This window comes from Antechinus flavipes, chromosome 5 (genome assembly GCF_016432865.1).
Source record: "Antechinus flavipes isolate AdamAnt ecotype Samford, QLD, Australia chromosome 5, AdamAnt_v2, whole genome shotgun sequence".
Lineage (NCBI taxonomy): Eukaryota > Metazoa > Chordata > Mammalia > Dasyuromorphia > Dasyuridae > Antechinus > Antechinus flavipes.
In genome coordinates, this window is record NC_067402.1 from 289,270,108 (window position 1) to 289,520,107 (window position 250,000).

General features: G+C 52.1%; 10 protein-coding genes and 1 long non-coding RNA gene across 13 annotated transcripts in view; 7 read left to right on the top strand and 4 right to left on the bottom strand.

Annotated features, from left to right (window-relative positions):
- Positions 1-13,806, top strand: part of CSDC2 (cold shock domain containing C2) — a 20,880-nt gene extending 7,074 nt beyond the window's left edge. The window contains exons 2-4 of the mRNA XM_051962204.1: positions 8,991-9,281; positions 11,223-11,345; positions 11,604-13,806. Coding sequence (XP_051818164.1) covers positions 9,103-9,281; positions 11,223-11,345; positions 11,604-11,766 — 465 coding nt within the window. The 5' untranslated portion in view covers positions 8,991-9,102 and the 3' untranslated portion in view covers positions 11,767-13,806. The remainder of the gene's footprint in view (positions 1-8,990; positions 9,282-11,222; positions 11,346-11,603) is intronic.
- A 510-nt stretch (positions 13,807-14,316) lies between these two features.
- Positions 14,317-28,645, bottom strand: PMM1 (phosphomannomutase 1). The gene is made up of 8 exons (XM_051962202.1): positions 28,399-28,645; positions 21,060-21,177; positions 20,179-20,255; positions 19,684-19,775; positions 18,920-19,019; positions 17,208-17,283; positions 16,725-16,840; positions 14,317-15,589 (listed from the first exon to the last, which is right to left on the bottom strand). The coding sequence occupies exons 1-8, from the start codon at positions 28,480-28,482 to the stop codon at positions 15,467-15,469; spliced, it is 786 nt and encodes a 261-aa protein (XP_051818162.1). The 5' UTR covers positions 28,483-28,645; the 3' UTR covers positions 14,317-15,466.
- A 21,711-nt stretch (positions 28,646-50,356) lies between these two features.
- On the bottom strand, positions 50,357-67,705 carry DESI1 (desumoylating isopeptidase 1). The gene is made up of 6 exons (XM_051962206.1): positions 67,406-67,705; positions 58,630-58,651; positions 57,522-57,591; positions 55,071-55,180; positions 54,252-54,374; positions 50,357-52,569 (listed from the first exon to the last, which is right to left on the bottom strand). Exons 1-6 carry the CDS (start codon positions 67,491-67,493, stop codon positions 52,476-52,478), a joined length of 507 nt encoding a protein of 168 aa, XP_051818166.1. The 5' UTR covers positions 67,494-67,705; the 3' UTR covers positions 50,357-52,475.
- A 104-nt stretch (positions 67,706-67,809) lies between these two features.
- On the top strand, positions 67,810-85,793 carry XRCC6 (X-ray repair cross complementing 6). Its single transcript, XM_051962205.1, has 13 exons — positions 67,810-69,435; positions 69,991-70,082; positions 71,782-71,894; positions 74,194-74,332; positions 74,828-75,082; positions 75,429-75,612; positions 77,025-77,211; positions 78,585-78,753; positions 80,139-80,300; positions 80,458-80,587; positions 81,424-81,524; positions 82,850-82,963; positions 85,233-85,793. The coding sequence occupies exons 2-13, from the start codon at positions 70,004-70,006 to the stop codon at positions 85,415-85,417; spliced, it is 1,818 nt and encodes a 605-aa protein (XP_051818165.1). The 5' UTR covers positions 67,810-69,435; positions 69,991-70,003; the 3' UTR covers positions 85,418-85,793.
- A 658-nt stretch (positions 85,794-86,451) lies between these two features.
- Positions 86,452-90,601, bottom strand: SNU13 (small nuclear ribonucleoprotein 13). Its single transcript, XM_051962207.1, has 3 exons — positions 90,449-90,601; positions 87,823-87,943; positions 86,452-86,871 (listed from the first exon to the last, which is right to left on the bottom strand). The coding sequence occupies exons 1-3, from the start codon at positions 90,449-90,451 to the stop codon at positions 86,609-86,611; spliced, it is 387 nt and encodes a 128-aa protein (XP_051818167.1). The 5' UTR covers positions 90,452-90,601; the 3' UTR covers positions 86,452-86,608.
- Positions 90,602-90,688: 87 nt separating this feature from the next.
- LOC127538433 (uncharacterized) lies at positions 90,689-92,949 on the top strand. The gene is made up of 2 exons (XR_007947733.1): positions 90,689-91,337; positions 92,609-92,949. It is a non-coding gene; the product is annotated as an uncharacterized LOC127538433 (long non-coding RNA).
- A 2,478-nt stretch (positions 92,950-95,427) lies between these two features.
- On the top strand, positions 95,428-106,019 carry LOC127538434 (uncharacterized). Its single transcript, XM_051962208.1, has 2 exons — positions 95,428-95,722; positions 103,328-106,019. The coding sequence occupies exons 1-2, from the start codon at positions 95,510-95,512 to the stop codon at positions 105,932-105,934; spliced, it is 2,820 nt and encodes a 939-aa protein (XP_051818168.1). The 5' UTR covers positions 95,428-95,509; the 3' UTR covers positions 105,935-106,019.
- A 7,114-nt stretch (positions 106,020-113,133) lies between these two features.
- On the top strand, positions 113,134-177,511 carry MEI1 (meiotic double-stranded break formation protein 1). The gene is made up of 31 exons (XM_051962209.1): positions 113,134-113,301; positions 115,907-116,030; positions 118,593-118,643; positions 119,947-120,020; positions 124,550-124,655; positions 125,428-125,631; positions 126,407-126,537; positions 130,198-130,312; positions 130,877-130,993; positions 131,546-131,645; positions 131,740-131,874; positions 132,530-132,668; positions 133,456-133,547; positions 133,903-134,044; positions 135,635-135,746; positions 136,388-136,448; positions 137,363-137,457; positions 143,962-144,121; positions 144,589-144,736; positions 146,626-146,910; positions 151,599-151,764; positions 153,853-153,957; positions 154,685-154,795; positions 155,940-156,127; positions 157,268-157,349; positions 157,493-157,668; positions 174,008-174,089; positions 174,851-174,957; positions 176,053-176,178; positions 176,832-176,941; positions 177,355-177,511. Exons 1-31 carry the CDS (start codon positions 113,134-113,136, stop codon positions 177,398-177,400), a joined length of 3,858 nt encoding a protein of 1,285 aa, XP_051818169.1. The 3' UTR covers positions 177,401-177,511.
- A 4,309-nt stretch (positions 177,512-181,820) lies between these two features.
- Positions 181,821-195,377, top strand: CCDC134 (coiled-coil domain containing 134). 3 transcript variants are annotated; one of them, XM_051962212.1, is made up of 7 exons: positions 181,821-182,552; positions 186,924-187,036; positions 188,372-188,493; positions 190,885-190,969; positions 193,265-193,446; positions 194,293-194,364; positions 194,803-195,377. In XM_051962212.1, the coding sequence occupies exons 2-7, from the start codon at positions 186,934-186,936 to the stop codon at positions 194,926-194,928; spliced, it is 690 nt and encodes a 229-aa protein (XP_051818172.1). In that variant the 5' UTR covers positions 181,821-182,552; positions 186,924-186,933; the 3' UTR covers positions 194,929-195,377. The 3 variants fall into 3 exon arrangements, with proteins under 3 accessions (XP_051818172.1, XP_051818171.1, XP_051818170.1); XM_051962211.1 differs by lacking the exon at positions 181,821-182,552 and adding an exon at positions 185,204-185,407; XM_051962210.1 differs by lacking the exon at positions 181,821-182,552 and adding an exon at positions 185,205-185,411.
- Positions 195,378-202,561: 7,184 nt separating this feature from the next.
- SREBF2 (sterol regulatory element binding transcription factor 2) lies at positions 202,562-238,929 on the top strand. Its single transcript, XM_051962213.1, has 19 exons — positions 202,562-202,828; positions 217,806-218,270; positions 220,937-221,118; positions 221,602-221,748; positions 222,029-222,253; positions 222,764-222,878; positions 223,712-223,893; positions 226,444-226,630; positions 227,217-227,398; positions 229,678-229,954; positions 230,775-230,944; positions 232,220-232,388; positions 233,410-233,527; positions 234,155-234,264; positions 234,976-235,108; positions 235,367-235,535; positions 236,717-236,902; positions 237,054-237,165; positions 237,262-238,929. Exons 1-19 carry the CDS (start codon positions 202,738-202,740, stop codon positions 237,480-237,482), a joined length of 3,441 nt encoding a protein of 1,146 aa, XP_051818173.1. The 5' UTR covers positions 202,562-202,737; the 3' UTR covers positions 237,483-238,929.
- A 7,977-nt stretch (positions 238,930-246,906) lies between these two features.
- Positions 246,907-250,000, bottom strand: part of SHISA8 (shisa family member 8) — a 31,377-nt gene continuing 28,283 nt past the window's right edge. The window contains exons 2-4 of the mRNA XM_051962219.1: positions 249,849-249,976; positions 248,221-248,367; positions 246,907-247,799 (exon numbers count right to left, since the gene is read on the bottom strand). Coding sequence (XP_051818179.1) covers positions 247,396-247,799; positions 248,221-248,367; positions 249,849-249,976 — 679 coding nt within the window. The 3' untranslated portion in view covers positions 246,907-247,395. The remainder of the gene's footprint in view (positions 247,800-248,220; positions 248,368-249,848; positions 249,977-250,000) is intronic.

Here is a 250,000-nt window from a genome sequence, read left to right on the forward strand (position 1 = left end):
ACACACACACACACACACACACATTTATGTGTCACATACATATATTTTTCTCTCTTTTCTTTCTCTATATCTTCTGTCTCTGTCTCTTTTCTTCTCTCTCATATATATATATATATATATATATATGCTTTTATCTCTTTTCTTTCTGCCTTGTCTCTGTTTCTATCTCTCTTTTCTTCTTTCTCTTTCTCCATATATATATTCACAAACATATTTATGTGTGTGTCATATATATATACACACTTTTCTCTCTCTTTTCTTTCTCTATATCTTCTATCTCTGTCTATCTCTTTTCTTCTCTCTCTCTCGCTCTATATATATATATTTTTTTTCTCTTTTCTTTCTCTGTCTTGTCTCTGTCTCTATCTCTCTTTTCTTTCTCTCTTTCTCCATATATATGTATATACACATATATACACACACAAACATACATATTTATGTATTCTATCTAGTTGGATACAATTCAACAACTATATATATGTGTGTATACATACACACACATGTACATATACATACATACATAGAAGTGTCTGTTTATATTTCTCTCTCTAGACTCACACACACACATTTTGTTGTTGAGTTATTCAATCATATCTGACTCTTTGTGATCCCCTAGACCACAGCACAGCAGCCCTTCTCTCTTCCACTATCTCTTGAAGTCTCTCCAAGCTCATATTCATTGCTCCCATGACACCATCTCTTCGTCTCATTCTCTGACATCCCCCTCTCCTTTTGCCTTTAATCTTCCCAACATCAGAGTCTTTTCTAATGAGTTCTGACTTCTCATTTTATGGCCAAAGAATTTAAGCTTCAGTTTCAGGATTTATCTATATACATACATATATACATATACATATATACATACACGTACATATACATATACATATATAATATACATACATATAACTCCCTATGATTCTGTTACATAGTGCCCTTTGGAAAGGGCCCAGAAAGCCTGGCTCAGGATTCTGGTTCTATCCCTTACCAACTCTGTGACTTTGGGCTTTGCTTTCCTGGCCCTCAGTTTCCTCATCTAAGATGAAGGCGCTGGGTGAGCTCTTTTGTCTGATGCTAGGATCCTGTCATCTCTGTGCTTCTCCGGGGCTAGAGAAGGACCATGGAGGAACCTCGCATTTCCTAGGAAAATCCACTTACGACACCTGGCATTTCTGAGCATGGTTTTTCGGCTCAGCCAAAAATAGGCTGAAGTCACCTAGTGAGATCCCTGATGCACACCTGCTCTCAGGCCCTCTGGGAAAAATGATTTTTTTCCATCTTTTTCCATCCTTGGAGGGTCCCGTGACAATTAATCAGAGACTAAGCCTAATCAAGCCCACACAAGGAGGGGTGGGGATGATATTGCCTCCTCTGATCAGCCCCCGGGGAACCAGCACAGTGACTGGCCAAGGAATCCAGGATGGAGAGTAGACCTTTAGCTCCTAGCTCTGTCCTTATCACACAATAATAAGCACTCCAGTTTCTGCTCTGCTTCACAGCTTGCAAAACCTGTCCCACAAAAATCCAATGAAATATCTGGACTCGGTAACATCATCTGTATTTTAAAGCTCATGGAACTTAGTCTCCGGGAGGTCACATGAGTCAGCCCATAGCCACCCAGCCAGGATCATGAGTTACAGGGACGGAAGGAACCTCAGAGGTTATTTATGAGATGACTTTTGCCATTTTATAAGATGAGGAAAGGTGACTGGCCAAGGTCACTTGGGTGGTAATTTACAGAGATGGACTTCTAACTCCCAATTCAATTCTCTTTTGTCTGTGATCCCCCAGCAGAATGGAGTCTGTGGAGTGGAGGTGGCTCCTGTGCTTTCCTGGGGCTCATTCTCAGGGACATCAAGCTCAGTACTCAAACAGCCCATCCATGTCTGGCTTCCCCTCCTTGCTAACCACATCTTTTTTTATTATCATTATAGTTTTTTATTGACAAAACCTATGCATGGGTAATTTTTCAGCATTGACCCTGGCACAACCTTCTGTTCCAAATTTTCCCCTCCTTCCCCACCCCCTCCCCTAGATGGCAGGAGTCCAATACATGTTCAAATATATGTTGCTAACCGCATCTTGCTAAATAGAGCACATCCTCTCCAGCCCCTCAGGCAGCATTAGTACCCTGGCCTTTTCTGCAATGAGACTTGGGAAGAGGCAGGGCAGTTCTGTCTTCTTCCCTTCTCCATCAGTCCCTCCGTCGATCAGAAGTTTGTTGAACATGTCTTTGCTCTGTATCTGGCACTGCAAATGAATGTGGATATAAGACAAGATCCTGAGCTAGAAACGGCCACATAAAACATCATGTCTTGATTTTTACAGAGAAAGAAACTGAGACTTAGGCGGGGTAGATCTTGAACCTGAGGCGCTCTTTTCTGATGTTCTCTCTTACGTTCTCACCCCCTAACCCCAGGCCACTTTCATGTACTAAAATCCTAATTTATACCTTTCACAAGTAGGACGGGCACTGAAAAGGTGACCCAATAGCAGTGAGAAAAGCTGGGTAAAGCACTGTCTTTGGAATCAGAGGACCTCGGTGCAAATTCTTAATAGCCATGTGATCTAGGGCTTGATCCTTCTGGACCTTAAGTTTCCTATCTGTAAAATGGGGGTAGGAATATATATACTACTTACTGCACAGAAAGATTGTTAATAATGCACCTCGTAAACCAGGAAATGCTATAGAAATGGGAGCATATTATGATAAGCTATAATTATTTCTTTTTTTTCCAGCTTGGGGAAACTCCAGTCATCTGTTGTTCTGCTTACCCAAGGGATAGGTGCAAACCTCTTATGACAGGTTCTTTCCTGGAGGGGAGAAAATGGGGTCCAAGGACTGAAGCCCAGTGGGTTTTTATTTTCATAGGTGTTCCCTAAGTGAGGAGGAGGGAAGAGCATTGAGTTGCCATCTGTCCTCTGCAATCTTGATATTTTTTATGTCCTGTGTGATTCTTTTGTTTCTTAGGAGAATTGTCTTTGTTGCTTGTTAAGTAGGATAAGGCACTTCTTTACTTATTGGTTTGACTTGATTTCCCCAAACTACAGAGGTGGGGTGGTCCTGGTTGAGGGCCAAAAGTGATAGGAACAGAGACTGAGCCAATTCCATATGTAGGGGAGAATCTGTCTAAGACAGATAAGTGAGCACTCGGGAGGGAGAGGGGGCAGGGCTAAAACAGCTTTAGCTACTAGCATTCCTTCCTTTGTGGACAATGCTGATCAAAGCAGGGGTCCTTAACTTGGGCTCTGTGAACTTACATACACACACAAATAAAGTGTGTGTGTGTGTGTGTGTGTGTGTGTGTGTGTGTGTGTGTGTGTGGAGAGAAACAGAGACAGAGAAAGAGAGACAGAGAGACAGAGAGAGAGAGAGACAGAAAGAGAGAAAGAGACAGAAAGAGAGAGAGAAACAGAGAGATAGAGAAAGAGACAGATACAGAGAGAGACAGAAAGCGAGAAAGAGACAGAGAGAGAGAAACAGAGACAGAAAGAGAGAGACAGAGAGAGAAAGAGAGAAAGAGACAGATAGAGAGAGAGACAGAAAGCAAGAAAGAGACAGAAAGAGAGAGAGAAACAGAGACAGAGAGAGAAAGAGAGAGAGATAGTTCTCCACACACAGAGAGAGAACTATATTTCAATACAATTTATTTGTAATCTATATTTTATTTTGCGGATTTCAAAAAACATGATTTGGAGCATCACTGATCTGTAGATTTCCTCAGCTTTCCAAAGGAATCTATAATACACAAAAAGAACTGTTTGGTACAGAATGCCCCCTTTGTCCAAATCTCAGCTCAATCCCCAAAGTCCTAGTCCTAGCTACTGTTTGCCCCTCAGTTATTTCTGGGCCAAGCCCTTCTGCCTCCTTCCTGCCTTGTCCTAGAGTCTCATGATCTGAGTTGAAGGGGACCTGAGAGGTGCTCCGGGTCAGCTCCTGAGTCCTGTTCACCTCCTCCTCTTCCTGTCTTGCATCGTCATGGCTTCTATGTGCTTTATAAAGCACTTTCCTCTCCCTAATGCTGTGAGGTCGTTGCTGCAAAGAGTATTATTGCTCCCCAACCAGTTCTACAGAGGATAGAATCAACACACTTTACCAAAATTAAAAAATCTAGACACACTTAGAGTCACACAACTAGATCTTTTGGCTCCAGATCCAGAGCTTTCTAAGAAAACAGCTGCCTTTGCAGGGTAGCTCCCTGCTTCACTCCACCCCGGTCTCATCCTTGGCCACAGTTTCCTGTGGGGCAAGAGGAGAGTCTTGATAAGTGTGGTTTTTGTTCACAGGGACAGTGGCCTCTGATCTGGCCATTTAATGGCAGCCATGGCATGAGGACAGCAGAGGAACCTGGAGGTTTCAGGTGACCCGAGTTAGAATACGGCCCTTTTCCTCTTTCTCTCGCACCTTCCGTGATCTGTTGGATCTCAAAGCACTTTTCAAAGCTGCTTCCCACTCCAGCCCTCCTCCAGCCTCACCTGCTGAGCTGTGCGGTGCTGCATTGCAGGGGAAGAGGTGGAGTGAGGAGAAAGGCAAATCCGTGGGGGAGAGCCTTGGGGGAACACGGGAAGGGGAGATTGCGTGGGAGCTGTCCCTGGTTCTGGTCTGGCCCCGTCTGAAGCAGTCGTCTTTATAGTCCCTGAGACTCAGGTCAGCGCCACAGCTTCCAGAGCCCTCCAGTCTGTCACCTCTCTCTGAGACTGCGTCCTGAAGGCCCCCGCAGAGGGCAGAGGAAGCTGGGGGGAGGGAGAGGAGAGGGGAGCTGACGGACATGGAAGGATGTGTTTGTGTGAGCCTCAGGTCCGGCTCCCTGTGCCCTTAGCTACCTGGCAGCAAGGGGATCCATGGGAGGGAGGGAGATGGCCGAGCAAGGTCCTCGCCTCTATGCAGAGCAATGAGGAGATCACTGGTGGTCCTTTGGGCCCTTTGGTGGCTGCTTCGTCGCCTCCCTGGGGAAAATATAGCAAACCAACCGTAACTCACCCTCCACACATCCACCACCCCCCCTGCCCCCGGCTCTTTCAGCCCTCCCAACTCCAGGAGATGAGACTCTTCTCCCCAGCGGGTCTTATTATTTTCTGCTCTAGCCCTCCCCGACTTTCTTGGAGGAACATAATCAGGGAATGGAGTTGAGAAGTTGGAGAAAAACTGAGTGATGAGGTGGTTGTTTGGGGATTCCACCCCCCCCCCCAGGAAGGAGACAAGGGTTAGACAAGGGGAAAGTGGGAATGAGTGTTTCTGTGTAGTCTTTGCTTATGTTCCCCGCCCACCCCAGACAGAGAGAGGGAAATGAGGACTGGGAAGATCCCAGTGTCCTATCCCTCCCTCATGGGGAGAGGGTTCCTATGGGGAAGTGGGGGGAGGCTGCTCTCACCATCCTAGCCTTCGTGACGTTCTTTCTTTCTTTCTCTCTTCCTGTTTCTTTCTTTCCTTCCTTTCTTTTTCTCTTTTTTTTCTTTCCTTTTTTCTTTCTCTCTTCCTCTTTCTTTCCTTCCTTCTTTCTTTTTTCTTTCCTTCTTTCTTTTTTCTTTCCTTCTTTCTTTCTTTCTCTTTCTTTTTTCTTTCTTTCCTTCTTTCTTTCTTTTTTCTTCCTTCCTTCCTTCCTTCCTTCTTCCTTCTTTCCTTCCTTCCTTCCTTCCTTCCTTCCTTCCTTCCTTCCTTCCTCTCTCCCTCCTTCTCTCTCTCTCTCTTCTCTCTCTCTCTCTCTCTCTCTCTCTCTCCCCCTCTCTCTTTCTTGCTTTCTTTGTTTTTTTTTTTCCCCTGAGGCAGTTGGAGTTAAGTGATTTGCCCAGGGTCACACAGTTGGACACACAACTAGGAAGTGTTAAGTGAGACCAAATTTGAACTCAGGTCCTCCTGACTTCAGGACTGGTGGTTCATCCACTTCAGGCCTTTGTGATTTCAATCAGGAGCAAATGGAAGAAATATGGAGAAGGGAGGAAACTCTAAGCCAAAAGCTTTTCAGGTAAAAGAGAAAGAAAGGTATTCAGGACAGAGCAGGAGGCACTACCTGTTGGGAAAGCAAGGATCCCCATTCTAAAAACCTCTAGTACCCCCATTTACTTTGTCAGTAGCCAAGGCAGAGGGATAGGAAACCAAGGCATAAGTAGGGCAACTGATTTGCCTGAGAGCATGGAACTAGGCTTCTGACATGGGTTCTCTTATTCCAAAGCCAGGATTCTTTTATCCTCTAGCTCTCAGCCTTGAACAGAATTGATTCCCCCTGCCCCTGTCTTGGTCTCTTCTGGTTTACAGGTTCTGCTAAGGAGGAAAATGAGAGGAGAAGGGAAGAGAGAGAGGAGAGAGAAGAACAAGGGAGGGAGAAAGAAAGGGAGAGAGAGACTGGGGAGAAACAAAGGGGGAGAGAGAGAGAGAGAGAGAGAAGGAGAGAGAGAGGGAGAGGGGGAGGTGGAGGAAGAAGAGGGTAAGAAGGGGAGAAGAGAAAAAAAGACAAAAAGAGATGAGAAGGTGAGGAGAGGAAGAAAATAAAGCTCAAAAGAGGAGGTGTAGGGAGGGTGAGAACAGGGGAAGGGAAAAAAGAAGAAAGAAGAAGGGAGGAGAGAAGGGAAAGAGAGAAGAAGAAGGAGGGGCAGGAGAGAAGGACATTGAAGGAGGGGAGGGGAAGAAAAGGGAAAGGAGGAGGAGAGAGGCAAGGCAGCTGCCGGCTGCTTCTCCCTGGAGCGTCTGTCACATCTTTCACCACTGACAGCCACTGTGGGGTTCCCAGCGAGGGCAGAAAGCTGGCAGCAGAAATAGCAGCTTCTCTCTCCTGGTGGCAAGGGGTGGGAGGGCTGAGGGCTGAGCTGGAAAACATCTGAGATGCTCTGGCCCTGCCGCGCTCACTGTTTCCCCTCCCTCCCCCTTGGGGAGAGGGCTGCCTCCCGGCACTGTCTGTCACTGCCTGGCACACGGCTGGTGCCCGGGAATAACAGCGGTGGGGGCTGGCAAGGTGGGGTCAGAGAGGGCAGGGGGACGGGGGACAAGGCGGGGGGGGGGGAAGAAGAGCATCTCCCAGAACAGAGAGTGGCTTAGGGCTGCAGCCAAGAATCTGCCCCATTTTAGTCCCCGCCTCCAAAACCTTTGATTTAGTGTTGTGAAGGAGAAAGGTTCAGGCCAGGAGGAAAAAATGACTGTTATCGGCAGCGATGAGACAAAGCTGGAACCAAGCCCGAGCTCAGCAGACCTCCAGGCTTTGGGGGTGGGAGGCTGAGGGCAGCTCAGCCCCTGTGCTCCCTGAACCTTTTATGGAGGCAACGGTGGGAACCCGACCTCTCATCTTCTGGGCCTTCTCCCATCATATCTGTGTTTCTCAAGTATCCTGCACACAGTAGGCCCTTTAAAATGTTTTCTGAAGGACCAGACTCTTTAATTCTCCTCCTGCCTCTCCCTGGGGGTCAGGAGTCAGGGCTGCCCTCCTCTCTTTCTTCCAAAACTCAGCCTGGGAATCACCTTCCCACCAAGATCTCTCCCTCTTCCAGTGTCTCTGAGCATCTTCCTGCGTCGTCCATCTCCTTTACAAATAAACCAGTTACCAAGTTGTCTTAGATTATAGGGGGCCCATACAATGGGCCCAAGGCTTGCAGGCAACAGTTACTTCATTGGTACTTGGTTTGATCCATGGGAAAACAGGGCCTTGATTTGGAATCAATATGCAGGGGATGGGCTTGGTCCGGATCCTAGCTCTGCCCTCACCAGAGTGATCTTAACTTTTTCTTCATCGATGGCTCCCTATTGTGAATAGCATTAACATTTCCTATAAATAATTGTGGACATCTCACTGTATAGTGCTCCAAGATTTTATTTTATATTTATTTTTTATGATATTATATTATATTATATTCATTATGAGCTTTTTATTTACAAAACATTTGCCAGGGTAATATTTTTCAGCATTGACTCTTGCAAAACCTTCTGTTCCAACTTTTCCCCTCCTTCCTCCCACCCCTCCCCTAGATGGCAGGCAGTCTCATATATGTTAAAGTATATGTTAAATCCAATATATGGATGCATATTTATACAGTTCTCTTGCTGCATAAGAAAGATTTAGAAAGAAGGTAAAAAAAACCTGAGAAGGAAAACAGAAATGCAAGTGGGCAATAACAGAAGGAGTGGAAATGCTCTGTTGTGGTCCACACTCATTTCCCATAGTCCTCTCTCTGGTTAGCTGGTTTTCTTCATCACCGAACAATTGGAACTGATTTGGATCCTCTCCTTGTTGGAGAGGGCCAATAGCGCTCCAAGATGTTTAAGCACTTCACAGACATGATCTTACTCAAGCTCCCCAGCCACCCATAGGGAGGTAGGTTCTGTGGATGTCATCCTCCCCATTACAGAGGATAACTAAGACCTGGGCTCAGTGACTTGCCCAATGTCACACAGAAGTTAACGGCCGAGCTCCTTGCTGGCTCCTGTGCCCTTGAGGAGGATGGAATCAGCTAGCTGCCAGATGGAGTCCCCGAGATGTACCTGCCACCTTGTCCTGAAGCTGGCATCTTTGGGCACTGCCTGGGGATGTCTGGAGCTGAGGGGCAGGAGAACTGCTGATTCTCTCCACGTCCGCCCAGGGGGATTGCTGGGCTCCTCCCCAGGGAGCACCTCCACGGCTGGGGCAGTTCCCGGCTTTGGTGGCCATCCATTGCCACCTTGTGGCCGGTTGGCAGCAGTGCCCACCTTGTGCCCACTGCCGGTGGGTGGTGTCCTGCTTCTCCCCAACATCCCTGGGAGGTGGCTAGCCGGCTGACTGGCAGGGGTATTCATGTAAGGGGCTGGCCAAGATCGTGGCTGATGGGCCGCCTTCCTCCCGAATCAAGAACAGATTGGCTCCTTCAGCTTCTCCCGGGCTTGGTGCTCACTCAGGAGACTTGTCACCTCCTGCGTCGCCCCGTCCCCCAGAAGCCCGGAGGAAGGACTCCGTCAGCCCAGTCCTCCCCTTCTGGCTCAGCAGGGTCCAATTGTTTGAGATCGTTCCTCTGACTCCGTGTCTCTTCCCTTCTAGGCACAGACATCTATCTCCAGGAAAATCTGGGGGGTCCATCCATAGTCTGCACAGCTCTGTTTAATCAAATTTCAGCTGTTTGAAGATACACCTGCCATTGGGCTTCTCCACCATGTCTTCTGAGCCCACCTCGCCCCCAGTAGTGCCTCCTCTGCACTCCCCGAAGTCTCCCGTCTGGCCTACCTTCCCCTTCCACCGCGAGGGGAGCCGGATCTGGGATCGGGGCAGCAACCTCCTGCTCAGAGACCTGCCCAGCCCCCTCCCCACCAAGAGAACCAGGACCTATTCTGCGTGAGTAGCCACACTAGCCAAGCCTGGGGAGGGAGGGAAAAGCCCTGGGCTCTGCTGGAGGAGCCGTGGCCCATCCTTCCAATCTGGGGGATTTCTTGGGAACTGGGCAAACTCCAGCTGAGCCCATTTCTGGGGCTCTGGGGCCGGGCCGGGGGGAGGGAGGGGCTGGAGTGCAGGAGAGGGACTGAGGAGCAGGTGAGAGAAGGAGCCATCTCCGAGACCACTAGCCCTCTCTTGATAGAAGAGAAAGCTGAGAATGGAGGGGACTTCGATGGTTTTCCTAGTCACAGGTCATTTGGTGATTTTTTCAGTGACCTCTCTTCCATCCCATAAACGATCTGAAGGCCACGGGTGACCTCCTATCATTCCATAGTCTCTGAATAAAATCAGTGACCATTTTTAAGCACCTTCTGTGTTCCATGTACTGGACATATCAGGACAAACAAAAAAGTTTCTGTCCTCATGGATTTAATCCTGTGGGATACAAAAGTAAAAGTTGCCTCACTTGGTGCATCTCCCTGCCCCAGACTCGGGGTTCAAGGCCCATCTCTGGCAAAGGGGTCCATAGAAAATGAGGGGAGTGACGGCCCCGTGGGTCCCTCTGGACTTTACTTCCATATCTCAATGAATAAACAAGCACTTAATGATTTTATATTTGATATACAAAGTAATTGAAAGTAACTGGAAACAATCCTGCCCCCAAGAAGCTTCTGCTTTAAGGGAGGGGTCTAACCTAGATGAAAGAAAGCGTACAGGGAGGGGAGGGAACCTCAGAGGGGACAGCATGGCAGCTGGGGATTCTGGGAAAGGCTGGGGGGGCACTTGAAGGAAGCTAGGGATTCTTGGGAGGGAGAGCCCTCCAAGCATGAAAGACTGACCACCAGTAGAAACACCGAGAAGGAACATGGGGTTCAAAGGATCAGAAGGAAGCTGTGGAAAAGTGGGAAGAGACATTCTAACGAACTTTAAATGCCAAACAAAGGACTTGATATTTATATTTATTTGACTTTATAGATAAGAGTAACTGCTGAGGTTTATTGAGGGGGGGACAGGGGGAATAACATGGCCAGACCCAGATATGAAATCATTTTGGCAAGTGAATGGAGGATGGGCTGGAGACGGGGAAGCCGATTGGAAGTCCATTCCAATAGAAGGGGCCAGAGAGCAGAGAAGTTATAGGGAGGAAATTATGGGATTTGGCAGTTATTAAATACATGGGCTGGGCAAGATTCAGGAGGTGAGGATGATGGGAAGATGGGCAACCTGGAGGACTAGGGGAGGAGGAGGATGATCCCCTGGTTGGTAACAGAAAAACTGGGAAGCTGGAAGATTTAGGGGGAGGGATGATCCGTTTCAACCGTCTCTGAAATACTGGCCATGTAGGGTTGTCTAGGGCTCAAGCCTCCACTGCATCCTGGGCCATCTCTACATTAGGCCCCCGGACCCATGGTTTGGAAGGAAAAGTGAGGCTGGTGGCTTTGCGCATCCTCCCTCCCTTAAATCCTCTCACTTGCATTAGCTCCCTAACGTCATGGTCCTCCCAAGGACACAATAACAGAGAGAGGTCAGGGCTGGATAAATGGAGCAGGGGACCATCATCTTCAGAGGGATGAGAACTGACTCCACGGGGCTTTGGGAGCTCAGCGAGTCTTAGCCTCCAGAGGCTTCAGCACTCCCGGCCGGGCTCACCCAAGCCAGGTTCTGTGGGCGTCACGTCCCACCTGCTTCTCCCCTGGCTCCCCTGAGCTTGGCTCAGCCCCTCCCCTCCAGGCTTCATAACTGGGACCCTTTCCCTGATAGCTCCTCCATCGGGACAGCTCTTCAGGCAGCTCCCAGAAGCCCCCGGTGCCGTCTGCTTTCTCTGCTTTGGCTCTGGAGGTCCCTTCCGGGCTTCCCTGCCACCTTTTTCCCGGTCTCCCCTTCTTCTCTCCTTCCTTCTAGCACCGCTCGAGCCTCGGCTGGGCCTGTATTCAAGGGCGTCTGCAAGCAGTTTTCACGTTCCCAGGGCCATGGCTTCATCACCCCAGAGAATGGCACAGAAGATATATTTGTCCACGTGTCTGAGTAAGTCCTGGGTGGGGGTGTTGGGGGGGGACGGACTCACCCCTTACCAGTGGGCCCAGCCCCTTAGCTGTAGTTTCCTAATCCTGGGGGCTTCCCACTGGGCCTCGATGGCAGTTCTGGCCACTGGTTTGGGGGGTGGGCGGAAAGCTGCCCCAAGGTGGCCCCGGAAGCTCAGTCTCGCAGAGCCGGGGTGAGCAGGGCTGGGGGCTCCGAGCGGCCGCCTTTGGGTCTCACTGGTCTCTCCCGTTTGAACCACAGCATCGAGGGGGAATATGTGCCCGTGGAGGGAGACGAGGTGACCTACAAGATGTGCCCCATCCCGCCGAAAAACCAGAAGTTCCAGGCCGTGGAGGTGGTGCTGACCCACCTGGCCCCCCACACTAAGCACGAGACGTGGTCCGGCCAGATCATCGGCTCCTAGGCCGTAGCGCCGGGGCAGGGAGGGGCAGGAAGGGGACCCTCTCTGTTCGAGCCCACCTGCCCCAAGTAGGGGGAGGCGGGGCGAGTGAGGGGGAGCCCGCCTGGGGTTGGGAAGGACTCGGAGGGAAGGGAGAAAGCAGGAGGCGAGCACAGGGGCAGCCCATGCCGGCCTGGCACTTTTCTGCAAGCGCGGCTCCCTCCCAGTCCTGTAGAACTTTTCATGTATGTGTGTACGTGGTGTTATTTTCCCCGTTTGTACCGTTGTCCAAGCTCTGGGGAGATCCAGACTGAGCCGACAGACTTGAAAAGAGCTTCCCTCTTCTCCCCAGCTCCAGCTTCCTCTCGTCCCCGGATCCCCCGGGGGTCTCCTCTTCCTGGGACCAGGGGAAGGTGTTAGCCAGAAGACAGCCTGGTCTTCCCTGCTCTCTCCCTCCCCCTCTGCTTCTCCCACAACTTCATTGTGAGTCCTTCGGGTGGAGAATCACAAATGGAGTCTCAGCTTCCCTTTGTACCCTTCCCCTCCTCCATTCCCCTTTATTCCTAGGAGAAGCAGTCCCTGGAGAATGGCAGGACCTGAGCCCCTGCCGCCTGCACAGCTCTCTCTCATCTCCCCAACCCCCTGCCTGGGGGGCTAAAGGACCTCAGTTGTTTTTGTGAACACCCCCCTCCCCACTAGCACGGAGGAAGGGGGGAGACAGAAAGCATGAACTGTATCTACACCCCACCTCCCACTGTCTGGGGGCAGGAGGAGGGGCTGCCTCTGCTCTCCTTGTTACCGATCTGGGACTCCATCGCGAGTGTGTCACCCTCGGGGGAGAGCCCCGCTCAGCACTGTGCCATTCCACCTCCGCACGGGTCCCCCCTGGATCAGTGGCTCCCATAGCGTCCCCCAACCAGTGGCTCCCGTGGCCCCCCGGACTAGTGGCTCCCGTGGCCCCCCCCGGACCAGTGGCTCCCATGGCCCCCCCAACCAGTGGCTCCCGTGGCCCCCCAATCAGTGGCTCCCGTGGCCCCCAGACTGTCTCTGTAGCGCTAACACCGGCGGCCTCGCTTCCCTGTGTCCCCTGCGTTTCCCGACTCCCCTTCCCCTCAGTTGCCACACTGATGTAATGCTCTGTAGATTCTGGTCAGACTTAGTGAGCCCAGGAGGCTTAGCTAGGGTTGGGGGGGATGTTTGTGGTTAGTGTCAGGTACAACTCTCATGCCAGGAGCTGGAACGGGTCCCCCCCTGCCCAGGACGCAAGCTCCCCTTGGGTCCGCCAGATAAGGGAGGGGAGGGCAACAGCTGAGTCTAGACCAGGAGCCCACTGCTCTGAGAGAAGGGCAAAGCCGCCTTCCCGGCCCTTGAGACGGTGACGCAGGGTAACTTTTATTTGGGTGGGAGAAGGGCTCCTGAAAGCAGGGCACCGACAGAGAAAGGGATGGCACCTCATTTGGATCCTCCTGGAAAATAGGCAAGGTGGAATCGTTCCCATTGGACGAGGGAAATGACTTGCCAGGATCTTGCAGCTCTTAAATAGGCCAGGTCTCTGACCTGCTCCGGCACCCGCTTACTGAGCTGAGTCATCTTCCTTGGGGGACTGCTGCCCCTTTCCCATCAGGGCAGCCGCGGGCTGCCCCCTCCTTGTCTGGGAATCCTCCCTCTGGCCCCAGCCCCAGTTGAAAGGATCCCAGAAATTCCCATCGAGTCCGATGGATGGAGACGTAGGTTAGCCACCCCTTCCCGTGAGTTCTCGAGGTCACTCACAGGGTTAGACTGTAGCAAGCCTCTTTCTCGCCCTCCCCTCTGGGCCCATGGGGGCTCCTCCCTGCCTAGCTTGATCCAGCAGGAAAGAGGGGGTGGCTCCCACCCTTTGGAGGCCCTCCTTGCCTAGCCTCTGCTCCCCTCGGGTGTAGGGAGGACAGCACCTCCCTTCTCTCTACTGCCCCTTCTCTTATCCCCCTAGAAACCATGGTGTGTCTTTGAAACTTCCGTGTGGTTCCCACCCAGAGGACCTGGCGTCCATCTTTGTAACACTGGCAATAAACCATTAGGAGTGGCCTTTTGTCTGCTGGCTTCTTCAAGCTGTTGGAAGACAGGAGGGGGGAGAAATTCGGGGAGGGGGGGAGTACTTAGGAAGAAGAGAACCGCCTCCAGCGCGCATCTGTCTTCATCCATCCCAGGAGAAGGCAAACTCCCACCGACCCAGGAGCTATCTGCCTTCTCCCTACATGCCCTGCTCAGGGCAGAGACCATCCCGCTCTAATCCCAGGGTGCTCCGAGGACTTTTTCTGCACTTAGGAGAGATCCTGGAGCCTCTCCCCTTTGGCGCCCCATGGTCTTCCCCAAGCCTGGCAACAGTTTCTGGGGGAGAGGTCCTCATTCTGCTCCCCTAATAGTTGTTACTGACCATCTCCCTTCACTTTGGTTGCACCCTTGGACCTCTCTGACCCTCAGATTTTGTTTTTTCATCTATAAAAAGAGGGAGTCGGACTGGATGAAGAAGGTTTCTAGGGTTCCTTTGAACTTTGGGTTCCATCTAGTGGAAAGGAAACAAGGTTCAGGGAGAGCTGGATTTCTGTCATTTAGTAGAATTTGTGCCATAATAAAACTCTCTGTTGTCTACAGATTTTCCCTCACATATAAACATCACACTTCAACTTAAAAATCTTTTTTTTTTCTGCACAGAAAAACATTCTAGGTAATTCTAGGCGATGTTGGACAGCTCATTTTAGCACAGAAGTCAGAGGTCAGAACCCCCAGCCAGAGTAAGACCCCGAGGAAACAGATCATGTGTGTGGGGAGGGGATGGGGGAGGGCTAAATCGGGCCTAGGATGGTTCTGGATCTCTCCTCTCACCTTCTGGTTGGGGATGTGGAGGGAGGAGGCAACCAAGCTACCCACCGGTCCACAGCTGTGTCTCAACTGAGATGTGTTCGTTGAATGGCATGCCAGGGTGCTGGTACTGACTTTGGGGGTTGGAAGAGGGATCAGAGTGACCAGAACATCAGATCTCTCTTCTAGGGTTTGCCTCCTGGGGGAGGTGGGATTTAAACTCTTGGGCATGCAAGGATGAGGTTAGCCCCAACTTTGTGGGTAACCCATGGGGTGCAGTTGGGAGGATTTCATCTTGTCCCTAATCCAAGGTGGAACAAAAGGAGGGAGGGACCTGATCCATAGCCGACATTTCCTAAATGCTTACTGATATACTCCCCCCCCCCAACTCTGCCCCTCCCCAACATGCTCTCCAGGTCCCAAAAGAAACCTGAGAGGGGAAAAAAAGGGTGAGAGAAACCCGCCCTTTATTGGATGCCTATTGTCCCACCCACTCTGGCGACCTGTGACTATAGGGGGCGAGTGAATAGAAACTTGGGTAACCTAGACTACAGATACCCTGAGGGACGACTTGGGCCATCACTCATATTCTCTGTCTGTCTGTCCAGTCATCCATCCGTCCATCCGTCCATCACTCCTACCCTGATAAAGCTTAGCTGGGCCCCTTCCAACCCAAGGCCTTCAATCTGAGTCCTTTCCAGCAGGCAGGCAAGGGATGCTCTTCCTCTAGGGGGAAAGGGGAAAAGATGGGGAGCAGGGAGCAGGGGAAAGGCTCCCTCCCCACCCCTACAGCCAGCGGGGGCTCTTTCTTCACATGTCTTGGCGGCATTTCAACAGTCCCCAGGTGAAGACTCCTTGGTCCCTGAGCCCTCAGGGGACATCAGCCTCATGCTTCGTGCGCACTCTCAGGAAAAAAGAGCTCCCGGCATCTCTGTACTGTGTCCTGGGGGGAGACCACGCTGTGCCCCACCGTGCGGGGGTCATCATAGATCTCGTAGTCATTTCCCCCCTGTGGAAGAGAGAAGACAAAAGAAGGGACTTTCACCCTCGAGGTTCAGGCCTCCTCATCCCTCAAATCACCTTGTATTTATCTATTTATTTACTTGATGTATCCCCCCCCTCCTCAGCAGATGTAAGATCTTTGAGGGAAAGACCAATTTGTTTTTTCATTTTTGTGACCCCAAGTACCCAGTGATGGGACCAGGCATACAGAAGGTAGTTAATGTTTGCTAAAATGAATGAGCATCCCCACAGTGCGGCCGGACAGCCATTTTGGGACACTGAGGTGAAGGAGCATTCTAAGTGGGGCATAAGTGAGAAGCACAAAACAGCAGGGGCCCATTGGAAGAAAGGGGGGTGCTGAGAAGAGGAGGCTCAGGGCAGGGGGGCAGGGAGAGAGGGAGGACCTGAGTCCGTTCCTGAGCACTGTCCTCCTGCTGAAGGGCTCTTAGGGAGGAGGAATCAGCTTCATCCCGCTGGTCCCAGAGGGCACAACGAGGCAGAGTGATGATGCTTGGTTTCATTGGCAAAATGGGGAGTCTGGACAAGGACCCTCCCTCTGGCTCCAAGTCTCACAGAAGCAGATTTTGGCTCAAGATAAATGAAACTTCCTCTGTGAGCTGTCCAATGGCGGACAAGCTGGCCTTTGACAGAGACATCTGGCCCCTAACTCTTTGAGCTGTCCAATGGTAGAGGAGAAGGCTGTCGCCAGAGACGTCCGGCCCCTAACTCTGTGAGCTGTCCGAAAGCGGACAAGCTGGCCAATGGTGGACGAGCCGGCCGTCACTAGAGACGTCCAGGCAGGGTGACCGCTTGTGGGGGGATGTCCCACTCAGATCCTAGGCTTAAATCTCAGCCCCGCTGTTACAGCATCTGTGTGACTTTGGATGAGTCACTGTCCTAGGCTTCTGTTTCCTCACCTCTTCACTGAAGACTATAGAAGGGAGCCCCTCTAACAGCTCCCCCCATCACCTGACCAGGACTGAGCCCACAAGAGAAGCTCCAGACCAATTATATCTTCACCCACAGCACTGGGGGCTCCCCCAGGATACTGACCTACTTCTCCCCCCACAGCAGTCACCCCAGGAGCCTCTACCCCCTTTCCCAAAATAACCGAGAGGGGAAAGCGCATGCCCTGGACTCACGGGGCTAGTCTCGTTCCCAAAGAAGTGGATGGTGTCGAAACTCTCTTGGTCCAGGCGATCCAGGCAGTAGCGCTTGTCCCATCCCTCAGGGAAGACATCAAAGCTGATCATGCCCCCTGGGGGTCAGAGGAGAAAGGAGATGGGAGGGCCTGAGGGGCTGGGGCTGGGCAGCTCCCAGAGGGCAGCGGGGCTCCCTAACTCACTTCTCTTGGTCCAGGGCACAGCTTCGGGCACGCAGCACACTTAATTAAGAAATGCTAGCTGACTGAGATAGGCAGCTGTGTGACCTCGAGGAGGAGCTTACACTCTCTGAGCCTGTTTCCCCAGCATTAAATCAAGGGTTTAGGGACCAGCTGATCTCTAAAGCTCCTCTTAGTTCTGAGAGTGAATGCACTCCAGGTGAGAGTGATGGCGCCCTGAATGGAAATGGTCTTGGAAGGGGAAGTGGGAGAGACAAATCCGTCCAGTTTCCATCCCACACACCTCGGGAGAACCTCAGCCCTTTGCCAGCAAACTCTGCCTTCAAGGCCTCCACGAATTTCTCCCGGATCTTTTCTTTCTGTTAGAGAGGAACAAACAGGGAAAAGAATCATTATAACAGACATTTCTAGGGAGCATGAGAGTGTGTAGGGTTTACTCATGTTTACTCATCTTATCATACTGTGCCAAGAACCTTATGACGTGAATGAGGCTATTATTATCACACCCATTTTCAGAGGGTCATGTTTTAGAGCTGGAAGGGGCCTTAAAGTCAGAGTCCAATTCCCTGATTTTTCCAGAGGAGGAAACTGAGGCACAGAGGGATTAAACGAACTGACCAGGGTCACTCCAGGCTCTCTGGCCTCTACAAGGGACTTATCTGGATTGAGTCTGAGAGGGAGAAACTTGGCTTTGACCTGGGTCAAGGAAAGACAGGAAAGAGGGAGAGAGGGCCTCAAAAATCCCACTAGTTCCCAAATCCTTATATAAGTCCCTGGGCACATTTTTCATTAGGCAAATGCCACCCCTTTTGATCTGTGTCACAGAAGCCCATCCCTTTCTGCCTGGAAGTCTTTGCTTCCTTAACTGTTCCTAGGTGTTGTAGTGGTTAGAGCACCAGATTGGTCAAATTTAGTCTCATTAGCTGTGTGACCCTGGACGAGTCACTTAGCCGTGATTGGGGGGAAAAAAACCCAAATATCCCAATTTGGGTCTGACTTTTCCCACTAGAGTTCCTTCAGGACAAGGGGAGAGCCTCCTGTTTGTGCTCCTACAACATTAGTCATTATATATAATAATGTAATTATTATACAAACTAGTGTTTATTAACTCAGCACTACAAAGGCGGTGCTGAGTTAATAAACACTAGTTTATATAATAATTATATTATATTATTATATATAAATATATAATAAATAAATTATAAAATAAACACTCCAGAAGGCTGAGAGCCTGTCTTGGATACCAAGAATAATAGAAGAAAGAGGGAAGGCTTTGGTCTTCTCCGAGCCTTTGTTTTCTCCTCTGCAAAATGGGGGTCACAAAAAGCCTCTACCCCAGAGTTGTGTCAGAATAAAATGAAATATGTAAAACTTTGTAGAAATGCTGGCTGTTATAATAATACAGTATACAATATATTATTGTATAATAGATCATAAATTATATAGGATATATTATGTAACATAGTATTTTATTGTTTTATATATATAAATTTTGTGATTTTTATTATTTTTATTACCATAACCACTCAGATTGAAAACACTTCTGCTTGAAAGAACCTCCCATTCCTGTGTGCTGTTTATGAGGAAAGTGCTTCATAAATCCTAAAAATACATTGGAAATGTAACTCCTTGGGGTGCATTAGAAAGAGTCCTTTGGATCCCAAGGATCAGGAGCCAAATCCTGATGGCTTTCTTTAAGATCCTTTGGGATCTAGAACAAGTCACCTCCCCCTACTCCCCACCCCCACCCCACCCCCCACCAGCCAAGACTTGACTTAACTGGGCTTAACTGTGGCCTAAGACCCAATAATATAGAAAGTTGGAACAGCCAAAAGAATGCTGGGAAAAACATTGACATTGGGGAAGGTGATTGACTTCTTCCTGTAAAATGAGGAGGCTAGACTGGGACCTTAAGGTCCCCTGAGCTTACAGTCACTCTCTGGAGCCTCAACTTCCCCTCTTCCGCCTCCCCAGCCTGGGGTCCCCCACCATTACCTTGTCCAGCTCTGAGAATTCAATCCTCTCCTCCAGGGTGCAGCTCCGGCCGATGGGGGAGACGTTCAGCATCCCGTTGCGGAATTCGATGAAGGTCCCACTGTGGACGGAGGACAGAAAGAAGAGTTTCGAGCTGGGGGTGGGGAGAGAGCCCAGAAGAAGCTCAGAAACAGGGTCTCCCCTCATGTGGCCGGCCCGGCAACTCGCCCCGCTGGGTGTAGTGAGGGACCCAGAACCAGGAAGACCTAGTTCAAATCCTGCTTCAGGCACTTGCAAGCTGTATAACCTTGGCCTGTTTGCCTCCTCTCTAAAATGGGAATAAGAATAGCACTTCCCCCAGCAAGGATTAGCTAACTGTAAGTCAACTGTCTTGTATAGCTTAATAGTTATTAATATTCTTAGTTCTAAACCCACTTCCCACTCCCAGCCTGGACCTTCCACATTCTAAACTCCCTCCTAGCCCTGATATTTCATGTTCTAAGCTCTCCCAAGTCCTTTCATTCCAGATTCTATGTATCCTCTCAGCTCTGATTTTTTCCTTTCTAAGCTCCCTCCCAGCTCTGACATCCCCTGTTCTAAGCTCCCTCCCAGCCCTGATATCCTGGGTTCTAAGCTCCCTCCCAGCCCTGACTTTCCCTGTTCTCAGCCCCCCCCCAATTCCAAGGTCCCCTGTCCCAAGTTCCCTCCTGGGGGGTTTCCCTCAGACCCTGTCTCGGATCTTCCCTCAGGACAATGGGGTGGGGGTAGCGGCCCCCTAGTCTCACCGCTTCTTGGGTAGCTTCAACAAGGCCATGTAGTTGAGACAGAAATTGATGAGGTCCTGCAGAAGCTCCTCTCCCAGGTGGTTCTGGATGGTCTGAGACCAGAACAGAAAGGGAAAGGGGGAGGGTGAATGAATGCAGCAGAGGGGACTGTCCCTCTTCTCTCAGGGAAAGGGGGCAGGTCTTAAAGGGCAGTTGGCTTTAGCTCCACCTCCCCCCTTCCCCAGATTCTAGCCCCTCACCCAGCTGGCAGCAGACCCTCTGGAGAGAAGCCCACTGGGACCTCAGTTGACTTATCTGTAGCATGGGGTCATCTCTGCCTCAGGCTACACTGAATTGGGGAAACATCAGGGACCCTCTCCCCCCATCTCAGAGAGGGACAGATTTTGAGAGAGAAAACCAGGGCTGGGGCTCAACAGGAAGTAGCTTGGGAACCAGTGGAATACAAGGAAGTGAGGAGAGATGTAGGGGTGAGAAATGAGTGAGGGGGAGAACAACCTGCTTGGAGAGCAGCCGGCCATTTTTGTATTGCACCGTCCCATTCTCCGCAAAGACGTAGTCAAACTTTTCTATGACTTGGGGTGAGGAATCAGGTGGAGCAGGAAGCAAGGTCCAAGGCAGATGGAGACCAACAAGGCAGGAGACATGGCGGAAGTGACTTCGTGTGCCCCCTCCCATCCTGCTCCAGCACCCTCCAGCCCAGGGGTCCTCAAACTACTGCCCGCGGGCCAGATGCAGCAGCTGAGGATGTTTATTCCCACCCAGGGCTATGAAGTTTCTTTATTTAAAGGCCCACAAAACAAAGTTTTTGTTTTTACTATAGTCTGGCCCTCCAATAGTCTGAGGGATAGTGAAGGGACCCCCTATTTAAAAAGTTTGAGGACCCCTGCTCCAGCCAATTTAACCAGAATTTCAGAGCCTGTTCCCTCCTTTTATAAGAAGGGAACCCGTCCTCCCCCAAAGCGAGCCTCACTTGATAATCTGTGCAGAGCTGGGATCCGTTGTGCACGTGAACCCCTCATATCCTTCCCCACCACCCCCATGAGTCGATTCTCTCTAGTTTAAACACCCCCGCTTCCTTCTCTGACTCAAATGTATTTTGTTTAGCCCAGAAAAGCAGATGTTGATTTGGGAGGCTTGGGTACCTCCCTGCCTCCCCACTCTATTCCCACCTTTCCCATACTGTTTTATGAAAAGAAGCAGTTTGGAGGTGTTCCCATGATCCCCTCTCCCCTTCTTCTACCCCCACATGCATGACCTCAACTCCGGCATCCTCGTGGTCTGGGAGCATAAACCAAGGAGGATCAGAGTGAAGGAAAGAGAGGAGAAAATGTCCCATATCCACCCCCTCCTCAGGCCTGGGAAGTGAAAATTCTCACCTTCATCCCCCTCGCCCAGCTGTTCTGCAATCTTGGAGTAGTCTGAGCCTCCCACGACTCCTATCTTCACCCTTCCTCGAAGCTCCTGAAGGAAGGCCGCCACTTCGGGGTCAATTTTCTAGGGGAGGAGGAGAGATGCCCCAGTCAACAGACCGTCCCCTATCCCTCTTTCACAAATGTTCTCCTGGGACCCCTCTGGCCAGACTGAGGGTTCTCAAAGCCCATGAAAACTTTTTCTTTCTTCCTTCCTCTCTCCCTCCCTCCCTCCCTCCCTTCCTTCCTTTCTTCCTTTCTTCCTTCCTTCCTTCCTTCCTTCCTTCCTTCCTTCCTTCCTTCCTTCCTTCCTTCCTTCCTTCCTTTCTTGTTTCCTTCCTTCTTTCCTTCACTGGATGCAGAGACACAAGCCTTGAATTCAAATCCCGTCTCTCACACTAATACCTATATGGCACTATTGGGCAAAACACTTCCCCATTTTTTGAGACTCAATTTTCCCCTCTGTAAAATGGCTCATAGTGCGATAGGACCCTTGTTGTGTATATGCAAATAAGCCTAAGAGGAGATAGGAGATGATGGGACCAAAGTAAGATATGATACAGGACCCTAAGAATTTAAGGAAAAGGTCACTTCCAGGTAGGATTCCCTGAGGAGATGGCAGGTGCTGAGCCTCAAAAGCAGAGAAAGATGCTAAGAGGGAGAGAGAAGGATGAAGTTCATTCCAGATGGAAAGTCTTGTTCAGCCATCTTGAAGTATAACAGAGAACAGGGGAGGTGGCCAACGAATGGGGGACAGGGAATATCCTTGACTTCAAAAAATGAAAACAGATGGCTCTATAAACTATAGGCCTGTGAACTTGACTTGATTTCCTGGAAAGACTGAGATGACACCAAAGGCAAGAATAAGTGAGAATGGAACATGTCGGAAGGGTTCTGGCAAGCTAGGCAACCTGGGAAGTAGAAAAGATGCAATATCCTTCCTTTTTTAAGTGGATTGCCAGACTGATAGATGAGGGGTACACTAGAAATAGGTTTTTTTTTTTCCTTAGAAAAGTATCTCATGATATTCTTGAGGAAGGAGGAGGCGAGAAGGTGGAGAGGTGAGATTATACTATGGAAGTGATTAGGGTCAGGGTCCACCCAATGAAGTTCCTCCATCCTCTAAAGGTATTGAGGTATATATGGAATAGAGGGGGAAAGTCTCTATGGTTACTTCCCAACACTGTTTACAAACAAGACATAAAATGGACAAATTAGAAATAACATCATAGGATCAATCCTGATGGAAGTGGCTCTCTTCGGCAATGAGAGGAGCCAATTCAGTACCAATGGTTCAGTGATGAACAGAACCAGCTACACCCAGAGAAAGAACACTGGGAAATGAGTGTGGACCACAACATAGCATGGGCACTCTTTCTGTTGTTGTTCTCTTGCGTTTTTGTTTTTCTTCCCAAGTTATTTTTACCTTTCTAAATCCGATTTTTCTTGTGCAACAAGAGAGCTGTATAAATATATATACATAACTTGTATTTAACATATAGTTTAACGTGTTTAACATGTATGAGACTGCCTGCCATCTAGGGGAGGGGGTGGAGGGAGGGAGGGGAAAAGTTGGAACAGAAGGTTTTGCAAGGGTCAGTGTTGAAAAATTACCCATGCATATGTTCTGTCAATAAAAAACTATAATAATTAAAAATATATATATCATAGCTGTGTGACCCTAGGCAAGTCACTTAATTGCAATTGCCTCAGGGAAAAAATTAACACCAAACAAACAACAACAAAAATAGCATCAAGAGAGAAGGCGCTAAGAACCACGGGAGCTGAATTTAAACTTCTTGCAGAAGGTGAAATTTTAGCTGAGATTTGAAGGTAAGTTAGGAAACAGAAATAAGGCAAACAGGAATCAGGGGTTCTTAATCTGAGATTCACCAAATATCAGAGATCTTATCAACTAAAATGGGAGGGAAATGACATTTATTTTCATTAACCTCTGATGCAAATTTGCTAGCAATTCTTTCGATTGTGATTTTTAGAAAATGATTCTGTAGAAAATGATTTCAGTTAGAGTGTGCACTGCTTAGATAGAGCACTGGCTCTAGAATCAGGAGGGCCTGAATTCAAATTCAAAAAACTCTTACTAGCTGTGTGATCCTGAACAAGTCACTTAATCCCTACCGCCTTGAACTAAAAAAAAAATTTTTAAGAAGAGTTCATACTTACATGAACTGATGCTAAGTGAAATGAGCAGAACCAGGAGATCATTATATACCTCAACAACGATACTGTTTGAGGATGTATTCTGATGGAAGTGGATCTCTTCGATAAAGAGAGCTAATTCAGTTTCAATTGATCAAGGATGGACAGAAACAGCTACACCCAAAGAAAGAACACTGGGGAATGAATATAAACTGCTTGCATCTTTGTTTTTCTTCCCGGGTTATTTCTACCTTCTGAATCCAAGTCTCCCTGTGCAACAAGAGAACTGTTCGGTTCTGCACACATATATTGTATCTAGGGTATACTGTAACCTATTTAACATGTAAAGGACTGCTTGCCATCTGGGGGAGGGGGTGGAGGGAGGGAGGGGAAAAATCGGAACAGAAGTGAGTGCAAGGGATCATGCTGTAAAAAATTACCCTGGCATGGGTTCTGTCAATAAAAAGTTATTTAATAAATTAAAAAAAGAAGAAGAAGAGTTCATAACAAAAAAGTTTATAAACACCTGTATTAAGCAGAGTGGAGAATGCTGACACCAAACTGCCATCTGGTAAAATTTCCCTTGTTTTAATTTCCCAGAAATGTCACTTCCAAAATGTCCTGAATTCTTAAACAAATCATTAGAATTTAAAGAAAAGCATAATTTGTGGATTTCAACATGCTCCTTCTCTGCAGGGACATTATCAACAATTGCTCTCTAGGGAGTGACTCATTTCTCTTTCCCTGTTTTCCAGTTTTTTCCCACTCTGTGTATAAATGTGAATATGAACATATGTGCCCCCCCCAAAGTGCACAAAAGTATACCTGAGGACATGAGGGGGCTCTGCTTTTCCTATTAAACAGATAATGATTACTTAATGATAAATTAATAAAAATTATTTGTCAGACTTGTGCCTAAAGAGCGGTTTTAATAGTTTTCTTTGATGTATAAGATGAGGATAATAACTATTTGACCTCCCTCAGCCCCTTCGCAGCATCACTATGAAGCTCGAAGGAGAGGCTGAACACTAGCTCAGCCTCCAGCTGAGAGGGAGGAAGGGAGACTCCCAGGAGGTTGGAGTGTTGAGTGAATGGACTCCAGCAAAAATACCATGTCCCCAGCAGCAACTGAGTGGGCCCCAGTGAGGAACAAGTTGACCCTGTAGAATTATCTTGCACTGACAGAATTATCATGCACAGACAGGCTTTCTTGCACTGACGCCCATTGTTACCTTATACAATCTAGAGGTTAAGTTATAGAGATCAGCTCCAGGAGTTATCTTGTGCAAACAACCATGATCACCAGTTGATTTGCTATCTATACAATTAGCATATCTTGCTCTGCATCCTTTCCCATTTTGCCATCTTGCTTGTTAATTTTAAATCCATTAGGAACTTTACCTTTTTGTGATGTTATAATAAAGTTTTGTCCCTTGACCTGGAAATGGTCTAAGTCTGTGAATTCACTCCCCACCTTCATTACTTGTATTTTTGTGATTTATTGGACTTCATTATGGGGGCAATTCCATCCATATCTTAAAGGAAGTCTTGGAATGTCAACTGTGGATGGAGGAAGTGGAGAGATCTTTTATGTGCAGGAATCAGATGAAAAAGATTCACAGGTGAGGAAAGACAGGATTAGTTTGAGGACTGTTTGATGAGTGGGGTGAGAATAGGGAAGAAAATTAATACAGGATCAAGTTAGAAAGCCACATTGTAATCAGACTAGAGAAGGATTTGAACATCAGAAGACAAAATTACATTGTAACCAGACTGGAAATAAGAAGAAATTACATTGTAACTAGACTGGAGAGGGCCTTGAATGTCAGAAGAAGAAATTACATTGTAACCAGACTGGAAATGAGAAGAAATTACATTGTAACTAGACTGCAGAGGGCCTTGAATGTCAGAAGAAGAAATTACATTGTAACCAGACTGGAGAGAGCCTTGAATATCAGAAGACAAAATTACATTGTAACCAGACTAGAAATGAGAAATTGCATTGTAACCAGACTGGAGAGGGCCTTGAATATCAGAAGACAAAATTACATTGTAACCAGACTGGACATGAGAAGAAATTACATTGTAACCAGACTGGAGAGGGCCTTGAATGTCAGAAGAAGAAATTACATTGTAACCAGACTGGAGATGAGAAGAAATTACATTGTAATTAGACTGAAGAGGATCTTAAATGCCAGAATAAGAAATTACATTATAACCAGACTAAAAAGGATCCTGAATTTCAGAATAAGACATACGGCCTATACTCAATGGTCAATGGGGAGCCATAGAAGAGTCTGTTTCCCAACTGCACTTTCACAAACATTATCTGTTTGTCAGGTAAGTGGAGTAAAGTTTATCATTATTAATCTATATGTTAGAGAAAAAGACTTTGAAGTCTGGGGAGATTAAATATTTCTTTGCCCTAGCCTGAGGTAGCTCCAGCTTCCTCCTAGCTGCCTCCAGCCAGTTGGCTTTCCACCTACATATTCGCCTAATAGTGATCTGAATGTGAGCAGGGGGAAGGAAAAACCAGGATAAGAATGGCCATTCTTAGGAGAAAAAATGGAACAAAAGGTTTTACAATTGTCAGTGCTGAAAAATTACCCATGCATATGTCTTGTAAATAAAAAGCTATTAAAAAAGAAAAGAAAAAATGGCCATACTGGCCCAGTTGGAAGAGCAGAATCTCTCTGGGGGGATGGGCTTGTCTCCATGGAACATGTTTGCCCACATCCTGGAACTTCAGGGCAAGACCATCTGTTCTGTGGCTTGGGGACCCTTTCCCCTGTCCCTCTGGGTCAGGGTCTGAATCATCAGCTGGCCTAACATGAGAAGTAAGCAAAAATGATGACAATAATAACAGCCACAATAATAACTAAAGTGCTTTAAGATTTGTAAAACATGTGCTAAATATTATCTTATTTGATCCTCACAATAACCCTATGAAGTGCTATTATTAACCTTTTTTATCTATATAGCTAAGGAGAATGAGAGACTTGTCCAGGATTCCTTCACTAGTCAGGTTCTGAGGCTGTACTTCCTTATTCCAGCTCCCATTTGATCCTCACCACGACCCATCTGGGAAAATCATGCTATTGTCTCCATTTTACCAAAAAAAAAAAAATCCATTTTACAAATTAAAGAAACTGAGACACAGGGAATTTAAACGACTTACTTGTTCCATGTAAACATCCCTGTCGTTTCTAAATCTATAAGCTAAAAAATATCCGAATTTCTTGCAGGCAGTTCCTTTCCCCACCACTCCCTACGCCCCCATTTCTGGAATGGGACCTTCCAGTTCTTAAATCTGTCATTTTGAAATATGTTTAGAAGAATTGCACATATTTAATCTATACTGGATTGCTTGCTGTCTATGAGAGGGGATGGGAGAAGGGGGGAGAAAAAGTTAGCACACAAGATTTGCAAAGTTGGATGTTGAGAACAATCTTTGCATGTATTTGGTGAAATAAAAAGCTATTAAAATGGGAAAAATCCATCATATCCATAACTCTTTCCCCCTCTGGTTCTTAGGATTCTCAACAAAGCACAGACCACATGCTTCTTCCAAGATCTAGCTCTAGATCCATCCCCTAATTCCAGCACTCCACCCCCATTCCATTAATAGCACACATCAAATTTCCCAATCCTGGAGGAGGGTTTCCATCATTTCTGGCTTTTGGTGGTTTGTGGGCCAGCAACGAGCATTTATTAAATGCCTACTATGTGGCAGACCTGGGGATATGAAGACAGAAGTGAGAGAGTGCCCGGATGAACAGGGTTTATACATTATTCAAGGAATCAACAAGTACCTAGATTGGTATACACTAAAGCGGCCACTAAATCAATCAGTGTTCTCTTAGCCTGGCACCTCTCTGCCCTGTCTAGCCTTTGAGAGATGTCAGGGAAGGGAAGGGAAGCCAGACTGTCAGAGAGGAGAGTTAAGTCTTCTATCCTGTGAGTTCAGGTGTCCATGCTTGGCCAAGCCAAGGAAAAAAAGAGTCAATTATTCAAAGTAAATAGGATTTGGAAAGGTGGGGGAGGGAGCAGGAACTCCCTCCAGCTCCGACATCCCCCTTCCAAGCTCCCTCCGGCTTGAGGAGAGACAGATAAAATAATGTCAACAAAAAGCTGGCTCTAGAAACGGAGGGATGTTCATCCCAGGGCTGAGAATTAAGACAGATGTCCAGGGTAGGGAGGTGGGCCACAGAAAGGGAATCGTGATGGGTGCAGGAGCTAGATGAGGAGGCCTATTGGGAAGACTAGAAAGTAGAAGGGGTGGAGATGGGGCTGCTGGTGAGGATTAGGGGACTCAGAAGGGATTAGAAGGGGATTCGGGCCTACTCTAGTCTCTGAACTTGCTTGGTTTTTTAATATTTTGATGATTTTTTAGGGAATTAGTTTTTTCTGCATTTAAAAACACGATGATAATTTAGAAATGAAAATGGAATACTGGTTTGGGGAAAAGATACAAAGATTGGGTTTGCTACATGGTCAGAGTGGTCCAGACAGAAACAGTGGTCTCGGGGAAGCACTCGGGTTATTAGGTGGGGATGGTGGGGGGCGGAGAAGCATAGGGAGGGGAGTCACATGGGAGGCGGGGAAGTTTAGGATGGAGGGAGATACCAGCAGAGAATCAGCAAAGGACTGGGGTAGCCAGGATGGGGTGGGGGCGGGGAGGAGAGCATGGGGTGAGGGACGCCTGGGTCCGGAGTGAAAGCCAAGATGGGGGAGCGTCTCCAGGAGGTGATGGGAGCTGTCGTTTGAGGAAGGCTTGGGTGGGCGGAATAGCCAACGTGAGGAAACGGGAGAGTGGGAGGGAGTGCGCTAGGCTGATCAGGGGAGTCAGGCAGATTTGGGGTGCAGGCAGGGAGAGGTGTCCACTCTCACCTCGTTTCCCTGGCATCAGGCTTGTAAGCCAAGTTCTCCCCACCTCCCCGGCCCAGACGCGCGCGCGCAAACACACACACCCTCCTCCACCCTCCCCAGCCTCCGGGCCCAGCCCCTCAATCTTCGCCGGAGACCCTCCCTGCGCTGACCCTGCGTCTGCCGTCCACCCTGGCGTCCATCCATTCATTCCCCAAGTTCAAGGGCGACAGGCAGAGGCCGTGGACAGGGGGCCCGGGCGTCTGCGGGGCTGCCGTACCTGGCGGGCCGGGGTGAGAGTCCCGTCCACATCGAACAGGCAGAGGACGCGCTCCTTCCGCCGGGACGCCTCCCCGTTGGCCATGGCCTGGGCCCGGGCGAGTGGCGGAGGCTGCGGGGTTGGCGGGAGCTTAGCCTGAGCTAGAAGAGGAAGGAGAGAGGAAAGAGGGAGGGAGAGACAGAGGGAGGAGGTGGAGCCCAGCCCTGGCCCTCCGCCGCTCACGGGGCTGGGAACACGTTCCCTTTCCCCGCCCATAGTGACAGCCGTGAGGGGAGGAACCGGGGAGGGACCTGGCGGGGCACTGTCAAATCTGGCCCCGCCCCACCCCGCCCCGCCGAAGGCTCCTCGCCTGTGATTGATGTCAGCCCCCGGGAACCCACCTCTTCCGCGCCGAAATGTCAGAGCTGGGAGCGAGCTTAGAAGGGGAGATGTCGGAGCCTGAAGGAGCTTGGAAGGGGGATGTCAAGGCCGGAGGGAGCTTGGAAGGGGGATGTCAAGGCCGGAGGGAGCTTGGAAGGGGGATGTCAGGCCTGGAGGGAGCTTGGAAGGGAGATTTCAGGGCTGGAGGGAGCTTGGAAGGGGGATGTCAGGCCTGGAGGGAGCTTGGAAGGGGGATTTCAGGGCTGGAGGGAGCTTGGAAGGGGGATGTCAGATTCGGAGGGAGATTGGAAGGGGGATGTCAGTGTTGAAAGTTGTTGATGTTAACACCATTTCATTTAACAACGGAGAAACTGAAAGTATGAATGAAAAAGCACTTGTTAAGTTCTTTCCTGCTGCCAAGCACTGGGCTAAATACTGGAGACAGAAACACCGGGTAGTTAGCTGACCCCTGTCCCTAAGAAGCTTCCTCTTAGAGTGTGACACACTTACAGGGGGAGTGATGTGCAGGGAGATCCGAACCCAGAAATCAGAAGCAATGATGATTGTAGGTTTTTTTTTTTTTAAATCAAAGCTTTTTATTCCCAAAACATATGCAAGGATACTTTTTCACCATTGACCCTTGCAAAACCTTGTGTTCCAAATTCCCCCCTTCCCCTCCCCTAGATGGCAGGTAGTCCCACACATGTTAAACATGTGCAATTCTTCCAATATGTATGTCATGCTGCACAAGAAAAATCAGATCAAAAAAGGGGGGAAATGAGAAAGAAAACAATAAAAAAAGATGAAAACGCCATGTTGTGATCCACACTCAGTTCCCAGAGTCCTCTCTCTGGTGCAGATGGCTCTCTCCATCACAAGTGCATTGGAACTGGCCTGAATCACTTCACTGTTGAAATGAATCTAGATGATTGTAGTTTTTAGGCAAATGATTGGCAAGGTCTTTCCTGGTATTGTAAAGTGTATCTGATGATGCTGACTTAGCAGCAGCAGCAGCATTAAGTAGTATTAGTAATAAGGGCAGCAGCAGCAGCAGCAGCAGCAGCAATAACAATAGTAATAGCAGCAGCAGCAATAACAATAGTAATAGCAGCAGCAGCAACAGCAACAGCAGCAGCCTCAGCGCTTGCCCCATGGCCCGGCACAGAGCTGGCCTGGTGGGCCTGAACCCAAGCAGGAGCAGGTAAGTGCTTGGGATCGGGTCAAGCTGGAGGCTGGAGAGAGGCAATATGACCATGAAGATGGGCAGGACTTGTTTATGAAGATCCTCCAGCCAGTAAAAGAAGTGTTTTAGGAAGAGCAATCTGGGGGTCTGGAAGTTTGGAGACCAGGGGTAGGATGGATTGAAGCAGACCTCGATCCTGACATGGTGAGGGCATCTTGGTCCCCTTTAATTAAGAAGGACAACAACCAATCATCACTTCCCAATAATGCATTTCATGCTTTTACAGGGCTCTGCCCTTATAAAGGCAACTAGATTGTGAAGTAGAGAGGGCTTGGAGTCAGCAAGATCTGAACTGAAATCTCGTCTCAGACACTTATTAACTCATTTAATCTGTCTGCCTTAGTTTCCAAATCTGTAAAATGGGGATATTAATAGCACCTACCCTAGCAGAGTTGTGAGGATCTAATGAGATAATATTTGTAAAGTGCTTAGCATAGTATCTAGCACGTTGTAAGTGCATAATAAATGCTTATTTTCTTGCTTCCTTCCTCTCCTTCATTCCTTCCCTTCCTTTTCTTCCTTCCTACCTTCTTCCCTTTTCTCCCTCTCTCTTACTTCCTTCTCTTCTTTCCTTCCTTTCTTCATTCATTCCTTTTCTTCCTTCCTTCCTTCCTTTCCTCTTCCCTCCCTCCCCTCTTCCTTCTTTTTCATCCTTCCTTCTCTTCTTCTTTCCCTCCCTCCCTCCCTCCCTTCTTTCCTTTCTTTCTTCTCTCTTCCCTCCCTCCCTCCCTTCCTCCCTTCTTCCTTCCTTCCTTCCTTCCTTCCTTCCTTCCTCATAAAGCTCATAGTGGGGAGAATTTGATTCCTCTACAACTGTTGCTGCTGCTTGTCCTTTATTCCCAAAGAGGATCATGAGATCAGGGAGGAGATGTCATGATTTGCAAGTGAATTGGATTTAAGTGATAGAGGGTTGTACATCGTCACCATCCTCACTTTTTCATGGGCAGCCATCTAGAACTGGTGGCAAGATATAGATTTGGAAGACTGGAGATGGCCTTGAATATAATTCGAGACCTTCTTTCCCAAGTCTCAGTTTGTCCGAGGCAACACCCATTCAATGATTAAGGCTAGGTGAAAAAAAAAAAAAAAAAAGAGGCAAAGAATGTCCTGTTTTTAGTCAAAATAAAATAAAATCAATTTGGGAGGGGAAGACCCTTAGGATTTCCAGCCAAAATAGAAATAACGTCTATTTACACTCACTCTGAGCCATCAGAATCCAAATATAACCAATTAATATGGGAGGGGAGAAAGCCAGGTTTTTTTCCCCTTAGGAAGGCCATTTAGTTACCAGGTCAAGGCAGCCTTTGAGGGACAAGGTTGGTGATGAAATTGGGTTCCATTTTGGGCCATCTTGGGCCGCCCAATTGGGAAAGCTTAGTTCTGATTAAAGGAGAAAAACCTTTTTAGCTAGATGAATTCCACATAAGTGGTCTGAATGGATATGAGTCTCTTCCAGAGTGACCTAGAGTCCAAGTCCCTCAGCCTTCATTAGAATAAGCCCACCCTGTACATAACCTGAAGGCAGAAGAAACTGACAAAAGAGGAACAAGGTGCTTGGCCCCAGCATCTCACACAAGGGAGACCTGGGAAACTCCGTGGAGGAGGTAGAAAGGTAAGTGGGCCTTGCAGGGAAGGTACCACAAGCCAGAAGGGGAGATGACAGAGGCTGGGAAGTGCTTGTACTTTTATTGAGGGACTGGCAGTATCCGGTTTAGCTGGAGCAGAATCAGCATGAACAGGAGGGAGCATGTGCTTAGAGACCTTCCATTCACTTTCATTTTATAGATGAGGAAAATGACTTGGCTAAAATCACGTAGGGAGTAAGTGGAAGAACCTGAATTTGAACTCTAAACTGACTTTCCAATGGCTTTCTCCACAAAATGCCGTGCTTATGATGTTGGGTATCAACTGTGGAGAGCCTTGAATGTCAGGCCAAGGACCCAAGGCATGACACCAAACCTTACCTGTCCTGACCCTCAGTTTCCTCTCTGGCTCCTTCCAGCCCTGAGACAATGACCAGATGACCTGGTCGAGGTCATTGCCATGGTCCGGCTGAGCAGTAATGAAAGCATAATAGAATCCAAGGGTAACAGAGAGGAGGCATCTCATGCCACAGTGAGGACAAAATTTGGCAACTGATTGGATGAGGAAATGGCCAGATAACTTTCAGGTTATTAACACGGATTATAGATCTGGACCAATCCCTATATTTTACAGAAGGGGAAACTGAGGCACACAGGATTTGAACTTAGGGCCTTCGGTTCCAGATCCAGCATGGCTTTCATTGTCATGCTTCCTCCCACTTGATCTCATGGGTTTCCCACTGGATCCTCACATAATACTTCAAGGTAGGTGCTTTTGTTAGCCCCCTTTTAAGGCTGAGGAGCCTGAAGCTGAGAGAGGTGCCCACGGTCACATGACTACTAAGCATCTGGGACAGGGTTTGGACCTAGGACCTCCATTTCCATTGCCGCCTTACTTCTCAAAGGTGGAGAGATCACCCAGTGTAGACTTTCAGGGAACCTCACGAGGTCATACGTACCATCCCCCTGCCTTGAGGCAGGGATTCTCCCTATATTTTAGTAACAGCCATTTCTAAGTTCTCCGCCAGCTTACTCATGTTTCCTGAGTTCCTGTCTCAGGCTCTGGCAGGCAGGTGTATCGAAAGGCCTCAGTCTTCAGGAATGCCCTTGAATAGGAGCAGAGTTCCCAGAGCCTGGCTGCAGAGAGTGCGCAGGGAGCTGGAAGGCCCCCCTTCTCCCTTGCCCTTTCCCCAACATGCCATTCAGTGGGCTTTCCAAGCCTAATTTTAGCCTCTGGCTACTCTTGATCTCATGGGCACAGGAATCTGGGAGCTTGTTATTGTTCCCTTCCAATGGGCTGGACACCCTGTCCTGGAAAAAACCAGCCCCAACAAGAATTTTCGGTGCCCTCGGTCACCTCCTCCCTCTACCCCACCCCCACCCTGCAGGGTTCCAACATGGGTGCCTCGGATAAGGAGAGAACAGACTGATGCCGGGAGAAGGGAGAAGCAACTGAAGAACTCAGCTCTATCTAGGCTCTGCCACTCATCCACTAGATGACCTCTCACACGTCCTTTCATTTCTCCAAGTCTCAGTTTCCTGACTTATAAAGTGATTGACTTGATAAATCTATAGGGTCCCTTCCAGCACTGATGTTACCCAGTAATTTTGTCCCAAAAGCCCTTTGTGAAAATGTATTTTTTATTTACCCTTTTTGCAGATGACAAGAAACAGCCCGGAGAGGTTAAGGCCCTTCTCCCATTCACACAGTTCCTGTGGGTCACAGCTAGGCTTTGGCTCCTGATCCCAGGTCAGAGTGCTACCTCTCTGGCAAATAATAGCCCTGGAGTGGGGATCAGATTGGCTTTCCTTTCAAAATATGGCACTAGATATCTTCCAAGGAAAAGGGAACAAATGTCTGGTCACTTTGTTTGCTTAACCACCTCCTAACTACTGGTTCAGTTACTGAGATCTCCAATAGATTCTTGTTCTCTTTTTTCTCGCTCTCAATTCCCTGAATCCCCATCATCACTTAGCACGATTAACTGTGAGACTCTGAATCCCCACATCTGTTTATACTGTGAACATCCAAAATGGATTTATGGGCCCTTAAGAATTCAGACTCCCTTCCATTGCAATCTCCTTGTATACAGTTAAGTCAGGTAAGGAGAATTCGCCCTGACTTGATAGTTATTTGGATAGAATCTGCAATTTAAAAAAAAATTTAATTTTTAAAAATTTTATTAAAGCTTTTTATTACAAAAAATTTGCATGGGTAATTTTTCAACATTGACCCTTGCAAAACCTTCTGTTCCAACTTTTCCCCTCCTTCCCCCTACCTCCCCTAGATGGCAGGTAGTCCCATACATGTTAAATATGTTAAAGTATATGTTAAATACAATATATGCATACATATTTATACAGTTATCTTGCTGTACAAAAAAAAAGTGGTTCAAGAAGGAAAAAAAAAACTGAGAAAGAAAACAAAATGCAAGCAAATAACAGAAAGACTAAAAATGCTATGTTGTGGTCCATGATCAATTCCCACAGTCCTCTCTCTGGGTATAGATGGCTCTCTTCATCACTGAACAAAAATGGTTTGAATCATCTCATTGCTGAAAAGAGTCACATCCATCAGAACTGATTGTCAGATAGTCTTGTTACTGCCGTGCACGATGAGCTGCTGGTTCTGCTCTCTTCTCTCAGCATCGGTTTCTGTAAGTCTCTCCACGCTCTCTGAAATCATCCTGCTGGTGAATCTGCCATTCTAAAAGTAGATCATATTAATAACATTGTTTTCATATTGCTTAGATTTCCCCCAGAAAGTCATCCTTTATGACAATTTTTTTAAAAAGAGTTTTTTTAAGTCACTAAAACTGACCATCACATAAAAAAAACCCAAAAAAACAAAAAACAAAACGAAACGAAACAAACAAAACAAACCTTGATGTTTTTAATGCAGTGTTCTCCTAGACCTATATCTCCTTATACCTTTTCTTTGGGGCTAAACTTGTTCTTTGTAATTGCAAGCATTGCTTCAATTATTTTGTGCGGTTACTCTTTCCAATTACATTGTTGCAATCGGTTTTCTTGGTTCTGCATGCTTTGCTTTGCATCAAATAATGTCTTCCCAGGCTTCTCTGTTTCTCATTCTCATTTACTAGTTTTAAATTCATAGGAAGAAAACTGAAAATCCAACTCCAGATGTCAGTTTGCAGCTGAGGGATGTTCTCCTTGCTCCCTAACCCTACCCCCTCTGGCCCCAAATTCCCTCTTTGTCTCATTCCTTTTCTCTACTGTCAGACAAGTAGAAAATTTATGGAGCAGAGGAGATAAGCCGGCCTCCCCAACAGACCTCCTCCCCTTGGTTTCCTGCCTAATGGGTACAACCAGAATCCTCCGCCCTTGCCTCTGGGTCTTCCTTGGCCACAGAAGGACGATACTTCTCTGGAGTTTGACCAGAGCTGCCAAAGTTTAGTTTAAGGATCCAGGCTAAGGCTCTGTCCTGGTTTCCAATCCCCAACATGGTTGTTATTTGTAGCTAACTTCACCATCTGTCCCACTCTTAAATCCTTCCCCCGGGGAGAAGTTAATTAACTTTCCCAAATTAGTGAGAACATATGTGAGCCTCTGGAATAGGTAGTAGGGCTACCCACTGGAAGAGCTGGGATCCTTGGGTCAGCATAGCTGACCAAGTTATTCCCTTGCTCAACATGCTACTGTGGCTCCCTAGTACTTTGAGATCCAGTGCAAACTCTTTAGTTTGGCCTTTTAAGTCCTTCACAGCCTGACTCTAAATGACTTCTCCAGCCTGATTACACATTACTCTCCCCTTCTCATCCCCACACAGCCAGAGTAGCCTCACTCTGTGCTATGGCACATGCAGTTCCTTCTTTCACACAGCTAGGATATGTTAAGTGTCTGAGGCCAGATTTGAACTCGGGTCCTCCTGATTTCAGGGCTGGTGCTCTCTCCACCTAGCTGCCCCAGCAGTTCACAGGCTAGGGCAACACCTATTTGGGCAATGGTTAGTAAACTGATTGATTGATGGGGCAGAGGGACAAACTGTCCTTCCTAACTTGGGAATTTGTGGTGGGGAAGCCAGATGGCTGCAGGGTAAAGCACCTGACAATCGCCGCCTTTATCCCAGGTGGCCTGAGCTGGGAGAATTTCCGGTCTCTCTTGTTCTGAACTGGCCTAGGTGCAGAAGTGGGAGAGAAGGAAAAGGCTGTCTTCGGGAGCTTTCCCAATTATAGGCAGACTGAGCAGCAGTGGAGTACCGAAACACTGGTTACTGGGCAGGGAGAACCAAGGAGGCTGAGGCAGGGGTGGGGGAGACATGGAGGGAAGTGACTTTTGAGCAGATAACAAGCAAGGATTTGGAGGCCCATTTCACAGATGTGGAAACTGAAGCCTAGAGAGATTAGGTGAATGCTCTTAAAGCTGGAGGAGACCTGGGCGACTATCTCATTTAACTCTGAATTTAATAGATGAAAAACCTGGTCTTCACACACGTAGATCTCACAAGGATTGTTAGAGCCTAGGAAACTCAGTCAGAGGAGGATGGAGGAGGGAGGCACTGGAGACCAAAAGAGACTCTGGGAAGAAAGTAAATAAGTCAGTCAGGATTGTCCTGGAAACCTCAACCCAGTTCTGCTCAGCTCCTCATTTGCAAAATAAAAATAAAACATTTCCTACCTCAGCCTTGGCCAGCTGGTGGGGACAGCCTAGGACCTTGAGCCTAAAAGCCTTAGCAATAGCAGTGTCCTAACCCATGGTTCAGTGGATAGAGCACAGGGTACAGAATCAAGACGACCCGAGTTCAAATACAACCTTAGATACTTACTAGCTATGTGACCTTGGATAAGTCATATAACCACTGATTTTTTTTTCAGTTTCCTAACCTGTATAACTGAGGACAATAAGTGATTAATTGTAGCACTTGAGTGAGCCACACTGACTCCATCTTGGGAGCTAGCTCACTCCTGTTTCTATTCAATTATTGATCTAGTCCAAATTCGGTCTAGGGAGAAAACTTTATTGAATTATGAGAACTGGGAGAAAATGTGATTATATTATTATTATTTGAGGCTTGTCCTTCATGGCTGGGAAACCAGACTACTTTTCTTTATTGCTTAGAGACCCTTCATAAGGACCTCGGTTATAGTAACCAGAAACCAGTCAGATTGATTGATACAAGGAGTTTTCCCAGCAAGCCCTTATCTGGAAACTGGTCCAGTACTGATCAATAATTCCTGTTTCCATGGTTTTGTGATTTAATAGGACCCTTGGGGGGTAGTGGGACACCTGCTTTTCTGAGTTCAGGGATCATACCTGGTTTTTCTTCCCCTCCCAAATTGGAAAGTCCCTAATCTTTCCTCCAATCAGATTGCTTAACGTTTCATTACTTCCTTTTAATTAATTGACCTCATTTGAGTAATTATTTTAGTGTATAAAAAAGTCTGTCTCCTTCTGGATTTGGGGTTTAGACTAAAGCTGAGGAGGTCTGGCCCGCTTTGTGGGGAAGTTGACATTCATTGCTTAATAAAGCGATACACTCAGTAGGTAGAAATTCTATCAGTCTTTCACTTCCCTCTCTCTCTCTCTCTCTCTCTCTCTCTCTCTTTTTTCTTACAGCTTTTTATTTACAAAACATATTCATGGGTAATTTTTCAACATTGATCCTTGCAAAACCTTCTGTTCCAAAATTTCCCCTCCTTTCCCCACCCCCTCCCCTAGATGGCAGACAGTCCCATACATGTTAAATATGTTAAAGTATACGTTAAATACAATTTATGTATACATATTTATACAGTTCTCTTGCTGCATAAGAAAGATCGGATTTAGAAAGAAGGTAAAAATAACCCGAGAAGAAAAAACAAAAAAGCAAACAAACGATAACAGAAAGAGTGGAAATACTATGTTGTGGTCCACACTCATTTCCCAGAATTCTTTCTCTGGGTGGAGCTGGTTCTCTTCCTTACTGATCAATTGGAATTGGTTTGGATCCTCTCATTGTTGTCACATCAGAACACTGACCAGGCCAGGTCATCGGGAGGATTTTCATGTAAATGTAAAGGACTTGGCTCATAGTAGATGCTATTTATAGAAATGCCAGCTATTGTTAGTAGATACAATCATATTATAATGTTGTTATGATTATAATGATATTGTTTATAAAACATCATCAGGAATTAATATAATTTTTACAATAGTATTGATATGTAATTATGAAGTATATACTAATAATGAGTCACTGTGGAGTCTGGTCCTGCCCTTCCTTTTCACAGCCAACAACAATTGCTGACCAGCTGCCACCGGCAGGCAGACGGGCGAAGGAGCCCAGCCCAGGTCTCCCAGGAAGTCAGTCTTCCCCATCACTAACAGCCAACAACTGACACCCCCAAGCTGTGGCCCAGCTGAAGTGAAGGGGAAACGACAGGCAGCTCAAACCACCCCCATCATCTCAATCCCACCCCCATTCTGAGCCCAGGAGCTTTGGGAATAGTGACATCAAAGCAAAGACATTCATAACTGCTTTGCCTCTAAGGACCATGGGATCTTTCCATCTGACTTGTATATTGAGGGACATCCAAAATTAATAGGATGGTGGCAAGGAAGTAGAGAGATGGCAGGATGTAATGAGAAGAACTTTGTTTTCCTGACATAGCTGTTCCTCCCAGCTCTGACATCCCCTGTTCTAAGGCCCCTTCCTGTTCTGCCATTTTCTGTTCTATGGTCCCTCCTTGCTCTAACACTCCTAAGGCCACTCCCAGATCCGCCATCCCCTGTCTAAGGACCCTCCCAACCCCGACATTCCCTAGTTTTAAGGTCCTTCCCACCCTGACCTTCCTTGTTCTAAAGCCTCTCCAGCTCTGATCTTCCCTTTCTAAGGCCCTTTTCTGCTGTGACACTCCCTATTCTAAGGTTCCTCCCAGTTCTGAACTACCCAGTTCTAGGTTCCTCCCAGCCCTGATATTCTAGGTTCTAAGGCCCCTCTTAGCTCTGTCCTGCTCTGTTCTAAATGCCACTTGCAGCTCTAACATTATACATATCGTTCTGACATTTCCTGTTCTAGGACCCCTCCCAGCTCTAACATATATGACTCTGAATTTGGACAAAGGTGAAATGAGGCGGGGAGGATTGAACCTCCATAAATCAACAGATTGCTTGGTAGGGCCAAGGAAGGGGCTGGGGGCCTGGTCATGTTGGAGAATCCGAGTCTCTGGGAGAGCTTATGGGAAGGCCAGAGTGGTACTGGGACAGGACTGCATTCTACTTCTCTTTAAACCCATTGGCTTGGGCTGGCAGAATTTCCAGTCTCCATTGCTCTGGCCTGGATCCATTGGTGGTAGAGGAAGAGGCCGTGGGCACTGATTGTTCTTGAGCTACATGGCTGCAGAGGGAAGATCCCTCCCCCTTGGGGTGGGGGGTGGGCAATCTTGAGACTTTGCTGGGTGAGGGGCTTTTGATGGCCCTGGGGAAGAGGACTAGATGTAGAGTCATGGATTTAGGACTAGAAGAGACCTCTTAGATCATCTAGCACCATTTCCTCATTTTACATGGAGGTTAAGGCTACATAGGTAGAGGTCAGAGACAGGATTTGAACCCAGACCCCGTGACTCCAAAGCCAGAGCCCTTTCCCTGGTGGCATCTTTCCTGCCTTGATCACTGCCTCATTATACTTGGAAAGCCATCAGCTTGTGGACAAGGGAGCAGACTTCCTCTTCCTGAACCTGGAGGGCAGAAAGATAAGAGTCCACTTTGCTGGATACAAGGAAACACTTCCCACCAAGAGGCTGTCTCAGGAAGGAGTGACCTCTTTTCCCTGGAGGTCCTCAAGAAGAAACCTGAGGCGTCCTTATGGAGATATCATAGAGAGAAGTCTTGTTCATATGCTGGTTGGACTCGGTGCTTCTGGACTGATAGCCCTTCCAGCTCTGAAATTCTGTGAGGACAAAGTTGTGTTTGAGTTCACAGTCACTGGGCACTCAGCAGAGGGACCAAGAGGGCAGAGCAGCTGCCCTCTCACCCAGGGACGACTGTGCCTTCCTTCCAACCCGTGAGATCACTCTGTTGGCCAACTAGCACTCAGTAAACACCTACTATGTGCCAGGCACTGTGCTAAGTGCTCGGGATATGGAGAAAGGCAAAACCAGGGGCCCTGCCCTCAAGGAGCTCCGGGCCTAATGGGGAAACAACATGGAAATGATTCGAGACACACAAGATTCCACGGAGGGTAACAGAAGAGAGTACTAGCAGATAATGGGGAGAAAGGCCCGAGGCAGAAGTGAGGAGGGAGAGACTTCCAGGAATAGGAGACAACTAGGGCAAAGGCCTGGAGGTGAAAGATAAAGGGATGGGCTCAAGAGATGGCAAATGGGCCAAATGTATTTCTGGATCATCACATGTATAGAGGGGACTGAAATTGGAGAGGACAGGAGTAGAGGTGACAGAGCCAGACTATGGCTTTAAGGAAAAACATTTGGGCATTTGGAGGATGGATCAATTGTAGGGAGAGACTCAAAAGAAGGTGATATTATTATTCCTATTTTAGAGATGAGGAAACTGAGGACCCAAGAGGGGAAGGCTATGTCAACAAAAGAATAGCCTTTAGATTTGGTAGATCAAGATTTGAATTGAAGCTCTGTTGTATCCTACCTATGTGACTCTGGACAAATTGTCTGACCTCTGGGCTTCCATTTTTTCCATCAATAAAAGCAAGGAGATGGATTTGATAACCTTTGAGGGCCCTTTTGCTTCTAGAGCTTAGATCCTACGATGCTCCAAAATCTGACTAGCTCAGCAAGATATAAGGAATAAAGCTCTGGATTTGGAGTGGGAAGAACGGGGTTTAAATTCTGCAATTGGATTAGGTAGTCTTTGAGACTCCTTTCAGCTCTACTGCTAAGATCCAATGATTTGCTAATAAGGCTAGTAAATCTCATACTTGAACCCAGGCCTTCTGCCTCAAAGTCTCTCAGTCACTATGATGCCAGAGGACCTGGGTTCAAGTGGTTGTTCTAACTCTTACTAGCTGGAAAAACTTGGATAAGATAGTTCACTTCTCTGAATCTCAGTTTTCTCTTCCATAAACTGAAAGTAATGAACTAAAATGATCTCTAAGGTCTCTTTTGTCCCTAAATCAATGATTTTATCATAATTCTCTAACTTGGAAGCACTCATGATTTCCTTTGTTGTTCATTTGGTATTCGCTTTTTCTCTCCTTCAAGACAGCTTTTCTGTCTTAGAAATGTAAGGAGTAGTGTGTGTGTGTGTGTGTGTGTGTGTGTGTGTGTGAAGGAGGGAGGGAGGGAGGGAGAGAGAGAGAGAGAGAGAGAAAGAGAGAGAGAGAGAGAGAGAGAGAGAGAGAGAGAGAGAGAGAGAGAATGCATTACAAGGAGGCAAAATAACATCTCTAACATCTTCTCCTCTAGCCTTCTCCAAGAAAGACTTTAATTCCTGCCAGTAAAGGAAACTGGAGGTTGAGTACGGGGAGCATTAACCCCTTCCACTCCTTTAATTGCTAATTAACTATTAATCTATGATTAATAGGGAAATGTCTTGTATGACTTCACATGTATAATGTATTATATTGCTTGTCTTTTCACTGGGTGGGGGATAAATTGGAGGGAGGGAGAGAATTTGGAAGTCAAAAACAGGAATGTTTAAAAAACAATCTTAGTTTAGGGGAAATTACTTTAAAGTTCAAGCTAAATTCTGGATTCCTATTTTTCTTTTCTTTTTCTTTTTCTTTTTTTTTAAGGATTCTGGTTTTTAATCCACTTAGCTATCTACTTCCTTTTATGGGAGAATTCATCCCATTATATTCAGTTATGATTACCAGCTGTGTATTTCCCTCCAATCCTATTTTCTCTTCTGTACATACTTCTGTTCTCTTACTACTTAGTCTCTACTTAGTAATGTTTTTTTTTTACCTACCCGCCCTCAATCTCTCCTCTCTTCTCTCATATCCCTTTTTCCTATTGTTTATGTCCTCTCTTCTATCTCTTTTTCCTAGTATTTATGTCCTCCCTTCTATCAAGCCCCTCTCTTTTCTTTCCTCTTTCCCTTCCTACTTCCTTATAGGATAAGATAAATTTCTATGCCAAATTGAGTGAATATATTATTTCCTCTTTGAGACAAAAGAGATGAGATTAAGCTTCAGACAATGCACATCCCTCTCCCTACTTTCCCTCTACTGTAATAAGTCTTTTGTTCCTCTCTATGTGACCTAATTTAGCTTATTTTACCTCTCCTTTCCTCTTCTCCTGTTATGATCCTTTTTTCCCACCCCTTACTGTTTTTTTCTTTAATATCATCACATCAGAGTTAATTATTTTGACACCCTCTATCTATTTATGCCCTTTGTAACTGCCTTAATAAAAGATATAGTTTTTAAGAGTTACAAGTATCACTTTCCCACCTAAGGATGTAAACGTTTAACCTTTAAATAATGTTTTTTTTTTTTTTACCTTTCCTATTTACCTCTCTATGCTTCTTTTAAGTCCTGTGTTTGAAGATCAAATTTTCTGTTTAGTTGGGTTTTTTTTATCAGAAAAAACCAGAGATTTCTGATAATTTCAAACAGAAATGATCGAAAGTTCTTTACTTCATTGAAGATCTATCTACTCCCCCCAGAGAGATGATGCTCAGTCTCACTGAGTAGTTGATTTTTGGTTGTAACCCTAGGTCTTTGTCTTCCAGAATGTTGTATTTCAGGCTCTCCAATCTTTTATTATAGAAGCTGCCAGGTCCTAGGTAATTCATCAACACTGAATTTTTTTTCTTGGCAGCTTGCAACATTTTTCCCCTTGAGATTATAGCTCTGGCATTTTGCAACAATGTTTCTTGGTGTTTAATTTGTGGGATTCTCTTTCAGGAAGTGATTGATGGATTCTTTCAATGACTATTTTGCCCTCTAGTTCTAGTATATCAGGGCAGTTTTTCTTGATGATCTCTTGAAAGATGCACTCTCTGTCTGTCTCTATCTCTCTCTCTTTCCCTCCATCCCTCCCCCTTTACCCTCCCCACCTCTCTCTGGATTAGCAATAATTTTTAAATTGTCTCTCCTGGACTTATTTTCTGGGCCAGCTATTTTTCCAATGAGCTATTTTGCCTTTTCTCCCATTTTTTCATTCTTTTTGATTTGACTGATTCTTGATGTCTCCTAGAGTCATTAGCTTCTTTTGCTTGGTTCTGGTTTTTAATGTATGGTTTTCTTCAGCTAGCTTTGTCGTTGTTTTCTTGAGTGGATTTTTTTTTTTTTTGATTTGGTCAATTTTTTTTTTTGAGAAATTGATTTCTTTTTCTTTCTTTTTTCATCTTGTAATAGATTTTTATTTTTTCCAAATGTACACAAAGATAGATTTCAACATTTACCTTTGCAAAAACTTGTGTTCCAATTTTTTCTTCCTCCCTCTCCCCTCCTAAGGAATTGATTTATTCAGTGGATTTTTTTTTTCCAATTTGGCGAATTGCATTTTTAAAGGAATTCCACCCCCCCTCCCCTCTTTCTCTCTCTCAAAGCTAGGAGCTAGAAGAAGCTTGGATATTTCTCTCATTTCTCCCTCTCCATAGCTCTCCCCTGGCCCTCACATAAATGAGAGTGAAAGTCCTGTCCCAATGGGCTTTGGGACTCAGATTATAATAGAATATAAGCTTATTAAGGGCAGGAATGGTTAGGTTTTTTTCTTTGGGTCTCCAAAGCCTAGCATGGTATCTGCTACGTTTTAGGTCCAAATTAACATTTGTTGGATTTGAATATTCCCTGGAAATAGACTGAATAAGATTATACTGCTGGGGGGAGGATTGACTTTGGACTGCTCAGAAAACCTGGGTTTTGGGAGAAATGATTATTAGGAATCAATTAATATGGGGAGGGAGAATCTAGGTTCTTTTTCCTTTTTTTTTTTTTTTTTCATTTAGTTGTTACATCAAAACAGCTTGTGAGGGGCAGGGCTGAAAATGAGATTGAATTCAACCTTGGACCACCCAAGGGAAACTTAGTTATGATTAAGAGGTAAAGACAATCTTAACTAGGTGAACTCTGCATAAATAGTCTGGATGGGGAATGAGTATCTTCATCCAAGAAGGATATCATGGGGCAGTTAGGTGGTGCAGTGGATAGAGCATCAGCCCTGAAGTCAGGAGGACCTGAGTTCAAATTTGACCTCAGACACTTAACACTTGTCAGCTGTGTGACCCTGGGCAAGTCACTTAACCCCAATTGCCCAGGGGGGGGAAAAAAAAGGTATAATCAAAGGTATGTTCCCTAGTCCCTCAATTAGAATAAGCCTGTTCTTTATTAGAATATGCATCATTTCCTTAATTATTAACTAATCAGATTTGATTTCTACCTATCAGGATATTGATAGGTTTCCAAAGGTATTTAGATATTCTGGAATTCCAAGAGAGAAAGCCACTAACCTAGTAATTATTTGCTAGCCACAATATGATTATGTTTCTTGGGCTTTTCATTCATCAGTTTCTGATTTTGCAGAATTTTCTTCCTCTTTCTCTTAAAAAAAATAACTCTTGGGGGCAGCTAGTGGCTAGAGCATTAGCTAGGGAGTCAGGAGGATCTGAATTCAAATATATTCTCAATTGCTTACTAGCTGTGTGACCTTCGCAAGTCAATTAATTCCCCACCCCCTTCAAATTCTTTATTATAAGAGATGGCACTAGGGATTAGGGAGGGAATAGAGAGAAAAATCTAAGTGATGCAAATATATATAATATATATATATATATATATGTGGGTGTGTGTGGGTATATACATACATGTGTACATATATATGTGTATATATATACACACATGTAAAATATTTTTAAATTTTAAAAGGAGATCCTGTTTTTGAATGTGCTCCTATCTGTGTGACACTGGAAAAGTCCCTTCTCCTCTCCAGTTATCTGTAATATGAGATTGCCTAGATCAGTATCCTCCAAACTTTTTCATCTCATCCCTATCACGGAAACATTTTTGAGACTGGATTCCTGACCAGGAGGTGACCTGGAGGGAGGACTTTCCCAGTGATTTTTGCACAGCTTGGAGTTAGATTCTAGATTCCCTGAGGAGCTCAAAGGAGGAAGAGGGAGATCGGGAGCTTGCACAGGGTGAGAAAGAGCAGAAGTCCCATGAGCCTTTACTTTCTCTCCATGACTGGTTCTTAGAAACCTAAAGACCTGAAATATCCCAGCCAATTGTGGCCATGGCCACCAGCCTGCAACCTCAAGCATCCTTGGTACCTATCCCACAGGAGAGGGAGCTGATGCTCGGGAGGAACCGAGGTCTTAGTCAGCAGTCCTGTTTGTGCTGCTTATTGGCTCTGGGACCATGGACAAGTCTCTCTGGGCCCAACTTTCATTTATGAAGTAGAGAGAATAATGCTTGTGTTTCCTTTGTTACAGGGTTGTGGTGAAGAAAATTCACTATGTTTTAAAAGAATTCAATGGTTTGTAAAATCTGAAGCCCTATGAAAATATCTAGTAATGGCAGCTTGGAGAATAAGGGCAGGTTCTGAGAGTAGCAGACATTTTCTTAGTCATGTCTCTTCTATAATAAACAATATAATCTTCACTATGATATGTCTCTAATATAATATTCAACTGACTTGACTGATTCACTTGGTTTTTGGTTGTGAAAATGCGAGAATTTTGAGGACAGTTAGATGGCACAGTGGAAAGAGCACCAAAATAAAATAAAAATGATATAATTACCAAAAAAAATTAAAAAAGAAAGAATAAGAAAAAGAGCACCAGTCCTGAAGTCAGGAGGACCTGAGTTCAAATCTGACATCAGATACTTAATACTTTTGTTTTCCTTCCTTCTTTCTAGATCTGATTTTCCTTATGCAGCAAGATAACTGTATAAATCTGTATACATATATTGGATTGAACATATACTCTAACATTTAATATTTTTGGGACTACCTGCCATCTAGGGGAGGAAGTGGAAGGAAGGAGGGGAAAACTTGGAACAGAAAGTTTTGCAAGGGTCAGTGTTGAAAAATTATCCATGCATATGTTTTGTAACTAAAAAGCTATAATAATATAAAAATTAAAAAAGGATTTCCTGTTTTTAAAAAAAAAGCTAGAATTTGGGATGCATCTTGGTGGTTTATGGGGCAGGAAAAGGAGTTGCACAGTGAGGTTTGTGGAGAACAGACCCAGGTCAGGACCTTTGACCCACCTCGGCTGTGTGTTCCAGGGAGCTCTGACTGATGCTGGGTTTCCCAGGGGGTGAACGCCTCCCACATCCCAGCCCCCAGGATCTAGCATACAGAAAATACCCATAAAGCCTTGGTGAGCTGTAATATGAGATTGCCTAGATCAGTATCCTCCAAACTTTTTCATCTCATCCCTATCACGGAAACATTTTTGAGACTGGATTCCTGCCCAGGAGGTGACCTGGAGGGAGGATTTTCCCGGTGATTTTTGCACAGCTTGGAGTTAGATTCTAGATTCCCTGAGGAGCTCAGAGGGGGAGGAGGGAGATTGGGAGCTTGCACAGGGTGAGAAAGAGCAGACTGAAGTAGGAGGTGATGCTGTTATTATCTGAGACCCCCTCCTGCCACTAAGAAGGCACCTCAGACTCAGAGAAGGGAAGGCTGGGGCAGGCTCAAGCCGGATCCGCTTGTACTGAGGATGAAAGGGGCCAAGGACGGCGCCCTGCTCCCCCGTTCCTGCCCAGTGCTCTTTCTGCTCCTGAGAAGGAGGCGAGCCTGCCTTAAGGGAGCATGACTGGGGGAGGCCCAGACAAATCCTCCCCCTTCCCATTCCCCTGCCCCCTCCAAAATCTGCCGGGACAAGCAAGCATGTGGACATGAAGGGTGTGGGTCGGGATGGGGCCTTTCTTCCCTTGGGCAGCTTCTGGTTCGCCGGCCCTATGTCCCATCATCCCTAGCCCTGCTCCCTGGACTGAGAAGCTTGGGGTTCCATCACCATGGCACCCCTCTCCTTGGTGCCACAGCATCCCTCAGCCTGCTGCCTCCCGTTGGACCCGAAGCTCTGGCCGGACTCTCTAGGGGTGTGTTACCTTTCTCCCCAGGCCCCAGGCCCCCAAGTCCCAAGGCATCGCTGGGCCCGGCCCTTTAAGGCAGAGCTGGTATCATAGCAACCTGGGCCTGGCCCAGTCCCCAGGTGGCTCAGCAGAGATTGGGGACCTGGGGCTGTGCAGCGAGACACCCCTGCCCCAAACTCGGGAGGAAGGAGGCAAGTAGAGGGACAGAGACACCCCAGAGTGGAGGAGAAGCCAGTGAGGCTCCCTCCAAGAAGTGCCCCGGTGGGACTCAGTTTCCTCCTCTATGAAAACGTGGACAGGAGGACCAGGAGCATCATTGGCTCAAGCCCAGACCCTGCGATGCGGCCAGAGAGGCTCGGGCTTCCTGGAGACGTGATCCATCGCCCCGAAGGATCCAGACGTGCCATCGCCTGAAAGGTAGGCAAGCTCCTGCCGGGGGCGTCTCTGCTCCTAAAACCTGAGGCGAGGCCGGACCTAAGCCTGGGCAGTGGGGAAGTAGCCTGGCCTGGGTCTGGCCACGGGCTGCTGGGGGCCCCGCAAACTTCCCCTACATGCTCATTGTATGCCAGCCACTGTCCAGAGAAAGGCGGGAAGCCCGTCCTCATGGCGGTCACATTCTGGGGGAGATTCTGAGCAGGATCCACCGAGAGCAGTCTCGGAAGGGCGGCACCAGCCGCTGGGGGTCCCGAGGAAAGGCCCCGGCACCAGGGAGCTTTGGGGCTGGGCCAGGAAGGAAAGCGGGGAGGCAGCAGGCTTGGAGTGGCTGGGCATGGGGACCAGCCGATGCCCCGGTACAGGGGCGAGTCGTGGAGAGAGAGGAAAGGGCCCGAATCCTAGCTGGGCCAGGGGACAGGGCCTGGGCCCCGAGTTCGAAATGGCCTCGGACGCTAGTTGTGTGACCCTGTGTGGTCACTTCCCCGTTGCCTTAGTTTCCTCACCTGTAAAATGGAGATCACAGCCCCTCCCAGGACTGGTTTGGATCAAATGCGGAAGTAGGCACTATATGTAAACATTATTCCTTTCCTTCCCCCCTTAAATGCCAAATGAGGGCTTTCTATTCGATTCTGGAGGCAACAGGAAGTCCCTGGAATGGTCAGACTTGGGTGGATGTTGGGAGTGTCTGGGGGTGTGTGCCGGCTCCTTCCCTTCCCTGCCATGGCCCTCCTCCATTGGGGGGGAGGGGGTCCGAAGGCCTGATTCTCAGCAAGGTCTGAGGGATATTCTCAACCCAATGTTTGTCTTTCCCCCTTTGGGGGAGACTCCGCACTGTCTGGGCCCCACTCTGTCACACACTCTCCTGTCATGTGTCTCTATTTGGGACTGCAGGGGTGTGAGGGGGTCAAAGACCCTTGGGACTGGACGCAGATTTAAATCTCATCTCTGCTCTCCCTGTGGGCCGTGCGAACAAGTCCCCTGCCTGGCTCCACAGAACAGAGACAGCCCCGAGGACTCCGAGGGTCCTTCTGGTCCCTCCCCTCTGTACCCACGCTTTGGTCTCCAGGCCATCCTTCATGCTGGTCACTGGCCAGGCAAGGTCTTTCCCCATCACCTCCCCCCCCCACACCTGGATCCTGCCCCTCCTTCAGGCCTGGCTCCTAAGAAGGCTTCACTCCTTCCGGAGGGCTCTTTGCCCCCGGGGCCCCTGGCCCAGAAGGCGCTTGTCTTGTCTCTCTCCAGTGAGGCCGTGAGCACGGCTTCCTCACCCAGCGAGTGGATAAGCACAAGAGGCAGCGCCCGTGCTCTGCCTTAGGGGAGGTCCCAGGAGAACTGTTCACTGGCCCAAGGGGGAGAGGCTTCTCGGAGGAGGCGACATTTGAGAGTCTTAAGATGCACGGGACAGTCTGGGCAGACGCCGCGCTGGAGAGAAGGCGCTTGGACCGAAGGCTCCTGGGAGTCTTTTTGCCTCTGTACCCCAGTGTTTAGCGCAGTGCCCGGCATGTGTGGGTGCCCACGGAAGGTTCGCTGACTGGCCATTCCAAATGCCCCGGCTCTGCCCTGGCACTAAACACGCTGGCAGAGATTAGCCCTTACTGAGGAGGCTTCCTTTTGTAGGGATGATGCTGGGATCTGAGGATGGACACGGGGGAGTGAAGAAACAGTCGGCTGGCCTTGATCTCAGTGAAATGGGAGGCCAAGTTGCTGTGGAGGGTGAAGAGAGAAGCAAAAGTTGAGGTGATTATTGTGAGGAAGGAGACCCAGCCCAGGGTCTCGAGGCGGGGTCTGCCTTCAGACCTCACTGGGAGACTCAGCCTAACCACCTGGAAACCGGGATGGTGCCAGATCTGATTCCATGGCCGTCTCGCCCTCCGCAGACAGCACCTCCTCCTCCCGGGCCCCGGCCTGCCTCCCCAGTGTCCATTAAGGGTTGTCTGGTTAGAATAAGGCTTCTGGAAGGAAAGAGGCGGCCGATCCTCCCCAGGGGCACAGGGCGGAGGCAGGCTGGAAGGACATCTCGGCCGTCCCTCTTCTCCGCACCGAAGGAATCAGACGTAGCATCACTGGGATCCTCTGACCTCCTGCCCCCCAATCCGTTTGGGCAAAGGTAAACAGCATCGTTTCGTTCACCACCGAGGGAAAGAGTTGGGACCAGAAGCCGGGACTTTCTTGCACAATTCTCGAGGCACCAATTCACTTCACTAGCAGGGGGTTCCTCTGCACCACACCTCCTCCCAGGTATGCTCCACGTGGTCCCCCCCTTCTTCTCCCCTTCCCATTTTTCTCTACCCACTCCCTTTCCTTCCCTTAGATGGTCTCCATGGGGTTAAAGGCAGCATGGAACCTGCCTGGATGGACCCGCATCCCCACCCAGTGGCCACAGCAAAGACTGCAGCCTATCCCTGATCTGAAACGCCCTCTGGGGTAGGGTAGGATGCATGTGTGCGCCCATGTATGTACATGTACATACACACTCTCTCCTTGGTTTTTTACATCACCAGCATGCCTGAGAGCTATCCCAAAGAACGAGGAAACTTTTTTTTTTTAAAAGAAATAAATCAGGAAACCCAGTGACCATCCTGAAAAGGGGAAGGCCCACCTGATGTCCTGCAAGGGGTCCCGAGCCCTGGGGAGAAGCTGGCTGAACCGGCACCTCAACGCCTCTCTGGGATAGTGGGAACTGTTCCCTTCGCCTGTCACATTTCTTCCCCGTTCCCCGGCTGTTATCCTTGAGCTCCTGTGCTCCTGGGTCCGACTTCCCCGCTTCTCGGTTGGCAAAGTCCCCATTCCTTTGCCAGTTTATATGGTCGAGGGACACCTTTGTTCCCCGTCCTTTGCTGCTCTATTTTTCTGTGCAAGGGACTCGCTCCCTGTCCGTGGAAGGGATGGGTGGTAGGGTGGAATCTCTAGGGCAACAGGCCGTTCATTCGCATAATTCCAAAGCGGCCACCTGGCTTCGCCCTCGTAGCAGCAAGGCCCAGATTAAAGTGCCCACCTGCCCACAGCCTCTTTTAAGTTCCATCTTCCGTCATCCTGGATAATTTGCCAGATTCTGCATGACCTATCTCTTCCTATCAGTGATCTGGTGCTTTCTTTCATGTGATTAGAGATTGAGAGAGATTTGCAAAGCAACCATTAGCACCATCTGGCACACAGTAGGTGCTCTCTAAATGCAGGGGAGGGGGACCGCAATCTAAAATGGAACCGAAGTGGGATCAGAAGCATGGCCCCCTACCCCGAGGCAAGCCGGCACTTGGGGAGCTAAGCTAAGGCAGGCGAGTGGTACCTTGGGCACCTTAAATGGAAATTGCTGGCCCAGCAAGGTGCCCGCTCCCCCTTTCCCCCAGTAGAAACAGGCAAACAGGACACACGTGGTGAGTGGGTGGTGGACCCAAGTTTATTGCATTATAGAAACAGATCAGCTAGCAAACACCTCCATCCCAGATACAGTTACTCACTTGGCTTACTTGAGGGGAAAAGGGATATGGCAGAGTACAGGCTTCGTTTCAGGAAGGGAGAGGTGCCCGGCCCAAGGGCTTGCCCCCTTCCTGAGGCCTGGGGGCCCTCGTGGGCCCCTAGGCAAGTCCCAGAGGGCACAGTCCTGAGGAGTCTGGAGTCAATAGAGACATTTGTCTGGGGGGAGGGGAGGCCAAGAGCGCTGACCCAGTGCCTGAGCTTTGAGAAGTCAACGATCACTTAGTTATCCACGAAGGTGCATGAAATTAAGCTGCCACTCGGACAGAGGATGAGACACGTACGTTTGGCCACGGACAATGCAGGGGTTTGTTTTGTGCAACAATGCTTAACTGTTAAAGGGGCTTTTTTTCTCTCTTTCAGGGGAGGGGGATGAGAGGGAAGATCAGAAATGCTCGATTGGAAAAAAATAATTTTCAAGCCAACCTCCACCCTCACCTTCCTAACAGAGGGCTTCTTCTGCATGAGGCAGTTGTGTCTGCGCTAGCTCCCTAGCTACTAATTTGCTTTTCTTGCCCATTCCCGAGTGCTCCCTCAGCCCACCAGGGGATGACCGTGACTTGGACCCAGCCCAGGATGATTGTTCCCCCCCCCCCCCCCACCCCAGTCTCCCTCCCTACGGAGAGCCGAGACTTGTTCAGTGCTTCCAAGCACTGGGAATGTTACGTTCCTGCCTCTGGATGGAACAAAAGAGGTGGAGAGCGGCCCGGAGAACAAAAGCAGCCTAGTGGGGAGGCCTGATCCCATGACTGCTGAGCTGCTGCAGCAGCTCCAGAGGCTGGCTCTGCTGCCACCCAGGCTGGCAGGGAAAAAGCCAGGGCCAGGCCCAGGATGTGCTGCTGCTCCTGCCTTGCCCCCTCCCCCAACCCCCTCCAGTATCAGGCCCATGGGTGAGAACGGGGCTGTTCTTGCTCAATCGACACATCCTGGGATCTCAGCCTGGCTGTCCCCAGCCACTGTTGGTCACATACAGAACGCCTGAGGCAGGCCAGAATCTTTTTTGCTTCCTCTCAATGAGCTACGGAGAATATGAATCATTTGGGCTGGTGGGGGCCATGAGGGGAGTGGAGGCAGAGATCAGGGGCTTAAAGTTCTGGGCTGTAGCGTGGTCAGAGGGGAGCTGGGGCTTGTATTTACAGCCTGTGAGGCTCAGAAGGGGGGAAGAGCAAAGCCTCCCGGAGAACAGGACCATCTGCCAGGCAGTCAAAAGGTGGCTCTGCTATTCCTGCAGCCAAGTTCTGATGGGGAAAAACCTCCCCAGTGGGTCTGCAAAATGCTCCTGGGGCAGTGGGAGCATCATCTCAGACACACCGTGCTAACCTCCCTCGCCACCTAGATCCTGCGCCATCTCTCCTTTGGACGCCTGGAGCCGGGGAGCACTCTCCCTTCTGCTGCCCAGGTATGGCTACTGGGGGTGGTAGTCAAGGCTGTATTCATCAAGGAACCACGGTTTGCACTCCCGACAGCCTTGGCCCACGCTAAGCACAAAGCCGGCAGGGGTCTACCGAAGGGCGATGAGCTGAGGCAAGGGTCTCCTTCCTTCCTTCCTGAGTTTGCTATGTAGTCAGCCTTGACTCCTGCTCCTGTGGCCACACCCCACCACTCACCTGCCTCCCCCCACAAGGAGCCCCCCGGGCCTGGGGCTCTAGCTGGGCAATCTCTCCCTGGGCCTGGAGGCCCGGTCTGCCCCAAAGGGCCCCCGCCTTCTTCTGGTTCCGCAGCCTCCCCCTTCTGCGGAATGGGGGACGCTTAGCATACAGCGTCAAAAGTGAACTCACAGACAAGACAGCCTTAATAAATTAGTATAATACTGTTAGAAGGGATGGCATTGGTTCTGGTTTTTAGCAGCATTGTCCTACATGCAGCCCGATGATCTCCTTCCCTGGGAAATTTAAAAAGCCGTCCCCTGGTTGTTAGCTCTGATGTAAAATTATAAAATAGAAATCTGGTAGGGTTTGTTTTTTTAAAAAGGAAAAGCCCTGGAGAGTCGACGACGGCGAGGCACTCCCTCCTAGGCCCGTTAGCTCTGGCTGTTGGGTCTGCCAAAGGTGTTCCCACCAGGGGGCTGGATCTGGATGGAGTCCAGGAGGGGCCGCAGGGCCTGTCCGAAGGGCCTGCGGAGAAGACAAGAGAGGAGGGAAGACTTCGGCCACCGTGTGCTCTCCTCCAGCACCGGGGCACAGACAGCTCCCTTGCCCCAGGAAGGAGCACTCGGTAACCCCGACCTTTCCTCCCTGTCCCCTCCCAGGAGCTCCCGGGGCTGCCTGGATCAGGCTGAGGGACCACCCCAGCTAGAAATCCTCCTCCGAGGAGGCCCTCAGGCCACGTGGCAGGGGACCTCACTTGAGCCACTTCCTTGAAGGCCTACTCTGCTCTCTGAAAGAACCTGGTTCAAGGAACCCATCAGCGTCCCTCTGACAAGACAGAAATCAGGAGCCTTTCAGAGCTTGCTCTAAGACGCAAGCGCACCCCAAGAACCCGTTCACGCTCTTCAAACTCTCCGAGGACAAGTGTTGCTTCTGAAAATTCGGCTCATGTGCTCAGAGAGGGCCCTCTGAAGAGTAAACCAGGCAGGGCCAGAGGCAGAGCCCAACCCCCATACCAACACACCCCAGCAGAGAACCTGGCACAGCACCATCTTCCTCAAGTCTGCCCGGTACCCAAATCCTGCCCAACAGGACCTCTTGGGCCTCTCCTGGCACCAGAAGATAGGGGTGAGCCCTGGGAAGGAAGAAGCACCCACATCAACCCTACCGGGGCTGCCCTAGGCCCAACTGGCAGCTGGGGCTCTACCTGACCTGCCCCCAGGTCACCCAAGGGAGCCAACAGACAAACGGAGGTGGGCTTTGGGTCGAGTCGGCACTAATGAGCCAGCAGACATTCTGACGTGGGGAGGGTCCCAGAGGCCATGAGCAGACGGCACTGGGCCCCATCCTGCAAGTGCTCATACTCTAGGTCCTCTGTTCTTGTCTGTCTGACATCTGTTCCCAACCACTGTCCTTGCTGGGCTGCGACACCCCCGAGGGAGCCGGTACCTCCTCCAAGAGACAGGTTTTGGGCATGTGAGTGATCACTGTCTCCTGGGAACGAGCAGCTTCTCTGTCTGATCAAGGGCCCCAGGTTAGCCCCGAGCTTCTGTCCTTTATCCTACAATCTCTGGCCTAGAGTGATAGTGCTGAGGACAAGGACTCTGGATTCAGCCCAGAGACCCGGACCTGAATCCTCAAGGCCTCTGCTGTTTATTACCAGCAATCCTGATCAACTCGGCCCTCAGGTACCCTTACCTGTACAATGGAGACAATCCAAGCCCTCCCCAACTCACCAGAGCACTAGGGCAAGCATCAGCGGGGGATAACAAAAGGGAGCTTGGTGGGTGCCAGAGAAGTGCGGACAAGGACGTCCTACCCTGCGAGTCTCTGGACGTCCTCCCAATCACCCCCTACCCTGATCCAGAAAGCAGCTGCCAGAATCCTGGCCCACTGAGGCAGCACGTGTGGCTGAAGGCCCCCGAGGCTCCCTCTCAGGCCAAGGAGCCAGGCGCCCCAGCCACATCCTCCTAGTGCCAGTCCTTTTCTGATTGCGTAGACACACCCCTGCTTCGGATGGGCAGAGGCCCAGTGAGGATAGCGCCAGGCTTCTGCAGAGCTGCCCACTGACGCCCAGCAGGCACCCCCTGGGCTTGCAGTCACTGCTCTCTGCCCTCACCCTATCCGCATAGGGCTGAAGTGAGCCCTGTGGCACGTGCCGGCCGCTGCCAGGCCCCCCAACGAGAGGCAGGGACGGGGGCAGTACTCACGTGGAGAGGACTTCAGACGGAAGGTCCGTGATGTAAGAGGGAATCTTCTTTCCAGTCAGAAATTGGGCCACTTCATTGCTGAATGTGTTACAGTTGTGTTCAAAGAGATTGTAGGCCTCGCCTCTGTCCGTGGAAAGGGGGAGACAAGCCGTGAGCACCCCAAAATGGAACACTGGCTACAAGTCGGCAAGGGCAGGCTTCTCCCAGTCTCCTGGGAAAGGCCCCAGCTCCAGCCCATGTGGAGCTCAGCCCCCTTCTCCGTAATACAGGAAAAAGCCGTCTGCAGGCCCTCTTTATTTCACAAGTCTATGGGGATCAAAGGAGAAAGCCCAGGGAAATAGTGCTTAGCTAATTAGACTTGGGGCCCAGCCTGGCTTTACCCCTCACTACCTGCTTGAGTAAAACAAGCAGGTTGGACCTGACCAGCACTTTCCAAACCACGAATCATAGAACCTCAGAGCTCCAAGAAACGGGGATCAGGATTTTGTGAGAACAATTCCATGTGGAATACAACCTATTCCCAGGCTTCCCTTCCTACTGGGATAATCTGAAAACAGGTTCTGAAGGGTTTTCCCAGATCCGCTTACTCCCTGCCCTCTCCCTTCTCCTGGCCCATGACCAGCATTGATTGAAGCCCCCAAATCTTTTGTGGCTGAGAGAATCTGGGAAGCCACAATGCGAGGGTGTGGCAGGTGGGACACCCCTGGTCCAAGTTAGCCAGCTTGGGCTGTAAAAGCCCCCTGAATCACCATCTCTGCCACGCCCCCTCTTCGCCCTGACCCAGACTCGCCTCCAGGGCCTGGGGTGCCTGTGACTTACCGGAACAGGGACTCCCCCAGGGAGGACAGGTATTCCAGGAAGATTTCTTCGGTAACTTCAGTGCTTCCTACTTCTACTACTGAGTCAGGGGGCCCAAGCAGTGTCCCTCCCTGCAAGGACAAGTCAACAGGCAAGTCATTAGGCTCATCACTAACCTCTGGGAATTTCCCTAGAACTTCTGAAAAGGGAGGACCACAAGATATTCTATTCCAAAGCTGGAGGGACTATTGAGGTCACTGAGTCCAGGTCACTCCTTATATAGATGGGAAGGGATATGTGAGATAAAAAGGAGCAGAGTCATAATTGAAGCTCAGAAACACAAAGCCCCGTTTTAGCCTTCCAATTCTCTCAAACAGGTCATGCTGGCAGACCCTAACAGTTGTCCAGTTAAGTGAGGCTGAGTAGACCGAGGGGCTCCAAGCACTTTGCAGGGCCCATTTCCTGGCGTCTGCCTCTTCTCATGTTAGCAGAGAGGCTGCCTTGTTCTTTCTTTATATTAAAAAAAAATTTTTTTTTTACTGCACATACTTAGAACTTAAGTTTATATTAAACAACCCAAAGCCTGTCCCATTCTGAACTCACTTCAGGTCTCCTCTGGGAAAGTTTCCAAATGTTTCATATGTCATAATCTTTTTTTTTACATGATTATTTCTACTGCCTCAAGAAGTTCTCCCTCTTAACAAATCAATAGTGCAAACCAACAGAGTGGCCCCGTCTGAAAGTGCACACCACCTGTGCCTCCAGTCCAGCAATTGCTGCCAAGGACTGACAGGTGGACTTCTAAAACTGGGACTGCTCACTGCCCTGGCCAGAGTTCTTAAGTAGACCAAAGTGTTTTCATTACATTACTGTAGTCGCTGGGAAAATCAGTATGGTTCTGCTTACTCAAATGGGCCTCCATCTGCACATTTCCCCCAATCCATCAGTCATCATTGTTTACAGCATAAAAAACACAACTTTGTCCAATCACTCCCTAACTGAAGGAACCCCGCTGTGTTTCCAGTTTTGGGGTGCATCAAAGCAAATATAAACTCTGGTGCCTCTACTCCTCGGTCCCTGGCCTTGCCAAGGGTATATGCCTTCTACTGAAATCATCACGCACACCCAGCAGCAGGACTTTTGGGTCCAGTAGTTCCCAATTGCTTTTTAAGATGAGTGGCCCTTTTATAACAGTCCTATCCTCATGCATTAAGGCACCTGTCCTTCCTCCTGAAGCCCTTTCACATTGGCTTCTTCAAAAAATTAATGGTTGTGAACAGAACTGAGGGTTGTGCCGCTATTCATAGTGTGACTCATAGCAGGTACTTGCTGGTGACTTTATTCTTATTATTTCCCCTGGTTGTTGATAGCTTGCATTTCCATCAGAGAATGATTCTTGTTCTTACCCATGTGTATCAATTTCCTCTACCTATTTTCCTTGGACTTTCTACATCTTAGATATAAAAACTTTAGCAGAATAATGTACTTCAAAAACTTTTTGTTTCACTTCTAGCTGCATGGATCATGCTTATGCAAAAGCTTTTAAGTTTTAATATAATCAAAATCATTCACCTGAACTTGTGGTCATCGCTATATCTTGCTTAAATTACAGGTTTTTTCCCTGGCCACAGCTGTGAAAAAAAAAAAAGTCTTTCCTTTTCCTATAATCTCTCTATTAACTATATCCACTTAGAGCTTACAATAGTATATATTGTGATGGTTTTAAACCTCATTTCCACTAGACTTGTTTTCTAATGCAGGCTGCTTCTCCATTTTCATGGTAGGTGTGGTCCTTGACTCTCTGAATCAGAAACAGAAGGTCCAGGGCACCAGAAGGAGCTTCATTTAACAATCCATTTTTCTATAGCCATACCCCTGAAAAAATATGCCATTTCTCCTTTCGGAAATTCAAGAGGCAAAAAGTATGGCCACTATCTTTTGTGGACAATCAAGTTATTATCCTTATTATAGTTATCTTTTATTTGAAAGGTTGGGTCAATCAATGACTGGTTTGAAGTGTTGAGTGTCCCCTCAAGTAGTATATGATCACACCTCAGGCAGGAGGATCCCTTGATTACTCCAGAGTGTCAAAAGAAGAAACAATCAAGAGTGATCACGCAACAAAAGAAAGGACCCCAATGGATCCAATCTTATTGATGAGACTCCCTATCTCCACCAGGACAGACAACAGCTCAGATCCACCTTTGAGCTCCAGATGATTTTGGTCCATATCTCTTTATAAATCCTCTAGAGAAGATCTACCCAATAACTGGCCCACACTTTAGCAGACTGGCAAGCATACCCCTAAGCAATGGTATAAGATAGTATGTAAGAAAGTCTCAGAAATGTAGTTTTAAAGCAGTTCCATGGCATTCAGTAGGAATCTGTTGAGTAACCCAATCCATTCTCCTTTAGGAATCACACTGGGATCAGAGGCAGCAAGGGAAAGGGTCCCAGAGAGGAGGCACTTACAGGGGGACAGCTGGAAATGCCTCCACTGCCGAAGAAGAATTCATCCTTGTGAACAACTATGGAGGTGTGCCTGCCGTGGAGAGGGAAGAAACGGTAAGTGGGACACTCAAATTCACAGATAAACACATAGGTTTTAATGAGGCTACACCTACACCCGGATAGAAACAATTCTGTTAAGATTCACAGAAGGTGGCACCTCTGGTTTGCCTTATTGGCAGGGGAAAATCAGGGGAGGAGATTGTTCCTCAAAGTCATTTCCAGACCATTTTCTGGAATGGAAGCCTGCAAAGTACAGTTAACCAAACCAAACCAAATCAGCAACCCAAGCCTACCTCCACCTCAAAGTGACAGGTACGGCCGGATGGGGAGAATGGAATTAGGAGGCCAACTTGTGAAGCCTTTCAATGAGATGCTTGGGCTTCCCCCAAGGCCTTTCAAGAATATGGCTCTGCATGATACGTGGATCCTAAAGGCCTTTGCAACTTCTTTCCCAGCTACCCTGGGTCAGTTTTGAAAAAGGAGGGCCAAACGATGCTGAATATGGACCAATTCCATGGAAAAGTGCCCACACACTGATACTAAGTTCTTGGCTGAATAATAATGGTCATTCTGAGATTTAACCCGAGGGTAAGCTCGTTTCCCTGGGGTGCTCAGTTTAAGGCATACTAGAGAGGGACGTTATGCTGCAAGAGCATGAGGTATAAAACAGAAATAGGAGGTTGCAAGGCTAAACGCTTTGTAGGCTTGGCCATAATGGGACCTGATTCCTCTCCGCCCCTCCAAACTCAATTCACAGAACATCTGGGCTGGATGTTACCATAAAGATGAAAGAACTGGAGCTAGGAGAGGGCACAAAGCTAGCAAAGACCAAAAGCACAACCAGAATCCAGGATTCCTGATTCCAGGCCAAGGTCTTTCATTATACCATGCTGCTTCTTGGAATGGAGTCAACACATCTTCAAAGCTTAAAATAAACGGAAAGTGGATCTACGTGTCAAGTTAGAAACTACAAATTGTTTGGGGACTGCAGCAGATTCCATGGCATGGTGACACTTGCCTGTTCCATAAACCAATAATCCAATCAAGATTGAAAAGCTCAACAACTTACCAGATGCCTTCCAGCTGTTTCCCTGTGGAAAAAAAGAAAACATTAAATATAATGGGCTATGTGAATTTACTAATAACTACCAACAAAAACAAATAATCCAAATGAAAAAAAATAAGAATTAAAATCCATTATAATAAAGTCCTAGTAAGACAATCACTAGATCAAAAAATATGACCAGTTTTATTAACTCTTCATGGATACTGTTAATATGGCTCTCCTGTTCAGAGTTCTGACAACATACGAGAGGATTTACTCCTCCCTTCCATTCCCAGCCATTAAACCTTGCCCCGTGGTTGCTATGTGCTAAGAGCGTCTGCTAGAACTCAGAGTTTTTAACACAATTCTAAGATAGCCCAGATAACATATTCACTAGGCTATATTCCAGATCTATAAAAAGGTTTAAAATTCTTGGCCCATAATGTGGAATTTCAGTTCAAACAATGGAGATGGGGGTGAAGGTGAGAGGGAGGTAGAGTGGAAAGTGATTATAAGCCACAATAAAGAACTGCTAAATAGAATCCTAAATAAACATACTGACACGGATGTACCCCAACACTAAATAAGGATGTTCTACCCTGTGCCTTGGCTCATCTCTGCAAAATCTCTAGCCACACTTATTGTACCTACTTCCATGGAAAAAGGGAAATCTGCTTCCTTTCAGCCAAGACCTAAGAGGCTTCTAGAAAATGGTAGAGAACCTGTGAAAACCTCTCATTCACATGGAACTAATGACACTTGCCTTCCAAAGTGAATTGTAAAATCAAAGATGGAAACCCTTGTTCCTTTTTTAAGGTCTTTACTGATCTGTTTTTCTTCTTTAGAAAGAAAATGAATTAAAAAAATTATTCTTCTCTCAGTGACTTCATCTACTGATAAATTATTATACATTTTAGATACTTCTGGGAAAAGGACTAAACGTCCTTGCCAAAGTAATAACAAGATGAATGCTGAATTTAGGACTTAGTAGAAAGGGAAAACAAAATAAATTTCAACAATTTAGCTAAAGGGGCTCTCACATTTCATCCTTGTGCTGCTAAAACCAGATATATAAGGCCATGTTTAATTGAACTGCCCAAAGTTATTAAGGGCTTGCCCTGAAGATAAAGAGTCCTGAGCTGACTGCCAGAAACCCAAAGATGAGGCCAGAATGGTGCCCACCTCCTTCATTCTACCAAGAAATATGGTACATACAAAGATGGAGGTAGCGATCCCAAGATCATTTTAGGAAGGAGTGGTGCCTAGGAGGACTGGTGCATCAGAGAAGGCTGATCTGGGAAGAGAGAGAATCTGACAGCTGAGCAGGGGTCCCAGGTAAGGACTATGGCTTGTGGGAAGGCACCAAGTGGGAGAGATGGCCCATCTCTGAACAACAGGACCATGGACCGTCGGGTGGGTGTCAGGGAGTAACGTGGACTAATAAAGCTGAAAAGAAAGGCAAGAGGCAGGCTGCACAAGGCTTTATATGATGAGGTAAAGAAGAGTCTGAATTTTGAAGCAGGAGGTTTTATAACGGAAATGATATTTAGTCAGTCACACCTGCCCTTTAGGAAGATAAATTTAGAAACTAGGAGAGAGGGGGAGGGAGATGAAGAAGGGAGATGGAAAGTGAGAAGGACCAACCAGGGAAAGGCCCGATCTGAGGTGGTAGTGCTTTGTGCCTGAGGCAGAGGGCAATGGGAGGGGGTGATATAAACCTTCACTGAAGTTGGTAATTGTTTGGTTTATAGTGGGCAAGGGGGGAAGTGAAGAATGACTCACAACCAGAAATGTGGCTGGCACCCTCTAGAGGAAAAGGGAAGTTTTGACCCAGGATAGCAGAAAGGCAACTGAGATGTAGAAAAGAATTTTATCTTTCCTTATTCCAAAGGCAGATCTGGAAGATGATCTCCAGCTACCTCAGACTTAAGGTCTTTACTGTCTGTGACCTATGGGTCACAAAAGAAAAGAAGCAGCTTCCTGGATGACCCAGGAGGGTAGGGGAGCATATATGAAATGTCCAGACTGGATCAGGCAGCAGGTGGTTGCTATTTGCTAGTTTCCAGGTCTGTCTTTCTCCCTTGAGGCCACTTATTTAAGTTACTTCTGCCTCTTTTCCTCCCAACCATGCGATATCTACTTTCCAAAGACTAACCACAGTATTCTTCCTGCCATGTGGAAAGTCACAACTGCCAAGGACAGCACCAGTGAAAAATGGACAAGAGCAACTAAGTGTTATCTCAGAAAACTGTCAGATGCAGAGGGGTGGAAAATGAGTTTATGAAAAAGCTTATCGAGAGATCCAACTGAGCCAGACTAGCCTGAGGACAGTTAAGAAAACAGGAAGGAAGAAAACGATGAAAATGAGAAAAGACTTAGAAAAGCTTTTCGATGCATGACAGCAGAGCTTCTCATATGGACTCAGCCCCTGTATAAAAAATAAAAATGAAAACATTAAAAAAAAAAAAAAAAACCAAGATGGAGACAGCCGCTCAACTGGGCCAACTGGGCCCATTCCGGTCATGCTGGAGGTGATGCAATGAAAAGCACTGAATTCCCAGGGAGTTTCAAAGAGCAGGTTTGTGAGAACAGTGGCCAAAGGGTTCACGTTGTAGCATCACAGATGACAGAGTGGTGGGTACTTGCTACCTGGGTGATCTTGGTCAAATCATTTAACAACTTTCTGCCTCAGTTTCCTCATCCATGAAATGAACAATAATTGCATCTGCCTCCTAAAGTTGTCATGAGGTCCAAATGAGACATGGATAAAATGCCTTGCTCACATTTAAGCCCTATATAAATGGCAATATACTATTATTAAAAGGGTGACAACCAAGAGGCATGTGGTAGGTTTTGAGGCAGCTTCACCACTGTGGAGCTCCAGGAAGTGGCCATGAGGCTGTGTCATGAGATAAGCCCCATGTGACTGAGTTAGGGATGAAGGAGCCCACAATGCCACAGCAAGAGTGGGTGGGCTGTTATTTGCACCTCGAGAAGGAAGGAGCACCCAGCATTCTGAGGTCCTCGACCCCATATTCCGCAGTGGGGTAATAGCTTTGTTCCTCACATCAGGTAGGGACAACAGGAAGATTAAGGAGACAGGATGGCTTTTATCTAAGGAAGGTCTTTAGAGAAGAGAACAAACCAATAGAAGCAAGTTGTTCTTCAGTGAACTGGCAGAAGCTGCCAGGCCCCTCTGCCTGGTTATCAGACATTACCAGACATTACCAGACATTAGTTTATTCCTTTCTCTTCCCCTAGACACAGTAACAGGTGTTTTCTCTCATCCCCTAGGTTTTCATCTAAAACACAGCTTCCTGTTGGGGAGGGGCTTTGCTCACATCTATTTCCATAATTTGGAAAAGCCCAAGGTACTTAGTCTGGTGCCTGAAACCTGGGGTAAAAGCAGCTTTCCAGAGAGGTCAAGGTCTCTTCAAGGCCTGTGGCCTAATTAGGCCACTGAGGTTCTGTCCTGTCAGCTTCTCCCTGCTGCCCAATCCTGCCAATCATCTGTCTCATTGATATGGGCCAAGGTGGCACAAGGGAGTCTAAGAGAATCTAGGAATGGATCAGGAGTCCAAAAACAACATGCTCAAGCGGCCAAGAATTTTATTTACTCTATGTGTCAAAACGATACATCATTAGTGTCATTTCAAGGAAAAACAAAAACTGCTGTGATAAAAATGACAAAAATCTTTACAGATGTGTACTTCTTTGTCAGTACCACCGCTTGCTTCCCAGTTTTTTCCTGGTCAATCTTTATGAGAAACAGCTGTGGAAGAAGGGCAGGAACAGGGACTCTAAGGACTGACATATGTCGGGAATCCCAGAGTGACCCAGGATGGAGGATTCTGTGGAAGCAAAGGCCTGACTGGTTGGCTGAGTCAGCCAGTTACCTTCTCCCCATTCATTTCCCAATACACTTCATGTTTGCTTTTTGCAATGGAACTTAGAAAAGCAGCAACATTGAAAACCTCTCAATATTCTGTCCCAGGCCAGATGATAGGGACAAGGCCTGTAGGGGGTGAGTGTATGACTTCAACAGTGGGTCCTTGTTTCCTGCTCTGAGCCCACTGGCTAAAGGTGGCTGCGAAATGGGGATAGAGTGAAAGGAATAATTATTCAGCAGGAACAATGAAGCAGATCAACTTTGGGCACAAGACAGTAAGGCATGAAATCAAAATGGCATCTTGGAGCATAACTGAATTCCCATCTCCTAGATTAAGTGATCCTGAACAAGTGATGTGACCTCTCTGAGCTTCAGTTCCCTCATATGTAATGGCCTCTAATGGTCCTCTCCCAGCTTATAAAGGTAAAAGCTTTATGCCACTTACCACTTTAAAAACTCTGAAAGATATAGATTTTTCCAGCAAAGGAATGAATTTTTCTTAATAAATAATCCACCAGTGAGTTCCTTCTCATAGTGCTTGAGGGGATTATATTGTATCAGGATTGTTAGTGTCTGCTAATAATTTTTAATTAGGTTATCCCTTGCAGCAAATCGACCCAGAAATGGAAGTGTGTTAATGTTATCTCCATTTTACAAATGAAGAAATTGCATTACATTACACTTATATATCAGGCTGCTTACTATCTTGGGTGTGGAGGAGAAAGGAGAGAGAGGGAGAAATGAATTTGGAACTCAAAACTTAAAAACAGCAACAACAAAACAACAAAAACCTGAATGTTAAAGATCGTTTTTAAATGTATGGGGGAAAATATTTTAAAAATTACTTTACTGAGATACACATCAAAACAGTTCAGATAACGACTCTAACACAGAATCTGAAAGATGATTATTAAAGCATGAAGAAAAATCCAAACAGGTTTAACTGGATCATTATCTACAAGGCCATGCTGGCCCAGTCTCTTATTGGCACTCCTGCTTTGAGCAAACAATCTTGCATTTTCTTATGAGCCGTCGTATAACTCGTGAATCATGTTTATAAGTGACAAAATGACAAAAGATTACAAACTCCATGAAGGAAGGCTCTCTCCTTGGTATCATTCCCCCCAAATCTACCTGGAGCATAAAAGGATTATTTTTAAAATTCAGCTGAGGCATAAAACATATAGCCTAAGTCCCTATGTCCTTGGATCACAGGAATAATTCTGAGATGGGCTTGCCAAAAAATTCTGAAAGTAAATCCTGTATTGCAGCAGGCATGCATCTTAATTATGGAACAGCTAGCAAAGGTCTAGGAAGGCAAAGTTTCCCTCGTCCTGAGAAGACTGTATTCTCTTTTATGCCCCTTAACACAGAAAAAAGTTACCAGAATTCACAGAGCAGTATTAAGGGGAAGGACCAAAGGGCAATCAGGATAGTTGATTTTGTTTCGCCTGTGGGAAATTATTGAGTGACTTGTCAGGAAGAGGTGATCTCCCAAGAGAAGGGGAAGCTAACAGCATAACAAATGAAGCAAAAGTTAAGGTGATACATAAATGAATAGTGATTTTCTTAGCTGATATGTTCCTATTCACAAATTTCCATTCCCTTTATGATTTTCAGTGGGTAGATGATAGGTTAAGGATATTTTCTTTTTTTATGGGGGACTGATTGCTTGATATGTATTTTATTTCATGGAGGACTTTTATAACCAAAATGAACAATGAGTAAACCAACAAAACAGAAGTCCCATTGAAATAAAGCATCTTGGCTAAAAATAGCAGAGAATGTTAGTTAAAACCAAAAAATGCACACTCAGGTCTGAGTTTCTCTCTTTTATAATAGAGAAGCGGTGATGTTTATATTCTTTGATAAATGTTAAAATTTTGGCAAACTTTCATTACCTTAGATATATGTTAGCAGAAAGCCAAAATTCAGTCTGACCTCAATGAATATGAAATTTATGCTTCAATGACCCCAAAAAACAAAAAAACAAAAAACCCACAAACAACAGGAGGGAGAGCAGTTTTACTACATGCTTTACACCTATTAGGAGTATAAGCACTAATAAACAGCTCTTAAGGAGCATTTCTATAGCCAGTGATGTACTGTGGAGAAGGGATGTCCTCTGAGAAAGTGGCCCCATGAACCTTAAAACTAAAGATATTAATAACATTGTCCAAAGGTTGTACCATGCTGGGAAGGAACAGGCAATAAGATAATGACCTCATTTATTGCAATTCTGATTTTATTCTGTAATGATAAGAGAAAAATCCAGGGAAGAAGCACTAAAATCCTTGGAGGGATGGGGGAGGAAAGGTGGATTGCTTTATGAGGGCAAACTAAAAATATCAGGACAACTCAAAATGGAAGAAAACTGGGAGGAAAATGATAGAAATCTAAAAAATTATGAATGACAAAGGTAATGTTAATGTGAATCCTGAAAGATTTATTTTCAGCTTGAACAATGGAGGCATTCATTTTCATCTCTGAAAAACAATGGCTAACTTCAGAAACACTTTCCAGTTGGCCCAAAGGAATATGGGAGGCCAAACAGCAGAAAAAGTACTGGCTCTAGAACCAGAGGACATGGTTCACTGTCTCAGATGTTCATTATCTGTGACGTTGGGGCGAGCCATCTACTTAGTTTCCCCCTCTGTAAAATGGAGAGGGGTTAAGGGAAGGCGATGTTTAACTAAACAGCTCTGGAGGTCCCTTCCAGCCAAGTCTGGACCACCATGTCCTTGAAAGGAAGACGGAAAAAGGGCAAGGTGGAAGAAGAGCACCCCCATTTATAAAACTAGCCCTTTGTGGGTAGAAGTGCTTTCTCACAATAATCCTGGGAAATGAGTGGTAATGGTTTGTTTTTGTTTTTGCTTTGCCATTTAACAGATGAAAAAACTGAGATTTATCCAGCTAATTAGTAGCAGGAGCAAGGATTTAAAACTAGTCTTCTGCCTTCAAAGAGCACTGGAATGACACAGAGAAGGCAATCGGTCAAATAAAAGGAAGTTGGCACTGCTCCAAAGCATAGGAGATTCACTGCCCAGATAGAAGTTTTTAAATGGCAAAACCATTACTAGGAACCACGGAAGAGAAAGTATCCTGGAAGAGGAGGGGAGGGACAGACACAGACAGTGGTTCAGATCTAAATGAATGAGAACTGGTTCAGATCTAAAATGGCTTTAAAGCCATTGGGGAAAAATTCAAATATGTCTGGTCTTCAGTTCCAAAGGTTACTATCACAACGTTCACAAGGCCTAAGGGAGAAGGAGAGAGACACCCTTAAGAGCCACCCAGAAGAGATGAAGATGTGGGAATCAGAAGAGTTTCTTCATGGGCCCAGATGGAAATCTCCCCAGTCTGAGAAGGAGAAAGTTTTTCAAATTTCCTTTTCCATACATCTAGGAAACCTAACAATTTGCTTTCTCATTATGAACGGGCAAACCACATGGCTCCGATCCAAGAATTTTGTTTATTTTTTGTAACCAGACTGTAATCGTAAGTGACTAGGGACTAGGCTCCTTCCTCCATGACGCTTTTAACTCTCAATGAAGTGACTGTCATACTTCCTGTATTTTTCTTTAGCAGTCAAAATTTTGTTCAACTCAAGTTAAAACTGGCAAAGTGTTAAGAACACGTCTATATGAACAGCTTTTCAGCCCCGACTTTTGGGCCCTAGCACAATGAAAAGCAAAAAATTCATGTGGGATGCTAGTGTGAGGGAGAGTGACCTAGGAAGCAGACCCAACTGTAAAGGGATCTGTCTCTGGTGTTTCCTTAAGGATGGCTTGAAATAAATGGAATTAGAAATTGTTTTATTCCACAGAATTCTGATGAATGCCATCACATCACATTAGGTCTTGTCCATATTGAATGTATATTTTTCTTTTTAGAAACCAGGTCATTTGTTAATGCATTTCCCAATCCCTTCCAAACTAATCTAATTTCTCCCCTAATTTGGCAGCAACGTCCCCCCTCCAGATGAGAAAAGTCTATCTCTGATCACAAGTCACTTCCTCTCTTCCAAAACCTCGAGGTCTTCTCCAGCAAGCCCAGCCCCAAGCCCCCACTCCTCTTCCCGACTTGCCTGAAACTCAGCTCTTGACGGGTCATAAGCAGTGCAACCGCCCCTTGTTCTCTCCCCTTGCTCCCGTCCAACCCAGACTCAGAGCTCTTTCGGCAGGTCAAAGGCGGTACATCATCCCTGTCCCCCATCCCGGACCCAGGCTTTTCTCGGCGGATCAAAGGCGGTGCATCCTTCCTTCCCCCCCTCCCTCAGACTTTTCTCGGCGGGTCAGAGACAGTGCACCCTCCCAGGCCCCCCGCCCCAGGCTCAGAGATCTCTCGGCGGGTCACAAGCATCCTCTGGCACCCTCCACCCGGGACCCAGATCTTTCTTGGCGGCTTATAGGCGGTTTATCCTCTCGTGCCTCCCATGCCCCCCCACCCTGGGCTCGGAGTTCTCTCGATGCCGTGTCCGGTCCAGTTTGTAAATGTTGCAGTTTGCTGATTGGTCACCTCGCGGAGCCCGCATCCCGAAGTGTGTGAGAGCAGCGCTGGGGGAGGGGAGCAGAGAGCCCCGGGGAGCTGCCCCTCCCCCTCTCCAGCCCACGGGGGAGGAGCAACCCCTGCCCAGGACCCCAGGATCCTCCCCTCCTCCCCACACTTCTCCTCAATTTACGACGACGAAAACTGAGGCCCGCGCAGAGCGGCAGTGACAAACCCAAGGTCACCAAAGCAAGGAGCTGGCACCGCCTCCCCAAAGTCTGGGCCTCCCGGGGCGGGGGCCGCAGGGCACCCAAGCCTTGGGTCGTCGCCTCCCCTGCCTCTCCCTCCCCGGCAGCGGCCTCGGTCTCTGCTCGCCCGGACAGCCAGCAGGCACTTAATAAATGCAGATATGGGGGCGCTCACCCAGCATGATGGGGCTCAGGCGCCGGGCCAGGCCCTTGGACAGGTCGTACACGTACAGCTTCACCGGGTACAGGTTCGTCGGCTCCATCGACGCCGGCTGCGACCCCAAGGGTAGCGGCGGCGAGTGCGGCGGCGGCGGCGTCGTCTTCTCCGTTTTCGTGCCGCACCGACCGGGGCGGTGGGCAGAGGCCCTGCGGCGTCGGGGGCTGGGAGACTCGGGCCGGCGCTGCGCTGCGCGGGCTGCTCAGCCGCACGGGGCCGCACGCGCCCCGGCAACGCCGACTGTGAGGTGACAGAGGGCCGAGGGGCGGGATGCCGCCCGGGCCCGACTGCGCGTGCGCGACACTGCCCACGCCGTGGCGCTCCGCCCCCTAACCCGCCCGGCGACGTCACGGCCGCGAACGGGAGGGGAAGGAGGCCGAGGACCTACTGCGCATGTGCACCAAGCCCTCTGCGCAGCCGGGGAGGGGGAGAACCGAGGCCTGCCGCGCATGTCCACCGCTACCTGTCCGTTTTCAGTTCGAATAATGGTGGGGTTTGGCAGGGCGCCTCCAAAAGAGAAACTGCCCTGCGAATGTGCTATTAACAGGCAGCTAGTGCCCGCCTAGAGACGCATCTTCCTGAGTTCAAATCTGGCCTCTGACACTAGTTTGTGATGCCGGGAAAGTTTTCTCTGTTTTCCTCGGTTTCCTCATCTCTAAAATGAGCTGGAGAGGGAAAAGGCAAGCCGCCGTAGCTCCTTCGCCAAGAAAATCCCGATTGCGAGTCAGATAAGAGCGAAAAACGGCGAAACGACAACACTGTGCCACAACGAGGGGGCGGCGCCGCGAAGCGGAGGGGAGGGGAAATGAAAGAACGAGGATCCTATTGCGCAAGCGCGGCACCGCCCCAAACCAACCAGAAAACAACCGCTGGGGGCGGGGCCTTGTCGATTTTACCGCCGGCGTGTGTGGCGTATGGGACTTTTGCGCATGTGTAAGACGAAACTTTCCCCCACGCCTACAAAGGGGTGGGGCTCCTCCCGGAAGAGAGTCGCTCAGGTAGTGGGAGAGTTGAAGGCGAAGGTGTTTTCCGCGCATGTGCTCTTCGCTTCCTTTGGCATTTCACCCAGCCATTGGGTAGCTGAAACTGTGGCTCTAAGGGAAATGTAGACGTCGAGATTCTCACCCTATTCCCCCACCTGCTATTTAGTATCTTCACTCCTTCCAGCTACTTTGTATTTATTTGCATATATCAAGCCATGTACCATACCCATGCCTCTCTTAATAGAAGTTTTTGTGTCCTCGATGCTCAGGCACGCTGCCGAGTACTTTGTTGTTGTTCAGTCGTTATCAGTCTATCAACTCTTCGTGACTTCTTTCCAAGTTCGGCGCTCTGCCCACAGCGCCACCTAACTGCCTCGTAAATCGTAGGTACTTAATAAGTGCTTGTACTTTGGGTAGCCGACTGGGTCGTGGTGCAAGTACCTTCTGCGCCTGTCTCATTGAACTCATTCCCTCATTTTTTAATAAGCGGTTCATTCCAGGCTCTGGATTCAAATACGAGGGCTACCTCTATCCTAGAGGAGAGATTGTATTATTAGGAAAAATAATATGGACATAGAAAAAATTACAAAACGGATACAAAGTAATTTTGTGGGTGAGGAGGACTAATTGCTATGGCCATCGGGATGAATCTCCTGCAGAAGGAACAGAAGTTTTCCGAGAAGAGTGTGATACAACTTGGGGCGGCAGAGGGAATAGAGCCAGGCCTTACTCTCCGCGCATGTGCACCATGCTACCGTGCACCTAGACTCCCTCCCACCGACGCCTGTGAAGGGGCGGGGCTTTGGCTCCTCTTCTAGCCCGGAGGGTTGATTGGTTGGTAGGATTAGAGATTGAGGAGGCGGGAAGGAGGGCTACACGTGCACTGAGGAGCTAGCGGATTGGACTGTGGGGCCACGCGCGTGCGCGCTGGGAGAAATCTCTCGGGGTGTTTTCCTCTGCTTCCTTTTCGCGCTCAGCTCTGCATCCTCGTTCTCGGTGGTCCAGGTGTGTATGGATGTGTGCTGCGACCCCCGCCACGGGGCATGCTTGTTTCCGAGCGTCTGCGAGCTGGCTGCCCCGAGAAGAGAGGTTGAGGGCGGGGATGACCCAGTTGGAGGGCTCCGTCCGCCTTGCGAGGGCAGCGCTTGGAGCCATGGGGTGCGGTGTGGAGATAACGTCGGGGACCTGACTCCGGAGGGTTGGGGGCCTGCTGAGGTTTTTCTGCAAGGGAGGGATCCCTGCCCCCGCAGCTAACATGCTCTTGTGGGCCCCACTATGGACGTGTGCTAAGTGGGAGGTGTGTAAATGTGAGGGGGGGTGTATATGAGTGTTGGGGAGTGTGAGGTGCGTATGTGAATGAGTGAGTGTGGGGTGTGGGGTATGTTTGTGTTTGGGTGGAATGGGGTGTATATGTGAGTATGCGGTGTGTGTGTGAGAGAGAGAGGGAGGGATGAGGGGGGAAAGAATTGATTTAGGGGGAATCCTGACTCTGGAACCCTGGCTACCCCTCCCCCCAGTGAAACTGGACCTTCACCTGCGGCTCTCTTTTTTCTTTTAAAGGGTCTCCACGATCATGTCTGGGTGGGAGTCGTATTACAAAAATGAAGGTGAAGAAGAGGAAGAGGAGCAGGAGGAGGGGACTGAAACAGAAGGTAAAAAATTAGTAACAAATCCTTTTGATTCTAAGATTTAGGAGTGGGAGTAAAAGAATTGGTAAAAGAATTTTACATTGCCTAGAATTCACCCTCCCAAAAAGCTATCCCTTAAAACAAATTAATTATTTTAAAAGAGGAAGAAAAAATATATCAGAAAACTGACATGTTCCACTCCCTTGGACCTCTTAACTCTGCAAAAAGGAAGCATCTACTCATGTTCTATTCTTTGGAGATAATTTTTTTTTTGATAATTTTACATCATTTGGCTTTGATTGATTTGTTCTTTTCTCTTTCCACTTCCTAAACTAAAAGATTTGACCCCCCCAGGTCTAAGGCAACCATTTTTTCCTCCCTTCTAGGCTAACCTGCCCCTTCCATCGCACTTCTTTTAACAGTTCCCAAATTCTTGCCTGATTAGTCCCAAGTCTGGGCAAGTATAGTAAGAACTCCCAGTTATAGTGACTCTCAGAGTTAAAGGGCCACCAAGAAGGGGAAAATCTCAGCCTGGATTTTGCCTGCCTCCTTCTTGATATTAAAGTTTCATTTTGTATAACATTTATCTGTACATCCTTCCCCTTCTCCCCGATATTTATACAGTGCCTTTCCCACAAGGTCGATAATAGTTTTTTGAATTAGGATAATCAGAAAAGGCCTCCGCCTCACTTCCCAAGGGATGCAATGACTGTAGTAGAAGGGAATTAAATCCCAGGGAGACACTCTCACTCTTTATTTGTAATTGCACCTCCGGCTCAGGCTTGAGCATGAGGCACTGACTAGACTTGTTACATTTCCTCATCCACTGGTTTCTTTGTGTTGTCCGGCAAGCTGGGGTCATTCTACCTTTACATAAGGTTCCTTCTAAGTCCACAAAGGGGTATGAGTGTGTCTTTTATGGTATCCTCTTTTGGTTATATTTATTATAATTCAGATTTTCTGTCTGGCTGCAGCACTGGTATTTCCATGCAGGAAACATCAACCGTGTGTAAAATAGGTTCCACAGAGCACAGTTATGCTGTACAGTGTAAATCCTTTGTATTCTGCTCTGCTAGCACTGAGTCCTTCATGCAGGGAGGACCTAGATGAGCTAAAAAGTGGAAAATCCCCCCTAAGGGTGTTCTGAGTGTCACATCCCCCCACGCCTCAACTGTAACTTCACGTCTTGAGTGTAAAGAAAAGACTTGGCTTAGATGATGTTTCAGGTTCCCGGATCTTGGGCTTTAAACCTGATTTATGGCAGCTGCTGTGTAAGCCTATGATGAGCTCATGGACTCTGGGAAATTTACAAATTACTCTTTAGCAGAACATTCAGATAAGATCATGAGAACAGGCACAATAACTTTGCAGGCAGCCTTGAAGAGTCTTTTGCTGTCCCCCTCCTTTATTCTGAATTACAATTGTCAGAGATTTCAAAGCTTCTTCAGAAGTGAGTCTTTCTAATCCTGGAACTTAAAAAAAAATCTGAATCAGAAAGACTGGGTCAAATAGGGAAGCAAGATTTCATGTTGTTTTGGGAACTTGGAACCTTTTGAACCACCCGGGCAGCAATTAGACACCCACTATGTGCCCAGGTGTGCTGGAGCCACAAATACACAAGGGAAGCCCTTAAGGTCTAAAAAAAAAAAAAAAAGTAATCATCTCAGTCCTTTACATTTGTAATATAAATTCAAATTGTTTTAAAAATGTTTTCTATTTATAGGAAACTATAGGTATTCTGGACGAGACAGTTTGATTTTCTTAGTTGATGCCTCCAAGGCAATGTTTGAACTCCAGGCTGAAGATGGAAGAACTTCTTTTGACCTAACCATCCAGGTGAGGCTATCCTTTACATACAGAGCTTAAACTCCCAAACTTGTTTGATTGATTAAATTAGTTACCTGGAGCTGAGATACCTTTTTTTGTCCTCCAAGATTTTAGAATTTGCAATTTAATGAACACCACAAAAAGAAAAAAGTGGAAGAGAAAAGGAACATTATATGTGAAAACACAAATCTGTTGCTTTTAAAGCTGTCCTCCTAGCCTTTTCCTTCTGAGTTTCAGTTCTGTGTTTTTTTAAAAAGCTTCAATAACTTTCCTTTCAAAAGTGAACTTAATTGCTTGTTTTCTTCTTTCCCTCCCTCTCTGGGGGAAAAAAAAGCATAGTCTATGTAACAAATAATTATCATATTGAAACAACTACCCACTCATTTGTCAGCTCTCCAAAATTCTGCATCTTGGCACCCCAAACTCCGCCTCCCACCTCCGCCAAGAGCCCTCTGGAGTTGCAATTGGTCATTGCATTGATAAACATAATTGTTACATTATTTGCTACCTAGGCTATCTTTTTGTGTTGTTTAAGCATAATACAATTTCCTCACATATTGTAGATGATAAAATTGTTTAAATCTCTTTTTGACATGTAATCCTTTTTGTTGGGGAGTTTAGTTTGACCAATCTCCCATTTTTGGTTTTCTCTTTTTGCCCGACTTTCTTGTTTTTTGGTGGTTTTTTTTTTTTTTTTTTTCCATATCAGACCAGCTCGTGGAGGTTACAGCATTAAATGAGGCCTCCCAGATGTTTTTCTGTGGGAAAGCGCTCATCTCTGATTTGTGTTGGAGGTGTTTTGTTTTTTTTTTTAAACAGTTTTTGTGGTTTCTAAGGTGTTCTTAGGCAGGGGTGGGAGGGTGGGGGGGAAGTAAGGCGTTATTATCTGGTGGCTCAGCCCTGAAGCAGCTTTGAAATCTCTGATGATTATAACAGAGAATAAAAGAAGGGGTCTGACTACAAAATTATCGTGCCTTTTCTCATGGTCTCTTCTGAACATTTCTAAAGACACTTACACAGAGGCCACTATAGATCTGGCTCAAGACCCAAGGTCTGGAAAGTACAGTGTTGGCAGCAAGAACAAAGTGCCATCGACTTTGCTCCTGGTCTGAGCTGCTGAGCCAGTATCCAACTTCTAGGGCCAATGAGATATTGGAGCTCTTTACTGTTCAGGTGCTGTAAGCAAGCTAATGGTGACTTCCTCTGGGCTTCTTATCCAGGACTTCTGCCAGGGAGACGAGTCTTTTGTGTAGGCTTACTCCTGTCAGAGCAGACCCAAAGATGGGCAGAGGTGAATTTGATCTAGAGGAAAATGTTGATTTTTGGAATAAGTGAACATTCTGATAATAATAAAAGAATTCTCTGAGAACCAGCTATGGTTCTCTCTCAGTGGGGTATGACCCCAGGGGTGCCTGAGGGGCTTATGGCTGTGATACTAGGCAGGCCATAGGAGAGTGGGCTCTAACACGAAGTAGATCCCATGAGGTAAAAACTAGTTGCCCTAAGTGGGCAAGATCCCAAAGCACTCTCATTCTTCAGCTCACATCTAGAAGTTCTGGACCTGTTAACTCTGGGAACTTTGGGAAGAGGAGCAGACAAAACACAACCAGCCTAATTGCAGTTTAGTTGCAATACTCTATGTTTGCATTATATTTTCGAGTTCACAGAGTGAAATACAGAGCCCATTCTCCCTTCTCCTCCTATCCCAGATCCAACATCTTTTTATATAAGAATAATTTCAGGTTCAAACATTACAGAGAATACAATATATGGGAATCTGGAAGTGGGGCCTGGCTATGGAGCCAGCAGATTGATGGCTTTGTAATGATCACCCGAACTAGAGTCTCCTGAGAATCTGGCCATCTTCTTTACTTTTTGAGTATGATAGACTGTCCCCTCCCAGGAAGAGACTTTGGGGTTAGCTAGCCTGGTTTTCTGGCTTGTGTCATGGGGATGTTCAGAATCATCACCATTTTATAAAGAGCTTCTCAAGCTAAAGCTCTGCCCTGAGCTGCATCCACAAGAGCTGCTCAGGAGGTGGTGGGCTCCTCTTATACCAGAGGAATAAGAAGGCTCTTGGGGAAGGCTGAGACCCCACATCTCAGGCTGCGGTGGAGGGAGCGTGCCTGCTCAGGGATAGGCTGGACCAGCCTGCCCTGGAAATGACACCCATAAGGGGCATTTTTCTGTGAGCTCTGTACCTTTCTCTTGGTATCTCTGGGACTCAGCCCCAGGCTTTACTCTCAAAAGGAGCCCGATGCATGGATTGGCTGAGACTTTCCCTTGGTGTCTCTGTGCTTTCCTCCAGTGCATCCAGAGCGTGTACAGCAGCAAGATCATCAGCAGTGACCGAGACCTCTTGGCCGTGGTCTTCTATGGCACCGACAAAGACAAGAACTCGGTGAATTTCAGGAACATTTATGTTCTCCATGAGCTAGATATCCCAGGTATGACACATCGAGATGTTCCCGGCTGTTTCTGCTCTGTGGAAGAAATGCCCCTGTCCAGGTGGCTGTGGGGCACAGGTTGTGGAAACCTGGGTTCAAGTGCTAACTGCTGCTGACTCTGTTGGAACTTGGCTGTTCTCTGGGCCTCAGCTCCTACTCTGTATTAGATGAGCTAAAGTCCCTTGGAGATGTAAATCATACTCCAGGTCGTCCACCGAACCAAAGGGCAAAGAATATAAAAGGTGGTGTCCTTCCTTTAGTAGGATTCTGTCACCTTTTCCCAAGGTGGATCCTAGGAAACATCAGTGTAGGATTTCAGAGTGTCTGCTTTGGAGTAAGTAGACTGCCCCTCGAGAGTGGGGATTGGCTGGGCCATAGTTGGTTTTTCCTGGCAAAGTGCCCAGCTTGTGATTAGGGTTTAACGAATGCTTACGAATGGGTATGTTCTCTGTTACTTCATCTTCCTGTTGATCTCCTTTTGGCCCTCACACCTAGGTGCAAAACGGATACTTGCCCTTGACCAGTTTAAGGGAAAACAGGGAGAGAAACATTTCCAGGAGCTCATTGGCTGTGGCTCGGACTATTCCCTGGCCGAGGCCCTCTGGGTCTGCGCTAACCTCTTCAGTGGCGTCCAGCTCAAGATGAGTCACAAGCGCGTCATGCTCTTCACCAACAATGACAGCCCCCATGGGGACGATAGCACCAAGGCCAGCAGGGCCAAGACCAAAGCCTGTGACCTCCGAGACACAGGTGGGTGAAGCAGCTGAGCCCAGCCCTGCAGGGGGACACTGACCCAGGGGTTGGAGCTAAGGGGCCGGGAAAATTGCTAACTTTGGGCAGGTCTCAGCCTGTAGAGGAGTGGGCTCAAAAAGGTGGTGGGCAAAGACCCTGTGTAGGAGGGTCTGGGGCCTGAATAAGATGCATTGTGGGAAGTTGCTTGGCAGCATTTGTTAAATACCTGCTGATTGCTAGACATTGAACCTGTCCCCGAGGGGTTGCCTCAACTCAGAGTGGGCCTTTAAAAGACGGGCAGGAAATGGGGGTACGGGTGGCAGTCACTAACTTGCTCTCATCACCTCCTTCTGCTCTGCACCAGGTATCTTCCTCGACCTTATGAACCTGAAGAAGCCTGGGGGGTTTGACATTTCCTTGTTCTACAGGGACATCATCACCCCAGGCAAGGATGAGGACCTTGGGGTTCACTTTGAGGAGTCAGGCAGGCTGGAGGACCTCCTGAGGAAGGTTCGGGCCAAGGAGACCAGGAAACGCTCCCTGGCCCGGTGAGCTTCCCTGCCTCTGCTGCCCATTCATGCTGGGCCAGCTTGTGGTCCTTCTCTGACAAAGGCCACGAGCCTTCCAGAGGCTGCTTTTCCTGCTGGGTGAGCCAGCTAGTCCCTCCTGTTGGCAGCCCAACATGAGCTCACAGGAAACCTCCCCTTTCTACGGGGACCTTTCAGGAAGCCCTAAGTAGTGGTTTGAGTGAGCAGGTTTCCCAAAGACCTCTGCTGCTGTGGGAGGCCTGGCCTGGCTTCCCTGCCAGTGGGTACCCTCAGCTCTGGGCCAGGCTCTTCTGTTTCTCAGTCCAGGCCTCGCTCTTTGGAGGGCTCTCAGGGAAAAAGTGATGGGGCTTCCTGGCAGTTCCATGAACTTGGGGTGATTCTGGACTGCTTTGTGGCCAAGTTCATTTTCTCCAGACTCTGGCCTTGAAGCAAAACGACAGTGGTGATCTGTCCCTCTCCTTCATGAACAGTTGAGGTGAGGTTTGAATGAAAAAGGTAGAGAAGGCCTGTCCCTGGGCCTTCACAGGATGCTCCTTTGGTGTGGGTACAGGGGCTTGGGCACCCTCGGTCTCTCTCTTAATGCTGATCTGGGATGTTTTCATGGAGACTCCTCCTACCTGGAAAGCAGCACTTTCTGAGTCAGGATACCAGACTGCCCTTTGTCCAGGTCTTCACTCAGAAAACAAGGCTTCGGCTGTGGCGGCCTTCTGTCCGGAGAGCACCCTGCTTCCCGGGCTTCTTAGGAAGATTAGAATCTAGATCTCATCCCAGCGCTGTGACAATGGGCTGCTTCCAAAGCTCGCTCCTTCACGGCTAGGGAGATGGGCGGTTTAGGAGCAAACCTATTTTAGAGATGAGAAGACTGAGGGATTGTGAGCTACCCAAAGCTCCCAAGTTTCAGGATTTGAATTCAGGTCCTTTAACTCTGTATTGGTCTCTTCATTGCTTCATGTTGCCTTGAAGCATTTTCTCCTAGAACTTGATCCTCGGTGCAGGAATAAGTCTGATAAGATCCTCACTGTTCTGGGAGTGGGGAGGGCGTGTTTAAAATGGGCTTCCCCCTGAATGCCCCTTGTAAGGCACTGTCTACACCTATTGCAGAGCTGTGAGAGGGATGGAATCCAGGCGCTTATCAAGGAGGGCCCAAGCTACTTTGATAACCAGAGAGGGGGTGCTGCACGTGCTCAGAGCTTAGAGGGTCCAAGTTCAAATCTTCCTTCGGATACTTCCTAGTTGGGTGGTCCAAATTATTGAACCTCTGTCTGTCTCAGTTTCTTCATCTGTAAAATGGAGTTCATTACTTAACCTCCCTGGGTTGTTGTATGGTCAGATGAGATGATATTTCTAAATAGTTTTGCGCTCTTATAACTAGCTATTGTTCCCATTTTATTAACTCTGCTCTTTCTCCTCAGGCTGAAGCTAAGGCTGGGCAAGGATGTGGCCCTGACCGTTGGCATTTATAATATGGTCCAAAAGGCATTCAGGCCTCCTCCCATCAGGCTTTACCGGGAAACAAACGAACAAGTGAAAATCAAGACCCGGACATTTAACGTAGAAACGGGCAGCTTGCTCCTGCCCAGTGACACCAAGAGGGCTCAGGTAATTCCTCATCTTCCCGGGTCTTTGTCCGTGGGTAGGGTGGGGGGGAAAGTGTGATGGATTTTAAAAAATTAACAGGTATGAATTTTCTCCTCTCCCTGTGTGCACCTCTTACCCCTCCACCCACAGTGTAAAAGAAAAAAACCTTGAAACAAACATGCCCAGGCAGGGGGAACAAACCCTGACCTTGGCCAGGCCTCAGACGTGTCTCCTCCATCTCCAGTTTGGCTCGTTCCAGCTGAGCCGTAAAAATGAGATCTGGGCCCTGGAGTCATGTTACCTCCAGTGTGGATATTTTAACATGCTAATGATCAGAGAGCCAGCAGCTCACTGCCTGGTGTAGGAGCTTTGAAGACAGACACAGGCCACTGTCCATGATCTCGCCAAGGTGTCGGGAGGGGTCTTTCACGTCGGGTACCCTTAGCTCTGGGCCAGGCCCTTCTGTTTTTCAGTCCAGGCCTCGGACTTTGGGGGGGCTATCGGGAAAGAGTGAAGGGGCTTCCTGGCAGTTCCCTTGAGTTCGGGGTGGTTCTGGACTGCTTTGTGGCTGGATTTGTTTTCTCCAAACTCTTGTAAGCCCTTGTCTCGCACCTCCAAGAAGCTCATCTATTTGTTGAATCGAATCAGTTTTCAGGAGTCTCCAGTGGATATCAGTGGCACTGATGGGTGCTGCCCTCCCGAGTCCCCATCCTTGTTTGGACTACTATTGCCCACCCCCCTCACACAGCTCATTTGGAGGAAGAGGCCCTGGGGCAGGCTCAATACAGGCCTGTTGGGGGAGTTCCATTGTGCCTCTGTTGTTCTTGTGGTTCAGTGTGAGCTGAAGCTGATGGTATGGTCTGGACTGAATGCAGAACATCTCTGCCCCTCATATCTGTGTTCTAGGAGAGGGGGACCTCGCAATACAAAGATGAAAGAATGTTAAATAGTGCGGCCTTCTTCTGTCAGAAAAGCGTGGGAGGGGGTGGGATCTTGAAAATGCGGGCTGAGATAGGAATGAATCCAGGAGGACCAGAATCGAGCTTTGTTGGGATTGGTGTCAGGGCGGTCAGCAGCAGCAGCGGAGGAGGAGGAGCAGTGTCTTGGGTCATGGAGGAGCCAGGCTTCCCAGCAGCCCTTTCTGGGCCATTGTCTTACGCCACAGGGGTCTCTCAGAGCCAGCTCACTCATGACCTTATTTGATCCTGGCGTTTCTTTCAAGTACCTGAGAAAGTCTGGATGGTTTTGCATTGCTCTGTGCACAGAAAACTGAAAGCATTCTGGTTCTGGTTCTCTGCCTCCCAGAGCTGGAACCAGGCTAAAGGAGCGTGGCCCGCCGAGCTTCTGCCTGCTGCCCAGCCTTCTCTCCTGAGGCCTCTCTTGCCATCTTTCAGACCTATGGAGGCCGTCAGATTGTGATGGAGAAGGAAGAGACGGAAGAGTTGAAGAGGTTTGATGAGCCAGGCTTGATTCTTATTGGCTTCAAGCCCCTGTTTATGCTGAAGCAGCACCATTTCCTCAGGCCTTCTCTGTTTGTGTACCCGGAGGAATCCCTGGTTAATGGTGAGTGAAGACAGTCGTATTATCCAGAAAATCGGGCCCAGGAGGATTATGGGATTCTGCCTCAGAATCTCATTTTAAAATTCTTGGGTTACAGAGGAAAGCAATTCTGGTGAAATCAAGTGATAGAATGGTAAAAGAGCAAGTTCATGGCCTCCAGAACAGCACTAGGCTCAGCAGTGACTGAGTGCAAGGGGCTCACGGTGAAAGAGGCTTCCAGAGAAGGGAGGTGGATTCTAAGTACAAGCAGAAATCGGTTTTATTTGGCTGTGACCAGTGGAGGAATTGGCTTTATTTAACTACTTGTGTTTGGCACATGTATTTCCCTTTTTCTGGTCAGTGTGGATAGGGTGGGAAAAAGAGAAGGCAGATTTGTATTGTCTGAAAAGAATAAAACTTAATTAAAACTTTTTTTAGGCTTGTACAGGTTGGGGAGGAGGGTAGTACGAGAAGGAGGGAGAAAAATTTGACCATGAAACCTTAACAAAAATGAATGTTGGAAACTATGTGTATTTGGAAAAATTGGATAGCACTGAAGGGGAAAAAAAATTAATAAGAGAAGCCCTGGTTTGTAGAGGGAGCCAAGATTCTTGTAATTTAGAAGATGTGAATATGATCCTTTTCTAAGAAGGGGAGTGAGCCGTTCCATCCGACACCAGTGAGTTGCACTTAGCCATGAAGGCTTGTGCTGAGACAGACACCAGGCCGCGGAAAGGAAGTTAGCTCATTTGCTTTTTCTTAAGTTTTTTCAGTTTTCAAACATTCACTTTTTTCCCCCTCATACTTCTCCCCAAACAAACGTCCACATTGGCCAGAAACACGTGCCTACCTCTGCCCTTTGGGCCAGGAAGTGACAGCCAGCTCCCCCCGCCCTCCCGGCCCTCGCTGAGCTGAGTTCTCAAGCCTTCCCAAATTGTTTATCTTTACATTTTTATTGGGACTATGGGAATTGCTCTCATTCTCCCTTACTGTAGCATTTCAAACAAGGCTTCCCAAACTTTTCTTATAAATCATTGTGGGGGGTCCCTGACCTTGTTCTCTACCCCGGAACACTGATTTTTAAAACTATATCATTTGTTGGGGAGGGAGGGAGGAAGATCCATTTATTGAATACCTACTGTATGCCAGGCTCTTTGCTAAGCATGTTACAGATGTGATTTCACTTGATCCTCATGGTAACCCTCGGAGGCAAATACTAATATTGCCTCCATTTTACATAAGAGGAAAGGAGCAGACAGTGGTGAAGTGACTTATTAAGGTTCACTCAGCTAGTAATGACCCGAGGCTAAATTAGAGCTCTTGTCTTCCTTCACTCCTGGCCCAGCTGCCTAGAAGCACAGCTTTGCAAATCGTTTAAAATGTTGACCTTTAGGACATTTCTCCCCCAGGAAGTACAACACTGTTTGTTGCTTTACTCACCAAGTGTCTCGAGAAGGGGGTGTTGGCACTGTGCAGATACACCCCTCGCCAAAACAGCCCCCCGTATTTCGTGGCCCTGATACCTCAGGAAGAAGAGCTGGATGTCCAGAGAGTTCAGGTGACCCCTCCAGGTAAGCGGATGGCTAGTCTGGCCTGAGCTGCTCCCTCCCCTGCCTTTTCTGTGGAGCAGAACTTGGGTTTTCTCGTGGCTGAGGCACTTGGTTCGCCACTCTAGACTGGGATGCTCCGGGCCGATTGCATTGGGGACCCCGCTTCTTGTGCCTGCAGGCTTTCAGCTCGTCTTCTTGCCCTATGCTGATGACAAACGGAAGGTGCCCTTTACTGAGAAAGTCACCGCCAACCCAGAGCAGGTGGACAAGATGAAGGCGATTATCCAGAAACTCCGCTTCAAGTACCGGTAAGTGTGGGCTGCCTCGAGAGGGGAGCCGGGCCCTGGGCAGAAGGAAAAGCCTGTTCTGTCCTTTCAGGAGACCCTCGGTCTCTCTCCCTTGCTTGAGCTAAGTTGGTTCAGCCCATGGTGGCTCTGAGTGGGAGGTGGGCCCCCCGCTGTTGCCAGGGTTACAGCTCAGGACCACGTGCCCCTCGCCGATGTGGTGGCTACAGGGCAGAGCTCGGGAACCTGGGCATCCCTCTGAGGGACATCTTCCTGGGCTCATTTCATTCAACCCGAGGCCACATGGCCTCACTAATAAATGGAATTGGTTTCCTTCAGAAAGTAACCATGCCCTGGTAGGGCCAGGGCCCGGTGATCAGGAGCAGGGAAGGATGAGGGCAGGATCCGGGCCATCTTGGCCTCCAACGTTGCTGCTGGTGGGCATGGGCTGCAGAGCCGTGGTCTCCTCTATCTTCTCACCTAGTCTGATGATTCACCTGCCCGCCTCCACTCTGCCCCTTCTGTGGGGACCAGTGTGCTCCCAGGTGGCTCTGAGGGAGGCAGCAGCACATGGGCTCCCTGGGCTCCAGCCAGTGCCCCAGCAGGCGGGTACGGTTTGCTTGGAGTCCGTAGATACAGAAGTGGTGCTTCTCCTGCCTCATCAGGACTGGCGGGAGGGGCAATCAAAAGGGATGGGGCAGCTGAGGCTTGGGGGCGTGCCCCCCCTACCCTGGTGCTCTGCCTCCCATCTGACAGGACCATAGGGCTTCAGGGAGAGGCGGCGGTTTGGGCTGGGCGCTGCCGGGCATTGGCGTTGGCCTCTGCTCACCCGCTCTGCCCTGCTGGGCTTTGGCTTCTAGGAGCGACAGCTTCGAGAATCCCGTGCTGCAGCAGCACTTCAGAAACCTGGAGGCCTTGGCCCTGGACCAGTTAGAGCCGGAGCAGGCGCCAGACCTGACACGTAAGGCGCTGCGCTTCTCCCACACGGGGGGCTCTGAGCTGGGCCTTGTGCTGCTTGTCCTGGGCTGGGGGACTGAGGGGAGGGGTCTGGGGATGAGGACGGGGCCAAGGTGTTCCTGAGGCACTTCTCCAGTCTGGCTCCACTTCAGCCTCCCCTACAGGATGTTTGTTCTGGCAGCTGCCAGGGTCCTGGTAAAAGGGACCGGTGAGGGAGGCTCCCGGCAGAGGCTGAGGCTGAGGCCCGAGAGGCCAGAGTTCTGGGGTCACATCCAGCTCCAGCCTCGTGATGCCTCCGGGCCTCAGGGCAGTCACTGGGACATCCCTGAGCTCTATGCTTGGGGAGTAATTGCCTGACAAGGCAGCATAGGGTAGAGAACTGTCAGTTGGATCTTCACGGCCCATTCACCTTGGAGTCTGAGGGTTTGGAACCTGATGAGGCTGCAGAGCGCCTCTGGTTCAGCTCCTTCGTTTCACAGATGAGGGAGCTGGCCCCCGAGACACCAGGGCCTGCTGCGGGGATGTGTCTGGGCGAGGGCTGGGGTGTGCAGCTCAGACCAGCCATGCCTGTGACTGTGGGGAGGGTCGCACCAAGTGGCCGAGGCTCGAGCACATGCGTGGCCCTTGGTCATCCCAGGCTGGATGGGGGCAGCATGGGCCTGCAGGCCTGGCTGAGGGGAGCAGAGTCCAGGGGCATGGTGCTGGAACCTTGGAGTTCTCTCAGACTCTTCCCCGGGCCCAGATTCATAAGTGAGCATGGAGACTGCTTTGAAAACATTGGTGTTATTATGTTTTGGGAAGGGTTCTGGTTTGTAAAGTCCCTGAGGGGAGAAATGCCCCCTTCCCTGCTATGGTGTGGAGCTGACCAGCCCAGCCCCAGCCCCTGCCCCTGGGCACAGCAGTGCCACACTGCTCAGATCCCAGTGCCTCCTGTGGCAGGCTCCACATCGGCCTCTGAGAGATGCTCCCCCTCACTTTGCAGAAGTGACTCCCACCTGCCCCCCTTGGTGCTCAGTCCAGCCCTGCAGGGGGCAACAGAAGCATCCAAGTGCCAGGGCATGGGGCGTCCCCCCGGGTTCTCAGCTTGGCTCCAGTGCTTCCTTACTTTGGCCAAAGTAGAACGCCATTTCTGTCTTTGCTTTTCCTTTCTTTGACATGAAGGGATCGGATCAGCTTAGAGTGGCAAGGTAGGGTCTGGAATCAAATCCTGCTCCTCTCTGGGCCCACCTGGTTCACAGGCTTCTGAGGTCCCCATCTGCTGCAAGCTTGGATCCTTTGGGCTCCCATTCTAGGGCCTTGTCTCCCCACTATCGTTTTCTTTTCTTGCAGTGCCCAAGGTCGAAGCAATGGATCTCCGGCTGGGCAGCCTGGTGGAGGAGTTCAAGGAACTCGTCTACCCCCCTGACTACAATCCGGAGAAGAAGGCAACCAAGAGGAAACAAGGCGAGTCTGGGAGCTGCTCTCTTCTCCCCTTGTCAGCTCAGCTGTCCCCTTGGCTAGCTCAGCCCAGAAGCTAACGGAACCAGGAGGGTGGGAGTGCTAAGCCCCAGGGGCAGATGGTACCATATAGGTGGCGCAGTTGTGGCCATGGTTTTGTGGTTCTGCTCTTGTTGCCGGGTCTTTATGTCCGAGGAGAGGAGAGGTGGCCAGTCTCTCCTCCTCCTTGGCCCAGGGCCTCCTTTGTCTGAGCTCCCTTGCTGTGTCACCGGCTGCCTGGTGGTCTTCTCCAGCTGGCATCATACTCATTTCAAATGCCACCCGTGGGCTCAAAACGGAGCTCCTTATTTCCTTTCCCTCAGATTTCTCCTCATTCTCTTAGTCTTCTCCCACTAACCCTTGTCAGGTCTTTTGGTTTCCTCTCATAGAGCTTCTCCATAGCCATCACAGCCCCCAACTTGTACTCCTTCCCCCACAGAGCCTTCACAATCATCACGTCTGATATCTGCTTCACTAAATCAAAAAGTTTCATTGACTTCCTTTTTTCTCTTTTGGGAAAATTTAATATATTATATTTTTTCCCAGTTACATGTTAAAAACAATTTTTTAAAAATTTAAAAAAGTTTCTATCCCACCCTCCATCCTTTCCTTCTCCCATAATTTAAACAAACTCTTCAGCTGACATTTTGAACCTTCCCTCTGCCGTCAAGCCTCTTCCCCTTCCTATTTTTCTCCTTCATGCCTTCTTTGTCCCAATCAGATCGGCCACCCATCCCACTTCTCATGATTTCCCCTAGACCTCTCAGTATCTCGGGCTTTTTGAAGGCTCAACCTGTGAACTGACCAAATTCCCCCAGTAGTGTCCCCTGCCTCCAATGGTGTGTGAGGTTGGCTCTTTGTCCATTGTGCCCCCTTCCCTCAGCAAAGTATTCCTTGGGCTGCGTCCAGACCTCAGAGCATTCAAGTGAGGAAGTCCCTTTGCCTGTACAGATCATAGCTGCTCTGCAGAGGTTTCTGGGCTCCCAGTCTGGCCCCATCCCCAGTCTCCTGGATTATGTGCTGGGCGGGCCTTCCCTTTCCCTTCTCAGCCAGACTTCTTGGAAGGTGCCATCCACCCGTGGCGCCCCTGTTTCCTCCCACCAGCCCTTCATCCCCCACCTTTCACTAAAACTGCTCTAGAACAGTGGTCAGCCTGAAGAGGTGGCCGGAAGCTTTGCTACAGAGGCCAGTCTGAGGCCCGATGTCCCTTTTTATATTTCTATATTGTGGAACAGTTCTTGTATGATCCTGCAAAATAGATTCAGTGAGGGCACTATTTACTCTTGCTTCTCTATCCCCAGAACCTAGCTGGGACACCTAGTAGGTGCTGCTTTTAAAAGCTTTGAGTTGTGTCTTTCTTCAGAGACCAGTAATTTTCAGGTTTGTCTGAGCTTGATGACTTCATATATAATAGCTCTTCAATTTTCTATTTAATGATTAGTTAGGTGTACTGGCCTTGGAGTCCCTGACACTATTTCTCTCTCATTCTGAGTCCCAGACAACTTGAATGCATGCTGGACTTGCAGGCCCCTTCCCACCCTTGTCCAGCACGTCTCCCATTTGCCCTTTCACTTCCTCATGATTAACAGCTGCTCTGAAGTTACTTTGGAAGCATCTTTGTTTCTGAGTCTGCCCTCATTCTTTGAGTTTATTCTGTCTCCCTTGTGAGGTTCTTTTGTACAGTGGGCTACCTCAGCTTACCTTGTCCACAGCGGGCTCCCAGAGAGGAGCAGGATTGGTCTGTCTTCCTGCTGTAGTGCCTGGCACACAGCTGGTGCTTAATTAATGCTGTTGATGTAGCTTGGAAGATCAGATGCTCTAGGTGTCTTGATATTTTAACCAAGTGGGACTCACAGACCAGAAGTGTTGTTTTCAAGAAGGCCCTTCTTAACTCGGTCCCTGTGATCCTCTCTTCCACTTCCACCCACTTGGCAACTTTCCCTTTTCCATCTGGTCTGGTTGCTCCTGTGCTCAAGAACGCTGTGGTTCTCTATTGCTCCTAAATTACAAGGGCAGACAGCTGCTATGGGAGGCCCTGGTCAGGGCGATCAGTACTGTCGAAAGCCGAGCCTTGTGCCCTTTCCTGCAGACCCCCCACCTGCCATGTTCCCCTTGCCTTATGCCCTCTTCCTCTGTCCTTTCATCTAGGCATTGCACACAGCAGTGGCTCGAATGCAGCCGCTCCTAGCAGGCCATGACTGAGGAGCATCCTTTAGTTTTGTTTTTTAATTTGCAGATGGCAGTGGTCCTGCAGAGAAGCTGTCCGAGGAGGAACTCAAGGCCCACTTTGAGAAGGGCACCCTGGGCAAGCTCACGGTGGCCATGCTTAAAGAAGCCTGTCGCGTGTGCCGGCTCAAGACCAACGGCACTAAGAAACAGGAGCTCCTGGACCTGCTCACACAGTATTTCCAGAAAGCCTGAGGGGTGCCGGGCCCCGGTCTTGCCCTGCCACTCCTTTTTTTTTTTACTCTTCCTTCTGGTTCTTCTATCCTGACAGATCATTTGGATTATAAGTCTCAGGGATCTGGATCTCGCTCCTTTACAGTCCACCCTGGCCTTCAAAAAGAAATGGAGACAGGGCATCGGACAGAGTTGCCCCTTTCTGCTTGGGAGGTTTCCCACTGGGAGCACAGTTCCAGTCCCTGACCTTGCTCCTGCTGATGCTTGAGGGTGGGGTGATGATTCCCCTGCCCACCTTTGTCTTTTGTACCCTAGCCCACACCACAGGCTGACTGAATGACAGGGAGATCTCCAAGAAGGCTGTAGCTTCTTAATAAAATACCCACAATAACTTGGATTGGGAATTTTAACTGGAGGTTTCTGAACTTTTGGGAAGATGATCACATTTGCATTTCAATAATAATTAGTTGCCTTTGATCTTCCCCATTTTGTTTCATACACTTAAAGCTTATTTAAAAATATATAATAAAATAATGCAGCGTTGTTTAAAAAACAAACCAACCAAGCATGAAAACTCTGATTTAAGTATGGCTGAGAAAAAATGGAGGGCCCTCCCTATACTTTTGAGAATTAGAAAGGCTCTGGGTTTGCGTCAGTATATCCAGATGCTGGAAGGGGAATGGGTCCACAGCGACAGGAGGCTTAAATTGGGGACTTAAACCCCTATAATCATTAGGAACCGGTCCAGGCTGCCAAGGATAAGCTGGCACCTTGGAAAACTGGGCAGGTTTCTGTATGTCCCGAGTAGTGGAGAAAGGGAATGGCAGCTGGGCTAAGTGCCTTCCGGAGGAATGCCCAATTGGCTCTTGTTCCTGGCCAGAGGCTTAGAATTGTGTGGTGGCAGCTGACTGCTTGGTGTGTGGACAACCATGAATGGGGAGCTCTTCCCCCCCCTCCCCCCTAAAAGCTCTCATGACTCCTGTACTTATTTTGAGTCCCACTAAATGGAAGTTTCAAGGGAAGGGGGAAGAACGGGAAAAAAAAAAATCAATCGCTTATAACAGCAATAAAAATTTTTTTAACATTGAAAGTCACCTGAGCACAGTCTCTGCCCCCCTCCCCCCCATCCTTTCACCACGATGCACATAAATGGCCCTCCCAGTCAGATCCCCGGGGGAGCGCTACAAACACACCTGAGCCACAGGTGTCGGCTTAGACTAAGAGTCTCTCGATCGACTGCTGGACGGACTGAATCTGAGGCTTCAGCTGGGAACCTTCTTTGATGGTGACGGAGCAGGCGATGACCGGCCTGGACACGCCACAAGCCCGCCCCAGTGCCTGCTTGGAGCGCACGAACACGTAGGGGACGTTCTTGTCTTCACACAACAGCGGGAGATGAAGGATGATCTCCAAGGGCTCGGCATCGGCGGCCATCACGATGAACTCGGAGATGCCTCTGTTGAGTGTCTTGGTGGCTGTGGAACAGAAAGTTTCAAGGACCAGCTTCTTCCCACAGCCTGCAGAGGGCTGGCTAGTGGGACCCTCCCCCGTTTCTAGGGGAGCACCCCACTTGTTGGGCCTGAGGTTTCAGGCTTCCTAAGGCAGGCAACTCAGGGCCCCGGAGAAAAAACAAGCTCCCTGGGGGCATCTGGCCTGCATTACTCCAGCAAGTTTGCCAAGAGAATCCCCAGGGTGAGCGTGAAAGGGAGGGAAAGCTGGTCCAGCTGGGCTGTAGAATGGACCCTAAGGCCACAAAAATCGCATTCAGAAGAGACTTTTTTCCCACTAATGTCTCAATGAAACCTAGCATTTCCTTCAGCTCTGTAAAAGGACTGACCCATCAGCTTCAACGGATCGCCAAGGGGGCCCGACATAAAAGGATGAACCTCCATTAGATCAATGAACTCTCAGAAAAAGGGCCAGCAGCCTCCAGACTGTTGCAGGAACAGCCGGAGTGGGAGAGCAGCCCGAGATCCAATCTCTGCTCCCAATTACTTAAAACTCTCTGGGTCTGGGGTTTTATCATCTATACAATGGGAGGGTTGAACTGGGTGAGCTAAGGTTCCCACTAGCCCCCAATCTAGGACCCTCAGCCTTGCCTGAGGTTACCCAGAACAGCCAAGATTCCAGACCTCCTCCTTTTCCTCACTTTGTCCAATCTGGTCACCAGGACACCTGTGTACTCCCAGCCCCCAGGCCCAGGAGAGGCTCTCCAGATCATGGGAATGGAATCAGAAGCCTTGGGCAGAGTTCAGTGTTCTTGTGGGTGTTGTTTCTCCCATCCCACTCCCCTTCCCCAGCTCTTAAAATGGAAGCTTCCTGAGAGCAGGAAGGCTCTGCCCAAATGCTCATTCCTTCAGCAAGGCCCCAGCCCGACCCCACTCCAAGCAGGAAGGCCAAGGGCATGTTCCTGCCAGCTGCCTCACCTTCATTGGCGCCCTTCCGGAGCTGCTTGTAATTACAGGACTGCTGTACCAGGTCCAGAAGCTTTTTGGTGAGCTGGGCATCTGCCAGTGGGTAAGCTTTGGGGTTCACTTCAGCCTCAGTCTGGAAAAAAGGAGGATAATTAGGGTCAAGCCTTCAGCAACAGCAGTTACAGCTCAAGGTCTGGGAGAGCTGGGAACCCAGAGCATCCTGTCACAGAAGCAAGGTAGGCTCTTCCAGTCATACCCTGTGCCCATCAGGACTCATCGCGAAATGATAACAGCAGTTGGTATATCTAGAGGGCTTTCAGGCTGGCAAAGTATTTTCTACATACATCCTTCTGCCAGTCTAGTTCTGGAACAACCTCCCTCCTCTCCTCCTCTCCTCCAAGAAGCCCAGCCTGAATGGCCCACTGCTAATCCCACTTTCTCTGGGTTTACTTCCAGTCTTTCAATAGGTAAAGAGTCAGTTCCTTGAGGCAGAGACCCAATTCCCACTCCCCAGACTAGGACAAGACCAAGCCACTAATGAGTGGGAGAAGGGCCCACTTAGCAGCTGAAATCAGCAACACATGTCACTTGAGAGGGGAGGGGACAAAGAACTAAGACCTTCTCAGGTTCAGGGGACCCTCCAGTCAGATGAGGAGGCAGGCCCCAGGGGAGCAACCATACTCTGAATACCCACGTACCAAACGGGACCAAAACTTCCTGGGTGACTCAGGGGAGCAATCTGGACAACAGCACAAATCACTCTCTGAATACCCAAGTGCCAAAAGACCAAAACTCTCCGGTGACCTGTCCTGGAGGGGAGAGCCCTGGATTCGGCATCTGGAAGAGGGCAAGGAGCTCAGCCAACTCCCATCAGGCTGGACTTCTGACACTTTGCATCACTGAATGCCTCACCCCGAGGGCCCAAGTTATGGGATCAGGTGCCTTCTTCATCTTCTCCCAAGAGTGACCAACTCCTGCTTACAGGGGGCTCACTGGGACCTTAATAAGGGCCCCCAATCAACAGGAAAACTAAGACAAAACCTAAAATCCCCATCCTTAAGAAGGTCTGTTTTACAGAAGAGGAAACTAAGGCAGGGGGATGGGAAAATTTAGGACCATGACCCAATCCCTTTTAGGTTTGGGAGTCTGGAAGTGCCATAATCTCACTCAACGCATTCACTTTACAAATGAGGAAACTGAGACCCAAAAGAGGGATAGAAATCTCCTCAGTCCCAGAGCCATCCCCCCCCCCCCAAATCCCTTCAAATCGGTTTCATTCTCAGTGCTCTCTGCCAAAACCTCCCCTTCTCCTTCCACCAGCCAATCAGGCTGAGTCTAAACAGCTACACTAACGCTACCCCACACCGGTCATAACAATCTTTGTACAGCACAAGTCTGACCTTGTTCCTTCCCTACTCAAGCACCTGCGGAGGATCCCTACTGCCCCTTCAACAAAAAAGCCCACACCGGACCTTAAGAGCCCACACAATCTGTTTCCTTTCCTACCTTGCCGTCCTCAGTCTCAAATCCAAGGGAGAAGGCAGGATTCAAGTCAAACCTCCCAGTCACCAGGGCCATCCAGGGAGGGGGGACCTTCCCAAACCTGGAAAACCTGGGCTCAAGTCCCACTCGAGCAGTCCTAGCCCTGGGACCCGGGGCAAATCACGGAGGCTGTGCGGAGCAGTCACGCAGCCCTGGGTGCCAACAAAGGTGCCACGAGAAGCCAAGGCTCGGCCTTCCAGGGCTGGCTTGCGGGAGGGTTTGGGGGGAGAAGAGATAGGGCATGCTGCAAAGCCCAGAAGGCTGGCAGAGCCTCCTCGGTCTTAGGTCCCTTTATACTATGTAACTACTGGGGCCTCCCACGTGCCTCCCTCAGGCCCAGGGCTGACATAAGGAGGCAGCCAGGTTGCTAAAGGGCCAACCGGCCCCATAGAGCCGGGAAGGGGCGTCGGGGGCTCGGTCTGACCACTACGGAAATCCTAACACTTTACTCAGACTAGCGATCGCTTTCCCCCAGCGCGGCCGGTCGCTGATTAGCCGAGCGGGGATTCGAACCCGGACGCCCAACCACCGCGTTCGTTTCACAATACGGTGGCCTACGGGCCACCGGCCCCAACGTGTACGGTGGGGGCGGGCCTCGCTTCTCCACGTGCGCTGGGGCCTCCGCGGTAAACGGGGCAAATGGAAGTAGGACGTCCCTGGCGCCGCGGCCGTTTTTCCCGCGTCGCTCCCACGTGGAGGCCTGGGAGGCTCTGCCTCTGCTCCCCGAGGCCTCCCTCGCGGCGCGACTGCAGGAGGCGTCTCCCCGAATTTCACTGGGAGCCGGCGCGGCGGAGGGCCGGGGATAGAACGCAAAGTTTCCACTTTCTCTGCGGCGGCACCCTCCCCCCCACCCCAGTCTGCTTCCATAACGGCCCGAGAACCCGGCCGAGGATACAATGTTTCCACTTCCCGAGCCGCCCCGCCTCCGAACGCTGCTGGGCGCGCGGGCCGCCGGGTGGGACACAATGTTTCCGCTTCCTCAGCAGCGCGCAGAGCCCCGGCCCGGGCCCGCAGCCACCGCCGGCCGGCCGCCCTCCGCGCCGCGCACATGCCGGCGGCCCGCCCCGGCTCTCCCGGCAACACCCGCGGCACTCACCATCCTGGCGATCCTGCCGTCCGACCCCCTCCTCGGAAGAGCGCTGGGAAGGCGGGAGCAGGACGAGTCCTCTCGGCTCGGAAGCTTCACGGAGGATGCCTGAAGTAGAAAAGGCCCCGTTCGGGGCACCGGGGAATGAGGCTGCTGGGAAAGAGGGCGGAGCCACGCGCGGAGTCCTTTAGCCCGCCCCCTCTCTCCTCTCCTCTCCCCTCCCCTCCCGTCCGCTCCTCCACATCACCCCCCTCCCTCCCCGGATGTCCCCGGCTGGGGGCCTAACCTTCCGGGATGAAACCCGCGCCTGATACTTGTGTTTGCTGATGCTTTCACTCGGGTAATCTCTCCATCATTCACTTAGCCCGGGCTTGCCGCGCTCGGGGTCCCACGTCTGCCTTGCGGATATACTAAGGGTCTGCCCCTCCTTTCCCTGAGATAGCCCTTCCCACACCTGGGATTCAAATTCGGGATCCCCTAGTCTAGGGGTCCTAAGCACGGGCGCCCATCGTCTTGTTTGCGTGTGCATGTAGTCGCCCCCGTTTTTTGTTTTTGTTTTTCAGTTGAGACAATCAGGGCTAAGGCCTATTTTAATAGCATCAGTCTCCTAGCCCCTGAGGTTCCTGACCCTCCAAATCCCGCTTCCGCTTTTTCATTGGCTATCCCGGGGCTTTTCTCTCCCTTGAAGTCTCCGCCCCCGGTTTCTGGGCTGCCACCGTTCTAGTTTCAGTCCAAATCTGCCCTTCGAGGAAGCCGGAAGGGCCCCCACTCAAAGCTCTTGCCTCCCTTGGTGATTAGCTCCAAGGGAGCCTGTATGAATGTTGTGTGGGGTGTTCCAAAGTCTACAAATGTGGGGGACACCTCTCGAAGTTCCCCACCAGCACCCACTCTTTAGATGGTAAGAACCTGGGAGGGTGGGGGGTCACAATTATTTTATTTTATTTTATTTTACTCCCCAGGGCATAGCACAAGGCCTGATTACATATTTTATAGTAGACACTATAAAAACTCTTCTTGACTTGAATAGAATTATTTTCCTTTATAATTTTAAGTATTTTATTTGTGCATTTAAAAACATGATTCTGAGAATGGTTAATGGGTTTCATTGGACTGGCTGAAGGGTTTTAAGATTCATCGGGACCTCATTTAGGACTACTGGAGTGGTTTTTCCTGTTCTCCTCCTGCTTTTTTGACAGATGAGGAAATGGAGGCAAGCAGGGTGAGGTGACCTGACCAAGATCATACAACTAATTAGTACCTGGGGTCACATTTGAACTCGGGTCTTCCTGACTCCAAACTTGGTACTCCATTCATTGTGCCACCCAGCTACTCCTACCTGGAGGAAAACCATAAAAAAAAGTCAAAGAACCCCTGACCTAGTTAGATCACCCTCAGTGTACCGAAAGGGAAACTGAGGCTCAGAGAGGCGAAGGAGAAGGACTGCCTAGGACCTCACGGGCTAATACCAACAGAACACCATAAATGGGGGCTCTAAATGAAGAAGGTTGCTCATTTTGCCCTAATGGTCACAGAAGCAGTTCTTTTTCCTTAAACCAGAGGAAGCCTCCTTTATAGGGGCTTGACCTTGGGGCCAAGTTCTAATTCTTTGTCGTAAGAGAGATTCAGTTTCAGGGAGTGCTCAGGGAGGGCAGCGGTAGATTCTGAACCATCTAACTTAAAAAAGCAAAACTATCACTAAAACCATTCTGGTTTTGATTTTTAAATAGAAAAAGAAAAAATGACAGAGGTTTGAAATGGGCACTTCCTCAGCAACCACCACTGCTGCCCTCTCAGGCCCCCAAAGATCTTGGCAAATCGAGTGCCTTTTTCTTGGGGCTCCAAAGAGGGATGGCCTCTGCTTCATAGCCTTGCCCAGGACTCTTTGCAAGCAACAAGTTGGGTTTTTTTTTCTTAATAGTAATTTATTTTCCAATTATATATAAAGATAGCTTTTAACATTCATTTGTGTAAGATTTTAAGTTCTAGAATTTTTTCTCTTCTCCAAGGCAGCAAGCAATCATAGTTTATACATGTACAGTTGTTTTAAACATATTTCCTCATTAGTAGTGTTGGGGAAAAAAATCAGAACAAAAGGGAAATATCATGAGAGAAAAAAAAGTAAACAAATTTTTAAAAAGGTGAAAACACTATGCTTTGATCCTCATTCAGTCTCCATGGCTCGCTCTCTGGATGCAGATGGGCGTTTGCCATCCCAAGTCTGTTGGCATTGCCTTGGATCACCACCTTGCTGAGAAGATCCAAGTCCATCACAGTCAATTGTCTCACAATCTGAGCAAGTTCTCAATGAATATTGTTGGAAGAGAACAGGCGACTCTTCTTTCTTATTGATTATGTGACCTTGGACTCTTCATTGCTTCTGTAAAGAGAGTTGGAAGCGGTCTTTTTCTTTGCATACTTAGCATCTAGTATGGATCTCCACCCTTATCACCTTGTATTTCCCTCCAGACTCCAGTGTTTTGACACTTAGTAAAAGTACTTAATAAATACTCCTTGTTTGTTTGTTTTATTCATTCATAGAGTAGGATCTTAGATTCTGAGCTTGAATTCACACACCAATTAGCCATCTTTGCCAGTGCTGTTAACTCAGACTGGTGCAGAGAATGCTGAGTTTGCCTTAGTGACTCAGAAAGGGCCCTGATTGCTTCAGGAGCTTTGGAAAAGACAGATTGTCTTTCTCAATCTCTCTCCCCTCCACTTTGAGATGAATTACAGATATAGAGACTTGTATGCATTGTCAAACTTTTCAATGCATCATCAGTTGTGCTGATTTTTTTCCTCTTAAAAATACTATTTGTTATACGACATGGCTCTGGGAGGGATCCCCGGGGGATACTATGGCGATGTGAAATAAGGAAGACAACTATAAACACTTTAAAAATAAAGACTGAAACTAAAAGATACTAGAGAAGCTGGTTTCCCAGCAGATCCTTCACTTCAGACAATTCTGATCTCAATGAAGGGCCTTTCTGATGTCATCTCACCCCCATCCAAAAAGCTCATTCCCTCTTATGTATTTTCTGTTACATTCAAGCATATGTAACTGCTCTGATTTCTGTTTGTGATGTTCTTTTGTGTATTGTCACTTGGTGGGGACGTAGGTAAACTAAGGACCAGCTCCTATGAAAATGACTCATGTTCTGAACCCGAAAAACCGTTTCCCTCAACCAGCAGAATTTAGAGGAGCAAGCAGCTAAGACTCTTCTAGTCCAATCCCCTCCCAGAGCCTGCAGATCAGTGGCCAGCTTTAAGGCCTTTCTTCTTCTCCCCTCAAGGCACAAGTCCCAGTCTCCCTTGCAAGAGCAGTGGGAAAGATTCCAGAGATACAGATCTTCCTCCCAGCAACATTTGGACGGTCTGTGAGGTCATTTGTCCAAGCAGCACAAACCATACACAGACCAAATAAAGTTGTAGTTAGCTCATTTTTCAGTTATAGCCTACTCTTCATGATACTAACTGGGGGTTTTCTTGGCAGAGATACTGAAGTGTGAGCCATTTCCCTTTCCAGCTCATTTTACAGATGAGGAAACTGAGGCAAATGGGGTGAAGTAACTGACCCAGGGTCACTCAGCTAGGAAATGTCTGAAGCCAGATTCAAACTCATGAAGAGAAGCCTTACTGATTCCAAGCCTGATGCATCCACTGCAGCATCCAGTTGCCCAGACCAAATAAATACAAGGTTATAATCTTGTATAACACACACACACACACACACACACACACACACACACACACACACACACAATATCTTATAACTGGCAAACATTTATAGAGCACTCTATAAATATTATCTTGGTTGATCTTCACAACAACCCGGTGAGGTAAGTGCTATTAATCTTCCCATTTTATGGATAAGAAAACTGAGGCAATCAATATACAAGAGTGAGTATCATACATCTGAAGTCCGATTTCTTGACTGCACAGCTGTGGTTCTGTCCACCACGGCACCACTCAGTGCCCCTAATACCCTAATAGCTAGGAAAGAGACCTTGGGCATAGCCTGGTGTCCAGAGGCCAAAGGAGAGCAGTGTCTGGACATGATGCTGTTTGGTTCTGAGCTGTCCAGAAGCATCTATTAAGTGCTCTGGCAGCCTCCAGGGAATAGCAAAGTACCCGGAGAACAAGGGGATTATCATTCCTATCTAGATGGCAGGAATGAATGTTTCCGCTCTCCTGACATGAAGTGGGCTCTCCCTTGCCTTGCTCCTCCCTCCCCCATTGAGTAGGAATTCTGCACAAGGCAGTATTTATGGTTTTGGGAGTTGGAGGGACCCTAGAACTCGGAAAGTCAGTGTCAGGACCTTAGAACATGAACCGTTAGGGTTGGGAACCACCCTGGGACATAGCAGGACAGCGGAGAGGGCCTGGAATAGCAAGGACTGGGAGGAACCTTCCAAACTAGAATGCCAGAAGTGGGAGGAACATCAATGCTGCGAGAGAACTTGGGACCGGGAAGGTGGAACGTAGAATGCTACAGCAGAGTGACAGTGGCCCTAAGGTGTTAGGAGCCAATGTCAGCCTTCAGAATGCAGAGATCAGGATGTCGGGGCCGGGAAGGCCTTCTTCCAGCATCTGGAAGGAGGTCTGGCTCTCAGCTACTTCCTTCCAGCCAAGGGGAAAGCTCAGCTTCCCGGTAAATGCTGCCAGGTGCCCACGGGCACTCGGGAATAAAGGGCAGAGAATGGATCTGGGCCTTAATGTTCTCTCCTGCCACATTTCACTGCCTTTCATAATGGGCCCGAGATGGGTCCAGGGTCGCCCCGCTGCCCTAGGCCTGTAGGAGCATTTGAAAACAGAGGTTCCACAGAAGATTTCTCTGCCCTCATTTGGGAAAACAGTCTCCAGGCTTTCCTGCTGAGACCCCCAGGCAGCTAGCCAGAGCTTGGGCTGGGCAGCCCCTTTGTGAGGCGGCTTTAGTCACCTGTGAGGCAGTGATGACCCCATGTCAAGGCTGAGGACCCGGGAACAAGCTGTTAACACCTCCTTTCTGCCCCCATCCTCTGCCACACCATCGCCCACCTCGGCTCAGGCCCTGGCCCTCGAAAGTGCCAGATGTTGCTGCCACTATTGGGCATCTGTGCACTGTTCGGGCGCTTTTGGGGCAAGTCGTGGGAGCCTGTGCAGGGCCTCCTGACGGATGGCTGTGGCTGCGGAGACCCCCGCTGCTGCGGCAACCTCTTCATCCTGTGCCTCTTCCTGCTCTGGCAAATCCGGCAGAGGTTCAGGAACCCCAAGAACCCGGCCATCAAGAAGAAAGGCCTCGAGGTGAGGAGCGGGGAAGGGCTGTGAACTAGGACCAGAGACAAGAGGGACACCTTTATTTCTCCACAGTTGATGTCCTTTGCGATCTTCAGGATGTTCTTTGATGCTGACAACGGTCGGACGTGGGGCAGTCCGGTCTGCAGGGCTGGCCAAAAAGGTTAAGGCTTGGTCTCAGAGGGCGATCCCTCCAGGAGGTCAGCTTCCAAACAGGGAAAGTACAGGGGTTCAGGTGCTAGCCTTGGTCCTGACCTCCGGGCCCTCACTTGGCTTTACTGGGCCTTCCGGGGGTCCTCTGTCTGTCTAATCGAAGGCTGGGCTAGATTGAAGGCTCTGAGCCTCTTTCTGGCTCCAGATCGGCTATCCTGGACCCGGTATGCCCACCAGCCACTTCTTTCCTGGGTCTCAGTCCCTCCTCCTTTCAAATGGGCAAGAGGATGGACGAGATAGTCTCTCTGGTCCCTTCCAGGTTTAAAAAAAAATCCAGAATTTTTAGGATTCTACCTGCGTGAGTTGGAGCAAGTCACCTCCCACCTCTGGCCCCATTTTCCTCACATCAAAACTGAGGGACTAACCTGGGATGGTTCCAGAATTCTCTTCCAAATTGGGGTCCAGGTTCTTGTTCCTCACTGCACCTTACTTTCCCCAGCTGCAGAATTATGGGGATGGGCCCGATAATGTCTAAAGTCTATTTTAAAGCCCTGTGGTCTCATGAAATGTTTTTGAGTCATGTTCCACTCCAGGCAAAGATACTGGAATGGTTTGTCATTTGCTTCTTCAGCGTGTCTCCATTTTACAAATGAAAATTTGAGGCAAATAGGGGTTAAATAGGGGTTCAGGGCCCCCATAGCTAACTAGTAAGTGCCTGAGGCTGGATTTGAACTCAGGTCTTCCCAACTCCGGCCCGGTGCTCTGTCTACTGCACGACATAGCTGCCCTTTTATTAAGGAGAGGCAATACAACCAAAAATAACCCTGAAGGCACGGGCTTCTGAGTCCTTTGCTATGGAATGGGCTGTGTGGTACTAGAAAAAGAATCCTGACTTCCAGAGCTGCCACTGACCAGCTGTGTGACTCTGGGCCCGGCCTTCCCCTCTCTGGGCCATCTTTAGTTCCCCAACTGTCAAATAAGAGCCTTAGACTGGTCCCTCCTGCCCGAGATCCCATGACCTTCTTGGATTGTTGTAAGGATAAAATCCGATAAAGCATCTTGAGTGGAGGCTGCCATCCTAGGGCCGTGCCAATGAGATGAAGCTAAAGCACGATTCTCATTCTGGTCCCAAGTTGGGGTGGGGGCAAAGGAGGGGCCGAAGACAGATGAGCCCCTGACTCTGTTTCCATGTGGCTACTGCAGCCATCCCTTAGTCCTGGGCCTCCCACCCTCCTCCTCTCAAGTTCCCCTGGAGAAGCCTTCCCTGTTGCTTCCCCTTCTGGCTTCCAATATTCCCAGAGCAGTTTACCTGGAGGCTGCGCCCTCTTCTCCAGGGAGGCCAATCAGGCATTCTTCTTCAAGGACCAGATGTCCTAGGGCACTGCCCCTGGCTTTAGAGGACCTGGGTTCAAATCCCACCTCTGCCCCTGCCTGCCCTTACAAGTCAGTGACCCTCCTGGGATGGGCTAAGTCCTTCCAGTCATACGTCCACGGGATCTCTGGATGCTCATTAGATTGCAAGCTCCTTAAGGGCTTTTTGGCCCTAGACATGACACTATTCAAAATGAGTTGAAGAAGTTTGCTTCTAGAGGGACAAATCAGACAGGGCTGGTCTTCGCCATTCTCTTCTGGCCAAGATTCAAATGGCAAGATTGGGAGACCTTTGATTCGGTGTGAACTGTGTTGGTTCTGGGACACCCCTTGGTCCTTTCTGTTGTGGTTGTTGGGATCCAACTCATTTTACAGATGTGGAAACTGAAGCCAAAAGAATGAAGTGACTTGCCCAGAGTCACCCAGCTAGGAAGGGTCTGAAAGTAGATTTAAACTCAGGTCCTACTGATTCCAGTCCTGGTGCTCTTAACTACTATGCTACCTACCTGCCCCCTCTCCCCCTTGTCCTTTTAACAACAAATTAAAAAAGACTAATATCCCATAATAGGGTCTGAATTCCCCTGGCTTTGATCATTCCCCTGTCCCCTTTAAGCAGCCCCTTAAGGAAGACTGGTTGATGGTTTGTTCCCATTGGTTCATACCTCCCGATCTGAGCTATTCCTGGGAACTGAGTCTTGAAAAGAAGCTGGACAGAAACTGGCTGCACAGGCAGGCTTAGTTCCCTGGAAGGAAGGCCTGTGAACTCTCCAGAGAGCCATGTGGATCAGGTTATCATGGCTATAAGTAGGGGAGGGGCAATCAGACTTTTGTCCATGATGTCACATCAGGAAGCGGCTTCTTTCCTCTTATGATCTTACTATCCTTTCACCGCATGTCCACGTCCAGATGTCCAACGTCCAAATACTCCTCTGCCTATATTCTTCCCGTCTTTTATCTTCCAGGAGTATGGTGGAACCTTGAGAATTGAGGGTCTTCAGTTTGTCTAGAGCCAGGCCATCCTTTTTCCTAGTGGGACGGCAAACTACTGAACAGGCTATATTCTGGGCTCCTTTCCCTTCCCCTGGGAACTCAAATAAATATGGCCCGGGTGCCCGAGTTCTTGGTTACAACTCTGTAGGGAACCACGTGGGCTTTGGAAGGTCCCAGGCCAAGCCAGGAATGGTGGGAACGCAATGGAGGGACAAGAGATGGAATGAGGGAAGGCCCACCAAGAAATTCTAGGTCGGGCAAAGGTCACGTGTGAGTCCAAGCCAATGGAACATCATCACAGACCTGCCTGAGGCTGGGACTGCTGAATTATGTGGACTGTGCAGGACGTGCTTGGTGCAATGGCTGGGCCAGCTCTCACTTAACTCCTAGCATCAAAGGACCGAAAATTGAGACTCGTGGCTCACTTGCCTGAGAGAGAACTGTTTTGACAGTAAATGAGTTTAGTATTAGTCCTTTGTGTTTTCACTGAGGTAAATAAGAAAGCCTGTCAGGAGAGCTGAGTATTGGTTAGAGAGCTGAGAGATCTCTCGCTTTTGTTGTGGAGAGCAATCCAGAAACATCAACTTTCCACTCCCAGGGTAAATAAAACCTTTGGTTGGGATCGGTGCCAGAAGGTGACTTTAATGAGAAATTTCCAAGGCAGGAACTGGCCTTTATAACCCAGAGTTTTATCCTAGGCCGTGCAAAGTAGACAAACGGGAGCTAGCTAATAATAATATAGATACTAAGTATTATGGGAAGGACGGGCAGGACCTGGTCTTTGTAACCCAGAGCTTTATCCTAGGCTATGCAAAGTAGACAAACAGGAGCTAGCTAATAATAATATAGATACTAAGTATTATGGGAAGGATCATCATTGGCTAGAGAAGGTATTTGGAAGATATGGCAAATGCTGTGGTGTAATGTCCGGGCTAGCTCTCTGGAGGACCTCAGGATCAGCCCGAGTCCTTGGTCTCAGTGGAGGAGGCAGGAGGCAGGAGACCCATGAGCACGGTCAAAGACGGAATGTTTCTATTTCCAGTCCTCTCAGCCCTTAAATACGTCAGTATGATTACATCATTACAGCACACTGAGTATGTGTGAACTAGAGAACCATTCCATCACCATGCTAAGTACTAAGTATGTGTGAACTAGAGAACCATCATCTCATTAATCATGCTGAGTTAACATCCTGCTGTAGGTATCTTTGTTCCAAGTATACTTCTCCAGAGTATTTGCATTGTGGTATTGAGAAAAGGACAATGGAAATGGAAAAAAATTCCCAAACAATGAGCACAGTAGAATATGTTGGCAGCTAGGGCACAGGGCAACGGGCATGGAGTCAGGAAGGCCTGAGTTCAACGTTGACTTAGATACTTACAAAGTGTGTGACTCTTGGCAAGTCCCTTCACTTCTACCTGCCTCAGTTTCCTTATTTGTAAATTGAGACTCACAGTAGCACCTGCCTCAAGAGTCTGTTCATACTTCAGGGTAGGGGCTGTACTAAATAAGGTACAATTCTTTAGCCTAAACATCCTTAATCCCTCTAAACAATCCTCTGGGTCTAACCTTACTCAAAATGTCCTATTCCATTACTTGACAATCCTGACTACTTTAAAAAGTTATCTTAAGAAAACATCATCATGGACATGGCTCTATTCAATAGCAAGATGATTCAGGATAGTTCTAATAGATTTGTGATGGAGAGCGCCATCTGCATCCAGTGGGAACGGATTGTGGATCACAACATAGTATTCTCACCGTTTTTGTTGTTTGCTTGCTTTTTTTCCTCTTTCTCAATTCCCCCCACCCCCTTTTTGATCTGATTTTTCTTATGCAGCATGATAAATGTGGAAATAAGTACAGAAGAACTGTATATGTTTCACATAGATTGGATTATTTAGCGTCTTGAGAGAGGGAAGAGAGGGAGAAAAATCTGGAACACAAAGTTTTGCAAGGGTGAATGTTGAAAACTATCTTTGTGTATATTTTGAAAATTAAAAGCTATTATTTAAAAAAAAGAAAAATATCATTAACTCTGGGAAGCCCACTGTGGCTTATATAGGTTTCAGCTACATAGGTAAAATGGATACAATGGAATTTTATAGAAGTTAGAAGAGGAAGATAAAGATTTAAATATCAAAGAACATATAGGAAAAGAGATAAACTTATAAACTGGTAATAATCCCTGGAAATGATAGTCAGAGCTATCATTAGTTACTTGACAATGCTCATTTTAAGTGAATGAAAATAATAAGCTGAGCCCAGATATTCTCTTATCAATAGCCAGTTAGTCACTGGATCTAAGCATCTCAGCTAAATTCTGGAGGCTCTAACTACCGATAGAACTTGCTCTCAAACAAATGATGGCAACAGAATCAAACCAGAAAAATTCTCTGATGATCTAAGGGAAATAGCCTGACCTTTTTCTGCCTCAGTTTCTACATTTGCATAATGAGAGGTGTTGGACTCCAAAGTCCCTTGTTAAGCTAGATCTACAGTGCCAAAGCATGTTGGATTTGCTTAATTGTTTTCAATATGACTGAAAGGAATCAAGATGGGAGGGAGGGGGAGGAGGATGCTTGGGAAGTGAGTGAGGGGAACAGTTGTATAAAAACAAGAGCATTGATAAAGCCCAAACAAAGAAAAAAAGGAAAAAGTAAGTCTTCACTGTGTTGGTAATTAGTCTCACATACATGTCTCAAAACTTAACATGGAACCAAAGTGCTTTAAATCTCCTCATTATCCTTTAAAAAACATTTTCCTCAATCACATGAAAAAATCTAAATTTTAACATTCATCTTGAAAAATGTTGAGTTCCCAATTCTCTCCTTCCCTCTTCTACCCCCTCCTATCTTCTTCAGTCTTATAATTTAAAATTAAGTTTCTATTCATCAAGAATACTTGACAGTCAGCTATTTCATTGATTCATCTCTTCCTACCACTCAAGTATTATACTTAGTTTTGCTAATAAGTGATTCTTGTTGTTATCCTAGCTCCTTTGCCCTTATATTCCAAGCTCTCTGATCCTGTATTGTAGAAGCTGCTAGATCTTGTGTTATTCTGACTGTCACTCTATGATTATGAATTGTTTCTTTCTGTCTGCTTACAATATTTTCTGCTTGACCTGGGAACTCTGGTATTTGGCTAATAATATTACTTAGAATTTTTATTTAAGGTTTTATTTTTGGCAATGATTGGAAGATTCTTTCCATTTCTATTTTACTCTCTGGTTCTAGATTATCAGGGTAGTTTTCCTTGATAACTTCTTGAAAAATGATGCCTAGACTTTTTTTTTTTAATTATGGCTTTCAGGTAGTCCTTTAATTCTTAAATTATCTCTCTTGAATTGATTTGCAGCTGTTTTTACAATGAGATTCTATTTTCCAATCTTTTAATTTTGTTTGGTTCTTAATGAATCATGGAGTGATTAGCTTCCATTTGCTTAATTTTAATTTTTTAAAAATTGTTTTTATTGAGATTCTGTAAAAAAACAAAACAAAAAACCCTTTCCATTTGACCAAATCTATTTTCAAGGAATTTTTTCTTAGAATTTTTGTATATCTTTTTTCAATGCTTCAATTCTGCATTTTAAGTCATTTTTCTCTTCAGTGGATTTTTTATGCCTCTTTTACTGTTTGGCCTATTCTGTTTTTTAAAGTATTATTTTCTTCAGGATTTTTTGGTGTTTAGTTTACCAAGCTGTTAAGTCTTTTTTTTTTTTTAATGATTTTCTTGCATCACAATTTTCCCAATTTATCCCTACTGCTGTTATTTGATTTTTAAAATACCTTTTTTGCTGACCTTCTAAATTGTCTTAGACTCTAAAATTGTTTCATCCCATCCTTTTGTTGGTTCTGCTGCTTCAGAATTTATTTTGAGGCATTATTTTAAGATTTGGAGGGAAATTTGGGAGAGCTCAGACAAAGCCCTACCTGTTCTTCTCTATCTTGGCTTTACACTGCATCCTCATTACCTACATTACTGTAACAACTTCCTAAATGGCCTTGTTGGGCTCTTTCCAATCCATCCTCCGATGCCATAGTGATTTTCCTAAGGCAAAGATCTGACCATGTCACTACCCTGCCCAATAAATCCCAGTGATTCCCTATTACTTCTAGGTTCAATTGATCCAGTACTGTTCTAGGCACTGGAAATCAAATACAAACTCCTCTAGTTGGCATCTAGAACCCTTCACAATCTAGAATCAGGCCATATTTCTGGGACTCTGACACTTGACTCACTTGGAGCATTCCATGCACGCTTCAGCCAAGCAGGTTTCCCTGCTGGTCCAGGAGCCTCGCTGGGAAAAGGATGCATTCAAGCATCACCTCGGTCCCAAGGCCTTTCCTGCTCTCTGCAGCCACTAGTATCTCATTGGCCAAACTGCCTCATGTTGGTGGTGTTGACACTTGGGTGTGTCCTTGTCTCCCACTAGGGAAGGTAAGCTCTTGGAGGGCAGGAGCTGTTCCTGTCTTAGCAAAGGCCTGCCCGGCCCGTGGAAAGTCCTTAATAAAAGCTTGTTGATGGATTCTTCCCTGACCAACCGTGTCACCGAGTCCCAAGATACTGAGAGCCCACGAGAGCTAGGGCTCTGTGGGGAGCGGGGAGTGGGAGGGACTATAATGTGAAAATAACAGAGACTTGGTGCTGGTTAGGATGAATGTGTGTGCTACAGAAGGATTTCCTCCTCTGGAAAATGGGATTATACTGATCTGCACCACGGGGTTGTTGCAAGGAAAGTGCTTCGCAAACTGTGGAAATGGGAACTCTCCTAGACTAGAGGAGACAGAGAAGATCTGCAGTTAAGGCGGGTAGTAATAAGGCTTAGAGGGGCATTGTGGGAACAGAAGAAGGCTGGCCACATGCACCATTACAGAGACGAGGCAGGGAGCTGGCGAAGTCCTCGGGGCCCTCCTTCATTCTGTAGTTCAGGAACCGGGTTCGGAGTGGGGGAGAGGCTCCTCCAAAGTCACAGAGCCAGTATGGGGAGAGCCAGGGGGCCCCAAAGCCTTACACTGGACTTTAGGTTCTGTAGGAGCCAAGGGCGTGACAGCGCCCTTCTCCCTCCTGATGCTGTCTACCTTCTCTGTTCCGTAGGTGTCCCTGCTGAAGTGGGCAGTACCTCCCTGGTGCCGCTTAGCCATCCCCGTGCCATCTCCCAGACTCTCCATCTGCCCCTGTACCCAAAAGCGCCTGGAAATCCATGTCCAGAAGTTAGTACACCGGCAAAAGTGGGGCCCCCCCCAGAAGCTCCGGGAATCTTGGGCCCAGTTCCTGCTGTCCCAGCTGCCAGGACACACGGGCCTTGAGGAGTCTGGTCAGCCTGGTGCCTGCTCCCCACTCTTCCCAAGCACCTGCAGGTGTCTGGAGGAATACCATAAGGAGCTCTATCACCTGGGGGGCTGGCAGTTTGCCTGGGGCTTCTGCAACATCCAGGCTCATCTTCTCTGCAAGGTCCCCCTGTCCCAAGTTCTAGAGGGGCCGGGCTGGATGGAACAGGCCCAGGAGAGAACGTCCCTCCCGGCACCTCTCCCAGCCTCCAGGGAGAGCCCCCTTCGAAGTTCCCCCCAAGCTCCCGAGAGCACACCTGGCCGCTCTCTGCTGTCTATTGAGGGGCCGTGCCCGCCCGTGGACCGGCACGGGGGAGCGCCGAAGGCCCAGGAGCTGGAGAAGGTGGACCAGCAGCTGGTCAGGGCTGAAGACTCCCTGACAGGCCAGACCTTGCAGATGGAGGAGGAGCTGGCGGCGGGGAAAGATGCTTTAGAGGCTACTTCTCAAATCAGCTGCGCAGGAGGGGAGAGTCACCCGTACCAAGACGCCAGCTTCCCGTGGGGCTCCGCTTTGGAGGATGCTGACTCAGACATGTCGGAGCAGGAGCTGGAGGCCACCGGGAGGGCTTCTGACACCACTCCTCTGACACAGCCCCTGCTCCAAATGGGGAAGGGGCTCTGGCCCCCCGGAAAGGAGGAAGATCTTCAAGACATCCGCAAGGGCCTCCCTGAAAGGGGGCCCAGGACAGGGAGCGGCACTGGTCAGCACCAGCAGCGTGGCCAAACCGGGGGCATCGGCCCGGAGCCCGGTCCCCAGGACCCCCCTCCGCCGGGCTGGCAGCCAGAAAGCCAGACTCCGACTCCTCCTCCCGTTTTTGTGAGCCCCTCAGAAGACAGTGACTGCGCCCCAACAGTCTCAGACACCGATTCCAGGGAGGTCACGTCTACTCACGAAGTGCCCCCCAAGCGGCCAACCCTAAAGAAGAGCTCCCGGCTCCTTCTGGAGTCCCTCATGCGCCGGAAGATCGCCCACCTCAAGTGGGGTCTCCCCCGGAGGATCCAGGAGTCCGAGTGGCTGTTTCAGCTGATGGGGCCCTCTTCCCCTTCCAATACCGGCATGCAGAGTTCCAGCTCCGGAGAAGATGAGACCAGTAAGGAAGAGGGAAGGACCCCGGCCAGGGAGCACAGCCTGGGAGAACTGGCGACCCAAAGCAGCAGCTGTGCGGCAGGGGGCACCCCGGCCTGCCAGGCCCCGAGCCTTCCAAAGGCTGCCAGGGGTACCCCCGACCCCGTGCTGCAGCCATTTATCCAGTTCAAGGAGAGACTCAAGTGCCAAGAGAAAGAAGCCCAGAAGCTGCCCTTGCCACCCAGAAAGAGGAAAGGGAAAAACGACCCAGATTGCGCAGACCTGAGGGCCTTCCCCATCAGCCTTGACGAAGTGAAGGGGCCCAAACAGTCCCCGAACCTGTGGGGGCTCCAAGACCTCTGCGACGAGGCTCTGTCTCGGGCCATGCTGCCGGTTCTCATAGACTGCGCCAGGAAGCCCAGCCCCCAGGCAGCCGCCGCCCGGAAGCAGACGGGACCCAGCCCCAAAGACCCCCCGATCTCCATGGCCTGGGAGTGGAGGGTCAGCCAGGAGGCGGCCGAGGAGGCCTCTTCCAGGAGCAGGGAGAGCAGCTCCGAGCCAAGGCCAGGCCCTTCGAATGAAGCCCCCAGAGACTTTGAGAAGCCGGGGAACTCGGGGCCCAAGGCCGGCATCAGAGCTTGGTCTCCCAGTCGCATGAAAAAGGCGCTGAACCCCAAGGTCTTCCAAGACAACCAAGCTCTGCCCTGGGCCATGGTGTGCCACTGGTCGATGCCTTCGGCCTCTCAGTCGCAGAACACGAGCGACTCTTCGGGGGACACCCCCCAGAGCCACAGCTCAGAGGCCCACCTCCTGCCGGCCGAACACCGAAAGCGGACCTTCCGGTCTCAGGGAGGCAGGGCCGCCGAGCTGGGGGCTTCCTCCTACTCCCCGGGCAGGGCCAAAGGGCCCTTCCGGAGCGTGGCCCTGAGGCTGGGCACGGCCTTCATGAACAAGATGCCCTGGGCCCCGAGGCGGGCCAGCTCGGCCACCTCCGTCTCCAACCACAGCCAGTGCCAGGAGGATCCCGACCTCCTGAGGGGGGCCGAGAGCGCCGCCCTATCCCAGACCGCCCTCTCCGAGAAGTCCTGGAGCCGGGACGAGGGCGAAGGCTCTGACCACAGAGGGCTCGCCAGGGGCTACACGTACCTGGACTTGGAGAGGGACTCCCAAGCCCCGGATCAGTCGTCCTGCGATGACGGGACCGGGGAGTCCTCCGCGCAGGCTTCCCAGAGCGACCGCGTCCCTCCCAAGTCCAGCTGGGCCAAGCGGCTGAGGTATCTGCTGACCAGGCTCAGCCTCCACAAATAGGCCCCACCTTCAGATCCTGTGCCAGAGAACACCTGGTGTGCCCTGCTCTTTCCAAAGCCTCTAGTAAAAATTGCTTTTTCAGGCTTTTCTGAGTTGGGGGGGTTTTCCCCACTGGGATGCGCGATCCTTTGGGGTTCACAGACTTAGAGCCAGCGGTCATCCGGGCCAAGGCTCTCCTTACAGAGAGGCAAACCGTGAGCCACGGCCCTTTCCTGAGAAGTCACGGTGGCAAAAAAGGTACAGGGCGAGGCTCCAAATCCGGGTCTCCTGGCTCCAAATCCAGTGTGCTTCTCTGCTGAGAGCCCAAGTTGTCAGGATCACTGCAGTTAGCGGCAGAGGCTGATTTAGGGAAGAAGTTGGGGGGGGGGGGCGGGGACCCAGAGCTGGGAAGACTAAACTTTTAGAAGAAAATGAGTGCGAGGTGGGGGCCGAACCATCAGGTAAAAGAGGGGAGCTTTGGGTGGGGGGGCTGAAAACTCCAGGGAGAGTTCAAGGCAAGGAACATTTGAATCAGCCCTCTCAAACTGGGGCTGGGAAGCACACTGAACTGGATTCCTGCAAAGGCCTTCTGGCCTTCTGAATCATAAGCAAACCACACCAGTGAAAGGAGACACGATCTACAAGCGCCCCACGGGATCTAGTGGCCCCCGGTCCACGGCTCCCCAAGCGAGGAGAAGCTCCTGGCTCCAGATTCACAGGGTGCCATCAGTCATTAGACCAGGAGTTCTTAACCCGGGAGCCATGAACTTGTTTTTAAAAATACTGGGTAATAATTTGCACGTTTTTGGTTCCCCTTCTAATCTGATGTACACATTTTATTTTATTCAATTCTGAGGGCTCCAAAGGCTTCCCCAGCCTGTCAGGAGGGTTCCATAATTAACAACAAAAAAAAAGGTTGAGAGGCTTCCAGGTGATATTCCATAGAGCATCAGGCTTGGAGTCAGTAAGGCTTCAGTTCAAATCCTGCCTCTGACACTGGGTGATCCCACAAGTCACTTCACTCCTGCTTGCCTCGGTTTCCTCATCTGTAAAATAGAGATGCCAACAATAGCACTTCCCTCCCAGGGTGTTGACACAATTAATGTATGTAAGCACTTGGCAGACCTGAAAGGGCTAGATAAATGGTTAGAGGAACAAATGTCCTGATTTAGGACCAGAGGAGCTGGTTCAACCTTTGGCTCTGACACTCAGTGGCTATTTCACAATAGACAAGATTCTTCTTATCTGTAAAATGGGGCTCTTCCACCCAAAGTGAAGAGAGCACAAGGTAAAAGTTCCTATTTCTGTAACACTCAAAAATGAACATGACGCTTTTCCCACAACCACTGAGGACGGTGTGATCCATGTAATGGGGAAGGAGACGGCCTCCATGTCAGGAAGTCCTGGCAGAGGAAATATGAATCTGCATCGGCTTGGGGAGTTCGGAAGGTCCGGTCCACCTGGGACACTGACCTTGGAGCCAGGACTCAGGCCTTATCTTTGACATCAGGTATGTCAGAGAAGCCCGGTCATCAGTCAGTCACTGGATGATTGGTGAGGAAGGCTGTCAGTGAGGGAGGCTCCACACCAGGACTTCCCCACGCTGATGCTGGCTCCTCGTTTCACACAAGGGGCTGTGAAGGCTTGGGGAAGGGAGAGGAACATGGCAGGAGGCCCTCGGTGTCCATCAATTAGACGCTGACCTTGGGCCCGTCCCTCCAGCTACATAGGGCAAGAGGTAGTTTTGTTTTCACTTGGGTCCACGTTATCCTCTTTCAGTCATCCCATTTTGGGCTGCTTATTCCTTCCACCCCAGACTTCCCAGAAAGCCGCAGTCCCAAACCAGGGGGCATCTTTGTGCCTCCTGGGAGCCCTGCACCAGCACTGCCCGACTACCTGCTTTCTTCAGTTCTCAGGACCTGGGATTCCCTTTGCTTGGTCTCCCCCAGGCTACCTCCCTGCCCGCTGCTGCCCGCTGGCCCTCGCAGGACAGACGCAACATCGCTCCCTGTCCGGAGGCTGGACCTCCAAGGAGTCTGGACAGTCTAATTGTCTGCCTCCCTCTCTCCAGACACTGAGCACTAGCTTGGACTCATTCATTCCTTGATCTTTAGACTTCGGCTCCCTCAGACTCTTCCCCATCCCAGTGATTCTGCGTTAGGGGTCAGAACTCCCAAACAAGGATTCTCACAAGGGGCTAAGCCAGTGGAATCGATAAGACAATGGTTCTCTAGTTTAGTGTGGTCACTAATAGTTCTCTGGTTCAGTACACGTACTTAATACTTAGTAGAATTCCACAAGATTCACACCTATGATGTGATTAGAATAGAGCTAGAAAGCTGGGAGCCTCAGCCAGAGTCAGATTCAGGTCTCGCAGGGAGACTCAGAAGGCCAGACACGACTCGGAAGGGACTGAGAGACAAGTTCATTCCCTCGTCCACCTTTGCAGTGGCTGGAGGCCGAAGCACGAGCCCTCGGACTCAGAGGGATTCAGTCCATCTGCATCAGCCACGGGTGGCTGGCCTGTGCTCCTGCTCCCCACTGAGACCAAGGCCTGTCTGAGGGGCCAGGGGAGCCCCAGACAAGGAGATAATAAAGGATTTGGACTTTAACACCTGGCTATTCTCGTGGTGATTAATCTACTGAAACGAAGGTTGGTCCAAAGACCTCCAGAAAACCAAACAAGAACATCACAATTCTGGCCCCTCAAAGACCTGAGCACAAACTCCATTTCCCACCTGTCTCCCACTGCTTCCTTAGTCCCACCCCTCTCTGCCCTAGCCATCCCACCATGTTCCATATCTACCTGCCCTCTTGGGACGTCTTTCATCTTTCCCCTTCTCTTTCCTTCCATATTCTGGCTCCTTTCCAGTGCCCCAGCCTCCCAGGCAGCACCAGCTCATATGCCCCCCCTTGCCACCCATGTCCACATCCAGAGGCTCCCTCCATCACTCAGTGAGGATCTTTCAATCCAACGTGGTCCCTCCATCCAGATTCTTTTCCACTTGTCCTCCTACCTGTCCGATCTTCCTGCCCACTGGCTCTTCATCCAGGTCACTATTTGTGGGTGTCCTCCAAGGCTCCATTCTGAGCATGGAGTCAGGAAAACTACTTTTTGAGTTCAAATCTGGCCTCAGACACTCCTAGTTGTGTGATTCTGCACAAATCACTTTTCTCCTGTTTGCCTCAGTTTCCTTATCTGTAAAATGGGCTGGAGAAGGAAATGCAAACCACTCTAGTATCTTTGCTGAGAAAATCATGACCCAAACCATGAAGAGTCAGATGCAACAGAACAATATAATCCTTTGGCTTTAAAGCGCTTCACAATCTGCTCCCTTCCTACTTCCTACTTTTCTCCCCTCCATATAGTCTATATTCCAGCAAGACTCTCTTTTTGGCGGCTCTTCTCACACATGTCCCCTCTCCTGGCTTTCCTTGTGCTGGAAGGCTTTCCTTTCTCTCTCTATGATTGCTGGCTTTTTAAAAATCAGCTCAAGTTTCAATCCATTCCAATTGTTCAGTGATGAAGAGAGCCATCTACGCCCAGCTGTGTGGTTCACAACATAGCATTTTCAATCTTTTTGTTGTTGTTTGCTTGCATTTTATTTTGCTTTTTTTTTTACTGGTTTAATTTAATTTTTCTTATGCGGCATGATAATTGTGTAAATATGTGTGCATATATTGGATTTAACATACAGTTCTTCTATGTTTAACATATATTGGACTACTTTCCATCTAGGGGAGGGTGTGGGGGAAGGGAGGGGATCGGAACACAAGGTTTTGCAAGGGTTAATGTTGAAGAATTGTCCATGCATATGTTTTGAAAAATAAAAAATCAGCTCAAACTCCATTTTCTGCACAAAGTTTTCCCTATTCTCTCCCCCTAGATTGTCAGTGGGCTTCCATTTACACTGTAGATGTACCTAGGGTTTTCTTGCCTGTTGTCTCCCCCATTAGACTTCCAACTTTTTCCTTTTTTTGGTCTCTCTTTGTATCCCAAGCCCGCAGCACAGTGCCTTGCACAGAGTAAGCATTTATTAAATACTTGTTGACTGACTGACATAATCCCTGTGACTTTCCAGAACAAAACACTAACCTCTGACCCCTGGTCATTAGAATATAAACTATCTCAGTATCAAATGAAGCATTATGGGATACAATATCTCTCATTAAATGGAAATAAAGGGTTATAAGATTTAAAGGAAAGTAAGCTGTATGAGGGCAGGGATTCCTTCCGTTTTATATCTACATCCTTAATGTTCAATCATTTTGTGGATATTGTTGAAGAGCTTTCTCCACCACAGATTCTGGCCTTTATGCTTCCCCTTCTCTAGTGCTATGACCAACCCTGAGTTAAGATCATTATCACTGAAGATTTATTTTCTTTTTTGCATGTTTGGTTTCACATTTTACTTGTTTCTTTCAGAGGGGTAACAATTAGTGAAAAAAATAGATGATTAATTCCAATATAAAACAACAAAAAATGAAAAGGAGCAGAAGAAAAATAACAGAAAGACATAAATATCAGCAAAAATTTTAGAAATTGCCTAAAATTTTCTCAGGATACAATAGGGAGATAATAAAAACACCGAAACACACAGAGGAAGAAAGAGAATTAGAAAGGGTGGAGTAGATGTAGTGTAAGAGAAAAACTCAAGTTACGTTTGTATAGAACTGTTAAATTCAATTCCTCAGAAACCTTGAGCAAACAATGTAAGATAATAAAAATCTCTGACCAATGAGCTTTTAGAAGAGACTCATTTGGCTCCAAACTTTTGATAAAGATGTCAAGGCCAGAAACTGGTTTAAAGTGACCAGGGGTCAAGGACCTGGCAAAGCTTTTCTTTATTGTTTAATAAGCTTCGTGCATATAAGCTGACTCACCCCGTGCAGAATTAGAACCTCATTAACAGAACATGGGATGTATGATGAGGGAAGGGGAACATGTTTAGGAGAACCATGTAAGAAAAGATGAGACCCTAAAGGGAACTAACCAATCCATTCTTTGAAGGAGGGAACTGCCACGAATTATCCGCAAAAAGCTTATCTGTTTCTGTACCTAGCACTACCTTTTCCCATTAAAAGGGCAGAGCCCACTTCTGGCCAGAATCCTCTGAACTTTCTCAATAAAATCTCTTTATTACCTGACTTTCGGAGTCAGCTTGTTTCGAATAGTAGGGACTTCCCTGAGCTCTTCCAAACGCCAAGTTCCAAAGAACTTTAACATAATGCTTTAAAAGGAAATTTTGGAACTGCAGAACCAACATGCCGTTCTATGGAAGAATTTTCCTCCAACTCCCGCCGCGGGCCAGATGCGGCAGCTGAGGACGTTTATCCCCCTCACCCAGGGCCTTATTTAAAGGCCCACAGAACAAGGGTTTTGTTGTTACTCTAGTCCGGCCCTCCAACAGTCTGAGGGACAGTGAACTGGCCCCTATTTAAAGTCTGAGGACCCCTCACTGAAATGAGAGTGGAGTCTAGTCTAGGCAATTCATAGCTCTGCAAGCCAGCAACGGGTCTTAGGGATGAGCTTAATTGACAAAGTGTTACTCCCAGACCTCGCAATTCACCTATGGTGGGTTTGACTGGCACAAGGCTCTCTCCCACTCTAGCCTCCATTTTGCCACTAAAGTGATTTCCCTAATGTCCAACCCTTCCTTCTCCCCAGTAAACTCCAGTGGCTTCTCGCCATCTCCAGGACCAAACCAAAATCCAAAGCCCTTCATACTGCTTTGCCTTCCTAGCTTTCCAGTCTGCCTAGATGTTGATTAGTTACTCTTCCAGTCAAGGACCCCCGGCCTCCTGGCTGCTCCTCAAGCAGGACCCTTGTCACTGACTCTGGGCCTCGTGGCTGCCCTGGCTTTTCCCGTCAGCTAAAATCCCTCTTCTTTCCCCTTCCCTCCTGCTGCTGGCGCCTTTGCTCTGGGACCACCTCCCACTTATCTTCTCTACATTTTGTTAGTTCGGGCTTGTCTGCGTGTTGCCCCTTCCCCACGTTAAACTGTGAGCTCGAGGCCAAGGGCTTTTATATTTGTGGCTCTTATTACCGGCCCTGACTCCAATAGGCATCTAATAAAAGCATGCTGATTGACAGAAAATTTAGTCCTCGGCATTAAAGCGCTTGGCATTGTCACAGGGTTCACAATCAGAAACCGATATGGTTTTGTTTTGTCTGAAACATTAAAGAGATATCACTACAGTCAAAATGGGGTCTTTTCATGGGCGTAGCAGCCGATACCTCCTCCCTGGGGCCCTCCCCCCCATTAGAAGGAGAATCCCTGAGATTTTCTTAGCTCCTCCACTTGTATCCCCTGAGTTTAGTGTGGGTAAGTGATTAATAATGGCTTCTTCACTCATTCAGACTGAGGGTGAGTGCTTAATAATTGCTTTTACATTCAGGCTGAAGGCAAGGTGCTTAATAATTGCTTTTTCACACATTCAGGCTGAAGGCAAGGTGCTTAATAATTGCTTTTTCATACATTCAGGCTGAAGGCAAGGTGCTTAATAATTGCTTTTTCATACATTCAGGCTGAAGGCAAGGTGCTTAATAATTGCTTTTTCATACATTCAGGCTGAAGGCAAGGTGCTTAATAATTGCTTTTTCACACATTCAGGCTGAAGGCAAGGTGCTTAATAATGGCTTCTTCACTCATTCAGACTGAGGGTGAGTGCTTAATAATTGCTTTTACATACATTCAGGCTGAAGGCAAGGTGCTTAATAATTGCTTTTTCACACATTCAGGCTGAAGGCAAGGTGCTTAATAATTGCTTCTTCATACATTCAGGCTGAAGGCAAGGTGCTTAATAATTGCTTTTTCATACCTTCAGGCTGAAGGCAAGGTGCTTAATAATTGTTCTTTCATTATTCAGACTGGGTGATTGATAGTTATGAGTGGTTAATAATTGCTTCCTCATTCATTCAAGGCTGGATGGAAGCGTGCTGAGGGACTGTACTCAGGTTGAACCACTGGCGCGTGATTCTGCTCCGAGGCGCTCTGAGGACACGCGGCACCGAGAGCGCCTTAGAAACGTTCCCTAATACACAGGCTGCAGCCGAAGGAGGCTTGCCCAAGCAGTCGCCACGTGACCCCAAGGCTCTGGTCCGCGCAGGCGCACTTCGCAGAGCCTCGTCTTGGCCCGCTCTCGGCTAGTGCGCGTGCGCAGAGCGTGTTCGCCTTGCGCTCGAGGAGGTGTTGCGTCCCGGGCTCGGAGTGGAGAGGATGGAGGCGAGGCCGGAGCTCATAGGAGATGAGGAGGCAACGGGAGCGGCGATGCTATTCTACGAGCGGGCCCATTTCCGGCACGACCCGCGCTGGCTGCTGCCCCAGCCGCCGCGCCTCTGCCTGGCTTGCACCGTGGAGCTGCTGCAGCCCACGAGCGGCGCCTCGGTGCGGTTCTACTGCGCGTGCGCCTTCCCGAAGCCGCGCCGTTCTATCTTTCAGTGCTCCCGCGCTCCCCTCCCCCACTACGCTCGCGGCCCCCCTCCTCCCCCCCTTATGCTTTAGGCTTCCCCCGACCCATTGCGTCTGCGCCTCCGCCAAAAGCCCCTGCCTCCCTTCTCCAGACTTGTTTTCCTCTTGTATCCTCGGAGCTACATTTGTGCAGCGCTGGAGAGGTATCGATTTTGCTGTCGATCCAGACATCTGTGTCTGCAGGTGTAGACGTGAATGCACACACAGAACTGTGTTTTTGAAGCTCAGCCTTGAGGTATTATTGGTTAAAGGCTCCACTTTACAGACAGAGAAACTGAGGCTCACAGAGTGACCAACTTGGAATTTGACCCCAGACAGTCCTGCTTCCCCCCACAGATGTCTCTGCACTAAGTCCCCTGGATAAGGCCACCGGCACCCTCCCTCTCCTCAGGCTCGGGCCCTCCCTTTTCTGGCTGAGCAGGGCTCCCTGCCGCCCCCGAGTGCGGCATGCCATGTAGTCACAGGTCAGAGGTTTTCAGAAGCAAGTACCCATGTCTTGTGACGCCCCCTTGCTGCCTCCCCTTTGCAAGGATTCCGCTTTAAGTCTTACTCCAAGTAGCCCCAGCCCACTCCCGGCACCCATTCTTCCCCGCCTCAACTCTCCCTGCAGTTCCACTTTTCCCTTTCATTCGTTTAATGGGCACCTATAAAGGCTGCTCTGTGCCAGACGCTGTCCTACGGTGGCAGGAGGCAAAAGCAAACCGGCCTTGCTGTGGTTATTCTGCTTTGCTCCGTGGGGTGAGCTCAGGGAGACAGTTTTGTTACCCAGTATTTCCCTTAGCAACCAGCTCCCTGAGTGCTCAGCCTTACTCCCCTGTCCTGTTTTTTTCTCCTCAGCCCGGGATCATCCATTCCCTGGGCCATCAACCCCCTTTTCCCGGTGTCTGTCAGCCCCTAGTACTCGACTCTCAGTGTCCGTGTTCATTCAGACACTGCCCTCCATCCTTGACTTCTTTGCCCTTTCTGAGCCTCCCCCCCCCAAAAAAAAATCTGTTCTCATAATTGTTTCCTTCGTAGAGATAAAATAAGTAGGTGAATGGCAGTGAAGGGAAAAAAGTTGATAAGAAGACCAGAGGCAACAGGAATCCTAGCCTGAGAGGAGCTTGAGTTTCTATGGTTTAATGCTCCATCAACTGTTCCCATTAATGCATGGGATGGGTTCAGCAGCCAGTGGATTCCTATTTTGCTTGACTGTTGTTGTTTAGTCATGTTTAACTTTTCAGGATCCCTTTTGGAATTTTCATGGCAGAGATAATGGAGTGGTTTGCCAGTTCCTTCTCCAGCCCATTATACAGATAAGGGACTGAGGCAAAGAGGATTAAGTAACTCCTCTAGGATCACAGAACTAGTGAGTGTCTGAGGCTAGATTTGAACTCAAGCCTTCTCGACTCCAGGCTTGGCTGCCCTGACCCAGGGACTGGTATTTGTGAGTTTATAGTCTCTGTCTTGGAGGCTTTTACGCTTTTCGCCACAAGGTGCTACTGCTGCTCCACTCATTCATTTGTCCGTGTTTGCTTCCAGAATTGTGTTTACTTTTTTGGAGGTGTCCATTGGCTCTCAGAATTTAGACTCAGAAAAGCTGACGGAGAAAAACCAGGCAAGGGATTTTTAACCTGGGGGCCACGGATAGATTTCAGTGAATTTGAACTGAAAAAAGTTATATCTTTCTATTCGTTAATGGTTGATTTCCTATATAATCTTATGTAAGTTATGCATTTAAAAATATGATTCCGAGCAGGTCTCAGCTCCCCGGGCTTCCCCAGATTGACTGCCACAAGGGTCCAGGACACACAGATGGCCTGTCTGTTGTTTTCAGAGGAGTAGATCAGTCCTGGGGGTACTCAGTGGCAGAGCTGCCATTTGGATCCAGACTTAATCTACTTCTCTGTATATCTCCTGTGCCATCTCCTGGTCACATTAGTTGTAGGGAATGTGCCCCATATAAAATAAGGGCTTCTCTAAAATGGTGGCCCTAATCTCTTGAATTTAAGGCCAACAGATGGTTTCTTGTATGTCACTCCAAAAGCCCCATGAGTAAACTTTAAATCAACAAGCATCTCTTACAAAACTGGGCTAAGTGCTGGCTCCGATCCAATCCAAGGACATTTATTAAGCACCTCATATTCACAAGGCAAGTGTTTGCAGCTAGAAAGGAGACGCAGTGAGATGAAGTAGACAGGAGGTTGGTCCTGGAGGGGAGCCCTGGGCTCAGATCCTGCCTCTGATATGTACCTCATGGATGATCACAGAGAAGTCACTTGGCCTCTCCTGTACAACTGTCTGAGAAGCATCAGGGCTTTTGCATTCAGTGAAGGGAATTTCTGCCTCAGGAGTTCCCAGTCCCAGACTCACTATCCTGGTTTCCCAGTGCAAAGGCCTGCCCTTCATTAAGTGCTGGTCACAAGACTGCCCGCTCCATGCCATCCTGTGATGTGAGTGTGAAATCAGGAGGAGATGAGAAGAGCTGCGTCAACGGTGGGTTACTTGGCCAAGAAACACTATTTTCTTTTTCATCTTCAAGCTGGTGCGCAAGAAGCACATGTTATCCTGCTTCCACGATGCCCTCACGAAGCACGCCACGTCAGTCACTCAGGTCTTGGCTCAGAACGAGACAGTCTGCACCCACCTCATAGGCATCCTCTTTGGTGAGCAACAGTGGGTGTCCCTGGGGCTCTCAGAAGCACCCACCCCAGCGGGCTCCTTGGGGAGATCACAGGGAGAACTTGGGTCCACCCTCACTGGCTACTACTGGATTGGGTGGAGGGAGCAGGAGATACCTAGAAGAGAGAGGGTCTAGAGAACTTTAGATCTGCCTCCATGTTTGGTTTCTGCCGTGTGATGACACCTCCTTGGGGGGTGTCAAGTAAGAGAATTGTTGACATGGGGAGTAAAAAGGCTGACCCTATGACTAGCAGGTAGTGAATTCCACCTTACTCCCTAGTCGGGAGCCTTGTGACCATGATCTATAGACCCCTGCAGATCTGCAGGATGTTTTTTCTTCTTCCTAGCTGAAGTCAGTGCCTGTTCCTACCTACAATTTTCTATTCCTACCTTCAAACCATGAACTTGGACATTCCCTAAAATATGCTAGCTTCCCCCTTCTTCTGTCTCTTCAGCTTCTGTGACCTGCGCCTCCTCTCCACTTCAGTAACACATCACGATAGTCATACCCTTGATCCTGCCATCACCCCTCCCAGTTCCACTTCCATTTTCATGAACTCTGAAATTCCTTTGCCATCATTATTTTAACATTTTCTCTTCCTGTACTTTATGACCCCCAACCTTGTTCTTCATCCTCATGACCTCCAATACCCTCACAGTCCAGTGCTTTCCCAGACACTTGCCCCGATCCAGTTACACTCTCCCCCTTCCCAATCTGAACCCATCAGCAGACCATTTGAAGTCCATACTATCCTCTCATCTGCAATCCCTTGCTGCCTTTTCTTTGTTTTTTTTTCCAACCTGTGACATATATGCATAGTCAAGCAAAATAAATTCTCACATCATTCAAGTCCAAAATACATGTCACATTCTGCATCTCTAATCCATCATTTCTTTGTCAGGAGGAGAGTAACACACCCATTGGTCCTCAGGAATTGTGGTTAGTCATTGAACTGGACAGAGATCTGAAATTTTTCAGTTTGTCTATCTTTATAATGTTGTGATTATGTAATTGTTCTGCTCTGCTTAAGTCAGTCAGCAGAGAGTTCATACAGGTTTCACCAGATTTCTCTGAACCCATCCCTTTCATCATTACTTAAATTTTCCCCTTTATCAGAGGTCCTGTCTTGCCAAAACTAATCCCTAGATTATTCCTGTCATCTGCTTCCTTCTCTCCTCCTCACACACAGCAGAACAGAGCTGGAGGAAGTCATAAAACTAATGGATCCATGCTAGCTGAACTCACCGTGGCTGCTGTTACAGCAAGAAATCCTGTTGCTCCCTAATGGAGTCTCTAAACCACAGCGGGTGATTCCAAACTTCCTCTTCTCTGCTCAGTCTTCTCATAGTGCTCCTACTCCCAACTTGTCAGCTCAGGATCTCACATTATACTTCAAAAAAGAATAAGATCATTTGTTGGGAATGTCCCTTTTGTTTTCATCTTACATCTCTCTGACTGCATCCTCCAATCTTTGATAAAGGGATAGTCTTTCTCCTTGCTAAGGCTAGCCCCTCTATGAGAAATTTAGAGCCCATCCCTATCAACACATTGCCCCATTCTAATATTACTTACTCCCTATTGCCTACAGATATGTCTCTGTCTCCCCTCTCCCTTCCTGAAAACCTTCATTTAGACCCTTTTAATTAACTACTATCCTCCCTTTCCTTTCCTTTCCTATCAGCTAAACTCCTCAAAAAGGCTGTTTAATTTGACTTCTGATTTTATCCTTCAACAATCTGATAGCTCTAAATTTACCAACAATTTCTTAATTGCTCAGTCTCACATTATTTTCCTGAACATTGTCCTTGGTCACTTCTTGGCCCCATTTAATGTTGTTAATATAATTCCCTTCTCCTCCTAGATTTGTTTTATATCTTTTATTTTTTGGCCCTATTCCCCAACTGCCTCTGACCTGGAACTTCCTCAGAGTCTAAGCTTGGTCACCTTGGAACATCCTTCTTTGCCTCCAGCCTTTGCACCATAGGATATCCCTCTATCTTGAATCCTCTGTATTGAAATGGGGGTGGTGATGCCATTGACAGAAATAAGGAAATTGGGAGAAATAATTAGTTTAGGGGCAAAGATGATGGGTTATATTCTGGACATGTTGAACATAAAATTACAGATTTGAGCCAGAAAAGGCCTCGCAGGCCATCAAGACCAACCCCCTTATTCCATAGATGAGGAAATTAGGGAAACTAGAATAGAGAGGAGTTGGGACTTGCCCACAATCACACACTAGAGAGCTTGCTTTGACCTCTTTGTTCTTTTCCTGCTTAAAACCAGCAGAGCAAGGAGGGGGCTTAGTGGTATTGTATGGACCATTCTATTCCATATGCCTGCTTTTCCTCCTTCCTGAGAATACCAGCTCTCTATTCAAGATGGGGATTCATTAAAAGGCTGGGTCTGAGGTACTGAATAAGGAGACTGAAAGCTCTGTGTGAGCCTCTAGAGAGAGATTTGAGTCCCTGTTGTGGACTCTTTGCTGAGGGTGCAGTTATTTTTGCCCTTCACAATGTGTCCTTGGGCTTTGTTCTCCCCCCAGGGCTTCTGCGTAACATAAAGGATGGCAGCATACTGGACCTCTCCATGGAAGGTGAGACATCGTCTCTTACACATCTGTCTCCATCAAAGCTGTCATTCACTGCTCGCCTCCCTCTGCTGGAACATAGTCAAGAACAAAGGCCAGGCACTAAAGTCTGTGCTCGTCTCTGCTGAGAAGATGGTCCCTTGGGTCTCTGCAGTGACTCTTTACTAACATTACACACATTTTAATTTTTATTGACATCTTTTGTCTCAACATGTCCCTTGTCTCTACTGTGTCCTACCCCTTGGCGAGCCAGCACTCGCATCAAGAATAGATAGAAAGGAAAGGTTGTTCAGCAAAACGAACCATTAGAGCCATTGAAGTGGACAGACAGGACAGCCACAGCCCATGATCTTTGCAGATAAGGGAGGAAGGTGCATTTTCTCATCTCCTCCTCAGAGCAAAGCTGGATCACAAATAGGGTTCCGTTTAGAATTTTTGATATAGTCATTGTTCTTTCCATTTACATTTTTGTGGTTTACCGTGTTTTCTTTGTATCAGTTCATATAAAAGTCTCCTTGTGCTTCTCTGCTTTACCTGCATTTAGCCAACCTGGTTCTGTGCTTTTTTAAACCCCCCAGGCTGGGGCTTGAGCTGGAAGGGGCAGAGAGGGCATGCTCTGGGCAGGTACTATGGCTTCATTCAGAAGGAACAACTGATAGTCTGAAAGCGAGGAGGAGACAGGAAAAGTATCAGAAGAATCCAGAACATCTGGGGGAGCATGAATGCCACAGTAGGTCATCAGATTATCCATGCATTATTTTACTGCAGGATAGCCAGTGTTCAAAATGATGATCCCTCTGCCATTGAGAAAAAGTATGGCTGAAGGTTTACTCCTCTGCCTGAGTTTTTTAGGGGAAGGCCATATAGCTTAGTAAAGAGAACCCTGGTTTAGAATTGGGAGTCCGGGATTGAACCTTCCCCTACCAGCTGCTATTCACTACTTGTGTGCACCTCAGATTCCCCACCTGCCACATGGGGTGGGAGCCCAGCTTGGACAAAAGTCATAATTTGACTAGAAATAAAAAGGTTGGTAGGTCCTGTCTCCCACTAAGGGACTGGAACAGGGATGAGAGCTGTCTCTGATGTTTCCTGTCACCTCACTCTTCTCAGGCCTCATCTAGTGCTTTCCTCACTCACTCACCTGATTTGTTTAGATTTCCCCTATTTTTCTTCCCAAACATTCTGTTCCCCCCTTCCCTCCATTAGAAGATAAGTTCCTTGAGGGAAAAGACCACGTCCCATGATCTATCTTTGTCTCTCTCCCGGTGAATATATCAGGTGTTTGTTTAATCGAATTCTTTCTGCTTAGTCCTTATTCAGCTTATTGTACAACTGAAGCTGGGACCGTTCGTCCACTATTTGCTGGAAGAGTGCCAGAAGGAGGTCAGTGATATGCCATTTTCATTCTCACTTCAAGCAGCTGCTGAAAATCAGCTTCTAGATCACAGACATAGTTCAGCCTTTATCTCCTGCCATCTGCCTGCTGGCCTCCTTCTCTTTCTTCTGGTATCACCTGAGGTACCACCTTTTACAGAAAGCCTACCTTGATGTGCTTACCTTTCTCACCTTTCCTCCAGCCTTCACACGTTCTAACTTGTGCTGCAATTCTCGGGGTTCCCATCTGCCTCGACCTTGGCAGGTGAGATCTTTCACATTAGGAATTGGGTTGTTTTCAATCTTGGTATGCCTAAGACCTGGCACTCTGCCCTTCCCATAGTAGATGCTTAATAAATGCTGGTTGAATTGAATGTAACTAAACTGTCAGTTCATGATTTTGTTATATTACCTACATGGGCCCTGGACAGTTGTCTATTTTAGTCTTATTTGCATTAAATACTTGGCTGCTAGAAGATAGTAGGGTGTGTGTGTGTGTGAATGTGTGTGTGTGTGTGTGTGTGTGTGTGTGTGTGTGTGTGTGTGTGTGTATGTACTTAGTTCAATTAGGAATATAATAAATGCTTTTAATAAAATGGTGGGTGAGCTTCCTGACCTTACACGGTGAGCTAGGTAGGGCTCTATGGCTTTTTCATTTCCATCTTTCAGCTCATCAGAGCTTCAATCTGTGCATCTCACCCAGGTGCAGTTTGCTTTCAGTGTGGCTTGTGAGAGGTTCTTCTCACTGCTTGAGCAGGGTGTAAACCTGGCATTTTGGTACCAGTTTCCTCCTTTGGGATTGGTTTTACTGATGGGATGGTTTATCTTTCTTAATTTCAGTTTTTCTACTCTGTAAAGCAAAGATAAGAATCCTTTTTTTTAAAAATAGCATTTTATTTTTCCAAATACATGCAAAGATAGTTTTCAACTTTCATTTTTAAAAATTATTATTATAGCCTTTTATTTACAAGTTATATGCATGGGTAATTTTTCAGCATTGACTATTGTAAAACCTTTTGTTCCAATTTTTCCCCTCCTTCCCCCCACTCCTTCCCCCAGATGGTAGGTTGACCAACACATGTTAAATATTCGACTTGCATTTTTGTAAAACTTTCTGCTCCAAATTTTTCTTCCTCCACCCCTTCCCTCCCCCCTCACCGAGACAGTAAGCAATCTGATATATGTTAAAAATGTACAATTCTTAAACATATTTCCATATTTTTGGTTTTTTATATTTATATGTACATATATAGATATATACATACACACATACCCACAGAGATCCCCTTATATATATACATATACATTCCTACCCACACATATATACATATATCTATATACATAGAGCAACATGTATACATGTCTACATATACTCAGACATGTATATATACTCACATTTGTAAATGCATGTGTATGTATACATATGTAAACATGCATATAAAATAATATTACTGTGGCTGTCATATAATGTAGATTTCTCTCTTAATTGAATCTTTAAGTTTGAGTTTGTCTAAAATCAATGATTATTAGCCGTATTTTTCCCTAGTAAATTTTACTCCTGATTCTTGTTGTAATATTTGTGTATATCTCTTCTTTCCTATCCCTGCTAACTCCTCTGCTTTAATTCTGCTCCTTAATTTACCTAGATATTATTTAACTTCTCCTACTCATAGATTCCTCCCTTGTCTTCTTTCTCTACCCTTTACTTCCCCCTCTCCTCATCTCTTCTCTCCTTGTTTCTTTATAGATTTTGGAGGCCGTTTTATCTTTCATTATATATAGTTACCTATTTAATCCATTCCTGATGTGATTAGGTTTTCAGAACTATGAGCCTTCCTCCCCCTCTAATTACTCTTGTGTCTATTCTTCCTCTATACCTCATTTGTATAATTACTATTTTTAGCTTTTCCTAGGCGGTTTTCCTTTTTAAAGTCAGATCATTCTGTATCTAATCTTTCTTTTGAGTTATCCTGTTGCTGATGTTAGTCTTAAATATATGATATATAATTTCCCTTGTAAAAAAATAATTTGTCCATGTTAAGTTCCTCGAAGTTGATTTTTGATACTGCACAAATTTTCTGTTGAGTTTGGGTTTAGTTAAAAGAAAGTCCTGAAAATCTGAAAGTTCATTGAATGTCCATTTTTTTCTCCTTTGATATTATGGACAGTTTTGCTGGATATGATATTTTTGGCTACAGCCTAGCTCTTTTGATAGTATATATAATTTCAGGACTTTGGTCTTTTATTTGTGGCTGATGATGTACAATTTGAATTGTAGTTCCAGTATATTTGAATTGTGTTTTTTGTTTGTTTCTTGCAAATTTTTCTATTTGAGTTGGGGGTTTCAAAATTTGGCAATAATATTCCTATGTGTTTTCCACAAAGGCTCTCTTTGAGGTGGTGATCAGTGGATTTTTTTCCTATTTCTACTTTCACCTTATGTTCTACCACTGTAGGACAATTTTCTTGGATTATTTCTTGCATTATTGTGTCACAGTTCTTTTTTTGGTCACAGCTTTAAGGTAGTCCAATTATTCTTATAGTTTATCTTATTGATCTGTTCTCCTGATTTGTTTCTTTTAAGATTGTTCACATTCTGTTCTATTTTTTATGCTTTATATTATATTTTGTTATTTCTTGATCTCTTCTAGCTTTGCTGACTTTCCCTTGCCTAATTCTAATTCTCAAAGAGTTATTTTTGTCTTTAAGACTCTATATCTTCTTTTCTAGTTGGTTAACATTATTTTTTCATAATCTTGATTTTCTTGGATTTTTTTTTTTAGTTTTTCCTCATTGTCTCTCATTTAATTTTTAAATTCTTTTTTGAGTTCTTCTATAAATTCTTTCTGGGCAGGGAGCCATTTAACATTACTCTTTGGAATAGAAGAAGCTTTTTTTTTTTTTTACTTCAGTGTCCTCCTCTGAAGATGAACCCTATTCCTATAGTAAATTTCTATGGTTGGGTTCTTTTTTCTTTGTTGGTTTATTTTTTTTTTAATGAGAAGTATTACTGTAAGTACCTCTAATCAAGCAGTGGGAGGGGGGATGGTGCTTCTAGCTTCACTTCAGTTCTCCCCTCTGATCTGGAACCCCAAACCAAAAGTTCTATCTTCCTGCAAGTACCCAAAGCCAGCAGTGTCTTTCTCTCACTCTGTACTCCTGGTATGCTGGTTTCTTCTCTCCCAGAGCTGTGTCTTTGCAGCACAACTGGGCCTGGCAGTCCTAATCAACTGACTCAGACCCCAGACCCCTCAAGTTGTCAGGGAGTTTCTGTGGTTTCTGCTGAAGATCTGAGTCCCCAGTGGGTATTTCTGCAAACTAGTCTGGAGATCTTGGCACTTCATAGTGATTAATCCCCCAGTCTGGGGTCTTTTTTTTTTTCTTTTTAAAATTTTATTTATTTATTTGATGTTTTTGTCCCAGTTAAAAACAATTTTTTTTTACATTTGTTTTGAAAACTTTTGAGCTCCAGATTCTCTCCCTTGTTCTCAGCCCAAATTCCCATTAAGAAACCATATATTGTATAATTGTATAAAAGTATACAAAACATTTCCATAAAAATCATGTTGTGAAAGAAAACGTAGCTTTCCCACCCTAATAAAAAACCGTCAAGAAAAATAAAATGAGAGCGAGAGAGTGGGAAGAGAGAGAGAGAAAGAGAGAGAGAGAGAGAGAGAGAGAGAGAGAGAGAGAGAGAGAGAGAGAGAGAGAGAAAGGAAGGAAGGAAGGAAAAAAGGAAGGGAGGGAGAGAGGGAGGAGAGAGAATGCTTCAATTTGTATTCAGATACAATCAGTTCCTTCTCTGAGGTATGGATAGGATTTTTCATCCTAAGTCCTTCAGAGTAGTTGTGACTCATTGTACTGTAGAGAGCAGCAGAGTCATTTATAGCTGGTCATCCAAGAACATTGCTATTACTTTGTATACAGTACATTTCACTTTGCTTGAGTTCATGGAGTACTTTCCAGGTTTTTATTCTTCCTGAGAGCAACCTGTCCATCATTTCCATTGAACAATAATATTCCATGACGATCACAAACCACAATTTATTCAGCCATTCTAGGGACTTTCTTGGATCTTCTTGAGTTGAGCCAGGAAGACCCCTGATCTGCCCCAAGTCTTCTTGATTTTTCAGTCTGTCTCTGTTTGCCCTGAGGCACAAATTTATTCTATTTGTGGGGCATGTCTGGAGAGCTTGAAATTTTCTGACCTACTCTGCCATTGCTCAGAAACTTCCTTCCATATTTCCATATTTATCATGTTATGCAAGAAAAACATATCAAAAGGAGAAAAAAACATGAGAAAAGACAAAAAAAAAAAAAAACAAGCAAACAAACAATAGTAACAACAAAAGTGAAAATACTCTGTTTCGAACCACATTCAGTCTCCATAATTCTTTCTCTGGACACAGATGGCATTTTCGACAGGATAAGAGTCCTTGCCCACCCTCGGTCCTTATAGAGTTGTTGTGAGAAAAGTGCTTTTATTTAGCATTAAAGTACTAAAGAAAAGAAACCTTTTGGTATTGCTTTCTTCACAGCTGTGTAACATGCCTACCATGAGGGACAGCCTGGCCACAATGACCCTCCTGGGCAAAATGGTGGATTCCATCCCTTCCCTTGCCGAGATTCTCGTGATAGAACATGGTGAGTGCTGACCAGTCGGTTCCTCTCCCTGCTTTTCATGCAGCTTCTACTTCTCTATTATTTTCTGTTCCCACAGGACTCAGTATGCCCTTATCCTCTGAACCTCAGTTATCTTATCTCTTAAATGGGGGTCATAAATCCTAAACTACTCACTTTATAGAAATACACTTAGAAGCCTGAAAATGCATTAGAAATGGGAGCTGTTGTTTGCATTATTTTACTCTGGTACCTGTTTGTATGGTTTTGGCAAGTGGTTGTATGATTTTTCACACGCCCTCTTTTTTTTCTTCTTCATTAAACCACAGACACCATGAAGGGAGGGGCAGACAGTGGTGGTAAAGTAGGAAAAATACCAATAAGGGGCCTCAGAGTCAGTAAACATTGGTTAAAGTCCCCTCTCTGATGCTTCCTGGCTCAGGCAAATCATTGGTCTTCAGCCTCTCTTTCCTCCTCTTTAGAAATTGGGGGGTTGGGACAGATTCAGGTAGCTTCTCTCTTTGAAGCTGGTTCTTCTACATCTTGATCCCAGGTCTTTCTAACTCCCATCTCAGTGTTCTTTCCACCAATTTTCCTTCTGAGATTTTGAATAGCAGTAGTTTCCTCATTTGTAAAATGGGAATAATAATATTCATCCTGCCTCCTTTGAAGGGCTGTTGTAAAAATAGAGCTGGACAAACATTAGAAAGAAGAATGATGATGTGTTGGGTTTTGGGGTTCTGAATGACGATCACTCTTGCCAACATCCAGTTTCTTTTGCTGTTTCCCTCTGTAGGTAGCCTCCTTGAGCATCAGTTGAAGGGTCTGATGTACCCCAATGAGGCAGTGAAGGCCGCAGTCTGCTATCTGTATGGGAAGCTGTATTCCTCTCCCATTGTTGCGGAGAAACTGTCGGGCCATTTCAGGGAGAAGCTGTGTTCCCTCTTCCTTACCACACTGGACAACGCCCAGACAAAAGAGCTGCAGATTAACTGCATGGGTGAGAGGAAGAAGCAGAGGAAGCCTTTTTTCTTTAGAACTTCTGTCAGTTGCATGTGGGACTTTGTAGGGCAAATTAATTGGCCCCAGAGGAGGCTTCCTTGTAAGCCTTCCGGGTTTTTTATCCTTCACTGGAGGTAATCCTGGGCCTTTGAAGGCAATGACAGAGAAGTTTAAGCTCTGTGAGGTCCTTTTGAGGTAGAAAAGCTTCTTATAAGCCCAGTATCTGTCGCTGGGGACCAGGCTTGCTTAGCTGAGAGAGGCTCACCATAAGACTGGGAGTCAACAACTACCCAAGAAACACCTCTTAAAGTTGAAGTGACTTCTTTTTAAGTGGTGAGGATGACCACAGTAATGGAACCTCGACGTGTAAGAGGGAGGGTCCAAAGAAGGAAAAGGTCTGGAGTAACTACCACCTTTCTGATTGAACTTACCCTAATGATCATTCCATGGTGGAACATGGTGGCCCCTAGTTCTGTGCCTTGAACATAGTAGGCACTTCGTTGAATTGAACTGAGAGTGAGAAGACCACTTGGGGATTTGTTCTCATACTGAAGGCTAAGGGAGACCCATCCATGCATCCATTCATTCAGAAGTTTATGGAGCGTTTGCTCTGTGCAAAGGAAGCACTGTCCCCACGTGCTCTGGGATAGAAAGCCACACAAGAGTTTTCCTGAAGGGGGTGATTCTGGGGGTTTTGATCGCCAACCTCTGTGCTTATCTTCTCAAGCTGCTGCTGCCTGAGGAGGTTTTTTTCTTCCTCTTTATTTTCACAGGTTTACTGAGACAACTACTGAAATATGACCTCTTTGTATCGATTATAATGAGCAAATCAGGGATGGCAGGGAGTTCTGAAAATGCTGAGGTTCCACAAGAGGAAACTACTCTGCCCTTAGTGCTTAAAAAGGTAATTCCTTTGCAGGGCTCTGGGTCTCCTGATCAAAACTGTCTCCTGTTGTCACTGTTACAGAGCCTCTCACACAGGCTCAGGAGCCATTATGTTTGTGCTCTGTTTCTGGTTCTGGTCTGTTGAGTCATCTTTGAGCATTCTTTTTTTTTCCACGCAGAGACATTGGGGAATCCTAGATAGTATCACCCAAATATCTCAAAATCTGTCCAGGCTTGCTGTCACTGGGCCCGTATTCTGGAATTGCTGGTAGAAATCGGCATGGGCACAAATGGAGGCTGGAGATCTTTGCCTGAATGTAGTACCCACTTTCCCCATGTATTTTCAGTTTAAGATTATTTTGTCTTCTTGTGCAAAAGGATTCTTATTTACTTCACTAAAATGATCCATCTTTTCTTCTATGCTGACTTCTTTTTATAGTATTTTATTTTTTCCCAATTAGGCGTTAAGACAATTTTTTAGCAGAATACCACAGTTCTGGTGGTTCCTGTTTTACAGCATGATTGAACTCATTCCCTGTGACTCCAGCATTGACCCCATCTTCCCACACTTCTGCATACACTCAGCTTCATTTTCTCCTTCCACCCATGCTCTACCGTAATTGCCACAAGTTTCTGTTTTTTCTTTCTGTCTCTCATTCTCTGATGATTTGGCTCCTCTGGATCTCTCCATCTCTGATCTAAGACCCCATCACAAACCACCCATGGCATACCATGCTGAGACACGATCCCCGCCCCTATAATGCCTGGATGCCCTTTCACACTCCTGGGCACAGCTGCTCGAATGCTGCCCATTTCTTCCATCCCCGTCAGCCTTTCCTGTGGGCTTCCCCCCAGAGCCATCATGGTCTGGGCCTTGAAGGTCTGAGCTTTCACTGGACGGAGTTATGGGAGGAATAGGTTACCCTCATACAGGGCAGTGGACAGAAAGGCCTTGGGCCTCCTCCACTGCTCTGTCCCTTCTGTCACCAAAGCCGTCGAGACAGAGGCCTGGCAGCTTCATCCTGAAGAACCTGAGGCTGCTTGCCGAGTCCAACAGCAAACAAGCAGGTCCTAGACATGGGCAAACAGGGCGTGCAGCCTCGGAGGGAGGGGAGCTTCAGCCCTGCCAGACTTTTTGGGGCCTGGGGTCCTACATTTCAGCTGTACCCATCCCCAGGCTTGTCCTCTTGTGGTCTTGACCTTCTCAGATTGCCACCTTCACGGACCAGCTTCTTTTCCCCCCAGTCCGTGTTGGTGGCCATCCGTGAGATCTCCCGCTTGGTAGCCACCTTCTCTCCCAAATGCTTTTTAACCCTCCTGGCGCACACGTCTGGGGCAAGGCCCGTGTTCCACTCTGTGCACAAGACGTAAAACCTGACCATCTGCTATCGGAGGGCTTGCGCTGTACAATAAGGCAGGGGAAGAAGGTAGGGATGCCCAAGTAAACACACCGTAAGGGAGAACGGAACACGAGCAGGAGGGGTCAGAGGCCTGTGGCAGGTCTGGATCTCCTCAGAGTAAAGGGACTGGAACTGGCCTCTTGGAAGAGATCAGAAAAAAATATGGACAGGTGGGGATGGCGGCTGTCTCTTGCAGGGCAGGCAAATGAATGGGGATAGGAGAGAAGGACCTGAGGAAGGAACGGCGAGTGGGTCCAGTTTGGCTGGAACATTGGGTGCATGAAGATGAAGCAGGAGATGGGGAAAGAACTTTATGAAATGATGCAAAGCAAAACAGCAGAGCAGAAGGGGGAGTCAGTGGGACAGAGGCTGGACAGGGATCCTGGGGGGACCAGAGGAAGGCGGGACATCCTGTGCAGATGTTTTATGCCTTGAAGTTAATTTAAGCTAACTCATCACAAAACTATTTTAATTAGTTGTGCTGGTGTTCGTTATTCATTATTCAGTTTATTGCATCATCATTTATTTTTATTTTTTATTAAAGCCTTTTATTTTCAAAACATATGCATGAATAATTTTCAACATTCATCTTTGCAAAACTTTGTGTTCTGCAATTTTTCCCTCCCTTCCCTTCACCCCCCTCCCCTAGACAACAAGTAATCCAATATAAGTTAATGCATCACTTATTTAAAAAAAAAAAGCTAGGGGCACCTAGTTGGCACAGTGGATAGAGCACCAACCCTGAAGTCAGGAAGACTTCAGTTCAAATCTAGTCTCAGACACTTAACACTTCCTAGCTGTGACCCTGGGCAAGTCATTTAACTCTCCTAATTGCCTCAGAGAAAGGGAGGGAGGGAGGGAGGAAGGAAGGAAGGAAGGAAGGAAGGAAGAAGGAAGGAAGGAAGGAAGGAAGGAAGGAAGGAAGGAAGGAAGGAAGGAAGGAAGGAAGGAAGGAAGAGAAAAAGGTATTTAGCAATGGCAATATTATATGATGATCATTTCTAATGAACATGACTCTTCAACAGTGAGGTGGCTCAGACCAGTTCCAATGGTGTTGTAACTAAGAGCCATCTACACCCAGAGAGGACTGTGGGAGCTGGGTGTGGATCACAACATAGCACTCTCACTCTGTTGTTGTTTGCTTACATTTTATTTTCTTCATCCTCGTTTTGTTGTTGTTTTGATTTGATTTCTCTTGTGCGGCACGATGACTGTATAAATCTGTGCGCATATATTGGATTTAACATCTGTTTTTACCATGTTTAACTTATATTGGACTACCTGCCATCTAGGGGAAGGGGTGGGGAAAAGGGGGAGAAAAGATGCCTCTGGGTGGTTTTTTGGCAGCTGGGTGAAGTTTGCTTCCTGCCCGGCCTTCTGTCCCACTGGCTCCCCCTTCTCCCCCTTCTGCTCTGCTGTTTTGCTTTGCATCATTTCATAAAGCTCTTCCCACATCTCCTCTCTCCTCCTTTTCGTCTCAGTGACATGACGGTATCCCCTGACCTCAATACAATGAGCACATTGATGCTGGGCCACCATTTTGTCAGTCATGCTGTCTTCTCAAACAAGGAGATCGTGTCTGGCTGCCCCCGGCTACCCGAGCTGCTTCCAGGCACCAGTGGAACGAACGACTGGGTCCCCGAGCCGAGCCCCTGGAGCTCCCAGGCGTTTTCAGGCTGATTTCAGTGACCCCCGCCCCGTTTCATGCAGCCAATGTTGCAGCCAGACTGGACCCACTCGGCGTTCTTTCCTCTGGTCCTTCTCTCCTACCCCCGTTCATTTGCCTGCTCTGCACATCAGATCAGCGAGGAGGAGGCTGGAGGGGCAGCGAGTGACTGGGGGCCGGGCCCAGAGTCGGTGCAAATCCGGCCTGCGCCACTTGCGGGCCCAAGTCTTTACTCCCCACCTTAGTGGGCTCCCCTGCCACCTCTCCCCCTGTCCTCCCACAGACTCCCAATGTCAGAGCTCCCCCTTCTGGCAGGGGCGTTTCCAGGTACTGCCTCCGTCACCTCCGTCACAGTGAAGGAGCTGGCGGGGGAATGACCTGATTCCCGGCCTCCCCCAGGTGGTGTCCCCTGAGGGCTCGGGGCCAGGGGCCAGGGCAGCCTCCCCTTTCCCTTCTCCAGCTGTCTGTGCCGCCAAAGTGTGGGCCCCATGCCCAGCTTGCTCTCCGGTGTCCCTCTGATCACCCGCGAGATGTTCTCGGGGGCCCGAGCTCCTCTCGGGGGGTCCGGGCTAGTGCTGCCACTTACCGTCAGTCTCTCCGCCTTTTTGCCCAGCTGCTGCTGTCCCGAGATGAGACCTTGCAGGTGGCCAGCGTCCACTGCATGGCGGCCATGCTGATGCGCTCCCCTGCCAAGTACGCCCCGGCCTTCATCCACGCAGACGTTCCAGGTGGGGGCCCTCGCCTCCTCTCGCGGGACCCCCAGGCCCTGGCGAGGGAGTGAGGGGGAGGCCGTCGCTGGCCGCCAGAGGAAGGCCGCCTCAGTGCTGGTCCCTGGGAGAGCCCCTGGGAGAGCCAGAAGGCTCCTGCTCTCTGCCTGCTTCTTCACGGGCTGGTGTCCCCTCCTCATCCAGAGGGCTTCCTCTCCCTGCTCTGCTCTTTGAGAGCTAGAAGGGCCCCAGCTCCCTTATCTGATAGAAGGGGAAACGAGGCAGAGAAAGGGAAGCTCCTTAGAATAAGAGGTTTGGGCCCCTCGCCCGGTGCGGCTCCCCTGAGCGGGAGAGGGGGGAGGGCGGGCCCCCTCGGGCATCGCCTCCAGGAGCCCTCCGTGCCCTGGGCAGGGCGGGCATGGGGAAGCGGCATAGTCCGGAAGGACGTAAGGTCCTGGCTGCCAGGACGCGTGGGGCTGGCGGAGGGAGCGGCTGGGGGAGGGAAGCGGCCCCCCATGGAGACCTGGCCCCTTGTGGGGCCTTCCCTGGCCCGCCCTGACCCGGGCCGCGGCCCTCTCCCCGCAGAGTTCCTGTTCGAGCACCTCTCGTGCAGCAGCGAGGTCCTCCTCTGCCCCGTGTACAGCTGCCTGCTGCTTCTGACCGAGGAGCGCCTCTTCTTTTCCAAGTGTCACACCGTCTATGGTTCGTGCCGGCCCTGCCCTTCCTCCCTGCGCTTTCCCTCCTGTTTTTAAGGGCCCTCCCGCCCTTCCTCCCTTGCTGCCCTCTGGCCCCTGGCCTGGGGGGCCACAAGCCAACAGATGAGAGCCTGGGGCCGGGGCCTGGGGCAGGGAGACTGAGCTCAGCCCTGGCAGGTGACCCTCTGCCTGCCCCTGCTTCTTCAGCTGTAAGATGGGGGTCTCTCCACGTGCCAGCTAGCTGCCCCCGGCCTCCTTGTTCTCAGAGGAGGAGCCTGGCCCCAGTAGTGGTCCCGTGGGATAGCACTGGAACCTGGGCCTTGTGACTCCGGGGCCAGGCCTGCTTCTGCTGGCTGGGCCTGTGGCCGTGCACACAGCTGGTGCTTAATAAATGCTAGTTGAGTTGACATGGTTGCCCAGGTATGTTCCATTCTTGTGAAGATCCCCCGCCCCTCCTTGCTCGCGGCCCTGTGTCTTTGGGAAGGGTGGTGAGGGGTGACCACCTGGGGCAGGGGCAGCTGGGACGGGGCCGCCTCAGACCTCATCCTCCCCAATGCAGGAATCGAGTCTCTGGTGCGGAGCCTGAAGAGGATCCTGCAGCTGAACAACCCGGAGCTCCTCAAGCAGGGTCTGCTGCTCTTCTCGGAAATTCTGAAGCGGTGAGGGCGGAGGGCAGAGGGCACCCCTGGCTGGGGTACAGGGCAGCGATGGGAGGTGGCTTCTATCACCCCCGCCTCCTTTGCCACCTCCTAGGCAGCCAGAAGAGATCAAGCTTTTTACAAACTCGGCCACCTGCAAGGACGCGGGGGCGGTTCTGCAGGAGGCCGTCAGGAGCCCGGTGCTGGAGGTCATGGCCGAGGCGGTCGGGGCCGCCGCAGCTTTCTTCAGGTGAGGGGCTGAGGCTTCTCTCCGTGCCCTGGGTTGGAGGCCACCGGTCAGCTCCGGCCCCTTGGGTTAGCCCGCATCCTCCTGCCGCCGTTGGCCTGGAGGAGTTAGAGGCGGGAGGAGGAGCAGCCAGTGCTTCTGAACCGGGGCGGCCTCGTCAGGTCAGAACTCGCAGTGCTGCAGCACTAGAAGCTGGTGGTCCTGTGAAGGGGTGAGCTCCCCGCCAGTTGAGGGGTTCAAGCAGAGGGCGGGTGCTCGGCCCATTGCCTGGAGTCCTCCGGCAAGGATTCAGCTGGCTGAGACCCAGCAGTCCTGGAAGGGCCTGACCCACACACACAGGGGAGGAAACTGAGTTGCAGAGGGGCAGGAAGCGGCACCATGGCCCAAGGCCACGTGTCTCTGAAACAGGGAGCTCCTCCACCTTCTGCAGGACGGGCTCGTGCTGGGCCGGGGCCAGGCTCTGGGGGTCCGTCTCCTCCTGCCTGCCCGCGTGTGCAAGAGCAGCCTCTTTGGCCCCGTGCACACTCCGGGCCAGAATGCCGCCAGCTGGGCCGGGCAGGGGCCCTTAGCCGGCTTCTAATTCCAATTCAGACCAAACCTGAACCTGAACCCCACTGGGCAGGCCCAGGGACACCTGCTTTCCTCTCGCCCCGGACAGGAAGGACCACCTGGGTTCGCCGCCAGTGCCGTACGGAGAGCTTCAGGCCTTGGTCCAAGCCCTGCTGGACCGCTGTGCCGACCTGTTGCCGCCCGCGAGCCAGAGGGCTCTCTTTAGCCGAGACCTGGCTCTCGTGGGGGTAAGCGAGGGTCGGAGGGCTGTCGCTCGTCCTTTGTGGCTCGCCGGAGGGCTCGGGCAGACGCTGGGGGAGACCGCGAGGGGCAGCGGAGCCGCTCTTGCCTTCGGGGGCTGTCTGGTCTAGGAGCAGGCGGAGCGCGTTCATGGGTTTATGGCACTGGAGGTTTGGAGCTGGGGGAGCCTCAGATGAACTAGTCCAACCTTCTCTCCCCGTCCCAGCTGCAATTACAGTGAATCCCAGCGGGGTGAGGAGACAAGCTCAGGGCTCCAGGGCTGCTTCCCACTCCAGTGTCCCCTCCTGCACATGCTGGGAGGGAGGCTGGGGTCCCTCCTCCTGAGGCCGCTCTGGCCCTGCCCGCCCAGGGGTGGCAATTACACCAGGGCCAGCTTCCCACCATGACCTCACTGGACCCTCACCATACCCCTGGGAGGCCGGTGCCGGTATCGTCCCGTTTTACAGATGGGAACCTCATGGAGAGAAGTGCAGGGGATTGGCCAGCGCCCAGAGCTAGTCTGTGCCTGAGGTTATCCTGGCTCCGGGCCCAGGACCGGTGAGAAGGGCCCGTCCTAGGCTCTAGGCCCAGCTCCTGCCCGAGGTAGTTTTCCAGAGCATGCGTGTGAGCCCAAAGTCAGGACTCCAGAGGTGGCTCCTGGAACTTTGAGCCCAAAGGCCCCGGGGGCCACAGAGGAACCAGCTGGGGCCCAGAGAGTCAGGATTGGAACCCAGGCCTCCGACCCAATGCAGCCTCCCTCTAAGTCCCCGAGGGCCCTGTGTCTCCTTCCCGCAGGGCTACCCCTCGAGTGGAGGGCCCGGCAGAGCCTCTCAGCAGCAGGGAGAGATCCTTCGGGCTTCCCTCGAGGCCTTCCGGAATGCCTGCAGGTGAGGGGTCTCCCCGGTGGGACAAATAGCCTGGCTGGGCTGATGTTTCTGGGGGTCCGTGAGGCTCCCAACTTTGGGAGGGAGGCAAAGAGGGCAGCACATCTGTCCCCATTTGGTGGAGGAAGAAACTGAGGCAGTACCCCTCCCAGCCAAGTTCCAGGGTCAGCAGTAACAGTGCTTACAGCCACAGTAATTCTCAGAGCAGTCTGAGGCCTGGAGGGGATGTAATCAGCATCCCGGAGGGACCACACACCTCTGGGAGGGTGGAATCGGCCACCTTGTTTATGTTCACAAGCACCAACCAGTCTTGCGCCAGGCGGGTGAAGCTCAGGGCTTTGCGCTTCCTGTTTTCCAGACTGGCCATGGAGTTTCGGGATGAGCCCTCAGCCCGGGAGAACCCCTTCACGGCCCCTAGCACCGAGAAGGAAGGCACGCTGGAGAGTTTCTCTGAGTTCCTGCTGAGCGCCTGCGACTCCCTCTGCATCCCCACCGTGATGGTAGGTGGCCCTGGGATGGCCAGGCGCTGGAGGAAGGGCTGGGGGACCGAGGCAGGAGACCAGGGGCTGCGGCCACAGAGGTGCTCTGGCCCTAGGCCCGAGCCCCCGGACTCTCACTTAGAGTGTGGGGGAGGGCTGTTCGGGCCCGCTTCCCATCTTTAGATGGTTTCCAGATTACGTCTCCATTGTTTCTCTGGTGTGGATCTGGGATTCCATTAGCGTGGAGAACTCCTGGGCATAAGAGTATCGCCGGTATACCTGCTGTAATTTACAGCCACAGGCCTTGAGAAATCCAGTGCCAGCAGGAGGCCGAGGCCGTCTTCCGGACGCTGCGCCGCCTGTTAGCCATTAGGCCACACTGCCTCTCTCTGCTTCAAGGGTCAAAGCACTGGGGGTGTCCTGGGAACGCGGGCTTTCTTGAGAGAGGAGGGGACGAGGTTAATGGGTTAGTGTTTTACCTGGAGGTCCCTGTAGGTAAGTCGAAGAATAGGCTTGATCCCAGCTGGTTCTTTGGTCTAGGAGGTCGAGGGTAGCGGATGACCAGGGGCCTGCTCGAGCATTCTAATAGAGAAAGGCTTCTTAAACTTCTACTCACAACCCTGTTTCACATGAGAAATTTGTGCATGACCCCGGGTTTGTAGGTATATAAAATAAATATACACATCAAACATTTACTGATGACAAATTGTGATTTTGGGACCCCCACATTGTTCCAAGACCTCGTATAAGGTCACGACCCACAATTCAAGAAGCTTTCTAGTAGACACTCTAGTTCAGGGGTCCTCAAACTCCGGCCCGTGGGCCAGATGCGGCAGCTGAGGACGATAATCCCCCTCCCCCAGGGCTATGAAGTTTCTTTATTTAAAGGCCCACAAAACAAAGTTTTTGTTTTTACTGTAGTCCTGCCCTCCGACAGTCTGAGGGACAGTGAAGTGGCCCCCTGTTTAAAAAGTTTGAGGACCCCTGGTCTAGTTAATCCAAATATATTCAGCCATCCCTGGGTAAAAGCAGCTCTCCAGGAAGATGAGGAAGATAAAAAGCTGCCAGCAGGAAGTGTAGAAAGCAGACAGTGAGAAGGACCCAGGAGTGCCCAGCTAAAGCCCTAGCACTTGCTATTAAACTCTTCTCCATCAAAGACCCTCCCTAAAGTCCCCATATCCAGCTGCCAGGGCACATTGACTCCAGACCACCCCAGGCCTGCACCACAGCTTCCTGGGCCATATCGCTCCCACCAGGGGATGGGCATGGTGGAGAGGGGGGAACTTCTCCCAGTTTTGCCAGAATCCTGGCCCACTGGGGGGATGGGAAAAGCACAGCTTTTGGGGGAAAATCCAGACTTCAATCTAAGTCAGGAGCTGACTGTTGGGGGTTTGGCTCCCTGCAAACCATCTAGAATGGGGATTACGCCAGTGCTGGAGTCTTTTTTCCTTTAAGGAAACCTCTTAACCCCAGGGTTCCAGCTTCCCCAGAAGCTCGGATGCAGACCTTGGGTCTCAGATGGCCAGGAATGACACTAGTGCTCTGCTGTGCCGGCCTCTGGTGCTTGATGGCTCTCTCCCTCCGTCCCCTTCTCTCTCCCCCTGCTTTTAGAGGCATCCTGAGCAGACCACTCATCCCGCTCTGATGGAGATTTTCTTCTCAGTCCTCAACAGCTTGTTCATCATTGTGCCCCACATGAAGGAGAAATTCTCCAAGAAGCTGGGTAGGCAGCACTGGGGCTCCGGGCCAGCTTGGGGGCCTGACTGTACTTGGCCTGGCCCGGGGCAAGCCCACCTCAAAAGGCTCCTCCCCAACTGAGCTTTCCCAAAGAGGGTGGAAAGGAAATGGCCGTGGTTCTCATGCTCACCAAGGTTCATGGGCAAGCTGGCCAGGATCCTGGCGCCCACCACTCATTTTAAAGATGGGGAGGCCCGGTTGGGAGCCGGCTCCCTCCCAGGAGTACATAATGAGAGTCTTACAAAACTGTCTCAGCTTGGAAAGTGTTCTCAGGATCCATCAGTCTGTGCTGATGCAGCGGTTGGGGTCTGTCACCGGCCCAGACCATGGCTTTGATTGGACCCCAGGGCAGCATGTGGCCGTGGCAAATTCCTCAAGAGAATTCAGAACCCAAAACAGGATTTCCCTGCTGTGCCCTGAAATCTGGAGCTGCTTAGCAGCCCCTGCTGCTCTCGAAGAAGCAACCAGGTTCTAGTGGGTGGAGTAGGAATGGGAGTCTCTGGGGCGGATGGGGGGGGACAGGCGTATCTCCCCCAGTACTCAGGTACTCAGGATGTGGTAGAAGGGACATTGGAGGAGGCTTAAAACCCGATCACTGAAACAGAATTCATTTCCTCCCACCTCCAGCTTCCTCCTCCTTCATCAGACTGACTCTGGAGCTGAAGGTCCGATTCTGTGGTGGACAGAGGTGGGCGAGTCCCCGGGGCTTCCAGAAGCTTGGGCAGGGAGGGGAGGGAGCACTTCCTGTTCTAGCTTGGTGGCCAACTAGAGGGGTAGGGATTTTCCATGCATGGAGGTGGTTGCCATATTAATCACGGTGTAGGCTGCCTCGGGATGAGGTGGTTGGGTCGTAAATGAATAAAAGATGAGCTAATTTTAGTCTAACTTTGGGGCTTGTCTCCCAGGGCAGCAGAAGGAGGCCTTCTGGCCTGAGCCACGGTCTCCCCTACGTCATGCTGACACTCAGGCCTGGCTCAGTCTCCCAGCTGCCAGCCTTCGGACCTTTGCATTTTTATTTTTATAAGTCATGTGCCCTTTCCTCTCCCCTTACTGCTTAAAGCAGCCCTGGGTACCCTGGCACGCTCCCTACAGTCCTGCTCCTGGGCAGGCTGAGCTGCTCTTGGATAGATCAGGTGTCTCCCGTCAGACTGCTGAGGTTAAGCCTTTGTCCTCTGCCCTCTCCTTGTCCCAACCAGAGCACAGTCTCCCTGACAAAAGCAGCATTCTCGGAGCTCTGCGTGGTGGAAGGCAGTTAGAGGCTGCAAGGTTGCAGGGCTCCTTGTGGGGGGAGGAAGGGCTTAGTGGGCCACACACACACAAGGGGTCTGTCAAACAGAAGCCCCCTAGCAGTGTTAGAGCGCTGGCATCCAATAGAAGTACGATCCTGGCTTTCATCCAGAGACTGAAAGAGCCCAGACAAAGGGAGAGCTTTGGAGAGGAGAGCCAGCCAGGGCCCTTCTCGTTCCTCTCTATGTCGACGGGACAATGTGCTTTTCTCTGGGGGGGTCTCTGCAAGGCGTCCCCTGTGAATGGGGGACTGACATTGTCTGGGGGTGACTGAACCAAGGATCCCCCCCTTTCTCTCTGTCTTCTCCCTCTAAGAAACCCAGCCCTGAATCATGCTTGTTCCAACTTCCTCTACTCCCTGTGCCTCAACCTCTTATCTTCGGAGGAGACAGGAGCGGCAGCCAGAGAGGGTAAGATGCACAAGGGCCCTTGGGTCAGGGACTTTCCTTTAGAATGACTGTCCCTTCAAGGTCTGAATCCCAAAGGCAGGGAGTGGCCCAGCAAAGACACAGACACCTGTCTTGGGATTCCCAGATGCTTCAGAATTAACACTTGCCCCCATTCGCTGCTTCATGATCTCACTTCACCCCTCTCACCACCTCAGCCCTCTAATGAGCACTGCCTGAATCCATAATAAGAGGAGGAAGAGCTTCCCAGACAGTAGAGAAGGTGACACTCAGGCTTCCTGATTGGCCTGTGTGTAAGGCATTGGGACACTGAGGCAAAACAGGAGCCAACCCTGGAACACAGCAGGTGCTTAGTAAATGGTTATTGACTGGAGATGACAGTAGTCAGCTGAGTAGAAGTAAGATAATTTGAGGAGAGATAAAACATTGATGACTAGGAATGATCAAGAAAGGCTTCATCGCGGAGATGGTACCGTGAAGGAAGGTAAAGGAGACAAGGGGACACATTGTAGGCAGAGGGATGGCTTGGGCTATTGTGGGAGGTTAGAGATGTAATGCCGAGGGGTGGTCAGAGATAGAAGTCCATTTGGGAGAGAACAAAATGTGGGAAAGGCATTAATATGATAATATGCTGGAAAGGTAGGTGTGTTGAAACCAGATAAACCTGTGGAAACCTGTGTCAGCAGGGTCCTGCAATGCCTCCCATGTGACTTTTACACTAATCCCCCCTTGCAGGGATAATCCCCTATTGCTCTTAAATGTGGGTGCCAAAAGGCCCCTTCATTTCTTGGCCTGACTCCCAAAGTATAATTAACCGAAGCCACAGGATCAGTCAGCATTTGGGTCCCATTGGGCAGAAAGTCTGGTAAGTTCTTGTGGTCAGCTGGGGGCTTAAATACTTCCAGGTTATGCTGCCATGTTCCCAAGACAAGCTTGGGATATGTTATGTACTGTAGCTTATTTCTACTAAAGTCAGAAGCTAAGACTGGCTCTAGACTTGAACGTATGGAAGAACAAAGTGCTTACTTTGTGCCAAGTTTTGGGGGCACAAATAAAAAAATTCAATATATTCCCTTCTTTCAAGGAGCTTACCTTCTTCTGAAAGAAGACAGTACAAATAGGAGGGTGCAGTTGACAAGATCTGGGTGAACTCCTTGTAAGTCAGATGGCAATGCTCTTACATCCAAAAGGCGTAGCTGCTTTGTGGATGGCAAGGCCCAGTGGTCTCCCAACTTCTGGGAAGGATTATAGTTAGTGACTCCCTGCTTATCCCAGCTATGTGAGCATCCATGTCCTTGATCCATAACTGCTGAGAAGGAGGGAGTGGGTCTGAGGTCAGAGTGGGTACAGCCTCCTTTACAGATGAGTTATAAGACAACATTATCTGCCCAGAGGTTTCTATCCCTGCAGAAAAAGGATTTCCATTATTCAGCTGTCACAGCAAAGGTGTAGCTATGAAGGCTTTTTTTTTTGTTTTGTCATAAGAAAACTTCTCATTTGACAACCAATGTGTACACCATGCTTTTCCTTAAAGGTTTTTTGTGGGGGCCCATCTACTTCAGGGAACCTGAAATGAACCCCATTCCTACAAACATTCCAGAGCCTTCATTTCTCTTGGCAGATCCAGTCCTAGTGGGCTGGAACAGGTGGCAGGGATGTTCATGGCCTTCCTGGAGCTGGCGTGATCCCCCAGGGGACACATGGAGTGGCCACAGAGGGACATTCCAGCTCTGAAGTTGGCTGAACTTCCTGTTGGCCCAGTTCTTATCTGGGCATCCCATCCAGTAACCAGGGTCATCCTCACAGGTTTGTCTGGTTCTATAACCCACCAATCTTTCTTCCCTTTTATCATATCAACCCCCTTCTCATGCTTTATTGCAAGATGGAATACTCAGACTTCTGGTACTGATAACAGAGTAAGGAAATATTTCTCAAATGTGGGATTTACACACATTTGTGTCTACAATAAGGAAAAAATCGGACCATTACATATACTAATTGAGAAGAGACTCCTTTTGTTTGTTGTTGTTTTTCAATCGTTTTTGAGTTGTTTCCAATTCTTCATGATCCCATTTGGGGTTTTCTTGGCAAAGATACTGGATGGTTTGCCATTTCCTTCTCTAACTCATTTTCCAGATGAGGAAACTGAGGCAGACAGAATGAAGTGACTTGCCTGGGTTGTTCTATCCAGCTGTCAGAAGAGCAAGAGCTTCTAAACTTTCATTAAATATTGTGGAAAGTTACCAGTGTACTAATTGGTCTGAAGAGATCACCGGATCTCAAAATGGCCAAACCGTGTCCAAAAGGCTGTCCTCTCCATTAATTCCAGTAAGATGCTGTGTCCCTACTAAGGCCAACTTGGCATAAACCCATTGTTCCCAAATTCCAGCCAAAATATCTGAGATCCAGAGGAGCAGAGACCCTGGTAACTGGGGAATTGATGCCAGGACACAATTTGTCGCCCTTTTTAGAAATACTAAAAAGAGATGTCCCAGCTTATGACTAGGAATACTTAATGAATCCCTTATTATGAATATTCATTATGTTCCTTCTTGCAAAGCCCATGTCTCCTTGTTTAGTGAAATCGTGTCCAAAGTGTGCTGGGTGAGGGGTCTATGGGCTATGGAGTCGTGATGCGTAGGCAAAGATCTCTGGCCTTCCCCATGAGGCAGAGGACCAGAGCCTTCTGTTCTTCCTAGGAGTGCTTAGGTGGGCCTCTCCACTCCAATAGCGGGATTTCATCTCAGTGCTTATAATTCGCTGCTTGTGTTGAGGCCCTTTTGTCTGTCCCTGTGTCAGCAGGACCCTGGAATGCTTCCCATGTGACTTTTACACTAATCCCCCCTTGCAGGGATAACCTTCCATTGATACCTCTTAAATGTGGGTGCCAAAAGGCCCCTTCATTTCTTGGCCTGACTCCAGGAAATATCATTAACAGAAGCCACAGAATCAGTCAGCATTTGGGTCCTTATCTTTTTTCCATATGGGTCTCACTTGAACACTTTTCCACCTTTCCATCTGCAGGGCCTTTATTCTATTACAATCCCCTGTTACCTCTCATCTTTTGAGCCATAGGCTCTTAATCCTTTCCCTCTGTAGTCTGTTCTGCACACAGCTGGTAAAGTGTGGTCATGTGAGTCTCCAGCTCCAGAAATCTCCAGGGCTCCCTATGGCCCCAGGCTAAAATACAAAGGTCTCAGCTTTGGCTTTTCACAGCCCAGATCCTGCCAACCTTGCCAGGCTTATTGCCCACGACTCCCTGGCATTCTTTGGTCCAGTCAGTCCAACTTGTTTGCTCTTTCCCTAAATAGGAACTGTTTCCCATCTCTGTGGCTTTTCAGAGCTGTCCTTCAAGACAGCTGTCTTATTTCCCTTTCACCCTGTCTCTTAAAGGGCTCTCACCTGCCAGGAATGGCTGCAGGTCCCAGTAGTGAGTGTTCTCTCCCTCCTCCAATTATCCTGTGAAGATGCATTTGTATGAACTTCATTTCCCCGATAGGACGTCACCTTGAGGGATGGCACCTTCTCGTTTGGCCTTTCTATCGGATTCAGCACAGCTGCCCTGCACACACTAGGGTTATCATCGGCGCTTAGTGTGTACTTTAGATTGAATGTGTTGATGCTGGCAGGGGACCAGCTTTTTCCTTTCTGGTTCTCCCAAGATCACTTCCCTGACCAGAACTATTGCTTCATCCTCAATTACCTTTATTTCTCAAGCCTTAGAGAAGAAACCCTTACCTCAGAGGTTCTTTTCTATACTGTCAGGGCACTAGAGTGAAAGTTATGCCCATGATGAGCTTGGTACTCCCCACATCTTAGACATCTGGGACCCAAAATTAACCTTCCCACTCCTCAGGGATTCTGGGATCATATGGACTAGGGTCCATTCCAGGGGCTTGACTTTAAACAGTCCATTTCTCTCTTGGGCCCATTGCCACCACCTAAATTAATCAAGGAAAGTCTTCACTATAATGGTGTGTCCATGTTTGTTGTTCAGTTGTTTTTAGTTGTGTCTTATTCCTCATGACTTGGCTTTTGGGCTTTTCTTTTTCCATCTTATTTACAGATAAGGAAACTGAGGCAAACTGGGTAAAGTGGTTTGTCCAGAATCACACAGCTAGTAAGAGACTGACACTATATTTAATTAAGAAAGATAAGGTTTTTCTGATTCCAGGCCCAGCATTCTATGCCATCTCGCTGTCTGGCATCCATCTTTAGGCTGTCCCAAATATGGATGGACATATTTGGCAGGATTCCCAAATCCTGCACAGGCCAGATAGGCAGCCAGAGCCCTAAAATTCATGCAGATTCAGGACAGAGGCAGACAGAGCAGTCGTGGCATTGTATCAGTTCACACTAGTCATGAAAGACGAGGGCTGAGCTGCTAGAAGGCATGGAGATGGGAGGGAGGCAGCCAGTGGATGTAAATGGGCCACTCTTGCAACCCCCGCTTGTAGCCAGACTGACAGACAGCAACAGCCTTCAACAACACACCTGTGTCTGCTGTGTAACCAGGACCCTGAGCCCTAAGGAGATGGGCTGGTCATGAGCCATCCCCAGGTCAAAACAACTCCCTAGATTGTTTCTAAGCAGCCTGATCATCAGGGATCTGCTTTGAGGAAAAAATGGCCCCCTCCTACTGTCGAGGGTGTCGTGCAGCCACACCAGGAGCCTGGAGAGGAAGAAACCGAGCCCAGCAACCTCCCCTTTGGCACCCTCTGGAGGAGGAGGACTGGGTTTTCTGAACCTCGGATTCATCCTCTGGAAGTGAGAGATAATAATATCCAGGAGGCCTACCTTATGCTGCAAGCAAGTGATTTGTGAGAATCCCAAGATTCAGCGCCTCTAAATCAGCCCATGAGTGGTGAGAGGCTAGTGACGGTGTCTTTGGGACTCTGAGGGATACAAGCTTCCTGGTTTGTGCCTTCCCTCCTAACTCCTGTCACTGGTGGGATTCTTAGCCTTGACTTGCCTGGCTATCTCTATTACCTCACCCCAGCTCTCTCCTTGTGCTGAACCATCCCTACCTTACTGCTGCCCATACCTTACCAGCACCACCTCCTCTTGCCTCCATTCACTTACTCCCCCTTGCCTCCATTTACTTATTCCCCTGACATCTTCTAAGGGCCAGCTCTACTCCTATTTCCTCCATGAAGGTGTCTGTGACTACTTTATCTTGATTTCCCAATTCTTGTTATAGAGCCAGGACTTGAGAGTCACCCAGTGCAATTTATACCAATTGGGAACCCTCAAAATGAGACTTTTCCCAACAAATAATCATTTGGCCTCTTCTTGAAGACCTCCAGGGATGGGGAACTCAGTAACTTTAGCTATCTGAACATTTCTCACAATGGAGGAGGCATTGCACTTTTTTTGCTTGGAGCCAGAGGGTTGGGCTGGGAGGGTCAAATGGGGTGAAAGGGAGAGTTGCAGAGAGAGGCAGGTTTAGGCTTTCTCAAATGGAAAATTGCTAGATCCGAGATCATCCACGCTAATATCTCATTTCAGGTAGCCCATTCCTCTGTCAGACAGGGCTGTGCTCCTTCTCCAGATGCTCTTGACATCTGGGTGGGGACATAGACCCACATCTCTGTGGAAATATCCGATACCTACCCAGTTACCAGGCTTTTCCAGCACTGTCCTTGATATGTTTCCCTGAGTGGCCCCTTCAGACTAAGGCAGTGGAAGTCGGAATGGGGCATGCTGGGAAGTGGGTGTCTCTTTTGCTTTAGAGACCTTTCTTTTTCTGAGGGAATAGCTCCTATACTGATGATGCAGAGGTGAAAGGTCAGACTCTGTTGTCCCCAGATTAGAATGTTCTCTCTTTTCCTGAATCTCCAGACCTGGCACAGATCTCTAAGGTCCTGCATGAATCTCATTAGAACTCTCCTCCATAGCACACTCAATAAAGCGTCATCCAACCTCTGTTTGAAGACCATAGGGCAGAAATCTGAGGCTCAGCAGCCCAGAAGTCTGGATCTGGAAGAGACCATCACCTAGTCCAGTCCATTCATTTTACAGATGAGAAAACTGAGGCCCAGGGAAGTATAAATGACTGATTCTAAGGGTACTCATCCTCAAATGTGGGGTCTTCTCACCTTCCAAGGGAGAATGTGCCATTTCAATTGTTCAGTTTTTCTTTATGTGGAGCTAAAATCTGTCTTTAAGTTTTTGTCTTTGCTGCCAAGAAGATGTCTAGGCCTTTCCTTGTATGCCAGAAGGCCCTCAAATCCTTGAAGAAGGCTCAACTATCCCCCACTCCCCACATATCTTCTCTGGACTAAATCCTCCTTGATTTACAGAATGTTTTGTTCCTGTAAGCCACCCATAAGGAAGCGAGTGCCAACATTCTCCCTGTTTTACAGGCCTGGGGATGTCTGGGGGTTTGCCTAAAGTCACAGCGCTCTTGTCAGGGGCTAGGTCTCTGCGCGCCAGGTCCCCAAGTCCCAGGGGGCCTTTCCCAAGGCACACATGAGCTCTAGCCTCTGCGACTCGGCTTGTTTGTAGGGCTCTCCAACATCCTTCAGCGCAGCCTGCCCCACATAAACTTAGGAAGCTCTGAAATCCTCTGGTTCCTCTCTGACTCTCTGTTTGTGGACGAAGCCACTCGGCAGCGCCAGTTCTGCTTCCTTCTCCTCCTCTACTTTGCTTATATCCACGAAGACCGGTAAGCTCAGAGCCAGGTACAGTCTAAGGCACTTGAGGGAGGGCGGCCCAAAGGCAGGAGCCACATCCGAGGGCTTAGCTCTAGCCCGGTAGTTCCCTAACTGCTCCTTATGGGAAATTGTGGGCCCAAGGTATTGACAGGAGAGAGACCTTCTGTCTGGGTAGCTGATGACCGGGGGGCTGAGGAAAGGGCCCCTTTCACTTCTGTCTGTTTTGTTCTCCTGCTGTGTGGCCATCACTGGCCACAGTCTTGTGCCTTGTCTGAGGCCGTGGGCTCATGGTACAAAAGCACTGGGGGATGTCATTTGGGCCCTGCCAGCAGCAGGTTCTGGACCTTCCTTTTCTCGTGAGCACGCCCATGTCCAAAGTGGGAGCCCCCAGGAGTCAGTGGCCACAGGCCACAGGAGCTTGGCAGGCTCGGGCAAAAGCCCAGGCCAGCGGTTCTCAGCGACTCCGCTTTTGTCACAGGTTCCTTCCTGAGGCAGAGTTATTCTCAGCCGTGAAGAGCTTCCTCCTGTCGATCCAGGACCAGGGCGAGTGTCCTCCTGCTGCAGTTTTCCGAGCAGCCCTTTATCTCCTTGTGATCTGTCAGGACAAAGGGGAGCCTTTAGAGAAGGTACTGATGGTCTTTGGTTTATGCAGTGTGGGGCAGGTGCTGAATCAGAGTCCTGAGATGCTTGCTTTGCTTCTATAGGGCAGAGTCCCCCAAAGATGGGAAAAGATCAGCCATTTCTGACCGCCAAGGACACCTGTCCCTTACTCTTCGAAATGATCCTTGGGGAGAATGGGGGGAGCAAGGAGAGGTCAGGCGGAGGGAGCTACGAGGGGAAGCTTTTTGTCTGCCTGGAAAGAGCTGGAAATGCCAGCTTATTATCATAGTTCATTTCCTGCCTTCCCGTGCCAAAGGGCTTGACAGCCATGGCAGTCACCAGTGTGCTCAAAGGAGCCTCGTTGACTGAGCCGCCTTTTCTGCTCTGAGGGCTTCTCCAGGCCCTGCTCTGGCCCCCGGAAGGCGTGATTCTGGGGGAGGTGGACAGTCTGTGGGTTCGACTTGAACAGTCTGCGGGCGCGACTTGTGCTGTTACATCCCAGGTCCTACCACTGGTGAATCACAGCCCCGTAGACACAGAGCAGAAAGGGCGCGCAGAAGTCCAGGGGGCAACCCCTCGTGTTACAGAGGAGGAAACCAGCCCGGAGGGGTCCCCCAGGGACGGCTAGAGGGGAACTGGAACCCTCTGAGTCCAAACCCAGGAAAGAGCCTAATTCTTGTCACAATGTGTACCCTGCGAAGGGTAAAATTCCATTCGTGATCAGTTAGGAAACCCTGATGAAACATCGTGTCCCAGACACTCTGCTGAGTCCTGGGGAAACAAAGAATCGTGGGAAATAGCTCCTGCCCTCGAGGAGCTCCCAGTCACCACAAACAAGCTCGGGGCGGGCGGGGAGATGCTGGCAGTCAGCACCAGAAGGAAGGTGCGAGAAAGGGGAGCTTGGGAAGGTTCCCCCCAGAAGTGGGGCTTGAGCTATGCAGGAAGAGGGGGAGGGAGGAGGGAGAGCATGTCTGGCAGGGGCCACAGCCAGGAAACATGCCTGGAGAGAAGTCTTGGGCAAGGAGGCTGGTGTCACTGAATCCTAGCGCATGGGCAGATGGCTGTGAGCTGCAGCAAGACTGGAAGGGCAGGAAGGGCCAGATTCGGAGGGCTCTGTGTGCCAAAGAGAAGGCTCCGTGCTCCGTCCTGCCGGCACACAGAGGCCTGACGTGCTAGGAGGATCTGAATGGGCAGTGGTTTGAGACAGGGAGACCCAGCGGGCATGAGATGATGAGGACCTGACTGGGGAGCGGCAGGGTCAGGGGAGAGAAAAGATGGGCAGCTCTTGGCAAACGGTCAGGGAGCCCAGGATGACCCCGAGGTGGTGAACCTGAATGGCTGGGAGCAGGAGGGTGCCCATCGGGGGGAAGTGCCATACCAGGCAGGGAGTTTAAGCTGCACATCCATTTGGAGATGCCCAGTGGGCAGCTGGAGAGGGCAGAGAAGTTAGGGCTCCAGTAACAAAGACGAGAGTCATTAGCACAGAGGTGGTAATTATGGCCATGGGAGCTAAGCTCACCAAGGGAAGTAGAATGAAGGAAAGAGAGAGAAGAAGGGCAGAGTCCTAGGGGACACTCGGGGAATGGGTAGGGGCCGGATGAAGACCCTTCAAAGCAGACTGAGGGCCTGGGGTTGGAAGGCAAGGCAGAAGTGGGGATTGTGATCAGAAGAGGTGGTCTCAGAGCTTGTGGATGTGGCAGTGGTGCCCTGCTGGGGGACGGCACAGTGTGTCCCTTACAAGGGGGCTGCTGCTTATTTTTAGCTCCATCCTGTGAGGGTCCTTTGTGGGCACAGCGGGCCAGAGGAAGCTCCCCGCTCCTCTGCGGGTGGGGGTGCTGGGGACACTCACTGATTGGGCGGGAGAACTTCCCTGCGTGTCAGACCCCTCCATCAGCTCCATGGGCCTCTCCTCCAGGCTTCCCTAAGCGCCATCAGGAAGACGCTGGAGAGCATCCCGGACCTCAGCCAGGTCTACAGCCACCATCCCTGCACACTCAGGTTCTTCCTGACGTACCCAGACTTACTGAGCAGGTTTGGCCACCGTGTGCTGGAGCTTTGGCTGACCTGGGAGGACAGGGGGAACAAGGAAACCGAGGACCCGGCCTCTCCCGCACCTGCCAGGCCCCCCGCTCTTCCCCACAGCTGGGGCCCCCTGCTGCACATCCTGAAAAGTAGTTCCAGTGTCCTGCTCATTTTGCTGGTAGGTGACTCCCCTTTTAAGTTCTTCCTCTGCCTCCGTGGCTCTGCCCCCACTAAGCCTGGTGAGCCACAGAATTCAGGAATAAGAGGGAGCAAACTGAGGCCCAAGGGAGGAAAGGGGCTCGCCCAGGCCTGCGGGAGTGCCAGGTGTTAACGTGTCCCAACACTCGAGAGTCCGGGCTCACTAAAGTGGGGCAAGACTCTGCCCACCTCTTAGGAAGCAGGGATTCCCGAGGGACCAGGGTCAGAGCCACTCTCGGGCCCCACCCTGAAGTTCTTTGTCTTGTGGCTGCTGTTTCCCAGCCAGAAAAGCTGAAGAGAATTCTTCTAGAAAACAGTGCTCTAGAATAAGATCTAAGTCCTGAGCTCAGGAGAGCCAGGGTGTCTCTCTGTCTCTCTCTCTGTCTGTGTGTGTGTCCAGCTGCCAGCTGATCACTGTTTTCTTAGGCTGGACAGACCGTCTCTAAAAGTCCTCCAGACGTTAAGGTTCTCTCTTTGGTGCAAGATGAGTTTTTAAAAAATAGCAATCAAACCAAACCAAATCTTCCCAGGCACTTTTTTCCTCTCAGTTAGGAGCCTCTCACTTCTCTCCTGGCAGCTGTACTCGACTGCTCCCCCAAACACAGCACACCCCTTGGAGAGGAGCCTTGTTGTTTCCCCTGGTATAAAAGTGGGAAGGCGGGGGCATTCCGGGGCGATGGGCGCTTCTGCTCCCAACCTCAGTTCTGTGGGATGGGACATTTCTGTTCCCAGCAAACCGTGCTCCTCCAGCTGGACTTACAGACCCATTGTGGCTTGTGTGGTGTTTTTCTTCTTTAAATAGAAGATGGTTCTCTCTGGGAGCAGGTTTCTTGGGGAGGTTTTCTGGAGGCAGCCTTAGTTTCCGTTTCAAGTAATAATCACCCAAACGCAGCCAGGTGCTAAAAGTTCATATCTTTTATTGTGTCCTTCAGTACAGCCCGGTTAGTTTTCTTAGAGGCCTATCTCTCTGCTTGGTTCCAAGAGCTCTTGCAGCTTTGTCCTTTGCTTCTGCCTCTGCTTCCTTCAGCCTCCAGCCAGCACAAAGGTGGAAGATGGAATGAATCTGACTTGCCTCCGAGAGAGAGGGCTTCTGCTGAACTGACTTGACGCTCCCCTCTCAATCTTTTCAGCTGAACTCCCGACTGAGCCTCTGTCGCTTCTTATGTATGATCTCCTCTGAGAGAGTGGGATTATGGGATCCGAGAGTGGGATTATGGGTTTCCTCCCAGAGTGCTCTCTGGCCCTAAGAGCTTCTTGCTTATATGAGCTCTCTAAAGGTGTGAACACATTGTTTCTATCAGTTTCACTTAGTACCTTGTTTCTTCTGGCCCATAACATCTCCTTGTAAGATCAGATCATACTGAACCACGCTAAATCAGATAATTATTGTGTCTATCAACTCTACTGACTCTACGCTTTGTAAGGATTCCAACAGGTTGGACCCTGTGAGGGTCCGCTGGCCCCGGCCCCTGCTCTCTCCTCTGTTTTAGCTGCTGCTACATTCCGATTCTGCTATTTGAGTAGGAAGGTGATAGAAGCAGAAAATGTTCTTTTAAAAAATGTATGTATATGTGTGTATGTAAGTGTGTCAGTGGGTGTGCAGGGTTGGGGTGATGAGTGGGAGGCAGAGCTAAGCCTATGCTAAATCTCCCTTTGGGGTGACCATTGTCAGGACCCTCTTCAGGCCTTGCCAGGACACCCTCCCACTGATCTGGCTTCTCATCCCCTCATTTTCTCTGCACTGGCTTCAAAGCATCCCTCAGATCCCTCCTTTCCCTGCTTCTGCCTTTGAACGGTCCCCCAGCCTTGTGACCACTCTGTCTGGTCCTACTCTCTTGGCACAGAACTAGACCATTCCAGCATCCCCCAGGGAGCCTCTCATCTTGTCTGTGCTTCCAGCTTGGCTTTTGCTTTTTTTATTATTATTATATTTAAATTTTTCCCCAGTTAGATGTAGAAACAAAATTTTTTTGATTTTATATATATATATATTCATTTTAAAACTTTTTTTGTGAATTATGTTAGGAGAGAAAAATCAGAACAAAAGGGAAAAACCATGAGAGAAGAAAAAAAAAAAAAGAGCAGAAGAAAAAGGGAAAAAAAAAACCTAAACATAGCATATGTTGATTTACATTCAACTCCATAATTCTCTCTACATATTTGGATGGTGTTTTCCATTCAAAGTTTATTGGGATTGGCTTGTGCTTTTTTACTTTCCCTGATATAGGGAACTCCAGGGAAAGAAATCCCCTTCCCCAGAAGAGATCACTACTTGCCCTGAACATCTAGAAGCAAAGACGTACCTCCCTCCCCGTCCTTCGGTATTGGACATTTTCCCCTTAAAGCTGCCTGAGAGCCACATTAGCTCTTTTGGTTGCCATATCACATTGTGGATTCCTATTGAGCTTGCAGTCCACTAAACTCCCCAAATCTTTTTTTTAGTTGCTCTCTAGCCCCATAAGGTTGTTAAGTTTTGGCCCCGAGGTCCACCATTTTGGATCTGTTCTTTCTAGTCCAAAGAGCAATTTCCTTAACAGAAAAGCCCGAGGGAACAGAAGGTGGGAAGGCCTGTCTTCTCTCTGAGCTGTTTCATGCACGTGAGCAGCCATCCCACTCCTTCTTCCATCCTCCTCCTTTTCCTGATCCAGCCCAAAGACTTCTTAGCGTTCCTTCCCAGGCCTGCTAAGTCTGACTGACACCCGGCTGGCAGCTTGTATAAATGCAGGCGATTCAGGAGGGCTGTCTTCTGAGGGGCGCAGGAGCCCCCAAAATCCTTCCCTGGAAGGAGGTCACGGTGGGAAATCCTCTGGGCAGTTCTGCTGGAGTCAAAGGTCAGCCTCAGGCTGCATGGCTCTTGTTCAACCTTCTCTTCTCTTCCTTTTTCCTGCCCTCCTAACTCTCTCCTCCATGGTGATGACTATTTGCTAATAATAACTTCCTCTCCTCTTCCTCCTGCTTCTGTTAATCCGTCTTCCTTCTCTTTCATCTCTCTCTTCCCTCCTTGGTTTTCCTCCCACATTTCCTCTCCTTCCCTCCTCCGTTATCTTCCAGATGGCACTCGTGTTTTCCCCCAAGTTGCAGTGAGTGATTTTTATCACGCCTGCTGATCTCCCCCGTCTCCCTTGTGACTCGTGGCTTGTGGGTTTGGGGAGCTTTTATCTCTGGCTATTTTTCTCAACGTGATGCAAACCGGCTGCTGGGAAGACTGATCCTGTGACCCGGGATTCATTAGTGCCATGCATCTCAGAGGGCACACTGGCTGGCCATGTGAGCTGAGCAGAGGTTAATGAGTCTCTGATCCTGCTGGTGCTCAGTGTAATTAAATAAAGCAGCTTTTGGAGGGTAAGGAGAAGGAACCTTCTTTTCCGCCAGCCAAGCTCCTGAAAGCTAATGGGAAAGCCAGGGAAAGGCCCTGCCCCCAGTGCAAGAGAAGGTGGAATCTTCTCCTCTGGCAAACAGCTGGGCCCCACGCCTTCTCCTCTGCTCCTATCTGCATCCCCTTCCTCTTCAGCAACCTCTCACCATCTTTCCCTAGAGCAGGGCCCCCGGGCCCCCAAACTGGCTTTTTCAAACAGTTTGATATGACTGATTTGGTTTGTACTTTTCCGTATTTCCTTATTTTGAAAACATTGTTCCGAAAAAGGGACACAGAAATGGTTAAGAACTCCTGCCCTGTAGAGCACTGTACTGTATGGAGTCAGGCCTAGGCTTCAGGTCCTAGATCTGAGATGCTCCTTAGGGCATTTTGAAGAGTGTCCCAGGACTCCGAACCCTGATCTCCGATACCAAAACCATTCTCTCCTGACTCTGCTACTTTCCATGGGTAGCTGGGATGAAAAAGCTACCTGTGCCCCAGATCCTTCCATTTTTTGATAAGGATCTTGGAGTCTTCATCAAGTCTTTTGGAGTCATTCTCTGATTTTGTTTTACCCTGTGCGGATCGCCATAACTGGTTTGACAATCAGTCAGTTAACAAGCATCGCTTTATCAAGCACCTGCTGGGAAACCTGCTAAATGCACAAGCGCCGAACAAAAGAACGGTTCCTACTTGCAGAGAGTGTACATTCTAATAGGGGAAAAGAGAAGAATTAGGAGGCCCTCTAGCATCTCCAGCTGACCCCCATTTTTTATGTCAGTCCTCAGACACATGTGGCGCTCTCTCTGGGCTTTAGCTTCTCATCCATGAAACAAAGGGCTGAACAAAATGACCTTAAAAAGGTCCCTTTTGGCTGTTTTATCTTCTACTGTGAGAAGAAAAATAATTGTTCTTTTCTAAAGAGCTCAAAACACTTACATATTACTCATATTTTTTCATCTAAAAACACATAATCTCCAAAATTTCCACAAGAAGGACCTATTTTAGTCTCAATTTACCCGAAAGGCAATTAGCACAGAGAAATGAGGCCCCTTGTACAAAGTAGTATGGTGTGGGAAAGACACTGTATCTAGAGTCCAAAGATCTCAGTTTGAATTCTGCCTCAAAGACTTAGCGGCTGCGTGACCCTGGGCCTCAGTTTCCTAAAATGGGGAGTTCGATCCCCTCTTGGTCCTATGAACCTAGTGAAATTGAAAAGATTTCTTTGACTTTAAAAGCCATGTTTGGCCCTTTGCTGATTCCCTGCTTCAATCACACGAGCTCTTTCCTTTGCTCTCTTTCCTTCTCCTCAGGACCTTGTCTACACCAGTCCTATAGACGTAGCCCAAAAAGTGCTGAAAGTCCTGAGGATCTTCCTCGAGGAAAATGAAGACATTCAGGTGGGGAGCCTCCTCCGGGGACATTTCCTACAGATCCTGCAGCAGCTGCTGGTGGAGAGCGGAGCTTCCCTCCTGCAAGGTGAATTTCTACTTGTGCCAAAGCCGGCGACTCTGTAGGAAGGTGTCTGGAAGCGGCAGGAGCTCCCTCCTGGGCTGCTTTTCCACCCTCACCTTCAGTTTTGCGTGTAGCCTCTGAGATGCTTCCTAACTTTCACATGAGTCCCCCTAGACAGTCTATGTCGGCCACAAGGCACCTTTGGGGCTACATTCACTGAGAACCACAAGTGGTGAGCCCCCACGGGGAGACTCGCTCTTACAAATCAGCCAGAGAACACCATCAGTTCAAAATAGAGACATTTAATGAAACAGTACATTAAGAAAAGTAGCAAAAAAAATATCTCCCATAAACCTGTGACTCCCTTTTCCCCAAATGCATACACCATCAGCGGGGAGAGTGACTGTGCCCAGAGATTATTTGTGGAGGACACGCACAGACAGCCAGGGTAGACGTGCGCAGGAACAGCAGGGGCTCCGGGCTACTCCCGGGCTGATCCTGCCCGGAGCGGTTGTGGTCTCCCTCCCCGGCACTACTTGGTGGTCTTTCCTGGTGGCTCTGGGGCCCGGGGCTGCTGGACACATCCCGTAGCCGTGCTTTCTGCCTCTGCCTCTTTCCCCAGAAGGACTGGGCTTTCCTCTCTGAGAGAGGTTCAAGCTCCAGCTCTTTCTGGGGAGAGGCAGCTCCTTCACTCACACTCAGATGCACCCAGAAGGATCCTGGAATTGGAAAGTAGCACGGGACTTTCTCCTCCATGAGGACAGCCCAGTTCTGTAGGAAGTGAGCTCCCCCTAGCATCATCATACCTATTTAGGTCATTAATCTGTCCTGGAGCTGATTCCTTCCCTTCACCAGGAGCTTTATCTCTGCTCCTTCCTCTCTCTGACTTAAGGTTAGAAAGTCCTTTGCTCCCTCTGCCTCTGACCCCAACCTCTCAGAATAGTTTTCCGGGCCTCTCAGCACCACACATAGGATTGTCTGAGCTGAAGCTTCACAGCTCCGCTTGCCTCCCAGCACGTTTTGGTCTCCGAAGGAAAGCTAGAATGCCCCCACCCCCACCCAGCCTGACCTTTTATTTCAATCCTTTGTTCCAAATTCTGGACTTTATTTTGTGTGAGTGGTTGGTGATGGGCATCCCAGGCTGCTCCACAGCAAACATTGCCCAGGTGCAGTTAGATTTCCATATTGCAGGTACCCTTCCTCCCTGAGCCTCAGTTCCTTTATCTGTACAGTGAAGAAGAGTTAAACTCGAGGGCCTCTCAGGTTCCTTTCAGCCTTAGCTGTTTGAACCTAGGATTCTAATATCCCATTTTACAGATGAGGAAGCTGAGGCTCCATGGGTAGTCAGGTTAGGACTTCAGGCCCTCACAGGCTCAGTTATAGGGCAGGGAATCTCTCCATTGGCAAGGTTACTTCAGTGTGAAATCCATGCCAGGACGGAACCCATCTCTTGGCCCCCAGTGCGCTTGGGAACACTTTTTTGGTTCCATTTTGTTTATTTATTCCCAGTGAGTTGTCTATGTGTGTTGGTGTGTGTATAGCCTTTTCTTTCTGCGTGGCTGGTGCTCTGAACCCCCAGCTGGGAGAGAAAAAGAACTGTGGGGGAGACAGAGAGAAGCGGGTGGGAGGCCTCGGGTTTCTAACCCCAGGAGCAGAGAGAAGAGAATGGTCTCCAAGGACAGGGGCACAGAAGCTTCTTCAGGTTCCCTTAGTCCGGGGGTGGGAGTTTGTGATGGGGAGCAGCTGGAAATTCCGGAATTTTTAAAGTTTAAGTCTCCAGGGAATTCTGTTCCTTGGTCCTAAAATAGGACAGCTGCTTCCTCTCAAGGAATAAAGGAAGTCTGGTGCCCTGATTGGAAGGGGTGGGAATGGCTGGGTGGGCGTGGGATGAGGGACCCCAAGAGCTGGACCCTCGTTTAAGGAAGGGGGATAAACAAGGGAGGAAGTCTTGTTTCAGTGAGCAGGGAACAAGATGGGAGTAGTCCTGGGGTGGCCAGTCTGGACAGAGTCTCGAGTTCCCCCTCCAGGAGTGGGAAGCCGGGTGTCCTTGGGGGCCGCTGCCCTGCCTAGGGCCTCTGCCTTCACCCTCGTTCTCCCTCCTCCCCTTTGCAGCCAGCAGTAACCTGCCCCTCTTGCTCAGCCTGCTTTTCCTGGTGCAGCCAAAGAATGAGGCTCAGAAGGAACTGGACAGCACAGACCTGAAGCTGCTTCACCAGGGTGCGTGGCCCCTTGGGTGGGGAGCCCTCAGAGACCTCTGGAGGAGCTGAGACCTCTTGGGGACCCCCAGAGCTCTGCATGGATTCCCGTGGGGCCCTTACTCCTGTCTGTGAGGGATGAACTCCATGGACTTCTCAGAAAAAGGCCTTTAAATGCATAAAATAAAACACATTGGAAGCTTATTAAAATGGAGCTTTTGAAGTCTTGAAATACAAGTGCATGGACCCCACATTGAGAAGCTGGGCAGCTGGCCGGCCTTGATGGGACTCCATGGGCTGGCAGCTGCCATGTGGGCCCCCAGGAGCCTCCCTGGCCTTTTCAGTGATTCCTGAGAGGCTCCTGCCTGTTCTCTGCCCCTTCCACCCCCAGCTCCTGACCCATCCAGCCCCTTCTCCCCTCATTTCTTAGCACAGGATCCTCCCTCTGTCCCAATGACTGTCTTTAGGCCTACTCCCTGCAGGGCTGCTCAGCCCTGGGACCAGGCGGAAACCCGTCACTGCGTTTGCTGGGTCGGGGGCTTTCCCCTGCCTGTCTCCCCTCGGGACACCCCTTCCCGTGTTCTCCTCATGTCGGCCCTCCCTGGACTACTGTCCATAGGCCTTTGGGGTGATCCAGGTTATGTAGGAGACAGCCGGGACAGGCCTGGGTCTCGCCTCCATCCTGGGGGGTTGGGGCGGTGCGTGCGGGGGCCCTGCAGGCTGTTGTGCGAGGTCCCTCTGTTTCGCAGTGAGCAACCTGTGTGGGAGGTGCAGCCTGGACGATGTGGAGATGCTGCAGCCTGCCTTCAACTTCCTCTACTGGAATCTCCACCAGACCACCCCCAGCAGCCGGAAACGAGGTACCGGGATCCGGGCCGGGCTGGCCTAAGGGGAGGGGGCCGAGGAGAGCAGCCCTGTGGGAGGGCCTGCCTGAAACCCGGGCCCACCTCTCCGGCCAGTCTGGCGGGGCCTTCTGAAACATTAGGCACATGAGCTGGGAGCCTGAGAAGTGCGGGCTACACGGGGGAAGGAGCACGGAGACCCAGGGAAAGAGGCACTGGGCTCCAGATGCTTGCCAACGGGGGCCAGAGTCGGCCTTTGGAAATGGGCACAGGGGGATGCCATGCACTTAGGCTGAGGGGGAAGGAGGAGGCTGTCAGGTGACTAAGGTTCCAGGTAGATTGTAGCCATGAAACACAAAGGGAAGTCTGCAGAGTTGGGAGGAAGGAAGGCGGGAGTGCCTCCCTCCCTTCCTCCTTCCCTCCCTCCCTTCTTTCTTTCCTTCCTCCCCACCTCCCTTCCTTCCTCCCTTCCTTCCTCCCTCTCTCTCTCCCTCTTTTTCTTCCTTTCTTCCTTCCTTCCTCCTTCCTTCCCTCCCTTCTTTCTTTCCTTCCTCCCCCTTCCTTCCTCCCTTCCTTCCTCCCTCTCTCTCTCCCTCCTTTTCTTCCTTCCTTCCTCCTTCCCTCCCTCCCTTCTTTCTTTCCTTCCTCCCCACCTCCCTTCCTTCCTCCCTCTCTCTCTCCCTCTCTCTCTCCTTCTTTTTCTTCCTTTCTTCCTTCCTTCCTCCTTCCTTCCCTCCCTTCTTTCTTTCCTTCCTCCCCCCCTTCCTTCCTCCCTTCCTTCCTCCCTCTCTCTATCCCTCTCTCTCTCTCCCTCCTTTTCTTCCTTCCTTCCTCCTTCCCTCCCTCCCTTCTTTCTTTCTTTCCTCCCCCCGTCCCTTCCTTCCTCCCTTCCTTCCTCTCTTCCTTCTTCCCTCTCTCTCCCTCCTTTCCTTCCTTCCTTCCTCCTTCCCTTCCTCCTCTCTCCCTTTCTGCCTTCCTCCCTCCCTTTTTCCCTCCCTCTCTTCTTCCTTCCCTTCTTCCCTTGGATATTTGCTGATTGCCTACTGTGTGTTCATGCTGCCAGCTTCCTCTCTCCTCCTGACTGCTTTCCCTGGCATCTGGTGGCTGGCAGTTGTGGCCCTGCTCTCTTGTGAGTGTGCTGTGCCCCCTTCTCCCCCTGCAGCGGTGGCTGTGATTCTCTCCAGCACCCCTCTCCTCACGCTGCTGCAGAAGATTCTGGGGCTCACCTGGAAGGAGCCGGCCCTTGGCCCTGTGCTCCCGGGCCCCTCCATGAAGGAGACAGCCCTCCTCTGCTCAGGCTGGCTGCTCACGGCCTCTCTCTCTGCTCAGCAGCACCTTGGAGGGTTGGAGGTGAGTCTCTTCCCTCCTCTCCCACCCTGACCCCCAGGTTTTTACCTATGGGACTAGACCAGCTGAGCATTGTCTAGGGTAACAGAATGCCAGCTTTAGAGCGGCCTCAGGAGGCCGGGAGTTCAGCCCCGCATTTCTCCGAGGGAACAGCTAAGGCCCAGGGAGGGCATGTGGGTAGTGGGTACCTGCGTCTGGGTGCTCCTCATCCTGGATCTGCAGAGTCCCTGTTTCAGGGAGCTCCAGAACACCCCGTGTATGAGCGTGAGCCATGGCCAGAACTTGAGGGGCAGGGATGTCACTCAGGGTGGGCACATGGTTCGGGCTACAGACCACAGATCCCTCCCTGGGCTCGACCGGCACTTCTCAAAGGGTCCCGAGACCCTTCCAGTTTCTGGGGGCCAAAACCAACTTCCATCATGATGCTAAATCATTATTTGCCTATTCAAACACCCCTTCCTTGTCCAGCTACACATCAGGCTGGTTGGAGGAACTTGGGAAAGCAGGATGGGCCAGTTTGGGGGGCTGAGGCAGCATGGCACCCAGAGAGGGAAGGAGGCTTTTCTGGAGATTTGGCTAATTTCTGGATTCTCTTTTGTCAATGGAGGCAGAAGGGAAAGGAGGAAGAGAGGTTTTTCTCTCCCCTTCCTCTGGGACACTTGCTTTGACACTCAGCTTGACTTTCCTCCCTCCCCCCCGCCTCCCACCACGTTGGGCGCCACCTGTCTCATCCAGCGAGACTCAGTTATTCGTGGGGGTTCGAGGAGGATCCAGCCTGAGGAGAAACAGGCGAGAAAGAGGAGGGAGACCAAGCTGATTGTTGCTCTCAGGGTACACCTTATATAGGAAAAAGCATGGGAAAGAGAAGTAGGGTAGGGTCTGGGAAAAGAACATGGGCTATAGCTGGTCCAGTGAGCAGGAACATAGTGTGGTGACAACTCAAGATTGATTCTCAAGACCGTTTTGCCCGGTTGCAGTTCTCAGGATTGTTTGACCACCTGCGCGATTCTGTTGCAGCAAGGGGTGGGGAAAAGGCACCTGGGTGGGGGCCTTCGGCTTCCAACAGCTTTCTCCCTGGAGAGTTCCCCCAGGGAGCACTGCCCTCGTTCTTCATGTTCGGGTCATTCTCTCCGCTCTGGACAGGTCCACCAGAAGCTCACGGTAGAACTGAACAAAGTCCTGCACACCCTTACTTTCAGCAAGCGGAAAGCCGCCTTGTTCTCAGGTGCGTGTGGGAGGGGGACCAGAGGGGGAAGCCTTCTGTCCCGAGCAGTCACCGTGGCCAGCTGCGGTGGAGGGTGTGGGCTGAAGGGGGGCTGCTGGGGCATCCTGGGGAGCTGAGGGTAGAGGAAGGTGTTCTCTGTGCAGTCAGCATCCTGAGGTTCCTGCGGACGGCGCTGGAACAGAACTTCTCCTCAGCCCTGGTGACCCTGGTCAGCCCAGACTCAGGATGGTCGCCCTCTTGGGAGGATTCCACCCTCTCCCCACTGTCCCTTTACCAGGTTCTGTCTCTCGTGATCAGCCTTCAGAACCTTCTGGTGCAGGTAAGTGCCGGGCTCAAGAGGGACCCGAGGCTGCTCTCTCCTGCCCACTGCCAGGAGCCAAGGAGGCCTTAGGTGACCGCTCACCCCAAGTCCATCCTTTCCCCCCACTCTTGGGGGCCCAGATTACTGCCCACGCTTGATTCCAAGGACTAGAAGGGTCTAGAGCAACCTTTTGTTTTACAGATGAGTAAACTGAGACTCCTGGCAAGGTCTAGAGCAGGGCTGGGGAACTTTTCTCTGTCAGGGGCCATTTAGATCTTTTATAACGTCACCCACAGGCCATACAAAACTATCAACTCCTAGAACTCAAGCAGGAGGAGGTCGTTGTACCCAGCTTTCAGCCCATCATTGCCCGTGGTTGCCTTAGCAAATGATGGCTCAGGCCGGCGGACATTCCCCACCCTGGTCTGTGGCTTTAGATCCAGCTAAGCCATGGACATTATCAAGAGCAGGGAATAATGAGAAGCCCCCCAGGGTGGAGGGGGACCTGAAGCCTTCTGTCCCCAGGAAGCTTCATTTAGCAATTAATTCAGCAAATGCTTATTAGGGACCACCTGATGGCAAAGCACTGAGGCCCTCTCTGGGACCCATAGTTCAGATGGAGAATAAAGGGCTGCCTGTGGTTAACTCCAGGGAGACCCCCCCCCTGCTGGGAGGGCCCGGAGGAGAAGGAGCTTCAGAAGCCACGAGCAGGGGAGCACCTTCCTGCTGTGGGGGACAGGCAGACCTTGGCTCCCAGCCCACCTCTTGGGCAGGAGCCGGGGAGGCGATCAGAGGGGCCGGGGCTGGTGCACATCACAGAGAGCCCCGGGGGCTGGACCAAAGGATCTGGCCCTGGTGGGGAGTCACTGAAGGGTCTGACAAGTGCTATGTCAAGACTTCCCTGTGAGAAAGACAGTTCTGGCCAGCTGGAAGGAGCCCCTGTTGTGGGCCAGGCCAGCCCGGAGGGCTGTGTGACAAGCCGGAGAGGAGGGAGGCAGGCCCTGAGAGGGGATGGAGTGGGAAGGGACAAAGGAGGCCCCGCGTTAGGGGGAGGGCCAGAGAAGACCATTAGGGCTTGTGGCAGCTTGGGGAGGCCTTGCCAATGACTTAGGTTCGGTGCTCCGCAGTAAGTCTCTGGGGAAGGCGTGTGCTGTGAAAGCCGGAGGTTCTCAGGTGAGACTGGATGAACGCCTTCTTCTGAGAAACCCCCAAGCTCCAGGAAACCACCAAACACTTCCTCCTTTTACTCCCCCCACGGCTCTCTGCGGTTCTTTGACTTCCTGCTCAGACAGGGCGATCATCCTGTCCACAGGCCAGAGGACGCTCATCTTGGGCACCAGGAGGATCTCTGGGTGTTGAAGCACCGTCATGGGGAGGGGGCATTAGCCCTGTTCTGTTGGGCCTCAGAGGCCAGAGGGAGGAGCAGAGACAACACAAGAAAGAGGCGGATTTGGGCTGGAAGTCAGGAAAAACTTCCTTACAACGGGAGCTGTCCCACAGTGGTGGGGGCTCCTCCAAGCAGTAGCCAGAGGACATCGGTCCTGCTCAGGGGTGGGAGCAGGTAGTCATGGGGGGCCTGTAATCCTGAAACTCTCCGGGGCCTGCTGCTGTGTGCCCGCCATGCCAGCCTGCTCAGCCCCGCTTTCCTGGGCCATAGTCATCATTCAGGCTCCATTCCTTCCAGGAAACTTCGCTGGCTGCTGCTTTTTTGTTTGTATTTAAAATTTCAGGCTCAGTGTCTGTCTCTTCCAGGCCCTGCCTGTGAACAAGAGACTTTACTCTGTCTCTGGCATCAGGGACCTTGGGGAAATGTGGAGAGAACCCTTAGTTGGCATCCTGCCCACTGGCTTCACGTCGAAACTCTGACACTTGGGTGTAGCTGGGGACTCTGGCAGGACAGTGAGCCTCTCGGAGCCTGTGTTTTCTCCTTGTTGTTGTCCTTTGGTCATTTTTAAATCGTGGTTGAGTCCTCGTGACCCTACTGATCCATCCTTGGCAAAGATACTGTAGTGGTTTGTATCGTAAAGTGTGGGTGATAATACCGACATCCTCTGCCCCACAGAGTTATTATGCAAAAAATGTCCCTTGGAAACACAGGTGATTATTATCACCGATGACGTTATCGTGCACTAGCCCTCCTGGGGGGAGTCTCAAAAAGAACCCGGTCTTTGGGGAGGCGATTAGAGAGAGGGCCGTTCGTTGTCTGAATTAGACAAAGTCTGTCCCTTGGGCCTTGTTCCCTTTTGGAGCCTCTGAACCTGGGTTCCCATCACAGCCACACACTCTCCTCCCAGGGCAGAGGTATGAGACTCAGAGTTGTTATTATCTCAGCTTAGCTGTAGAGGTGTCTGGGGAGACACTGGGTCACCAAGCTGAGAAAACAGTGCCCCAGGCCGCTATCCCTGAATCCAGGAGGGTGGAGCTCTAGCCAGGGCAGCTGGATTTGGAAACTTCCTCTAGAACCTACTGGTTCTAGGTTTCCCAGAAGCCCTGTTTCACTGAACCACGTGAGAAAAGCAATAGTACCTTAGTTCTCCATGGCACTTTTTAATTCTTTCATTCACTCAAAATCACCAAACTTCCACATCTAGACTTTGAGCTTCCGGGACTTTCCCCATGATTATTTGGACCATTAACTCTCCTCTAGTCTTGAATCCCTTGCTCCTGTGGCTTGTCTCTCATCTCTTGCCAGACCACGTGCTTGGGTTCTCCCCACAATCTTCCAGTTCTACTCGTGTATTTCTAAACTGGAGGAAGCTACCCAATTGACTACTAATAGAAATCTGAGTCTAACAGAAATCTGTTATCAGAGCTCATTTTATCTAATATCAACAGGAGTCTTTCCTTACTGTCCACAACAGAAGTTCAAAACCTTTTGTCTGATCGAATCTGCTACGTCTCCTCTTGCCTCTCAGATAGACAGGTTAGAACACTCACCCAGGGAGGTAAGGACTTGTAAAGACCATGCTACTTCTCTAGCGTTAGTACTCAGCAGAGAAGAGCACCTTAACTGCCAGGATGAGGGCCGGAGGGCCTTGTTCCTGATCCTGCTAATTCAACAGGAGCAGGCTAGTGGTTAGTGTGCCCTCAATTGTGAAAATAGAGGCTGTCTATTGTAGGCTCCTCTCCTATTCCACACCTCAAAACCCCTCTTCTTTACTCTCTATTCTCTTCTTTACTCCAGTCTTAAAAGAAGTGATCCTTCTCTTTTCCAAGACCATCCCCTCTACTTTGCTCTTGATTCCATACCTTCCTTCTTCCCCAGGAACTTGCCCTTTCTTCCATAAACCCTTTCTCTCTGTCTCTGTCTTTCTCTCCTTTTTGTCTGTCTGCCTCTCTCTCTCTCTCTCTCTCTCTCTCTCTCTCTCTCTCTCTCTCTCTCTCTCTCTCTGTCTCTGTCTCTTTCTATCTCTGTCTCTCTCTGTCTCTCAATTTTTTCTCATCTATTGGCTCTTTCTCTTCTAAAAAACAGTCAGGTCTCCTCCATCCTTAAAAACTTCACTTGGCCCTGCCATCCCCATGCCACAAGCCATCATTTTATGCCTCTTCTCTCTGTTATAGCCAAACTCTTAGGAAAAGTCATCCATACTTATTTCTTTCACATCCTCACCTCCTACTCACATCTCAAATCCTTGTAATCCGGCTTCTGACCATGCAATTAAACTAAAATTTCCTATCTCCTGGGTTACCAATGACCTCAAAAAGTAAACCTGATGGCCTTTTCTTAGACCCCATTCCAGAGTCTTCTCTGCAGCTCTGGATGCCAGGACCTCAAGGGCAGCTCATCTTGGAGACCTTCAAATGTTTATTGCACCCAGAACAGTTTGATCTGGGGTGAAATCTTGAGTACCCCCATCCATCCCAGTCTAAGTTCCTGATGCGGATTTGTGTCTGAACAACACAACTTGGGGCTTGACCTGGTTGAAGCTCCAGTAGACTGTTTGCCACGTGGAAAGCCCTGCGGGTTCAGAGTATCAGGGCTACAGGCTCTCCTTTGGTCTGAGCTTCCAGCTGCAGGCTTCAAATCGAGCTGGGGGCTGAAACTGAGACTCAGTTTAGCTCCCACAGTCAGAATCATGCATGTTGCTTGCTTCTAAGCTTGTAGCTCAGGGCCATTGAGGGCTCCTTGCCCTGGACTACCCTACTCTTCTTCCCAGCTGACACATCTCCACCACATGTACATCCCTTCCTCCGGCTACTCTGGGTCTGTAACCCAGCACCGAGTGGTGAATGGCAGAGCTTCTTCTTGATGCTCGATTCTGCTTCTTGCCCACATCCAAGGTCCTTTTCTCGCCCTGATTATAACCATGGGAAAGCCTCTCTTTGGTGCCTGAGCTGGAAGGCTCTGTATGACCACTCTGGGTTTGACCCACAGTGTCCACTGATCTCTATGTGCTTACCTGGGCAGGAAAATAACTCAGAGTGGGGGGTTTTCTGGGATTTTCCCACCAACTTAGATTGGAGCTTTTTTGAGATTTTTGTAGAGGAGTTGTGGGGGAGAGCTGCACTGAACATCTTCCCACTACTCCACCATATGGGCTTGTCTCCCCCAGCTCATTGCTTCTGGGGCTAGCCCTGCTAGGAAACTCCTCCTGTCCCATCTTTCTCTGGCATCCCTGACCTTGAGGCCTTTGGCTCGAAGAACCTTTATTCTGATGGCTTTTTCCCTGCTTGTCCCCTTTTCCTTTTGCTCTCCCATTTCAGAGCCAAATCCCCCGCTCAGAAAAATAGAAGGGGCAGGCATTTGGGGAGCCTTCCATCTGAATGATGTAATTGGTTTCTACTCACACAGACACTTATTAAGCACTGCTGTATTCAAGGCATTTGTGTTAGTTACTGGAGATAAGAAATAGTTCTTGCCCTTGTGGAACTTAACAGTCTACCAAAACTCTCCCCTTGATTCTGGCTTCTCTTTTATCCACTCTGTCTTCTGCATAGAGGTCAAAATAATCCTGCTAATGCTAAATCCAATCATATCATTGCCCTGCACAAAAATCTTCCAAAAATGGCTCCCTATTGCCTCCAAGATCAAGTGCTGCCTATTTCATCATGGCTTAAAATAAAAACCCACAGTTTGGCTGTAGCCTCCTCCTTATTACTGCCCTTCTCATATGTTCCAGCCAGACTGTTGAACCAACTGCTGCCCCAAGATGGGTCGATCCTGATCCCTCTCCTCGTTACAGAGTGACCTAGGACGTGTCCCCTTTTATACTCAGCCTCGTAGATGCGATGATGGCTCAGTACTTCCTGATAACATGAAGTTTCTCCTCCTTGTGTTGTCTTGTGTCTGGCTGTTCTGGCCCATGTTCTCCACAGCAGAATGTAAGCTCCCTGAGGGCCAGAATCTGTCCCGTGGGTCTACACAAAGCACCGTGAAGGAATAAATCCCGTAAGCCAGAAGGAAAGCGGCAGGATATCTCGTGTCTCTGCCCAGCAAGTTAAAGAAAACAACTGGGGATTAGTCCATGCTGTGTCCTTGGACCAGAGGGGGCCCAGGAGGAAGAACTGGACCAAGGTGGAGACAATGTTAAGGGCATATTTTAAAAATATATTTCTATATGAGGCATGTTGGAAAAGAAAAATCAGAACAAAAGGGAAAAACCATAAGAAAGAAAAAAAAGGACAGAAAAGGTGAAAATAGTATATTTTGATCAGCATTCAGACTCCATAGTCTTCATTTTGTATCCAAGTTTATTGGTATTGCCTTAGATCACTGAATTCCTGAGAAGAACTAATTCTATCATAGTTGGTCATCCATAATCTTGTGTACAATGTTCTCCCGTGTTCTGCTCTCTTCACTCAGCATCAGTTCACGTAAAACTTTCTAGGCTTTTCTGAAATCAGACTTAGATTAAAACAATGATATCCCTTCACATTCATATACTATAGCTTATTCAGCCATTCTCCAATTAATGGACATCCACTCAATTTCCAGCTCTTCGCCACCACAGAAAGGCCCGTTACAAATACTTTTGCACATGTGGGCCCTTTCCCCTCTTTTATGATGTCCTTGGGATACAGGTCCAGTCACAGCACTGCTGGACCAAAGGGTGTGCACTGTATTTTGGGCCTAGGAGCTTATCTCTTTCAAGGAAGCCGGGATTGGTTGGTACTAGGTTGGCCATTCTTGATTTTTCTCTGAAATGTACCTCCATGGAGCTTCCACTGACCCCAGTTCTGCCTTCTGAAGCCATATGAGACACGTCACACAGGCCTCTGATACGCGGGAGCGTCCTGAGAAGGCGGCAGCTCTATCTCTTCCCAGCCCCGGTTTTCCTCTCGGGTGGGCATCTCCAACTCTTCAAACTTTAAACTTAGGTGCTCCCCGACTGGGGAGCCGCATCCCTCCCCACGGGGCTGGGAGATGCTGGGTGCTCATTTTCAGTGTCTCTGTTGTAAATCCTTGCTCTGAGTCCAGTTTCTGGGCTTCATCCGGAGGGGGTTCTGTACAATCTGGATAAGGTTATACCCCAGGTGAGCTATTATAACTTTATCCCCCTCACAAGAGGAGTGAGATTTAGGCCCTTTCTGTGAGAAAGTCAGGACTTTCTCACACTCGGTCATCAGACCAAGCCGCTTTCTCTCCAGAAGGAGAAATTAGAGTTAGCCTCCACTGGCCAAATTCTCTTGGAACACAGAATAGCCCGCCAGCTATGCAGAGCCCAGAGACCTTTAGTCTGGCTCTGATCCACCTTCTGTCTTCTAAGGAGTTTTCTGCCCGAGCTTCCAAGTGACTTGGGATTAGAGAAATCCTTCTAATAATACTTGTTTAATTCCCGATGGGGACCTCGTGCCCTCAGGACCATCTTATGGGACTCGGGCCACACTGAGGAACTGTGGGGTCTGAGACCCTCTGGTGTCTCCTGCCCTCAGCCCCGCTTTTATTGTGCCTTTCTGGCTGGCGGCAAGCTTCCCAGGCTTCCAGCCATCCTATCCTCCTCCACCATCTGGCCCCGCTCCTTTGGATGTGCTCCAAGCTGTCCCTGGCCCAGAACGACTGTGTGGTCTGCCCAGGTGTGGCCTGCCCAGAGCAGAGTGTAGCCAGTCTAGACACGGTGCCCTGGTCATCTGGGCTCCAAAGACTCTGCTGACTTGAGGGGCCTGATGTCTCCACTCCTTTGGCTCACTGTCCCTGCCAGGGGGACCCTTCAGGAATCACTCGCCTGGGTCAGTTTTCCAGGCTGGGTCAGGTCGTATTGACTCCATCCCTGGTCATCACCTCTCACCGAGCCCGTTGGGTGGGTCTGCCATCCCTCCATTTGTTCTCCATCTCCCCAGCCCTTCTGAGGAAGCTGGGCCGGGCTGTGCGGATGGCCTCTGGTAGCTGCTTGTGGGAGGTGTCCAAAGGGAGTGGGAAGCTGGGGGTGCTCGGCGGCATCTCCTGAATGGCACTGCAAGGAGAGGAAGGGAGGCTCCTGCCTGATCCTGAGCTCTTGCCACGCTGCCCAAGTTGGTCCATCCCATTGGCAGAAACCAGCACTGGGGTACCGGGGGGAGGAGAGCTCGGCTGCACCGCTGCCCGTGTGACCTCGGGAGTTACCTTTTAGATCCCAGGTTCCTCATTTGGAAACCGGGAATTGGACTAGGGAGCCCTTGGAGATTGCCTCATGATGCCTGAGAGGGAGACCTGGTTGTTTTCCCACATCTACTGCTGCAGCGGGGAAGGCAATGATTCTCCAGGAGGCTGGAAATGCCGAGTAAGGAAGCTTCCAGAGAAGAGGCAGTCTGGGCGGAGACACCAGAAGGAGAGAGCCCGTGCTTCTGGGGCCATCTCCCAGGAGAGGAGCAAGGGTGGTCCAGAAGGGCCTGGCTCGTGCTTCGAGCAGGAAGGACCCTTGGATTTCCTGTGTGAGGATGTCCTAGAGTCGGCCGTAACCGTAAAGGGACCGCCCCCTGTGCCTTGCCCTGCCTAGGGACGTGTGGCACCCAGGGCATCCCGCCAAGCAGAGGCAGCCTGTCCTTACCCATGGCTCTGAGCAGGCTGTGACCAGTTTTATGTTTTCAAGCAGGTTCCTTTCACCAGTTTAATTGCTGTCCACCAAGACTCATCCACTGATCTTCCCAGAAAAGAAAAGGACTAAAGGTCGTTGTTGAAACTAAAGAAAGCCTTTGAAGCATGGGCTGGAGAAAGGTCTTGGGGTGGGACCTCGGTCCCTCGGAGCAGCCTAGCAGGCCGCCACTGCACTAAAGTGGACCTATAACTCTGGCTTTCTAACAGGCTGAGGTCAGCCTCCTTGGCAGTGCCCTGGGGGAGCTGTCGCCTAGGGAGGCAGCAGTTGGAGACTGTATCCCAGCAACCTCTGCTTGTGTTTGAGATGCCAGGAGGACCCAGGGCCCCAACAGGGACAGGGAAGGCTCCCTAAGAGGACCTTAACTGACCCCGCTAAGTTCTTATGTCACATGTTCACCAGCTAAAGGACCAGAAGAAACAATGTTTTCAGCCTGCCTAACTGGAGGAGGTTAATCATTAGAGGACTGCGACTGGCTGTGAAGGATGCTAGGTACTGGAAAGGTTTCTCTGATAATCACTTCCCAGGGACAACTTCTGAGTTAGAAACTCCTCCCCCAGAGATGCTGGAGCAGATCTCAGAGTGACCCGATCAGAAGAGACCTGGGAGTCATCTGATGCAATCTCTCTGACAAGCCGTCGATCATGCACTCTGCTTAGCAGCCCATCCTGCTCCTGGATTTCCCCTCCCATGCCGAGGAATTTTGGGGAGGAGATAAAGGCATTGAAATGGTTACCACCTATTTCAGGGAGGCTGAGGGGGAAAATCCAACGCTATTGTTGGTCAGTCATGTCTCAACTCTTCACGGCCCCATTTGGGATTTTCTTGGCACAGACACTGGAGGGGTTGACATTTCCTTCTGCAGCTCATTTTACAGATGAGGAAACTGAGGCAAGCAGGATGAAGTGGTTGCCCAGGATCACACAACTAATAAGCCTCTGAGGCTTTTAAACTCAGACCTTCCTTCTCCCAGCTCCTGCTCTCTCCATGCCATCCCACTGCCCATGGATGCTATTAATACTCGCTGAAATGCGACTGAGAGAACATCAACCATTACCCTACCACATGCCTACTCTCTTGTTCTTAAAAAATGTTTATGAGGCCATTCTCCATGCAAATCAAGGATGGCCTGGGTGAAAATATAAAGAGGACAGGCAGGTTTTCCAGTAGCAATGCCAGAAGGGTGTCAGGATACAAGGTCCCATTATGCTCATTGCTTATTGATTACAAAAACATTTTGATTCCGTAGAAGTAGTGAAGACTTCCTTCCAAAAAGAAAGCACTTGTGCATGTGTTAAGATCATACAAGATTCCTTGGAAAATGCAGCCACAGGGATCAGTAAATCAGCACAGAATTACGAGTGGCACTATGCTAGGCACCTAGCCTACAAAGACAAAAGGGAAAACAGCCCAGCCCTCAAGGAACTTAGATTCTCTCTGAGATAACTCTCTCCAGTGACCTGGTTTGTAACACCAAATAAGGCCTCCACAAGGAACCCTGTTTATTCATCAAAGGCATTCACCAGTGTTGTTGAGGAGGTCTTGTCCAGATAGAAGAGGGATTCTGTACAGCTGGCAAACCAGCCCAGTCTCTTTGCCAAGAAAACCCCAGATGGGGTCACCAAGAGTCAGACACAAACAACAACAAATCTGTAGAGTTGGTGAGGTCCTCCAGTTGTCTCTGTCTCCAGATGGTATCAAGCCCCAGAGCATGGCAGGGCCTCCTCAGTGATGCTGGCCTCTCGCCAGGGAGCCTGAGGATGACGTGGGGTTTGGCCTCCTTGGCACATTCTGACATGTTGTAGCTTTGGTGAGGGTGATCTGTCTGCCCGTTGGTGGCAGCGGATAAGCTGGGTCTCTTCTGTTTGAAGGAATGCTTCTGTTGGGGTACAGAATGTTGAACCCCCAAATATATTGGGGTTCCACACCAGTGTCTTGAGCTGTCTCAAAAGAATTTGTAGGCTCAGGCTCATGTCCAGATCAAGAGGGAAAGTAATTATTGTAACACTAATGATGGTGACCTAAGTTCCAAGAGGGAGTCAGGGGAAAACCGGGAGGACAAGCAGGTACTTTTATGGGAGGAGGTGAGAGCAAACTAGGTACTATTTAGGACTTTCACTATTGTTACTCATTAGCTTGGGATATAATAGCTAGTCATTAAAGTGTAACTAAGGGAAAATCTTTCTTTTAGATTTAGCATTTTGGCCTTGTAATGTAAACTAGGAAAACGTAATCTAAGGGCAGAGATGCAGCTTTACAATCTCCTTACCCCCACTGATGAGATCACAGGTCCACTGCAATATTGCAATCTAAGGAAAAACTTCCCCAATAACCACAGCTACCTAAGGATCAAATGGGCCTCTTCAGGAAGTGGTGAGAATCGCTGAAGTGGACACCTCAGGGATGTCATAGAGGGCATTTCTACTCAGGATGAGTTGGACTACAAATCCCCTAAAGTCCCCTCCAGTTCTTGGAGTCTGGGAAGGCCCCTCGGAAATGTGACAGAGAAGGAAATCGAGGTCTTCAACTTTGGACCTTGGTAATGACCGGTGGACCCAGAGTTACGTAGGGCCCAAAACATGACTGGAACCTAGGGATGGTGGGTCTACTGACTCCCAGGCTAATGCTTTTGTCCTTATTCCACTACCTCCTTAGTTCCTTGGGTTTGCCAAAGTAACCGAATGGGAGACTGTGGGGTCAGATCCTCCAATAGCAGAGAAACTCTTAAAGGCCCTAGTAGAGAAACTCCAGGGGAAACAGAGCAAGGCTGTATCAAGGCAAAGTCAAGAGCCCTTATTTAGGATCTACAGAGCCTAAACTCCTGGTTTACATCTCCATTGGGCCGTCCCTTCTCTAGCAAATGTGTTTAGTCCAGTCTTCTAAGAGAGTTTCCTTTCTTCCCTAAGGGAACATAGCTCTGATTTTATAATGGAAAGGAAAAATTATATTCACTCTGCCCCCCCCCCAAATAGCTTTACAAGTAGTTTTATTTGGTTAAGCAGAGAATACTTCAGGAAGCAGGTGACCTAATGAAAGTGGGGCATGAATTTCAGAATCAGAAAAATGGGAATCTTCCTTTCCCTGCAGAGGCTAGAGTCTGGGATCCAACAGGCTAGAAGCAGCTCAGAGTTCTGTCCGTAAGAGAAGAAGGCTTTTGGGGTTTTACCCATTTCAGGAAGTTGCTAATGGAGTGAATTTCCCCAGCTCCCTTTCAGATGAACTCTGAGCCTGTTGCCATTTGGGAAAAGTGACAGATGAGTCAAACCGGAGCATTTGCCATCAAGTAGCACTAAACTATTTGGGTCCTGTCTTCTGGCACTCAGAGAGCTACATAAATGGGATGATATGTTCTCATCCTTTATTCATCTGAGTCAAGGTGTGAGCCTCAGGGTCCTGGACTAATTCAAATTGGAATAACGTCATCCTGAGGTGACTGCTGAAGATTTGCTTAATTCATTTGTCATTTTTAGGACACCGTGTTCCTGAATTTAGAGATTTCTGTTCAATGCAACCAACATTTTGTTAAATGCTTACTCTCTTTGAAGCCCTACTGAGTTCTGGGTGCTGGGGTTATTCCATTACACTAATGGATCAATGATCTCATCCATGTGGTTCTGGTTCAGGTTCTCCCATGAACTCCATCTGGAATTCCCTGGGGTTCTGGGGGCCAAACAAGCCTTCACCTCTCATTCTTGCTATGCAAACAACCTCCTTTTTTCTAGTCATTCATTTTTTATTTTCTGCTTTAAGGTAGGAAAGATAGAAAGACAAAATAGGTCCTATCCTGCAGGACCTTAGATTCAGAGAAGGCCCTTTGGCTGGAGCTCCTGGAAGATGCCTTAGCCTGCCATTTAAGGGGCTCCATGTCACGATTTAGCTTTCCTGACTTATTTACATGTTATCTCCTTACTGTAGAAATTAAATTCCTTGAGGGGAAAAGTTGGGCTTTTTTTTTAATGTGTTTGTATGCCTGGTGGCTAATTCAGGGTACTGGAGGAAGCTTGACTTATAAGAGGGACTTAATGAAGGCCTAGTGATTGGTTCTCAGTTAGTGAAACAAGGTGGGGTATAATTGGCAACATGCTGGACTTGGTGTCCAGAGACCTATGCCACTTATTACCCATAAGACCATAGGCAAGTCCCGTTGTCACAGAGCCTCAGCTTCCTCATCTGTAAAATGAGCATAATTCACTCACTTTATGGGACTAATGAGAAGAAAACACTTTGTAAACCTCAAACTTCGATATTAATGTATATTATTAGAATACCTCCCCTTGGGGTTTACTTACCCAACTCACACTGCTATTGGCTGGTTAGAGAGTTGGCTATTACTAGGGGTGACGCTTTCAGAGTTCTCTTCTAAAACACCAGCCCATGAGCGTCTACCAGTGTGCTTACTCTTAATCAGCCATTAGGCTCGGTTCTTTGGCAAAGATGGTTACTCAGATGGCATAGCAGAGATAGCAGTGACAATTTGTGACCAATAGGAGGGATACATTCTCCCACAGACACTCAGTGTCATGGAGGGTTGGAGTGGGGGAGAATAGCCTTGATAATCTTTTCAGTCAATTTAACTGTTCAACTGGAATCTCCAGCTACTTTTCAGAAATCTTGAATCGGAGTCCAAAATCGGTTATGGCAGGGCCAGAAGGTCCCGAGCTTTCTTCATGGAAACATTAGCTAAAGAAATGCAAAACCTTCTTTTCTTTGATGCCATTAATGTCACCTAAAGGCTGGAGATGGGGGAAGATGTCCCTCTCCAGGGTCCTTTCCCTTTTTAAGGCACTGACTGGATGTTGGGTTTGGTTGGTTGATCTCAGTTTGGCATTTTCACTTTCCATATTCCAGTGGGAATGTTACCTTGCTGAGGGGCTAGGGATAAAGGTGGGCCTGGAGGCTGTTCTAGAGGTGTGTTTATATTCTGGCTGGCCCCTGCTGGTGCACTTAATCCTTTCCTGGTGGAGAATATCTGTCTTGCATTGGAATTAGGGTGAGGAAAGCTTTCACTCCTACCGTAGTCTCATCTTTTGGCCTCTGAAGACCCTCAGCTTTTGCCGGTCTCCCTGGGAGCATGGATCTTGCCTTGGCTTTGAAAGCTATCCTTTCCTTATGAGTTGCTATGGCCAAACCTCATGGAGGAGATCCATTCAGCTTAGCGGTCAGGTTGGAGAAGTATTTCCTATGAAGGGAGAAGACTTTCAGATATGGCTGATTGTGGAGGCCATTATGATCATTCCATCCCATCAAGCCCCAAGACAAGAGATTTGCTTAACGGGATGAGAAAATGAACTGTTCACATGTAAAAGACAGCCAGAGAGCTCCAACACTGGCGATGTCAGGAGAAATGGAGGGATCCCTCTAACGCATAAGAGCTGAACCAGATGGCCAGGCATGGACTGGATTTGAGCTCCATCACTGGAGGCGTCTCCTGAGTTGGCAAGATCACGGACGGATTGGAGGATTCTGAACATCCCCTTCTTTTCCACCGTGTTTCAGCAAGACTGGACTCTTAGTTTTTCCCTGACCTCAGCCTGCCTTCTGAGCTTTCTTGCTGACCATCTCTCACATGTGGAACACAACAGCCCCATTATATGCCTACTGATTACAATAATAACTCACATTTACCCATATTTAATGATTTACAAGCACTTTCTTCTCATTACAGATTTACGAGGGGTAATGCTGACAAGATTTCTCCCATTTTACAGATGATGAAATAGGCCCAGAGAAGGGCAGTGACTGGATAAAAAGTACACAGCTGATGAGTTCCAGAACTGGGATTTATTTAAATCCAGATCTTCTGATTTTAATCTAAATGCAACACTTTCCAGATTTTTGAAAAGGGGACGAGAGTAGATTCTGCAGACCACAGGACCATTGATCAGTAATTCTAAAACTCAGAATAGTTCCAACAAAACTAGGTCAGATTAGACTAGTCTCATGTTCTTCTGAACAAGTTTACCAGACTGAGAGATTAGGGAAATGCGATACCTAGAGTTTCTCTGGACTTTTGACAAACCTTTGACCAAATCTTTCCTGCTTTTTTTTTTCTGAACGAGATGTAGATATATGAACCAAATAGCTATATAGTGAGGGGGATTCAGGACTGGTTGGAATCAAGCATTGGCTTGGAAGGGGGTTTCTGGTAGAGTGGCCCAGGATTCCACGCCTGGCCTGTGCTAGTTCCCGTTTCTGACAATAACTTGGGTGAAGGATTAGACGGTACACTTGGCAAATTTGAGCGTAACATAGACCCTGCGGGGATAATTGGTACTTTGGATTATAGAGTCAGGATTCTAACAGATACTGACAGGCTAAAACCCTAGGCTGAATCTAATAAGCTGAAATGGAATTGGAATAAATGTAAAGTCTTACACTTGCGTCCGCCTTCAGGAAACAAACTGGGAAAGGCATAACTGGACAGTGGTTTCAGCCACTGGATAAAAATCTGGGGGTTTCAGGAAAGGGCAAGCTCAGTGTAAGTCTGCAGTAGGAAAGAGCTGCCCAAAGAATATCGAGAGATGCCGAATACGTACATAAAAAATGTAGAGAGGATTTAAAAATATAATTATTTATTTTAACATTGATTTTTTCTAAATTTGGAATCCTAAATTCTTTCTCCCCCAGCTCTTTTCCCACTCACTGAGGATGAGTTGGGTGATTTCTAAGGTCACGTACAATTTTGAGATTTGATAGTCCACTGTAATTCTCTCTTGGCTTGAGAAGTTTAATGAGAGCCTGTTCTTGCTACATTAGTTATTTATGGAAGAAAATCCTCTGCTCCTCCAGACACAAACCTCCTTTATGACAATAAAAACAATTAAGTGGAAGTATCTGATTTGCTGCATGCATTGGACTTCCTGCCCTGGGAAGAAGGAGGCGGATTTCACACTGTTCTTCAGGCCTTTTGGTGGCTCAGGGTACAGCTTCCTCTCATTGATCTTTTCATCTATGTGGAGGTGGATGGTGTGTACGTTGTCTGCTTATTTCTTGTGTCTGCTTGTTTCTGTTTATATCTTGTTTCTGCTTTTTTCACTCTGGTTCAGTTCCCATAAGTCTTTTCAAATTTCTCCAAATTCCCCATAATCATGTTCTATTACGTTCATTTATCTTCATTTTTTTGATAGCACCTCCTGATAGCACCCACTCTGTTCCCAGCTCTTGCCATCACAAAGAGGGCAGTTGTGAGTTTTTAGGTTGAATTCTAAAGACAGAGGTGCTTCAGTCACTTGCCTTGGAAAATTCTGAATCGGAATCCAGCATGGTGGTCCCAGCTCACAGCTCCAGGAGCTGAATCACAAACCCTGCTCCCTGTACCCTGGCATGGGTTCTAGCAATAAAAAGTTATTTTTAAAAAAAATGAATGTTGAAAACTATCCCTACCTGAAATTTGAAAAAAATAAAATGCTAATAAGGGCAAAAACAAAAAAAAAACCCCTGCTCCCTTGGAGCCTCCAACACAAACTGTTTCTGTTTTTGTAACCATGGCCAATTTTAATCCTCCAGTTTTGATTTAATCTTGTTTACTATTAGTGTCTTAGAGCCTGGTTTCAGAAGGTCATTTATTGTTTGTAATTCTTTTTCAAATCTCTTCCGTCATCTCCTTCAACCTCTTATTAATAGAATGGAAATGGTTCCCTTTCTATTGCACCAGATTCATTCATTCGGTAAACATTTAGTAAGCTGCTGTGTGCCAAGTACTGTGCTACGTCCTGAGGATACAAAAAAGGAGCAAAAGATTTTGAAGCTCTGTCCTGGAGGAGCTCACCATCTAATGGGAGACAGCATGCAAACGGGTATATTACAAAGCAGGCTGTAGATAGGGAAAATAGGAAATTAGCAGGGAAAGCTCTGCCCCTGGTCAGAGTTCTTTAACTCTTACCTGAGGCGCTAAGTCTCCCAGAAACCTTACTGGATCCTCCCAGAGAGAAGTGGTCTTGCGCAGGTCCTTTCGTGACATGGTCTCCAGGCCCTTGATCCTCCTGGTTGCCCTTTTCAGGATCCTCTCCCACTTATTTACTGGGCCCAGATGAAGGCTGACCAAGGCAGAGGACAGGGGACCCTCCATGTCTCTCTTCTTGGGAGCCCCGCCCCTTCCAACCCAGCCCAAGATTGGCTATGAGGGCCGAGGACCCGGTGGTAGATCCAGGAGTGCGAGCCCACACACTGCAGGACTTCCCTTGGAGCTTTCGGCCTTTACCTCCTACCTCCCCGCCCCCCCATACTGTGTACTGTTCAGGTAGGCTGCTTTGGATGCTCAGGAGACCAGGGATGTCGGCAGTCCCCTGCACCTGTCCTGGCGGGCTCTGGCGAGGCTCCCTGGCAAGATTACTCTGTCTCTCTTCCAGAAGGACCTGCTGCTGACCCAGGCTGTGGTTGGCTGCCTAGAGGCCCTGTTGGACTTCCTGCAAACCAGGAGCCCAGACGTAGGTAAAGCTCCTTTGCTCTCACCCCCTTAGGGAAGGGAACCCATCCCTGGTCCTTCCTGCTGGGAGGCCTCTGGGATCAGGACACAAGAAGGTGCCCGAAGCTCGTGCGCGTTGGTGACCTTAGCCAGACCAGGACTGACCGCCTTTGTCCCTGACTTTGTTTGTTCGGATTTCTTTTTCTTCTTCCTCCCTGTCCCACTTTTGTACCGGCCATTTCCCCTTCCCCTTCTTTCCCCTTTCCTTCTCTGCTCTGAGGGAGCTGGGGGTTAGACAGCAGGAGGAACTTCCTGTCTGTGAAACTAAACACATAAGTGGGAGGGTCCCCTAGAACTTTATTTTGTTGGAAAGAAGTAGAAGGGGGGACCAGAGAACCTTAAAGTCTTTCTAACTGGGGGGAGAGGAACCTGAGGAGTCGTCAGTGTGGGCAACATCCAGGGGGCAAACGCTCCAGGCCCAGCTTCTCAGAGCGCCGTGGGGGACACCGAGGGGACTTTTCTGTATCATGGATCACCCGGGGCTTTGTGGGAAGCGGGGGCGCTCTGAGGTCATCTCCAACTCCTCACTTTATGGAGCAGGAAACGGAAGCCACGCAGGAGTCAGTGAGGGAGGCGGGACTGGAACGGGCACATTCTGCTTCCCACCCTGTGTCCTGCTCCTAGCACGCGGGGCCAGCTCAGCTCTCAGAACCAGCCCCTCGCCTCATCCCCACCAGCAGAGGGAGAGGCTGCCCCGTGCCCAGGCTTGGTGTGTTGCTTCCCGCAGCCCTGCACGTGGCCTCCCAGCCCTGGAACCGGTTCCTGCTGTTCACTCTCTTGGATGCTGGAAACAACTCCTTCCTTAATCCAGAGATCCTGAGGCTCATGACCCTGGTGAGTAGAGGAAGGAGCGGCCTGAAGGTCCCAGGCCCCTGGGCCTGGGGATCCGGAGCACCCCGGGGGCTGCCAACAGTGGGATGCAGGTTAGGTCCCAGGGAATAGCCGAGCTTGGGCAAGCGGTCCACCTTGTTCCCTTTGGTGGGGGAGCCTCGGTCACCTTGTGGGCGGCTGTGGCCGTGGTCTCTGCTCTCAGAGCCCCGGGCTCACCCCAACCTGCTCTTCCATGGGCAGAACCTTCAAGAGCTACATGGCTGCAAGAATTTAGAATTAGCTAATAAACGCCTGAGGCAAAATTCGAACTCGGCCTCCTCCCCCCAATTTGGCACTCCATCCAGTCTCTGTTTTGTATCTAAATTCAACCGAGCCCTTTGGGAAAAACTCTTGGAGAGAGACCTCCTGCCCTTTGGCATAGCTGGTGCCTCGGGGTTTCCCACTTTAGCCAAAGCAGGCCTTGCCTGGTGGCTGGCCTCCCGAGGCTCTCCACCCCTCTGGGCCCCATCTCCTGGGGAAGGTGAACGAGTTTTTAAAATTCATAAACAAGTTCTAAATTTCAGTTAGACGTTAGTGAACATAAAGGTGTAATTTTTTTCTAAGTTCCTAGACCCCTTAATTGGGAAGAGCCCAGTCAAAACCCCTCTGGGGGGGCAGTAATCCCTGCTGGCCAAGACAAGGAAGAAGGCCTGGGGAGGACCGTGGAGGCGACCCATCCCTGGGTCCCCCGGGAGCTTGGCCGCAGAGCCATCGCCATATTTGGTTACAAGAGTGGGGCTGGTGTGAGGCCGTCCGGGCAGAGGGGCCGAGGGCACTGTACCGTCCGTACAGCAGCGCTGGGAGGGCCGGGGGCCGGAGGGGCGGCCCACCACGGATGTGATCTCCGCCTTCTCTGGGGGGCCCCGTTCCTGGAACACAAACCTCCTGCAGAAACGGGGTCCTGTAGGGGGAGAGGGGGAGGTCAGTGCCAGGGCGGCTGAAGGGATCCCGAGACGTGCCTCCCTCCGGCCTGCGTTTCTGAGTGCGGCCTCTGCCCTCCTGCTGGGTGCTCCCCCCCCCCCCCCAGCCCTTCTTACCCGGGCTTTCTTTCGGGCCCAGTTTGTGGGCAGCAGCAGCATCCTGGGAGAGGACGACATCAGCTACGTTCTGCAAGAGACGGCCAAGGTCAACTTCTCGGAGCTCTCCACGGCCACGCTCCGGGCTCTGTCCAGCTTCCTGCTGCAGGTGGGCCCGTGTGGGAGAGGAAAGGGATGGCTAAGGGTGCGGGGGAAGGAGGGGGGTTGGATGGGAACAAGGGTGGGGTCTCCCCAGAAACCGGCTCGGGAGCCAGCTGTTACCTGGGATGCTCAGAGAGCCTGGGTCTGTGACTGTGTGCGCGCACATGTGTGTGCTCCTGTCTGGGACCGTGTGTGCACACGCGTGTGCTCCTGGCTGGGACCGTGTGTGTGACGCGTGTGCTCCTGGCTGGGACCATGTGTGTGATGCGTGTGCTCCTGGCTGGGATCGTGCAGCTGCCTTCTGCCCTCTGTAAAGAGGGGGACAGATCCCGCAGGTCTTTGTCCTCCTGTGGCGGCCCTGACTGTCCCCCGGAGGGCCCAGGAGGTGGGCAGAGGGCTCCCCACTGCGAGCCATAGTCCCCAGACGGCAGGCCCAGCTCACCTCGCGGTGCCCAGGCAGGGCATCCTCTGTACCACCCTGGGGGTCTCCTTCCCCTGGATCCCGGCCCCGTTCCAGCACCTTGGCCCACCTCCCGGAGGGGGCAGGCGGTTTGTAGTTCCCCGTCCCCGGGGCAGCTTCTGTCGGGCCCCTGCGGAGCCGTGGCGGGAGGCTCGGGGCTGGGACGAGGGAGAACCGTCTCTTGGCTCGCTGCCCCCCAGGTTCAGAGTAAGGGCGCTCTGTCCAACACAGCCTCGGCGATGGCAGTGCAGACCCTGCTGGAGACTCTGTCGGGAAGAACCTCGCCCCCCCTGCACCATCAGGATTTGGTGTATCCTTTCCCGCGGTTGGGGGGGAGGGCCTGGGCTCCTTTTCCCAGGGGACCCCAGATTTACAGGAGCACCTGACGATTTGAGGCTGGCAGATCTGGGCCAAACGGGGGGACCGTGGGTTCTAGGCGGATCAAGGCTGTGGGAGCGAGGTGGGGGAGGTGGGAGGAGGGCAAGAGTGAGGGCTGCAAGGATGGCTGCAGGGAGAGGGGGTAGCATAAGTGAGGCACCGGAGAGGGGAGAGGGAGGCTTCCTCCCCACCTCCCTAGGAGTCGGATGGGACCCCCGGGCCCAAACCCCTCCCCAGAGGCTCTGGCCAGCCTCCCCCAGGAGCGCGTGGCCCACAGAGGGGCCCCTCCGCACCCCCCGCCCTGGGCCGCCCTTCTCGTGATTGTCCTCTCATCCCTGCTGTCAGATGCCTGGGAGGGGTGGCCGTGTCCTACTCCCACATCCAAGACTGAGCCGGAGCCGAGGGAAGGAGCCGGCCTCCAGCGCCGGGAGAGCCGGGGAGCGATGGGCTGCTTGTGCTGTGCCTGGTGGCAGTCGGGAAATAAAGATGGGCTGTTCTCTTCTCCCCCGACCCTCTCTGAGTCTTCCTGCGGGAGGCAGCCCCGGGCTTCTGAGGGCAAGTGCTCCGCCCCTGCCTGGCCGGGCTCAGAGGCCGAGGTCAGCGAGGGCCCCGGGTGTCCTGGGCCTGGGTCCCATCCACGCCCGGCCCTCCCAGACAGGAACTTGTGGCTGGTGACGGCTCCCAGAGCTGAGGGGCCTGGGGAGATTGTCGCCTGGAGGATTTACACCTGGGCGGGGGGTGAGAGAAGGGGCCCAGGGCCCAGCCTCTGGTTGTCCTCAGTCCTCCCACCGGAGGCCCCAGTGGAGGTGCTGGAGCGGCCGGTGGTGATCTGTCCCCCTGCAGCCGGAGGAGATGCAGCCGACACGCTCCTCCAGCTGAGCCAAAGCCACGGCCCACAGAGGGGAAGCAGGAGCTGGGATTTCAGGGCTGGTCAGGGGGATGGGGAGGGGGCTCTGCAGGGACCAGACTTCCTCGACAGACAGAGCGGGAAGGGCCTAAGGGCCCACTCAGCCGATCCCCTCATTTCTCAGGCCAGGAAACCGAGGCCCAGACTAGCTTAGGGACTGGCCCGGTACGGCAATACGGCGGCCGCCCGCCAAGCCTTGCTTCCACTCAAGAGGCTGTCGCTGGGGCAGATGCAGAGCTCAGAGCCTCCGGGAAGACGGGTCTCTCCTCCCCTCCTCCCTAGGAGTCGGATGGGACCCCCAGGCCCAAACCCCTCCCCAGAGGCTCTGGCCAGCCTCCCCCAGGAGTGCGTGGCCCACAGAGCTGCCCGCACCCCCCTCTGTCCCCACTGCCTCTGACCTCCCGCCGCTGATTCTCTGCCCCACTTTCAGAGGCTCTAATCAAGTACTTCCCAGTTGTCCCAAGGAGGGAGACCATAATGGTCTGTAAGTCTGGACAAGTCGCTTTGGGCTCCCGGTGCCTCAGTTTCTTCATCTGTAAAGTGGAGATAAAAATATGCCTACGATCCACCTCACAGGTTTCCCCCTTAAAATACTCCAGAGAGGGGAGGTCTACACTTCCCAGGTGAGACAAAATCATCATCGGGATGACAGATGAGAGGAGGGGATCCAGATACTCAGAGGCCTCTGGGAGATGCTCCAGATGAGTCTGGTGGGAGGCAAGTACAAGGGAGAAAGCTTTCTAGCTCCTCGGAAGGCAGATCTTCCAAGCAGTGGAACCGATGGGAGGCAGAACAGGCTGCCTGGAAAAAGCGAGCACGGTTCTTTCCTTGGACGTATAAGCCGGCACCGGGTCAGCCAATCGTTAAACATTTAGGAAGTGCCCGCTGTGTGCCGGGCACCGGGCTAAGCACTTCTCAGGGTATCGCAGGACGGATTCCAGACGGGACTGCATCACCAAGGCCCCTGACGTCTGCCCCCCGGGGCTCGTGACGGCCCGTGAGCAAGCGGCTTCCCTGGAGAAGCCGGGGCTGGCCGGCCCTGCCCGGGGCACCTTGGCTATAACAGCACAGGGTGGAGGGGCAGCACAAGCTGCCCCCTTGGGCTCTGAAGCCAAAGGAGCCCCCCCGGCTTGGCCTGTGGCTCCGAGCTCTCCCTTGGCCTGATGGGCCCCCCTGCCGGTCTCTCAGGCAGCACCCGAGCTTCCCTGCCCAGCCGCTGTCCGGTCCTGCCTGGAGCGGGGCCCGGGATCCAGCAACCTGCCAGCCCGGGAGGGGAGGCCAGGCCGCATGTCCATGTGTCCGCAGGGAGACCATAGAATAATGCCCGAGTGCGGCAGTCGGACACAGGGAGGGGGAGCCCGCCCATCGGGGCCGACTCTCCCAGAGTCACTGACCCATTCCGACCCTGGCTCAGCTTCTGCTTTCAGCATGAATCCCTTCTCCTGAGTCAGGGCCACAGGCCTCTCTCCCAATCTCATAGTGCTCTCCGGGGGCCTACGGTCAGAGAATGTCAGGGCCGGGAGGGGGCCTAGAACAGGGAATGTCAGAGACGGGAGGGGGCTTAGAACGGGATGTCAGGGCTGGGAGGGGGCCTAGAACAGGATGTCAGAGATGGGAGGGAGCTTAGAACGGGATGTCGGGGCTGGGAGGGGGCCTAGAACAGGATGTCAGGGCCAGGAGGGGGCTTAGAACAGGGGATATCAAGGCTGGGAGGGGCCTTAGAACAGGGGATGTCAGGGCCGGGAGGGGCCTTAGAACAGGGGATGTCAGGGCCGGGAGGGAGCTTAGAACAGGGGATGTCAGGGCCGGGAGGGAGCTTAGAACAGGGGATGTCAGGGCCGGGAGGGAGCTTAGAACAGGGGATGTCGGGGCTGGGAGGGAGCTTAGAACAGGGGATGTCGGGGCTGGGAGGGAGCTTAGAACAAGGGATGGCAGGGCTGGGAGGGGCCTTAGAACAGGGGATGTCAGGGCGGGGAGGGAGCTTAGAACAGGGGATGTCGGGGCTGGGAGGGAGCTTAGAACAGGGGATGTCGGGGCTGGGAGGGAGCTTAGAACAAGGGATGGCAGGGCTGGGAGGGGCCTTAGAACAGGGGATGTCAGGGCTGGGAGGGAGCTTAGAACAGGGGATGTCAGAATCGGGGCAGGGCTCTTAGAATGTGGAATGCCAGAGCTGGGGAGGGCAGGGCTTTAGAACATCAGATGTGTTTGTGGGGGGGACAACCAAGTCTGGGATTGGCTTGAAAGCTTACCCCAAGTAGTTGATGGAGTGAGGGGCTAGAGCATTCTAGACCTGGGGAAGTCAGTGCAGAGCGAGAGGGCGATGGAGTCAGGGCCAGTGCAGCCCGGTTGGAGAGCTCGTGGAGGTGAGTGGGAAGGTAAGAGGCGGCCAGGGTTGGAAGAACTCTACGTGCAGGACTTTCTGTGGGATCCTAGTGTTTACAGGGAGGAGGCAGGCTTATGGGTCAGACTGAGTTTTAGGCAGATTACTTTGATGTGAGCGGAGGATGGGCCGTAGACGTTGCAGCTGCCTGTTGCTAGAGCCCGGGTGGGAGGTAAGGAGAGGAGAGGAGGAAGGACGGAAGTGACTGGGCTGGAGAGCAGATGGGACATGGGCGTCCGCCCCCCGGAGGAGTTCGGGATGACTGAGGCGGAGAGTCCGTCTCCCTGAGGATGCTGGCCACTGCACAAGAAGCGGAGGATTATGGGGCGTTCCCCCCATGTTGAATCACTCCAGGAGGTCCCAGTGGGGGCTGTGGTCTGTGGCGGATGTGGGGGGCTCAGTCACCCGCGGAGAGATGACAGCTGACCCGCGGGAGCCGAGGAGGAGGCCGGCAAGGGGGAAAGGATCGGTGGGAAGAGAAGGCCCAGAACGGAGCCTTGGGGAGACAGGAACGGAAAAGCAGCAAAGAAGGAGCAGGAGCCGTCACCGCAGGCCCCATCTGCTGCTCTGGCTGATAAACAATGCTCACAATTGCCGGAGCTTGCCAAGAGCTGTCACATATGCTGTTCTCATGCGAGTCTCAGATGGGCCTCGAGGTGGGCAGGGCCCAGCAGGAGGGCCTGGACCGATGAGATCACTGCTGCAAACAGCTCCCCTCCCCAGTCTGGCTCTCAGAAAACTTTAGCCTGACCCATAATGCATATTATTATTTTTTCCAGATTATAGCTATATTTATTTCCTAAAGAAATCTTATTTATGGGCATGGACCCAAATCGAGAGCTTTGTAACCATCCTTCAAGGCTCAGCAAATCGGTAGAGTGTAAGCTCCTTGAGGGCAGGGCGGCCTTTGTTTTTCGTTGTTTTTCCCAGGGTATCCCGGTGCCCGGCTGGTTCCTTTTTGTTTCAGCCCTGAGACTTCTGGCAATGAGGAGGCTTTGATTACCGTGGCAGCTGCTCCACGGCCTACGGCCCAAGAGAGTTTTGTGGGAGAAGGGCCAAACGCACCTTCACTAATGTGCCCCATCCAGTGCCCAGGGGCGCCAGCCCGTGTGTGGCCGGGGCAGAATTTGGGTCCAGCTCTTCCTGGCCGTCGGAGGGCCTGACTTCCCTGGCTTTCCCCAGTCAGGAGGCCGTTAGCCCAGCACCTAGTGGGGGCTTTTTACCGGTCTATGGAATTTTTTCATAGTAGGGCCTTTTCCCACCACTGCAGATTCCACCCTCTCTATGCCTTTAGTGGTTGGACTTATGATATCCCACCCAACCAAAACTAAAAGGAAGCTTGGTATAGGGAAAAGAGGAGATCTGGGTCCCAGTCTCAGTTTCCTGCTCTGTAAAATGGCCCACAAGTTTCCTTGCAGATCCCAAATTTTGGGTGTTGCAATCCTAGTTCTCCCCAGGGAGATGGCCCATTAACTGAGCTTTGATGTAGACCAAGGAGCACAGGGGAGGAGGGGGAGCAAGAGGAGGAAGTGCATTCCTGGCAGGCAGGTCTTTAACGGTCTGAGTGACCTGGGGTCCACTAACTTGCTTTCTGAAGGATTCTGGTAGCTGTATTTCCATGGAATTGGAATTTATTTTTCTTGACTTAACGTGTTCTGAGAAAGGGTCCATGGGCTTCACTAGAATGTCTGCCCACAGAGAGGGAGGGGCTCCTGGTCTGGAGGGAGCCACAGCAGGTTCTGGGGAAAGTAGTGGTGATTAGAGGTTTGGAGGTTATTTTGGTGCTGAAAGGAGCTGATGCAATAGCCAGGATGGAAGCTGACCCGGGGTAGTGATGAAGGAAAAGGAGGGGCCTGGAACCCAGAGGGCTAGCCTGGACTCAGCCCTGCTCCCCAGGTGCAGCCTGGGTAACTCTCCCAGGATGTGTCACCTGCCAGGGGCTGATTTGCATCAACAGGAGTTTCTGCTCTGGGACTTTCCCAGACTGATGAAATTACAGGTTCAGAACTCAAAAAGGAATTAGTCACGGCAAATGAGAGGTGGACTTGGCAGGGGCTGGAAACTTGGAGGGAACAGAATCATGGGAAAGGGTGTGAGGGGAAAGATGGCCGATTCCAGCTTGTAACCTGTGGGGAGGCTCTGCTTCCTCCTGAACCGGCTGGTCCCTCTTGAGGGTCCCTCGAAAGCCCTGAGTGTCCTGATTAGGGAGGCTGCATACAGGAGGTGCTCAATGAGCAGGCCTTAAAGGAGGCCAGGGTAAGCTGATACTCCCACAGCTTCTAGCAGGCAGAGGAGGAAGGGAGGGGGCAACAGCACCTAGGGAGGGGACGCTGGGAGCCAAGATCTGCAGGTGGGAGGGAGGGAGTGAAGAAACCTAGGATGGGCCCTTTGAGGGATGAGCAATTGCTCTTGTCTTTATCAGAAAGCCAGACATAAGGTTTAATAGATACTAGCTGTTTACCTCTGGATCCCACTAATAGTGCCTGGAAGCCTGTGGGATTTGAATCCTGTTCTCAGGGGTTGAATCTGGTTATGGAAATTTATAGGCTTTAGGGTTGAGGGTTAACTCCCATCCAACCTTTTAGTTTTTTTTTTTCCCTCAATTTTTTTCTAATTAATCAATTCTTTCTAATTTCTAATTCTAGTTTTTTCATTTATAGCTTTAGGTTAACCCCTACCCAACCTTTTAAATTTCTTTTTTTCCTCATTTTTTCTAATTAAACTAATTTTCTAATTAACCAATTCTTTCTAATTTCTAATTCTAATTTTTTCATTTATAGGCTTTAGGTTAACTCCTATCCAACCTTTTAGTTTTTTTCCTCATTTTTTTTCTAATTAAATTAATTTTCTAATTAATCAATTCTTTCTAATTCTAATTTTTTTCATTTACAGGCTTTAGGGATGAGGGTTAATCCCTATCCAACCTTTTAATTTCTTTTTTCCCCTCAATTTTTTTTCTTATTACATGTGAATTTCTTTCATTTGCTTTTTTTTTTTTCATTTTGAGTTCCAAATTCTCTTTCCCTTAACCCTCATTGAAAAAACAAGCAATTTGATAGAGATTATCCATTTGCAATCATTCAAAACATATTTCCCTATTAGTCATATTGTGAAAGAAAACAGACAAAACAACGTAAAAACCAGTAAGCTTCAGTCTGCATTGAGGTTCCCCGAGTTCTTCTCTGGAGGTGGAGAGCATTTTTCACTATAAGGTTAGATTGTCTAGGATCATTGTACTGTCGGGAATCGCTGTCATTCATAGTTGATCATCGATGTTACTGTGTACAACGTTGCTCTGGTTCTGCTCACTTCAGTTTGCATCCGTACATGTCAGTCTTTCCGGGTTTTTCTGAGAGCATCCTGCTTGTCATTTCTTATAGGACAATAGTATCCCATCCACAACTAGCTTTGATTTTTTTTTAACTATCTGTTCATATCCTTTGATCATTTATCGATTATAAATTTGACTCGTTTCTCTGTATGTGATAAGTGGGGCCTATATCGGAGACATTCGCTATAATTTTTTCCTCTCGTTTTCTACTTTCCTTCTGCTCTTTGGCTGCATTGCTTTTGTTTGTGCCAAACCTTTTTTAATCGAATGTAACCAGAATGATGTTTTACGTCCTGTGATGTTTTCTGTGTCTTGCGGGGACCTAAGTTCGACCCCCCATCTGTAGCCAGCTTCAAATTGTACAGAACAGGGACCTGAAGTAGGAGAGGAGCTTGACCAAGGACAGACGGCTGGAAAGGTCGTAGATTGAGAGCTGGGAAAGGCCTTAGAGTCAGAGCCCGCACTTGCCCCCTCCTCCATTTTACAGGATGAGGAAACTGAGGCACAGCAAGTGACCGAGGGGAGACGGGAATCCGGCCCTGCCGTCCCTCGGCTGCAGTCCGACGCTCTCATCTCTCCGGGGTCGGGCTTTAGTGCCCTAGGGTTGGATGCCCCCCCGGCCGGGATCCGGTACTGCAGGCGCTCCCCCCCCCTCCCCCCGGCCGGGATCCGGTGCCCCGGGCGCTCCCCCGGCCGGGATCCGGTACTGCAGGCGCTCCCCCCCCCTCCCCCCGGCCGGGATCCGCTGCCCCGCGCGCTCCCCCGTCCGGGATCCGCTGCTCCAGGCGCTCCCCCCGGCCGGGCTCCGGTACTGCAGGCGCTCCCCCGGCCGGGCTCCGGTGCCCCGCGCGCTCCCCCCGGCCGGGCTCCGGTACTGCAGGCGCTCCCCCGGCCGGGCTCCGGTGCCCCGCGCGCTCCCCCGGCCGGGCTCCGGTACTGCAGGCGCTCCCCCGGCCGGGCTCCGGTGCCCCGCGCGCTCCCCCGGCCGGGCTCCGGTACTGCAGGCGCTCCCCCGGCCGGGCTCCGGTGCCCCGCGCGCTCCCCCCGGCCGGGCTCCGGTACTGCAGGCGCTCCCCCGGCCGGGCTCCGGTGCCCCGCGCGCTCCCCCGGCCGGGCTCCGGTACTGCAGGCGCTCCCCCGGCCGGGCTCCGGTGCCCCGCGCGCTCCCCCGTCCGGGATCCGCTGCCCCGCGCGCTCCCCCGTCCGGGATCCGCTGCCCCAGGCGCTCCCCCCGGCCGGGCTCCGGTACTGCAGGGCTCCCCCGGCCGGGCTCCGGTACTGCAGGCGCTCCCCCGGCCGGGCTCCGGTGCCCCGCGCGCTCCCCCGGCCGGGCTCCGGTACTGCAGGCGCTCCCCCGGCCGGGCTCCGGTACTGCAGGCGCTTCCCCCGGCCGGGATCCGGTGCCCCGCGCGCTCCCCAGGCTCGGACCGCCCACCAGCGGCTGCGGTCCCTACAACAGTGGGGCTGAAAGTTACAGGGGCCGGGAGGCGGGGCCGGGGGCGGGGCTGGGACCGCGGACTACAAACCGGGGGCTGCCGGGAGGAAGTGACGCCCGGCAGGCGGCGAGGAGGCTGGACGCGGCGGGAGGCGCGAGAGCGGGAGCGGGGACTGTGGCAGCTGTAGCGGCCGCAGCCGAAGCGGCAGAAGCAGAAGCGGCGGCGGCCCCGGCGCCCCCAGAGCGCCCCTCGCCGCGGCCCCATGCGGGCCCCCCGCACCCCCCACTGAAGAGGCCCACGGCGAGCACGTGGGCGGCTGCTGCCCGGGAGGGGGCTCGGGCCGGGTGGGTAGGTGGCTGGCGCTCGCCCCGAACTTGGGAGGGGGAAGGGGCGCCGGGATCTCGGGGGGACCCCGCAGGCTCCGCCCCGGGCCAGTCTTGGCTTTGCCAACTTCTTGTTAGTGTGCCGGGACAAGTCACCCCGCCTCAGTTTCCTCATCTGTAAAGCGGGCTTGCACCGGATGACCTTTAGGGCGCCTTCCCAACATCTAACAGGTCATTCCTTGACCTCTGGTGGGAGGGGCAGCTCCCTCCGCATCTGCTCCGCCCGTGGGCTGGTCGGGGGGAGGGGGTGGAAATCGGCGGAAGAGAAGAGGCTTTGGGAAAGATAGCTGGGGAGGAGGCAGCCCCGCGCGTGCCAGCTGGGACCCGGCAGTGCCATGGCTGGCTGGGCGTGCTTGGGAGCCCCCCCAGCCCTGTTGGGGCTCTGCCTTTGGAGCAGGCATACAGCAGGTGCTTAATAGAGCTTGCCGTGGTCCTCCCCTCCCCCACCCTCTGCACACCTGGCCCAAGGTACTTCCTCTCCTTCCTGCGCTAGTTCTTTGGGGGCCGCAGCTGGGACTGGTGTCGCGCAGCCCCAGCCGCTCCCCGGCCCCTTTAACTCCTTCCCTGCCGGGCTCCCTGCGGCTGGCAGGCCGCCTCCTTCCCCAGTCCCTCATCTTGGGAGAATCAGGCGAGCTGCCCCTGCCTCAGTTCACTCCCCCGTGAGACAGAGCCTCCTGGTGGCCCTGAACCTGCCAGAATTTATTTGGGTCAGGCTCTGCCAACGCCAGAGAGAACAGCCTTTCTCTCCCGTTCTGCCTTCTCTCGTCCCTTTAGTCCTTTGCAGGCTCCCTCACCTTAGGCGAGCTGCCCCTGCCTCAGTTCACTCCCCTGTGAGACAGGCTCCTTATGGCCCGGGTTCAGCCAGAGTTGATTCAGGTCAGGCTGTGCCTCCCGCCCTGCGTTCCCTTGTCCCTTCCTATGACAGTAGTAGTGAGGACGGGGCATTTGTGTGGCGCCCTTGCCCTGCCTCATGACCCGATTCCTGATGGTTCTCTTTCTGAGTCTCAGTTTCTTCACCTGTAGAATGGGCATAATTGGGCGCACCCTGTCTTCCTCATAAAACTCTGTAAGCCTCCCGGGGCTATAAATGTCAATCGTTTGGGTTATTATTTCCCTGTATCCTTGCCTCTCCTTAAAGTGGGTCCCACAAGCCTCTGCCAGCTCCTTGCTGATAACAAAACCAGCGTGCTTTTCTTAAGGTGACTGAGATTATCCCACAGCCTGCTCTTCGATTGTCTGTGCTACGGACTGGCCCCTTCTCTAGCCGGGAGGATTAGGAGCTGGGGAGTTTAGAGATCATGTGATCCAACCTTTTTTACTACAGGGGAAACTGAGGCCGGGGGAAGGGAAGAGACTCGTCCAACATCCGATAGCTTGTGCGGGGCGCAGTCGGATTCAGATCCAGCAGGAGCAGAGGGGAGGCCCCCGCAGTTCTCCCAGTGGGGCTGCCCTCACTCTCACTTTCTCTGCCTTCCAGGGCCCGGATCATGGACCTCTCCCAGCTCTGCGCTTTCTGCTGGCTGCTGATGCTGGCCGGCGCGGGGGCATCGGACCCAGCCAGGACCAACCCGCCTCCGAGCTTGGAGATCTGTATCCTTCCTTTGGCGGCGGTGGCTGGCCGTGGGGGAGGCTGGCGGGGAGAGGCCGTGTGCAAACGCTAAGTGCGACTCTAGGCTAGAGATGGCAGCAGTGGGAGGTCAGCAATGGCAGGAAGGCATCAGAATGAAGGAGATGGGGAAGGGTTCGAGCCTGGGGAGATTTAAGCTGGAACTTGGCAATGACGAGGGAAGGCTTGCCAGGCAGGGGGCACAGCCAGGGCAAATGCCTGGAGTCGGGAGATAGAGTCTCCTGTTCATGGAACAGCCAGGAGGGTTTAATAAGCCGGGCTTAGCCCAAGCCCCTTATTGTTTATAGGTGGAAGTTGGTCATGGGGTGAAGGGATTTGTCCAAGGTGGGATTTGAATCTGGGTCCTTTGATGATTGAGCCTGTGCCCTTTCCAAAGGATCAGGCCCACTTTCCCCCCAAAGACTCTGTGAAGGAGGTACTTCAGGGACTATTATCACCTTAGTACAGATGAGAAGACTGAGGCTCACACAGAGGGATTGGTTTGTCCAAGATTACATGGCTAGCGAGTGTCATTCATTCAACAAACAGTGTCTTCTGTGTATTGGGACCCAATAGGAAACGCAGTAGAGAGAGCACTGGGTTCAGTCAGGAAGAGAGTTCAAATCCTGTCTCAGACGTTAGCTATAGGAGTCTGGGCAAGTCAGGGACCTCTGCCTGCCTCAGTTTCCCTAATTGCAAACTAGAAATAATACCATCACCTCCCTCCTTGGATTGTTGTGAGAATCTCCCTTTGCACAGATCTGGAACATAATAAACCCTTAAAAAAAATGCTTGTTTCCTTCCTAATGAGTTCTATTGTTTAGATAAGACATTGTAGCTTCCCACACATGGCCCAGTTCCAGCCATTCTGAACCTCTCTCTCTGTTTCTCTCTGTCTGTCTCTCTCTCCTTCTCCCTCCCTCCTTCCCTCTCTTTCTCCCTCACTCTGTCTTCCATCCCCCTTTTTCTTTTTTTCTATCTCTCTGTCTCTCCTTCCTTCATTTCTCTCTATCTCTCTCCCTTCCTCTCTGTTTCTCTCTCTCCGTCTCTCCTTCTCCCTTCCCTCCTCCTTTTTCTTTCTTCCTCCCTTTTTCTTGCTCTCTCATATACACACATTTCTAGATGTCTCTCTCTTTCACACACACACACACACACACGCCCTTATTTTCTCACCTGCCATTAGCTCCACTGGTAGAACACATTCTCGGCGGGCAGGGCCGGTTTCCTCTCCGTCCTTGCCCCTGCTCGGTGCCCTGGGAGGTTGGCAATAAAAGGGCGTTTCACGGGGCGAGGGGTCCCGGCCTTAACCAGGGCCTCAGACAAGAAGCTGTTCGCGGTGAAACGCAAGGACCAGATGAAGGCCCTGAAGAACCTCGTCGAGCTGAACGACGTCCACCAGCAGTACAAGATCATCGACGTCATGCTCAAAGGCCTCTTCAAGGTCAGCCCTCAGAGCGGGTCCAGGACGGGCAACCCCGTGAGATGGGGACTTTGGTATTATTGACCCCATTCAAGGATGAGTAAATTGAGGTCTGCCCAGGGAGTAAGGGCCATTTGTGAGCTCTGATCGCAGGGGGGAGGCTCCCTGCAGCCCTGCTTCCTTAGGGGACTGGCTCCAGGCCCCTTCTTCTGTGAGCATTATTAAGCGCCTGCTGTTGGCCAGGAATTGTGCCCAGAAGGAGTTTCAGTCTCTGGGAGGAGCAGTTACACAGACAGGTAAACAGACCAAGTCAGAGAGGTCTGGGTGGGAGCTGGAAGCACCTGAGCCAGGCAGGAAGGAGCCAGGGAGATCCTCCAGGTCTGAGACAGGCCACTCATGGTCATAGAACGGCAGCAAGGCCAGTCCTGCCGGTACGTCCAGTGTGGGAGGGGGCGATCGGGGAAAGCCAGCCTAGAAGGCCCTCGGAGCCTCGCTCGCTTGACCAGTGATATCCCGGTGAGTGTTCCCAGAGCCGCAGGGCTGGGGGCTCCTTTGCCTAGTAGGTGTGGGGCAGCCCTCCCTGAGCCCCGGGCTTCTCCCTCCCATGTTACAGACACAAGTGGCTTGTGGAACAGGGGAGTTCTCATTGGCCAGCCTCGGGGCCCTTTCTGCACTTCTGCCCTTTGACCTTACCACCTGCCGGGGTGAGAGCGGCGATTTCATCCATGCTGAGAGTTCAGCTCCGTCCCCCCTTCTCCAGGGGTTGCCGTCATGAAGAGCCTGGCTCTCCCGGGCAGGGGGATCACCTCCTGGCTCTGATCACCCTCCCCCAGCTTGTTTGCCCCACTCTGGGGGTGCGCTGCCTCTCCCCTCTTGCTCTGCTGAGGCAGGCAGAGGATCGGGGGTGGAGGGCAGCACCTGAGCCCCCTTACTGACTGACACAAGAAGCCTGGGGCTCCGTGTCAGGTTGAGAGGGAGACCCGGCCCTGGCCCCGGATCGAGAGAGACGAGATCCCCTTCTCACTTTCCCCATCTGTAATGCGGGAGCCGTTCTTGTGGCCCTTGAGTCCCCTCCTGAGCTGGGGGGTGGGGGGTGGAATTGTTCATGGCTTGATTAAGCGCCCACCACGTGCCGGGCACTGAGCTAAGTGATGGGCACACAGAGCAAAGCAAAAAGGGCGCTCACGGCTCCTCTCCGGTCCAGGACTGGGTGAGCCCGGCCTGGGTAAGACTTAGTTGGCAGCGTTGGAGCCTGGCCCAGCCCCCAAGCCTCCACCCCCTGAAGGTTCAGCGATTAGGGGGAGCTTCTGGACCCGCCCTTTGTACCTTGTTCCCCGTCCCAATCCCCCCATTGTGTCATCATGGTGGGATGTGGCAGAGCAGAGCCCGGGCCAGGGGCGGATTTCGGAGGATCCTCCGAAGGGGGAGGAAAGAGATAACTCCTCTTCACTTCTCCCACCTCTAGTGAGGGTTAGCTCTTGGCCCAGTTAGGACCGTGGGCCTCTCCGTGTGGCGGAGGAGGGTCCCGCGGCTACAAGACCAAGAGTCCTGTGCCAAACCCCAAGGGTGGCAGGGAGGGCAGTGACTGCAGGCAGAGGGAGGGACAGAGGGGAGGAGGGAAGGAAAGCTCTTCAATGCTTTTTATGTGCTGGGCGCCGGCCTGTGCAAACATTCTCATCCTCACAGCAACTCTAGGAGGTATTCTCCCCATTTTAAAGATAAGGAAGCTGAGGCAGACAGTGCTTAGGGGACTTGCCCAGGGTCCTACAGCTAGTAGGTATCTGAGGCTGGATTTGAATTCGGGTCCCAGTGCTCTGCACCGTGGTGCTCCCTGGCTGCCCCTTCCTAAAAAGCCAGATCTCAGTTTCCACATCTGTCAGATGAGAGGGTCAGTGATCCACCACGACTCTGGAGGACTTGGGGGGAACGCCTGTGTTAGCCACCCAAATGAGGGGGTGGAGGACTCCGGGCTCGGCTGGAGAAATGCTTCTGGGGGTGGGTTTGGTTGGATCTTGTCTAACGGGCGCTTCTCTTTCTCACTTTCACTGTGGGGGAGGGTGGATAGAGAGGCAGATTCTTGTTGTTTGGGGAAAAAAAAGACATTTAACTTTAAAAAAAAGAGAGAGATGATTGGTCTCCGACTTCTGGAGTCCCTGCTGGCTCTGAATTTGTGTAGCAGGATCTGCCTTTCTGGAGTCCCCTTCCTCCCCCTCCTTTCCTTCCTCCTCTTCCTCTATTCCCCTCCCCTCTTTTCCCTCCTTCCCTTTCTCTCCTCTCCCCCTTCTCCCTCTTCCTTCTTCTCTCCCTCTTCTCTCCCCTCTTCCTCCTTTCCCTTCTCTCTCTCTTCTTCTCCCCCTTCCTCCCCCCTCCCTAACCAGAACAGCCTAACCCCCTCCTGCCCCCATCTCCCAGGTGCTGGAGGACTCCCGGGCCGCCCTGGTGGCAGCCGACGTCTTCCCAGATGGGCCCTTCCCGGAGGACGAGAAGCTGAAGGACGGTAGGAAGCCCCCGCCCCTCTCTCTGTGTTATTATCACTATGGAAATACAGGCGGGGAATCAGAATCTGAGCTGGGGTGAGCTCAGGCAGGCCCTTGGCTCCCCTGGGTCTCGGTTCCTTTTCTGTCAGTCATGGGCCCCTGGGGCTGCCTGTCGGGTTCTTGGAGGCACGAGCCCGCGGCACCAGAACAGTGCTCTGACATCTCCCGTTCCCAGTCACTGCCGGGGAGGAGAGAGACCCTCGCTGGTTCTCTTTAAGGTGTAAAAAGTTGCGGACACATTTAGCCGTAAAGCTACGGGAGCCTGGCATGGATACACAGGAGCAGGTCAGGCGCAGGGGAGACCCACCGTGGGGACCCTGGGTTCAGCCCCACCCCCATTCTGCCAGGTATCCCAGTTTGTTGGATGCTGCTGCATCAGCAGGGATGAGGGAGCGCACAATTCCTGAAACAATCCAAACCCATCCCGATACACTTTGACAGAAAGCTCCGTCTGCATCCACTTCTTTTTCACCCCCACTTGACTTTCCCTTTTGCTCTGATTTCTCTCTCCCAACGTGATTTGTGAAGCAATGTGTATTAAAGATAAATACATTTACTAGGGGAAAAAAAAAGAATTACCAAAATAAGCTCTCGTCTATGAAGTGGGCACATTTTCCTAATCCCCTTTTGTGACTGTTCCTCCATTTTATGACCTTGTTTTTCTGGACTTTTCCCTCTTTCAGCCTTGTTTTTCTAGGTGCTCACACTAAGTTAAATGCTTTCATTCTAGACCTAGAAATAGCAATTAGGTCTTTCTGTTTTTGCTCATGTTAAAAATTGCTTTTCTTTCCCTCTCCCCATTTGGGAAAAAATAACCATAAATCCTTGCAACAAATATGCATAGTCAGAAAAAACAAATTCCATCCTCAGTTGAGGGAAAATAACCATAAATCCTTGCAACAGATACGCGTAGTCAGAAAAAACAAATCCCTGTGTCCAAAAATAGAGTTTCTTCTGCCCCCTGAGTCCATCTTCTCTTTGTCATCTCTGTTCTTCTGGGATTGACCTGATCAGAATGACCCGAGTCTTGTTTTTATTTTTATGTTAGTTTGCTATTGTATTACCTGCGGTAGATCTGCCCACCTTGTTCTTCCCCACTTATATAAGCCCTCTCAAATCTTTTCAAATCCATTTTGTCATTTCTTCGGGCATGCTATTCATATGCTGTAATTTGTTTATTCATTCTTAGTTGAGAGAGAATCCTTCACTCGCCATTTCTCCGCTTTACAAAAAGGGCTAAACCCACATGTACAAAAATAGAGAAATTTTGTTATGTTTCTTTTTCCTATTTTTTTAATCTCTGGGAAATATGCCTCGTAGTGGTACCTTCGAGTCAAAAGATTGGCAGAGTTGAATTAATTTTGAATTATGGCCTCTCAGAATGGCCGGATTAATTCCCAGCTCTACCAGCAATGCACGATGTGCCTGCTTTCCCACATCCCCTCCAACATTTGTCATTTCCATTTTTGTTTGGATCTGATGGATGTGAGATGGAACCTTGGAGTTGCTCTAATTTGCATTTTTCCTAATTATTATTTGGAGCATTTTTAAAATATGGCGGTATAAACTTTTGATTTCTTCCCTTGAGAACCTACACCATTTCTCAAATGGGGAATAGATCTTATTCTTATAAATGTGAATGTTCCCCATAGAACTTGGAAATGATACTAGAACATAAGTTCTAGGAACTGTCTTCTTTTCTCTGTTTCCCTAGTGTTTGGCACAATGCTCCTTTTATCTTCTCTGAGTCTTTTGGCTGTTTGTTTAAGGTCATGTTCTTTTCTTGCTACCCACGGATCAAAAAGTGGATTAATTCCTTGCTTCTCTAATTCGTTTAGAACGTTACCTACCCTTTGGGTTCTCGTTTTGTGGTGTATGGTGGGAGATGGTTAGTCCGTCCCTAGTTTCTGCCTAATTATTTTCCAAGGTGCTGCTAGATGTACGGGGGACAGACTCTAGATGTACTAGAGCATCTTCAGGGTTCAGAGCCGGGAGGGGGAAGCCGGAGAAGGGAGATGAACCCGGCTCTGGTCACCCTCTGCCCCACCCCCTTCCTTAGGTGACGATCACAGAGAAACATGGGCTTAAGCCCAGAGGGCCCTGTGAGGGGAGCCAGGATTTTTAGATGAGACTTGCCCAGTCACCGAGTGCCCCAGCCTGGAGGAGACAAGGGTCCCGGCAGTGGGCAGCAGGGGGTCCGGGAGATGAGAGCCGGCTCCCCCCGGCTCGGCGCTGACCCCGGCCCCCTCTCCCAGCCTTCTCTCACGTGGTGGAGAACACGGCCTTCTTCGGCGATGTCGCGCTGCGCTTCCCCAAGATCGTGCATCACTACTTTGACCGGAATTCCAACTGGAACCACCTGATCCGCTGGGGCATCAGCTTCTGCAACCAAACGGGCATCTTCGACCAGGGCACCTACTCCCAGCTTCTCAGCCTGGTGAGGCCCCCCGGGGCGGACAGGCGGGAAGCGGGATGGGTTCCCCGGCCCTTCCTCCTAGTCCTGGCTGACCCCTCCCAGTTCCGGCCCTCCTCCTGTTCCAGCCCAGCTCTGGAGTCACTCATACCACATGTAACATAGCTCCGATTTGTCCGGTGCTTTGAGGGTTAAGTCCTGGCTCTCCCATAGTGCCTCTTTTACAAATGAGAAGACTGATATCGAGCTATAATTTGGACCTTTGCCTTCCAGAACATCAGTACTTCTATATATTAGCTCTGCTGTCCTGGCTGGCTCAGTTTCCTTGTTTGTTGCATGGGGAGATGGCCTCCAAAGTCCTTCTGGCTCAGGCCCCTACGGTCCCACGAGCTGCATCAGCTCACAGGGCTGGATTTGAACCCCAGAACAGTTTCCGTTTTCTGCGAGACTTCCCAGCACACGTTTTACTAGGGGTGGACTCCGCGGAAGGCCCTGGACTGGGCTCCCTGCCTCTGGCGCCTCCAGTCTGGCCCCTCTCCCTTGAATCTCTCTCTGGTCTGCCCCTGGAGCCCCTCCTCCTCAGCCAGTCTGGGGTCCTGTGACCCTCCCCCTCCCCCGTGGGCTTTCCCATCTCTCCAGCCTTCTTCCCCAGGCATTTACATGCCAAAGAGACACCCTTTCCCCCACTGCCTTTGCTTTCACAAACTTGCCATTTTAATAGATAAATGGGGAAGGTCATCCGACCTGAGTGGCTACTTTTAGGAGCATCAGCTCTGAATTAAGCCCTAAAGGAAGAGACCAGAACAAAGCACGGGCAGGTAAACTGAGGCAGGCGACCCATGATGCTCTTTTGTTCTTGTGGCCCTGCAGATGGCTCAGGAGCTGGGGATTGGGGAGAGGTCCCCGGATTATAGGAATCCCTTTACAACAGACCACTCAGAGGTGAGTTGGGGCCCCCTGAGGACTGAGCGTTGGGCCGCCTTGCCCTCCTGGGAGGACGGAAAGAGAATTATTTAGATTTAAAAAAAAAAAAAGTTCATTGCCCCCTGTTCCCCTGAGGTTGAGTAGGGGTCGTGACTGGAGCTGTGACTTCAGGGAGGGCAGGAGGGCATTTCCTATGGTGCTTCAGAGTTGTCCGGAGCATTGAGAGCCCATGATCCCCTGGGGCCAGCGGGCTCGCACCCAGGTCTGCCTGGCTCTGGGACAGTGTTCCCTGCTTTCTCCAGTTACATAGAACACAGACCTGATAAATATGCGGGGATGGGACACCAGGAAGGGCCTGGGAATTCTGGTTCCTTTGGGAAAGGCGGCTGGGTCAGAAGCCCTCCTGGGAGGGAAGGTCCGGGCCGCTCCAAAGCCGCTCCCTTCTTTCCCGGCTAGACCTTCTCTGCTACGGACACCTTCCAGAAGGCCCTGAAGGACGAGGAGCGGCGCCGGAAGAAGGAGGAGAAGAGGAAGGAAATCCGGAAGGGCCCCCGAATCTCTCGCTCTCAGACGGAGTTATAGCCCCCTGCTTGCGCCCAGGCTGGCGGGCCGGGCTTCCCGAGGAGGAGGCAGTGGGGCTGAAGGACGGGCTGCCTTGCCTCCCTCAGTGGATGGAGGATCTCCTGGCCCACCGGGGGGCCGGCAGCTGAGACCGAGAGCCCTCATCCCAAAGCGAGGACCACGGTCCCTGTGGGACTAAGGACTCCCCAGCAGAAGGGGCCCAGGCTGCTCCTTTTAAGCCCGGAACCTTAATAAGCCCATTTTCTCCCTGGAGAATCGCTTGCTCTGCCAACCAAAGAAGTGGGCGGGCATCCTAGACTGAAGTGATCCAGGCTGGAGCCTCAGCCTGGCATCCCCTCGCCAAGAGAGCCACATCAGGGGCACCTGCCGGGCTCCCCCGCACAACCCGCCTTGCCAAATGAGCCCGTTTTTGCAAAGACACAATAAATTCAGCGAGTTTTTTGGATACATCTCTGGCCCCTAATATGATTCGGGAGGGGTGGGCATGGTTCCTGGATCCTGTGGCAGAGAGGGCAGCCCCTGGTGATGCTTTTAAAGGCAAAGGAAGAAGGAGCAGGGCCTAAGCAGCTGGGGGTATCCGGAGTGGAGCTGCCTGGACCTCCCGTGGCATTTGTCCCACTAGAGAGGGGTCTAGGCAGTGTGGCTGTCACCCCCCTGGCCCTCATGCTGCTTGGCACACAGCAGGTGCTTCGTAAATCCCTTCTCAGTGAGAGATTCAATCCAACAAAAGGATAAGCTCCTACTGTGTGCATGCAAAGATAGGAAACAACAGGCCTGCCCTGTAGGGTGGGGCCTCAAACTTTTTTGTGACCCCTTTTCACCCAGAATTGTTTTATTCAACCCCACGTGGGGAGATTTAAGAAGCTTTGGTTTGCAAGATTGGTTTTGAAAATAAAGAGCTTCAATTTAAACAAAAAAAAAGGAAATTAAGAAACACAAAACCAAAACAAGGTTTGGTCTGGGACAGGGCGGCTTAGCCTGAAGCCAAGAATAAAATTCATGAGGCTTAGAAAGAACTCTGAAAGTTCTTAATTTTCACTAATCTCATCTGAAAGCTAGTCAGTCCAGAAGCACTTATTAAGTACCTACTATGTGCTAAGCAGAAGTGCTGGGGATACCAAGAAAGGCAAAAACAACTTCTGTCCTCAAGGAGTTCACAATCTAACCTGGATTTCCCTCAAGTTTTTAAAAAAGAAGGGCTCCATGAGGCAAAAATACAGGTGTAGGCCGGCACTTTGGGGAGTCCCAGAGACTTCAGGGAGTACGTAAAATCAAAACCATTTTCCTACTAACGCTTGGCATTTTAATGTCGAATGTGGTGCCCCCGTAACTGTGGAAGAGAGCATTGGCTTCCTGGACGGGCCTCGGTATGGCCAGATGAAGGCCCGAGCTCCCTGAGGCCATTGCATTTCCAGATCTTGCCTCCCCTGAGAAGTGCATGGAAGGAGGGCAGATGAATCGAGGTCAGATGGTCATCTCTAGGGCTTTATCGCTGACCTTTGGCCTTAAAGAGCGACAGACTCTTCAAACATTTGTCGCGCCTGAAGGCAGTGGAGGAGCTGGGACTCGAAGGGGAAAGTCTATCCCGTCCTACTGGTGGGGTACCTGATCCCTTGGTCACCTGGAAAGGAGGATTTGTGTTAGATTTACGGGCCCTTCCATCTCCAGCTACGCTCCTGATGGTCAGGAGATCTGGGTTTGAGGCCCGGTGCTTACTTACACAGTTCTAAACTTGGGTTCGGTTTATAAATAGAAACAGATTCAAATCCTTGGGGTTGGAGCCCTCAAGCAGGCAAGCTGCTGAAATTTATGGAGCGCTTTTCAGAATCGGTTTTTTATAAATGAAATAAAATATGTTTATAATATCACACTGTAATAGCAATTAACGTGTTTCAAAATCCAAGTTCAGGGTCCCAGGTGAAGAGCACCCTCCTCTAAGGTATGATCTCTGCCCTGGGGAGGGTCACTCATCGGGGACTGGCTGGTCCCCGGCCTCAGGAATTGTTCTCGGCGACCGGAGGCTGCCAGTCCAGAAAGGGCCTTGGAGACCGAGGGGAGATCTGGTGTCCGAGGCGCCAACCTGGTTCCGAGATGTTCTCGGGTTCCCGGTCGGTTCTGGTTCTGCTGCCAGGTCACAGGCTCCGGGGGCCCAGTTTCCTTCTGTGGGAGCAGACGCCTTCTCAGGCCCATCCCAACCCTCACGGTCCATGGGTGACCTTGGTCAGGGTGGAGAAAGGCTGGTAAGGAGGAAGGGCTAAGGCTGATGCACCCCCTCCCCCAGGGGCTAGACCAGGGCGCCCAGCTGGGAAGGGCTTGGAACTCCGGGCTGCCACCTCGCTGCCCCACTGGCCCAGTTCTTACTGGTCCTACAGGGCCTGAGGCTCAGTCAGTATCAGGGGAAGCTGGGAGGAGCGTGGGAGACGAGACCTGGCCTGGGGACCATGAAGTTCAGATTCATGGTTTTACAGAGAAAGAAACAGGCACAGAGGTTAAGTGACCTGCCCAGGTCACCTGAGTAATAACTGATCAGGGATTCTGGGCTCACACTGTCCAGAAACTGTCAGGGAGATTCATGGGCTTTCAGTGGAAGTCTTATGGGGGGCCTGGAGTAACAGTTACCCAGACACGCTTTAAAAACTATGATATATGACATACACGTATACTAGTACACATATCACACATTATATGGTTGTAGGTGGATGGATACATAGAGATAGATACCGATAGATAGTTGGATGGTTGGATAGACATATAGATGGATGGATGGATGGATTGATATGGATTTAGAGCTGGGAAAAACTCCCACGCCCCCATTTTACAGATGATACTGAGGCTCGATGAGCGGAAATGATTTGCCCACACAGCTCTTAGGAACAAGAGGCCAATTTTGACCGCAGGCCTCCCTGACTCAGCTCTCCCAGGCTATTGTCAGCCATGCTGCTTCTCAGTTAAATGACCTGGGGGCAAATTCCTTCACCTTACTAACCCTCAGTCTCCTTATCTGATAAATGGGGTGATGTTACTTGCACTTGTGAAGAAAACAAACGCGATGGCCCGAAAGCTGTCACTACGGGGCCTTTGTTTGGCCTTTTCAGCCTCGGTCTGGCTCTGACCCAGGATTTGGAGGTACAAACAAGCCAGACCCATCTCCTGGTTCTTCAGATGGGGCCCAGAGAGGAGGTAACTGAGCTGTGACCCTTCGGTTTGGAACAAGGGGACTTAGGGGGGAATCTGCTCAGGAGGAAAAGAGATGTCAAGGTGGGCTGGACTGAGCTCACAAGGAAAGGAGAGAATATGAATGGCAGGAGATAAGAGCAGTTTCTGTAGAGTTCTCTTTTCCAGAACTGTGGGAACTGGGAAGGAAGGTGAATACCACCCCTCTCCGGCTTATAATTTGAGAGGAGACAAGCCAGGGCCCAGAAAAGGGGGAGAGCCTGCTAGAAACCCTTATTCTCTAAAGGGGGATCAGCCAAGCCAGCTCTCCCATTTCATAGAAGAGTACACTGAGAGCCAGCCTGGAAAAGTGACTTGCTCAGGCTTACACAGAATGGCAGGATCAAGATCTGGACCCTGGGCTTTCCATGATACCACAATGCATCACAATAGCGGGTAATTAAACGCATAATTACCAATTTTTTTCACTTATCAATTATTTATTTTTCTTCTTATCTTCTCCGGTGAATAAAGAAAAACCAAACCAGACCCAAAGCTTTGGAACCTGGAGGGTTCAGGCAGGACTGGCCCCGCTGGTGTGAGGGCTACTCCTCCACCTGTCAGCCCTCACGGTGGCTTCCAGAAGCTGCAGCACGGGCAGTCCCAGTACCACACCCCAGAAAACCCTCTCAGCAGAGGGTGAGCGTCCCCCATCCGTTAGGGAGCGAGGGGGGTGTCCCCCCCAAGCACGTGGACTGGGTGGGTGAAGAACGTTTGTTGCAATGGCCACAAAGGCGGCTGAAGCTGGCGCCGTGGGGCACTCAGAGCTTCAGACACTAAACGGGCACCGTATTCTGGGCCCTCGCCAGTTGTCCTGACTTCGGTTCAGCTGCTGCACTTTGATGACTCAGGAAGAGAAAGTGAGACACGTACGTTACATTTATCGTAAGTTACAATTTTAATTTACAATAAATTTAATTTATGAGCAAGTCAAGACACGACCTATGATGTCATTGGTCCTTCTGGAAAACAAAGGACTAACGAGGACATATGGTCCCGATTGGCCAGGCCAAAGTCCCCCGAGCCATCGTTGTCGGGGGCTAGGAGAACTACTGTGGCCTTTCCTGAACCCGTGGCTATCGTCCATCAGAACTGTTCCGTTTTTCAAAGATTGTCTTTATGGCGTGGTTACTGTATCAAGTACTCCCCTGTTCTCATTTCACGGTGAATCAGTTCATAAAAGTATTGTGAGGTTTCTCTGAAACTTTCTCCGCTAAGTGAGGGATCTGTAAAGCACTTAGCACCAGGACAAGGTCTCCCCCGGCACTGGGCCATCTCCAGTCTTCCTGGTCTGTGTCTGACCACTGGATCCAGATGTTCCAGAAGAGAAGGTGAAGCTGGTGATTTTGCCCGGCCCTCACTTAAGTATAACTCCCTTGCCTGACCCGGTATCATCTCCCTGACAGCGTGGGATGTTACTTCGGGAATGAAGTTCAAACACCACAATACCAGGTATATAATAGGTACTTAATAAATGCGTGTTTCCTTCCCTTATGGGATGTCACTTTGGGAATGAAGTTCAAACACCATGATGTATAGTATATAGTAGGTACTTAATAAATGCTTGTTTCCTTCTTTCTTCCTTGTCCTTTCTTCCCTCCTTCCAGCAAAATAGGAGTGATGGGAGAGCTGGGGATTTGGAAAGAGGGTCTGCCCTTGTTGGAATCTTTACAAACTGCTAACTAATTAGAGTTGATCTGATCTTACAAGAAGATGTTTTGGGCCAGAACCTGAAACAAGGTACTAAGTAGAACTAATTAATACAACGCTTGTGTTCACACCTTTACTCAACGGAGTTCACAAGTTTGCCAGCTTCACAAAGTAAACTTTGTAACTTGGTGAATTCACACCTCCCTTAAAGCTCTTTGGGCCAGAGAGCACTATGGGAGAAAACCCATAATCCCATTCTCTCAGAAGAGTCAGATATAAGGACAGTGATGAGAGATCTATTCCAGAATATTTTCCACTTCGCTGGCTGGTGGCAGAAGGAGAGTTTTCAGAGGATAAAGCTACAAGTGGAGAGTTCAGCGGACAAACAGATTCATCTTCCTCTCACCCCACTGTAGCTGGTGGCTGGGCTCCTGCACTTCCCCCACTGAGACCAAGCTGGTCTGAAAGACTAGCCAGAAAGCTAGCCGAGCCCCAAGTGAAGGAGGCAAGAGATTCATTCCATCTCTGTGCTGGTTGGAGGCTGAAGAAAACAGAGGCAGAGGCTGAAGGACCAGACCTTTGGATTTGGAGACAGTTGGAGGGCTCTAAGCTAAACCGGCTGGTTTTGAGAAGAACAAGAACTCCAAAATCCCCTCATAGTAACAATGTGGATCTTTGTTCAGGCCACCACCCAATCTCATTTATTAACTGCTGAGGTCTTCAGAGGAATGATAACAAATAATCCCCCAGGCGGGCAGGAAGAAGGCTCTGATAGAGATCGGCTTAGCTCCAGGCTCCCACCCTCTCGGGAGCTCCACCAGTAGGAAGTCCAAGATCTGATAACCCCGGAGCCCTCTGTCCACATCTCCAGCAGTCTCCCCTCCCCCGCCCTGCCAGAAATCCCAGTCTTGTCTCTGAGGTTAAATTTCCCCTATAAAATCTCTTTAGGGCTGTCCCATGGCCGCCGCCTTCCTTTGGGTCAGTCCTTTGGGCCAGCACCGGCTCCTGTTTCCTTCCCTTTCCCCCATGGAACGGGCATCTCCCCTAACCCCACTCTGCTTCTGAGCCCTACTTCCCCCCTTATGACTAACTTTCGGGGGCCAAGTCCCTTTCAGGATTTAAAGCCTGCCGGCTCACGAGTTCCCCTGAGGAACCGGTCTTTCCCAGGCTCTCCGACCCTATTTCACAACCGCCGTTCCCTCCGTTTCCCGCTGCGAACTCTCCACGTGAGCCAGGCCCGACTTTTGGCGTCTACGTGGCCACTTTGGTCTCGCGGGGCGTCATTCCCCAAGGCCAAGGGGAGTACAAGTTGGCCTCGGGAGAGATGGGCTCCGTCCCCGGCCTCCGGCCGTCCTAGTGGCTCGCGATGGCCCGAAGGGCCAGTCTCCTTCAGATGCCAGTCTTGCCGGTTTCCTCTATTCCAACATCCCATGAAGCTGGGAAGGACCGGGCTGGGGCAGAGCCCCGGTGCCCGGGGCCGGAACCAGGGGTTCTTTGGGAGGCCCATCTGTGGTTCCAGCCTGAGCAAGCTGGCCCGGGGGCAAGGAGCGGCTCGGGGGCAAGGAGCCGGGCCCGGGGGCAAGGAGCCGGCCCGGGGGCAAGGAGCCGGGCCCGGGGGCAAGGAGCGGCCCGGGGGCAAGGAGACGGCCCGGGGGCAAGGAGCGGCCGGGGGCAAGGAGCCGGGCCCGGGGGCAAGGCGCTGCCCCGGAAGTGCCGGTTCTCCCTCTCCGGGCGCTGGGCTTGCAGGTGAAGCTGGATGGACAGACGGACGGTGACCTCTCATCCGGCCGTCCCGACGGAGTGGTTTCCTGAGGCCCGAGGGTTCTTCGACCCAAATTTTGTGCCTCTGAAAATACCGATGGCGGGGGCCGGGGGCGGGGCTTCCCGAATTGCCCCCCATCTTTTTCCCCTCCCAGTAGTAGATGCTACGTTACTTTCGGGCCGCATCCTCTCCCCTCCCCCCAGAAAGTCCAACATCTGCAGGTTGTAAACACGCTCCGAGTCAAGCCGAGCCGACTGCCCCCCGAGCCTCCATCTGCGCTTGAAGCTGCAGCGCCGAGGCCGGAGCTAGCGCCTACCGACATTACTCCCAACACAAGCTGCCCCCTCTGCAGGGCGCACCTAGGGGTGCTAGTGACCCACTGCCCCATTTTACAGATGAGAACACTGAGAGCCTCGAGAGGGAAGCGCCTGGCCCCGCGTCCCCCAGGGAAGAGTGGGGAGAGGGGTAACGAGGAGGGGGGTAACGAGGAGGGAAATGCGCGGCCTCGGGGGTCCGAGCTGGGGCACCTCCCCCACTCTGCTCAGATAGCCAGGGCCGGGGAAGGCAGAAGGACTCCAAGTTTCCCTGACGATCTAGGGGCGTATCCCATCTTCGTAGAGGTCGGGGGGGAGGGGAGGAAGACTGAGGAGGGCGGGGTCCGCTGAGCTGGGGAGTTAAAGGGGCGCCGAGCAGAAGTAACCGCGTGGGATAGGAGGGGAAGAAGGCGGAGCGGCCCCTTTAAAGCCGGGCGGGGGCGGGCGGCCGAGCCCCAGCCGCTTCCCGCTCCGATTCGCTGCGGGGGGGATGGGAGGGTGGTTCCAGGAGAGGGCGGGGTCCGGCCATGCAAATAGGAGCTGCTGATCGGTGACGCGCCATCACCCCACGCGCCGGGCCGTCTGCTCATTGGCCGCCGACAACCTGGTCTCATAGACAACAAACAACGAAGCGCGCGCTGGGAGGCGGGGCCTAAAGGGGGCGGGGGCGGGGAACCCCGCCCGCGAGGCCCCGCCCCCTCCCCGAGACATCCCGGGGCCGCGCGAAGATGGCGGCTGCTGGCGCGAGCCGGTGAGACTCTGTCCGGCTAGGACCAAACTAGGGGATATGGGCGTCGGCCGCAGCGGCGCCGCCCCCGCGTCTCGCTGAGGGTCGGAAGAGAACCGAGGGCCCGGCGCCCAGATCGGGCGATGGAGGCGAGCGGCGGCGAACTGGGCGCTCTGGAGACCATGGACACTCTCACGGAGCTGGGAGACGAGCTCACCCTGGGGGACATCGATGGTGAGTAGTGGCCGCGAGTGCGCCTGCGCGGCACCCCCCCCCCGCCCCCGCCGCTCCCCCTCCCCCGCCGCTCCCCCTCCCCCTCCCCCTCCGCTCCCCCTCCCCAGCGCCGTCCAGAGCATCCGGCGTCCCTGTCCCCCACGCCCACAGAGCCTTGCCCACGTGCGGTGCCGGCTTGTCCCCCTTCCCCAGCGCCTCGCCCCCGCCCCCCACGTGCAGCTGTCACACCTTGAGTGCCGAGGCCCGGGGGCGTCTGGGGCAGGTGCCCGGGGTCCCGGAGGTAGAGGTGTTTTGGCAGGAGAACCGAGTTGCCCAGAGTCCGCGTCCCTTTCCGGGGCTTGGAGGGGCACCCTCGTGCCCACCCCGGTATCGGGCGATACCCCATGCTCGGGTGCCCCCGGATGGAGCTGACCTAATGGGGGAGGGGGCCCCTGCCCGCAGGGTGAGCCGCTCTGACGTTTCCAAAGTCCTCCAGAGGCAGGCCCGGGGTCCTAGGTGAGGAGGGGCCTCTGGGTGATGTTCCCAACCTTTCCACTGAGGCCCGGGACACGGGGCGTCGGAGCTGAGCTCTCGGGCTGGGGGCCCTAAGGGCCAGGAGAAGGGCCTCCCCGGGAGTTGGGGCTGGGGGCTGGCACTTGCTGACTTGTTTTGGGAAGGGGGGAGCTGAAGCCGGTGCCCGCGGGGGCGTGGCCGCTGCGCCCCCCCTTCCCTGCCGGGTGGGGCCGCCGGGCAGTTTGGGTGGCGGTGACCAGCGGACGGGGTCCTCCCTCACAGGCAGCCCGGGAGCGCTCCAGGTCCGTCTGGGTGCCCGGCGCTTCCGTGGGACCCTTTTTAGGGCGCGGGAGGCAGCGCAGCTTGGGGCTGCAAGTGTCCGAAGGGAGCCTCCGCTTGGACGGAGGGAAGGAAGGAGGCGCTGCCCTGGGGCTCCCCGGACGGCGGGGAAGGGCTGCGTGGGGGCCAAGGAGGGGGGAATTCCTGACAGGGGCCCCGGCAGTCAGGGAGGGCGCGCGCTCGGGGTCGGATGAGGGAACTTCCAGGTTGAGGTTTTGTGGGTGAGAAAGTCCCAGAGAAGCCTGGGGGTAGAGCCTGGGAAGCAGCCGTGGGCCGTTGGGGACCTCAGATGACCAGGGATCGGCTGGTGGGGACCAGGGGGACAGCCTGGGCTGGAAGAGCGCCCCCGTCCCCTCCCCACCCCCAGGGCGGCTCCCTCCGGATCCCCCTCCCACTCCTCGCTGCCGAAACTCCCTGGGCCGGACCACACCTGGTTTCCTGTCTGACTTTCCCCACTTTGGGGTGGGGGCCGTGGTGTCATGGAACGGCTGCTCTGACACATCGTCCAGGCCCTTCCCCAGCGGGACCGGCCGCTCCCTTGGCAAACATCCTCTGACAGCTCCTTCCTCTGGTTTCCCCCCGGGAGCAGGGACAGGGAAGAAGTGTCTTTTCTTGGTTTGCAGCTCGCCAGGAACCCCTGGCCCAAGAGAGAAAGCAGCCCTGGAGGGGGAGGAGGCAGCGGGGGATGGGGGGAGGCCGCTCTCTGAGGCTCTACTTTCTCCTCTGTAAAATGGGCTCTGTTAACTCCCAGCTCGGCCGTTTGCAGAGGGGGAAACCGAGGCTGGAGAGGGCAGTCGCTGGGGAGTTAATGGCAGAGCCGGGCTGGGGAGGCCAGCAGCGGGCGGGTTCGAGCTCAGGCCTCAGGCCGGCCCAGGAGAAGGGGCCTCGGGCCCAGGGCTGCCCCCCGCCGCCCTCCCCACGCAGTAGGGATTCTGAGGCTGGTCACTGTTTAATCCCGCAGCCCGGGGCCTCTGTCACCCAGCCCCAGCACCCTAGTCTGCAGAGAGAGGCCTGAGGCCCATCCAGATAAAGCAGACGGTCGCCTAGCAACGCGTAGCCGGGCCGGCCCCTCGGGCCCTCACCCTGCTGAAGGCCGGACCAGAGGAGCTCTCCTCTCCCCGGGGCCCCAGAGCCCGGGTTAGGGAGGAGCGGCTCAGGGCCACGCTGTTCCTGCTCTCTGGCCCCTGGGGTCTAACTCACAAGGGCTTCCTGCTGCCTTCCCGGAAGGTGCGGGTGGGGACCTCAGCCCCACTCCAGGTCTGGTGCAAAATCTGGAGCTGGAAGGGCCTGGCCACCTCCCCCCGGGCGGCCCGGCCCCCTGGGCGCCAGAGCCAGTATCCTGTGTTGAGAGAGACAGAGAGAGAAACAGAGAGGGAGACGGACAGACGGACGGAAGGACACGGACTGACTTCTGGAAGGCTCCGCCTTTCCCCAGGGTAGCTCCTGGATGCTCCCCGACTCTCAGAGGGCACCATTGTCATGGAGGCCTTGTCTTTTCCTTCCTGGGAAACAGTTCTAGAGGCCGCCCTCTGTCCCTTCTGAGGCCCCTCGGGCCCGTGCGCCCCCTCGGCACTGGCTCGGGGGCCCCGCGGGCTCAGTCAGCAGCTCAGGCCCCGGGGCCGGTCCCGCTGCCTCGGTTTCCTCATCTGCAGAAAAGCCTGGGGGAAGCCCCTGAGACGGTTCCTCAGGGAGCAGGTTGTGGGCTATTCCCTAGGACACTTGCGTCCGGCTGAAGGCCCTTTCTCTGGGCGGGGGGGTTGGATAGCAGCCGTCTCCCTGGCGGGGGGAAGGTGCGGACCCCAGCCTCCCTGGTCTGCTGCCCCTTGGGGGCGTGAGCCTGGCCCGGGCAGCTTCTGTGCGAGCGCTGAGGAAGGTTATGGGGGCGAGGTGACCGAACTACCGTGTTTCCCCGATAATAAGACACTGTCTTATCATTTTTTTTGGACAGAAAAACCGCCAGAGGGCTTATTTTCGGGGAGGGCGTATTTTAGAGGAATCTTACACAGTACGGGGAGGGCTTATTTTTCGGGATAGGTCTTATTATCGGGAAACACAGTAGCTTCTGGATTTTTAGTGATGGCTCCTTCTCCCCTTCTTATTTACTTGCCCTCCGGGACCTGTGTCCTCGGGGCCTGAGGCTGAGGAGCCTCCGATCCCTTAGCTTTGGAGCCCGAGCCCTTCACGTCCTGAGATCCAGAGGTTAAAGTGGCCGGCCCTGAGCTCTGCGGGGGAAAGGGAGGCCCTCCGAAATCCCAGTCACCCGCGGGCCCCGCGACCCTCCCTGACTCCGCCAGTGGGAAAACCTGCAGCCCTCGGAGAGTGCGGGGCCCTCGGGAGCTCTGGGTTACTGAGGGAGGCGCCCTTACACAGGCCCCGGCCCTGGAGGCTGCGCCGTCTCCGGCAGACTTGGGGGAGGGCTCCACACGAGTGTTTATAGCAGGTGGGGGGCTTTGGTGAGAGCGCTCACAGAAGGCCCAGTCACTGGGCTCCTGCTGCTGCCCCGGCTCCGACTCCCAACCCCTGTTGACTTTGTGGCGTTCCCAGGGAGCGGCCGAGTCCCAGGCCCGCCTCGGAAAGGTGGAGTTCACAGGGAGCCCTGTGTTCCAGCCCGGGGCCTTCCCCCCAAGCCCCGGCCCCTCCCAAGGCGCCCTCCCGTGGGGAGGGGAGGGGTCTCTTGCGCACTTAGCTCCCCTGCCCCGGTGGCTCTCTGGGGGCATCCTCCCCCGCCCCGTGGAACAGGTCTGCCCGGTGTGCCAGCTTGTTTTGAGCCATGATAAAAACTAGGGGGGTGAGGAAGCAGGTTATGAAACTCCTGGTGAGACTCAGGGCTTGCTCCGGGCCCTTCCCAGCCCCTGCCAGGGGTGGGGAAGGCCGCTCGGGCCGAGGACCGTGGGGGGCCCTGGGCAAGCAGCCCTTCTCTCCCCCTTCCTCAGCCGGAGCCGCTCATTCTGGGGACGAGGAAACGGGGACCCGAGGCCAGGCTCCCGGTGGGCAGTGGCTGCCCCTTCTCTCAGGGGGCTCTTAGTCCGCTCCCCGGCCTGGCCTCCCATCCTCCCTCGAGGCCCCTCTGCTTCCCGGAGCCCGACACCTCCCCAGGCCAGGGAAAGCTGCTCCGGCCTCAGGCCATCTGCACTGCTTGTCCCAAGCGCAGGCCCTGGCAGGCTGGCCGTGGGCTCCTCGTGAGCCGGGGGAGGTGGCTTGTGGCGGGGCCTCTCCCGCCAGACGTGGCGCTTGTTTGAGCCTGTCCTTCCCAGCGCGGTCCGGTCCCCTCATGTTACAGATGGGAAAACTGAGGCCCGGGGAGCAGAGAAAGGAGGAGGCAGCCCGGGGTGTCGGGAGGGACGGTCTCCTCCTGTGGGAGACCAAGCAGGCTGGCTGGGGGGCCGGTGTGCCTGGGTGAGCCCGCACCAGGAGGGCGTCCGGGGCAGGCCAGGGCAGGATGGGGGGGAGCCGGGTCCTGGGGTGAGAACAGCACCCTCCTCCAGAGCCCCCGACGGTCCTGCTCTCCCATTCTACGGATGGACAGAGCCGAGGCCCTGGGGTGGCAGTGCCTCGGGGGGCCGGACCAGAGGGGGGCGTAGGGATGGTGAGCTACAAAGGACAGGCCGGGGACTCCAGGACCGGGGACAGGGCGGCCTCAGCCGTGCCCCTGAGAGGGTGGGGAGCAGGGAGGTGGTGGGTTCGCCGGGGACCAGGAGGGCGAGGGAGGGCCGAGAGGAAATCCTCCTGCGCTGGAGTCAGGCAGCGTGCATTTATTAAGCGCCTACTGTGCACCGGGCACCGAGCTAGGCCGCTCCAGAGACAGAAGGGCAAAAGTGCCGACAGGCCGGGCCTTCCGGGAGCTTCCGTGCTCTGGGGGCGGCACCGGGGCCGACGGGAGAGAGGGAGTGCTGCCAGAGGGGAGCGGGCGCCGGGGCCGAGTGCTCTGGGGGCTTGGGAGACCGAGCCTTCATTTACCGATGAGGAAACCGAGGTTTCGAGAGTTTCCTGAGCATGGCCACAGAGGCAGGAAGTGACTCAAGTGGGATTTGAACTCACATCCTCCTCATCAGGAGGGGGAGGGGGCCAAGGGGGTGGCAGCTAATGCAGCAGTCACTGAGTGCCTGCTGCATCCAGGCCTGGGCTTTAGTGGGTGCCTCGGGGCCCCAGGAGAGCCGAGAGCCGCTCATTTGGGAGCCCTGCCCGCTGGGAGCTCTGGAGCCCGTAGCTTGTCTCCCTGCTGGAGGCGACGTGGCCTGGCTGGGCAGCAGGCTGCGGGCCACCTCTGCCCCTCGCGGCTGGGGTCCCCCATCTGGGCTGGGGTTCGTCGCCGCCTCGCGGACAGCAGGTGCTTCTTGCGTGTGTTGGGGGCCCCAAGCTGGGGGTCCCCTTCTCTCTGCGGGCAGGCCTGCCTCGGACACACTCCGGCTTCTAGGAAGGGCTGGGGGGGCTCAGGAAAAGCAGCCTCCATTGTTGGAATGGCCTGTGCCGAGGAAGGCCCACCTGCCGGCAGCCCGCTGGGGTCCTCCTGCAGGAAAGGCTCCCGCAGGGTCTGCCCGCCTCCTTCCCTGTGGGGCTTGCCCGGGTCTCCGACGTGCGGGGGGCATTGACCCCCGACCCTGGGTCTCCGCTTTAGCTGCCCCTCCTTTTTCCTAGAGAGCCTGGGGCTACCCGGGAGGATGCTTTGCTTGGAGGCCTTGGAGCCTGCCCAGGAGTGGGAAGCAGTTGAGTGGCTGTGGGGGGCCCGCTGTCCTGGCCAGCCCCGACAGGGAGGAGGAGGAAGGGCTGCTTCATCCCTGAAGGGGGCCAGCACAAGGCCCTGCCTCCTGGCCCCCGACATGCTCGCCTCCGGCTAGGACAGGCTCCTGGCCCTTCCTCCCCTTCCCCGTCTCCTGCTAGGTCCCCCATAGAGCTTTTCTCCGAGTCCCTCTCGCCAGCGCAGGGTCGGGCCCCCGGGGGGAGGGACCTCCGCTCTGCCTCCTAGCAGCAGGCCTGGCGCACAACAGGTGCCAGCGAGTGCTTGTTGCCTGCTGCCCTGGGACTTCCCCCCGGCCTCTCTGGCAGTTTTGTTTTGAAATGGGAGGCCTTTCTGCAGCCTGCCCGGGGAGGGGCCCCTGGGGGCCAGTGTTTGCCCCTAGAGGTCCCGGGCCCTGAGGCTCGCCTGGCTTCTGGGCTGCGGGGGGGCCGCCCCCTTGTGGCCCGGCCTCCGGGTGACCCCCAGCCGCGCTCTCTCCCCGAGGCCGCACCTGGTCCCCGACTGCCGGCCCCTGGCCTCCCAGGGCCTCTCCGGGCTTCCTGCCAGGCATCAGGGCCCTGTGGCGCCTCCCGCAGCCCGGCCCTCAGGGCCCCCAGAGGTGGGAAAGCCCTGGGCCCGGAGCCCAGAAGGCCGGCCTCCCCCTGGGAAGGGCTTTCGGAGGCTGAGAGGGGGAGCCCTCCTGGCTCCCCTGGTTAGGTGGGCTACACGGGGGGTCCAGAGGCGGCGGAAGGCGGACCAGTCGCACCCCTCCTCACGCAGGGGCAGGGGGCTGCACTTGGGGCTCGGGCCCCTCCTCAGACACTCGCCGCATGAGCCAGGGGCTGTGCTCGGGGCAGGATGCAGGTCTGGGCGGTTGGGGGGAAAGGCTGCCTAGGGAAGCCCCGAGGTGTTGGGCTGCCTGGCTGTGAGTGGGAGCGTTCCTAATGGCCCCTCGCTAGCCCCCGGGGCTGTTGGGATGCCTGCCGACCTCCCGAGCCCCTCACGGGCGCTGCTGCTGCCACGTGGGGGCGGCCAGACACCCGACTCCTGGAAAGGGCAGGACCCCCCCTCCCCCCGCCACGTTCTGGGCTGCGCGGCCTCGAATGCTGAGGCGAGGAGCAGGAAGGGGGCCGCTTGCCATCATTTATTTCTTTCTTATATATATCTTGAATTAGGAGCACCAGGGCACGGCAGCGCGGCTGCAAGGGCCGTGTTTCAGGGGCTGGAGGCCGGGTCTCTGGGGAGGCACTTCTCCAGCCGCCTCCTTCCCAGTTCTGAGAACTGCTCGGCTCCCAGGGGCAGCTGAGGGGGGCCTGACCCAGGCAGCCTCGAGCTTCTCCCCTGCAGCTTCTCTCCAGCCAGACCGGGCTCGGGCTCCGCGCTGAGCCAGTGACCTGAGCCAGGTGGGGAAGGGGCGCCCGGGGCTGGCCAGCGGCTCACTCCCCACCTCTCGAATCCCTCCAATCATCCGTGCCCAAAGAATTGTCAGCTCACGGATGTTTAATGATAAAGGGAGCCGGGGAGCTCAGAGGGCTCGTCCCCTTTCCTCGAGCACGGGCCCCTGTTTGCGGCTCCCAGAGGCCTGGTTTTCTTTAGAATTGGGGAGAGGACTGGCTTGGGGATCTGCCTGATTCATGTCTGTCCCCTGCAGCCCCTTCCTCTGCTCGGCCTCCGGGTGGGAAGGTGCCTGGCCCAGCCAGGGTCCTTCCTCTTCCTCCCCCATGTCCCCGGCCCGGCCTTCTCCTCCCCCATCGCGCTTCTCAGCCCCCTTTTCCGAGCTGCCTTCCCTCCGCTGGGATGGGAGCCCCTTGGGTGGCCGGCATTGGCTTTGTGCTTTGTAAGGACGCCCAGGCTTTCGCCACCCGGTGCCTGACACTCGTTCCGAGCTCAGCAGACGGTGGTTGGCGGGACTTGACCCTGATTCCCCAAATTCTGCATCTCCATCAAGCTTCTCTAAGCAGTTCTCGGCTTCCTGTGCACTCCCAGCACCTTCAGTCTGCTTCCCAGGATGCCTTTCAACAAGTAGTTCCAGTTAGAACATTCTGCAGGAGACCTCAGGATGTTCCGCGAGAATCTGGAAGAAGATGCCCGTCAGCCCGTGGGGCTGGGGAAGGGGAGAGGGAAGGGGGAGGGCTCCGTCCTCATCTCTCTGGCCGTGCAGCTGGGGGACTGGTGTTTGTCCATCGAGTCACTCTGTCTGTCCAATAAAGGCCCGGTGAGTCCCCCCGGGAGGCCTTCCAAGGTCCGGCTGCTCACCGTGTTCGGCCTGGGCGGTTTCCCCAGAGTGGACGCCTCCCCTGAGCCTCTTCTGTGCCTCTGGGGTCTCCCTGCCCCCCAGGCTCCCTGCTGGGGTCTGGCCGATGCTTCTCGGGGGCGCTTCCTTCCCTCAGACAGTCCCTGTGAACACGAGTTCTGTCTCGGCTCCTGCCGGGGCCGCCCTGGGCTTTCTTTGCCTCCTGTCTTCTCACCCCGAATAGTGCTCTCTGTTAGGTTTGTGGGCACCAAGTTTGGGGGGTTGGGTTTTTATGGAAAGAAGGACCATGGATTCTTTGTGTCCCTCCCACAGTGCCTAGAATAGTGCCTTGTGCACAGGGAGGGTCCTGCTGGAACGAATGACTCACTGAGGTTTTTCCCAACCTCCCCCCTCCCAGCCAAGTCCCCGGCTCCCCGACGTCCAGCTGCCACTCGCCAGCCTCCTGGCTGACCCCCAGCTCGGGGCCTCCGGTGTCTTCATGTGTGAGCGTCAGATTGCCTCCCCCGCTCGCTGTCGCAAGGACGGCTCGCGGATGGTGTCAGACCCGGGGGGTGGTAAGGGAGCCCGAGGTGGCGCAGCCGGGGCCCGAGCGTGTGTGAGCGTGCCCCCAGCGTGGCCACGGGGAGCTGGCTGCCCACCCTCATTTACTCCTTGTCCCGCTGCTTCTCCCCGGCCCGAGCCCCTCCTCCGGGGGACCAGCCTTCACGTTTCGGAAATGGCCATTTCTTTAAGTCCTGTTCTCAGGCCCGAAGCCCCCACTTCTGATTCAGGTAGCTGCTCCCTCATGCCTCCGGCTGGATTCCGGCTTCTCGAGGTGGCCCCCAGTACTCCAAGGGGGCGATTCCTCGGTCACGTGAACCTTTCTGGCTGCTGCTGTGTGCTGTGGAGCTGAATCTAGTCTGGCTGTAGTCGGGCAGGCCCGTGGTCCCGGTCTGGCTATAAGTGGGCAGGCCCGCGGTCCCGGTCTGGCTGTAGTCGGGCAGGCCCGCGGTCCCGGTCTGGCTGTTAAGTGGGCAGGCCCGCGGTCCCGGTCTGGCTGTAAGTGGGCAGGCCCGCGGTCCCGGTCTGGCTGTAGTCGGGCGGGCCCGCGGTCCCGGTCTGGCTGTAAGTGGGCAGGCCCGCGGTCCCGGTCTGGCTGTAGTCGGGCGGGCCCGCGGTCCCGGTCTGGCTGTAAGTGGGCAGGCCCGTGGTCCCGGTCTGGCTGTAGTCGGGCAGGCCCGCGGTCCCGGTCTGGCTGTAGTCGGGCAGGCCCGCGGTCCCGGTCTGGCTGTAAGTGGGCAGGCCCGCGGTCCCGGTCTGGCTGTAAGTGGGCAGGCCCGCGGTCCCGGTCTGGCTGTAAGTGGGCAGGCCCGCGGTCCCGGTCTGGCTGTAAGTGGGCAGGCCCGCGGTCCCGGTCTGGCTGTAGTCGGGCAGGCCTTTGCCCAGCTTCACGCTGACCTGGCTGACTTTGGGGCTGTCCCCACTGGCTCCTTGCTGCCTTTTCCATCACACCCAGAGCCACGTCCCTGGCCCCGGACCGTTCTTCTGCTCAGGCTTCCTCTTCACCCCATTAGAGTCTCACCATCAGATGGGGGTGTGAGCTTCCAGGCTGGCACCCCTTCCCCGTCACCCCCTCCCCTGCCCACAGTCTCTGCTCCAGCGCGGCCACCCGGGATCAGCCCTTCCCCTCCGGCAGCTGCAGAGCACCGGCCCTCCGTCTCTCCTGCCTTCCTCCTCACCGCCCGCCGCTCCTCCTTGGGCCCCAGTACACCCGGGGTCTCGCACCCCCTCCCTTCCCGGTCTCGTCCCCACAGCTCGCAGATTCAGTCTAAGGCCATCAGCTTCTTGCCGCCTCGGCCCTTCACATATTGAGACGGTTTCTCTTCTCCTCACGTTCTGTGGGAGTGAGATCTGGTGAGCTTGAGTTTGCTGATCTCAGTTGGGTACTTCCCACTGCACGGCAACCCTTCTCCCCTGCTTGGCCCGTGTCATACACCCTTAGCCCTTCTCCAGGATCTCAGCAGAACTCCCTCCTCTGAGGACCCAGGACTTTTCTCTGGGGGGCTTCCTCTTCGTCCCCACCTCCCACTTCAGAGCCCCTTTCCATGCCTGTCGCCGTCCCCAGTTTCTAGGACGAGGTCACCAAGGCTCGTCCCTCTCCTTGTGCTCTGGGCTCCATCCTCCAACAACTGGAACTTCCATTTCTCCTTGTCTGCGGCTCCTTCCTTACTGTCTTTTCTGACCCCCCGGCTCCCTTTACCCCTTTGAAGGGCTGCTTGGGCTTGCCTTGGCCATCCCCTGCAGCTGTTCCCATTTCCTCACCTCCTCCTCCCCCTCATTCTTGCAGTCTGGCTTCTCTCCAAACACTCCGGGCTTACCATGTTGCTTAACTGCTGAATCCCATAGTCCTCCTCCTGCCTCCATTCCGAGGTTAGGGGCTCCTAGAGGCTCTTCCCCCATTGACTTCTTTTAAATTATTTTTTGGTGAGGCAATCATAGTGACTTGTGCAAAGTCGCATAGCTAGTAAGTATTAAGTGTCTGAGACCAGAGTATCCACTGCGCCATCTCCCGCCCCCCTGCCCGCTGGCCTTTCTAACGCTGGCTTCTCTCCTCCTCCACCCCTGCCCCTCTAGGGAGCCTTCCCTTCCTTTCACTCCTCTCCAATTTCCCTGTGACAATTGTTTGATGTTTTCTTATTTGTATATATAAATGATGGAAGGAACAGACAGTTATTGAGCCCTCCTTACAAGCTCAGTGCTTGGGTTACAACTAACAGTCTGCTTCAGGGAAGGACTTTCAAGGCCGAGTTTATTATTTTTTTTTATTATAACTTTTTATCGACAGAACCCATGCCTGGGTAGTTTTTTGCCACTAGCCCTTGCACTCACTTCTGTTCCGACTTTTCCCCTCCCTCCCTCCACCGCCTCCCCCAGATGGCAAGCAGTCCTTTACATGTTGAATATGTCACAAGGCCGAGTTTAGCCAGAGACTTGGGAAGCCTTGTGGGCCTTAGGGTGCAAAGGCAGGGCATGGCCGGGTTTAAGGGAGGAACTTGTTGGGGGAAGTAGTTTGACACCGATCCTGGAGGGGAACAGGAAGAGCCCAGTATGCTCTAGGCAGGGGGCTGGGCTCCGGGGAGGCCTGGTCTGACTGGCCGCCCGCTATCTTGCAGGCTTTTTATGTTTCTCTCTGGCTCTGGTCTCTCCGGGCCTTTCTATCTCTGCTCACTTTCGGGCACTCTGCAATCCAGTGAAAGCGGCCTCTTTCCTCTTAGTCAAGACACTCCATCTGTTATCTCTGTACATTATTCCCGGCTGTCCCTCCTATCTGGGGTGCTCGCCTTTTCTCCACTTCTGGTTTCTCTGGCTGCTTCCAAATCCCAGCTAAAATCCCACCTTTTCGGGTTGTGAACTGGTCCGACCACTCTGGAGAACAATTTGAAACTGTGCCTTCAGGGCTAGAAAGCTTTGACCTAGCAGTACTACGTCTGTGTCCCAAATAGATCAAAGAAAAAGGGAAGGGACCTATTTGTACAAAATTACTTATAGTGGCTCTTTTTATTTTTGACAACAGCGTTTTATTTTTTCTAAGTACACACAAAGGTAGTTTTCAGCGGCCATCTTGGCAGAACTTTGTGTACCAAATTTCTGTCGTCCTTCCCCGCCCCAGGGAGCAGTCCCATATAGGTTAAACATGTGCAGTTCTTCTAAACATATTTCCATTTTAACATATTTAACATGTATTGGATGGGGGGGAGGATGGGGGAAAGGGGAGAAAAATTGGAACACAAGGTTTTGCAAGGGTCAGTGTTGGAAAATTATCCATGCGTGGATTTTGTAAATAAAAAGCTTTAATTAAAAAAAAAAACTAAACATATTTCTGTATTTGTCATGCTGTTAAAGAAAAATCAGATGGAAAGGGGAAAAAAAATCATAAAACAGTAACAGAAAAGGTGAAAACACTGTGCTGTGATCCACATTCAAGCTTCATAGTTCTTTCTGGATGTGGATGGCACTTTCTATCCCAGGTCTATTGCAATTTCCCTGCTCTTTCTGGATGTGGATGGCACTTTCTATCCCAGGTCTATTGCAATTTCCCTGCTCTTTCTGGATGTGGATGGCACTTTCTATCCCAGGTCTATTGCAATTTCCCTGCATCATCTCATTGAGAAGAGCTGTGTCCATCATGGTTGATCATCAGATAATCTTTACATTTGTTTATTTTTAATAAAGCTTTTATTTTTCTAAACATATGCGTCGACAGTTCTTCAATATTAGCCCTCGCAAAGCCTTGTGTTCCAATTCTGCCCCCCTTCTCCCACGCTCTCCCCTAGACGGCAAGTAGTCCAATACGTGTTAAACATGGTAGAAATATATGTTAAATCCAATATACGCATACCTACTTATACAATTATTATGCTTCAAAAGAAAAATCAAGTCAGACAGAAAAAAAAAGAGAAGCAAAATAAAATACAAACAACGAAAGGAGTAAAAACACTATGTTGTCAACACATAATCTTGTTGCTGTGCACAGGGTTCTCCTCACGCCACTTGGCATCAGTTCATGTAAGATTCAGGCTTTTCTGAAATCAGTGTGTTTGAGTGGTTTCATCTCCCCCCTTTTCCCCTGGAAACTCCTTGGGGCAGGGCCCCTCTCTGTATCGCCAGCGCTTAGTCCCCAGGCGCACAGTAGGTGTGCCGACTACAGACTGCATGCTTGATTATTTTCACACTGAGCGTCATTCCCCACTTGATGAGCACCCACTTTATTTCCCGTTACCCGCCAATACAGAGAGTGCTTCTTTGAGCATTTGGGTGAATTTCAGATCTTTGCTTGCGGCTTTGACTTTCTTGGAGTATAAAGCCAGGATTGGGATTATTAGGTCAAAAGGGCGGGACTCTTTTGGTTGTTTCTGTTACAGGATTCCAAATTGATCCATCGTGGTCTGCCCAGTTCACCTCTCCGTTGTCGGGGTAATAGTAGTTTGTCCCCGGCTCCCTGGCTATTCCCAGTTTTTTTGGTGTCTTTGAACATGTCCTGGGTAGTTAGCCAGAATTTGAACCCAAGTGGTCTTCTGCCTTTGAGCCCAGCACTGGAGCCTCTCCTTGATGGTCTCAGTCTGGTCTGAATATCCCACTGGAGGGTCTGGGGGACACTTGGGAGAGCCCAAGGTTCGTGTGTGCTTTAAAAAAAAATAAACTAAAGTGGATTCTTGGGACATCATCTCATTAATTGGCTTGGGCACTTAGAACCCAGAAAGGGATGAGGTAAGGGAGGACCACCCACCTGGTGTTTCTGGGAGCTTAGCTCCTCCTTCAGGTGAAGCCTTATGGGAAGAGGCTGGAGTGGATCCTGAGCAGAGGGTGCCCCCCTTCCCCTCCCTCCCAGTGGGCCCAAAAGTACAGTACCTGTGAATTGAAACTTTATTTTCAAAGCTTAATAAAATTCACTCCCCCACCCCCCTTGGTTCATTCATGTCTCTCAGAGGAAATTAAAGAGTGTCTGTAATAACCGTACACGAATGTTCACGGCCGGGAAGGGACAAGGAGGCGCTCGTGAAGCTGCCTGGAGTTAGGGGGGAAACTGCTGGGCGTGCTGGGCCGGGATGGATGCTCCTTGGCTCAGCTCTTGGAGAGGTTCCCGGGAGGCCCTGGAAGGGCGGCCCCGGGGCTTCTCTAGGGTCCCAGAGAGCTGCCCAGCAGCAGCGGGCCTGCTGCCTGATGAGTCTCTGCCGACAAACAGTCTGGCTTAATAGCAGCGTCTGGCTGTGGAGTTTGTTCTTTGCTCCTCTGGAACTGCAAGTGGTGACAGTTGTTTTTAAGTATGTGAATGGAGCAGATTGCTGTTTGCAAAAAGAGACTTAAAAACAAACTTCATACTTTCGAAACTCGGTATTTATGTGGTCTTAGGAGCCTATAGGCAAGTAGGTAGCTCTGTGGTTAGAGTCGCAAAGTCCCGAGTTCAAATTCAGCCTCAGAGGCTCCCTAGCTGTGCGTCCCTGGCAGGTCACTTCACCCTGCTTGCCTCATTTTCCCCATCTGTAAAATGAGCTGGAGAAGGAAATGGCCAAACCCCTGCAGTACCTTTGCCAAGAAAACCTCATGGATGGCATCGGCCTGCTGTGGTCCACGGGTCACAAGGAGTCGGACATGACTGAACAATAGCAGCCTCCAGACCTGGCAGGGCTCTCCCAGGCCATCCCGGGCTTTAGACCCTTAATGGGTGAGGAGGAGGCGGAGGAGGCCCATGGGAGCAGATGAAGGGATAGATTTAGAGCCAGAAGAGGCCCGAGGCCATTTGACTCAACCCTTTCATTTGTAGAAGAGCCTGGGACCCAGGCAGGCCAAGGGGCTGGGCCTGGTGCACTACTTCCTGGTTCCAGTGATGTCCATTAAGTTTCTTCGGTTTCTGTGGTCATCTTCATGGAGCTTTTTACATTGGAGGACTAGGAAAAAGTCAACGGCCCTGCCTGTGGCAGGCAGCGGGCCCATATTCCTCTCCTTCCTCCGGGGGGCCGAGGCCGAGGGGTAAATGCCCCCTCCAGAGCTGGCATCTGCTGGACCACATGGAGAACTCCCTGGGGGACTAGGCCCCCCTCCCCCCCCCCCCCCCCCCCCCGGTCCATCGAAGTTGAGGCGCCTCTAGACAGGAGTTTTGTCGGCCCGGCCTGGTGGTCGGATGCCAAGCGCTGCTGATTTCGTGGTGTGTTCTTGGGGGAGTTGACTTGATTGGGGACGGCAGGGGGACACTGCAGCTGCCCTTTTGTTTTGGATCCCTGGGTTAGGAGGGGGAAGAGGGCAAAGGTTGGCACTTCAGGTCCGAGAAAGACCAGGCGGGAACTGGGGGATTGCAGAGCTTGGGCATTTCGAAGTGCAAATTCCCGGCTCTAGCTGGGGAATGGTCTGGGAGGGCAGGGAAGGGGCCGGCTATGGAGGATCCTCGCCATGACCCTGGGAGGTGGGCGCTGTTGTGGTCCCCGTGCTTCAGATGGGGAAACTGAGGCAGGCAGTGGTGAAGGAGCATGCCCGGGACCGCCCTGCTGGCAGGTGTCTGAGGCTGGCTCCGAGACCAGTGTCCAGGCCCGGCGCTCTGGCCACTGAGCCATCGTGGGTCTTGGGGAAAGTGACTTTGTTTTCCCCCCACGTCTCCGCAGCTGTTGACAGCCACGCTAAACATGGCTTCTGTCTCTCGTTCACAGAGATGCTGCAGTTTGTCAGCAGCCAAGTGGGAGACTTTCCAGACCTCTTCTCTGATCAGCTTTGTAGCAGCGCTTTCCCCGGAGGCGGCGGGGGCAACACCGGCTCCAGCGCCAGCGCTAACACCAGCACCGGGGGCCCTTTGGAGAGCCCCTCATCGAGGCCCTACAGCCAGCCGCCAGTGCCAGCGGCGACCACAGCAACGGCGACAGCAGTGACAGCAGCATCGCCGGCAGGAGCGGCAACATCCTTCCCTCAGACTTCCCCTGTGCCGATTAAGGCCCCCCCCGCCCCGGTGTCCACCCCTCCTCGGCCCGCGCCCCTGCTTCAGCCCCGCCTGCAGCCCCAGCCCCAGCCCCAGCTGCAGCAACAGACTGTGATGATCACCCCGACCTTCAGCACAGCCCCCCAGACCAGGATCATCCAGCAGCCCCTCCTGTACCAGAACTCGGCCACCAGCTTCCAAGGTAATCTAGAGGAGGCCCCACCGAGGCGTGCCGGTGGCCAGCCCTTTGGGGCAGCGGGTGGTCAGTCTGTCCGGATGGAGGAGCCCAAGAGGGAGCCCCTTCCATCAGAAGGCAGACATCAGAGTGTTCCCAAACGGCTCCCTCGGAGTGTCCCTCACCGTGCTTGGGTCGTGGCCACAGTCCTAGCCCTCGAGGGCCACTTTGGAAGGGCCCAGCCCTCTGGGACTGACCTCGCTAGAAGCAGGCTCATCGCACCGCCTGCCATCTCAAGCAGGGGGCACAGCGCTTGGCCCAGTGGGAGCATAGAATTCCATGCTGAGGCTCAGATGAGGGAAGCGACAGGCCAGAATTGAGCTCACCCCTTCCCTGCCTCTGGCCTCCCTCTGGCTTCCACTGCGCTCAATGACAAACGAGTGAGCTTTCAGGGGCCTCCTGGCCCTGAGCCTCAATCTCCTTCTCTGCCAAGTGAGGAGTCTGCAAGGTCTACCATCCTAGCCTTGGTCTAGGGGCTCTTGGATAAGTCCGAGGAGCCAGCTCTGGGACCAAGGGCTGTCATTTTTTAAAAAATTAATTTATTTAGTTAATATTTTCCCCTAGTTACATTTAAAACAATTTTTTAACATATTTTTAAAACTTTAGATTCCCCCCCCCCGCAAAAAAAAAAAAAAATCCCTCAAAAAAAAAAAAAGAGAGAGAGAGAGAGAGAAAAAGAGTATGGTTCAATCTATTTCTAGACACAATCAGTTCCTTCTCCGCGTATGGATAGGATTTTCATCTTAAGTCTGTCAGAGTAGTCATAAATCATTGTACTGCGGAGAACAGCAAAGTCATTTACAGCTGGTCATCGCTATTACTTTGTATATAGTATATTTCACTTTGCTTGAATTCATGGCGGACTCTCTAGGTTTTTCTTTTTCTGAGAGCATCCTGCTCATTATTTCCCATAGAACAATAATAATTCCGTCATAATCGTATACCACAATTTGTTCAGCCATTCCCCAGTTGATGGGCATCCCCTCAATTTCTAGTTTTTTGGCCCTAAGAAGAGAGCTGCTATACATTTTTTGGTACATATAGGTCCTTTTCTTTTTCAAAAAATTCTCTTGGTAATTCATGCCTAGTAGTAATATTGTTAGATCAAAGGATCTGTCTGAATTTATTTATTTTCTAAATTAATTTAATTTTTAAAATTCCCATTGCTTTATGAATCGTGTTGGGAAACAAAAATCAAAACAAAAACAAAAAACCTTGGGAGAGATTAAAAAAACAAAACAAAAAAAGAAGTGAACCTAGCATGTGGTGATTTACATTTAGTCTCCTTAGTTCTCTCTGGGTCCAAAATCTATTGGGATGGCTTTGGATCACTGAACCACTGAGAAGAACCACGTCTTCCATAGTTGATCATCACACAATCTTGCTGTTGTTTTATACAATGTGTTCCTGGTTCTGCTTGTTTCATTTAGCATCAGTTCATGTAAATCTTTTCAGGCCTTTCTGATTTTAGAAAGCTTGTTCATCATTTTTTATAATAATGTATAATTATTATATATAATAATAATAATATTCCATTCCTTTCATGTACCACCACTTCTTCAGCCATTCCCCAATTTTATTTATTTTCCCGTTCTTTGCCACCACAGAGTGGCTACAAACCTTTTTGCACATGTGGGTCCTTTTTCCCTCCTTTAAGATTTCCTTGGGATACAGACCCAGTAATGGCACATACTAAAGGGTGTGCCCAGTTTGATAGCCCTTTGGGGCTCTCCAGAATGGTTGGATCAGTTCACAACTCCTCCAACAACGCGTTAGTGTCCCAGTTTTCCTACATGCCCTTTTCCTGTCATCTTAGCCAAGCTGAGAGGCGAGTTGGTACCTCAGGATTGTTTTAATTTGATATGCATGAGTTTATGGCCCTTTGGACACGGATCCTATCTTTTGATCATTTTTCAATTGGGGAATGGCTCCTATTTTCACAAATTTGACTCAGTTCCCTCTATGTTTGAGAAACGAGGCCTGTGAGAGACTTGCTTTGAAATTCTTTTTACAATTACTCTTGCTGACTATGCTTCCCCCCATTTATTCTGTTCTCTCCTTTCACCCGGTCTCTCCTCCTGTTACTCTCCATTCCCTTCCTCAATGTGAATCATCTAACAAAGGAGGAAGCAGGCCCAGGGAGGACTGCCTCTCAGGTAGTCAGTGCCCGAAGCACCATCTTGTGGCTGACGCCAAGTTTAATCCGCTTCCCATCACGCCTTCCTGCCTCTTTATGCTGTGAAGAGAGCAAACTCCCGGGCGATGAGAACTTGGGTCCTCCCTCACCACCCCCCAGGGCGGCAGCTGCTGCTGACCACTTGGACCCTCCCCTGCCCAGGACAAGCCTTCCCTCCTCCTTCAGCCCTTTTCTGACCAGCGGGCAGAAGCAGCCTCCTGGGCTCCCCAAGAGCTGGGGGTGTTCTCCTGGAAGCAGGACTGGGGAGCGAGGTCGCAGCAGCCGAGGGGTCTGTAGTAGCCCTGTGGAGCACACGTCTGTGGGGGCTCCTGTGGCCCGCTCTGAATGCCCATGCTGTCTCTGGCAGGAGGCGGGAGCTGGCAAGGGGCTGGGGCCTCCGCTCCCTCGGTTCTCGGCGCTCTCGTGTCCCTCACTCTTCTCCTCTCTCTTCCCCAAGTTCTCCAGCCCCAAGTGCCGAGCCTGGTGACATCTCCCCAGGTGCAGCCGGTCACCATTCAGCAGCAGGTGCAGACGGTGCAGGCCCAGAGGGTGCTGACCCAGGCCGCCAATGGCACCATCCAGACCCTGGCGCCGGCCACTGTGCAGACGGTCGCTGCTCCTCAAGTTCAGCAGGTCCCGGTGAGCATCCATAGGGCTAATGGGGGGCGGGGGGACAGCCTGCTGAGCCCTGGCAGCAGTGTGGGCAGATAGATGGGGAGGGAACTGGGGAGCCTGGCACAGTCAGGTCAACAAGCGAGCATTTATAGAACCCTTCCTGGGCGCTGCCCCCGGGCCAAGCACTGCCGGAATGGAGAAAAGCAGGAGGGGGGGGGGGGCCTGCTGGCTGGAGGGACAGTATGTGGTGGAGGATGGACAGCAGGGATGGGGAGGACAGCTGGGGCGGGGATCACGGTGTTCCCAGGGATGGTCCTAGCCGCCCGATGTGGCCCGGCCACGGCCATGGAGGCTTCCTCTGGGCAGGGCCGGCGGCCTGGCTGTGGCCCGTGGGGGGCAGGATGCTAGCTGGGAAACACTTAGAGACAGACAGAACTCCCTGGCGTGCCTGGCCCTGGGCTGATGGCTCCTGTGGCCGCCTCCTTCCTGACTGTCGTCCCCTTGCAGGTCCTGGTGCAGCCGCAGATCATTAAGACAGACTCGCTCGTCTTGACCACACTGAAAACCGACGGCAGCCCCGTCATGGCTGCCGTGCAGAACCCCGCCCTCACGGCGCTCACCACGCCCATCCAGACCACCGCCCTCCAAGTCCCCGTGAGCGCCTTTCCTCTGCCTGTCCCTCCCAGAGCTGACCTCCTGTCTCTGAGTCTGGGCTCTCAGGGCTGGGGTCTGGGGGGAGGGTGGACAGGAGCCCCGGAAGGGGGTCCCTTGGGGGACCATGCCCATCTCACAGTGTGTCTTCACTTCCCCAACTATGGGAGGGCGCGAGGGGAGAAAACAATCCGTGGCCGCCTTCGGGGGCAAGGACTCAGTGCAGGGCCCTGGATGTGGGCTGGGCTGTTCGGGGCCTGACTTCATGTTCTCGGCGCTTTAGACCCTGGTCAGTGGCGGCAGTGGGACCATCCTCACCACCATGCCCGTGATGGTGGGGCAGGAAAAGATGCCCATCAAACAGGTCCCGGGGTCCGTCAAGCAGCCAGAGCCGCCCAAGGAAGGGGAGCGACGGACCACCCACAACATCATCGAGAAGCGCTACCGGTCATCCATCAACGACAAAATCATCGAGCTTAAGGACTTGGTCATGGGGACAGATGCCAAGGTACAGCGGGCTGCGGGGTGCGTGGGGGTGCCCTTCTGCTGCTGCCCTTGTCTGCGCGGCCCCTTGGTGGATGCCACGGTGGTGACGGCGAGCTCCGGAGCCGAGCTGTAGAGTGGCCTGTGTCTCCTCCAGGAGGGCTGGGCTCTGGGCGTCCCAGCCCCCGCTGCCTGCCTGTGGCGTCCCGTGACCAAGTGCAGAAGCTGCTTAGGAGCTCCTTGGGATCTCACCCGATGCTCCTCAGGAGCCAGGACAACTCGTGCTCTGAGCACACAGGGGCCGGTCCACATCTCGCTAAGTTACTCTGGGGTCTCTCTCCCAGGAGGCCGTTGGGCTGCCCAGCCCTGAGGGCCTCCGGCTCCAGCTCTAGGGCCTCCCTCCTTTGTAGGAGAAAGTGCTTTTCAAAAGCGTAGTCATAGAAGGAGAAAAGTCTGCCCTGCCCTCCCCGCCTCCCCTGGTGCCCCGGCCTGGGTGCGCTCTCCAGGGTCCCCTCTGTCTGTCGCCCCGCTGCAGATGCACAAGTCCGGGGTGCTGAGGAAGGCCATCGATTACATTAAGTACCTGCAGCAGGCCAATCACAAGCTGCGGCAGGAGAACATGGTGCTGAAGTTGGCCAATCAGAAGACCAGTAAGTGAGGTTGTTGTTCCGGGCAGGCCGCTGGGCTCCTGAGCCACCGTTATGGCTCCCTTTGCCGACCCATGGGTTATATCTTATGCCTTTAAAAATGGAGTTCTGAGACTCCCACGACGGGTTCTGAGATTCCCGCGATGGGTTCTGAGACTCCCGCGACGGGTTCTGAGACTCCCGCAACGGGTTCTGAGACTCCCGCAACGGGTTCTGAGACTCCCGCGACGGGTTCTGAGACTCCCGCGACGGGTTCTGAGCCTGGCTCTAGGTGGGATGAGCCGAGGATCTCTTGGCCGTGGTCAGGGTGGATGGTTGTCGTACTTGACCGATTTTAACCAGGGTTTTGTTTTCTTCCTGTCTCAGAGGAAGGGAGTTAGGGGAGGGAAGTGAGGCAAGTTTTTGCCAATCCAGAAGCTCATCCTTTCTTCTGAAAGACCCTAGGTTTATTCTGCCTGGCCCTGGAGGGCCGGATGAGAGAGGGAGGGAAGTCGCATTGGCAGAGATCTCAGAGAGAGAAGCAGGAGCTTCCTAACAGGGAGAGCTACCTGCCTCCCTGGGGAGGGAGGGCCTCCTCTCTTGGGTCCCCTAGTAGTCTGGGATGATGTAGAAGGTCTTCCTAGCCCAGGGCAGGGAGGGGCAGTTTTGGGGACCCCTGGAGCCCCTCCCAGTCCCAAGGCTCTGTCTTGCTGCTTCTCCTGTGCGTGTCAGGTCGCGGGGCCCTGGGTGGTTGCCCATTAAGACCCAGAGGTGTCTGAGCACAGTGAGGGCGGGCAAGAAGTGAGACCAGGTAGGGCCCCCTAGGCTCAGGGGCACAACATTGCTTCTCCCCACAGAGCTTCTGAAGGGCATCGATCTGGGCAGTCTGGTGGACACCGATATGGACATGAAGATGGATGACTTCAACCAGAACGTTCTGTTGATGTCTCCTCCAGCCTCCGAATCGGGGTCCCAAGCGGGTTTCTCCCCGTACTCCATCGATTCAGAGCCAGGGAGCCCTTTGTTAGATGACGCCAAGGTAAGAAGCGCTGCTTCCGAGCGTCTCCAAACCGCAGTAGTGGCCCGGGAAGGAGGAGGGGAGGGAGAGAGAAAGTGAATAATAACAATGCCAGGGAGGTCCCCTGGATGGAGCCGAGCGCCGTGCTGAGGCTGGGGGTGCAGAGGAAGCACAGAACGGGCCGGCAGCCTCTCTGCATTGTGGAGGGAAGGGTCCGGGGGCGTGAGGCGCACGGAGGCCTGAAAGGTAGAAAAGGATCAGGTTAGGAAGAGCTCCATGGGCCGGCCGGCCAGAGTTTAGTTGTGGTCCCCGGAGCTGAGCAAATAGTGGGTGACAAGAGCAGGGGTGGACGTCAGAGAAATCTCGGGAAGCCGCAGCTGCAGGGGCGCACTCCAGGGCCCTTCTGGACGAGAATCGTGGCCTTATGACTGCTGAGCCGGGGGTAGACAGCCTGGGGAAGTGCAGAGGGAGCAGCTGCAGGCGACACAGGCCTGGACGGCGCTGAGCAGGTGTAGACAAGACACGGGGAAAGGTAGAGACAAGCCTGGGGAAGTGTGCGGCTGAGGGTGACAAGGGCCTGGCTGCGCAAGTCACAGGGCAGTGCCTTCCTTTCGGACATCCCAGAGGCCACTGGCGATGCAGGATGTGCTTCCGGGGGCAGCAGGCTGCCTGCTGTTAGGTTCCCTTTGCTGCGCCCCCTCATGGCCAGTGTACAAGGCCCTTCTCTGTAAAGCATGGGGCTCCTTTCTGGCTCTGTCTGTGGCCCCCTGAGATCAGCCATGCTCTCGGGAGAGAAGAGAATAAAGGGGCAGAGATGTTCGGGGCTTTGCCAGGTTTGGCCAAAGGGTCTGTCAGATTGTCTCCCCTCCTGAAGGCAGAGACATACTGGCCTTGGGGAAGCTGGGAAAGCTGGAGGGCAAAATTCTGCCCATGGGCCAGCCTGGTCCCAATAAAAACATTAAAAGCAGGGCCAGAGGCCCTCGCCCGGTTGGCTGAGTAGAGTGACTTAGAAGGAGAGTCGTTCTTGGGCTGATTTATGGGGGGCTCAGGGAAGCATCCAGGGCTTACGCTGCATTGTCATAATGGCAGCCAGTTACCATTTCCACAATTTCCCTGTAGAATATTTTTTAACAAAATCATTCCTTTGAGGTTAAGCACAGAAATCTCATTAAATAAAATGTAACTTAGAAAATGTAGGTTTTTAAAAATGCTTTTTTCTTAAAAATAAGCCACATAAGTTGCTTTGCCAAGGATTCTGAGGAAGAAAAACAACTCCTGAAGGGGTTCGCTGAGCGGCCTTAGCGTAGGGGGCCCGGCCTCTGGCCTCAGCTCTCTGGAGGTGACTTGAGACCAGTCACATCCACGGTTTCCAAATGCACAACGGCTGTTCTACTTTCACTGGGGTCTACCTCAGCCTAACGCCAAGGGGCTCCTGCTCCTCCAAGGCCGTCATAATGGGACACAAACCTGGGAAGGATGAGCTTGGGAGGCCTCTGGGAGCCGTCTCTGGACATGAACCGTGCAGCTCTTGGTGACTGGGGAGAGTCTTTTTTTGACTACATGAATGTGCAAACATTACCTGTTCAGGGGTGGATAGGTGATGGCCTCCTTCCATGGAGACCCGATGTGGGGGGTGGGAAGTGTGCAGGCCCCGGCTCATCCCCAAGTCAGCCCATCCTTCTAAGAGGCTCAGCCCACGTCTCTGGTCCTCCCGCGAGCTCACAGGCCGCCCAAGAACAATTCTCCTCAGTAGCCAGTTGAGGAAGTAGGGCCTGAGACGGAGGGGGCTTGGCCAGTAAATGTTGAGCCTCGTGTTTAGCGCTCTCCACTGTGACTTAAACCAAGCACTGAAGCTTTAGCTTGGGGACCCCTAAGGGACCCCGAGGCGGGACCCGGGAGGTGAGAGCCCGGGCCTGGTGCCGGGCTGCCAAGGACTCTTTCCCAACTAGACGTGGAGTCTGGAGAGGTGAGCTAAAGGAAAGAAAAGAAAAGGCAGGACGAGAGCAAGAAAGTGGGTGGGTGGGGGGTAGAGATACACGGACAGAGAGAGACAGTGCTTACCGTGTGCCGGGCACTGACAGTACAAATGCACGTTGGCGGCTAGCCCCTGCCCTCCCGGACCTTACGTCTGATGGGGAAATGAGTCCGAAGGGAAGGTCACCAACGCCTTGGACCTGGGGGAGACGGGGGTGGCAGCTCGGGCACACGGTGTGTTTGGGCAGAGGGCCGGGCCTCTTAGGGCCTCCTGATTGTGTGAGTGCCGCTGGTCCCTCCTGTGATTCCCTGTCCCGGTACATAAAGAGACAAGGGCAGGGAGGCGGCTCAGAGAGAGGGAGGCCCCTGGGGCTAAGCCCCCTCCAGCAGTCCCTGCCCTGCAGATGCAGGAGAGGGGAGCCTGTGAGGCTTCTCAGGAACCTGAGCTGTTCCCATGGACTCTGTTAAAAGCCTATTGAAACGCACGATGAAAGGCAGGCACCAGGTGACCTCAGGTCGCGGTAGGGAGGCCCTGCCCAGGTCAGGGACACAGACATGACTTTGACGGGTCTCTCCCCGGCCTCCTTTGTGTTGAAGGTCAAAGACGAGCCCGATTCTCCTCCCGTGGCGCTGGGCATGGTGGACCGCTCTCGGATCCTGCTGTGCGTGCTCACCTGTCTGTGTCTCTCCTTCAACCCCCTGACATCGCTGCTGGAACGGGGAGGGGCCCACGGCTCGGGCCAGCCGGCGCCCGCGGGCCGGAGCATCCTGTCCTTTGATTCAGGTGGGACACTGCCCCCAGAGAGTGCTCTGCCCAGCCTCGTGTCGGTGGCCAAGCCGGGCCTTGTCCGATCACGGACACAGAAGCGGTTCAGGCAAGGCCCGGCCGCCCACCCACGGGAGGGCAGGAAGAACTCGGCCAGGGGCCAGGTCCTTTCTCCTTTCCCATGCGGCCCCCCTGGGGTGGGCCGGACCCTGGGGGCTGGGTCTTAGAGAGGGACAGGAGCTGCCCGTGCAGAGTCTGTGGGTCAGCTCTCCCTCCCCGGCCATCCGAGGGTGTTTTGGGTTTCATTTGCAGCTCTGCTCAGTGGGGGAGGGGTGGGCTGGCTGTCCCCCAGCCCGGATTTCTCCTCAGAGGCTCCGGAGACTCCTGGTGGTAGAGGCAGAGGGGCTGAGGGCGGCTCCCCAGGGCAAGCTTGAGAGATTCACCGTTTCTCTCCGGATCTCTGTCAAATTTGGGGGTCGTCTGGTGACCTCTGACAACCTTCCATTCCAAATTGGGCTTTCCCTGTCCAGGGGCGGCTCATCCTCAGTTGGCCCGCCCTTGTTTCTCTGGAGTCAAGGGCCCTTTCTCCCTCCTCCCTCCCCAGGGGCTGGCGGCTGGATTGACTGGATGTTCCCGACTCTCCTTCTGTGGCTCCTAAATGGCACGATCGTCCTGAGCGTTTTCATCAAGCTGCTGGTGCACGGGGAGCCCGTGATCCGGATGCACTCGCGGACCTCGGTCACGTTTTGGCGCCATCGCAAGCAGGCCGACCTGGACCTGGCCAGGGTGCGTTCCTCCCACCTTGGCTCCGAGTCCTCCTGAGAGCCTTGGAAATAAAGTAAAATCTCCCCTTCTGTACAGTCTCCTCTGCCGTATTCTGGAAGGTCGGGTCTGGGCCGGCCAGGGACGGACTCCTCGCTCTGGGACCATCCCAGCCTCCCCTCGGGGTCCTCTAGGAGCAGAGCTCCCCCAGCTCGATGGGAGGAGCCGCCCACGGCCATACTGGGGATCGCTAGAATCCATTTTTAAAGTTTCTCGGTATAGGATGAATGAAAACATTGACAAGCTTGAGTTTCAGCAGGCAGAGGGCCCCAGACAAGTGGCGTGCTGTTCCATCACCCTGTGATGTGAGAGTCTCTCCAGCAGGGTGGCAGTTCCCCCATTACCGGGCCTGGCTCTGTCCTGAAGGAGGAGCTCCTGCTTCCTTCCGCTCGGTTTTTGTGATTTACTTTTTAGTGTCATTAGGACCCCTAGGGCAAAGCTGGCATCAACGCCGAGAAGAGCTGGGGGCCAGTCCTTTGCCTCTCCCAGCTCTGCTCAGCTCCCTGGTGTTAACCTGCACTGGTGGAGGGGCTTTCCCTTACCTGGAAGTTCCCTTGCACTCCAGTGAAGCCCCAGGTCCCTCCTTGTCCCTGTGGCCTCCGACACATGCACTGGCTGCGCCGGGCTCTGAGCCTGACCCGCTGATCGGTCGCTGCCTCCATCGGCGCTCTCGGTCTTTCCCCTCCGTGTCCCTGCTCGGGGACTCTCGGGCTTTCTCACTTCTCTCTGCTTCATACAAGACTTCTGAGCTTCTCTGAAACGGTCCCTTTTGTCATTTCTTAATAATATTCTGCTGCATTAACATAATGAAATGTCCCCCCTCCCGCCTCCCCCCAACCTTTGTCTCCACCACTGCAGCCAGAGTTTAGACTCTCCAAGCTCAGTCTTTAAATTGACCCGGGCCCAGAGGTCATGGGGTTTCCAGTTCTCTCAGATCTGACATCCGTAACATCATCGTTCAAGGGGTACTCGGTGGGGTCTTGTTAGATCCCCTCCTCAGTACACAGGTCAGCTCCTGTGTCACAAGTCCCTCCCATGTGGCCAGGTACCCCACAATAATGGACAGCTCCCCATCTAATTAGGCAGTCTGTTTCATTGCTGGACAGCTCTCAATGAATAGAAGAAGGATTTCTTTTTTTAATTAAAAAATCTTTCAAATAAAAATCTTCTTTCCTTCTTGTCCCCCTTTTCAAAAAAGAAGGAAGAAGGAAGGGAGAGAGAGAGAGAGAGAGAGAGGAAGGAAGGAAGAAAGCTTACATTGTATGCTTAGATAAGCAAAACAAATCCGCACTTTTGGCCGTCAAGGGAAGTCTCCTTCATCTTGAGCCCATCTCTTCTCTTTCCCACAGTTGCTCACCCACCGCCATCTTGTTATCTTCTCGCACTTGTCTCTTCTTGAGATGTGGTTCCTTGGATTGTGCTCAGGCCTCTAGCTGTGGTCCCATTAGTGGCTGGGCACGAGGACCGTGGACTTTCTGCCGCGGGGACCTCGTTTTTGGTAGGGTAGCCTGAGGCTGCCCTCGGGGTTTTTAGGTCTTGTGTCACTGGTAGCTTGCAGGGTCTTGGCGTAGGAGTAGGAGACTGTAGAGGAGGGTCTCTCGTTCTATAGATGAGGACGCTGAGACCCAGGTTGGGAAAGGGACTTGGCCAGGATCACACAGGCACAAGGTTTCGATCCCGGATCTTCTCGATTCCCAATCCGGCCCTGCAGCAAGCTGCCTCGGAGCTAATGATGGAGGGGTCGTGTGAGCGCCGGCTAAGCCAGCTCCCTCCATTCTGTGCTTGGCCGGCGGGCTTTGGGGGGCTTTGCAGGAATCAAACTTGTCTCGGTGGGAGTTATCGTCTTGGTTTCCACTTGACCCTTTCTCTCATTCATTCATTATTTCTGTGTGGCGCGATTCTGTCATCTCATGTCAGCAACAGATTTGTTAACCAGCGTCTTCATGCGTGTCATTAACAGCCCGGAACAAGAGGGGGGGAGGCTCTGACCCAACCCGGGCAACGCTGATTGAGTACTTGTTGGGGGCTCCGGGAACTGGGCCGGCCTCTCCAGGCCTCCCTTCCCGTGCTCCCCGGGCTGAGCACGATTGTTCTTTTGTGAGTCGGCCCCAGCCGGCCTTCCGCCCGAGCAAGATGGACCCTGGGTCCCTGCTGACCCTCTGAGGGAGGAAACGGCCGTCGTGCCGTCAGTCAGACAGTGTCCTCAGGACCCCAACGCCGTCCTCGCTTCTCGCCTCCTCCAGGGGGACTTTGCCGCGGCGGCCTCGAACCTTCAGACGTGCCTGTCCGTCCTGGGCCGCGCGCTGCCCACCTCCCACCTGGACCTGGCTTGCAGCCTCTCCTGGAACGTGATCCGGTACAGCCTGCAGAAGCTGAGGCTGGTGCGCTGGCTGATGAAGAAGGTGGCGCAGCGCCGGCGCCGGGCGGCCGTGGCCGGCGGCGGCTTTGAAGACGAGGCGAAGACCAGCGCTCGCGACGCGGCCTTGGCCTACCACAAGCTTCATCAGCTGCACATCACAGGTCAGCCCGCGGAAGCGGGGGCGGGGGCCGCCCAGGGCTCGGGCTCTTGGGGCGCGTCAGGCATGAATTTCCGAAGCTTCTTTCTCTCTGGCTCCGTCGGGCGCCACTTAGAGCGGACGAGGCTGCGGCCGCGGGGTCCGCTCTGGGCGGCTCTGGGGCCCTCGGGCCATCCAGGAGGGTTAGCTGGGTGCCCCCCGCCTGCCGGCCACCGTGCTCGGGAATTCTCCCGGGGGAGACGGCAGTTACGTTCTGGGATGACGTGTGCCCAGTATACACGTGGATGGGGCAAATCATGGGGAGGGTGGCGCCTAATGGGGGGGTCAGAGGAGGGGAGATTTGTGGAGATGGAGGTGGGGAGGGGAGGAGGGAGGGCATTCTCACCTGTGGGGGAGGCAGAGTCTGAGAGAGGAGCGAATGTCATGTGGGAGCCCAGAGTGCAGGAGGGGAGACTGCCTAAGCCTTCTCCTGGCCTGGGCTGGGCCGAGCTGGGCTAAGCTGGGATGGGCCAGGCCTAGCCAGGCTAAGCCTTCTCCTGGGCTGGGCCAAACCGGGCTGGGCTAAGCCTTCTCCTGGGCTCAGCTGGGCTGAGCTGGGCCGAGCTGGGCCAAGCCTTCTGGGCTAGGCCAGGCCTACCTGGCCTAAGCCTTCTCCTGGGCCGGCCTCGCTGGGCTAAGCCTTCTCCTGGACCCGGCTGGGCCAGGCTAAACCTTCTGGGCTGGGCCCGGCTCACTGGGTTAATCTTTCTCCTGGGCCTGGAGGCTGTCCCTGAGCTGTGCATGTGAGAGGGGGCTGCCTCTCACTAGGTGTCTCCTTCATGCAGGGAAGCTCCCAGCTGGCTCTGCCTGCTCCGATCTGCACATGGCTCTGTGTGCCGTCAATCTGGCTGAATGTGCCGAGGAGGAGATCCCCCCGAGCACCCAGGCCGAAATCCACCTCACAGCGGCTGTGGGGCTCAAGACTCGCTGTGGAGGCAAACTGGGCTTCTTGGCTGTGAGTACCTGCCCTAGTGATCTTGCTTGGGGAGGGAGAGGGGTAGGGGCTACCAGCGCAGCGCCGGGCTCTCTGCCAGCTCCACGTGGCCCTGTGGCCACCATCGGTGCCCTCTGTGAAGGACTGCGTCAGCCCTGTGTGAGAGACACCGGGCCCAGCCCGGAGGCTGCTCCTGTCTAGCGCACTGAGACACTGGGTGCCTCCGAGGAAGCCATTTAGTCTGTGGGTAGTCATCTGGCCAGCTTAGTGCCAGCTGTGTGGGCAGCGGTCAGTGCTGGGCCCGGCATCAGGAAGAACAGCCTCAGACATTGCCCCAGGCAAGTCACGGAACTTCTGCCGGCCTTAGTTTCCTCAGCTGTAGGATGGGGACAGTAACAGCACTTCCCAGGGTTGTGGTGAGGTTAGGGAGACATTTGTAAAGTGCTTGCAACTCCTCAAGGTGCCCTGTCCGGGCCAGCTCTTGTTCCTGGGCCCTACTGTGTGCAGCATCCTGCAGGGGTGGGGGTAGGTGAGGCCTGTCCGGGCCCTGGGGGACTGAATCATGGAGCAGACGCAGGCAGCCCTGGGCCTCCCGTGCCCAGCAGCTGCCGGGGGCCCCTTTGGGCTCTGTGGAGCACCTGTTGGCCGCGACTCCCCCACGGCTCAGAGGCAGAGCAGTCCCTGAGGCAGGGCTCGTGCTCCCTGTCTGAGAGGAGGAGCTCGCCCTGGTCACCCAGGTGCCGAATGTCGCCTCAAACTGCTCAGTGCGCAGAGACCCTTTGAATGCCAGCTCCCAAGTTGTCTGGGAAGTCGGGGACAGAGGCCTGGGGGTTCTTCAGGCCACCTGGAGGTCAGGGATGGAGCCTTCAGGCCGCTGGGAGGAGTCAGGTCACTTGGGGAATCAGGGGAGGCTTTCAGGCCATTGGGGGGGTCAGGGAAGGGGCCTTTGGGCCACCTGGGGGATTCGGGGGAGGCCTTCAGGCCGCTGGAAGAAGGTCAGGGGAGGGCCTTTGGACCCCTGGTAGTTTCCAACTTCCCAGACTCCCCGCTCTGTCTTCAAGGCTCCTTGGGGCTGGGAGTCGGGCCAAGGAGCAGCATGGTCGGAACCCCACTTTGGCATGGACGCCGCGTGCTTGTCCGGCCCTACATTCGCTGGTGTTGGCTTTGCCTGAGTGGCCTGTGGGCCTCCTTCCCACACACACATTGGCAGATTCACCCCCGGTGGCCTCGGGCCTCCTTCGCCCTCGGGTGGGCTAGAGCCGGGCCCCCCTCACTTCGTCCTCCTTCCCTCGGCAGAGCTACTTCCTGAGCCGAGCCCAAAGCTTGTGTGGCCCCGAGCGCAACGCCGTCCCCGACTCCCTGCGCTGGCTGTGTCACCCCCTGGGCCAGAAGTTTTTTGTGGAACGGAGCTGGTCGGTGAAGTCGGCCACCAAGGAGAGCCTGTACTGCACCCCGAGGAACCCAGGTGGGAGCCTGCCCGGCCCCCTGCTTGTGGGTGGGGGAGGAAGGGGGCCACCATCGGCCCTGCCCTCCAGCTGCTGGTGGTGCGGCAGCCAGAGACCCGCAGAGGGGCTCGGGAGCGGGGGAGGCGTTCTCTGTGCCGCCGGCCCACTGGGTCTAGAGCCGGCGTCCCTGGCTTTGCTCTGGCGGCCGGTCCCCGGCCAGCCGCCTTTTTCTGCCTCATGCCCCCCACACGTTAGAAACACTCGCTCTGTGGCAGGCTGCCGGACAAACCTGCTTCCTGTTCCAGGACTGGGAACGACCCATCTCACTGTCCCTTAGGCCGGGATGCCTGTAATCCTTCCCCCTCTGCTCTTGGATTGAGCTCTCGGGTCCCTCTGGGGGTCCAGGGAGGCAGAGCCCCTTAAAAGGCCTGCGGGCTGCTGCCCCACAGTGGCGTGGTCAGGCTGGCACTGGCACAAGATCACCCAGCATGGCGTGCCCGCATCACAGAAGACGCTCATACGTCTTCCCCCACGAGGCACTGCCTTCTTTTGGAGAATCGGATTTTTTCTTGTGTCAGAAACTCTGGGGGTGACGGACGCTCTCTCGTGCCGCTCTCTCTGCGCCACCATCCGCCTTCTCTGCCCCTACCCCTTACCCCCCCTCCCCCCGTGCCCACCCTGCGAGAAAGGCTGCGCTGATCAGACACGCTCACAGGGGATGGGAGCGGTCAGGGAGCCAGAGGGCCTCTGCCCTTCTCCCAGACACCTCCTTTTAAAAGGAGCCTTTTGCTGCTGCCCCACTCCTCTGAGGGGGAGGAGACAAAGAAAAGAGCTCTCGTCAAACTGTCCTTTGGGATGGAGAAACAGTCACTCAGAGCAGCTGGTAGTGTGCCTGCGACGTTCTGTCCCCGTAGCCGCCCGCCTCTGCTTCAGTAGCCGGTCCCCAGGAACTTAGAGGATGCCCGTGAAGTGCTGATCTCCCCGTCCGCTCGGGTCCAGGAAGGGCGTCAGAATCAGCCTTCTCCCCTCTCCCTTTTGCAGCGGACCCCATCGCGCAGGTGCACCAGGCCTTCTGCAAGCACCTGCTCGAGCGAGCCGTGGACGCCCTGGTGAAGCCCCAGGCCGAGAAGGGGCGAGCCGAGCCGGACGAGGAGACGTGGTACGGGCTGGGGGGGGCGGAGGGAGGGCCGGCGCTGCCGCTTGCCAGACATAGAAGCCCCTTTTCTAGAGCACTTGGAGGTTTGCAAAGTGCTTTGGGGCATCTTAGCACAGTTGCTCCTCACGGCTGCCCCGGGCCCCCCATTTATAGCAGAAACTAAAGCAAGTAGAGGAAGTGACTTGTCTGGGGTCACATGGTCAGATTGGAACTTATGTCCTGGCTCTGTCCGCTAAAGCCTCTTAACATATGGAGTGTGTAAAAAGTGTGTGTGTGTGTGTGAGAGAGAGAGAGAGAGAGAGAGAGAGAGACAAAGAGCAGCACGGGAGGAAGAGGTGCAGCGGGGTCTGGCCTCTGACTGGAAGGGCACATTGTGGACAGCCTAATGTGGGGGCGGTCCTGGGGGGTCTGCACACATTGGGGTAGGAGGAGAGCTGGGTGACCCTCTAGGGAGCCTGGGGCTGAACTGGGGAAGGGGGTGCTCAGATTCTGGGCTTCCGGGGGGGGGGCAGGTTTGGGTGCCTGAGCTGGAGGCTCCTGGATCCGGGACTCCCTGGGGGTTCTCGGAGGTACAGCAGGGCTGTGGGAGGGGCCGGCAGTCAGTGCTCCCACCTCTGGTCTTGTCCTCAGTGAGCTGTCCAGCGCGCTGGAGTACCTCAAGTTGCTGAATTCTTTTGTGGATTCCGTGGGGGTCGCGACCCCCCCTTTCACAAACAGCTCGGTGTTGAAGTCAGCTCTGGGTGAGTCTCTCGAGGGTCCCGTGGGGGTCGGCGGTCGCTTTCCTGAGTCACTGTGGGGAGGCCGGACGCAGGGACAGCCGGGCTGCCGTCCCCACCGCTAACCCCTGCCAAAGGTTCCCTGTTGGGCCGAGCCGGGTCGGGATGCCGGAAGGGAAGTGGGCCTGCGCCTGGCATTCCGTGCCTTAGGTAGGCGTTGGTCAGTCTCTCAGGCATTTATTAAGTGCCTGCAGTTTGCCCTCCAAACCCCTTCTTAGGGAGTGCTGGGCCCCTGGACAGCCAGTCTGATGAACTCCTTAGTCTCCTCGTTAAGCACGGGGCTTTTGCATTTATAAAATCAAAGCCCCGGGGGCCAGGGAGCCTCATGCGGAGATAGTCCGTGAAAACTCTCCGACATAAGTGGGCGAGCCCCGCGGAGCCGTCAGCCCCCGTGGGGATCCCGGAGTTAACGTGTCACGGGTTCGGGATGAATAAAACGGTCACAGATGCTTTTAGCCGTTGAAGTGGCTCACAGCGTCCAAGATGTGGGAGACTCATTGGCTCCAGACTGACCCGAAATCTCCCCGGGCCCCGTGACAATGCTCGAGGGCCCCTCCTGAGCTCCGGGGGAGCAGCCACCTCCCTGAGGGGGTCCCGGGGTGGTGGGGTGCATCGGCGCCCCCTGCTGCGCGTCACAGGCGAGGAGGTGACCGAGCGCGGCGCTTCCCCCTCCAGGCCCGGACGTCATCTGTCGGTGGTGGGCCTCCGCCGTCGGGATGGCCATCGGCTGGCTCCAAGGCGATGACGCGGCCGTGCGGTCACAGTTCACCGAGGTGGAGCGGATCCCCAAGCCCCTGGAGATGGCCGAGTGCGTGAGCCCTTTCTCTCGCGCCGTGGGTCTGGGGAGGGGCAGTGGGAGAAGGAAAGGCCGGGGGGCCCAGAGGGACCACGGGCATGTCGGCCTGCAGAGGTTTTCAGAAATAAGCCCCGACCCCCTGAAGGCCCATCACGAGAGGGCAGCTGGGCCCCAGCGTGGCAGAGCTGGTTAGGGTCCGTCCTCCCTGGGAGGGGGCGGGGGAGACGAGCAGTTAATGGGCCGGCCTCTGTCTCCCCTCCTCCCTTCCAGGAGCCCCCTCGTGAAGGCCGTCTTCCACACCTGCCGGGCCATGCACGCCTCCCTCCCGGGGAAGGCCGAGATCCAGCAGAGCTCCTTTGGTCACTGCGAGAGGGCCAGCGGGCACCTCTGGGGCAGCCTGAACGTCAGTGGCGCGGCCTCCGACGCGGGGCTCACCCACGTAAGGCTCTGGGGCTCCCCGTGGGGGGAGGGGGAGGCTGCTTCGGGGCTCTCCCTAGAGAGAAAGCTGCTGCCCCAGCTCCGGGAGAAGCCCCCTCCTGACCGGCCGGGACTGGGGCCTGGCTGCACCGGAGCTCTCGCCGTGTGGAGGAGCGGCCCCTCCCCTGCCGCCCTTTCCTCCTGGGGGACCTTCTGGGGGCATTGCCGGCCCTCCCTTTAGCTGGCTCTTCCTCCTGGGGGCCTCCTCGGTGCTGCCCCCCGCCCCCCTTCTCCTCCCGGGGGCTCTCCTTGGGGCGTTGCCGGCCCTCACCTGCTCCCTTCTCGGGGGCCTCCTCGGTGCTGCCCCCCGCTCCCTGGGGCCAGCCGGGCCGGCCTCCTCGCCTCGCCTGGGGTGGGCAGAGCTCCCCTGCGAGTGGCTGTGGTGCATTGTAGTTGCATTGCACGTCATGTCGGGCTGTGCAATGTTCCCACAGTGCATCCCAGAGGCCCGCGCCGCCGCCGCTGCCGCCACCCCCGCCGCCGCCGCCTCCCGAGCTCTCCCGCCAGCCCGAAGGGGTGGCGCATTGTGGGGCTGGCGGAGGCCCAAGGGCCGACCTGAGCCCACTGGCGGGGCCGGGGCCGAGTCCGGGGGCTACTCTGGGTGGGGGGCGGGTCCAGAAGCCGAGGGGCCGCCGGGGTGAGGCGTGACAGCCTCCCCGTGTGGGAAGGGGCTCCCTCCCAGAGCTTCCCACCGGCCCCGGCCGCAGAGCCCGTCTGCTGGACCCGGACCCTGGGCCAGGCCCTCAGTGGGGTGTCTGGGAGAGGCGGAAGCTGCTGGTGAGATGGGCGTCTGTTCGAAGGAGGAGGAAGAGGAGGAGGAGGAGGAGGGCAGCCGCAGAGCCCAGCCCCGGCGCCGCCCCCTCTCTCCGGGACGAGTCCCGAGGCGTTCTCACGCTCACCGGCCAGTCCTCGGCCTACACCTGCAGCGGGTGCTTCCTGCCGGCACTGGTGCAGACTGGCTGATCTGACTAGGCTCCCTTGGGCTGGAGCAAGCCCAGGACCGCCCCCTCCCCCATGCCAGGGAGTCTCGGGGTGCCTGGGTCGGCCTCCGGCCCCTCCCCTCCCCCGCTGCTCCGCCCACTGCCCCTTCCTCCCACCCCCGGCCCGGGCCGCCCCCCCCACCGTTTGCTCTGGCCCCTGCAGGTGGTCCAGCTGCTCACCTGCGACCTGCTGCTGTCCCTGCGCACTGCCCTGTGGCAGAAGCAGGCGGGCTCCAGCCCCGCGCTGGGGGAGACCTGCCACGCCTCGGCCCCCGAGCTGGCGGGCTTCCAGAGGGACCTGGGCAGCCTGCGCAGGCTGGCGCACAGCTTCCGGCCGGCCTATCGGAAGGTAAGCACCGGGGCCCTCCCGGCCAGGGCTCGGACTGGGGGGGAGGGAGGGACGGCGGGGCCCCCTTTCCCTGACCCCCGTTGCGGAGGTCCCTTGGGGCTGGCTGGGGGGGTCCCGCCCGTGTGTGCTCAGCCGCCGCCTCCGCCCCCAGGTGTTCCTGCACGAGGCCACGGTGCGCCTGATGGCGGGGGCCAGCCCCACGCGCACCCACCAGCTGCTGGAGCACAGCCTGCGGCGCCGCTCGGCCCAGAGCAGCAAGCACGGTGAGTGGGGGCGCAGTCGGGGGGCAGCCGGGGTCCGGGCGGGGTCCGGGCGGGGTCCGGGCAGGGTCCGGAGGCTGACCGAGCTCCCTCCCGCAGGAGAGCTGGAGACCCTGCCCGGGCAGAGGGAGCGGGCCACCGCCATCCTGCTGGCCTGCCGCCACCTGCCGCTGTCCTTCCTCTCGTCCCCCGGGCAGCGCGCCGTGCTGCTGGCCGAAGCCGCCCGCACCCTGGAGAAGGTGGGGGACAAGCGCTCCTGCAGCGACTGCCAGCAGATGATCGTCAAACTGAGCGGGGGCACGGCCATCGCGGCCTCCTAAGCGGAGCGGCCGCCGATCCCCGGGAACCTCTGCCCGGCCCCCTCAGGCTCCCCGGACTCCGCGTGGGAAACGCTGAAAGCTCCCCTCCCGGGCTGGGGCCGCGGCGCCGTTTGTTCCGCCTTTGGGCCTGCTGAGCCGTTGGGGGAGCCCCCTCCTCGCTCCCCGTCCCCTCTCCTGTTGCTGATGTAGCCGTTAGTTGTCTTTCCGTAGCGGTAGCCGAGGGCGTGAGGGCCCAGCCCAGAGCCCAGCTCCGGGGTCCAGGGCTAGAGCTTGGCGAAGGGGAGGCAGTCCTCAGGGCGAACATGTAATAAAATCATCGTTTTTTAATTTTCTAAGAAAAACAAACCATGGTATCCTCCTTAATTGTCCCTCCCCGCCTTTCCTCCCCCCCTCCCCCCGGGCTCTCCCCAGGGGGCCCGGGCACTTGAGCCAAGCAGGAAATGCCGAGGGCCGGGGAGCCTCGGTGGGAGCCCCTGGACAATGGGGGGCTCCTCTCCACTCTGGTCTTCGTTCTGTCCTCTGCCCAGATTCTTCAGCCCAGAAACGTGCTTTAAAGGGAAATGTCTGTGGCTGGGCCCCCTCTGCCCGGCCCCATTTCTTGGCCCTAGAATGGGCCCCTCCGCCCCCTCCCCCTACAAGGGGGGCTCTCCTGCTCTCAGGACACAGAGGCCGTTTTCTTCCCCGGGGCCAGGACAGCTTCCCTTCTGCCTCTCGCGCAGCTCCAGGGGGCCCAAGGTGTGCGGACCCTCCTCAGTACTGGTCAGGGGACCCTGCAGCACGTGTCCAACAGGGCCCGGCTGTCTCCACCCACAATCGGGAGCCCTCGGGGCCAGCTTTGCCCGGACCGGCCTGGTCTGGCGCTTCCCTGGCTCGGCCTCCTGGGCACTGGCAGCTGCCCGAAGCTTTGACCTCACCATGGATGGAGCAGCCCCCTTGGAGCTCTGGACACCAGGGGTCGGTCAGCAGCCACTTCCTGGAGTCTGCTCCATCTCCAGCAGCGAGGAGCCCACCTGCCGGGCCGGGGAGAGCCATGGGGGCGGCCCCTCGGCCTTCCTTGCCTTGGGCACTGGCGGAGGGGGCAGGAACGGCTGAGAGGGGATGTGGCCTGGCCCCGCCCGCCCGATGCCCTTGCTGAGGGCTTCCCATCTCGGCGCCCCCTCTCATCCCCCCCCAGTGACCACGGGCAGGGTCTGGGGCCTGTTTTATATTCCGTGTTATTTATGGGTCTAGCGCCAGTCCCCCCCTTGTTTATTCTACGTGTGTACATATGTGCCTTGTTGTGGGGGGTGTGGGTGGGGGGAGGTTTGTGTGTTTGATGGGGGGGGACTATTCCTCCCCCGGAAGGCTGGGGGCTCAGCCCCCCAGAGGGACCTTTTTATGTTCAATCATGCACCCTGTGCGGGAAAAATGGGCTAGTCAATAAACACAGCTTGGTCTCGCCGGCCCACTCCACGTGTGTGCTTTCATTCGGTGACTTCTCTCTATCCCGGCCTGGTTCCGGTTCCCCCGAGGACCACAGATGGGCCGGGAGGGCCCTGGGGACTGCCTGGTCCTTCCCCACGGGCAGAAGTTCAGAGATGCCATGTGATTTCTCCGAGGTCCCTCAGGGGGGTCTGAGCGTCCCCAGGGAGGGGCCCTGACCGGGGCCCAGCGGGGGGCACCGAGTCCTGTGGCTGAGCCCTCTGAGCAGGGCCCCGAAGCCCCAGCCCCTTCCCCACTGGCCTTTTCTGGGCTGCGGGGGCACCGGAGGAGCCGTGGCCGGTTTTCCCCTTCATCCCTCTCTGCTCCCGCTCGTGGGGAGCTTTTAGTGGGGACGAGGGCACGCGGGGCCCGGGCTCTGCGGCCTCCCCGGCCAGGGCCTGAGGACGGGAGGGAACCGGTTTGTGTCGAGAGAGGAAGGGTCGGCTGCGGATGGGACGGGAGCAGACGCTTCCCACATGCCTGCGGAAGGGCTCCAGAGGAAACCGTCCTGGCCCTGATTCTGCCGGGGGGCCCCGGCCAGAGCTTGGGGGCTTGCCCGGGGAGACTGAGGCCCACGGGCTGGGGGGCCGCCACGGAAGGTGTCCTGAGGCTGTTAAATGAAAGACAAAAACTTTCTATCGCGAAATTCAGGGAAAGAGGCTCCCCCAGACTCCTGGGCAGGGAGGAGGAGCTTCCCAGAAGTGGGAGGGCAGCCTGGGCAAAGGCCTGGAGGCCAGAGAAGGAAGGTCAGGCCGAGGCTACGGGAGGGCAGTGGCTGGCGTTGGGCAGGGGGACATCTGGTGGGGGCGGGGGGCCGGGGGACGGCCGAGGCCTCGGGATGCTGCCCGGGGGCCGGAAGTCAGGCTCAGTCCCACAGCTCGTTAGGTGTTAGAGTGCGGCACCCAGCCGCCCCGAGGACTTGGGCTTCGTACGCTGGGAGCAGTCGGGAGCCGGGCAAGAGCCATGAGCTGGGCTGGCACCCGTCAGACCGAATGGGGAGGGAAGTGACTCGGACCCGAGCTCTTCCGGGGCAGGAACTGCCTGCGTTCTGGGGGGCTCCAGGACTCGGCCGGGGGACGGGCTGCCGTCAGAGAGGGAACAGGGAAGTGGTGATGGGGGCCGGGGAGGGGGCCTTGGTCTGAGACCAGTGCAGATGGTCTGGTAAGGAAAAAATAGTCTGTGTGTGGGTGTGAGGGTGCAAAGTGTGTGTGTAGAAGGGTAAGTGTGTAAACGTGTGTGTGTAAGTGCAAAGTGTGTGAAGGGTAAGTGTGTAAACATGTGTAAGTGCAAAGTGTGTGTAGAAGTGTAAGTGTGTAAATGTGTGTGTGTGAGTGCAAAGTGTGTGTAGAAGGGTAAGTGTGTAAACGTGTGTGTGTAAGTGCAAAGTGTGTGTGTAGGAGTGTAAGTGTAAATGTGTGTGTGAGTGCAAAGTGTGTGTAGAAGGGTAAGTGTGTAAACGTGTGTGTGTAAGTGCAAAGTGTGTGTGTAGGAGTGTAAGTGTAAATGTGTGTGTGAGTGCAAAGTGTGTGTAGAAGGGTAAGTGTGTAAACGTGTGTGTGTAAGTGCAATGTGTGTGTGTAAGTGCAAAGTGTGTGTGTAAGTGTGTAAATGTGTGTGTGAGTGCAAAGTGTGTGTAGAAGGGTAAGTGTGTAAACGTGTGTGTGTAAGTGCAATGTGTGTGTGTAAGTGTGTAAATGTGTGTGTGAGTGCAAAGTGTGTGTAGAAGGGTAAGTGTGTAAACGTGTGTGTGTAAGTGCAGAGTGTGTGTAGGAGTGTAAGTGTGTAAATGTGTGAGTCACGGTTCTAAAGAAGCTGCACCATCGCAGAGGTGGACGGCAGACCGCTCCCGGAGGCGCCTCCCGAGCCACAGTGAGAAGGCACCGAGCCCGCCCCAGGGAGCTTTGGTTAAGAGTTTTTCTCCCATCTCTCCGGTGGGCAAAGCGCCACGTGTCGGAGGGGACGGGCGCGGAGGCCGGGAGCTGGGAGCGGATCCAGCTGCTCTGTGGAGCAGTGAGGGACTAGGCTCAAAGGGCTGGAGAAGTGGGCCCCCGATCCAGCGGCGCCGTCCGCGTCCCAAAGGGACCGTAGAAGAGGGAGGAAGGTCCCGGAGGTGCGGACACTCAAGCGGCTCGTTTGGTGCCACAAAGGACTGGAGACTGCGGGGATGCCCGTCGGCTGGGCAATGGCTGCGCCGGCCGTGGTATGTGAAGGTCACGGAATATTATTGTTTTATAAGAAATAACAGAATCATTTCAGAAAAATCTAGAAAGCGAAATGAGCAGAACCAGAGCATCGTACGCGGCAACAACGACGCTGCGCGACGATCAGTGTGACGGACCCGGCTCTGACTCGGTGACCCCGATAGTTCCCTGGGACTCGGGAAGGAAAACGCCCTCTGCCCCCAGAGAGAGAACGACGGGGACCCGATGGAAACCGGCCCATGCTAGGGTCACTTTTTGTCTCTCTCCCCTGTGGTTTTTCCTTTTTGTCCTGATTTTTCTCTCCCAAAGTGATTCAAAAAGCAACGTGTATTAAAATAAATAAATAAGTGAACAAATGTTGGAAACTTTCTTTACATCTAATTAGGGGGACGACGAAGTCCTAGTAAAAGGAAAACTTTTGTTTGAAAAAGCATCGCTTAAGGGAGTTGCTTATTTAACTGGAAAAGGGAAGAGGGTGAGGGAGATAGAGAGCGTGGATTTAAAAAATGCTAAGGGTTGTCACGGAGAAGTGGTCGTTTTGATCCTCCCTCAAAAAAAAAAGAAAAGAAAAGAAACAACAAAATAATCGGTGGAAATTTGAAATCGGTCGGAAGACAAAATAAAGAAATCCTTCCTGAAGATTCTAGAGGCACTTCTCTCCGGGTGCCCCCGAACTAGAGAAAGCTCCTCGAAGGCAGGGACTGCCCAGCACGTGCAGGCATCAGGGGTGTTATTGAATGGGATTGAAATCTTAATTCCTCCGGCCTCGTCCAGCACTGAGCAGCCTCGCTCTCTCATCCAGCCAAGGCAGCCTTTGACGGCCTCCCTGCCTCCCTCTCTCCCCCGGGACCCTCCTGATCCCAGACTGATGCTATTTCACAAACCTCAGGGGCTTCCTCTCGCCCCGAGGACTGGAGGCAGATTTCCCCAGCTGTCTCCTCCATTTTATTTTTTATGAAGTTACTCCTTTTCGTGCTCTTTTTCTGCTGTTCCCGGTTGCCCTGGAAACGGGGCATTCCTCCTTCCTCCTTGTCTATTGAGATCAGGATGCAGAAGTGGGAGGGGCCGTAGAGATCACGTGGTCCGGCTTGCTCAAGGTCACCCCAAGGGACAGTGGGTGAGGATTCAAACCCAGGCCCCCAGAGCCAGATCGTCCTTTCAGGGCCACGTCACACCTCGCTCTGCGTTGTGCATCAGGCGGGTCTGTAACAGCGGGCAGTTCGGGGGGCACGGAGAAGGGGTTGAGTTCAAATCCAGCCTCCAACACGGAATAGCAGGGGGGCTCTGGGCAAGTCACTTCACCCTGTGTGCCTCAGTTTCCTCATCTGTAAAATGGGACGGGGAAATGGCCAGCCACTTCAGAATATCTGCCAGAGGGCTCGCAGTCGGAAATGCCCGAACAATGTCGGCGCCCTGTGCCCCCTCCCCGGTGCCCACCGTAATGCGGGCGCTCGGGAAGGAGTTGGCTGGAGCAGGAAGGTGTCAGGGTTTGGGAGGAGTCGGAACTAGCTGGCTGCTGACTGGAGCAGTGCGGCCCAGGGACAGAGCCTCGCAGTCGGAAGAGCTGGGTTCGAATCTCACTCTGGGACTCCCTGCCCTGTGTGACCTACATTCTTAGACCTCAGTTTCCTCTTTTGTAAAATGGCCCAAAGTTTTATTTTGCAGAGAAGGGAGAGCTCAAACCCGGGTCATTTCCCTCCAGCCCACACCATCCTGCTGGCTCTGCGGGCCAGACCCGGAACCCTCAGGGAAGGGCGTTGGGGAGCAGCGAGGAATAAAAGCTGTTCCCCTGACTCAGAGCCCGGAGCAGCTTTCCCCCGACTCCGGCCTGTGGGCACCGGCGGCCACCAGAGGGCAGCAGATCCCCAGGTATCGGAGGCGCCACGGCCCTGACCCTTGTGCCGAAGGTCCCAGCCCGCCTTCGGCCTCCGGTCCCCCAGGGGACGCTTCTGCCCTCTCACTGAGACACAGAACAGGAGACACCTTAGAACTCGGGCCGCCAGAGCGGGAACCGGCTTAGAACAGGGGATGTCAGGGCTGGGAGGGGGCTTAGAACAGGGGATGTCAGGGTGGGGAGGGGGCTTAGAACAGGGGATGTCAGGGCCGGGAGGGAGCTTAGAACAGGGGATGTCAGGGTGGGGAGGGAGCCTAGAACAGGGGATGTCAGGGCTGGGAGGGGGCTGAGAGTTCCTCCGCCTCGGGCCCACCTTTCACAGAGGAAGCTGCAAGAAGGGGCATTGGTTGGGAGGGATTTTCCAGGACATTAATGGCAGAGCGAGAATTGTATCTCCCAATCTTCCCCAGAGAATCACGGAGCTGAAAGCAGCTCAGAAGCCATCTAACTTAACTCTGTAAGATGGAGGAGGAACAGGCTCAGGAGGCCGTGTCTACCTCGAAGGTGACCCTTGGAGACGATGGGAGCCATTGTCCTCCGCCTCTAACTGGGTGTTCTGGAGGCTGCAGCCCCGCCCAACTTGCGCCTCTCTCCTGCCTCAGTTTCCCCATCTACAAAACAAAGTGGAAGTTTCTAAGCCCTCTCTCAGCTCTAAGGGTCCTTGAGTCTCCTTGGGGGAGAGCGGAGAGGAGACGGCCCCCATCGCAGAGCCCGCCGCTGTGGCCGGAGTCCAGCCTCCGAGAGGAGAACGTATTTCACGCCTATCTCCCTCAGGCCCCAGGTCGGGACCCTGCACACAGCAGGTGCTTAATAAATGCTGGCTGGTTCTTTCCTTCTGACATCTGCCTGACTCCCCCCTTGACTTGCGGATCTTCCCCAGCAGAGTGAGCCCGATCCCTCCTGCGCCCAAGGCCCTTCTGAGGCTTGGAGAGGGCTCCTTGTCCTCCCTGCCGAGCCCCCCAGTCCCTCCGGGCCCTCCCCCGGGCTTCCCTGGGACCTGCTCTTTCCCGCCCAGAGCCGCGGCTCCTCAGCCGCCGTCACTGTCACCCATGCTGGGCTTTTGCGTCAGGAGGGTGGCGAGGGGTGGGCGGGGGCCTGGGGGTGGGTGACATGCCCATTATTCCCGCTGGAGCAGCTCCTTGTCCTTGGAGCGGATGAGTCAGCGCGCCCGCCCCCAGCTCCCGGAGCGGAGCCCCAGCTGTGGGGCGGGGGAAGGCGAGGCGGCGGGAGTCCGGTCCGGCCGCCCCTCGGGGCCCTGGGGCAGCTGGAGGCTCCCAGCAGCTCGGTGCTCCCGCCTCCGCCCTCCAGCCCCTCGGAACTTGGGGCTCCCCCGACCTTTCCCTGCCCTGCAGGCCCCCCCCCCCCCCCCCCCCCCCCGAGCCCGAGAGGCCCCACTGGCCGTTCATGGAGGAGGGGCCCAGACCGGGGGGAGAAAGGCCAGTCCTGGACCTCACGAACCCCGCGCTCCCTCAAGGGGCTCCCAAGACTGGCTCTCAGAGCCTCCACGCAACAGTCAGGGCCCAGCAAGGGAAATGAGCTGAACAGCGCCCCACGCTGAGATACCCAGCCAGCCCCGAGAGTGCGAGCCCCTCCCTAAGGCCCCTCCCTAGCTTTTATTTCCTTTACTTTGAAATAATGGAGCTTGAAGGATTCCTGACCTTCCTCCTGGCTTGAAGGTCAGAGCTGGAAACTCTGACATGTTGGATTCTCAGGCCCTCGGAGCCCAAACACTCCATTCCAAGGTCCCTCCCGGCCCTGACATCCCCTGTTCTAAGCTCCCTCCCAGCCCTGACATCCCCTGTTCTAAGCTCCCTCCCAGCCCTGACATCCCCTGTTCTAAGGCCCCTCCCAGCTCTGACATCCCCTGTTCTAAGCTCCCTCCCAGCCCTGACATCCCCTGTTCTAAGCTCCCTCCCGGCCCTGACATCTCCTGTTCTAAGCCCCTCCCAGCCCTGACATCCCCTGTTCTAGGCTCCCTCCCAGCCCTGACATCCCCTGTTCTAAGCTCCCTCCCGGCCCTGACATCTCCTGTTCTAAGCCCCTCCCAGCCCTGACATCCCCTGTTCTAAGCCCCCTCCCAGCCCTGACATCCCCTGTTCTAAGGCCCTTCCAGCTCTAATATTCCCTGTTTGTTTTTTTTTTAGATATTCCCTGTTCCAAGGGCCCCCAAGGACTGACGTTCCTTGGTCTCGAGGTCTCTCTTGCTTTAAGACTTGCATGATTTAAGGTTCCCTTCAGTTCCAGCATTTCCGTGTTCCGGGGTCTCTCCTGGGTCTCACGATCCTGTTCCAAGGCCCTCTGATTTCCACGCTCCAGGGCCTCCCCCAGTTTTGATGCTGTGTTTTACAGCTCCCCCCCCCAGCTCTGACGTTCTCTGAGAGTTCTCGTTCTAATGGACACGTTCTAGCTCGGAGAGTCTCTGTTCCAGGTGTCTCCCGGCTCTCGGCTCTCTGGCCCTCGTGCAGCTGACCCCTCCCCGCCATCCAGGCTCTATTCCTTGGGGTGGGAGGGGGCCGTGTCGGGGGCCAGGACCTCCTGGGGACATTGTCCCCTTGTTTCCCTCGGCGTACTCGGGCACACGTGCAAGGACTCCGGGGCCCTCGGTTCTGCTTCTCCCGGGGTCGGGGAGGTCGCTCCGTCCCTTCCCACCCTGCCCTCGGAGGGGGAGTCTCTGGGAGGGGGAGAGGCCCCACGGCCCGGGCGCTGCCCGCTCCTGTGGGCACCAGCTGTCAGCCAAGCAGATGGCCCCGGAGGCTGAACGGCCTCGCTGGCCCGGAGCCCAAGAGGGGCTGGGGCACGGGGCCAGGCCGTCCTGCTGCCAAGGGAACGGGGAAGAGGGAAGCGGGGAAGGAGACGACCTTTCTGGGGGAGGGAGGCGGCGCCTCCGGAGGGTCCGGGGACCTGCAGGAGGTGGCGCTGAGATCGGGGGCACCCCTCACTCGCCTGGCATTCAAGGCCTTCTAGACCAGCTCTAGGGAGAGCCTCCTGTTCATCCTTCAGGAAATAGCTGGAATGTCACCTCCTCCAGGCAGTCTGCCCTGACCTCTCTCAGCTAGAAATGGTCTCTGAGTGTCTGAGCCCTCATCCCCTTGCGGTCCCCCCTCAGCCCTGCGCCGGTCACGAGCCCTCGGGGAAGGCTTTTTGTGGGGCCTTCTGGTCTCTTCCACTCTGAGCTCCAAGGGCGGGGCCTGGGCCACTTCACCCCAGTGTCACCCCCCCCCCAGGACTGGATTAGTGATGGAGGGGCAGGAACTGACAGCGTGGGGAGATGGAGGGACAGAGATGGAGAGAGAGACACAGAGAGAGACACAGAAACAGAGAGACAGAGAGAGAGACAGAGAGAGACAGAGAGAGAGAGACAGAGAGAGAGACAGAGACAGAGAGAGAGAGAGAGACAGAGAGAGAGACAGAGACAGAGGCAGAGACAGAGAGACACAGAGAGAGAGAGAGAGAGAGACTGAGACAGAAAGAGAGATACAGAGAAACAGAAAGAAAAAGAAAGAGACAGAGAGATAGACAGAGAGGAGAGCAAGAGGGAGAGAGAGAGAGAGAGAGGAGAAAGAGAGAGAGAGAGAGAGAGAGAGAGGAGAAAGAGAGAGAGAGAGAGAGAGAGAGAGAGAGAGAGAGAGAGAGAGAGAGAGAGAGAGAGAGAGAGACGGATTTCAAGGTTATATGGAAAGGAGCAGAGTGCGGCTCTGAGTGTGCCGTGCCGGGGGGCTCCACGCCGCACTTCCCCCCGGGGGCTGCAGGCCCCTCTCTCTGGGTGAGACCCCATCCCAGACCGAGAGCCCCCCGCGAGGCTGTTCTCTGCAGGGAGACCCCCAGCTCTGGGGGAATGTGTGAGGAAAACACTTAAGACGGGGCCTGCTCAGCTCCCAGCAGCCTCACCCCTGGGGAGGCCGTGTTTATTGAGGAGGGGAGGTTTATTTACAAAGGAGGACCCGGGGACCCCGACAGCTGCAGCTCTGTGCTCTGCAAAGCCCCCCTCCCGGCCCCTTCCCTCCGTTTCTGCGCCCGGCCCCACTCCTCCCCCCTCCCTCTGGGGGTCTGCGGGGGCAGGGAAGGGCTCCCACGGCGGGCAGCTGTCCCTGGTCCTGACCCCCTCCTGCGGCCCCTCCCGGGCCTGTCCCTGCGGGAAGCCTGTGCCCTCGGGCCGGGGGAGGGGACACACCCTTGGGAGTCTGGGCGGCCCGAGAGGGAAGGCAGCGGGAACCAGAGACTCTGGGGACTTTCCTGGGACCGGCCCCTCATTCTGCAGGGGAGGGACCCGAGGCTCCGAGGGAGGGCCCTCCAGGCCGAGCAGCAGCCAGCCCCCTGCTCCCCGCCCAGCCCTTTGCTGCGGCCTGGCCGGGAGCCCTCACACCGTGACCTCGGCCTTGCTGTTGGTGGGCAGGTGGCGCGGCCCCCCGGGGGGCTGGTGGCTGAAGGCCTCACTCAGCTGCTCGGCGCTGAACTGCCGCTTGGGCCCGTGGGCCGGGGGCCGCCGCGGGGCTGGGGAGGGCTGGGCCCGGGGCCCGTGGGGGGTCCTGGGGGGCACCCGGGAAGCGGTCCAGCCTTGGCAGGTGGGGGGCCCCGCGGGGGGGGGCCGGGCGCCGCTCCTCAGCCCTTTGGCCCGGGGGCCCGGCGTGGCCCAGGGGCAGCCGTCCAGCAGCAGGGGCAGGTCCTTGTGGTGTCTGGGGACCCGCGGGGGGAGGGACACGGTGCTGGGCACGGGCACGTCCACCGAAGGGAAGCGCTTGTAGAACTCTCCCGGGGCGGTCTCTGCAGCAGGAAGGGGAGACGAGCCCGGTGAGCGGGCGGCGGAGGCCGGGGGGGGGCGGCTGGAGCCCCTTGGGGGGAAGGGGGCCTAGGACCGGAAGGGAGGAGGGGGCAACCCCAGGATTGTGTCTTTCTTCCCGGAGGCCTCGGGGAGCTGCTGGACTTTGCTGAATAAGGCAGTGACACGGTCAAGCCTGGGCTGGGCCGGCAGCGATGGGGACTGAGCTGGAGGCTTCGCAGCCTGGAGCCCGCGGGGCCTCGGAGAACCTGGGGCCGTGGGGAGCGAGCCCCAGAACCGGCTTAGGGGAACATGCTGCCTTGTGGGATCCGGGGTCAGGGCAGCCTGGGCTGCCGGGCGGGGGGTCGGCCCCATGGGCTGGGGAGGGGCCGAGCTCTCCCTGCAGGGGCCGGCGGGGGCACTCACCGAAGGCCTTCAGGGAGGCGTACTTGCTGTAGTCGGGCTGCAGGGTCAGGCTGTTGCCCAGGTGTAGCCGGGATCCGTGGGCAGGGCCCAGGCCCAGCGTGGGCAGCATGGGGGTCCCCAGAGGGGCGTTGTTCAAGTGCTTTTTGTCTGGAGCGGACAGAAGAGGGAAGGGGGGCAAATGGCGCTGGGGTCCTTCCTTTCCCGGGCTCTCCCATCGAGTCCCCCCGTTTCCCCGCTGGCCCTCGTCCCCGGGGCACACTGGCCGGCCAACAAGCATCGCCTCTTTTGTTTGTTTGAAAATGGGGGTTCAGTGACAGCCCAGGGTCTCACAGATTTGAACCCCCGACTCTGGGCCCCACTGCGCCCCTCGCTGCCCCCCTCAGTGAGCGTTTCTCACACCCCCCTCCTGGGCTAAGACAAAAAAGACGGTTCCTGCCCTCGGGGAGCTCCCATTCTAATGGGGGAGATGGGAGAAGCGACCTCAGAGGGAGGGCCTGGAAGACTGGGGGGCCCGATCTGGAAGGGCCTCCTGTGGAAGGCGGGGGCTGCGTCGGCCAGCCTGGGGGGGCAGCCAGGGAGAAAGCCCTGAGTCCCGAGCTGGAGGGTCTGGTCGGCAGAGCAGCCGGGAGCTCGGGGCACTGGGCTGGAGGGTGCATTTGGGGAGTGGGGGGGTAAGAAAATGGGGAAGGGGGGGTGGCCCCCAGGATTTTGTATTTCTTCCCCAAGGCCATAGGGAGCTACTGGAGTTTATTGAGTAAGGCAGTGACTGGTCAAGCCTGGGCTTTGGGAAAAGTCACTTTACTGACCAGCAGGAGGGAGAGCCTTGGGGCTGCAGCGCCCGGCGCTATAGCAACCACTCAGGTGCAGGTGATGGGATCCTGCTGGGGGGGGGGGGGGGGGCGCTGGGCCAGAGGAGAGGATTATGGGAGATTCTTGGAGGGTCCAATGGACGGGACTCGGTAAGGGCCTGGATGCTGGGGGAGGCGAGAGAGTGAGGGCCGGGGGAGGGCCCGTTGTCAGCCTGGGCGCCGGGAGGTGGCGACGCCCTTGACAGTAACAGAAAGGAGAGGGAGGGTCTGGGAAGAAAGCGCGAACTTCTCTTGGGCCACACGACCTTCCCGCGGCCCCGGGTCAGCCCGCTGGGGACGGCATTAGGCGGTGGGAGGTAGCGCAGCGGGGAGAGGAGGGCAGTAGATGGGCACAGGAAAGGGCGCCTAGTGCAACCTTCTCATCTTCCAGATGGAAACGGAGGCCCCTTGGAACCGGACCCTCGGACCCCTGACCGCGGGGCTTCCTCCCTGGGCCCTCGGGGAACGCGAGGGGCGGCAGGAAGGGGAGCCGCGTCTGCCAGCAACACATTCCCAGGAACGACCTTTCTCTGCCTTTCCCATCGGCCCTGAGGACCAGCTCTGAGTGACCCGCCGTCGGGACGCCCCGCAAAGGGCAGCCGGGAAAGTGCCGACCGACGTGTCCGTCCGCGGGGCAAATAGTCCCTCCGCGGCGCGTCTGCCCGTTCCCTCGCACACCAGCCCCGGGCCCGGGATCTGAGGGGACAGCTCCCCCCCCTCGGCCCTCCCTCTCCGGGCCCTCCCCCTCCTTCCCCTCCCGGGCTGGGGGCGCCCGCTCACCTGCGCTGGGGCGGGGGGAGCCGCGGGGGAGGCTGTCCGCCATCTGCACCTGCACAGTGCTCCCCAGCGGCGGGGGCAGAGGGGCCGACGGGCTTTGTCCCGGCTGCTTCAAGAGGTCGGTCAGAGTCCTTGGGGAGAGAGAACAGGCGTCA

Coding starts and splice junctions, on each gene's coding strand:
- PMM1 (XM_051962202.1), bottom strand. CDS start 28,482: ATGGCCAACGGGGAGGCGTCCCGGCGGAAGGAGCGCGTCCTCTGCCTG. Junction 21,178..28,398: donor CTCTCACCCCGGCCCGCCAG/GTACGGCAGCCC, acceptor CTCCTCCCCTAG/AAAATTGACCCCGAAGTGGC. Junction 19,020..19,683: donor TTGAAGCTACCCAAGAAGCG/GTGAGACTAGGG, acceptor CTCCGTCCACAG/TGGGACCTTCATCGAATTCC.
- DESI1 (XM_051962206.1), bottom strand. CDS start 67,493: ATGGAGCCGACGAACCTGTACCCGGTGAAGCTGTACGTGTACGACCTG. Junction 57,592..58,629: donor AAACAGCTGGAAGGCATCTG/GTAAGTTGTTGA, acceptor TCTCCACGGCAG/GCACACCTCCATAGTTGTTC. Junction 55,181..57,521: donor GCATTTCCAGCTGTCCCCCT/GTAAGTGCCTCC, acceptor TTGTCCTTGCAG/GGAGGGACACTGCTTGGGCC.
- XRCC6 (XM_051962205.1), top strand. CDS start 70,004: ATGTCTGGGTGGGAGTCGTATTACAAAAATGAAGGTGAAGAAGAGGAA. Junction 80,301..80,457: donor AGTTCAGGTGACCCCTCCAG/GTAAGCGGATGG, acceptor TTGTGCCTGCAG/GCTTTCAGCTCGTCTTCTTG. Junction 82,964..85,232: donor GGCAACCAAGAGGAAACAAG/GCGAGTCTGGGA, acceptor TTTAATTTGCAG/ATGGCAGTGGTCCTGCAGAG.
- SNU13 (XM_051962207.1), bottom strand. Junction 86,872..87,822: donor CCGGAAGGGCGCCAATGAAG/GTGAGGCAGCTG, acceptor TCTGTTCCACAG/CCACCAAGACACTCAACAGA.
- LOC127538434 (XM_051962208.1), top strand. CDS start 95,510: ATGTTGCTGCCACTATTGGGCATCTGTGCACTGTTCGGGCGCTTTTGG. Junction 95,723..103,327: donor TCAAGAAGAAAGGCCTCGAG/GTGAGGAGCGGG, acceptor TCTGTTCCGTAG/GTGTCCCTGCTGAAGTGGGC.
- MEI1 (XM_051962209.1), top strand. CDS start 113,134: ATGGAGGCGAGGCCGGAGCTCATAGGAGATGAGGAGGCAACGGGAGCG. Junction 144,122..144,588: donor GCTTATATCCACGAAGACCG/GTAAGCTCAGAG, acceptor CTTTTGTCACAG/GTTCCTTCCTGAGGCAGAGT. Junction 156,128..157,267: donor AGCACCTTGGAGGGTTGGAG/GTGAGTCTCTTC, acceptor CGCTCTGGACAG/GTCCACCAGAAGCTCACGGT.
- CCDC134 (XM_051962212.1), top strand. CDS start 186,934: ATGGACCTCTCCCAGCTCTGCGCTTTCTGCTGGCTGCTGATGCTGGCC. Junction 187,037..188,371: donor GCCTCCGAGCTTGGAGATCT/GTATCCTTCCTT, acceptor CCAGGGCCTCAG/ACAAGAAGCTGTTCGCGGTG. Junction 193,447..194,292: donor ACTCCCAGCTTCTCAGCCTG/GTGAGGCCCCCC, acceptor GTGGCCCTGCAG/ATGGCTCAGGAGCTGGGGAT.
- SREBF2 (XM_051962213.1), top strand. CDS start 202,738: ATGGAGGCGAGCGGCGGCGAACTGGGCGCTCTGGAGACCATGGACACT. Junction 223,894..226,443: donor CTTTGTTAGATGACGCCAAG/GTAAGAAGCGCT, acceptor TTTGTGTTGAAG/GTCAAAGACGAGCCCGATTC. Junction 233,528..234,154: donor GAGCCGGACGAGGAGACGTG/GTACGGGCTGGG, acceptor TCTTGTCCTCAG/TGAGCTGTCCAGCGCGCTGG.